This window comes from Musca autumnalis, unplaced genomic scaffold (assembly GCF_047663935.1).
Source record: "Musca autumnalis isolate F117 unplaced genomic scaffold, ASM4766393v1 scaffold_1, whole genome shotgun sequence".
Classification (NCBI taxonomy): domain Eukaryota; kingdom Metazoa; phylum Arthropoda; class Insecta; order Diptera; family Muscidae; genus Musca; species Musca autumnalis.
The window spans coordinates 134515382-134803739 of record NW_027411644.1 but is presented as its reverse complement, the minus strand read 5'-3'; the positions used below and the strand labels follow the sequence as shown (position 1 = coordinate 134803739).

The 288358-nt window shown below is 35.8% G+C and overlaps 4 protein-coding genes and 2 long non-coding RNA genes across 9 annotated transcripts; 2 read left to right on the top strand and 4 right to left on the bottom strand.

The window, feature by feature from the left end:
* Positions 1–33877: 33877 nt before the first annotated feature.
* On the bottom strand, positions 33878–39544 carry LOC141390836 (uncharacterized). Its single transcript, XM_073963791.1, has one exon. It carries the CDS (start codon positions 35590–35592, stop codon positions 34447–34449), a length of 1146 nt encoding a protein of 381 aa, XP_073819892.1. The 5' UTR covers positions 35593–39544; the 3' UTR covers positions 33878–34446.
* On the bottom strand, positions 37984–39604 carry LOC141404449 (uncharacterized). Its single transcript, XM_073987990.1, has 2 exons — positions 38072–39604; positions 37984–37992 (listed from the first exon to the last, which is right to left on the bottom strand). The coding sequence occupies exons 1-2, from the start codon at positions 39602–39604 to the stop codon at positions 37984–37986; spliced, it is 1542 nt and encodes a 513-aa protein (XP_073844091.1).
* A 7267-nt stretch (positions 39605–46871) lies between these two features.
* On the bottom strand, positions 46872–283660 carry LOC141386709 (trypsin-1). Of its 4 annotated transcripts, XM_073955644.1 has the most exons (5): positions 283511–283642; positions 210938–211228; positions 207423–207612; positions 145841–146227; positions 46872–47378 (listed from the first exon to the last, which is right to left on the bottom strand). In XM_073955644.1, the coding sequence occupies exons 4-5, from the start codon at positions 146154–146156 to the stop codon at positions 47023–47025; spliced, it is 672 nt and encodes a 223-aa protein (XP_073811745.1). In that variant the 5' UTR covers positions 146157–146227; positions 207423–207612; positions 210938–211228; positions 283511–283642; the 3' UTR covers positions 46872–47022. The 4 variants fall into 4 exon arrangements, with proteins under 4 accessions (XP_073811745.1, XP_073811733.1, XP_073811739.1 ...); XM_073955632.1 differs by lacking the exon at positions 207423–207612 and having other exon boundaries at positions 283511–283657; XM_073955638.1 differs by lacking the exons at positions 207423–207612; positions 283511–283642 and adding an exon at positions 231862–242652.
* Positions 113013–135625, bottom strand: LOC141386729 (uncharacterized). Its single transcript, XR_012408427.1, has 2 exons — positions 133807–135625; positions 113013–132717 (listed from the first exon to the last, which is right to left on the bottom strand). It is a non-coding gene; the product is annotated as an uncharacterized lncRNA (long non-coding RNA).
* On the top strand, positions 137749–147750 carry LOC141386726 (uncharacterized). Its single transcript, XR_012408426.1, has 3 exons — positions 137749–144955; positions 146314–146709; positions 146798–147750. It is a non-coding gene; the product is annotated as an uncharacterized lncRNA (long non-coding RNA).
* On the top strand, positions 265676–266519 carry LOC141404360 (uncharacterized). The gene is made up of 3 exons (XM_073987937.1): positions 265676–265896; positions 265963–266159; positions 266208–266519. The coding sequence occupies exons 1-3, from the start codon at positions 265821–265823 to the stop codon at positions 266376–266378; spliced, it is 444 nt and encodes a 147-aa protein (XP_073844038.1). The 5' UTR covers positions 265676–265820; the 3' UTR covers positions 266379–266519.
* Positions 283661–288358: the final 4698 nt, after the last annotated feature.

Sequence of the window (288358 nt, the reverse complement as noted above, 5' to 3'; positions counted from 1 at the left end):
GTAATCTGCCAGCAACGAGGATAGTTCCTGCTCGACCGTTCATAAACACTGGAGTAGACTATTGTGGACCATTTTGGGTTCATTACAAGGTGAGGGGCAAACGGCCAACCAAGGCCTACGTAGCTGTATTCTGCTGCTTTGCAACAAAAGCGGTTCATTTAGAACTGGTATCCGATTTGTCCACTGAAGCATTCATTGGTGCTCTAAAGCGGTTTATTGCACGACGTGGGCACTGCCAGAACATATATTGTGACAATGCTACAAACTTTGTCGGAGCCAAAAATAGTTTAGCGGAATTATCTGAAAGCATATATGCTACTAAAGCGAAAGAAGAAATAATATCAGCTTCCAGTGCTAAGGGCATACAATTTCATTTTATTCCACCGAGAGCTCCTCATTTCGGTGGTTTGTGGGAAGCTGCAGTAAAGTCTGCAAAACGTCTCTTAGTACGCAGTGTTTCAACAGAAACACTAACATTTGAAGAACTAGAGACAATTATCGTAGAAATCGAAGCTATTTTAAATTCCCGTCCTCTCACGCCACTATCAAACGACCCAGATAGCCTTGAAGCATTGACACCGGGACATTTTCTAATAGGAGAAGCTCTAACTTCACAAGTAGACAGCAGAGCAGAGACTGTGAAGACATCCAGTACGTCACATTGGAAATTGATTTCTCATATCAAGCAGCAGTTCTGGAAAAGGTGGTCAGAAGAATACCTACAGGAACTTCAACAGCGAAACAAATGGAGGAAAAAGATGGACAATCTTAAAGAAGGAGATATGGTCATTATCAAGGAAGACAATATACCCCCAATGAAGTGGCCATTAGGAAGAATTCTTAAGGTGTTTACCGGTGAGGACGGAGCTGTAAGAGTTGCAGAAGTAAAAACGCAGTCGGGAATATTCAAGCGGGCCATTCACAGACTGGCTCCCTTATTTCCGGAAAGTCAAGATGAAGTGTCAACAGACAGGAATACAGCTCAAGACTAGGCAATTTCGACAACGGAACAATCCTTAGAAGATGGAGATGAAAGAGATACCATTCCGACAAAAGGAATGAAGATTGCGTATAGCACGGCAATATAGCTTACAAACGATCGCCCATTACAAATACAAAGTTCGATAGTGGTAATGCTAATGAAGTTTTATCTTTGAAAAGGCAATTCCAACAAGTGTACAGCAGCCAAGTGGATTTAACTCGTAATCGCAGTTGTGATTTTAGGAAGCGTGCTAACTCGAACATTGTCTTATCGCCCACTAGTAAAACGATGTAAATGACGATAACCTTTTGATTTGTTTATTGTCCTATATGCTTCTTTATACTTCGTGTTGTGTTGTTTCACAAGACTCCTTCACAACAATCTGTAAGAACCCACCAATCAACAATACATGTCGAAGCTGAATCATCCACTCATACACCCGCTTCAACAACACTTACTAATTGAACACTGTCAACGCGGCGGAGAATGTTAAGAACATACGAAGATACATACAACAGCACATACATACATATGTAGTTACAATTATTAATTTTATTTGCATAGTTTGCTAACATAGCATTTCTTATCTTATTGGTAACGTAAAACTTATTTCATTTAAGTTCACTGCCCATTGCTTACTTTAGTGTCAACATAACGTTTAATTTAATTTCACTGTCATTCGTTCGTTAGCCTTTGCAATGTTTTAAATTTTATTAATGCACATTTATTTACCTCTATTGCAAACATAATACTTCACCTAGTTATAAGCTATGTATGTCAGCAGAAAATTAAGCTTATAAAAGAAGGCTATTAATAAAGAAAGTCAGTCGTCTTTTAGTACTACAACCAACCATTTGTTCTTAATTATTAGTCGACGGTTTCCTTCAAGTTTATGTGCTTGTAAGGAACAATTAAAAAGTGGATCCTAAGTGCCAATTCAAGTTCATGTGCTTGAATGGACTAACACTAGATCCTAGTTAGATTAACAGTATATTTAATATTTTTTGCATGCTTCTTAAAATGCAACTTGAAACTTTTCACAGCTGCTTCCCAAAGGCCACCCATATGTGGAGCCCCAGCAGCTATGAAATTCCATGTTATTTCCTGATAACTTAATTCAGAACATAAACACTCACGACTTTCCCTCAAGAAACCTTTGAAATCCTCATCTAATTGTCGCGAAGCTCCAACGAAGTTGGTGCCGTTATCCGAAAACATTGCTTTGGGACAACCGCGACGCGAAATAAATCTGTGAAACGCTGCTAGGAAAGTTGTTGTGGATAAATCAGAAGCAGCTTCTAAGTGTATGGCCTTTGTCGAAAAACAAAGAAAAACGCAGATGTATCCTTTAGTGATCTTGCAACATCTACCAGTGAATAATTTTATGTCAATAGGCTCTGCAAAATCTACCGCTGTGGTAGCAAATGGCCTAGTGAAAGTTGTTTTCTCCGGAGGGAGAGCTGCCATGATTTGAGTACAAACTCGACTTTTGTACAATGAACAACGCTTGCAACGACTAATTACTGTACGAATCAATGTAGTGAGACGAGGTACCCAATATTCACTACGAACTATACACAACATTAATTGAATTTGTCCATGGATTGAACGAATGTGAATATCCTGCAGTAACAAATAAGTAAAGCGACTATGATATGGAAGTAGTATAGGATGTGTTTCCGTAGGAGTAAGAGTTGGCGACCTAACTAAACGCCCATTAATTCTCATAACTCCTGCTTCATCTAAATACGGATTTAAGGACAAAATCGAACTCTTAGAATGCAAGGGTCTTTTATTTAACAGACTATTATATTCTTCTGCATAGTGAACCTTTTGAGCTAACATTGCTAAACGTAGTTTAACAAAATGGACCTCAGAACTCGGAAGAGCTATTTCCTCAAAATTATGATTTCCCCTATGCAGAGGATTAGTACGGTGGAAAAACCTAAGCATGTATCCAATGACTCCTATAGCCGTTTTCAGACACGAAAATCTTTCTAAAATGTCCGAATATTCTGAAAAGAATGAAACATGACTTTTTAAACCTCGCATCTCTAGATCAGTATCCAGAGATGATAAATCTGGAAGATTCCAGTGCGAACTATCTAAGCGCAACCACAAAGGACCACACCACCACATTTCAGAAGCAGCTAAGTCTGCAGGTGAAAGTCCACGACTACCTAAGTCAGCTGGATTAGCCTCTGACCGCACATGATACCAATTATCCTGCCCAACATTTTTTTGAATTATATTCACCCTATTAGCAACGAATGTTGTCCAGGTTGAAGGGGACTTTTTAAGCCAGGAGAGGACGATCGTAGAATCCGTCCAGCAATATATCCGATGAAAATCTATGCCAATTTCTGAAATAACCGATTTTGCAAGCTCTGACGCTAAAACTGACCCGCAGAGTTCCAAGCTTGGCAATGAGATCGACTTGAGCGGGGCAACCTTGGTCTTACAAGAAAGTAAATTAGTGTAAATTTGACCATTCGGTGTGACAATACGAATGTATATTACCCCCGCGTATGCCTTAACCGAGGCATCAGAAAAAACGTGAAGTTCAGCTTGGCAATCTGGGCCATATTTTACCCATCGAGGAATATTAATGGAATTAATATCCTCATAGGTGTCAACGAACCTTTGCCATTCACTTGCCGTCGAAGACGATAGTGAGTCATCCCAGTCAATTTTATCTTGCCAAACCCGTTGCATTATAATTTTGGCTACCACTATCACTGGTCCTAACCAACCTACAGGATCAAACAACTTGGCGATAGTGGATAAAACTTCCCGCTTTGTGTTCTTATCTTTTTGAGCGAGAGGGTTCACACTGAAATAGAACAAATCTGTTTGCGCGTTCCATCGAATCCCTAAAGGCTTGGAGCTACTCGCTTTTACGAATGTAAGAAGCTTTGTATCTTACAAATGGTTAGGGGGCAAACTTTCTAATATGGTACGGTCATTCGAAGTCCACTTTCTTAATTCAAATTTAGCTGATTGTTTACGTAAGAATTAATATATTTCAGTTATTTCGCTTTTCGCTTTACATTCATTGTGTTCGATTTGCATACTCGTTAGAAAACGTCCTACTCCTTTTTTGTTGCAACAGTGATCTGTCATCAGGAGTTTTCTAACGAGTGTTGTTTTGGCGCCTACGCGACCTTTCGGCATTATTATTGACACTTAGTTTTCGATCGCCACTCGTAACACAGGTAATCTGTTCTTCCTATTTTCCCTTTATTTATAATTATTAATTTATTTACTCAATAAAACTTCTTTTTTATTATTTGAAAATTAAAACGTTCGTGTTTTATTTCTTCTCTTTTTCGAAACGCAATTTCGGCGCCTTTACATTTTGGTCCAATCGAGCCGGATACGAGCTTTTGGAGTTTTCGTTTTTCTAATTGGTTTTCGTTCTTATTCTCGCAGCATCAAAACATCATCATCAACATCATAATCATCTCAACCATCCTCATTAACATCTCATCTTATCAAAATATAAACAAACAGGTGAGTGCAGTGTTTCATTATTTGTGAGCTCGCGTTGTGAAAAAAATAACAAAAATATAAAAAAAACATACAAATATCCATCGTCCAAAAATTTCTTTTCGATTTATTTACAACAACAACAACACATACGGCCGCTTTACAACGCGTCGCGTATTCCTTTTTGTCGTTTCTGATTCTTTCGGTGTTATTATTGAACAGTGAAAACCAATAAAAAATAATTTTGGTTGCAAAAAATATTGTGAAAAAAGTGCAAACATTTTATTCAAAAACAGTGTATTTTTCATTATTGAGTGGTGGTGTAATTATTAATAAAATTTAATTAACAGTCGTGTTAAATTTCGATAATTTTATTAACAAAATAATTCATTTATTTATTGAAAATTAATTACTTAATTATTTCCATCGGGTTACTACTGTCGTGTTGTGCCTAACAAAAGGAAAAAAAAACACCGAAAAATACACCAAATTATTCCTTCTGTTCTCGCATTATTCCCTGTTCAATAACACACAATAATATAAACATACATACGCTAGTGACATACTTACGTCGTCGTCGGTCTATTGCTTGTTATATACACACATATCACTTACATACATACCATTGGTTTGGGCAGCGACAGCTAGCCTAGTGAAATAATTTTTTTTCGTTTCTCTTTTGTTTGCGTGTACGCTACACACATCGGGTCGGTCGATTGGGTCTGGTTTACACGTTGGGTACAAAAGAGAAAATTGTTTGCATATTAAATTGCAGTGTGTGTATATATAAAAATAAATACATTTTTGGACATTTTCGGTTATCGTGCACCCTACAGTCCGCATTTACGATAATATTAATCGGTTTGGAAAAAAATATTATTTTATTGTAATTGGACATAAAAATAGTAATTTTTTGCCGTTTTTAATATTTTTGGGGTCGTAAAAAATATTTCCAGTCTATTATTGAACATTTTAACATAAATATTATATATTTATATATTATTTTTCGAAATATTTTTTGATTTTTAGCTTTTTGCCGATATTTTATATTCTTTTTGGAACATTTTTCGAAATTATTAAAGGGAAAAAGTAAGTTTTTCGTTTGTTATCGAACATTTTCGGCGATTTTTGTTGATTTTTCTCAATTTTTCGTAAATTTTGCGATTTTTGGTTGATTTTTTTTGTGAAAAATCTTGGAAATTCTTGTTGGATTTGGAAAGAAATTCGATCTTTTCGCAAGCATTTAAACTTTTTCGATTATTTGAGTTGGAATTTTTCGCTTTTATCGTTCTTGTTCGCATTTTCTGCTTGATAAGCTTGTTTTTTTTTTTTGGTAAATTTTGAAGTTTTCGTGTGATTTTAAAGAAAATCTTTGCAAAATGCCGTTCACTCCTCTCAATGATTTTACACGTGCTTCAGATAATTTGGTAAAATTTTGTGCCAAAATTAAAGACGCGAAGGAATAAGATTTAGATTTCTTTATTTTAGAAGTGAAAAGTACCGAGTTAGTTAAAAACTGGTGAAAGGAGGAATGTTCGTTTGACAGTTGCCTCGAATATTTGAAATCGGCTGAGGATACAACTGCGGAAGACATTGGTGTTGTCGATGGTAAATACGCGGTTGTTTATGAACTTTTTATGGAATGTCAGGCCATAATAAATAAATATTTGAACAAATTTCGGCGGTCTCGAAAATCGTCCTTGAGCTCATATAGCAGTTCAGTGGTTTCGTTAAATCAGGATCTTTCCGATATTCCTAAAGTCCAATTTACATATGCACATTAAATGATTTCGTTTTACGAAATCCTAGAATCAAATGAAGTGTATTTACATCTGTTTTTTTGCGTCATTTGCTTACGCACACAATCGCACATACACACTTATACAATAACACAAACACACGCACACAATATAGTTATTCAGAGAAATAGGAATTTCACAACCCAAATGTGTACCAAATAACTTAAATTAATTCTAAAAACAAAAAACATAATTTTTGCAAGTTTTTTAACCATTTATTTTCACTTTTGTCATCGTTTGAGTATTTTTGTTTTTCTACAACACACACAAACAAACAAAGACATCATAAAACAGTTGCATTTTTTGGTAGTCTATGACAAAAAAAACTGGGCTGCTTATAATAGTATGGTGTTTTCGTGCGTTGTTTAGAATAAATGACGCAGCTATCGTCATTTATTTTTGTATGGTAAATGACGCAAAATGTTGCATGTTTTAGAAAATAAATGACGAAACACCGCCAAATGACGAAAAAGTTGCTAATGTAAATTGGACATAAGGATGGACAGGGTTCGTCTGCCACTCCAAGGGAAGCCCAGAGAAGTGATCTCGGTTTAAATAACACGACTTCGTCTACCCATACTGTTCGAAATGTGGGTACTCAGGCTTCTAGCTCCCCAATATCAGGTATTGGGAATTCTAGGGATAGCTCGAATTTTGCTATTGACCCGCCAAATTTAGACATTGCCCATAATTTAGCTTTGCCTCCTTGCGATATTCCCGTTTTCGAAGGTGATTTTCTCTCGTGGCCTACTTTTAGAGACTTGTTTAGCACGGTTTATATTACAAATTCTAGATTGTCGGATATTGAGCGTCTTTGTCATTTGACGCAAAAAACTAGTGGGGAAGCTCGTGAAATTGTTTCTAAATTCCCCTTGACTCACCGTAGCTTCAGTCTAGCATGGAATGCTTTGAAATCGACTTATGACATTCCTCGTTTTTTAATTCATAGTCAGTTCAAAGTATTATTTTCGCTTCCGGTACTTGAAATCGAGACGTGTTCGGGTCTCAAACAAATCCAGCGTGGTATTAATGGTTGTTTGTCTGCAATGTCCATTTACGACGTTAGTACGGAAAATTGGGATCCGTTCTTGGTCTTTAATTGTCTTCAAAGGCTCCCATAATTAACACAAACTTTGTGGGAGCAAAGTGTTAAAGACAAAGCTTCTATTTCGTTGTGGAAAGATCTCGATAGTTTTCTAACTGAGCGAATTCAGACACTCATGTGTCTTCACGATATGAGGGGAAATGATCATCGTCGGTGAAATGTAATCGAAGTCATCACAAATAGTTCGACCTCCAGTGTTTCCTCGGTCAGCAGGAACACCCCTACCCCTTCCAACTCTCCACCCGTCGATCCTTCTCGTCCATCCACATCCTCGGCATCTGTCAGGTCTTTCATACCTCACAGAATAAGTCGGTTCTGTTGGGAACAGCGATGGTCAACATAATGCATGGTGGCATTTCCTATCCAGCTAGGGCTTTAATAGACCCCGCCTCTGAATCCTCTTTTCTAACAGAGCGGTTGCAGAATAGGTTCAATCTTCCGGTGTGTTCAACGAATGCGGTTATTTCGGGTGTGAATTGTGCAATTTCGGCAAACTCACAAAAAGTTTGTCCCATAAAAATTGGAAGCCCTTGTGATCCTTCGGTGTTATTAGAAACTTGTGCTTTGGTATTGCCGTCAATTTCTGGTAACTTGCCATCGTTTACTTTTTCATTTGATTTCAGAGCTCAAATGCCAAGTATTCGTCTGGCAGATGCTAATTTGCTCGATTCACGTCCTGTGGATCTATTGTTGGGTGCAGACTTGTATCCAAAAATTTTGTTACAGGGTTGTCGTTCAATTTTATCGGGGACTTTGATTGCCCAAAATTCTGTGTTTGGATGGCTTGTCACTGGACCAATACCTTCATCGGAAAATCGAAATTAGCTGTGGATTTATTAAATTGTTTGAGACTATCCTCTCTTGTTCGCTACTCATTCGGAGTGGCGTAAATTCGTAGATGTGCTCGTGCATATAGTATCGTGTTATCGCTCCCTTAAAATCGGTTGCACTCCCTCGACTAGAGTTTTCAGTGCACTTTTATCCTTAGAACTTTTGGAATTATTGTTAAAGAAAATGACTTGGAATTTCGCTGTTGAACGTATTCTACAACTGTGTTGTCGTGGCCTAGTTGGTTCCTTCTCTTCTTCTCTTGAGCTAGATTCGTGGCGAAGTGATTCCCTTTGGTGGCATGGGCCGATATGGCGCAGACTAGACAAGTCGGATTGGTCTATTCGAGATCTCGCTCCGCTTGGGTTTAAAATCGAAATAGAATGCATGGTCGTCTAGTGCATTCAACTTATACAACTTGTGTTACGGGCATTAGGAATAGAATAGTTTTTGGCCGTACTTCATCGCTTCATTGAACGTCGTGGTTGTCCCCACTCGATATTTTCGGACAATGTTACGACATTTGTGGGTGCATCTCGTGGTCTACGTCAAAATTTTTTGGTTATTTCATTTGGGCTTTACGTGGCATTTATTTCCAGCTGGTGCTCCACATATGGGTGGTCTCTGGAGCTGGTGTTAAATTTGTTTATAGGTGCTCATTGATCGCTCATCCTGAACCTGTCGTAATTGACGAACCGTTATCGCTTGTGAATCGGTTTTATAATGTTCAAGCTCAAGTACATTTATTTTGTGTACCGGATGTTAGCAAGGTAAGCGCGTTGTGAAGCGGCTCATGTCTAAATAAGTCGTGTTGACAGAACAATCTTCGAATTCGCAGTAGAATATTAACTTCATCGTAGTAGAATGAGCGCTCCATATGAATCCGTCACTGCGGGTTGTGCTAGAAAATGGAGATCTGTCTAAATCCGTCACTGCGGATTAAAAAACAAATATAGTTGGCATCTGAATCCGTAACTGCGGGTTCTTCGTTATCGGCTTCGAACTCGAATTTCGTACTTTCCAGGTCGGAATCCATAACTGTGGGTTCCAATAGGACCTTGGCGGTTTCGGGCAATTCACACCATGTGTGTATGGTAGAAAGAGAGCGTACGTCCGTCACTGCGGACGATTCGTACACGCCTCATAAATATGGTTATCGGCTATGTAATTTGAATTTGCTCACAAATACACTGCACCACCTACTACTCTAGCATATATGATTACTTGTTATTGTACATAATTATCGATCTGTGTTACAACATTAATAATGTTGCAAGGTAGGCGCCAATGTGTACGTAAGAATTAATATATTTCAGTTATATAGCATTGTTTGGAAATGCTCGCTTTTCGCTTTACATTCATTGTGTTCGATTTGCATACTCGTTAGAAAACGGCCTACTCCTTTTTTGTTGCAACAGTGATCTGTCATCTAGGAGTTTTCTAACGAGTGTTGTTTTGGCTCCTACGCGACCTTTCGGCATTATTATTGACACTTAGTTTTCGATCGCCACTCGTAACACAGGTAATCTGTTCTTCCTATTTTCCCTTTATTTATAATTATTAATTTATTTACTCAATAAAGCTTCTGCTTTTATTATTTGAAAATTAAAACGTTCGTGTTTTATTTCTTCTCTTTTTCGAAACGCAATTTCGGCACCTTTACACTGATAATAAAGCTTGAATAACTTCATCACGTGCCTTCTGGGCGGAACCCAAATCGTGATGACCAGCCAAAACGTCATCCACATACATACACCTACGTAATATGTGGGCCGCAAGCGGAAATTCCCTTTCGGTATCATCAGCTAATTGTAATAAAGTCCGTATAGCTACATACGGTGCACAGTTAACGCCGAAAGTCACTGTTTGGAGCTCAGAATCCTGAATATCTTTGTCGGGAGAATCCCTGAAAACTATTCTCTGAAGAGGTGTGTGCTTCGAACTGACTCTAATATGGCGATACATTTGGGTGATATCGCAGTTGAAGACGAACTGGAAGAGTCTCCACACGCAGAGAAAAAACATTTTTCGCTTTTGTTGGAACAAAAATATCAATTTTTGTTCCAAAATTGTATTTGTTTTGTTCAAGCTTTGCAAATCCAAAAATACATTCTTTTGCTCCAAACATAAAAAACAAAAACAACTTTTGGAATTCCGCAATATTGTAAAAATCATTAACAATACCGATTGATAGGAACTATCATAATCTAGAATTTTTACAAAAAATATTGTCTTTTAAAAAAATCGCTTTTGTTGTAGTTTTAAATACGTATTGTTATTTTGTTTTCAGTAGATACACAATTTTGGATTGAAAATGCCTATTATTAGTTCAAAAATACATATTTTTGACTATACTCTCTCCCGTTAACTTGTTGAGTATTTGCTGTGGATTCTAGTCGCTGCATTCTTGTTTTGCTCTCTTTAGTTTATGTGTGGCAGCCGGTGAAGTTATTTGTGTTTGCGCGTTCTTTGTCCCTAATTAGTTTTTGTTTGGCAGTCAAAGAAAGTGGATCAAAAAATGTAAAACATTAGTGATTATAAACTCAGAAAAACAACATTCCAAGACAAAAATGCAAAAAAAAATCTAATAATAAAAGTGTCATACATTATTAAATCTATTGAATTCTTCATTATTTTAACTGTCGGTGTTTTTTTTTTATGGCGTTATCTACTTTTGTCATGTAGTTTTTGTTTTGTTTTTGGTTTTCTCATGTGTTTTTGTGAAGCGGTAAATATAAAAGTGGTGGTTGAAGCAGAATTTGCGTTGCAAGGAGATATTAAAGAAGAATTCCGATAATTCATACATCTTTGACACAATAAATTAAATTTTCTTGAAAACTTCGATCCCTTTTGGGTTCTTTTTGTACTGAATAATGTTTACAACACGCGTTTGTAGTTTTGACCAAAACTATTGTAAATATAGATAATTTTACCTCAACTGTTCTGAATTCTAAAAATATTTATTGTCCATTTTACCAATACTATTTTTCATTGTTGTTTGACACCACCTCTTTTGAATCTCTTCTTCTGCTATCGTATGTAAGTTGTTATGTGTGTGTGTTTTGTGGAGAGCTAAAAACAAAAAAGGTGGTTGAAACTTATTATACGAAGAGAAAATAGAAATGGTTTTTTTTTCCTAAATTTGAGTTTTTGTGAACGAATTGTGGGAATTCTATTTTAATTTAAAATATAAAGAGCGAGTTGCAACAGTCTAATAATTTTTGCAATGCATGCTCAATGAAAACCAAAGAAAAGACTATTGCTGACACTTGTATTTTATTGCGTAGTTTTGTGTGTCTGTTTTTAACTAACTTCATGATGCTATTTTTTCATTTAGCGGGTTAAGGAGTGTTTTGCTGCAGACTTTTTAAATTTAGTTAAGAAAACATAAAACTAATCAACGACAGCTGAAGTGGACATTTTTAATAAGAATACTCTCTAAACCAGTTATATTCAGTAATTTGTTGCAACAATACATTTCTTCAACCGATTTTGTTTTGGGTATAAAATTAATTAGTAAGTATCTTCTTTTTGTACTCTTACTAAGCGATATTTCTAACATATTTTCTTTTTTTATTTAGCTTCAAATTGTACTAACGACTTTGATTCACATTTTTCCTGACCGAATAAATCACAATAAATAGTTTACCAAAATGCTTTATTTGCACATCAATCTTTGTTAAACTAAATAAAATTAGCGTCAATTGAAATTAAAATTATCTCATATCAGGTTTATTTAAAATTTTTAAAAATAATATATGAAATAAATAATAAAATGAAACTTTTTATATTTTTTTAAATGTAACACATTAAAAAGGTAGGTATGCAATTTTTATTCCAACCATATCGCATTGCAACAATAAGTATTGATACTTCTGACCAAAACTATTGTGAATTGCAAAAATAAATATTGTTACTTCTGACCAAAACTATTGTGAATTGCAAAAATAAATATTGTTACTTCTGACCGGAACTATTGTAAGTTCTAACAATATTTATTGTCCATTTTGACTAAAACTATTGTGAATTGCAAAAATAAATATTGTTACTTCTGACCGAAAATATTGTAAGTTCTAACAATATTTTTGTCCATTTTGACAAAAACTATTGTTAATTGCAACAATAAATATTGTTACTTCTGACCAAAACTATTGTAAGTTCTAACAATATTTATTGTCTATTCTGACCAAAACTATTTTAAATTGCAACAATAAATATTGTTAATTCTGACCAAAACAAATGTAAGTTCTAACAATATTTATTGTCCACTTGGACCAAAACTATTGTGAATTGCAACCACATAAATTGTTACCTCTAACCAAAACTATCGTACTTACTTGTTTGGTCCAAAGCGTTATAGTGTCAAAGTGACAATACATATTTATATTTAGAACACATAATATAGTCCAGTGTGACAATAACGATTGTTGGATTGACAATACTACATAAGGAATCCAACAATATGTTAACAATATATATTTTGCTCTTGGAATATTGTTGGATCAAACATATTTTTTTCTCTGCGTGCATCTCAAAATAAGAAGAACTAAATCTAACTGCAAGGTGGGACCTACGTACAAAATGTCGTTAAGGCTTTTGCCACTTTACGTCCCACTAGAGGCATTAAAAACGACTCTCAGTTTGGTAGTGGGCTTTCCAGGATTTATAACTGGGTGATGAGGCAAATAGCAAACCATGGAAGCGGCTGAAAATGAAGAAACAGGCTTAATATGACCTTACTCTAAATATTCTTTTACTACCCCAACGTACACCTCTTTAATGCTTGGTTTTCGTAAGAGTGAAGCCTCGTTACGAAGGAATTGTCGTAAACAATTCGTCCTCGAATGTCCTAACACAGCTTGACCTAAGTATTCTGGCTTAATAGGGAGAGTAACAACATATCTGCCTTCAGAATCCCTTACTGTAGTAGATTTGAAATTCTCCTCACAAAATTTGTCCGAAGGAGACAAAATGCACCGTTTAGGGGGTTCCTCTAACTCCCAAAAACGTAACAAAGACTTGTCTAGAAGTTCCTCTTCTGAATAGGAAATTGTAGTAGAATATACTCTTACACTGGAATTCGGAACTTGACCTGTAACTATCCAGCCAAAAACTGTCTTCTGTGCCACTAATGAATCTAACAGATTAATATGAGTTCCTTGCAATAAAATCCTTGGATATAAGTCAGCTCCTATTTACATATCTACCGGTCTACAGTCGAATAACTGTGTATCTGCCAAACGAAGATTGGGTAAACGTAAAGCGAACTCAGGACTAACCGAAAACGAGGGTAAATTTCCAGAAATACTAGGGACCACTGGAGCAGTTAACTGCAATATCAACGAATCCTGTATAGGAGAGCCAATATTCAGCGAACATATCTTCCTCAAAGTAGTGGAAACCGTCTGATTTACCCCTGAGACCGTGGCAAGAGTGGAGCTTGTTGAAATTCCTAAGTGTCTGTGCAATTTTTCAGTTATGAAGGAAGCTTCAGACGCGGGATCGATGACGGCACGAGCAGGATAGTTAATTCCGTGGTGCAGGGACGTACGGAGGGGTGGGGGAACAGGGGGCCCGGCCGGCCGCTTCCAAAACCAGTTAGAAAATTGTTTTACTGCGTTAATAAAAATTTTGTATTCCTATTTTATATCAACTTGTTGCTAAACAGTGGAATAAAATAATGGAGAAAAATGTATTGTTGTTCATTATAAAGTGATAATATCTGCTATAAATAGCATGCCAATCTGAATTTTTTCCTATCAGTAACAAATTTGTAGCTGAAAACAACCGTAAACGAAATTAATGCTTAAACTTTGGTTATATGGTATTGTATTAAAATCTGCTTTTTTTATTGTATATCATGGTGGTCTTGAACCAACTATAAATGAAATAAGCTTAGATGAGAAAATCAAAAAACAAAAAAAATCGCAATGTTAGGGTTTTTAGTTTTGACGGTTTTGCTGGGAAACCACAAGCCTTATCAAAATGGAACTAAAGAAAATGTTGTAGCAGTGAAAATTCTTTACAATATTGTTCTTATATGATATTTTCGTGGGTTTTACTATTTGAGATATTGAAGTTCAAATTGGGACAATTCACTGACTGTATCTTCTCATTATAAAACAATGTCATGACTACAATTTCCTAACTTAACCTTATATATAACTTAAACTTATATATCTAAAAAATGGTACAACCGAGTAAAAAAATTACGAATCCCAATCTTGTAGAGAATTTTCACAGTTATACGATTTTCTGTCGTCCCATTTCGATAAGACTTTCTGTTTTGAAGCAAATCGTGAAAACCTAACGAAAAAAAAAACTAAAATTGTGACCTGAACTTCTATATCTCATATTATATCGTATATATAAAAGTCTCAACTCACACAGGCTGAGGGTATATCTCTGTAGGCAAACCCGACTGTTACTTTTTACTTGTTTTCCAGAGAGTAAAAAAATTACGAATCCCAATCTTGTAGAGAATTTTCACAGTTATACGATTTTCTGTCGTCCCATTTCGATAAGACTTTCTGTTTTGAAGCAAATCGTGAAAACCTAACGAAAAAAAAAACTAAAATTGTGACCTGAACTTCTATATCTCATATTATATCGTATATATAAAAGTCTCAACTCACACAGGCTGAGGGTATATCTCTGTAGGCAAACCCGACTGTTACTTTTTACTTCTTTTCCAGAAAGCAAAAGTTATGAAGTTTCATAAGTTTGTCTCCGCTGTGCCGACAGAAGTGATTGGTTGTTGGAAAGTTTAAGGTCATCGAGTCCATAAACATCTAGTTGTACAATTAAGATAGAAATAAGCGGGAACAACAACCAACGTGGATCTATTTTCACCACTCTTTTCATGGAAGTTCTCCCACCAAAAGGATTTCCAAAATCCATATTACTGACGATATTTTTAAATACTATGCTAATAGCCTCGAATTATAGAAAATTTTTCGAAAGCTATTCGCTGCGGGATTTAGAACCCAAAATGCCAAATAAGAGCTAATGTGGTTGAAAACTCTGGGATACACCAAAACGTACATCTATATGGGTAATATTCATTTGAAAGATTTTTTAGTTATTGCTTCAATTCCGTTGAAGAATGTGGTTAAAAACTTTTGTATGGAGACTATATCGAACGTGGTCTGATATGGTTCATTTTCAATTCTAAACATCCAATGACTAATGTATTATAATCAGTTCTAAATTTCAATCTTGTATTTAAATATTGTGATCTCTCTCTATTGAATGTATATACTTTGCGGCAATATTGAATATACATAAAATCAACTAAAAACCTTTAAAAATAGCTTTACGTAACGATACACAATATTTTTAATTTTCATGATTTTTGATCAAGCTGTCCCCCCCCCCCCAAAAAAAAAATAAAATCCTGCGTACGTCCCTGCCGTGGTGAATAATATTTACCATTGCAGTTCCTAATAACACATTTCTATTTTGAGAAACATGGAACGACTGCCTATTCGATTGACCAGAAGTTAAACCTGACGAAGTTGTTGGTAAATTTGGATCAATTGCAGAAGAAGAAGGTGGGTCTGAAGATAAATTCGAATTTGTTTGCAAAGGAGCAGCTGATCTTGAAGAGTTTGGAACATTTGAAGATTCTCTATGAAGAAGCGTGTGATGACGCTTATTACACTTCCCACAACTATGCTTACTAATGCATTTCTTTACTTCATGTCCAACAGTTAAACAAATCATACAACACTGATGTCTACGAATCACCGAATAGCGACTTTCGACCGTCAGTTTGATGAACAGGAAAATATGAAAGAAAAACCAAAAAGTTAAAACGCAAAAATGCCATAACGCATTCATTTTTCAACGGATTTTGTTGGTTTTCCCCATTTTGGAAAGCCAGCTAAATTTCCTACTTGCTAACTGTAAATAATTGTACTGTTAGGTGTCATGTACGCATCCTAGAGCACAAGGAAAAACATTTTACTGTTTTTTAATGCGTTTTTGTCACACCGATTTTAAAAATCTATGGCTTGTTCGAAAGGCATTACTCTCCTCTTTATAATGAAAAACAGTGTGTGCAAATCGGTTGTGGAAAAAAGAAGTAATGGTCGTTTAAAGTTGAAAATCCAAGAAAGCCCATTTTTCACTACATTTACCGTTATAAAATGAAAAACCGAAGTGACCCAAAGAAACCACAGGTATTTTCGTCTTCTGTGGACTCCCACAAAACCAAATTTATGCATTAGAACCCCTGCAAATTTTCACTGTAGCACAGTGTTATTGACAAGTATACGAACATTGTCATAAGTGGCCTTTAATGCATTCCACGCTAAGTCAAAACTATTATGTGTAAGAGGAAACTTGGAAACGATATCCTTTGCTTCGCCACTAGTCTTTTTCAATAAGTGACATAACCTTTCAATATCACTTAGACTGTTATTTTTAATGAAAACTGCGGAGAAGAAATCCCTAAATGTTGGCCAGGAAAGGAAATCCCCGTTGAAAACATCAATATCGCAAGGAGGTGATGCAAATTATGAAAATTACTTTCACCTAAGTACGCTGACGCTCCCAGTGATGCTCCCGTACGATGAGAAACCTGAGAAATAGGTAAACTATCATCGGAACCATTGCACTCCGATCGCAGGGTACTATTTCCATTTTGCCCAATATAGGCCGAAGAGGTCTTCGGTGTTCTAACTTTATCCAATTTCCTATTAATCATGGCAATGCTATTTATGAATGCCTTAAACGCTACCTGGAATTTACTCTCAGCCGAGGTAACATCTGTAGGATCAGGATGATCAGAAGTTTTTAGGTAATTAAGACATTCTTCATACCTATCTATGACTTTTCCCCACATTTCCTTTACTTCAACGGCTTGCGCCTCAAGAATGTAAACATCAAAATATTCATCTCGGAGAGAAGATAGATTTTGATCGAAAGTGATAAGGAAATCAGTGGCTCTAATGAAAAGGTCCAAAGGAGTAAGCGACATTTTGATTAGAATTTAAATTAATTGAACCCAAAGCACAAAAAATCCAAAAAATATACAAATCTTTTAAAATCGCTCGAAAAAAATTAGCCAAACGCCAAATGAATTCGAATAAATTCACTAAATTCTGTTTTCGAATAAAAATTCAAGATGAAAAAACACCTATGTAAACCAGAATTTATTGAAAACCTTCCCGAAAATTCGGACAATTTGCCTAAATCCACAAATATTTAGAATCGGTATCGAAAAATACCAAAATTTTCTTTTACTGTATCGAAAAATACACAAAACCCAAAAAAATTCAAAAAATCACGAATTAATTGTTCCCAGTGTACCGAAATGTAACACAATTTTCCTCAGTGTATCAAAAAAATCGGTTAGCTGTATCGAAAAATACACAACCCAATTATTTTTCAAGAAGAAAGGGAAAAAATTCAAAAAAGTTCAAAAATCTCGAAACTCGAAAAAATTTCGCCAAAAGTAGGGTGTACGGACTGTAAAATACACCCGAACGACCAACAACCACAATAATTTAAAAGAAATCAATAAATTTTATAAGAATGTTAAATAAATATAGAAATATATTTATAATAATAAAAATTATTCGAAATTATTCACTTATTTGATTTTACTTTTCTTTATATCGAGTGTAGGGTGCACCGTAGGTCGACCCGTTTAATAATTTTTTCACTCGTATAAATTCTTCAACAAAAATCGATACAAATTTTTTTTTAAAATTTTAATGTAAATTTACTTCAAAACTTTTTACCCGACCGTCGTATATTTGTCTTATCAACCGGCCCTCGTATATTAATATGACGTGTGTATGTGTATATCACCAAGCGTTCAACGATAAACAAGCAAGCAGACAGAATGGTTGGCAGGTATATTTGTTAGTGTTTTTTTTTTCTTTTTCTTTTCCTAGTTCGAATTGGTCACTTTACATTTGGAAAAAAATACTAACAACACTATGTAATTATTTTAAAGAATAATTTTTCCACCAACAAATATTATTAAAGGTTCACTGCACTTTTTAATTTTGCTTGTTTATTACACTTTATTTAATATTCTCGCTTGCTGAGAATATGAAATTTGGAAAGAATAACAACAAAAACGCGCGACGGTGTTGTAAGACGGACGTATTTATTTATGGAATGTGAAAGAATTAACACCTTTTCTTTTAGCAGAAATGCAAGGAAAACACATGCGAATCCTCACTAATATTGACGGTACTCACCTTAAACAATATTAGATGAAATTTATGGATGAATTGATGAATTTAATGAGGGATGTGGGTGAATTCTTTTGATGGATGGATTGCTGTTATTATGCTGCTGTGACGGAGTCAGTGCGCCTTTGTGAAACAAAGAAAAACAAAAAACCAATTAGATGTTGTTGTTGCAAACCAATTAGATTCGATTCGGCTCGAACAGGACCAATGTTTGCGGAGCAATAAAAAGAAATAAAAAAAAACCAAAAAAAGAAAAACACCAGTATCAATTCTTTTATAATAATAAAAATGAAAAATCCTTTATTTAATAATATTGTTCGGAAAACAATATCTTTACCGTTTATTTACAATTGGTATTGTTCGGTGGACGAAAATCCAAAGAGTAGTGAAGTATAATAGTAACGAGTAATCTAGGTGTTGCAAAGTGGCGCGAATTTAACTCGTTAGAATTTGACATCTATCACTTTGTGCGAATGCCCAAAGTTGCATTTGGGTTAGAGATGTGCCAATCTAACGGCAGAAGAAATTAAGTTTCCTAAAATGCGGAAATCATTTGGAATTAAACAGTAACATTACGAAATTGTTAGGGGAATTCGGGCTTATTTAGTTATTTTTGTCACACCGATTTTAAAAATCTATGGCTTGTTCGAAAGGCATTACTCTCCCCTTTATAATGAAAAACAGTGTGTGCAAATCGGTTGTGGAAAAAAGAAGTAATGGCCGTTTAAAGTTGAAAATCCAAGAAAGCCCATTTTTCACTACATTTACCGTTATAAAATGAAAAACAGAAGTGACCCAAAGTCAAAACTCTTATGTGTAAGAGGAAACTTGGAAACGATATCCTTTGCTTCGCCACTAGTCTTTTTCAATAAGTGACATAACCTTTCAATATCACTTAGACTGTTATTTTTAATGAAAACTGCGGAGAAGAAATCCCTAAATGTTGGCCAGGAAAGGAAATCCCCGTTGAAAACATCAATATCGCAAGGAGGTTGATGCAAATTATGAAAATTACTTTCACCTAAGTACGCTGACGCTCCCAGTGATGCTCCCGTACGATGAGAAACCTGAGAAATAGGTAAACTATCATCGGAACCATTGCACTCCGATCGCAGGGTACTATTTCCATTTTGCCCAATATAGGCCGAAGAGGTCTTCGGTGTTCTAACTTTATCCAATTTCCTATTAATCATGGCAATGCTATTTATGAATGCCTTAAACGCTACCTGGTATTTACTCTCAACCGAGGTAACATCTGTAGGATCAGGATGATCAGAAGTTTTTAGGTAATTAAGACATTCTTCATACCTATCTTTGACTTTTCCCCACATTTCCTTTACTTCAACGGCTTGCGCCTCAAGAATGTAAACATCAAAATATTCATCTCGGAGAGAAGATAGATTTTGATCGAAAGTGATAAGGAAATCAGTGGCTCTAATGAAAAGGTCCAAAGGAGTAAGCGACATTTTGATTAGAATTTAAATTAATTGAACCCAAAGCACAAAAAATCCAAAAAATATACAAATCTTTTAAAATCGCTCGAAAAAAATTAGCCAAACTCCAAATGAATTCGAATAAATTCACTAAATTCTGTTTTCGAATAAAAATTCAAGATGAAAAAACACCTATGTAAACCAGAATTTATTGAAAACCTTCCCGAAAATTCGGACAATTTGCCTAAATCCACAAATATTTAGAATCGGTATCGAAAAATACCAAAATTTTCTTTTACTGTATCGAAAAATACACAAAACCCAAAAAAATTCAAAAAATCACGAATTAATTGTTCCCAGTGTACCGAAATGTAACACAATTTTTCTCAGTGTATCAAAAAAATCGGTTAGCTGTATCGAAAAATACACAACCCAATTATTTTTCAAGAAGAAAGGGAAAAATTCAAAAAAGTTCAAAAATCTCGAAACTCGAAAAAATTTCGCCAAAAGTAGGGTGTACGGACTGTAAAATACACCCGAACGACCAACAACCACAATAATTTAAAAGAAATCAATAAATTTTATAAGAATGTTAAATAAATATAGAAATATATTTATAATAATAAAAATTATTCGAAATTATTCACTTATTTGATTTTACTTTTCTTTATATCGAGTGTAGGGTGCACCGTAGGTCGACCCGTTTAATAATTTTTTCACTCGTATAAATTCTTCAACAAAAATCGATACAAATTTTTTTTAAAATTTTAATGTAAATTTACTTCAAAACTTTTTACCCGACCGTCGTATATTTGTCTTATCAACCGGCCCTCGTATATTAATATGACGTGTGTATGTGTATATCACCAAGCGTTCAACGATAAACAAGCAAGCAGACAGAATGGTTGGCAGGTAGATTTGTTAGTGTTTTTTTTTTTCTTTTTCTTTTCCTAGTTCGAATTGGTCACTTTACATTTGGAAAAAAAAATACTAACAACACTATGTAATTATTTTAAAGAATAATTTTTCCACCAACAAATATTATTAAAGGTTCACTGCACTTTTTAATTTTGCTTGTTTATTACACTTTATTTAATATTCTCGCTTGCTGAGAATATGAAATTTGGAAAGAATAACAACAAAAACGCGCGACGGTGTTGTAAGACGGACGTATTTATTTATGGAATGTGAAGAAATTAACACCTTTTCTTTTAGCAGAAATGCAAGGAAAACACATGCGAATCCTCATTAATATTGACGGTACTCACCTTAAACAATATTAGATGAAATTTATGGATGAATTGATGAATTTAATGAGGGATGTGGGTGAATTCTTTTGATGGATGGATTGCTGTTATTATGCTGCTGTGACGGAGTCAGTGCGCCTTTGTGAAACAAAGAAAAACAAAAAACCAATTAGATGTTGTTGTTGCAAACCAATTAGATTCGATTCGGCTCGAACAGGACCAATGTTTGCGGAGCAATAAAAAGAAATAAAAAAAACCAAAAAAAAGAAAAACACCAGTATCAATTCTTTTATAATAATAAAAATGAAAAATCCTTTATTTAATAATATTGTTCGGAAAACAATATCTTTACCGTTTATTTACAATTGGTGTTGTTCGGTGGACGAAAATCCAAAGAGTAGTGAAGTATAATAGTAACGAGTAATCTAGGTGTTGCAAAGTGGCGCGAATTTAACTCGTTAGAATTTGACATCTATCACTTTGTGCGAATGCCCAAAGTTGCATTTGGGTTAGAGATGTGCCAATCTAACGGCAGAAGAAATTAAGTTTCCTAAAATGCGGAAATCATTTGGAATTAAACAGTAACATTACGAAATTGTTAGGGGAATTCGGGCTTATTTAGTATTTTGAAGTGAAGTTCACTTTCCATTTCGCTTATTAAAACTAAACTTATTATTTGTTTCGTATTTGCTGCAGAATTTGATGGTTCTTTTTTATACATTTCTTAATTGATTGCATATAATTTTCGAAATCATATGCAGAAAATTCTGTTATTAGTCCATGTTGGCGAAAACATTCACATAAATTCTGTCGCTTTCCACCTTTCCATTTCATCTAAAGAACGTGGTTTTCGCACAAATTCCTGCGGAATATAACTTGACATTAATACCAAATTATCGGATAGGGTTTGTTTGTCTTTTTTGGTAATTTTTTCAACCAAAATGTTTAATATTTTCCTCGTAATTCCCAAGTCGATTCCGTGCATAGCACCAATTGGAAATTGAGTAACCATATTGATTCCAGCCTCCTCTAGATCTGTAGCCACTGTCCTAAATCGATGATTATGATGTTGTGTGTACGCCCTGTTTTAAACATATAATCGGTTCGTTTTTCTGCCACGTCTTTAGAAAACACAGTTACGCTATCTACTCTACGTCCAATCTGTAAAGATCGACTACAGCCATGAAAGGCGTTGTATCCTAGACGTCCTCTAATAAACGCTCCCGCTGGCGTATCGCCAATAAAAGCTCTTAACGTAAATCGTATGATATTTTTCTCGTATACAACTCCGTTTTGGAATAGGTCTTTTATTTCAATTATAAAATCATGGAGGTACAAATTTACGCAAACTGGCTTTTTACTCCCACAAAATACTCCTACCAAAAAATGCAATGTACATTTAAGTTGCAAGTTTTGCATAAAATAGGTCACAAAGAAACGGAACTGCTTTCTGTTCTAATTGCTATTGGTGGTTTATGTGCGCTTAGAAGTTGTACAGAAGTACTGGGGTCATTTAGGTTTTCTTCCCTTAATACTTGGAGTATATCATTTCCCAATCTTCTGCAAACATGATGCTTCAGAAACACGTCTCTTACTTTATCACGCAATGGTAATGGAGCTTCGGGAGTTCCGAGAAGAAAAGGCTCGGGTTCATTGTTGTATTCACCCTCTCTACATATTCCTGCTTTTTCCGGACAATTTCTCGTTGCAAGGATTTTTGATGCCATGGTTATAACAACGCGTACAATAAAATTATGCTTACCGCTTTTATTTTGTTGTAGTTTTTTCCGTTATTTTTTATGTTTTTATAGACCTTTATTAATAACACGTGTTACACTTTTTCGCAACGATATTTTAAAATAATTTCAGTTATATATTGATGTCATTATTCCATAGCATGCTATCATCAATGTTGTTTATGACTATTTTGCATTCGAGACATACAAGACAAACTCGATGCCTTGTTCATGCAATTAGTCATGAACGACAATTTATTAAAATTCGTCAATGTATCGTGAATGAAATTATCACCGATGAGTCTATTTTCTACTGAGTTGTTGTGTTTATTATTATTATTATTATTATTATTATTATTATTATTATTATTATTATTATTATTATTATTATTATTATTATTATTATTCGATGAAGGCGACAAAATCATTAATATTGAATTGAAGGATTGACTGAATTTATAGATGCTTTAAATTGATCTTTACAGTGGATTTGAATATGAACGCAAATCTGATTAGGGGTATTAATGAAAGGGGAATAGAAATCGCTGACTATTGTTGAGGCATAACGTTTATATGTATGTCATTTAGTTTTTAAAATTAAAATTTATGCTGTGTATTTTTGCATTAAACCAAAAGGGGGGACCTATATTCAATATTACTCAATATTCAATTTGTTTTGATAAAATGTTATGAATCTGGGTTATTAGACCTTTTTAACGACGACACCACTTCTGGTTCTTTAAACCCGGTATGGATGTGTGTATAAATGTATGTATATTCACATTGACCTTGAAAACGAATATGTGAAGTTAGGTTTTTTAGTCTAGGAGAGTAAAGGGGGAAAGGATTAATTTCACAATATTGTGAATTAAATGAAGATATTTACATTTGCTAGTCTTTGGAATTTCATAACTTGACTGGGAGTTGGGACGAAAGAGAGAAGTTCTCACATTTTGTTGATTGATTGTTAGGTCATATAAATGTTTTCCTTTGCTATGCTCTCTCTCTACTTCATGTTAGCGGCTATCGATCGATTGACCAAAAATTTAATTTTTGTCAACAAGCATGTAGGCGATTTGTTTAAATTTGATTAAAAATATGCAGTATTCAATGTTACAAGAATATTTCTTTGTTCGTAGCAATTCTTGCCTTTTGTGGGTATTACACAGCTTGAGTATAATAAGCATGTGACGATAGTGTTAATCATCATATGGTGGGAGAGGGGGGTTCAAGTTTGAGGTGGGGGTATGGTTGGAAAGGACATTGATGCTGGAATACAATCAATACTTTGATTCATCTAAATACTTGTATATTGAAGGGATTTGATGAGAACGCCAACAGTACTTAACACGTCACAGATTTTTAACGGAGCTTAAATGTAACTGCATAGAAATTACCTCCAAAATGTTAGGCTGAACCAAATTTAGAGTCAGTCTAAAATAAAACACATGTATGAATGAGAGTATAGCACCCTCCAAACATTTTCTATCGCTTGCTTGACGCAAAAGTCACTGAAAACGGATTGTTGTGTCTACTGCTACAGTCGCATTTGTTTCCGAAAAGACAAAAATGACTAAAGAAACTGTTCCACTTATGCGGTCCAAACTCTATTTTCGCTTCAGCCACTGTTGTATGTTTCTTATGCGATTCAGTTGGAGTGTCGGAAGCGGGGCACTTTGAGTGTGCATTAGGTACTCATGCAGGTACCGTTCACGAAACTTTCAGTAGTGACGGAACCGACAGTATTTGTAAAAGACTTTTTATTTTTTATTGTTTATTCAAACATATTATTATTATTCATTTGAATTTAATGTTACTGCGGTTATAAAAGATGCATTTTACTATAAAACTGATTAAAAATGAAACAATTTTTATAATACAATGATCCTTTTATAACCACACTAACATTGAATTCATATGAATAATACGTTTGATTTACTTTTTTATAAAAGTTGTAAATATACAATAAAGAAACTAAACAGCTTTATTTTCATTTAAATGTTTTTATCAAGTTTGTACCGATTGCTAACAGAACGTCACAAGAACTGAAGAAATCACGTCAATCAACTCATAAATAAAGATAAATTGTTTTTGTAATGCTGCCACTATTGTTTTGAAAACATTACTCTCTATAATAGAGAGTAGTATCAATACTCCAGACTTTAAGCGTTTGTTTTTGTACAACATAAAGTGTCGCTTTTTATAATACTGTAAGTCGCACAGTTGTGACCACAAACTGGTAAAAACGCGATAACAACATATTTGTTCTTGTAAATAGACAACATTCGCATTTTTAACTGAATGCAGACACTTTACGGCGACGCATTTACTGAGAGAAGATATATTTAACTTCCAAATGTTTGGAGGGAAGTTGCATATTTTATCTCCAGTATGTGTGTGAGCAAAATATGAAACAATGTTGCATATTGTATCTCCTGTATATGTGAGAGAGGGAGGGATAAACAGAGAATTGGGAAAAGCCCCCAAGATTTTTACGTTAATGTAATCATAATTACATGTTAATGTATATGTAAGCGTTCAAATATAGGCTTGGAAATTTAATCACTTACTTTGAGTTGAGTTTAAATAAATAAGAAAGAGAGAGTCTCAGATATTGTATGACTTTCCAAGGAGTAAATATCAATGATCACCATTTGTTAGTTCTATACATATAAATGTTCTCTCTCTCTACATTATGTAAGTGGGTTGGAGTTCGAGACATTGACCAAAATTTAATTTTTATCAACGTTAATATAGCCAATTTGTCTACATTTAATTAAATGTAAACAAATCTATTATATTGAATACCCAAGAATATTTTTTCATATAAATGTTCTCCTTTGTTATGCTCTCTGTACTCCATGTTAGTGGGTTAGAGATCGATACAATGACCACAAATTTAATTTTTGTCAACGAGAAAGTAGACAATTTGGTTACGTTTAATCAAATGTAAACAAAACTGGTGGTATTTGGGATTTAGGAGAAATAAATGGAACATTTTCTAACAGAAGAGGCACACTTCACAAAGTTCAAAAATATGTCCGCAATATAAAAACAATGTACTGCCTTCGTTTATATAGCAAAATTTGCATAAATTTCCATCTGATATTGAATAGAAAGGTTCCTTAATGTCGTTTTTATCCAGCAACTGGTAGATGTTGTGGTATATCTAGTTTACTCCAAAAATATCATAACCAAGAAGAAAACATTCCAACATGCCGGCAATTATTGTGTACCTCGTCAATCTATATATATAAAAAAAGGATGATGTTAGTTACTACGCTTATAACTCATGAACGGCTGAACAGATTTTGACAATACGTACCAATTCGGAATCGACTCATGGCAGAAAAGGATAAAACCTAAAAAAACCGCGAAAATTTGCGAAAAATGTGCAAAAATATTTTCTAAAAAATGTCAAATTTTCTACACATTTTTATCGAGCTTTTGCGTTTGGAGTATACCGTGACACATTTTTGGACAGATTTTGGCGAAAATTTTACATGCACCAACAGCGAATGACATTTTTGTGTTCCTATTATGTCAATTATTGAAAGTTCTGGATATACTTTTATTTAAAATCTTTTTGAATAAATTAATTAAAAAACAATTTGCTTTCCGCTGTATCCAAACTATTCTTTATGCAAGTTAACAGCGAAAATTAATTTAGTCCAAAAAGGATATTAGTTGTTTCAGCGGTGTAAACATTATCTAATCGATTTCAAAAAGCAAAGAGATTTCGCTCCTTATTGTTTTGTCGTGAAATAGTTTTTAACCGTACGCAATGAAAATTAGGCAGGATCTCATGTGTTTGTAAAATGAATGTCTTGGCAGAACGCAGAGCGGGAAGGCCAAGACTCCATTGGAATGAGTAAGTTATCAACGATATCGAAAAGCGTAATATTTAAAATTGGAATGAATGAAATCAAGAAACAGAAGGAGTTGGAATTCTATTCTTAGTGCAGCTTATGCGAAATGTTTTGTACCACAAGTAAGTAACCACGAATATTTTTATATGACATAAATATTTAACTATAATTTACTTATGTCGTTAACTTTCCTGTCGCAATCACAATGCCGAGAGTCAGAACTTCAATGTTCAAATCTACACCAAAGCTCTGGAAGAAATGCTCCAAATGGCGGTTTGAATGGAGATTTATTACGTTTGCGTACCTGACTACTTACTGCTCACACTCTTCTGTTTGAATTCTGCCAGTTTATTGGGACAACTACTGGATTATACCGCTTCAGTGGACAATTTAATTATGACATTTGCCTATACCAATAAAAAATAAGAGTCATAACATTCCCTATCGTAGACATCAGTAGTGCGATTCTCTAACACATTTTTTGAGTTACCGACAAAAATCGTCAAAATTAAAATGCTTATAAATTCGGTAATTAACGATATTTTTCGGTAAGTTAGCGACCAAGAGAAAGTAGTGGTAAAGTTCTATCGATAGCAACAGTGTTGTCAACTTTTATTTTAACTTTTCATTCATAATTTTGCGTTTTAATTTTACCGACATTTGTCGTTAACTCAAAAAATGAGTTAGAGAATCGCACTACAGGCATAAGCTGGACTTTAAATTCTCATGTTCCATTATACAATATCTTTGATTCTAAACGGCACTTGGGTGACATACGTCCAAAATAGAAATGACCGTAGAAGTTGCTTCATCTAAAATAGCGACCACCCATCTTGAATATTACCAATTCACTCACGCGTTATTAAAATTAAAACATATGTTCGATATAATATTAAACCATACAAAATTTCAGCGTTTATTTATTTCGATATTGCAAATGGATTCATTAAGTTTCCGAAAAATATTCATAATTTAATCCTAACGAAAAGGGACCCATCCTTTTATGAAATCCCGGACCCAATAGCTACCCATATTAGCAACAACTGCTTGAGTTGGCTTTAAGCGGATAAATGAACTCCATCGAACGGGAATATTAATTTGCATTAACTGTGCAACTAATTTTAACAAATTTAAATCGTTCATGCAAATAAATAGCAAGACTGTCCGTATAAATATGAGTTTCCGAATGTAGAAAATTGTCTAACCAACGTCAAAGATTCTAAATCGTCTTTCAACCCAGCGTGATAGTAATCTTAATAATGTTTGATTTTATATCACCAATTGCATGTAGAATTCGGCAGATCGCATATAACAGGGAATTTGTACACCACAAAGTCAGGAAGAAATTTAGACGAATAATGAATGTGGTCACCACAAAACGATCGGACTTATCTCTTCAAATCGGACTTACTTTTCTGAAAAAGTTCCAAACTGAGCACTTGAATCACGGCATTACCTGAATTTAATAATCGCTCATATTCAATAATCGCTCATACCGCGTTGAAATTCAGTTAATTATTATATTATAGCATTGAAAACGCTAAAAGTTGTCACAATTTTATCTCAACGAAAAGGGATCCCATCTTCCGAACCTTTCTGAAAACCATCGATTGTGAAACGAACATGCCCGTGATGATATAACTTTGCTTCAACATTTTTAATTTACACCTGGAAATGCATTATTTACTCAAAAAATGCATCTTAACTTTAATTTACATTAGGCACCTTCCCTAGAGGTAATTGTAAGTTTACAAGAGAGAGTCGAGGAAAACGGAAACACTTTACCTCTTAATACCCTTTCTCTCCGACACACTGACAATTCACACAAGTAAAATTGCTCAGTGTAAAGATTCTAAATCAACCTAAATTGTTCAAAGCAAAAAAATATTTGCACTTGGTCTCGGATACCCTGCAACGTGATAGCAATAACTGTATTATATGTCTGAACAAAAGTCATCAAGTTCAATACCTAACAGACTGCGAGACGAAGTTCGCCGGGTTCTCTAGTAATGTGTAATTATGTGGCCAACGATGATGTTCATGTAAGGTTTATCTTCATGTTCCAAAAAACCAATTTCCACCTCACACCCGAACGGGCTAATTCCTTGATATCTAATTTTCAAACGTATGTAAGCGTTCATCTTCACGATGGAATCTATCATCCATGACATAAGATGGTTTTACTTTTGGAAATTCCAAGAACCGCTGAGAGTAATATCGTCCATTTCATCGCAATACAAAGGGATCACTGATGTTAATAGGGTTGAGGGGCTTTGACGCAGAGTTTCATGACAAAAAGACTGGACAAATGATTAAGCTTGATGTCTGTGCTTAACAAAGATATTAAATGATTTTTCGTTTAACAGCATGTTTATTCATGATGATGATTAAACATACCATCTATCCAAATAATTTCCAAAGATTGTGAAATTCATATTTATATCACTGAAAGCGATGCAGAGTACGAAGATGATAATATACAAGATGACTCAAACAACGACGAGGATGGAGAAGAGTCTTTTTATTCTGATCATGATGATTATGAAAATAATCTTTCTCAATTGAAAAATATGAATAATCTGGAAACTATATACGGTCTACATAAAGATGATAATGGGGAATGGAAATTTGGAGATAAACTTTTATAAATAAATAATGAAAAAATTGTTGTAGGAAATCAGAATTGGGCACTCACGCCAGGGTTATTTGAATTCCTCTTTCATCAAAAACCCAAAAACTACGACGCATCAGAGTTGGAGATATATAAAAAAATTTTACTGGACTCCAGTGCATATAAAGCAGCAATCGGCACCAAACAACAAAAATTGAGCAAACACTATGTGAGTGCATGGTTTTTCAAGAGGAGGGCGGATTCTAAGAAGATAGAGGAAAAACTGCCAGAAGACGAAATTGCTAACTTTCTTGAAACCAGGAAGAATGACGAAAAAACCAGCAAATATAATACACATTATGTTCGCATCGAAAATTATATTTGCGTCCGAAATCTATTTGAATAAAAACACTTAGTTTTTTTTTCGATTTCAAAAATGTTTATTAGTCGGCTTCTATTGCTGGTTATAAATCAACTAAAATATTCTTATTTCCTAATCCCTTCTTAGGCTACACAACAAAAGGGAACAATGTCAAATTCAAACGATCACAACACAGAGAACGATCAATAAACGATATTCGCACAAAGCATACAATTAATAAAACAATGTAAAGGGCCACAGTTACTGATTTGTATGTACGAACATGCATACAAACAGAACTGACATACAAACTGCATAACCAACATTATTGTTGTTATTGCCCATGCACACAAAACGGACGATGAAACTAATAACAGACAAATGCCTAAACTATGTAGGCATTGTTGTTGTTATTTCTCGTTGAGACGGACACGACACAAAAGGGAATAAGTACAAGTCATACACACATTAGGGTGGAACGAGCTAACAAAACATTAAGGTGGGCCGAATAAAATATTAAATTAAACAATTTTCAATAAAATAACAAAATGAAAGGCCCAAACGATACAAAAGCATATAAAGACAATAATAACATATAAAACACATATGTATTCTGCTCCAACATCCTCCGCCCGTTGAAACGTCTAGGTTTAAATAAATGTATTGTAAGCGGACTGGTGATATTTCTATTGCTGGGTTTCCTTGGACAACAAATGAGGCAAAAACTATCTTCGGACGACATACACCAACCATGCACGTATTATGTGATAACAGCGATTTATGTGATTCCAACGTGATAACATCTTGCAACGTTTTCAAATGCAATGCAAATCTCCGAAAGTTGAATGAGTAATGATGTAGTGCAATGACCTTTGTGAGCACAACTTGTAATTCCAATAGGCTTGTATGGACGACATAGAAAAGCTTCAACAATCGATTTATTGGGTATCTGTTAGAGATATAAAAGATAAAACAAATTATTCGAATATATTTCAAATATGATAAGTTTTCATCCATTATGTCATGTATCACGTAAACTTCGAATGTAGGCCATCGCAAAACGGCAATTTGTCCACGTTCTTGAACATCCAGGGCGAATTCGAATTCAGTACAAGGGCAATCCCAGCAATTTCCTTGTAAAGATGATGGTTCACGAAACAGCCGAGCACAACAACAATAAGAAACGATATCAGCAGGGCTACCTTTTCCTTGAACATGTCTCCAAAATGTGTTTCGAGTTCCTTCTTTGGATTTTGTGACACGATTGGCCACGAAATAATTCAAAGCCGACGAAAATAGTCTGAACCACTGGAGGACAATCTTAGAGTCTGTCCAACAGTGCAACGATAAGACGATGTTTACGATTTTGTATTTCGATTTAACCCACAGTTTATTGAGAAAAACGGTTGCACGACGACATCGGGCAACTCGATGCGATAAAGGAAAACATTTTGTTTATGTTTCCTGAACATACCCAAGGTTTCGGTAATGTTGTTGTTCGATGTATTAATGATGTTTTCTGTATCATCATTCCAAGTGAGCGACGCATTGTTGCTATTCCGCTTACCCAATTCGATACTATTCAATTTCAAAATTTGTAATAACTCGTCCTCCTTGAGGGCTAAAGTTTCGATGTTATCGGCGCCAGTTAGTACGTCATCGACGTAAAGATCTTGTCTTAAGACCTCCGAACCACTAGGCTGAAATATGATATCTTTATCTGTAATGAGAAACGAAATACGATTTGCGAAAAATGGGGCGGCCGATAAGCCATTATTAACAATCTTCAATTGGAATACCTTTATATTATCATTTTTGTTACTTCTCCACAAAACGAGTTGAGAACTTCTATCCGGTTCTCCAATACGAAACTGCCGATACATTTTCGAAATGTCTGCAATGAGAGTGTATTTGTTCCAGCGAAACGAAAAGAGTGTGATGATCAAATCCTCTTGTATTGTTGGACCGACCATCAATTTATCATTCAACGAATGATTCGACGAAGTGCCATCTGAAGCATCAAATACGACTCGAAGTTTTGTGGAATTACTATGAGGCTTGAGGAAACAATGATGAGGTATTATAATGCGAATTATTCGACGATAGAGTGTAGGGTGACATGTATCCGAGCGACGCATATTCTTGCATGATTTCTTCATACATCGATTTCAAAGTTGAATCACGTTCAAGTCGACTTTCGAGCGACAAAAAACGTCTACGAGATATTTCAAATGAGTTACCAATATAATTGAGTAATTTCTTGAATGGAAGACGACCTTGTACTCTTCCATAAGAATCAAAGCTACTATTTGCGACGAAATGCTCCTTAGAAGCTTGCTCTTCTTCAGTATATGTTGTAGGAGATTTGGAATACTCCTCAACTTCCCAGAAATGTTTCAAAGTTCCATCAAAATTTTGCTTTTCAAGTGTACTTACAGTTAAGTTACACGTAAATGACGACGAATTAGATCGACTGGGCGACGCACCACCAACTATCCATCCGAAAACAGTATTTGTGAGACATGGCACTCCATTTCCCAATGAAATTCTGCCATCCAACAACAAATCAAAGAAGATTTCGGCACTCAGCAGCACATCGATATGTTCTGGCTTGTAGAACAACGGATCAGCTAATTGTATGTTTTGGGGAATCTTCCACTGCGAAGTATTGATTAATTCACCAGGTTGACGAGACGAAATGTTTTTAGTAACAGCAAATGTCGAGGACCACACGAACGAATTACTTCTTGATTTGACTGTGGTGTCAACAGAAAACTTTATTGCCGTTTGCGTTTCTCCAATTCCAGAGATTTCTTGGGCAAATGGTCTAAATTTAAGCTTCAACCTTTTTGCTGTTTCCTCCGAAATAAAATTCAACTCAGAACAGGAGTCTAACAATGCTCTTACCGTCTTAAAGTTTCCACAGCTATCCTTCATGAGAATCACTGCTGTCGGAATTATAGCTCTTTTAAACGAACGAGCCACTAACGAAATTGGATTTGAGCTGGTTGATGGTTGCGGTGAGTTACCATTCGAATTCAATGTAGTTGGTTGTTCTGGGTTACCAAAAATATGCAGCAGCGTATGATGTGCAGAATCACAGACTCTGCATCGAGATTTTGAGGGACAGTTCGATACCATATGCCCTTTTCGAAGGCAGTTAATACAGTGTCCACTACGTTTTACGAAATTAAAACGTTCAGAAACAACGATATTTGCGAACGACGAACAAGTTGAGAGGTTATGTTCACTTGAGTTACAATATGAACAATTCGACTTTGAGTTGACAAACGTATGAGCCGACCGATTGAATTTAGGAGATTTTGGCTTGTTGGAAATTACATTTTCAACAATTTCGGTTCTCTTTCTATGACTTTCTAAAAATTGACATCGACGACTTAAAAGTTCATAGCACAAATCCCATGAGGGCAACGATTTCATATCTTGTTTCTCATCATAATTGTCTTTAGTTTCATTATCCACTTTTGAAAGCACCAAATGCACTAAAATTGCATGCATGACATCTGCCTTTGATCCGAGCGACAACAACGAACCACGAACAGCAGATACTGTATCAATAAGATGGCGCAATAAGACACTTTCACTTTTTTGCATTTGTGGAACATTGAACAACGATTCGATATGTTCTAAGAATATGAGCACTTTATTGTCATATCTTTCTTCAAGTCTATTTAGTGCTTTTTCGTAATTCTCTTCACAAACTTGATATGGTTCAACAACGGCTAGAGCAGGACCCGCGAGACAATTCAACAAATAATTAAATTTTTCAATAATGTTTATCGATGGGTTATCATGTACGATATTATTAAAAGCAGTTATGAATCTTTGATATTCACTATATTTTCCACTGAAATTGGGCAACTTTAGTGAAGGTAAAAAAAGGAGAACTAGAACCACAAGCCATAGAAACATTCATTAAACTGTTGTCCACTGACACTGAGCCACGAATTTTCTTCAACAATTTCATTATTTTGGTTTTTGCAATAATAAATGTTTCTTCTATTTCTATTCTTGCACTGTCATTAGCGATAACAACTTCGATTTTACTTTGTACATCGCACAATTGTTTAAAATATCTGCTTGCGTAGCAATGAAATTAAAAGAAAATAAATAAAAACACAAAGGATTAGAATTTTTTCTCAAACAATCTTGAGTTATGTTTTATTATGGATTGTTCGTGGAACAATCACTTATTTACCTTTTTTACAGAGTGTAAGGGTATGTGCTTATAGGACGATATCCAATGAGCGAGTGATGTTAGAAAAGCTAGGATGTAACAAAGCGGAGCTTAGAAAAAAGTTACTCGTTAGATCTTGTTACTATCCTTGTATTTGTGTACGAGATACACAAAGTTGTATACAAAGGTAGGGGACAAAATCTAATGCAGGGGTGCAAAACCCATATGAAATATAAAATCATTTAAATTACTTAAACCAAGTTTGAAATTAAACATTGCCGCCCGCGTTGCAACATCCTGCTATGTTGCAAAATTAATAATAAATTTAAAATAAAAATATATTTACAAGTTTTTTTCTCATATTCTTTTTGTTTTTTAATTCTCTTTTTTTTCATTTTTTTCAAAAAACATTATAAATATATAAAAAGTTATTTGCTCGTGGAGCAGGACCGTTGTGTGACTCGTGGAGCCACAATCCTATAACCTTTTATTAAAAATAAAAACAAGTCGACTCGTAGAGCCGTGTGACGAGGACTCGTTGAGCCAAGGCAATTGAAGATTGCCCCTCACATTTAGCTTAAAGACTACAGGGACCCGAGATTACCCAACCAAAAATGGTGAGTTGGGCCCATGGGAAACCAGGTCTCGAATAGGACTGAGGCTTCATTACCTTATGGTAGACTTCTGGACCTAGAACAAGGCTGACTGCAGCAGATTGGTAAAACCGAGGATCGGCTAACTGCAGTCCAGCGAAATGTTCTCTATAGTCCTCGGACACTGACTCCGAAGGAGCGATGAGGTGACCCAAATCTATCACTCGCGCCGAAACCTTAATTTGTATGTTATCGTAACACGATGCGACGAGTACCTGGCAGAACCTTTCAGGACCCACCATTACCGGGCACAGATTAAGGCTGTTGGCCAATGATTGGCAGATTAAGCTGTGTCCTGCACAGGGATCCAAAAGGGCTCTGACTGGTATCCGACGATCAGATAACACGACCTGTGCCACCAGAGTAGGCCCGAGCGTAGCTACAGGCTGAATGGCAGATATAGGCCGATATGTTGCCGAAGGCGGTGTGGGATGTCGGGGAGCGATAGAGGGACCTGGAAGTGGAGGTTGGTTGGTTTTAGCGGACGGACCTTTGGAAGATCTACCTTTGCGTAGTTTGCGTGTGGTTGAAATTTGTTTGGTTGGAGCAGGGTCGTTGGGAGAAGGCTGGTGGAGCAACGTATGATGCTCCTTGTTGCAGATCTTACAATGATACCGACTGGTACATTTGGACATATGGTGCGTGGTGGCCAAACAATTGCCACAGCACTTGTGAAGTGCTACCGCACGCAACCTTCTCTCAACGCGCATTGCTTTAAATTCTTTGCAATCACGTAACTGGTGATTGCCTTCGCAAACTACACACGCCTTTTTCGAGGCCTGGTTCTTTCGGACGGGTGCCGAAAGTGGTGGCGTTGCCACAGGTTCTCCTGAAGGAGCTTCAGGGACCGTCGTAGACGGATTTTTAGAAACATTGCTTTCCTCCGAAGGAGGGGCATCTTTAGGAAGCTCTGAATCCGTAATGGGGACAGCCGAGGCATCAAGCTCCCGTTCCTCATCAGACATGGGGACGTCGTCCTCAATATCAGGCAGTGTCGCAGCCATCTTTCCTAAATCTTCCATCTTCTGTGAAAAATAGAGAGGATGCGACAATACAATGATGCGGAACATATTATTATTATTTGGCCAGAATGACCAATGTAAAAAACCGTAGGTCGTTTTATAATTATCATAGCCCGAATATTCGCGGCTCCTTCGCTACCATCAATAGTCGTTTTTCATTTCGCGAAAAAGTATAGAGGACGCGAAAGCCGACACGAGATATGGACTATAATAATTATGGTAGCGCAATTAATTTAACGATTGGCCGTCTAATAGTCCCGTTTTCTGTATAAATGTCCGCGACGCGAACTCTAGAATCCGTTCCCGGGTGCACCGCTATTATTCGACCTAATTTCCACGAAGTGGGAGGTAGATTTTCGTGCCGTACTACTACCAAGTCACCCGTTTGTAAATCGCGTTGCGGAAACTTCCATTTATATCTTTTATGCAAGCTCTTTAAATACTCTTCTTTCCACCGAAGGCAGAATTGTTGAGTAAGAGCTTTCATTTTCCGGAAACGATTTACAAGGTGAAGAGGCGATTCATCTATTAATGGCTCCGGAGGAGCTAGGATCGGAGACCCTATAAGGAAGTGACCTGGTGTTAGCGCTACAGTATTTTGCGGATTGTCATTCATGGGACATAAAGGACGTGAATTTAAACAAGCTTCGATTCTGGAAAGAATCGTAGAAAGTTCCTCAAATGTAAATTTGAAGTTTTTAGCTTGTTTACGGAAATGTAATTTAAAACTTTTTACTGCGGCTTCCCAAAGACCACCCATGTGGGGAGCGCCGGCAGGTATGAACTCCCACGAAAGTTCTTGATAGTGCAGCGTGGAACACAGACTATTTCGACTTTCGCGGACTACGGCTTTGAAGTCCTGCTCTAATTCCCTAGAAGCTCCAACGAAGTTGGTGCCGTTGTCAGAAAATATAGTTTTTGGACAACCTCGCCTTGAAATGAAGCGTTGGAAGGCTGCTATAAATGTTGCCGTGGACAAATCTGAAGTAGCTTCCAAATGGATTGCTTTCGTAGAAAAGCAAACAAAAACACAGACGTACCCCTTAGTGATTTTAGTCAAGCGGCCTGTAAAGGATTTGAGGTCGAAAGGACCTGCAAAGTCAACACCAGTAGTGGTAAAAGGCCTTGAACAAGTTACTCTTTCCGGTGGAAGAGCAGCCATAATTTGGGTACACGTACGACTTTTAAATAAATGGCAAGTTTTGCACTTATTAATTGTTGTCCTAATTAATGCAGTGAGTCTTGGGATCCAATACTCAATTCTGAGGATGCGTAACATCAATTGATTTCCACCGTGGATGGAAATGGTATGAATAAAATTTACCAGAAGACGTGCAAAGAGACTTTGGTAAGGGAGAAGTATGGGATGTCTTTCTGAATAAGAAAGAGTGGGTGACCGTGATAATCGTCCGTTAAGTCTCATAACACCTGACTCATATAGAAATGGATTTAATGGGAGAAGAGAGCTTTTTGGATTCAAGGGAACCTTATCTAACAGACACTGATACTCATCCGCGAAGTGTGTTTTTTGAGCTAGAACAGCTAGACGTAATCTAGATGCTTTAAGCTCCGAACTTGAGAGGTTGTCATCATTGTAAATGTAACGACCTCTATATGCACGGTGAGTATTATGGATAAACCTATACATATAAGATAGGACTCGTAAAGCCCTATCTAAAGATGAAAATCTCGCTAAAAAGTCCTCGGAATCAGTTAACAATGAAGCATGCGCCTTGACAGCACGTATTTCAATATCGGTGTCAAGTGAGGTTAAATTAGAAATATCCCACTGAGAACTATCTTGGCGAAGCCAATGTGGTCCATGCCACCATAGTTGGGATGACGCGAGATCAGAGGGCGAGACCCCCCGGCTGCCTAAATCAGCGGGATTATCTTCAGAGCGCACGTGATGCCAACTACCTCTGTCTGTAATCTCCTGAATCTTACTAACACGGTTGGCAACAAACGTAGTCCATGTAGATGGAGTTTTGTTTAGCCATGAAAGGACGATCGTAGAATCGGTCCAGCAATATATTTTTTGGAATGAAATGTCAATTTCATTCTGAATATTTTTTAATAATTCGGACGCCAGAACAGCTCCGCAAAGCTCCAACCGTGGTAAAGAAACTGACTTTAGGGGGGCTACCTTAGTTTTGCAGGTCAGGAGGTGAGTATAAATGGTTTTATTCGGAGTTATTATCCGAATATATATCACCCCCGCGTATGCCTTTTCTGAGGCGTCAGAAAAGACATGAAGTTCGGCGGAACAATCTGGCGTATAATGAACCCACCGAGGAATATGAATGGAATTCACATCCTGGTAACAGTCCACGAAATTTTGCCAGTCACGTTCTGTCGTAGACAGAAGTGCATCATCCCATCCGATTTTATCTGTCCAGATCTTCTGCATAACTATTTTGGCAGTAACTATAATTGGGCCTAACCAACCTAAAGGATCAAATAGTTTAGCAATAGTTGACAATGTTTCTCGTTTCGTGTAGTGATCTTTTGAGGGTAAAGCACTCACACTGAAATAAAATAAGTCAAGCTGAGCATTCCAACGTATTCCCAAAGGTTTGGAACTGCTAGCTTCAATAAAGGAGAGAACCTTAGCATCGATTAAATCTTCCGTGGGAAGATTTTGCAAAATAGCACGGTCATTTGCTGTCCACTTCCTCAATTCAAATTTTGCAGAGGAAAGAGCTGCTATTAATTGATCTCTAGAATCTAGGGCTGTACATATGTCATGATATCCTGTTAGTACGTCGTCGACGTACATGCACCTACGAAGTATGTGTGCAGCGAGAGGATATCGATCGTTAGTATCGTCCGCTAATTGTAGAAGCGTCCGTATAGCTAAGTAGGGGGCGCAATTCACACCAAATGTCACCGTCTGCAATTCAAAATCCTGAACAGGTTTTTGTGGAGAATCCCGGAAAACTATCCGTTGAAGTGGAGTATGTGCCGGATCGACACGTATTTGGCGATACATCTGGGTGATGTCGCAATTAAAAACGAATTTAAATAGTCTCCACCTCAGAATAAGCAAAACTAGATCCAATTGCAGAGTAGGTCCCACATGTAAAATGTCGTTAAGACTTTTCCCGTTGGAGGTTTTGTTCGAGGCGTTGAAAACCACTCGAAGTTTGGTAGTCTGTTTGTCGGGATTTATCACGGGATGATGTGGCAAGTAACAAACAGAAGTGTTTGTTGAAGCGGCACCAACAGGCCTCATATGATCCAATGCTAAGTACTCATTAACAACTTGATCATAGACTACCTTTACTTGTGGCTTTCGAAGGAGGGATGCCTCATTTCTAAGAAATTGTCGTAAACAATTTGCTCGGGAGAAGCCTAACTCCACCTGTCCAACTATCTCAGTCTTGAGGGGAAGGCTAACAACGTACCTACCTTTTGAATCCCGACGTGTGGTACGCTTATAATAGTCCTCGCATAATTGGTCAGAGGGCGATAGAATTTTACGTTTGGGAATTTCCTCAAGTTCCCAAAAGCGAAGAAGAGTCTTGTCAAGATTTTCCTCTTCTGAAAAGCTAACCTTCGTTGAAAATACAGGAATATTTGGAGGGGGAATAGGACCAGTAATGATCCAACCAAAGACCGTATTTTGTGCTATTAGGGACCCTAAGATATTGATGTGAGTACCCTGTTGTAGGATCTTTGGATAAAGATCTGCTCCCAGCAAAAGATCAACAGGTCGACACTTGAATAAATTGGGATCTGCCAAACGAAGATTTGGCAATTGAGAAACAATGTCAGCATTGACGGTAAAAGAGGGCAGGTTGCCCGAAATAGATGGCAAAATTAGGGCCGTAGTATTTATTGAACGCGATGCATCCAATGGAGAAGTAATGCTAACCGAACATAACTTGCGCGACGTGGTCGAAACTGTCTGATTAATCCCAGAAATGGAAGCTAACGTTGTAGTAGCTGTGATACCTATAAGGCGTTGTAAACGCTCTGTAATAAAAGATGCTTCTGAAGCGGGGTCAATAAGTGCCCTGGCAGGGTACGTGGTACCATGATGAACGATGTTCACCATTGCCGTGCCTAATAAGACATTCCTGCTTTGTGCAGTATGGAATACCTGTCTATTAGCAGAAGACGAAGAATCTGATCTAATACCTGTAGAGGTAGAGGGTTGATCAGAAGAAGCTACACTCCTATTGTTGGAAGTTGCTGTCGAAGACGTTCCAGCAGTTGTATTGTCCCTGTGTAATAAAGTGTGATGTCTTTTATTACATTTACTGCAAGTGTAGGGGCTACTGCAGTGATTAACTACATGTTTAGAGGACAGACAGTTAAAGCAAGAGTTATGTCGCCTAATTGTATTTATTCTTTCAGGAACTGAAAGATTCAGAAACTTTTGGCATGCTCTGATGTGATGCGTTTGTCGTGGACAAAGAACACATGTTTTATTTGAAGAGGCACGAGAGGACCTCGAAGAAGGGGGGGAATTCCGAGGAGACAATGTGGGGGATCGGTTCGTGCCAGCATTCGTGAAATGCGAACGAACTTTTTTACTGGTGGATGGTTTGCCAGTCTCTATACCCCTAATGTCACGTAGACAGGTAAGAGTTTGAATTCGTTCTGTAAGAAACGAGTCCAAATCGTCCCAGGAAGACAAAGCAGATTTGTCTTTAACACTTTGTTCCCAAAGTGTGACACTATTTTTAGGAAGTCTCTGAAGACATATGAACACTAGGATAGGGTCCCAGTCTTCAGTTGAGACGTCATAATTGGACATGGCAGAAATACATCCATTGATACCCCGCTGTAATTTCTTTAACCCTGAACTGGTCTCACTATCTAAAACAGGTAGGTCAAATAAAAGTTTAAGTTGGTGGTTCACCAAAATACGTGGATTGTCGTAAGTCTGTTTAAGAGCTTTCCACGCAGGACCAAAGTTTTTGTGGGTTAGTGAAAACTTTGCCACAATTTCATGGGCGTCGCCACTGGTCTTTTTATTTAAATGGCATAGACGTTCAATGTCACTAATGCCAGTATTATTAATATACACAGCCGAAAATAGGTCTCTAAATGTCGGCCAAGAAAGGAAGTCACCGTTAAATACTTCAATGTCGCAGGGTGGTAAATTTAACCTATGTCCAATATGTTCATCACCACAGGATGTGAATGATGTATTGGAGGAATGGTGAGAATGATGCGTGACATCCAACATTGAAGTTGCACAGTCGGAACGATGTGACCTATTGCCTACACTCGCGTGAGGGGAAGATGTTGCTACTGATGACTTGGGCGGAGCCCGAAGTCGATCTAACTTCCTATTAATAGAGGCGAGAGCATTTAGATAAGATCTAAATGCAACCTCATATTTGCCATCAACAGCAGTAACGTCGTTACCAGAACTATCATCTTCTTTAAAGAAATTGAGACAATCTTCAAACGTAGTTTTTACCCTGTCCCATAATCTCTTGACCTCAGCTTCTTGTAGCTCTAATATGTAAATATCGAGCTCCTCGTCCCGTTGGGCACTGAAGCTGGCGTCAAATTTAACCAAAGCGTCAGTAGCTCTGATAAATAAATCTAGTCGGGTGACAGACATTTTAAATTAAAAACTGAACGTAATTCAGAAAAATTTAAATTAGAAAATTAAAAGTAAAATTTCGTTGAAAACGATTTTTTTTGTTATAAAAAACTATGAAAATTGTAGCACTTACACCAGGAATTTCCAAGGTAATTGTTCGAAAAACAATTTTTTATAAAAGAACAACTCTGTAAAACTGCACGAAAATGTACCAAAGTATTTTGGAAATTTATTAATTTCACGAGATGCAATAAATTTAAAGAAAGTGACACGTGATGTCAAAAACTGTATGCGAAAATCCAATAAAAATGTTCAATTTTCACCAAACTATTAGCAAAAATAATTTTAAAACACGTGATGCTTTAAAATAAAATAATTTTATTGGTTAGAATACACTGAATTTATAAGTAGTCGTAGACTATTTCAATAATGTATCGTGGATACGGCAATATATTTGATACGGCAAAAATTCTTTAAATTTTAAGAAAAAATTCAAAACTCACTCTAAATTTCTTTCAGTGTATTCAAATTTCCACAAAATGCTTACAGTGTATCGTATAATACACGTAAACTATGGCAATGTATCGAAGATAGCACTTGCCGAAAATAAATTTCCAAAAATATTAAATAAAATCGAAAATTCGCAAAAATTTCGCAATTACCGACTGTAGGGTGCACGGACTGTAAAAATGCACGTTAGTAATCGCTAGCGAACAACAACAAATTATTCAAATAAATCAATTTAATTCAAAATATTTAAATAAAAGATTTGAAATAAATGTGTATGTAATATAATATATAAAAATAATAATAATTTTAGAAATATGACCGAATATAGGGTGCACGGTGTCGAAAACACGAATAAAATTTATTTTTAGTTGATATCCGAAAGATTCAACTCAAGAAATACCCGAAAACGGCACTAAATTATTTTTAAAAATAATGAAATGTATTATTAGTTACACTTGGATACCCCTAATACAATTGATTGGGTGTAAATGATATATAAGTGCCAAATCTGCCACCCGTATTAATTAAAGGTGGAAACAATCAGCAGTAATGACAAATGAATGACATTTATTCTTTTTATTGGAATTGTTATTGTTGTGATGATTTTGGTGTTTTGGCGAACAAAAAGAAGCAAAATAAAAGGAAAACACCACAATAACAATTGATCATGTATTAAAATATATAAAAGAAATGCGCGGAAACAAAAATAAAAATGAATGTATGCAAACGGAATAGTTAAAAAATCACTGTGATTGTTGTTGTTTTTTATGTGAGAAAATCGTGGACAATTTGACACTTGTATTTGTGGGAATTTCAATATGAATGTTGCCGACGGCAAATGGACGGACACTTACGCGCGTTTGTAAAACGACCGACGGCTTTTTTAATTATTTATCACAACACTATATTTTCGCGGTATGTCACTTTTATTTGAAAAAAATAAATTAGGCAGTGTACATACCTGTGTTGTTGATATTATATTATTTGTGGGAAATAAATAAAAATGAGATGTGGGGATGATCGTGGATCAGTGTAGGTTGTTGTTGTTCTCGACGTAGTCGAAATGCCTTGTAAAGGAGAAAAGGGAGAGCGTTAGTAGTTTTCGTTGAAAACAATCCGGCTCGATTGGACCAATGTTTGCGTAGCAATGAAATTAAAAGAAAATAAATAAAAACACAAAGGATTAGAATTTTTTCTCAAACAATCTTGAGTTATGTTTTATTATGGATTGTTCGTGGAACAATCACTTATTTACCTTTTTTACAGAGTGTAAGGGTATGTGCTTATAGGACGATATCCAATGAGCGAGTGATGTTAGAAAAGCTAGGATGTAACAAAGCGGAGCTTAGAAAAAAGTTACTCGTTAGATCTTGTTACTATCCTTGTATTTGTGTACGAGATACACAAAGTTGTATACAAAGGTAGGGGACAAAATCTAATGCAGGGGTGCAAAACCCATATGAAATATAAAATCATTTAAATTACTTAAACCAAGTTTGAAATTAAACAATATCCTTCTAATATTTCGAGACGGCATTCTAAAATGGTTGAATCCATTTTCGAACCATCTTTTTCCACTTTTTTCTGTATGTTTACAATGTTCTTTTTTATCGAACTACGTTGTAATTTAAGAGAAGCTAGTTCCGAACTACTAGCGTAGCGAACAAATTCGGTACCGTCTTTAGGCATTTTGAACAAATTAAGAGAAACAAAGTATCGAGCAACAAGAGAAATTGGCTTCTATTTTCAAAATAAAAGCCGCCAAAATATTTATGTAAATCACAAAGTTTTCACTCAAGATGGTGTCCTTTGATGTATTGTTTTCTAATACCAATTAGAAAAACTCTGTTTTGTATAAGTGTATTTCCAACACTTTCAACGAACGACGATGTTTGTATGTATGTATGTGTTTATCGCGATTGCGTAACACCAAATTTCTCGAGCGACACAAAAATTAACTTTCTGTTAAAGAATAATATTTATTCTTTTCGAACAATCAAAATAATTTTCACGGCGGCAACGATTTAAGTTAATCAACGAAAATGTTTGTGTTAATAAAGTGGACGACTATTTGGTTAAGTTGCAACAGCAACAGTAGGAATAAACGTGTTAACAAAATGTTATTGTATGCATAAGAAAGCATTAAAAAAGAAATATATCAGTCAATTAAAAACAAATTTTAAATAAATAGTAATTGAATACAATGAAAATAGTAATAAAACTATAGTTATATTTCTCAATGGACTGGCAATCAATACTCTGTAAATGTAGAAACATTAAAGATACATTCGAAAAATCATATAAATGTTTAAACACTGATAGACCGACTTAAGATGAAACGGTTGTAAAACACTTAGAAAATTTTTTAAGATGTCTGGAAGAAATTAGGGTAGTCCTAAACGTTAACTATTCACGTCTGACTGTATCGCACAAAAGTGCAGCAGACGGATTCTTTTTAGATATCAGGAATATATTACTACAGGTTGCAGAAAGGAAGGGTATAGAACTAAAAATTACATAATCCATTCATGAATAAATATATACAGAAATAACAACAAAAATTGATAAATTGACATCAACCGCTCATCACCACCAAACCCTGGGAACAGTAGAGCGCAGCCATAGAACATTAAATGAGTATGTACACTCACACATATCTATAGACATTAATAGCTGTGTCTTTTTACGTGATAATTTGTAATAATTATTACTAATGTTGCAGTTTTTTCACATTTGTATAAAGCAAAAATTGCTGAAAAAAATGTTTTAGCAACATTTAGAAAGTAAAAAGACACACCAAATGATAGGGATGTTTGGTTGAAATATTTCCAATATTGTTACAATACAACACCAATGCTGTCCTTTTGAAATAGTATATGAAAAAATCCCTACACCATTAATAAATTTAGGAAATGCAGATAATGTAGATCCCTCGTATAATTTAGATGACTATGCAAAGGAAATTAAATATAGATTGCAAACAGCGTACAAACGCGCAAAATTAATGATAGAAAGTAATAAAACAAAACAGTAAAAATTATATGATAGAACAACAAATGACTTTAATATAAAAGTGGGAAACTTAGTTTTATTAAGGAATGAAATAGGACATAAATTACAGAGTAAATATTTAGGACCATATACGGTAACTGACCTAAATGATAGAAATAATATAAAAATTAGGGAAAGCAACAACTAGTTCATAAAGATAGATTAAAACCATTTAATAAATAAAAAACACATTTGATCAAATTTGTTAAAAACGAGAAAAAGTGTTTCAAAAATACAAAATAGTTTAAATATAAATGTTAAGTATAATAAAAATATGAACTACGTAAATATAAAACATAATACGAATAAGAAAATGTTTAAAATACCTAAAAAACAACATTGTTCCACAACATCCCACACGGGACAAGGGAAACTTCTCTCATATCAATGAGTGCACCCCCATTCATATTTAGCTCAGTGATATGGGACCTACTGTTTATCGCCGAGTCCAAACGGCGTGTCCTAAGACACCACTTATAGAGAAGTTTTTCAAGGCTGAAATACTCAGGAAATGTCGCCAACATTACTGAGGGGTATTTTGCCACCGTTGAAAAATGTTTGGTGTTGCCTGGCCGGGGAATCGAACCACCGACCTTCTGCGTGCAAGGCGGGCGTGCATACCATTGCACCACGGTGGCACCCAGTACATAAAAAACTATGTTAAAGAATGATAACCCAATTTCACATTGTATCATCATTCTTCTATAAAGGGAAGGTGTAGTGTATGTGTGTCATAAATGTCTATAGTATTTACTTCATCCATTTTCAATATCAAAATATTAACAGCTCATAATACTTTAATATTATTCACCAACCAAGAGTCACTGACTTCATTCATTCATGTTGTCGGTGGTCAGTTACTCCAAATACCTCTTGGTGTCGTATGACATATTTCGTTCACAACGACAATTGTCGTTCTGATTCTTACACTGTTGCAATATGAGCCCGCACGCGTACGCTCACACAAATACAATTAATGTAGTATTTAGATATTATATTCTTATAAATGCAAATTATGATTTAGTAGACATAATAATTTCGAAATAAAATCAATCATTGTTCATGAACAGAACCAACGTATTATTATTTCGCTCTACAATACACTCTGTTTTGCCTTTGGAAGAAATGATGTCACTGCTGGTAGCAGCAGTGTTTATAAAATGTATCGAATGGACCTGCAAAGGAGGATGTAGTAAAATCATAACCAATATTGCAGCACTTCCAATTTTTTTGCTGGGGCCATTATTAATGGATTATGCCTAAAAATATGCTATACCAAAAGACAGTTAACATTTGTAGAACAATTTTAAGGAGTTACATTTAATGAGTCTGATAGATTACTGTTTTCGTTGGTAGGCGAGAGACAAATAAGTGACAATAATAATATTGAAAGGTGCCGTTGGCGGCAAATCGTTACTCGTTAGAATCTGCATTTGACAGTTCAGTTGCATTATACAAGGGCATGCAGATTGAAACGAGAATAGAATTCAGGAAGATTTTTACATACAATGCACGTGAAATCGATGAATTAAAATGAAAGCAAATAGATTTCTGAATTAATCAATGTTTGATATATTTTGTTCTGTGAAATTGATTTAAAGTCAATATATGTCATAGGCGTTAGTCGTAAAGGATTTGTATAGGGGAAAACGGTACAATTATTGCAACCGATCGTTTAAACGCAAAAAAAATTAACGTAAAACTCGGTTATTTTCAGATATTTTTATGGGGCTTTTTTGTATTTTCTTATAGTATTGTCTGTCATTCCACGATTATAATGTTTTAGTTTGCTTACGTATTTTCATGCATTTGATCAAAACCCCAAGCCATTTAAAAAATCGATTGTTTGTTATTTTCAATTATTCGAAATTTAATACATCCATAAAAATTCAGAGATTTGTTAGGAATGAGCAAGAGATTGGGAAAAATGTATAAACCTATCTCTCCAAAGTTCTCGGTTTTTTAAAGAAGGTCCGATTTCTGAAAAACTAAACGTTTTAGAGAAATTTCGTATAAAATTGTAAGTTTTCTCGAACAAAAATTCTCGGCGCTAAGTGGGTTAGACGGAGGGCTTTCGACATACCAAACCAATACTTTTTACTTGTGTTTTTAGGCTTCTTAATTCTTCTTGTAAGAGTTTGTATATGTTCTCACAGTTTTTATATCCCCCTGTACTAGAAGACAAATAGTGATTTCTATATATGCTTGTATTTCTATATCGGTATTTTTATTTTTCGGTTTCCATTACTTACATTATATATATAAATATATATGTGTATGTGTGAGTGTGTGTTTGGCAATATTTCACTTACATATACTTATGAAATAATGGTAGCAACTGTTGACACAATTTATGAACACAAACATGTATTTTTTAAATTTGATCTAATCCATGGTATAAATTTACTAACTCTTGTATAAACACCGGGGTAGCCTTCTCTACCACATCCAACTCCCCATGACACAATTCCTACTATGAAATATTTTACTCCATTAGAAAGTATAAGTGGCCCTCCGCTGTCACCCTGACACGAATCCATGTTAGGTCTTCCGGCACATAGCATAGTTGTAGTAATCCTGGTGCTTTTGTATTTTTGATTTCTGCATTCCATTATGGACATTATTGGAACTTTAACCTGGTTAATAATTGCTGGCAACTCCCCGCCTTCTGACGTTCTTCCCCATCCGACAACTGTGCCAATGCGACCTAAAATTAGAAAATAAAATATGTCAATATCACGGTTTGCTTTATTTCGCAATTGTGCGAGACAACAAAAGTATGACTAGGACAACTGTGCACATTATGATGATAATAATAATAATAATAATAATAATAATAATAATAATAATAATAATAACAATAATAATAATAATAATAATAATAATAATAATAATAATAATAATAATAATAATAATAATAATAATAATAATAATAATAATAATAATAATAATAATAATAATAATAATAATAATAATAATAATAATAATAATAATAGTTGTGTTAATAAATTAACCCTCATTTCTTTTGGAGATAAAAGCCCTTGATAGGTATACAAAGGACCCAAAAGGAAATTTTCGCCATAGTACTTGGGAAAATAGCTCCATATCTCTGTTTGGCGTTGCTGTAGCTTTGTTTTGAGGTGACACGTCTTCAGTGAAATCGATTGGCGAATCTTTTTGTAGCGAATCTCTTCTAACTCAACGCCTTTCCTGTCCTTTTCGTCCTTTATTTCTTGAACCGTAGTGAAAGTACCACAAGATGAGATTTTTCAGCATCCAAATATTCTACAAAAATGTTGCTCAGAAGATTTTGGCTACGGGTTTCCTTGACAACTAATCGATTTTTCCCGTTTTCATTGTCATTTTTGACATTTATTCGGACTTGGTTCAGAAATAAACTATGTTTTGTTTTTCTGTATATTCGTTATGCATAGGTATGAAGACCTAACAATTTGTTATTGTTATAGATATGTGGGGTGCTTCTGAAATATTTACGACAAATAGCTCTTGTAATGACGCACACGTTAATAACAAATTTTCTTGGAGGATAGATCTGGTTATCTAAATTTTTGAACCGGATATTCCGACATTAAAACCGATTTTTGAACCGGTTTTAAGTAACCGATTAAACTTACATGTATACCATTATGATTGTCGATGAAGATAATGTGATGAGCCCGGAAGTACAATTCTGTCGTAGGTCAAACTTCTGATTCACCTCCCTCAACTTGTTCTTTACCAAATTCTACACCTTCGTCCCGCCATTCTGTACTTCACCACAATGATCCAATCCAACGATAGCAAACCAGCAAGTTTTCGGTACATCACAAAGCCATAATGTTCTGGGCACTGTTATAGTTAATCTTCTTTGTAACGGTAAAGAGTATCCAGTTAGAGCTCTCATCGATCCAGCATCTGAGGGTTCTTTCATTTCTGAAACCATTAAAAATCGGTTGTATTTACCTACTCGCTCGACTCTAGCTCGTGTTTCAGGAGTAAACGGAACAGTATCAGCTAATACTCATAAGAGTTGTTTTCTGAAAATCGCTTCAAGAATTAATTCTTCTTTGGTACTTCAAACGGAAGCATTTGTTCTCCCTCGGATATCAGATGTTCTTCCATCATTCTCTATTGATCCCGATGTAGTACATCGTTTACCAAACATTCGGCTAGCTGATCCGAATGAAAGGAAACCTCTAGATTTATTTCTTGGAGCTGACTTTTATCCAAAAATATTAACGGAAGGAACACATCATGATGTTCTCGGTTCACTTCGTGCTCAAAATACGGTATTCGGATGGATAATAAGTGTTCCAATGTCGTGTTCTCCCCATTATTCGAATAATTAACATTCAAAAGACTGCACCAGCATACAACCAAAAACCTTGAACACCTTATTATTTTCACCAGGATGTATTTCCTAGCGGTTTCTCCTCATTAACATAACATTTACATTCACCTTCGCAATTTTAATTAGCTACGTAAAGGCTCTCGCTTTATTACAGTCCAGAATTAAAAAAAAATTGGAAAGTTTGAAATCGAAAAAGCTCACCTAACTGAATTTACATACTTGGATTCCTAGTAGAGCTGGCAAAAAATCGATGGCACTATCGATAATATCGATTGTTATTTAAAAATTCAATATCGATAGATAGTTTTACCTATCGATATTATCGGAATAAAAACCCCTAACCTGCAATTCTTTGAAATAAATAGAAATTTCGCTACTTTTCGGTTATGTGTGTGAGAAAGTAAGCTCGTAGTCACACGTACGCATTTTTCGGTAAAGTAAAATGTTTTTTTTTTTTATTTTTTATAAAATAAAAGCAATTGTTTATTCTCCCTCACATTTCTGTGAACTACTTGTGCAAAATTTCAAGAAAATCATTGACATTTCTGCCATTTTCATTTCCAAATTAATGGTGATGACAACTTAACGATAATATCGATAGCAATCGATATTTTAAAACATTATATCGAAAATATCTAATGTTGGGAATATCGATGGTTTGCCAGCTCTAATTCCTAGTTGTAAGTTACTATAAATGAGTTCACCTTTTTTATGTTGAAACACCCCTACGTGTTTCAAGACTGGGAGCTAATGTTTAAGCTACAAACTCTCCACTGGTATTTTCACTACAAATCTCCAGGGAGCCTTTGTTCGCATAGTTCGGATCGCAGAGAGAGTTCGGATCTGAGAAACTATTTTCGCTTACGGCGGACCGTAGGGTGATATTTCCAATCATTGCCCTACAAATCTTCTCAGAGAGTGTGTTCGCTCAGCGCGGATCGCTCAGTTCGAATCGTAGTGAGAAGTCTCCAATAAGCAGTGATTGCCTCAGCCTTGATTCACTTTCGGTTTTTATACACAAATCAATTATCAGTCATCTCTTCACCAGTAAAGACGTACTTCTCGGTTTACTCGCTAATTTAAACGCGTCTCACCCACACCAGGTAAAGGCATCAGTACTTTGCGCTTTAATAAATCACCTATTTACCCTTATTATTTTATACACACTACAAACTTGTGTTTTTATTTTTCTGTTTATTTATCGGTTTGCACGGGTTTGTATTTGCTCAACTATTATCTGCGGCCCATTTTCAGTGATCACCTAAATACTGGCCATTAACGAGGACTCGCTTGTTTCCATAGCGATCGCCAAGACTGGACCATGCTTGTGTGAATCCACTATTAGTAAGAAGACTCTTTTGAACGATCTCTTTTAGTTCGCCTTTTGTCTTCTGAACTAAAGGGAAGTGTTTTTCCACAGAACTGAGACGGGAGTTATCTATGTACATAGCCGTGAACATGTCTCGGAATGTGGTCCATGCCATAGAATCCCCTGAAAAACTTCAATATCGCAAGGCAGCAAGTTGAAAGAATAACCAGTGGGAATGTTGGACGAAAGGGGCTGAGGGGCTGGAGTATACGGGACCGGCGATTGTTTAGGAACTGCAGCTGCCTGTAGATTGTCTGAAAGTTCGGACAACTTGGCAATACACTTACAATAAGTAAGGTATATGGTTTTGTATTTAGCGCGATTTGTATCCAGTTCAGAATCTTGATCTTCTTCACCTGATTCTTCATCCACGTGGGTTTCTGAAATATAACCTTTGGCGATAGTTTTTGTTTTTTTAATTTTAGTCCATAAGGACTTTATTTCATCGGTATGAAGCCGAATTAAGTCAACAGAATTGACTGGAAGAATATTATTAGCAAGATCAGCATCTAATCCCACGAGGGTGTCAGCTAGACGAATGAAATAATCAAGCGACATTTTGAAAATAACTTTGAATCGATAAAAGAATGAACAAAAACCCAATAAATGTATATCGAATAGACAGGATTTGGAATTTCCGAGGAAAAAGTTGAGATAAAACTACTTTAGAATGGATATTTGCTGTATAAGTATAAAAAAAGTTAACACTTGGCCCAGCAGAACTCAACAAATATTATTTAGAAACAGTAAATAAGCCCAAAAAAATTGGAAATTGCGATTATTTTTAGGAAATGGACAAAAAATCAGCGAATAAATATGTAAAATTAATATTTCAACTGAGAAAAAAGGTTTAAATCAATATTTACGTCTTTTTATACAAATATATTTATTCAAAATAAATACACCTGTACCCAAAAACCGTATTTATAATTACGAAACAATAATATTGAAAGAAAATATGTTATCACCCCAACTTGAATATAAAATTAAATAAATGTTTTTTTTTTTTGAATAGAAAAATACCGTATAATATCGAAAAAACCAATAATTGTTATTTTTCGAAAGGTTTTAACTTGGTTAATGGAAGAAAAAAATCAAATTTGAGAACCCTGTACGAAAATCGAATACAAAAATATCAAAGTCGAATTTAGTTGATTTGAGAACCCTGTAATTATATTGATTTGGAAAAGTAAAATTTCAATGTTCAGAACACTATTAGCATACGATCGGCGGGAACGAGTGCAATAAATGAAAAATGAAAATAATAGAATTGTTGTTGTCACTTGTTGATAAGTAACACACACGAATGAATGCGGGAATAAAGTACAAAAGAAATAATACAATTAAGTTTTAATGAATTTTCGGGAATTGGCTTGTATGCGCCTCGAAGGAACAATTGAAAACACCAAGTTTAAGCGTTGGAGGTTTCCCTGAAGAAAAATGAAACCCGAACCAAAGAAAGATTGTTGGAAGCACAATATTTCTCCCAGAAAAACATAGGAGGAATCAATATGCGACCTGGAACAGAATATTGCTCTTTTTATTGAAAACAGTAGGAAGTAAGTCTGTTGGCAATCGATGATTACCAAATTGATCAAAGGTTAAATAGCAAGTGAATTACAATTGAACCAAAGGAAAAGCATGAAAGTCCGAGAAAGCACAGACAACACGCATAGGTGTCGGTAGGTGAGAGGTATGTGCGAAGGAAAATTAATAAATAGAGTAAGAAAAAAGCCTGCGTTGCCAGAAGTCAACAAGGACCTCCATGACTCAGGATTTTGACGTTAACACTATTAAGTTCAAGGATCTGCGAGTGGAAGACTTGAAGAAGGAGCTTCCTAATTTAGACTTGTCGACTACCGGAAATAAGGCTAAGCTACAGAAACGACTATTGGGTGAGTTAGAGCGCCTCGGTAAGGACTTCGACGCATATGAGTTCGACATTGGGGAGCCAGGCTTAGAGGCAAAAGCCAGGTGATGCAAAAGCAATGCTGGCATTGGTAATGCTGCAATTTAATGAGCAATTTGATGAGAACTGCAGGAAACTGGACAAAAACACCAAAAGTTTGAAGAAAAAATTGCAAAGAGCATGGAGGAGAAATTTACCAAATTTGGCAATTAATAAGAAGAAAATTTTAAAGAGGCGAAGGAAATCGCTAAAGGCATGGAGGAAAAATTTGTCGAATTTGACGATAAACAAGAAAAAAATTCTAAAACTCTCAAAATGGAGTTTAAGGAGATAAGTTAGAGTATTATTCCAGAATAATTAACGAGAAGCTCGAGAAAGTTACACAAGTAATTGAAAAACGAGTGGAAGATGTAGAAGGCCACATAAACGAGTTGCATTATAAATGTCTGGTTCGTGATGAGAAATGTTTGGCTTATGACAAGAAATATCTGGACGTCGAAAAGAAAATGTCAGAATTGGAAACCAATGGTGTTCCCATGAGGGTTATAGAATGTCTTTAAATTACAGTTCGAGACGGTGGCATCAAGAAGTTCGTGGAACAACAACGACAAGGCAGTATATCTCCTTCTTGCATTGAAAGACGGGGCTGCAGATGTAATACAGAGTATTCCAGACTCATCTAGAAACACCTATGCTGCTATTATTGCCGCACTTGAACGTAAGTACGGAGGCGAACATAAATAAGAAATCTACAGAATGGAATTAAGGGGAAGAGTCCAGAAGCCAAATGCAAGCCTACAAGACTTTGCTATCGAAGTTGAACGGTTGACACAGTTAGTATATCCGAGAGAGATCCACCCATTGGTGGACCGTATGAAATTTGAAGCTTTTATGAATAGTATACGGTACCCTGAGATAAAATATGCGACGCCGATGGGAGCATTCGCTGAAAGGGTATCGTTTGCGCTGGCGCGAGAAACAGCGAGGATTTTGGCGAAACCTCAAACTTACAACGTACTGAGGCTAGAAATCGAAAGCAACGATCCACAGACCGTTGTCGACCTAGTAAAGGAAGCACTGAAGCAGGTTATATACAAGGTAAAAAAAGAAACCAGGGGAAAGAGAAGATCATGCTATAACTGCCGAAAAGTTGCATACATGCTGGTCCACACGCAACAGAAAATGCTGGTCCAGACGCAACATTACCAGATCCGCTTCACCATATTCAGAGAGCTATGACCAATTTATAAACAAGAAGAATGTGGCACCATGTGAACCGAAGAAAGTCGATACAGCAAACTGCAAACGTGCCGGTTCGCCGAAGCCACCGCCATCAAATAGCAGAAATGCGTTGACACATCATCCATCCCATGAATCCGGTTTAAAAATAAATCGAGCTGTGCCAGCCGGGCATGTGGTTTACTATGAGAAGAAAAACCGGTATGGCTAGAGCACAGAATCTGACGAAATCGCCGTAAATGTCCGTGCGCTGAAGGTGGAAGATGCCGATAATGCATCGGTAGATCCCGCAAAGAGGTAGAAAAAACGAAGGTGTACATCTAGCAGAGGTCTCTTGCAAATGCCGAAAAGCGGCCGGAACAAAGACGAGTCTCATGAAGGCCTAGTCAGGACGAACAGGTTTAAGTGTATTACCACTATCCATCCCACCTATTCGGGACGAACAGGCTTAAGCGGGAGGCAATGTTACGAATGTAACAGACTGATCTAAGTTAATATACACAAATTTCTATTAATCTATGAATCACTACAGTTTGTATGTTTGCTTTGATCTTGTTGTTGTTGTTGTACGCTTTCAGTTCTCTCTATCTCGTATTTATTTGTTTTGATTATTTATTTATGCTTCAATTATGACTTCATTGTAAACCCTCGTGCTCCCTCGCCTTGATCGTTGTTTACATTAATTCGTCTGTTTGTATATGCGTACATGTGTGTATTTGGCAAGTATTAGCATTTCGCCTGAACATTGTAGAACTCAGATTAAGGGGACTGGAAAAGTCTATTCATACGCTACCGGATATAATTACGAGTGAGTCGCGGGTGGGCATAGTTAGTTGTGAATTACAACGCGATCTTAAACCGTAATACTGTGTTTACATTTGCGAAATCCACTCGATTTCAACTGTCAATTCCATTGCTCAAACGTCAAATGAAATCCAATAGATTTCAGATGAGTTTTCATTTGACGTATACACAAAGGAATTGACAGATGAAATCGAGTGGATTTCGTAAATGTAAACATAGTATAAGTGTAATTAAGCAGTAACCTGAATAGAGTAAAGCTGGGAGCCTCTTATATTTTTATGTTTCTTAATTACAGTAAACACGTCAGATAAGACGAATCTGAACGAATTTTGTCGATAAATAAATATGAAATATATTTCCCATGTAACACTGTGCAGCAGCATTTTTTATACAAATATATTTATTCAAAATAAATACACCTATACAAAAAAACCGTATTTATAATTACGAAACAATAATATTGAAAGAAAAATATGTTATCACTCCAACTTGAATATAAAATTAAATAAATGTATTTTAGGGCCATATAGCAAATTTCTCATTTTGTTTAATTTGCTGGATGGGCTTATTGACCTGTTTATCGATACAGAGTCGGCGGAAAAGGGAACTGATGAAGTTGTTTGGTGACAACTGAAACTATAGTATTCCCTACCCTCCGCCCGCAACTAATCAATTTCATATCCACTGTAAAACATTTTGTTGTTATTCAAATACTTGAATACAACAAAATATGGACTAAAGCTGAAATAAACACAAAGATGTAAATGTATTTTATTTTTTTTTTTTTTTGAATAGAAAAATACCCTATAATATCGAAAGAAAAAATTTAATTTGAGAACCCAGTACGAAAGTCGAATACAAAAATATCAAAGTCGAATTTAGTTGATTTGAGAACCCTGTAATTATATTGATTTCGAAAAGTAAAATTTCAATGTTCAGAAACCTATTAGCATACGATCGTATGAGAAGGAACAGAAAAAAACAACAACAAAAAGCACTGAAATGTCACCAGCACTCAGCGGGAACGAGTGCAATGAATGAAAAATGAAAATAATAGAATTGTTGTTGTCACTTGTTGATAAGTAACACACACGAATGAATGCGGGAATAAAGTACAAAAGAAATAATACAATTATGTTTTAATGAATTTTCGGGGATTGGCTTGTATGCGCCTCGAAGGAACAGTTGGTGGTTTCCCTGAAGAAAAATGAAACCCGAACCAAAGAAATATTGTCGGAAGCACAATATTTCTCCCAGAAAAACATAGGAGGAATCAATATGCGACCTGGAACAGAATATTGCTCTTTTTATTGAAAACAGTAGGAAGTAAGTCTGTTGGCAATCGATGCTTACCAAATTGAACAAAGGTTAAATAGCCAGTGAATTAAAATTGAACCAAAGGAAAAGTATGAAAGTCCGAGAAAGCACAGACAACACGCATAGGTGTCGGTAGGTGAGAGGTATGTGCGAAGGAAAATTAATACATTGAGTAAGAAAAAAGCCTGCGTTGCCAGAAGTCAACAAGGACTTCCATGACTCAGGATTTTGACGTTAACACTATTAAGTTCAAGGATCTGCGAGTGGAAGACTTGAAGAAGGAGCTTCGTAATTTAGACTTGTCGACTACCGGAAATAAGGCTAAGCTACAGAAACGACTACTGGGTGAGTTAGAGCGCCTCGGTAAGGACTTCGACGCATATGAGTTCGACATTGGGGAGCCAGGCTTAGAGGCAGCTACGGATAGAGGTGATGCAAAAGCAATGCTGGCATTGGTAATGCTGCAATTTAATGAGCAATTTGATGAGAACTGCAGGAAACTGGACAAAACCACCAAAAGTTTGAAGGAAAAATTGCAAATTGCAAATTGCATGGAGGAGAAATTTACCAAATTTGGCAATTAATAAGAAGAAAATTTTAATGAGGCGAAGGAAATCGCTAAGGGCATGGAGGAAAAATTTGTCGAATTTGACGATAAACAAGAAAAAAATTCTAAAACTCTCAAAATGGAGTTTAAGGAGATAAGTTAGAGTATTATTCCAGAATAATTAACGAGAAGCTCGAGAAAGTTACACAAGTTATTGAAAAACGAGTGGAAGATGTAGAAGGCCACATAAACGAGTTGCATTATAAATGTCTGGTTCGTGATGAGAAATGTTTGGCTCATGACAAGAAATATCTGGACGTCGAAAAGAAAATGTCAGAATTGGAAACCAATGGTGTTCCCATGAGAGTTATAGAATGTCTTTAAATTACAGTTCGTGACGGTGGCTTCCAGAAGTTCGTGGAACAACAACGACAAGGCAGTATATCTCCTTCTTGCATTGAAAGGCGGGGCTGCAGATGTAATACAGAGTATTCCAGACTCATCTAGAAACACCTATGCTGCTATTATTGCCGCACTTGAACGTAAGTACGGAGGCGAACATAAATAAGAAACATGGGCGTAGCCAGCTATGGGCAGGGGGGGTGGCAGCTGCCCCCACCCTAGAGCCATCAAAAAGTTTGAAAAATTATAAAAAAAACTGCAGTTGTTCTAATATACTATTTTTTAAATTTAATAACGGCACATGGACGACTAATATTTTTCGAAAAATCTATATTTTTTTTAAAAGCGGTTAACAAATGTTTGGTTTATAGTCAGAGAAGTGTAAAAACGCATTAAAAATAGGAATATGCTTTTCCTCCTGCTTTAGGCTGGTTAGAAGACACCAAACATAATTTATTATTTCTAAGTAAACTTTGAATTCTGTTGAAAAATACATGAGATATGCAATTTTTAATTTAAAACTTCTCTACAAGTGGTGTCTTAGACACGCCGTTCGGACTCGGCGATAAATAGTAGTCCCCTATCGTTGAGCTAATATGAACTCATTGATATGAGAGAAGTCTCCCTTGTCCCTTCTGGCATGTTTTTGGAACAATTATTTGGAACAATTATTAAAATACTTATCTGCAACCCTATAAAGTATACATATGTATTTGTTATGAGGATAAAATTCTGAGTCGATATAGTATAGATTGACTGATATAGTCTATCAAAATTAAAAATTTGTTAAAGAAGTTTTTATTATATCGCACAGTGGATCCATCCATTGGCCAAAAATAAAAAAAATGTATGTCAAAATTTTGGTACAACATCTGACAACTCTGACAGCTATGACATAGACATTTTTAAAAATATATTTGTTTTTGTTTCATTCGAACGCGATCTTCTTAAGAATAGCTTCAAAAGTCGGAACATTTGATTAATAATTTTTGTTGTAAGTAAAACCTATATTTTAAGTGCAAGTAAATATATTCAAAATATCGCGAAACAAATACGTATAGCAAAATATTATAGTGGATTTTGAAGGAGGAGGTAATAGCTTAATTTTCATTAAAACATAGTGTTTTAGCGTGTTGTGGAATTCTAGTTATCTGCATATTTTCTTAGTGTATTTTGTAATTCCAATTCGATTATACACTTAAATTTGATCTAAGGTTTTAGTCATAATGCCCACCTCGGGAATAATTTTCCAAAGTAGGTCATGGGTTTAAGATTATTCAGTATTAAAATCATCTGCCATCTAGTGCCAGACTATAAATGGTGGGTCGCTGACTAAAGCTGCCCTAGAATAGGGTTTCTATTGATATATTATCGTATAACTCTGTTATCTGACCACGTACATTAACATAATTGGCATCAGTGGGAAGATGAAGAAATCTGCTTCCAAATTTGTCTTACGCTGGCGGTAAGTGCCTTCCAGGAAGAACGCTATAAGATCTATGTTAAACATTTTACCAATTTTCAGACAAAAATGTTTTTTTTTAATCCGCTAAAATGGTGTGTTTATATGTCAAGAAAAGTCGAAAAATTTGAAAAGCATTCGCAGCTTATGAATGAAATAAATGTACAATTTCCAGATTTAAACTTATAGTTGATAGCATTGACAATGTTTTTCGTAAAAAGATATTTATACATAGTTTTCTAACTTCCTTAAAAATAAATTCTTTGTAAATAAATTTTCTGGTACTTTTGAAATCAGTGCTATAAATTTATGTTGTGTTTTACTAATGTTGGGAGTATTTGGGAGACTCCGTGTTTTTAAAAAAATACACCTTTTTCGAGTTCGAGACGGTGGCTTCCAGAAGTTCGTGGAACAACAACGACAAGGCAGTATATCTCCTTCTTGCATTGAAAGGCGGGGCTGCAGATGTAATACAGAGTATTCCAGACTCATCTAGAAACACCTATGCTGCTATTATTGCTGTTTTTTTTTTATTATTTTAGTGATCTCACTGTTTTTAACTGTCAGTTCAAATATGAAGGGTTATAACCTTATTATTATCTATAGTTTATTTTTTTACATTTTTTTTTTAATCTTTTCTTACATTTGAGTAGTCGGAATATAAATATTTGTATTTTGTTTTAGCCTTATGGCTTGGAGTATTTGTAATGATAGGATTATATCATATACCTAGTTTTATATGCACTCTGAGTAGTGATAACATACACATATGTAATATTATGTAATTCATTTAAATTGGCCCGATGGCTTAGAATTATTGTAAAGTTGATAAATAAATAAATAAATAAAAAAAAAATAAGAAACATGGGCGTAGCCAGCTATGGGCAGGGGGGGGGCAGCTGCCCCCCCCCCCCCCCTAGAGCCATCAAAAAGTTTGAAAAATTATAAAAAAAAAACTGCAGTTGTTCTAATATACTATTTTTTAAATTTAATAACGGCAAATGGACGACTAATATTTTTCGAAAAATTTTCGATTGTTTGAGTGGAGTATTCCCCCATTGGCTCAACTTCATTTCTTACCCTCTATTACAGAGAGTAATGTTTTTCAAAACGAACTGACAGTGTTGCAAAATTTTACTGATCGCTACCAATATCACGATTTCATCCCGGCGAAGGGAATTATCAATTGGCTTCTCAGTTTTTGAAATGATGCATTTTTAGCGAAAAACCGAACTCTTTAAGTGTCTAGTATTCTCATATGAATGAGAATCACACTCACTTTTCGGCTTTTCTAAAGAAACACCAAAACCAAAATATTTTGCAACATGTCAGCACGCATCAACTAAGAATTCTTCGAATTCTGTGAGTTGAAAAGAACACCAACACAGTTGCCTGTGAGGTTGTTATTGGAATTTTGTTTTTTTGTTTTTAACAAAGCTCCATTCATTCGCCCGTGCCTCGGCTGTTTTTTGTTTGTTTTGTTTATTGTTGAAGTTCAATCTCATTTTCGATTGTTTGAGTGGAGTATTCCCCCATTGGCTCAACTTCATTTATTACCCTCTGTTTAATTTCAAACTTGGTTTAAGTAATTTAAATGATTTTATATTCTATATGGGTTTTCCACCCCTGCGTTAAATTTTGTCCCCTACCTTTGTATACAACTTTGTGTATCTCGTACACAAATACAAGGATAGTAACAAAATTTAACGAGTAACTTTTTTCTAAGCTCCGCTTTGTTACATCCTAGCTTTTCTAAAATCACTCTCGCTCTTTGGATTTCGTCCACAAAGCAATACAACCATTACACTCTGTAAAAGGTAAATAAGTGATTGTTCCACGAACAATCCATAATAAAACATAACTCAATATTGTTTGAGAAAAAATTCTAATCCTTTTGTGTTTTATTTATTTTCTTTTAATTTCATTGCTACGCAAACATTGGTCCTTCGAGCCGGATTGTTTTCAACGAAAACTACTAACGCTCTCCTTTTCTTCCTTTACAAGGCAATTCGACTACGTCGAGAACAACAACAACAACCTACACTGATCCACGATCATCCCCACATATAATTTCATTTATTTCACCCAAATAATATAATATCAACAACACAGGTATGTACACTGCCTAATTTATTTTTCAAATAAAAGTGACATACCGCGAAAATATAGTGTTGTGATAAATAATTAAAAAAGCCGTCGGTCGTTTTACAAACGCGCATAAGTGTCCGTCCATTTGCCGTCGGTAAAATTCATTAAAAAATATCAACAAAACTAAGTGTCAAATCGTCCACTACTTCCTCACAGAAGAAACAACAACAATCACAGTGATTCTCCTTAATTTTTATTTATTTCCACATTCAGTTTTATCAGTGTTTTAGCACATTTCATTTACATTAAATATAAATTCATTGTTATTGTGGTGTTTTTCTTTTATTGTGCTTCTTTTTGTTCGCCAAAACACCAAAATCATCACAACAATAACAATTCCAATATAAAAGAATAAATGTCATTCATTTGTCATTACTGCTGATTGTTTCCACCTTTAATTAATACGGGTGGCAGATTTGGCACTTATATATCATTTACACCCAATCAATTGTATTAGGGGTATCCAAGTGTAACTAATAATACATTTCAATTTTTTAAAAATATTTTAGTGCCGTTTTCGGGTATTTCTTGAGTTGAATCTTTCGGATATCAACTAAAAATAAATTTTATTCGTGTTTTCGACACCGTGCACCCTATATTCGGTCATATTTCTAAAATTATTATTATTTTTATATATTATATTACATACACATTTATTTCAAATCTTTTATTTAAATATTTTGAATTAAATTGATTTATTTGAATAATTTGTTGTTGTTCGCTAGCGATTTTTAACGTGCATTTTTACAGTCCGTGCACCCTACAATCGATATTAGCGACATTTTTTGCGAATTTTCGATTTTTATTTAATATTTTTGGAAATTTATTTTCGGCAAGTGCTATCTTCGATACATTGCCATAGTTTACGTGTATTATACGATACATTGTAAACATTTTGTGAAAATTTTAATACACTGAGAGAAATTTAGAGTGAGTTTTGAGTTTTTCTTAAAATTTAAAGAATTTTTGGTGGTTTAATCACGTTAAACCTCAAATATATTGCCGTATCCACGATACATTATTGAAATAGTCTACGACTACTTATAAATTCAGTGTATTCTAACCAATAAAATTATTTTATTTAAAGCATCACGTGTTTTAAAATTATTTTTGCCAATATTTTGGTGAAAATTTAACATTTTTATTGGATTTTCGCATACAGTTTTTGACATCACGTGTCACTTTCTTTTAATTTATTGCATCTCGTGAAATTAATAAATTTCCAAAATACTTTGGTACATTTTCGTGCAGTTTTACAGAGTTGTTCTTTTATAAAAAATTGTTTTTCGAACAATTACCTTGGAAATTCCTGGTGTAAGTGCTACAATTTTCATAGTTTTTTATAACAAAAAAAATCGTTTTCAACGAAATTTTACTTTTAATTTTCTAATTTAAATTTTTCTGAATTACGTTCAGTTTTTAATTTAAAATGTCTGTCACCCGACTAGATTTATTTATCAGAGCTACTGACGCTTTGGTTAAATTTGACGCCAGCTTCAGTGCCCAACGGGACGAGGAGCTCGATATTTACATATTAGAGCTACAAGAAGCTGAGGTCAAGAGATTATGGGACAGGGTAAAAACTACGTTTGAAGATTGTCTCAATTTCTTTAAAGAAGATATTAGTTCTGGTAACGACGTTACTGCTGTTGATGGCAAATATGAGGTTGCATTTAGATCTTATCTAAATGCTCTCGCCTCTATTAATAGGAAGTTAGATCGACTTCGGGCTCCGCCCAAGTCATCAGTAGCAACATCTTCCCCTCACGCGAGTGTAGGCAATAGGTCACATCGTTCCGACTGTGCAACTTCAATGTTGGATGTCACGCATCATTCTTACCATTCCTCCAATACATCATTCACATCCTGTGGTGATGAACATATTGGACATAGGTTAAATTTACCACCCTGCGACATTGAAGTATTTAACGGTGACTTCCTTTCTTGGCCGACATTTAGAGACCTATTTTCGGCTGTGTATATTAATAATACTGGCATTAGTGACATTGAACGTCTATGCCATTTAAATAAAAAGACCAGTGGCGACGCCCATGAAATTGTGGCAAAGTTTTCACTAACCCACAAAAACTTTGGTCCTGCGTGGAAAGCTCTTAAACAGACTTACGACAATCCACGTATTTTGGTGAACCACCAACTTAAACTTTTATTTGACCTACCTGTTTTAGATAGTGAGACCAGTTCAGGGTTAAAGAAATTACAGCGGGGTATCAATGGATGTATTTCTGCCATGTCCAATTATGACGTCTCAACTGAAGACTGGGACCCGATCCTAGTGTTCATATGTCTTCAGAGACTTCCTAAAAATAGTGTCACGCTTTGGGAACAAAGTGTTAAAGACAAGTCTGCTTTGTCTTCTTGGGAAGATTTGGACGCGTTTCTTACGGAACGTATCCAAACTCTGGCCTGTCTACGTGACATTAGGGGTATAGATACTGGCAAACCATCCACCAGTAAAAAAGTTCGTTCGCATTTCACGAATGCTGGCACGAACCGATCCCCCACATTTTCTCCTCGGAATTCCCCCCCTTCTTCGAGGTCCTCTCGTGCCTCTTCAAATAAAACATGCGTTCTTTGTCCACGACAAACGCATCACATCAGAGCATGCCAAAAGTTTCTGAAACTTTCAGTTCCTGAAAGAATAAATACAATTAGGCGACATAACTCTTGCTTTAACTGTCTGTCCCCTAAACATGTAGTTAATCACTGCAGTAGTCCCTACACTTGCAGTAAATGTAATAAAAGACATCATACTTTATTACACAGGGACAATACAACTGCTGGAACGTCTTCGACAGCAACGTCCAACAATAGGAGTGTAGCTTCTTCTGATCAACCCTCTACCTCTACAGGTATTAGATCAGATTCTTCGTCTTCTGCTAATAGACAGGTTTTCCATACTGCACAAAGCAGAAATGTCCTATTAGGCACGGCAATGGTGAACATCGTTCATCATGGCACCACGTACCCTGCCAGGGCACTTATTGACCCCGCTTCAGAATCATCTTTTATTACAGAGCGTTTACAACGCCTTATAGGTATCACAGCTACTACAACGTTAGCTTCCATTTCTGGGATTAATCAGACAGTTTCGACCACGTCGCGCAAGTTATGTTCGGTTAGCATTACTTCTCCATTGGATGCATCGCGTTCAATAAATACTACGGCCCTAATTTTGCCATCTATTTCGGGCAACCTGCCCTCTTTTACCGTCAATGCTGACATTGTTTCTCAATTGCCAAATCTTCGTTTGGCAGATCCCAATTTATTCAAGTGTCGACCTGTTGATCTTTTGCTGGGAGCAGATCTTTATCCAAAGATCCTACAACAGGGTACTCACATCAATATCTTAGGGTCCCTAATAGCACAAAATACGGTCTTTGGTTGGATCATTACTGGTCCTATTCCCCCTCCAAATATTCCTGTATTTTCAACGAAGGTTAGCTTTTCAGAAGAGGAAAATCTTGACAAGACTCTTCTTCGCTTTTGGGAACTTGAGGAAATTCCCAAACGTAAAATTCTATCGCCCTCTGACCAATTATGCGAGGACTATTATAAGCGTACCACACGTCGGGATTCAAATGGTAGGTACGTTGTTAGCCTTCCCCTCAAGACTGAGATAGTTGGACAGGTGGAGTTAGGCTTCTCCCGAGCAAATTGTTTACGACAATTTCTTAGAAATGAGGCATCCCTCCTTCGAAAGCCACAAGTAAAGGTAGTCTATGATCAAGTTGTTAATGAGTACTTAGCATTGGATCATATGAGGCCTGTTGGTGCCGCTTCAACAAACACTTCTGTTTGTTACTTGCCACATCATCCCGTGATAAATCCCGACAAACAGACTACCAAACTTCGAGTGGTTTTCAACGCCTCGAACAAAACATCCAACGGGAAAAGTCTTAACGACATTTTACATGTGGGACCTACTCTGCAATTGGATTTAGTTTTGCTTATTCTGAGGTGGAGACTATTTAAATTCGTTTTTAATTGCGACATCACCCAGATGTATCGCCAAATACGTGTCGATCCGGCACATACTCCACTTCAACGAATAGTTTTCCGGGATTCTCCACAAAAACCTGTTCAGGATTTTGAATTGCAGACGGTGACATTTGGTGTGAATTGCGCCCCCTACTTAGCTATACGGACGCTTTTACAATTAGCGGACGATACTAACGATCGATATCCTCTCGCTGCACACATACTTCGTAAGTGCATGTACGTCGACGACGTACTAACAGGATATCATGACATACGTACAGCCCTAGATTCTAGAGACCAATTAATAGCAGCTCTTTCCTCTGCAAAATTTGAATTGAGGAAGTGGACAGCAAATGACCGTGCTATTTTGCAAAATCTTCCCACGGAAGATTTAATCGATGCTAAGGTTCTCTCCTTTATTGAAGCTAGCAGTTCCAAACCTCTGGGAATACGTTGGAATGCTCAGCTTGACTTGTTTTATTTCAGTGTGAGTGCTTTACCCTCAAAAGATCACTACACGAAACGAGAAACATTGTCAACTATTGCTAAACTATTTGATCCTTTAGGTTGGTTAGGCCCAATTATAGTTACTGCCAAAATAGTTATGCAGAAGATCTGGACAGATAAAATCGGATGGGATGATGCACTTCTGTCTACGACAGAACGTGACTGGCAAAATTTCGTGGACTGTTACCAGGATGTGAATTCCATTCATATTCCTCGGTGGGTTCATTATACGCCAGATTGTTCCGCCGAACTTCATGTCTTTTCTGACGCCTCAGAAAAGGCATACGCGGGGGTGATATATATTCGGATAGTAACTCCGAATAAAACCATTTATACTCACCTCCTGACCTGCAAAACTAAGGTAGCCCCCCTAAAGTCAGTTTCTTTACCACGGTTGGAGCTTTGCGGAGCCGTTCTGGCTTCCGAATTATTAAAAAATATTCAGAATGAAATTGACATTTCATTCCAAAAAATATATTGCTGGACCGATTCTACGATCGTCCTTTCATGGCTAAACAAAACTCCATCTACATGGACTACGTTTGTTGCCAACCGTGTTAGTAAGATTCAGGAGATTACAGACAGAGGTAGTTGGCATCACGTGCGCTCTGAAGATAATCCCGCTGATTTAGGCAGCCGGGGGGTTTCGCCCTCTGAGCTTGCTTCATCCCAACTTTGGTGGCATGGTCCACACTGGCTTCGCCAAGATAGATCTCAGTGGGATATTTCTAATTTAACCTCACTTGACACCGATATTGAAATACGTGCTGTCAAGGCGCATGCTTCATTTTTAACTGATTCCGAGGACTTTTTAGCGAGATTTTCATCTTTAGATAGGGCTTTACGAGTCCTATCTTATATGTATAGGTTTATCCATAATACTCACCGTGCATATAGAGGTCGTTACATTTACAATGATGACAACCTCTCAAGTTCGGAGCTTAAAGCATCTAGATTACGTCTAGCTGTTCTAGCTCAAAAAACACACTTCGCGGATGAGTATCAGAGTCTGTTAGATAAGGTTCCCTTGAATCCAAAAAGCTCTCTTCTCCCATTAAATCCATTTCTGGATGAGTCAGGTGTTATGAGACTTAACGGACGATTATCACGGTCACCCACTCTTTCTTATTCAGAAAGACATCCCATACTTCTCCCTTACCAAAGTCTCTTTGCACGTCTTCTGGTAAATTTTATTCATACCATTTCCATCCACGGTGGAAATCAATTGATGTTGCGCATCCTCAGAATTGAGTATTGGATCCCAAGACTCACTGCATTAATTAGGACAACAATTAATAAGTGCAAAACTTGCCATTTATTTAAAAGTCGTACGTGTACCCAAATTATGGCTGCTCTTCCACCGGAAAGAGTAACTTGTTCAAGGCCTTTTACCACTACTGGTGTTGACTTTGCAGGTCCTTTCGACCTCAAATCCTTTACAGGCCGCTTGACTAAAATCACTAAGGGGTACGTCTGTGTTTTTGTTTGCTTTTCTACGAAAGCAATCCATTTGGAAGCTACTTCAGATTTGTCCACGGCAACATTTATAGCAGCCTTCCAACGCTTCATTTCAAGGCGAGGTTGTCCAAAAACTATATTTTCTGACAACGGCACCAACTTCGTTGGAGCTTCTAGGGAATTAGAGCAGGACTTCAAAGCCGTAGTCCGCGAAAGTCGAAATAGTCTGTGTTCCACGCTGCACTATCAAGAACTTTCGTGGGAGTTCATACCTGCCGGCGCTCCCCACATGGGTGGTCTTTGGGAAGCCGCAGTAAAAAGTTTTAAATTACATTTCCGTAAACAAGCTAAAAACTTCAAATTTACATTTGAGGAACTTTCTACGATTCTTTCCAGAGTCGAAGCTTGTTTAAATTCACGTCCTTTGTGTCCCATGAATGACAATCCTCAACATACGGTAGCACTCACACCCGGCCATTTCCTTATTGGATCTCCGATCCTAGCTCCTCCGGAGCCCTTAATAGATGAATCGCCTCTTCACCTAGTAAATCGCTTCCGGAAAATGAAAGCTCTTACTCAACAATTCTGCCTTCGGTGGAAAGAAGAGTATTTAAAGAGCTTGCATAAAAGATATAAATGGAAGTTTCCGCAACGCGATTTACAAACGGGTGACTTGGTAGTAGTACGGCACGAAAATCTACCTCCCACTTCGTGGAAATTAGGTCGAATAATAGCGGTGCACCCGGGTACTGATAATCGAGTACGTGTCGCAGACATTTATACGGAAAGCGGCACTATTAGACGGTCAATCGTTAAATTAATTGCGCTACCATAATTATTATAGTCCATATCTCGTGTCGGCTTTCGCGTCCTCTATACTTTTTCGCGAAATGAAAAACGACTATTGATGGTAGCGAAGGAGCCGCGAATATTCGGGCTATGATAATTATAAAACGACCTACGGTTTTTTACATTGGTCATTCTGGCCAAATAATAATAATATGTTCCGCATCATTGTATTGTCGCATCCTCTCTATTTTTCACAGAAGATGGAAGATTTAGGAAAGATGGCTGCGACACTGCCTGATATTGAGGACGACGTCCCCATGTCTGATGAGGAACGGGAGCTTGATGCCTCGGCTGTCCCCATTACGGATTCAGAGCTTCCTAAAGATGCCCCTCCTTCGGAGGAAAGCAATGTTTCTAAAAATCCGTCTACGACGGTCCCTGAAGCTCCTTCAGGAGAACCTGTGGCAACGCCACCACTTTCGGCACCCTTCCGAAAGAACCAGGCCTCGAAAAAGGCGTGTGTAGTTTGCGAAGGCAATCACCAGTTACGTGATTGCAAAGAATTTAAAGCAATGCGCGTTGAGAGAAGGTTGCGTGCGGTAGCACTTCACAAGTGCTGTGGCAATTGTTTGGCCACCACGCACCATATGTCCAAATGTACCAGTCGGTATCATTGTAAGATCTGCAACAAGGAGCATCATACGTTGCTCCACCAGCCTTCTCCCAACGACCCTGCTCCAACCAAACAAATTTCAACCACACGCAAACTACGCAAAGGTAGATCTTCCAAAGGTCCGTCCGCTAAAACCAACCAACCTCCACTTCCAGGTCCCTCTATCGCTCCCCGACATCCCACACCGCCTTCGGCAACATATCGGCCTATATCTGCCATTCAGCCTGTAGCTACGCTCGGGCCTACTCTGGTGGCACAGGTCGTGTTATCTGATCGTCGGATACCAGTCAGAGCCCTTTTGGATCCCTGTGCAGGACACAGCTTAATCTGCCAATCATTGGCCAACAGCCTTAATCTGTGCCCGGTAATGGTGGGTCCTGAAAGGTTCTGCCAGGTACTCGTCGCATCGTGTTACGATAACATACAAATTAAGGTTTCGGCGCGAGTGATAGATTTGGGTCACCTCATCGCTCCTTCGGAGTCAGTGTCCGAGGACTATAGAGAACATTTCGCTGGACTGCAGTTAGCCGATCCTCGGTTTTACCAATCTGCTGCAGTCAGCCTTGTTCTAGGTCCAGAAGTCTACCATAAGGTAATGAAGCCTCAGTCCTATTCGAGACCTGGTTTCCCATGGGCCCAACTCACCATTTTTGGTTGGGTAATCTCGGGTCCCTGTAGTCTTTAAGCTAAATGTGAGGGGCAATCTTCAATTGCCTTGGCTCAACGAGTCCTCGTCACACGGCTCTACGAGTCGACTTGTTTTTATTTTTAATAAAAGGTTATAGGATTGTGGCTCCACGAGTCACACAACGGTCCTGCTCCACGAGCAAATAACTTTTTATATATTTATAATGTTTTTTGAAAAAAATGAAAAAAAGAGAATTAAAAAAAAAAAGAATATGAAAAAAAAAACTTGTAAATATATTTTTATTTTAAATTTATTATTAATTTTGCAACATAGCAGGATGTTGCAACGCGGGCGGCAATGTTTAATTTCAAACTTGGTTTAAGTAATTTAAATGATTTTGTATTCTATATGGGTTTTCCACCCCTGCGTTAAATTTTGTCCCCTACCTTTGTATACAACTTTGTGTATCTCGTACACAAATACAAGGATAGTAACAAAATTTAACGAGTAACTTTTTTCTAAGCTCCGCTTTGTTACATCCTAGCTTTTCTAAAATCACTCTCGCTCTTTGGATTTCGTCCACAAAGCAATACAACCATTACACTCTGTAAAAGGTAAATAAGTGATTGTTCCACGAACAATCCATAATAAAACATAACTCAATATTGTTTGAGAAAAAATTCTAATCCTTTTGTGTTTTATTTATTTTCTTTTAATTTCATTGCTACGCAAACACCCTCTATTACAGAGACTAATGTTTTTCAAAACGAACTGACAGTGTTGCAAAATTTTACTGATCGCTGCCAATATCATGATTTCATCCCGGCGAAGGGAATTATCAATTGGCTTCTCAGTTTTTGAAATGATGCCTTTTTAGCGAAAAACCGAACTCTTTAAGTGTCTAGTATTCTCATATGAATGAGAATCACACTCACTTTTCGGCTTTTCCAAAGAAACACCAAAATCAAAATATTTTGCAACATGTCAGCACGTATCAACTAAGAATTCTTCGAATTCTGTGAGTTGAAAAGAACACCAACACAGTTGCCTGTGACGTTGTTATTGGAATTTTGTTTTTTTGTTTTTAACAAAGCTCCATTCATTCGCCCGTGCCTCGGCTGTTTTTTGTTTGTTTTGTTTATTGTTGAAGTTCAATCTCATTTTGTTTGGTTTATAGTCAGAGAAGTGTAAAAACGCATTAAAAATAGGTATATGCTTTTCCTCCTGCTTTAGGCTGGTTAGAAGACACCAAACATAATTTATTATTTCTAAGTAAACTTTGAATTCTGTTGAAAAATACATGAGATATGCAATTTTTAATTTAAAACTTCTCTACAAGTGGTGTCTTAGACACGCCGTTCGGACTCGGCGATAAATAGTAGTCCCCTATCGTTGAGCTAATATGAACTCATTGATATGAGAGAAGTCTCCCTTGTCCCTTCTGGCATGTTTTTGGAACAATTATTATTATTATGAAATTTGTATACCCTCCACCATAGAATGGAGGGCATATTTTTCCGTTTGTCACGCATTAAAATACTTATCTGCAACCCTATAAAGTATACATATGTATTTGTTATGAGGATAAAATTCTGAGTCGATATAGTATAGATTGACTGATATAGTCTATCAAAATTAAAAATTTGTTAAAGAAGTTTTTATTATATCGCACAGTGGATCCATCCATTGGCCAAAAATAAAAAAAATGTATGTCAAAATTTTGGTACAACATCTGACAACTCTGACAGCTATGACATAGACATTTTTAAAAATATATTTGTTTTTGTTTCATTCGAACGCGATCTTCTTAAGAATAGCTTCAAAATAATAATTTTTGTTGTAAGTACAACCTATATTTTAAGTGCAAGTAAATATATTCAAAATATCGCGAAACAAATACGTATAGCAAAATATTATAGTGGATTTTGAAGGAGGAGGTAATAGCTTAATTTTCATTAAAACATAGTGTTTTAGCGTGTTGTGGAATTCTAGTTATCTGCATATTTTCTTAGTGTATTTTGTAATGCCAATTCGATTATACACTTAAATTTGATCTAAGGTTTTAGTCATAATGCCCACCTCGGGAATAATTTTCCAAAGTAGGTCCTGGGTTTAAGATTATTCAGTATTAAAATCATCTGCCATCTAGTGCCAGACTATAAATGGTGGGTCGCTGACTAAAGCTGCCCTAGAATAGGGTTTCTATTGATATATTAGCGTATAACTCTGTTATCTGACCACGTACATTAACATAATTGGCATCAGTGGGAAGATGAAGAAATCTGCCTCCAAATTTGTCTTACGCTGGCGGTAAGTGCCTTCCAGGAAGAACGCTATAAGATCTATATTAAACATTTTACCAATTTTCAGAAAAAATGTTTTTTTTTTTATCCGCTAAAATGGTGTGTTTACATGTCAAGAAAAGTCGAAAAATTTGAAAAGCATTCGCAGCTTATGAATGAAATAAATGTACAATTTCCAGATTTAAACTTATAGTTGATAGCATTGACAATGTTTTTCGTAAAAAGATATTTATACATAGTTTTCTAACTTCCTTAAAAATAAATTCTTTGTAAATAAATTTTCTGGTACTTTTGAAATCAGTGCTATAAATTTATGTTGTGTTTTACTAATGTTGGGAGTATTTGGGAGAATCCGTGTTTTTAAAAAAATACACCTTTTTCGAGTTCGAGACGGTGGCTTCCAGAAGTTCGTGGAACAACAACGACAAGGCAGTATATCTCCTTCTTGCATTGAAAGGCGGGGCTGCAGATGTAATACAGAGTATTCCAGACTTATCTAGAAACACCTATGCTGCTATTATTGCTGTTTTTTTTATTATTTTAGTGATCTCACTGTTTTTAACTGTCAGTTCAAATATGAAGGGTTATAACCTTATTATTATCTATAGTTTATTTTTTTACATTTTTTTTTAATCTTTTCTTACATTTGAGTAGTCGGAATATAAATATTTGTATTTTGTTTTAGCCTTATGGCTTGGAGTATTTCTAATGATAGGATTATATCATATACCTAGTTTTATATGCACTCTGAGTAGTGATAACATACACATATGTAATATAATGTAATTCATTTAAATTGGCCCGATGGCTTAGAATTATTGTAAAGTTGATAAATAAATAAATAAATAAAAAAAATAAGAAACATGGGCGTAGCCAGCTATGGGCAGGGGGGGGGGGGCAGCTGCCCCCCCCCCTAGAACCATCAAAAAGTTTGAAAAATTATAAAAAAAACTGCAGTTGTTCTAATATACTATTTTTTAAATTTAATAACGGCAAATGGACGACTAATACTTTTCGAAAAATTTTCGATTGTTTGAGTGGAGTATTCCCCCATTGGCTCAACTTCATTTATTACCCTCTATTACAGAGAGTAATGTTTTTCAAAACGAACTGACAGTGTTGCAAAATTTTACTGATCGCTACCAATATCACGATTTCATCCCGGCGAAGGGAATTATCAATTGGCTTCTCAGTTTTTGAAATGATGCCTTTTTAGCGAAAACCCGAACTCTTTAAGTGTCTAGTATTCATATATGAATGAGAATCACACTCACTTTTCGGCTTTTCTAAAGAAACACCAAAACCAAAATATTTTGCAACATGTCAGCACGTATCAACTAAGAATTCTTCGAATTCTGTGAGTTGAAAAGAACACCAACACAGTTGCCTGTGAGGTTGTTATTGGAATTTTGTTTTTTTGTTTTTAACAAAGCTCCATTCATTCGCCCGTGCCTCGGCTGTTTTTTGTTTGTTTTGTTTATTGTTGAAGTTCAATCTCATTTTCGATTGTTTGAGTGGAGTATTCCCCCATTGGCTCAACTTCATTTATTACCCTCTATTACAGAGACTAATGTTTTTCAAAACGAACTGACAGTGTTGCAAAATTTTACTGATCGCTACCAATATCATGATTTCATCCCGGCGAAGGGAATTATCAATTGGCTTCTCAGTTTTTGAAATGATGCCTTTTTAGCGAAAAACCGAACTCTTTAAGTGTCTAGTATTCTCATATGAATGAGAATCACACTCACTTTTCGGCTTTTCCAAAGAAACACCAAAATCAAAATATTTTGCAACATGTCAGCACGTATCAACTAAGAATTCTTCGAATTCTGTGAGTTGAAAAGAACACCAACACAGTTGCCTGTGACGTTGTTATTGGAATTTTGTTTTTTTGTTTTTAACAAAGCTCCATTCATTCGCCCGTGCCTCGGCTGTTTTTTGTTTGTTTTGTTTATTGTTGAAGTTTAATCTCATTTTGTTTGGTTTATAGTCAGAGAAGTGTAAAAACGCATTAAAAATAGGTATATGCTTTTCCTCCTGCTTTAGGCTGGTTAGAAGACACCAAACATAATTTATTATTTCTAAGTAAACTTTGAATTCTGTTGAAAAATACATGAGATATGCAATTTTTAATTTAAAACTTCTCTACAAGTGGTGTCTTAGACACGCCGTTCGGACTCGGCGATAAATAGTAGTCCCCTATCGTTGAGCTAATATGAACTCATTGATATGAGAGAAGTCTCCCTTGTCCCTTCTGGCATGTTTTTGGAACAATTATTATTATTATGAAATTTGTATACCCTCCACCATAGAATGGAGGGCATATTTTTCCGTTTGTCACGCATTAAAATACTTATCTGCAACCCTATAAAGTATACATATGTATTTGTTATGAGGATAAAATTCTGAGTCGATATAGTATAGATTGACTGATATAGTCTATCAAAATTAAAAATTTGTTAAAGAAGTTTTTATTATATCGCACAGTGGATCCATCCATTGGCCAAAAATAAAAAAATGTATGTCAAAATTTTGGTACAACATCTGACAACTTTGACAGCTATGACATAGACATTTTTAAAAATATATTTGTTTTTGTTTCATTCGAACGCGATCTTCTTAAGAATAGCTTCAAAATAATAATTTTTGTTGTAAGTACAACCTATATTTTAAGTGCAAGTAAATATATTCAAAATATCGCGAAACAAATACGTATAGCAAAATATTATAGTGGATTTTGAAGGAGGAGGTAATAGCTTAATTTTCATTAAAACATAGTGTTTTAGCGTGTTGTGGAATTCTAGTTATCTGCATATTTTCTTAGTGTATTTTGTAAAGCCAATTCGATTATACACTTAAATTTGATCTAAGGTTTTAGTCATAATGCCCACCTCGGGAATAATTTTCCAAAGTAGGTCCTGGGTTTAAGATTATTCAGTATTAAAATCATCTGCCATCTAGTGCCAGACTATAAATGGTGGGTCGCTGACTAAAGCTGCCCTAGAATAGGGTTTCTATTGATATATTAGCGTATAACTCTGTTATCTGACCACGTACATTAACATAATTGGCATCAGTGGGAAGATGAAGAAATCTGCTTCCAAATTTGTCTTACGCTGGCGGTAAGTGCCTTCCAGGAAGAACGCTATAAGATCTATATTAAACATTTTACCAATTTTCAGAAAAAATGTTTTTTTTTATCCGCTAAAATGGTGTGTTTACATGTCAAGAAAAGTCGAAAAATTTGAAAAGCATTCGCAGCTTATGAATGAAATAAATGTACAATTTCCAGATTTAAACTTATAGTTGATAGCATTGACAATGTTTTTCGTAAAAAGATATTTATACATAGTTTTCTAACTTCCTTAAAAATAAATTCTTTGTAAATAAATTTTCTGGTACTTTTGAAATCAGTGCTATAAATTTATGTTGAGTTTTACTAATGTTGGGAGTATTTGGGAGACTCCGTGTTTTTAAAAAAATACACCTTTATATGGGGGCTATACCTAAACGTGGACCTATATTTCGAGGCGGTAGCTCGATTAGAACTATTTTTGGCACTCCTTTCAATACAACATATTTACATATTTAGTCTTCTTTGGGCCTACTAAACTTGTATCCAGAAATTTGTGAGCACTGGTTCATGTTTTATGTAGCCAAACTAGAACGGTACCTCCCGATTTTAGGGGTTTTCAGGATATTGTAGGATAGTACGGCTATCCTACAAAAATGACTGAAATTTAATATTTAGTCTTCTATGGGGCTATAATAACTCTTCCCCCTAATTTGTCCATACATTTCCACGTTTTGATATAGTCACTGACATTTATGACAATTTCGAACAGTCAACTTTGCACATATGTAAAGTCCTGCTTGTGCATCTAAATCAACTTCTTTATGTTTTGTGAAACGGTTTTATGTATTGGTAACAATTCACCATGATTACTTTTTCAAATTCATGTTTTTTTATTTTTTAGAAATTAATTAAAAAAAGTATCCAAAAATATAGGCTTCGAAAATGCATCCCTACCATCGAGGTGGAGGGGAAGTTTTAAAGGGAAGATTTTTTCTTTATTTGCTGACAGAGAAGACTTAATATACATACTAAAAGTTGTTTAAAATTTTACTTTTTTCATCCATAAAATTGTTTTACTGTTCGAAAAATCGAACACCAAATCGACGAATTGGGTTAAACAGATAAACAGAGACATAACGCATTCTTAGCGTGTTTCGATTCAAATCGTCTTTTGGATAATTCACCATGACATTACGTTATAAACAATGTCATTTTAACCGATTTCGTGTGTACGTTAAATTACATATTATTATTATATTTTTGGTATGCTATATGTATCTGTTAAGAAATTACTATGCTCGAACCACAAGAGAATGTGCATCCAATGCCATGTGAACGAAAACTCTCGAAGGGAGCAATGGATTTGGTCCAAAATTTGCAAATCATATTACTATATTTCATCAAGTCGGAAATAGTCCATATAAATCCAGTCCTTCGGGTACCTCCCATTCAAAATTTGTATTTTTATTTACATTTTCTCTCTAAATTGGGTGCAATTTAGCATTAAGTGTTCGTAGTGATCAAAACACTTCTCCGCCAATAGTTGCAGACATAGGTCCACATTTTGGTATAACCCTAAACATAACGGAAAGAAATCTAAATATTCCACATAAATGCAGAATATTTTAATGTGGAAGCTTTTTACTTGTTTTTCATTAGGTATGTACCTAAATAAAGGGTTTACAATTTTGTATGTAAAAACTATATACATCACCAAAAAAAATAAGTTGCCCCCCCCTAGATTTGATCCTGGTTACGCCCTTGATAAGAAATCTACAGAATGGAATTAAGGGGAAGAGTCCAGAAGTCAAATGCAAGCCTACAAGACTTTGCTATCGAAGTTGAACGGTTGGCGCAGTTAGTATATCCGAGAGAGAGCCACCCATTGGTGGACCGTATGAAATTTGAAGCTTTTATGAATAGTATACGGTACCCTGAGATAAAATATGCGACACCGATGGGAGCATTCGCTGAAAGGGTATCGTTTGCGCTGGCGCGAGAAACAGCGAGGATTTTGGCGAAACCTCAAACTTACAACGTACTGAGGCTAGAAATCGAAAGCAACGATCCACAGACCGTTGTCGACCTAGTAAAGGAAGCACTGAAGCAGGTTATATACAAGGTAAAAAAAGAAACCAGGGGAAAGAGAAGAACATGCTATAACTGCCGAAAAGTTGCACACATGCTGGCCCAGACGCAACAGAAAATGCTTGACCAGACGCAACAGGACCAGATCCGCTTCACCATATTCAGAGAGCTATGACCAATTTATAAACAAGAAGAATGTGGCACCATGTGAACCGAAGAAAGTCGATACAGCAAACTGCAAACGTGCCGGTTCGCCGAAGCCACCGCCATCAAATAGCAGAAATGCGTTGACACATCATCCATCCCATGAATCCGATTTAATAATAAATCGAGCTGCGCCATCTGGGAATGTGGTTTACTATGAGAAGAAAAACCGGTACGGCTAGAGCACAGAAGAGGTAGAAAAAGCGAAGGTGTACATCTAGCAGAGGTCTCTTGCAAATGCCGAAAAGCGGCCGGAACAAAGACGAGTCCCATGAAGGCCTAGTCAGGACGAACAGGTTTAAGTGTATTACCACTATCCATCCCACCTATTCGGGACGAACAGGCTTAAGCGGGAGGCAATGTTACGAATGTAACAGACTGATTTAAGTTAATATACACAAATTTCTATTAATCTATGAATCACTACAGTTTTTATGTTTGCTTTGATCTTGTTGTTGTTGTTGTACGCTTTCAGTTCTCTCTATCACTTATTTATTTGTTTTGATTATTTAATTATGCTTCAATTATGACTTCATTGTAAACCCTCGTGCTCCCTCGCATTGATCGTTGTTTACATTAATTCGTCTGTTTGTATATGCGTACATGTGTGTATTTGGCAAGTATTAGCATTTCGCATGAACATTGTAGAACTCAGATTAAGGGGACTGGAAAAGTCTATGCATACGCTACCGGATATATTTACGAGTGAGTCGCGGTTGGGCATAGTTAGTTGTGAATTACAACGCGATCTTAAACCGTAATACTGTGTTTACATTTACGAAATCCACTCGATTTCAACTGCCAATTCCATTGCTCAAACGTCAAATGAAATCCAATCGATTTCAGATGAGTTTTCATTTGACGTATACACAAAGGAATTGACAGATGAAATCGAGTTGATTTCGTAAATGTAAACATAGTATAAGTGTAATTAAGCAGTAACCTGAATAGAGTAAAGCTGGGAGCCTCTTATATTTTTATGTTTCTTAATTACAGTAAACACGTCAGATAAGACGAATCTGAACGAATTTTGTCGATAAATAAATATGAAATATATTTCCCATGTAACACTGTGCAGCAGCATTTTTTATACAAATATATTTATTCAAAATAAATACACCTATACAAAAAAACCGTATTTATAATTACGAAACAATAATATTGAAAGAAAAATATGTTAGGGTGATACAACTTGAATATAAAATTAAATAAATGTAATTTTTTTTTTTTTTTTTTTTGAATAGAAAAATACCCTATAATATCGAAAGAAACCAATAATTGTTATTTTTCGAAAGGTTTTAACCTGGTTAATGGAAGAAAAAAATCAAATTTGAGAACCCTGTACGAAAGTCGAATACAAAAATATCAAAGTCGAATTTAGTTGATTTGAGAACCCTGTAATTATATTGATTTCGAAAAGTAAAATTTCAATGTTCAGAACCCTATTAGCATACGATCGTATGAGAAGGAAAAGAAAAAACAACAACAAAAAGCACTGAAATGTCACCAGCACTCAGCTGGAACGAGTGCAATGAATGAAAAATGAAAATAATAGAATTGTTGTTGTCACTTGTTGATAAGTATTATAATAATAATAATAATAATAATAATAATAATAATAATAATAATAATAATAATAATAATAATAATAATAATAATAATAATAATAATAATAATAATAATAATAATAACAACAATAATAATAATTGTTCCACAAACATCCCAGGAGGGACAGGGGAGACTTCTCTCATATCAATGAGTGCACCCCGATTCATATTAGCTCAATGATATGGGACCTACAGTTTATCGCCGAGTCCGAACGGCGTGTCCTACGACACCACTTGTAGAGAAGTATTACATGGCTGAAATACTCAGGAAATGTCGCCAACATTACTGAGGTGTATTTTGCCTGCGTTGAAAATTTTATGTTGCCCAGCCGGGGAATCGAACCCACAACCTTCTGCGTGCAAGGCGGGTGTGCATACCATTGCACCACGGTGGACATTATGAGAGTAGAGCTAAAACTATGAGACACGTGCTGGGCATGTTCCCCAACATTACCGAGAATAGTTGTGTTAATAAATTAACCCTCATTTCTTTTGGAGATGAAAGCCCTTGATAGGTATACAAAGGACCCAAAAGGAAATTTTCGCCATAGTACTTGGGAAAATAGCTCCATATCTCTGTTTGGCGTTGTTGTAGCTTTGTTTTGAGGTGACACGTCTTCAGTGAAATCGATTGGCGAATCTTTTTGTAGCGCATTTTATTCTTCTAACTCAACGCCTTTCCTGTCCTATTCGTCCTTTATTTCTTGAACCGTTGTGAAAGTACCACAAGATGAGATTTTTCAGCATCCAAATATTCTACAAAAATGTTGCTCAGAAGATTTTGGCTACGAGTTTTCTTGACAACTAATCGATTTTTCCCGTTTTCATTGTCATTTTTGACATTTATTCGGACTTGGTTCAGAAATAAACTATGTTTTGTTTTTCTGTATATTCGTTATGCATAGGTATGTAGACCTTACAATTTGTTATTGTTATAGATATGTGGGGTGCTTCTGAAATATTTACGACAAATAGCTCTTGTAATGACGCACACGTTAATAACAAATTTTCTTGGAGGATAGATCCGGTTATCTAAATTTTTGAACCGGATATTACGACATTAAAACCGATTTTTGAACCGGTTTTAAGTAACCGATTAAACTTACATGTATACCATTATGATTGTCGATGAAGATAATGTGATGAGCCCGGAAGTACAATTCTGTCGTAGGTCAAACTTCTGATTCACCTCCCTCAACTTGTTCTTTACCAAATTCTACACCTTCGTCCCGCCATTCTGTACTTCACCACAATGATCCAATCCAACGATAGCAAACCAGCAAGTTTTCCGTACATCACAAAGCCATAATGTTCTGGGCACTGTTATAGTTAATCTTCTTTATAACGGTAAAGAGTATCCAGTTAGAGCTCTCATCGATCCAGCATCTGAGGGTTCTTTCATTTCTGAAACCATTAAAAATCGGCTGTATTTACCTACTCGCTCGACTCTAGCTCGTGTTTCAGGAGTAAACGGAACAGTATCAGCTAATACTCATAAGAGTTGTTTTCTGAAAATCGCTTCAAGAATTAATTCTTCTTTGGTACTTCAAACGGAAGCATTTGTTCTCCCTCGGATATCAGATGTTCTTCCATCATTCTCTATTGATCCCGATGTAGTACATCGTTTACCAAACATTCGGCTAGCTGATCCGAATGAAAGGAAACCTCTAGATTTATTGTTTGGAGCTGACTTTTATCCAAAAATAGTAACGGACGGAACACATCATGATGTTCTCGGTTCACTTCGTGCTCAAAATACGGTATTCGGATGGATAATAACTGTTACAATGTCCCGTTCTCCCCATTATTCGAATAATTAACGTTCTAAAGACTGCACAAGCATACAACCAAAAACCGTGAACACCATATTATTTTCACAGGGATGTATTTCCTAGCGGTTTCTCCTCATTAACATAACATTTACTTTCACGTTCGCAATTTTAATTAGCTACGTAAAGGCTCTCGCTTTATTACAGTCCAGAATTAAAAAAAATTGGAAAGTTAGCTAATGTTTAAGCTACAAACTCTCCACTGGTATTTTCACTACAAATCTCCAGGGAGCCTTTGTTCGCATAGTTCGGATCGCAGAGAGAGTTCGGATCTGAGAAACTATTTTCGCTTACGGCGGACCGTAGGGTGATATTTCCAATCATTGCCCTACAAATCTTCTCAGAGAGTGTGTTCGCTCAGCGCGGATCGCTCAGTTCGAATCGTAGTGAGAAGTCTCCAATAAGCAGTGATTGCCTCAGCCTTGATTCACTTTCGGTTTTTATACACAAATCAATTATCAGTCATCTCTTCACCAGTAAAGACGCACTTCTCGGTTTACTCGCTAATTTAAACGCGTCTCATCCACACCAGGTAAAGGCATAAGTACTTTGCGCTTTAATAAATCACCTATTTACCCTTATTATTTTATACACACTACAAACTTGTGCTTTTATTTTTCTGTTTATTTATCGGTTTGCACGGGTTTGTATTTGCTCAACTATTATCTGCGGCCCATTTTCAGTGATCACCTAAACACTGGCCATTAACGAGGGCTCGCTTGTTTCCATAGCGATCGCCAAGACTGGACCATGCTTGTGTGAATCCACTATTAGTAAGAAGACTCTTTTGAACGATCTCTTTTAGTTCGCCTTTTGTCTTCTGAACTAAGGGGAAGTGTTTTTCCACAGAACTGAGACGGGAGTTATCTATGTACATAGCCGTGAACATGTCTCGGAATGTGGTCCATGCCATAGAATCCCCTGAAAAACTTCAATATCGCAAGGCAGCAAGTTGAAAGAATAACCAGTGGGAATGTTGGACGAAAGGGGCTGAGGGGCTGGAGTAGACGGGACCGGCGATTGTTTAGGAACTGCAACTGCCTGTAGATCGTCTGAAAGTTCGGACAACTTGGCAATACACTTACAATATTTTATTTTATTTATTTGTATTAGACTCCTACACAACAAGATTAGAATCTTATAAATGACAGTGTAGGGTTAAAATGTAAAAAAAATGTAAAAAAACATATCCATCTTAAATTTAAAGTATTACATGTATGTGTTATCAATAAAAGAATTATAAAAAATGAAATTAAAAACGACAATATAAAGAAGAAAAATAAATTGGAAGTTATTACAATTTAATAATTGGTAAAGACAATAATTGAAAAAGAAAATTAATATATGAACTGAAAACAAGAAAATCATATGGTTACACTCGTCGGATCGTTTCCAAATTTTGGAAATAGTTCTTAATTTTATATTTAAACTTATGTTCATTACTGATGCCTTGCAATTCGTGAGGGAGAGAATTCCAGAGACTTACAGTGCTTATAAAAAATTGCCAATCTGACACGAGGCTCTGCCGTCTAAATGGTTTAATTTTTTTACCTCTATATGATCTTCCGAATTTTAGACGTTCAAAGAGATATTTAGGTTTTCCGTTATAGATAACTTTCTGTAAGAATATTAGAGCTTTCATGCGGAGAAGAGAATTTAAACTGATGCCAAACAGGGATTTACTATATTGTGAAATATGCTCTGTTCTACGCAAGCCATAAACATAGCGAGTGATACTGTTAAAAGCCACATTCAGTTTGCGTCTACTCAGGGAGTCGCAGTTCGCAAAGAGCTCGCAGCCGTAGATTAATCCTGGAACTAAGTAAGTTTTGGCCAGGATTAATCTACGGCTGCGTAAGTAAGGTATATGTTTTTGTATTTAGCGCGATTTGTATTCAGAATCTTGATCTTCTTCACCTGATTCTTCATCCACGTGGGTTTCTGAAATATAACCTTTAGCGAAAGTTTTTGTTTTTTTTTTAACTTTAGTCCATAAGGACTTTATTTCATCGGTATGAAGCCGAATTAAGTGAACAGAATTGACTGGAAGAATATTATTAGCAAGATCAGCATCTAATCCCACGAGGGTGTCAGCTAGACGAATGAAATAATCAAGCGACATTTTGAAAATAACTTTGAATCGAAAAAAGGATGAACAAAAACCCAATAAATGTATATCGAATAGACAGGATTTGGAATTTCCGAGGAAAAAGTTGAGATAAAAACTACTTTAGAATGGAAATTTGCTGTATAAATATAAAAAAAGTTAACACTTGGCCCAGCAGAACTCAACAAATATTATTTAGAAACAGTAAATAAGCCCAAAAAAATTGGAAAGGGCATGGAGGAAAAATTTGTCGAATTTGACGATAAACAAGAAAAAAATTCTAAAACTCTCAAAATGGAGTTTAAGGAGATAAGTTAGAGTATTATTCCAGAATAATTAACGAGAAGCTCGAGAAAGTTACACAAGTTATTGAAAAACGAGTGGAAGATGTAGAAGGCCACATAAACGAGTTGGAGTTCATGACAAGAAATATCTGGACGTCGAAAAGAAAATGTCAGAATTGGAAACCAATGGTGTTCCCATGAGAGTTATAGATAATACTGTATAAATCAAACCTCCAGTGTTCGATGGAACTACGTCATTCAATGTCTTTAAATTACAGTTCGAGACGGTGGCTTCCAGAAGTTCGTGGAACAACAACGACAAGGCAGTATATCTCCTTCTTGCATTGAAAGGCGGGGCTGCAGATGTAATACAGAGTATTCAAGACTCATCTAGAAACACCTATGCTGCTATTATTGCCGCACTTGAACGTAAGTACGGAGGCGAACATAAATAAGAAATCTACAGAATGGAATTAAGGGGAAGAGTCCAGAAGCCAAATGCAAGCCTACAAGACTTTGCTATCGAAGTTGAACGGTTGGCGCAGTTAGTATATCCGAGAGAGAGCCACCCAGTGGTGGACCGTATGAAATTTGAAGCTTTTATGAATAGTATACGGTACCCTGAGATAAAATATGCGACGCCGATGGGAGCATTCGCTGAAAGGGTATCGTTTGCGCTGGCGCGAGAAACAGCGAGGATTTTGGCGAAACCTCAAACTTACAACGTACTGAGGCTAGAAATCGAAAGCAACGATCCACAGACCGTTGTCGACTAGTAAAGGAAGCACTGAAGCAGGTTATATACGAGGTAAAAAAGAAACCAGGGGAAAGAGAAGAACATGCTTTAACTGCCGAAAAGTTGCACACATGACCGAGAATGCTGGTCCAGACGCAACAGAAAATGCTGGTCCAGACGCAACAGGACCAGATCCGCTTCACCATATTCAGAGAGCTATGACCAATTTATAAACAAGAAGAATGTGGCACCATGTGAACCGAAGAAAGTCGATACAGCAAACTGCAAACGTGCCGGTTCGCCGAAGCCACCGCCATCAAATAGCAGAAATGCGTTGACACATCATCCATCCCATGAATCCGATTTAATAATAAATCGAGCTGCGCCATCTGGGAATGTGGTTTACTATGAGAAGAAAAACCGGTACGGCTAGAGCACAGAATCTGACGAAATCGCCGTAAATGTCCGTGCGCTGAAGGTGGAAGATGCCGATAATGCGTCGGTAGATCCCGCAAAGAGGAAGAAAAAGCGAAGGTGTACATCTAGCAGAGGTCTCCTGCAAATGCCGAAAAGCGGCCGGAACAAAGACGAGTCCCATGAAGGCCTAGTCAGGACGAACAGGTTTAAGTGTATTACCACTATCCATCCCACCTATTCGGGACGAACAGGCTTAAGCGGGAGGCAATGTTACGAATGTAACAGACTGGTTTAAGTTAATATACACGAATTAATCTATGTTTTTATGTTTGCTTTGATCTTGTTGTTGTTGTTGTACGCTTTCAGTTCTCTTTATCTCTTATTTATTTGTTTTGATTATTCAATTATGCTTCAATTATGACTTCATTGTAAACCCTCGTGCTCCCTCGCATTGATCGTTGGTTACATTAATTCGTCTGTTTGTATATGCGTACATGTGAGTATTTGGCAAGTATTAGCATATCGTCTGTAGAACTCAGATTAAGGGGACTGGAAAAGTCTATGCATACGCTACCGGATATAATTACGAGTGAGTCGCGGGTGGGCATAGTTAGTTGTGAATTACAACGCGATCTTAAACCGTAATACTGTGTTTACATTTACGAAATCCACTCGATTTCAACTGCCAATTCCATTGCTCAAACGTCAAATGAAATCCAATCGATTTCAGATGAGTTTTCATTTGACGTATACACAAAGGAATTGACAGATGAAATCGAGTGGATTTCGTAAATGTAAACATAGTATAAGTGTAATTAAGCAGTAACCTGAATAGAGTAAAGATGGGAGCCTCTTATATTTTTATGTTTCTTAATTACAGTAAACACGTCAGATAAGACGAATCTGAACGAATTTTGTCAATAAATAAATATGAAATATATTTCCCATGTAACACTGTGCAGCAGCATTTTTTATACAAATATATTTATTCAAAATAAATACACCTATACAAAAAAACCGTATTTATATTTACGAAACAATAATATTGAAAGAAAACTATGTTAGGGTGATACAACTTGAATATAAAATTAAATAAATGTAATTTTTTTTGTTGAATAGAAAAATACCCTATAATATCGAAAGAAACCAATAATTGTTATTTTTCGAAAGGTTTTAACCTGGTTAATGGAAGAAAAAAATCAAATTTGAGAACCCTGTACGAAAGTCGAATACAAAAATATCAAAGTCGAATTTAGTTGATTTGAGAACCCTGTAATTATATTGATTTCGAAAAGTAAAATTTCAATGTTCAGAACCCTATTAGCATACGATCGTATGAGAAGGAACAGAAAAAAAAAAACAACAAAAAGCACTGAAATGTCACCAGCACTAAGCGGGAACGAGTGCAATCAATGAAAAATGAAAATAATAGAATTGTTGTTGTCACTTGTTGATAAGTAACACACACGAATGAATGCGGGAATAAAGTACAAAAGAAATAATGCAATTATGTTTTAATGAAGGAGAAACGAGTAGAAAACTTCTCTTATTCTTTGTGTAAATGCAACAACAAATGCAATAAAATTGATGTAACTTAAGATAAATTATTATTTAGAATTAAATAACAACCAAATGTGTAATTTTAGTAGAAAGAAAACACAATTGCATTTTCTCTTAAATTTTGGAACAAAAACCGAAACCGCGCATTGACAGAAATATGAAATGATGTTTTGTCGACGGCAAATGCACTTTTTATGTTTATAGAAAAATTTGCACTTTTATAAACGAACGAATCTCAAACTTACCTCAGATTTGATGGATGAAATAATGAAAATATTACGATGTATGATGAAATGAATCCAAACTGGTACTGAATTTTCGGGGATTGGCTTGTATGCGCCTCGAAGGAACAATTGAAAACACCAAGTTAAGGCTTTGGTGGTCTCCTGCAAATGCCGAAAAGCGGCCGGAACAAAGACGAGTCCCATGAAGGCCTAGTCAGGACGAACAGGTTTAAGTGTATTACCACTATCCATCCCACCGAACGGAAACTGTGCCTATTCGGGACGAACAGGCTTAAGCGGGAGGCAATGTTACGAATGTAACAGACTGATTTAAGTTAATATACACGAATTTCTATTAATCTATGAATCACTACATTTTTTGTGTTTGCTTTGATTTTGTTGTTGTTGTATGCTTTCAGTTCTGTTTCTCTCTCTAATTTATTTGTTTTGATTATTCAATTATGACTTCATTGTAAACCCTCGTGCTCCCTCGTATTTGTTTACCTCTGGCGCATTGATGCGTTGTTTACATTAATTCGTCTGTTTGTATATGCGTACATGTGTGTATTTGGCAAGCATTAGCATTTCGCCTGAACATTGTAGAACCTCTCAGATTAAGGGGACTGGAAAAGTCTATGCATACGCTACCGCATATAATTACGAGTGAGTCGCGGGTGGGCATAGTTAGTTGTGAATTACAACGCGATCTTAAACCGTAAGTGTAAGTAAAGCAGTAACCTGAATAGAGTAAAGCTGGGAGCCTCTTATATTTTTATGTTTTTTAATAACAGTAAATACATCAGATAAGACGAATATGAACGAATTTTGTAGATAAACAAATATGAATTATATTTCCCATGTAACACTGTGCAGCAGCATTTTTGGGGGTGAAAAATTTCTTTTGGAGATGAAAGCCCTTGATAAGTATACAAAGGACCCAAAAGGAAATTTTCGTCATAGGTCAAGTTTCTGAGATATAGCGCGATGAAGTTTTTGATTTTTCCCTATAATACTTGGGAAAATAGCTCCATATCTCTGTTTGGCGTTGTTGTAGCCTCGTTTTGACGTGACACGTCTTCAGTGAAATCGATTGGCGAATCTTTTTGTAGAACATTTCATTCTTTTAACTCAATGCCTTTCCTGTCCTTTTCGTCCTTTATTTCTTGAACCGTAGTGAAAGTACCACAAGATGAGATTTTTCAGCATCCAAATATTCCACAAAAATGTTGCTCAGAATATTTTAGGTACGGGTTTTTTGACAACTAATCGATTTCGTCCCGTTTTCATTTTCATTTTTGACATTTATTCGGACTTGGTTGAGAAATAAACTATGCTTTGTTTTTCTGTATATTCGTTATTTGTTATGCATAGGTATGTAGACATAACAATTTGTTATTGCTTACATATGTAGGCATGTGGTGTGCTTCTAAAATATTTACGACAAATAGCTCTTGTAATGACGCACACGTTAATAACAAATTTTCTTGGAGGATAGATCCGGTTATCTAAATTTTTGAACCGGTTTTAAGTAACCGATTAAACTTACATGTATACCATTATGATTGTCGATGGAGATAATGTGATGAGCCCGGAAGTACAATTCTGTCGTAGGTCAAACTTCTGATTCACCTCCCTCAACTTGTTCTTTACCAAATTCTACACCTTCGTCCCGCCATTCTGTACTTCACCACAATGATCCAATCCAACGATAGCAAACCAGCAAGTTTTCCGTACATCACAAAGCCATAATGTTCTGGGCACTGTTATAGTTAATCTTCTTTATAACGGTAAAGAGTATCCAGTTAGAGCTCTCATCGATCCAGCATCTGAGGGTTCTTTCATTTCTGAAACCATTAAAAATCGGCTGTATTTACCTACTCGCTCGACTCTAGCTCGTGTTTCAGGAGTAAACGGAACAGTATCAGCTAATACTCATAAGGGTTGTTTTCTGAAAATCGCTTCAAGAATTAATTCTTCTTTGGTACTTCAAACGGAAGCATTTGTTCTCCCTCGGATATCAGATGTTCTTCCATCATTCTCTATTGATCCCGATGTAGTACATCGTTTACCAAACATTCGGCTAGCTGATACGAATGAAAGGAAACCTCTAGATTTATTGCTTGGAGCTGAGTTTTATCCAAAAATATTAACGGACATGATGTTCTCGGTTCACTTCGTGCTCAAAATACGGTATTCGGATGGATAATAACTGTTCCAATGTCCCGTTCTCCCCATTATTCGCATAATTAACGTTCAAAAGACTGCACCAGCATACAACCAAAAACCGTGAACACCTTATTATTTTCACCAGGATGCATTTCCTAGCGGTTTCTCCTCATTAACATAACATTTACTTTCACCTTCGCAATTTTAATTAGCTACGTAACGGCTCTCGCTTTATTACAGTCCAGGATTAAAAAAAATTTAAAAATTTAAATCGAAAAAATCACCTAACTGAATTTACATACTTGGATTCCTAGTTGTAAGTAACTATAAATGAGTTCACCTTTATTATGTTGAAACACCCCTACGTGTTTCAAGACTGGAAGCTAATGTTTAAGCTAGAAACTCTCCATTGGTATTTTCACTACAAAGGCTTCCTTTGTTCGCATAGTTCGGATCGCAGAGAGAGTTCGGATCTGAGAAACTATTTTCGCTTACGGCGGACCGTAGGGTGATATTTCCAATCATTGCCCTACAAATCTTGTAGCGGATCGCAGAGAGTACTACCTTGGTAGTGGAATTTCTGGATCTGAGAAACTATGTTCGCTTACGGCGGACCGTAGGCTGATATTTCCAATCATTGCCCTACAAATCTTCTCAGAGACTGTGTTCGCTCAGCGCGGATCGCTCAGTTCGAATCGTAGTGAGAACTCTCCAATAAGCAGTGATAGCCTCAGCCTTGATTCACTTTCGGTTTTTATACACGAATCACTTATCAGTCGTCTCTTCCCCAGTACGGACGTACTTCTCGGTTTACTCGCTAATTAAAACGCGTCTCACCCACACCAGGTAAAGGCATCAGTACTTTGCGCTTTAATAAATCACCTATTTACCCTTATTATTTTATACACACTACAAACTTGTGTTTTTATTTTTCTGTTTATTTATCGGTTTGCACGGGTTTGTGTTTGCTCACTCTCCACAAACAACTATTATCTGCGGCCCATTTTCAGTGATCACCTAAACACTGGCCATTAACGAGGACTCGCTTGTTTTCATAGCGATCGCCAAGACTGGACCATGCTTGTGTGAAACCACTATTAGTAAGAGGACTCTTTTGAACGATCTCTTTTAGTTCGCCTTTTGTCTTCTGAACTAAAGGGAAGTGTTTTTCCACAGAACTGAGACGGGAGTTATCTATGTACATAGCCGTGAACATGTCTCGGAATGTGGGTCATGCCATAGAATCCCCTAAAACTTCAATATCGCAAGGCGGCAAGTTGAAAGAATAACCAGTGGGAATGTTGGACGAAAGGGGCTGAGAGGCTGGAGTAGACGGGACCGGCGATTGTTTAGGAGCTGCAGCTGCCTGTAGATCATCTGAAAGTTCGGACAACTTGGCAATACACTTACAATAAGTAAGGTATATGGTTTTGTATTTAGCGCGATTTGTATCCAGTTCAGAATCTTGATCTTCTTCGCCGGATTCTTCATCCACGTGGGTTTCTGAAATATAACCTTTGGCGAAAGTTTTTGTTGTTTTTTTAATTTTAGTCCATAAGGACTCTATTTCATCGGTATGAAGCCGAATTAAGTGAACAGAATTGACTGGAAGAATATTATTAGCAAGATCAGCATCTAATCCCACGAGGGTGTCAGCTAGACGAATGAAATAATCAAGCGACATTTTGAAAATAACTTTGAATCGAAAAAAGGATTTGGAATTTCCGAGGAAAAAGTTGAGATAAAAACTACTTTAGAATGGAAATTTGCTGTATAAGTATAAAAAAAGTTAACACTTGGCCCAGCAGAACTCGATTATTTTTAGGAAATGGACAAAAAATCAGCGAATAAATATGTAAAATTAATATTTGAACTAAGAAAAAATGTTTAAATCAATATTTACGTCTTTTTATACAAATATATTTATTCAAAATAAGTACACCTGTACCAAAAAAACGGTATTTATAATTACGAAACAATAATATTGAAAGAAAAATATGTTATCACCCCAACTTGAATATAAAATTAAGTAAATGAATCTACTAAAGTTTACTATTTTTTCCGATATCATAAAGGAAAAAATGTTATCGTAGTAAAAATTAGTAGCTTCTTGCAGGTTCTGGAACAGACACTATGTTTTAATGAATTTTCGGGGATTGGCTTGTATGCGCCTCGAATGAACAATTGAAAACACCAAGTTTAAGCGTTGGTGGTTTCCCTGTAGAAAAATGAAAGCCGAACCAAAGAAATATTGTTGGAAGCACAATATTTCTCCCCGAAAAACATAGGAGGAATCAATATGCGATCTGGAACAGAATATTGCTCTTTTTATTGAAAACAGTAGGAACTAAGTCTGTTGGCAATCGATGCTTACCAAATTGAACAAAGGTTAAATAGCAAGTGAATTAAAATTGAACCAAAGGAAATGTATGAAAGTCCGAGAAAGTACAGACAACACGCATAGGTGTCGGTAGGTGAGAGGTATGTGCGAAGGAAAATTAATAAATAGAGTAAGAAAAAAGCCTGCGTTGCCAGAAGTCAACAAGGACCTCCATGACTCAGGATTTTGACGTTAACACTATTAAGTTCAAGGATCTGCGAGTGGAAGACTTGAAGAAGGAGCTTCGTAATTTAGTCTTGTCGACTACCGGAAATAAGGCTAAGCTACAGAAACGACTACTGGGTGAGTTAGAGCGCCTCGGTAAGGACTTCGACGCATATGAGTTCGACATTGGGGAGCCAGGCTTAGAGGCAGCTACGGATAGAGGTGATGCAAAAGCAATGCTGGCATTGGTAATGCTGCAATTTAATGAGCAATTTGATGAGAACTGCAGGAAACTGGACAAAAACACCAAAAGTTTGAAGGAAAAATTGCAAAGAGCATGGAGGAGAAATTTACCAAATTTGACAATTAATAAGAAGAAAATTTTAAAGAGGCGAAGGAAATCGCTAAGGGCATGGAGGAAAAATTTGTCGAATTTGACGATAAACAAGAAAAAAGTTCTAAATCTCTCAAGATGGAGTTTAAGGAGATAAGTTAGAGTATTATTCCAGAATAATTAACGAGAAGCTCGGGAAAGTTACACAAGTTATTGAAAAACGAGTGGAAGATGTAGAAGGCCACATAAACGAGTTGGATTATAAATGTCTGGTTCGTGATGAGAAATGTTTGGCTCATGACAAGAAATATCTGGACGTCGAAAAGAAAATGTCAGAATTGGGAATCAATGGTGTTCCCATGAGAGTTATATAGATAATACTGTATAAATCAAACCTCCAGGGTTCGATGGAACTACGTCATTCAATGTCTCTAAATTACAGTTCGAGACGGTGGCTTCCAGAAGTTCGTGGAACAACAACGACAAGGCAGTATATCTCCTTCTTGCATTGAAAGGCGGGGCTGCAGATGTAATACAGAGTATTCCAGACTCATCTAGAAACACCTATGCTGCTATTATTGACGCACTTGAAAGTAAGTACGGAGGCGAACATAAATAAGAAATCTACAGAATGGAATTAAGGGGAAGAGTCCAGAAGCCAAATGCAAGCCTACAAGACTTTGCTATCCAAGTTGAACGGTTGGCGCAGTTAGTATATCCGAGAGAGAGCCACCCATTGGTGGACCGTATGAAATTTGAAGCTTTTATGAATAGTATACGGTACCCTGAGATAAAATATGCGACGCCGATGGGAGCATTCGCTGAAAGGGTATCGTTTGCGCTGGCGCGAGAAACAGCGAGGATTTTGGCAAAACCTCAAACTTACAACGTACTGAGGCTAGAAATCGAAAGCAACGATCCACAGACCGTTGTCGACTAGTAAAGGAAGCACTGAAGCAGGTTATATACGAGGTAAAAAAAGAAACCAGGGGAAAGAGAAGAACATGCTTTAACTGCCGAAAAGTTGCACACATGACCCGAGAATGCTGGTCCAGACGCAACAGAAAATGCTGGTCCAGACGCAACAGGACCAGATCCGCTTCACCATATTCAGAGAGCTATGACCAATTTATAAACAAGAAGAATGTGGCACCATGTGAACCGAAGAAAGTCGATACAGCAAACTGCAAACGTGCCGGTTCGCCGAAGCCACCGCCATCAAATAGCAGAAATGCGTTGACACATCATCCATCCCATGAATCCGATTTAATAATAAATCGAGCTGCGCCATCTGGGAATGTGGTTTACTATGAGAAGAAAAACCGGTACGGCTAGAGCACAGAATCTGACGAAATCGCCGTAAATGTCCGTCTAGCAGAGGTCTCCTGCAAATGCCGAAAAGCGGCCGGAACAAAGACGAGTCCCATGAAGGCCTAGTCAGGACGAACAGGTTTAAGTGTATTACCACTATCCATCCCACCTATTCGGGACGAACAGGCTTAAGCGGGAGGCAATGTTACGAATGTAACAGACTGGTTTAAGTTAATATACACGAATTAATCTATGTTTTTATGTTTGCTTTGATCTTGTTGTTGTTGTTGTTGTTGTTGTTGTCAGTTCTCTTTATCTCTTATGTATTTGTTTTGATTATTCAATTATGCTTCAATTATGACTTCATTGTAAACCCTCGTGCTCCCTCGCATTGATCGTTGGTTACATTAATTCGTCTGTTTGTATATGCGTACATGTGTGTATTTGGCAAGTATTAGCATATCGTCTGTAGAACTCAGATTAAGGGGACTGGAAAAGTCTATGCATACGCTACCGGATATAATTACGAGTGAGTCGCGGGTGGGCATAGTTAGTTGTGAATTACAACGCGATCTTAAACCGTAATACTGTGTTTACATTTACGAAATCCACTCGATTTCAACTGCCAATTCCATTGCTCAAACGTCAAATGAAATCCAATCGATTTCAGATGAGTTTTCATTTGACGTATACACAAAGGAATTGACAGATGAAATCGAGTGGATTTCGTAAATGTAAACATAGTATAAGTGTAATTAAGCAGTAACCTGAATAGAGTAAAGATGGGAGCCTCTTATATTTTTATGTTTCTTAATTACAGTAAACACGTCAGATAAGACGAATCTGAACGAATTTTGTCGATAAATAAATATGAAATATATTTCCCATGTAACACTGTGCAGCAGCATTTTTTATACAAATATATTTATTCAAAATAAATACACCTATACAAAAAAACCGTATTTATAATTACGAAACAATAATATTGAAAGAAAACTATGTTAGGGTGATACAACTTGAATATAAAATTAAATAAATGTAATTTTTTTTTTTTTTTTTTTTTTAATATAAAAATACCCTATAATATCGAAAGAAACCAATAATTGTTATTTTTCGAAAGGTTTTAACCTGGTTAATGGAAGAAAAAAATCAAATTTGAGAACCCTGTACGAAAGTCGAATACAAAAATATCAAAGTCGAATTTAGTTGATTTGAGAACCCTGTAATTATATTGATTTCGAAAAGTAAAATTTCAATGTTCAGAACCCTATTAGCATACGATCGTATGAGAAGGAACAGAAAAAAAAAACAACAAAAAGCACTGAAATGTCACCAGCACTCAGCGGGAACGAGTGCAATGAATGAAAAATGAAAATAATAGAATTGTTGTTGTCACTTGTTGATAAGTATTATAATAATAATAATAATAATAATAATAATAATAATAATAATAATAATAATAATAATAATAATAATAATAATAATAATAATAATAATAATAATAATAATAATAATAATAACAATAATAATTGTTCCACAAACATCCCAGGAGGGACAGGGGAGACTTCTCTCATATCAATGAGTGCACCCCGATTCATATTAGCTCAATGATATGGGACCTACAGTTTATCGCCGAGTCCGAACGGCGTGTCCTACGACACCACTTGTAGAGAAGTATTACATGGCTGAAATACTCAGGAAATGTCGCCAACATTACTGAGGTGTATTTTGCCTGCGTTGAAAATTTTATGTTGCCCAGCCGGGGAATCGAACCCACAACCTTCTGCGTGCAAGGCGGGTGTGCATACCATTGCACCACGGTGGACATTATGAGAGTAGAGCTAAAACTATGAGACACGTGCTGGGCATGTTCCCCAACATTACCGAGAATAGTTGTGTTAATAAATTAACCCTCATTTCTTTTGGAGATGAAAGCCCTTGATAGGTATACAAAGGACCCAAAAGGAAATTTTCGCCATAGTACTTGGGAAAATAGCTCCATATCTCTGTTTGGCGTTGTTGTAGCTTTGTTTTGAGGTGACACGTCTTCAGTGAAATCGATTGGCGAATCTTTTTGTAGCGCATTTTATTCTTCTAACTCAACGCCTTTCCTGTCCTATTCGTCCTTTATTTCTTGAACCGTTGTGAAAGTTCCACAAGATGAGATTTTTCAGCATCCAAATATTCTACAAAAATGTTGCTCAGAAGATTTTGGCTACGAGTTTTCTTGACAACTAATCGATTTTTCCCGTTTTCATTGTCATTTTTGACATTTATTCGGACTTGGTTCAGAAATAAACTATGTTTTGTTTTTCTGTATATTCGTTATGCATAGGTATGTAGACCTTACAATTTGTTATTGTTATAGATATGTGGGGTGCTTCTGAAATATTTACGACAAATAGCTCTTGTAATGACGCACACGTTAATAACAAATTTTCTTGGAGGATAGATCCGGTTATCTAAATTTTTGAACCGGATATTCCGACATTAAAACCGATTTTTGAACCGGTTTTAAGTAACCGATTAAACTTACATGTATACCATTATGATTGTCGATGAAGATAATGTGATGAGCCCGGAAGTACAATTCTGTCGTAGGTCAAACTTCTGATTCACCTCCCTAGCAAACCAGCAAGTTTTCCGTACATCACAAAGCCATAATGTTCTGGGCACTGTTATAGTTAATCTTCTTTATAACGGTAAAGAGTATCCAGTTAGAGCTCTCATCGATCCAGCATCTGAGGGTTCTTTCATTTCTGAAACCATTAAAAATCGGCTGTATTTACCTACTCGCTCGACTCTATCTCGTGTTTCAGGAGTAAACGGAACAGTATCAGCTAATACTCATAAGGGTTGTTTTCTGAAAATCGCTTCAAGAATTAATTCTTCTTTGGTACTTCAAACGGAAGCATTTGTTCTCCCTCGGATATCAGATGTTCTTCCATCATTCTCTATTGATCCCGATGTAGTACATCGTTTACCAAACATTCGGCTAGCTGATCCGAATGAAAGGAAACCTCTAGATTAATTGCTTGGAGCTGACTTTTATCCAAAAATATTAACGGACATGATGTTCTCGGTTCACTTCGTGCTCAAAATACGGTATTCGGATGGATAATAACTGTTCCAATGTCCCGTTCTCCCCATTATTCGCATAATTAACGTTCAAAAGACTGCACCAGCATACAACCAAAAACCGTGAACACCTTATTATTTTCACCAGGATGCATTTCCTAGCGGTTTCTCCTCATTAACATAACATTTACTTTCACCTTCGCAATTTTAATTAGCTACGTAACGGCTCTCGCTTTATTACAGTCCAGGATTAAAAAAAAATTAAAAATTTAAATCGAAAAAATCACCTAACTGAATTTACATACTTGGATTCCTAGTTGTAAGTAACTATAAATGAGTTCACCTTTATTATGTTGAAACACCCCTACGTGTTTCAAGACTGGAAGCTAATGTTTAAGCTAGAAACTCTCCATTGGTATTTTCACTACAAAGGCTTCCTTTGTTCGCATAGTTCGGATCGCAGAGAGAGTTCGGATCTGAGAAACTATTTTCGCTTACGGCGGACCGTAGGGTGATATTTCCAATCATTGCCCTACAAATCTTGTAGCGGATCGCAGAGAGTACTACCTAATTTCTGGATCTGAGAAACTATGTTCGCTTACGGCGGACCGTAGGCTGATATTTCCAATCATTGCCCTACAAATCTTCTCAGAGACTGTGTTCGCTCAGCGCGGATCGCTCAGTTCGAATCGTAGTGAGAACTCTCCAATAAGCAGTGATAGCCTCAGCCTTGATTCACTTTCGGTTTTTATACACGAATCACTTATCAGTCGTCTCTTCCCCAGTACGGACGTACTTCTCGGTTTACTCGCTAATTAAAACGCGTCTCACCCACACCAGGTAAAGGCATCAGTACTTTGCGCTTTAGTAAATCACCTATTTACCCTTATTATTTTATACACACTACAAACTTGTGTTTTTATTTTTCTGTTTATCTATCGGTTTGCACGGGTTTGTATTTCCTCAACTATTATCTGCGGCCCATTTTCAGTGATCACCTAAATACTGGCCAGTAACGAGGACTCGCTTGTTTCCATAGCGATCGCCAAGACTGGACCATGCTTGTGTGAATCCACTATTAGTAAGAAGACTCTTTTGAACGATCTCTTTTAGTTCGCCTTTTGTCTTCTGAACTAAAGGGAAGTGTTTTTCCACAGAACTGAGACGGGAGTTATCTATGTACATAGCCGTGAACATGTCTCGGAATGTGGTCCATGCCATAGAATCCCCTGAAAAACTTCAATATCGCAAGGCAGCAAGTTGAAAGAATAACCAGTGGGAATGTTGGACGAAAGGGGCTGAGGGGCTGGAGTATACGGGACCGGCGATTGTTTAGGAACTGCAGCTGCCTGTAGATTGTCTGAAAGTTCGGACAACTTGGCAATACACTTACAATAAGAAAGGTATATGGTTTTGTATTTAGCGCGATTTGTATCCAGTTCAGAATCTTGATCTTCTTCACCTGATTCTTCATCCACGTGGGTTTCTGAAATATAACCTTTGGCGAAAGTTTTTGTTTTTTTAATTTTAGTCCATAAGGACTTTATTTCATCGGTATGAAGCCGAATTAAGTCAACAGAATTGACTGGAAGAATATTATTAGCAAGATCAGCATCTAATCCCACGAGGGTGTCAGCTAGACGAATGAAATAATCAAGCGACATTTTGAAAATAACTTTGAATCGAAAAAAGGATGAACAAAAACCCAATAAATGTATATCGAATAGACAGGATTTGGAATTTCCGAGGAAAAAGTTGAGATAAAAACTACTTTAGAATGGAAATTTGCTGTATAAGTATAAAAAAAGTTAACACTTGGCCCAGCAGAACTCAACAAATATTATTTAGAAACAGTAAATAAGCCCAAAAAAATTGGAAATTGCGATTATTTTTAGGAAATGGACAAAAAATCAGCGAATAAATATGTAAAATTAATATTTGAACTGAGAAAAAGGGTTTAAATCAATATTTACGTCTTTTTATACAAATATATTTATTCAAAATAAGTACACCTGTACCAAAAAACCGTATTTATAATTACGAAACAATAATATTGAAAGAAAAATATGTTATCACCCCAACTTGAATATAAAATTAAATAAATGTTTTTTATTTTTTTTTTTTTTTTTTAATAGAAAAATACCTTATAATATCGAAAAAACCAATAATTGTTATTTTTCGAAAGGTTTTAACCTGGTTAATGGAAGAAAAAATCAAATTTGAGAACCCTGTACGAAAGTTGAATACAAAAATATCAAAGTCGAATTTAGTTGATTTGAGAACCCTGTAATTATATTGATTTCGAAAAGTAAAATTTCAATGTTCAGAACCCTATTAGCATACGATCGGCGGGAACGAGTGCAATGAATGAAAAATGAAAAAAATAGAATTGTTGTTGTCACTTGTTGATAATTAACACACACGAATGAATGAGGGAATAAAGTACAAAAGAAATAATGCAATTATGTTTTAATGAATTTTCGGGGATTGGCTTGTATGCGCCTCGAAGGAACAATTGAAAACACCAAGTTTAAGCGTTGGTGGTTTCCCTGTAGAAAAATTAAACCCGAACCAAAGAAATATTGTTGGAAGCACAATATTTCTCCCAGAAAAACATAGGAGGAATCAATATGCGACCTGGAACAGAATATTGCTCTTTTTATTGAAAACAGCTGAAAACAGCTTACCAAATTGAACAAAGGTTAAATAGCAAGTGAATTAAAATTGAACCCAAGGAAAAGTATGAAAGTCCGAGAACGCACAGACAACGCGCATAGGTGTCGGTAGGTGAGAGGTATGTGCGAAGGAAAATTAATAAATAGAGTAAGAAAAAAGCCTGCGTTGCCAGAAGTCAACAAGGATCTCCATGACTCAGGATTTTGACGTTAACACTATTAAGTTCAAGGATCTGCGAGTGGAAGACTTGAAGAAGGAGCTTCGTAATTTAGACTTGTCGACTACCGGAAATAAGGCTAAGCTACAGAAACGACTCCTGGGTGAGTTAGAGCGCCTCGGTAAGGACTTCGACGCATATGAGTTCGACATTGGGGAGCCAGGCTTAGAGGCAGCTACGGATAGAGGTGATGCAAAAGCAATGCTGGCATTGGTAATGCTGCAATTTCATGAGCAATTTGATGAGAACTGCAGGAAACTGGACGAAAACACCAAAAGTTTGAAGGAAAAATTGCAAAGAGCATGGATGAGAAATTTACCAAATTTGACAATTAATAAGAAGAAAATTTTAAAGATGCGAAGGAAATCGCTAAGGGCATGGAGGAAAAATTTGTCGAATTTGACGATAAACAAGAAAAAAATTCTAAAACTCTCAAAATGGAGTTTAAGGAGATAAGTTAGAGTATTATTCCAGAATAATTAACGAGAAAGTTACACAAGTTATTGAAAAACGAGTGGAAGATGTAGAAGGCTACATAAACGAGTTGGAGTTCATGACAAGAAATATCTGGACGTCGAAAAGAAAATGTCAGAATTGAAAACCAATGGTGTTCCCATGAGAGTTATAGATAATACTGTATAAATCAAACCTCCAGTGTTCGATGGAACTACGTCATTCAATGTCTTTAAATTACAGTTCGAGACGGTGGCTTCCAGAAGTTCGTGGAACAACAACGACAAGGCAGTATATCTCCTTCTTGCATTGAAAGGCGGGGCTGCAGATGTAATACAGAGTACTCAAGACTCATCTAGAAACACCTATGCTGCTATTATTGCCTCACTTGAACGTAAGTACGGAGGCGAACATAAATAAGAAATCTACAGAATGGAATTAAGGGGAAGAGTCCAGAAGCCAAATGCAAGCCTACAAAACTTTGCTATCGAAGTTGAACGGTTGGCGCAGTTAGTATATCCGAGAGAGAGCCACCCATTGGTGGACCGTATGAAATTTGAAGCTTTTATGAATAGTATACGGTACCCTGAGATAAAATATGCGACGCCGATGGGAGCATTCGCTGAAAAGGTATCGTTTGCGCTGGCGCGAGAAACAGCGAGGATTTTGGCGAAACCTCAAACTTACAACGTACTGAGGCTAGAAATCGAAAGCAACGATCCACAGATCGTTGTCGACTAGTAAAGGAAGCACTGAAGCAGGTTATATACGAGGTAAAAAAAGAAACCAGGGGAAAGAGAAGAACATGCTTTAACTGCCGAAAAGTTGCACACATGACCCGAGAATGCTGGTCCAGACGCAACAGAAAATGCTGGTCCAGACGCAACAGGACCAGATCCCCTTCACCATATTCAGAGAGATATGACCAATTTATAAACAAGAAGAATGTGGCACCATGTGAACCGAAGAAAGTCGATACAGCAAACTGCAAACGTGCCGGTTCGCCGAAGCCACCGCCATCAAATAGCAGAAATGCGTTGACACATCATCCATCCCATGAATCCGATTTAATAATAAATCGAGCTGCGCCATCTGGGAATGTGGTTTACTATGAGAAGAAAAACCGGTACGGCTAGAGCACAGAATCTGACGAAATCGCCGTAAATGTCCGTGCGCTGAAGGTGGAAGATGCCGATAATGCGTCGGTAGATCCCGCAAAGAGGAAGAAAAAGCGAAGGTGTACATCTAGCAGAGGTCTCCTGCAAATGCCGAAAAGCGGCCGGAACAAAGACGAGTCCCATGAAGGCCTAGTCAGGACGAACAGGTTTAAGTGTATTACCACTATCCATCCCACCTATTCGGGACGAACAGGCTTAAGCGGGAGGCAATGTTACGAATGTAACAGACTGGTTTAAGTTAATATACACGAATTAATCTATGTTTTTATGTTTGCTTTGATCTTCTTGTTGTTGTTGTTGTACGCTTTCAGTTATCTTTATCTCTTATTTATTTGTTTTGATTATTCAATTATGCTTGTCAACCCTCGTGCTCCCTCGCATTGATCGTTGGTTACATTAATTCGTCTGTTTGTATATGCGTACATGTGTGTATTTGGCAAGTATTAGCATATCGTCTGTAGAACTCAGATTAAGGGGACTGGAAAAGTCTATGCATACGCTACCGGATATAATTACGAGTGAGTCGCGGGTGGGCATAGTTAGTTGTGAATTACAACGCGATCTTAAACCGTAATACTGTGTTTACATTTACGAAATCCACTCGATTTCAACTGCCAATTCCATTGCTCAAACGTCAAATGAAATCCAATCGATTTCAGATGAGTTTTCATTTGACGTACCTCGTGCTCCCTCGCATTGATCGTTGGTTACATTAATTCGTCTGTTTGTATATGCGTACATGTGTGTATTTGGCAAGTATTAGCATATCGTCTGTAGAACTCAGATTAAGGGGACTGGAAAAGTCTATGCATACGCTACCGGATATAATTACGAGTGAGTCGCGGGTGGGCATAGTTAGTTGTGAATTACAACGCGATCTTAAACCGTAATACTGTGTTTACATTTACGAAATCCACTCGATTTCAACTGCCAATTCCATTGCTCAAACGTCAAATGAAATCCAATCGATTTCAGATGAGTTTTCATTTGACGTATACACAAAGGAATTGACAGATGAAATCGAGTGGATTTCGTAAATGTAAACATAGTATAAGTGTAATTAAGCAGTAACCTGAATAGAGTAAAGATGGGAGCCTCTTATATTTTTATGTTTCTTAATTACAGTAAACACGTCAGATAAGACGAATCTGAACGAATTTTGTCGATAAATAAATATGAAATATATTTCCCATGTAACACTGTGCAGCAGCATTTTTTATACAAATATATTTATTCAAAATAAATACACCTATACAAAAAAACCGTATTTATAATTACGAAACAATAATATTGAAAGAAAACTATGTTAGGGTGATACAACTTGAATATAAAATTAAATAAATGTAATTTTTTTTTGTTGAATAGAAAAATACCCTATAATATCGAAAGAAACCAATAATTGTTATTTTTCGAAAGGTTTTAACCTGGTTAATGGAAGAAAAAAATCAAATTTGAGAACCCTGTACGAAAGTCGAATACAAAAATATCAAAGTCGAATTTAGTTGATTTGAGAACCCTGTAATTATATTGATTTCGAAAAGTAAAATTTCAATGTTCAGAACCCTATTAGCATACGATCGTATGAGAAGGAACAGAAAAAAAACAACAAAAAGCACTGAAATGTCGCCAGCACTCAGCGGGAACGAGTGCAATCAATGAAAAATGAAAATAATAGAATTGTTGTGTCACTTGTTGATAAGTAACACACACGAATGAATGCGGGAATAAAGTACAAAAGAAATAATGCAATTATGTTTTAATGAAGGAGAAACGAGTAGAAAACTTCTCTTATTCTTTGTGTAAATGCAACAACAAATGCAATAAAATTGATGTAACTTAGATAAATTATTATTTAGAATTAAATAACAACCAAATGTGTAATTTTAGTAGAAAGAAAACACAATTGCATTTTCTCTTAAATTTTGGAACAAAAACCGAAACCGCGCATTGACAGAAATATGAAATGATGTTTTGTCGACGGCAAATGCACTTTTTATGTTTATAGAAAAATTTGCACTTTTATAAACGAACGAATCTCAAACTTACCTCAGATTTGATGGATGAAATGATGAAAATATTACGATGTATGATGAAATGAATCCAAACTGGTACTGAATTTTCGGGGATTGGCTTGTATGCGCCTCGAAGGAACAATTGAAAACACCAAGTTAAGGCTTTGGTGGTCTCCTGCAAATGCCGAAAAGCGGCCGGAACAAAGACGAGTCCCATGAAGGCCTAGTCAGGACGAACAGGTTTAAGTGTATTACCACTATCCATCCCACCGAACGGAAACTGTGCCTATTCGGGACGAACAGGCTTAAGCGGGAGGCAATGTTACGAATGTAACAGACTGATTTAAGTTAATATACACGAATTTCTATTAATCTATGAATCACTACATCTTTTGTGTTTGCTTTGATTTTGTTGTTGTTGTATGCTTTCAGTTCTGTTTCTCTCTCTTATTTATTTGTTTTGATTATTCAATTATGACTTCATTGTAAACCCTCGTGCTCCCTCGTATTTGTTTACCTCTGGCGCATTGATGCGTTGTTTACATTAATTCGTCTGTTTGTATATGCGTACATGTGTGTATTTGGCAAGCATTAGCATTTCGCCTGAACATTGTAGAACCTCTCAGATTAAGGGGACTGGAAAAGTCTATGCATACGCTACCGTATATAATTACGAGTGAGTCGCGGGTGGGCATAGTTAGTTGTGAATTACAACGCGATCTTAAACCGTAAGTGTAAGTAAAGCAGTAACCTGAATAGAGTAAAGCTGGGAGCCTCTTATATTTTTATGTTTTTTAATAACAGTAAAAATAGCTCCATATCTCTGTTTGGCGTTGTTGTAGCTTCGTTTTGACGTGACACGTCTTCAGTGAAATCGATTGGCGAATCTTTTTGTAGAACATTTCATTCTTTTAACTCAATGCCTTTCCTGTCCTTTTCGTCCTTTATTTCTTGAACCGTAGTGAAAGTACCACAAGATGAGATTTTTCAGCATCCAAATATTCCACAAAAATGTTGCTCAGAAGATTTTAGGTACGGGTTTTTTGACAACTAATCGATTTCGTCCCGTTTTCATTGTCATTTTTGACATTTATTCGGACTTGGTTGAGAAATAAACTATGCTTTGTTTTTCTGTATATTCGTTATTTGTTATGCATAGGTATGTAGACATAACAATTTGTTATTGCTTACATATGTAGGCATGTGGTGTGCTTCTGAAATATTTACGACAAATAGCTCTTGTAATGACGCACACGTTAATAACAAATTTTCTTGGAGGATAGATCCGGTTATCTAAATTTTTGAACCGGTTTTAAGTAACCGATTAAACTTACATGTATACCATTATGATTGTCGATGAAGATAATGTGATGAGCCGGGAAGTACAATTCTGTCGTAGGTCAAACTTCTGATTCACCTCCCTCAACTTGTTCTTTACCAAATTCTACACCTTCGTCCCGCCATTCACCACAATGATCCAATCCAACGATAGCAAACCAGCAAGTTTTCCGTACATCACAAAGCCATAATGTTCTGGGCACTGTTATAGTTAATCTTCTTTATAACGGTAAAGAGTATCCAGTTAGAGCTCTCATCGATCCAGCATCTGAGGGTTCTTTCATTTCTGAAACCATTAAAAATCGGCTGTATTTACCTACTCGCTCGACTCTAGCTCGTGTTTCAGGAGTAAACGGAACAGTATCAGCTAATACTCATAAGAGTTGTTTTCTGAAAATCGCTTCAAGAATTAATTCTTCTTTGGTACTTCAAACGGAAGCATTTGTTCTCCCTCGGATATCAGATGTTCTTCCATCATTCTCTATTGATCCCGATGTAGTACATCGTTTACCAAACATTCGGCTAGCTGATACGAATGAAAGGAAACCTCTAGATTTATTGCTTGGAGCTGAGTTTTATCCAAAAATATTAACGGACATGATGTTCTCGGTTCACTTCGTGCTCAAAATACGGTATTCGGATGGATAATAACTGTTCCAATGTCCCGTTCTCCCCATTATTCGCACAATTAACGTTCAAAAGACTGCACCAGCATACAACCAAAAACCGTGAACACCTTATTATTTTCACCAGGATGCATTTCCTAGCGGTTTCTCCTCATTAACATAACATTTACTTTCACCTTCGCAATTTTAATTAGCTACGTAACGGCCCTCGCTTTATTACAGTCCAGGATTAAAAAAAATTTAAAAATTTAAATCGAAAAAATCACCTAACTGTATTTACATACTTGGATTCCTAGTTGTAAGTAACTATAAATGAGTTCACCTTTATTATGTTGAAACACCCCTACGTGTTTCAAGACTGGAAGCTAATGTTTAAGCTAGAAACTCTCCATTGGAATTTTCACTACAAAGGCTTCCTTTGTTCGCATAGTTCGGATCGCAGAGAGAGTTCGGATCTGAGAAACTATTTTCGCTTACGGCGGACCGTAGGGTGATATTTCCAATCATTGCCCTACAAATCTTGTAGCGGATCGCAGAGAGTACTACCTTGGTAGTGGAATTTCTGGATCTGAGAAACTATGTTCGCTTACGGCGGACCGTAGGCTGATATTTCCAATCATTGCCCTACAAATCTTCTCAGAGACTGTGTTCGCTCAGCGCGGATCGCTCAGTTCGAATCGTAGTGAGAACTCTCCAATAAGCAGTGATAGCATCAGCCTTGATTCACTTTCGGTTTTTATACACGAATCACTTATCAGTCGTCTCTTCCCCAGTACGGACGTACTTCTCGGTTTACTCGCTAATTAAAACGCGTCTCACCCACACCAGGTAAAGGCATCAGTACTTTGCGCTTTAATAAATCACCTATTTACCCTTATTATTTTATACACACTACAAACTTGTGTTTTTATTTTTCTGTTTATTTATCGGTTTGCACGGGTTTGTGTTTGCTCACTCTCCACAAACAACTATTATCTGCGGCCCATTTTCAGTGATCACCTAAACACTGGCCATTAACGAGGACTCGCTTGTTTTCATAGCGATCGCCAAGACTGGACCATGCTTGTGTGAAACCACTATTAGTAAGAGGACTCTTTTGAACGATCTCTTTTAGTTCGCCTTTTGTCTTCTGAACTAAAGGGAAGTGTTTTTCCACAGAACTGAGACGGGAGTTATCTATGTACATAGCCGTGAACATGTCTCGGAATGTGGGCCATGCCATAGAATCCCCTAAAACTTCAATATCGCAAGGCGGCAAGTTGAAAGAATAACCAGTGGGAATGTTGGACGAAAGGGGCTGAGAGGCTGGAGTAGACGGGACCGGCGATTGTTTAGGAACTGCAGCTGCCTGTAGATCATCTGAAAGTTCGGACAACTTGGCAATACACTTACAATAAGTAAGGTATATGGTTTTGTATTTAGCGCGATTTGTATCCAGTTCAGAATCTTGATCTTCTTCACCGGATTCTTCATCCACGTGGGTTTCTGAAATATAACCTTTGGCGAAAGTTTTTGTTTTTTTAATTTTAGTCCATAAGGACTCTATTTCATCGGTATGAAGCCGAATTAAGTGAACAGAATTGACTGGAAGAATATTATTAGCAAGATCAGCATCTAATCCCACGAGGGTGTCAGCTAGACGAATGAAATAATCAAGCGACATTTTGAAAATAACTTTGAATCGAAAAAAGGATTTGGAATTTCCGAGGAAAAAGTTGAGATAAAAACTACTTTAGAATGGAAATTTGCTGTATAAGTATAAAAAAAGTTAACACTTGGCCCAGCAGAACTCGATTATTTTTAGGAAATGGACAAAAAATCAGCGAATAAATATGTAAAATTAATATTTGAACTGAGAAAAAAGGTTTAAATCAATATTTACGTCTTTTTATACAAATATATTTATTCAAAATAAGTACACCTGTACCAAAAAAACGGTATTTATAATTACGAAACAATAATATTGAAAGAAAAATATGTTATCACCCCAACTTGAATATAAAATTAAAGCTGTGTTCCAGAACCTGCAAAATAGTACTATTTAGTACAAGTTTTACAATTTTTTGATAAAATGCGTTCCTGTACTTAAAAAACCGGCAAAATTTTTTGTTCTCTTTAAACAAAACTGGCTCTAAATGGCTTTCTCTTCTACTATTTTCTACTACACAAATTTGGCTGTGTAAAAAGTAGGAAATTTGTCAACAGGAATATTTGACAGTTTTTGAGAGAACCGAATATAAATAACATTGAAACAAATTAGAAAATAATTTTAAGTCGACATTAAATTAAGATATTTCGCAAATAAATCATAAATCGTTTAATAAAAATTCGTGGTAATGAACTAAAAGATTTAAGGAAAGCCCGTAATTAAACAATTTCAATCTTACAGTTCAACTGCGGCAAATTGGGACCAAAGTTTTTATGTGAAAAACCATCAGCAATTATCCTCCAGTACGCTATCTTCTACACCGGCATCGCACATTGTTACAGGGATCTTGCAAATGGAATCACATCTTTTGTACATTAACATGGTTTTTATTGCTCAAGTCCTTCAACGTTCGTAGATTCATGCATATGCTGGATGGAACAAATGATTGGCATAAAAAAGCCCAATGCTTCCCATATGCCAAATATTATCTTTCCCACTAACATCTCAAAATGGAAAGGATATGTCTATCCCAGTCAGCCTGTACGTCCGTTCGAATGGGGCATAGTTCGGCGAAAGTTAAATTAGTTCTTAAACAGCCGAAGAACCTTAAATAAACTCAATTCCAAAACGTCATTATGGTGGTCCAGTAACTAATGAGATTAGAATAAATCTCTAAGGGATTTATTAACATGATTTTTATTGTTGCTTTTTTATTATGAATACAAAATTTATATTTAAGTATTAAAATCCCATTCTTTCTTTGAGATTTTTGTTTAAACCTCCATAATTTATATGGTGAAGGGCAATTGATTGATTGGTTGATTTATAGGAACTGATTGCAGGCGCGGATACAATTATTGATACAGACCAGTATATTTTGATATAATTTGATACAAATGTGCCTGGGACTCACATCCGCCTTCATGTCCACTCCCGGTCTAAATGTCCAAAAAAGAGACGTCCATCAGATGTTGTTTCTCTCACTTCTTTTGGTACGTAACATTTGATTTATAAAAGATATATTTAAAATCACAATTCGTTATTACTGACAAACCTACATATTTTTATATGATGTTTGTCATTTTTTATTCTTGACATATTTATTATTAACCTTACCACATTTTCCGTTCCTGTACTTTTTGAAAAATTATGTGTTCTGAGAGCAAAATTTATCGTTCGCTCTTTTACTATTTTTGCCATTTAAAAAGTTCTGGAACGAAGCTTAAGTAAATGAATCTACTAATGTTTACTATTTTTTCCGATATCATAAAGGAAAAAATGTTATCGTAGTAAAAATTAGTAGCTTCTTGCAGGTTCTGGGACAGACACTATGTTTTAATGAATTTTAGGGGATTGGCTTGTATGCGCCTCGAAGGAACAATTGAAAACACCAAGTTTAAGCGTTGGTGGTTTCCCTGTAGAAAAATGAACGCCGAACCAAAGAAATATTGTTGGAAGCACAGTATTTCTCCCCGAAAAACATAGGAGGAATCAATATGCGATCTGGAACAGAATATTGTTCTTTTTATTGAAAACAGTAGGAACTAAGTCTGTTGGCAATCGATGCTTACCAAATTGAACAAAGGTTAAATAGCAAGTGAATTAAAATTGAACCAATGGAAATGTATGAAAGTCCGAGAAAGTACAGACAACACGCATATGTGTCGGTAGGTGAGAGGTATGTGCGAAGGAAAATTAATAAATAGAGTAAGAAAAAAGCCTGCGTTGCCAGAAGTCAACAAGGACCTCCATGACTCAGGATTTTGACGTTAACACTATTAAGTTCAAGGATCTGCGAGTGGAAGACTTGAAGAAGGAGCTTCGTAATTTAGTCTTGTCGATTACCGGAAATAAGGCTAAGCTACAGAAACGACTACTGGGTGAGTTAGAGCGCCTCGGTAAGGACTTCGACGCATATGAGTTCGACATTGGGGAGCCAGGCTTAGAGGCAGCTACGGATAGAGGTGATGCAAAAGCAATGCTGGCATTGGTAATGCTGCAATTTAATGAGCAATTTGATGAGAACTGCAGGAAACTGGACAAAAACACCAAAAGTTTGAAGGAAAAATTGCAAAGAGCATGGAGGAGAAATTTACCAAATTTGACAATTAATAAGAAGAAAATTTTAAAGAGGCGAAGGAAATCGCTAAGGGCATGGAGGAAAAATTTGTCGAATTTGACGATAAACAAGAAAAAAGTTCTAAATCTCTCAAGATGGAGTTTAAGGAGATAAGTTAGAGTATTATTCCAGAATAATTAACGAGAAGCTCGGGAAAGTTACACAAGTTATTGAAAAACGAGTGGAAGATGTAGAAGGCCACATAAACGAGTTGGATTATAAATGTCTGGTTCGTGATGAGAAATGTTTGGCTCATGACAAGAAATATCTGGACGTCGAAAAGAAAATGTCAGAATTGGAAATCAGTGGTGTTCCCATGAGAGTTATATAGATAATACTGTATAAATCAAACCTCCAGGGTTCGATGGAACTACGTCATTCAATGTCTCTAAATTACAGTTCGAGACGGTGGCTTCCAGAAGTTCGTGGAACAACAACGACAAGGCAGTATATCTCCTTCTTGCATTGAAAGGCGGGGCTGCAGATGTAATACAGAGTATTCCAGACTCATCTAGAAACACCTATGCTGCTATTATTGACGCACTTGAAAGTAAGTACGGAGGCGAACATAAATAAGAAATCTACAGAATGGAATTAAGGGGAAGAGTCCAGAAGCCAAATGCAAGCCTACAAGACTTTGCTATCGAAGTTGAACGGTTGGCGCAGTTAGTATATCCGAGAGAGAGCCACCCATTGGTGGACCGTATGAAATTTGAAGCTTTTATGAATAGTATACGGTACCCTGAGATAAAATATGCGACACCGATGGGAGCATTCGCTGAAAGGTTATCGTTTGCGCTGGCGCGAGAAACAGCGAGGATTTTGGCGAAACCTCAAACGTACAACGTACTGAGGCTAGAAATCGAAAGCAACGATCCACAGACCGTTGTCGACCTAGTAAAGGAAGCACTGAAGCAGGTTATATACGAGGTAAAAAAACAAACCAGGGGAAAGAGAAGAACATGCTATAACTGCCGAAAAGTTGCACACATGACCCGAGAATGCTGGTCCAGACGCAACAGAAAATGCTGGTCCAGACGCAACAGGACCAGATCCGCTTCACCATATTCAGAGAGCTATGACCAATTTATAAACAAGAAGAATGTGGCACCATGTGAACCGAAGAAAGTCGATACAGCAAACTGCAAACGTGCCGGTTCGTCGAAGCCATCGCCATCAAATAGCAGAAATGCGTTGACACATCATCCATCCCATGAATCCGATTTAAAAATAAATCGAGCTGTGCCAGCCGGGCATGTGGTTTACTATGAGAAGAAAAACCGGTACGGCTAGAGCACAGAATCTGACGAAATCGCCGTAAATGTCCGTGCGCTGAAGGTGGAAGATGCCGATAATGCGTCGTTAGATCCCGCAAAGAGGTAGAAAAAGCGAAGGTGTACATCTAGCAGAGGTCTCCTGCAAATGCCGAAAAGCGGCCGGAACAAAGACGAGTCCCATGAAGGCCTAGTCAGGACGAGCAGGTTTAAGTGTATTACCACTATCCATCCCACCGAACGGAAACTGTGCATATTTGGGACGAACAGGCTTAAGCGGGAGGCAATGTTACGAATGTAACACGAATTTCTATTTCTATTAATCTATGAATCACTACATTTTTATGTTTGCTTTGATCTTGTTGTTGGTGTGGTACGCTTTCAGTTCTCTCTCTCTTATTTATTTGTTTTGATTATTCAATTATGCCTCAATTATGACTTCATTGTAAACCCTCGTGCTCCCTCGTATTTGTTTACCGCTGGCGCATTGATGCGTTGTTTACATTAATTCGTCTGTTTGTATATGCATACATGTGTGTATTTGGCAAGCATTAGCATTTCGCCTGAAAATTGTAGAACCTCCCAGATTAAGGGGACTGGAAAAGTCTATGCATACGCTACCGGATATAATTACGAGTGAGTCGCGGGTGGGCATAGTTAGTTGTGAATTACAACGCGATCTTAAACCGTACCGTGTAAGTAAAGCAGTAACCTGAATAGAGTAAAGCTGGGAGCCTTGTTGCCTTCTTGGAAGAAATTAGATGCTTTCCTCACATAGAGTATACAAACATTGACGTGTATGCAAAACATTTACGGGCATCAGGTTTCAAAATCATCACCTATAAATGCATCTAGCTGCTTTACTAAATTGTTGTCGGTACATAAATCTAATAATGTATCATCCCCTCTATCCACAAATTTGTCGAACACTTCTTGCCCAATTTGTCGTAACAGAGATATGTTTTGCCTTTCTGTCCCCAGTTTACATGTAGTTTACACTAGCTATCAATGTCATATGACTCCAAGTAAAAATATTCCATATCTACCCATTTAAATAATCTAGCTTATATCGCTTATGTTTTAGGTTGTGTAACTTAGTGAAGTACATAACGTCTGTCATTGTAAATATATCATATCATTTACTTATTGTCCTCGGACAGATTGTAAATAAATAATAAAAAAAATATATCTACCCATGCAGGTAATGTGGAGACGTAATTTCACTGCATTTTTGCTTGTATGGACGCAAAAAGTAAATGGCATAAAGAAAATCACTAATATTGCACGCATTAGCGACTGTATAACTAAATTTTCAGCACATATGAGATTGGTATTAAACTATTGTTTGAGGACAGATTTTCGATTGCTGTAAAGCATAATTATTGCATAAATTGTTTATCTCATGGCCATGCCGTTAAGAAATGTAACATGAAACGTGGTTGCAACTCGTGCCAACGAAAGCATCGCAGCCTTCTTCACCGGCCACAAATTCAAAAAGTTGTTGCTTTGCCCTGTTCGAAGACCTTCTGACTTTTACTGCTGTCAAAAGTCGACAATTTAACTCTACTTTGTCGAACAAAATCTCCACTCCGGCTTTTTACAAATGTCAAAAGACGAGTTTTCACTACTTCGTTTACGAGATCACACACTCCTCTGGCTCGTTGCGTTTCTGACAAATGCAAACTCAATCGCCCGGTTCTCAACTCCTCCCAAAATAGTAAAGTCCTCCTGTGAATTTTGTGCCCAACGGTAAATCGTATACTGCCCGAGCAATCATAGACACATTGTCGGAAGTTTTTATTTTTTTCTAAGAAACTTAAGATTGGTTTCTCTACTCGCCCTGCTAGATCTTGCTCCAGTAAACCAATGTCTGGAACACCAAGAGAAGTTTGTTCTCTGAAATTGTCGCCCCTCAAAAATTCGTCTAGAAGTGTTCAAACTTCTGCAGTAGTTTTGCCTTATGTCAAAAAGATATTGTTTTTTTTTTTTGCCTCCACCTATTTTGAAATTAAAAGCTCAGATCCCTAATTTAGAACTAGCGGATTCTTTTGAGACAGCCCAATAGATTTGCTACTTGGTGCTGCTCTCTACCCCCAAGTACGTGAAGCTAAACCGCCTAAATTCGTTACAGATTCGTTGCTGGCCCAAAAATCTATTACCACGCAGGCAATGTGGAGACGTAACTGCACTCGTTAGACGAAATGTTACAGATGTTCTATTGCACTCTATAAGATTTTATATCCAAGACTGTCCCTGTATAAGTTCGATACATTGGTTACGCCAATGTATATGTTCGATACCTTGTTTCCCCTTCCGAGCATTCCAATTACCCACACTAATTAGCCGCTCTTATGAGCCCTATGGGGACATCTTCTCTGCACTTCTTCTAGGAGCTGTATTCGCCTAGTTCGGATTGTAGAAGAGAGCTTGCTCTTTTCTAGTCACTCTCCTGGAAGCCGTATTCGCTTAGTTCGGATGCAGAGGGGCGCTTTCCAATGCTGCGGTCGTAGTTGATGTCACGGCCTTGTGAACGTTAATCTGCCCACCGGCAACTTCACTTGTTGTTTAGCTATCGAAGGAGTCACACTCCTATTGCAATAATTTCGTTTCGTAGTCCTACATTCAAAAGGTAACTGTTTCTTGTACCAAGAAACTCATTTTTACCACCAATAAACCGAAAATATATTTGAAACTGATACACTCGTGTTTTTCCTTTATTTCTTCTTTTTTTCATCCCTGAGCTATCGACGGTCAGTGGTATCACGCCAACATTTTGATCCAATCGATCCGGATCTGTTCCAGTCGAAGCCATTTGTTGTTGCCCGTCCAACAAATTACATTTGCTTAAGGAGAGAAGAATCTTGGATACTTAAATTCGTTGTTGTTGTCCTTACAACAATTTGCTATCGTCATCACAACATCATCTCTCATTACCATCAACAAAACACAGGTACGTAAATCAGTTTCTGTGCAAAAATTGAGCATACGCAAGTGTTTGTTGTCTAAAAAAAATTCTCTCGAAAAATAATACATTTTTCCTCTAAAAATTGTTCGCTACATCGCGCATTGGTCGCCTTGTCAATTGCACTTCCGCTGGTGTATCAATGTTGTTCCCTCACCTTTCGCACATTACATACAGTCCACTTAGTCGTAGCAGTAGTTGTAGTGATCCTCGCCAACAGTGCTGCTTATTTTAGTTTGTTGTTGTCCCTTTATTATTTCGGTTCTATTTTCGAAAATAAAACACTTTAATAGTAAACACAACAACAAATTTCCATTTGCCGTTGATCTTTTCAGAGATCATTTCTAGCAGTTCTATTCCTTTGAATTTGTTGTTTTCTACTGTTCTCGTTTGGTTCTGTTTTCCAATGCAGAACCCTTTTAGAGAAATAATTACAACAGCATCACTACAATTATTCGCTATTCATTTCGCAGTGTTGCTTTATTTCTCCCTCAAAGTCTTCATAGACATCTCCGCTTTCTTGTTGATATCCCCAATCAACAGTGAGAAATAACAACATCGCTTTCGACCAATTACTTTGCTATTTTGGAAATCTCGTTTCTAACACCATCGATCTCTTTTGTTAGTAGTTATTGTTGTTATTCCCCAAGGTCTTTTTAACCAAGCCCTTTAGTTGAGAATTTGCATTGGCAAATTTACCATAACAACACACATTGCTACAGTCGTACATTGTCGTTTGGTTTATTTTGTTGTTACAATCCTCTCCAACCAAAAAATATTTGACGTGTTGTTATTCTCCTCGTTTTAGTAAAAACACTTTGAAAATTTGCATTCCCAAATTTGCAATAACAACTCTCATTCTCGCACCTTTGGTTTTTTGTTGTATAGATCGTTCATCACCAACCAAACGCATTCGTTTTTATTCTCCTGGAAGTATTAATATTCCTATTTGAGAATTTGCATTCTAATTGCAATAACAACGCACATCTTTCCACGCACAATTATAAAGCGTCGGTTAGATTACATTGTAAACATACAAACAAAATTCTGTCGATCACTGCTTGGTCGTTTGTAGCGTCGGTTCTTGAGTGGGAGCTTTGCTGCTTACGCATAGCCATTTCTCTGCTTGTGTTTTATTACCTTTTGTGAGGTATTCGTAGTCGACACTCGCACAGTGGGACATATCGTATCAAAATATTTAAAATATTTCAAATAGATTTTTGTTTGCTTTTTACTTCGTGTGGTGCTACAATACCATTTGTTGTTGTTTATCTTCGGTTAAGGCACCCTACTTTCGGCATTTTTGCTGTTTATAAATATAATAACTTTAAATTTGGTTGAATTGCAAATAATATCGATATTGTTTATGCAAATTAGTCGTTTTTGAAAAAAAAAACTTGCATTCAAAAATTGTGTACCCTACAGTCGGTACTAGTAGATTGTCTCATTGGTCGAAGCAAAGGACTTTAAAATATCTGGCATCTTAACCATTTTTAGATTTTTACCTGCTGCTTTCGTTTGGAAATTTCGTTCTTGAAATTTGTTTAACTTTTTTGACGTCTTGTTCATTGTACCCTACACCCTGCATGCTAGGCTTGGGTACAACATTTGACAAAATTTGCAATTTTTGGAAATTTTCTTCTTGTCTTTCGTTGCTTGCGCTAAATTCTCAGTTGGAAATTTATATTTGTCGTTATTGTTCAATTCATTTCGAAATAATATTGAGAATTTGGTCATATCTATACACACCAGTCGGCAAATTGTCCCAGTCTTGTGTTCAATTTCTTATCATTTGTTCAACTCGCATACTTTACTGGTGGAATTTTATAATTCATTGTCGCAATTTTTGAATATTTTCAATCCTTTCTTTGGTTGAGTGTTCAAATTCGGTTACACTTCTTGGTATTTTATTCCTATTTTTGTAGAAGTCGCACTTTTGTTGTAGCTTCAATTCCAGTATAAATATTTCCATATTTCCTTTCTAAATTTGCGACGCTTGGATTTAATTAGTCTTGTACTAAACTTCTGAGCCCACATACCTTTTTGGAACTGATTCGTTTCCCTCTTTCGTCCCCACTCTTTAAATTCGTTGAAATGTCCATAACACCCCTCGTGCGTTTCATTCGAGCTGCCGACGCTCTTGTTAAATTTGATTCGTTTTTCAAACGTATAAATCCTGAGAAGCACACTGTATTCAGTCTCGAAATACACGGTTCCGAGCTTTATCAGTTATGGACAACATTCAAATGCCCTTACGAGAAGTGCCTTGACCATCTGGCGACATCCCAGAGTCCTCAAGCCTCGACATCGAAGTCTTTAGTGGAGATTTCATGCCCAACCTTTCGAGATCTTTTTAGTACAATTTTTATCAAAAATTCTCGCTTGCGTGACGTTGAGAAATTATGTCACTTAGCTTAAAAAACCAGCGGTGAAGCTCGAGAAATTGTTTCGAAATTTCCACTCACCCATCGTAGTTTTGAATTAGCTTGGAAGGCGTTGGAGGATGTGTATGATAATAAACGTAACGGCCTTCCAACAATAGAAAAAGATGTCTGGGCTATAAGCTCTCCAGCGCGGAATAAATAGTTGTATTTCCGCTATGTCTGTTTACGACGTTGTAACGGATCATTGGGATCCAATTCTTGTTCATCTTTGCTTGCAACGTCTTCCTCAACATACAATCGCTCTGTGGGAACAAAGTGTCAAAGAGAAGTCGTCTCTTTCGACATGGAAACAATTAGATTCGTTCCTAACAGATAGAATACAAACTTTGTTGTGCATAGAAAACTTTACTGCTATGGAAAATCCCAAAAATCATATTCGCAAACAGACAGACATCACACGCTACTTCATCGTGTCAAAAATAGTAACACTTCCTCAAGTTCGTTGCAAAAGTCTTCTCCTTTGTCGAATTCCTCATCAACTACATCCAAAACTAGTTCGATTTTAACCAATGGTAGTTCTGTCTCTAACTCGTATAACCGAAAAGTTCTGCACACAACACAAAATAGAGATGTGCTCTTGGGAACTGCGATTGTAAACGTCGTTCACAATCACAAAAATTATGCTGTTCGAGCCATAAGTTATCCTTCGTCGGAAGTCACAATAATCACAAAGAGACTACAAAACACAATTGGAGTTAAAACTCGTCCTGCTAACGCCACTCTTTCTGGCGTAACTAGTAATTGCACTTCAAAAGGAATTTGGTCTCTAAAGTTATCGTCTCCAATCGATCCATCTCTTATTTTACCAACAGATGCTTTAATTTTACCAAACATTTCGAAAAACTTCTTGTCGTTGTCTACCATTTCGAATCTGCGTGCTAAATTGTCTCACTACGAATTAGCAGATACATTCGAAGACAAGCCAATTGATTTGTTATTGGGCGCAGATCTCTACTCCAAAATTTTGTCGTCTGAGTCGCCTCACATTGTTTCGAATTTGCTGGTGGCGAATTATATCCTAACAGGCCCAACACCTTGTAGTCAAATACATAGTCGATCAAAGCGAACACTTTTAACTAAATCGTAGTTTAATTGCATTTGAAAATCTCGCACATTATTTGAACATGCTCACTATTCTTTGTGCCCTCATAAAATGGCTCTTGCAGAAGGTACCTCAGAGACGCTGCCCTCAAATAATTTCTTTTCTAAATCAATCGTGGAACAGTGCACAATATATTTAATATACAAATTTGATCCAAGAAATTTAATCTCTAAAAGTTGACGTTATTTTAAAATCCCCGTATTTCGTCAATTATAAAAACTCAAAGACATTTGTTTTCAATTAGTGGAAAATATCAAGAGGTAATATTTCTTTATTAAATACAGAAAAAAATGCTAATTTGTGCAAAAATGTAGGCAATTTCCACGCCACTTTCTACAAGATGTACGCTCCAAACCACGGAGCCTTGGTCGCCTTGTCAATTGCACTTCCGCTGGTGTATCAATGTTGTTCCCTCACCTTTCGCACATTACATACAGTCCACTTAGTCGTAGCAGTAGTTGTAGTGATCCTCGCCAACAGTGCTGCTTATTTTAGTTTGTTGTTGTCCCTTTATTATTTCGGTTCTATTTTCGAAAATAAAACACTTTAATAGTAAACACAACAACAAATTTCCATTTGCCGTTGATCTTTTCAGAGATCATTTCTAGCAGTTCTATTCCTTTGAATTTGTTGTTTTCTACTGTTCTCGTTTGGTTCTGTTTTCCAATGCAGAACCCTTTTAGAGAAATAATTACAACAGCATCACTACAATTATTCGCTATTCATTTCGCAGTGTTGCTTTATTTCTCCCTCAAAGTCTTCATAGACATCTCCGCTTTCTTGTTGATATCCCCAATCAACAGTGAGAAATAACAACATCGCTTTCGACCAATTACTTTGCTATTTTGGAAATCTCGTTCTAACACCATCGATCTCTTTTGTTAGTAGTTATTGTTGTTATTCCCCAAGTTCTTTTCTAACCAAGCCCTTTAGTTGAGAATTTGCATTGGCAAATTTACCATAACAACACACATTGCTACAGTCGTACATTGTCGTTTGGTTTATTTTGTTGTTACAATCTTCTCCAACCAAAAAATATTTGACGTGTTGTTATTCTCCTCGTTTTAGTAAAAACACTTTGAAAATTTGCATTCCCAAATTTGCAATAACAACTCTCATTCTCGCACCTTTGGTTTTTTGTTGTATAGATCGTTCATCACCAACCAAACGCATTCGTTTTTATTCTCCTGGAAGTATTAATATTCCTATTTGAGAATTTGCATTCTAATTGCAATAACGACGCACATCTTTCCACGCACAATTATAAAGCGTCGGTTATGTTTGGTTTACATTCGGCGTCTTTTCGTGATTTCGAAGGCGTTTCGTGATTTCGCGCGGAATCATGCAAAATTTATCATGATTTCGCATACAAAAATGAAATCATCTCATTTCGTGATTTCAGCGAAATCAACATCGAAATCACAATACACATGATATACATCCCTGTTTTTGCCTAAAAAAGTACCAAAAGTTGCAACACTTTTCATGTATCACAATAAACAAGGTAGATGGTCAATTGCTGCAACAAAAAAATTTAGTATCAAAATTTGTAAACAATGTGAAAAAAATTTTAAATTACTTTGTTACAATGCTATTTTTAATTGTGTTCTCGTACTTTTTTAATAGTAATGTTAGAAAAAAGAGCGAATTGTCAAGAATTGCTTCCCCATACAAATTTCTTAAAAAATACGGGAACAAAAAAAGTGACGGAACTTGCAAAAACTGCAGCAGAAATGTCAAATTCAACGTATCAACTATCGTATTTAGATGATAATGAACATGTTGCTAGTGTCTACTATGCCAAAAGTGTATGGCAGAAAACAGAAGAATAGGGTGTTAATCGGCGCTATTTTTGTTTAAAGAGAAGTGCAAATCTTGCTATATTTCGGAGTAGGGGAACGCATTTTTAGCACTAAACGGGAAAACTGCTGCAGGTATTAATATTTTCCAAGTTCTGAACACAAATTTTATCTATCAAAATTTTTTATTATGATGTCTGATAAAATCATTTTGTATTTTTTTATTTGTTAGTACTATACACAATTTATACGATATATAGGTAATTTTACGATAATTTTCGAAATAAAGTTGTAAAGTTCTATATTGTCGTATATTTTTGATGACTAATTCAATTTACAAAAACTTGTTTTGAAAATTCATGTTCGATCAGCTGCGCATATGCATCTACCTTGATTATTGTGATATGTTCGAAATCAACAAAACAATAAGTGTAAACTCCGGGGTGTATTTCAGGATTTCGTGAAATCCAGCGGATTTTAGAGCTGAAGTATAAACATGGCATTAGATTACATTGTAAACATACAAACAAAATTCTGTCGATCACTGCTTGGTCGTTTGCCGCGTCGGTTCTTGAGTGGGAGCTTTGCTGCTTACGCATAGCCATTTCTCTGCTTGTGTTTTATTACCTTTTGTGAGGTATTCGTAGTCGACACTCGCACAGTGGGACATATCGTATCAAAATATTTACAATATTTCAAATAGATTTTTTTTGCTTTTTACTTCGTGTGGTGCTACAATACCATTTGTTGTTGTTTATCTTCGGTTAAGGCACCCTACTTTCGGCATTTTTGCTGTTTATAAATATAATAACTTTAAATTTGGTTGAATTGCAAATAATATCGATATTATTTATCGATATTGTTTATGCAAATTAGTCGTTTTTGAAAAAAAACTTGCATTCAAAAATTGTGTACCCTACAGTCGGTACTAGTAGATTGTCTCATTGGTCGAAGCAAAGGACTTTAAAAAATCTGGCATCTTAACCATTTTTAGATTTTTACCTGCTGCTTTCGTTTAGAAATTTCGTTCTTGAAATTTGTTTAACTTTTTTGACGTCTTGTTCATTGTACCCTACACCCTGCATGCTAGGCTGGGGTACAACATTTGACAAAATTTGCAATTTTTGGAAATTTTCTTCTTGTATTTCGTTGCTTGCGCTAAATTCTCAGTTGGAAATTTATATTTGTCGTTATTGTTCAATTCATTTCGAAATAATATTGAGAATTTGGTCATATCTATACACACCAGACGGCAAATTGTCCCAGTCTTGTGTTCAATTTCTTATCATTTGTTCAACTCTCATACTTTACTGGTGGAATTTTATATTTCATTGTCGCAATTTAGAATATTTTCAATCCTTTCTTTGGTTGAGTGTTCAAATTCGGTTACACTTCTTGGTATTTTATTCCTATTTTTGTAGAAGTCGCACTTTTGTTGTAGCTTCAATTCCAGTATAAATATTTCCATATTTCCTTTCTAAATTTGCGACGCTTGGATTTAATTAGTCTTGTACTAAACTTCTGAGCCCACATACCTTTTTGGAACTGATTCGTTTCCCTCTTTCGTCCCCACTCTTTAAATTCGTTGAAATGTCCATAACACCCCTCGTGCGTTTCATTCGAGCTGCCGACACTCTTGTTAAATTTGATTCGTTTTTCAAACGTATAAATACTGAGAAGCACACTGTATTCAGTCTCGAAATACACGGTTCCGAGCTTTATCAGTTATGGACAACATTCAAATGCCCTTACGAGAAGTGCCTTGACCATCTGGCGACATCCCAGACGTCTTGTTCATTGTACCCTACACCCTGCATGCTAGGCTTGGGTACAACATTTGACAAAATTTGCAATTTTTGGAAATTTTCTTCTTGTCTTTCGTTGCTTGCGCTAAATTCTCAGTTGGAAATTTATATTTGTCGTTATTGTTCAATTCATTTCGAAATAATATTGAGAATTTGGTCATATCTATACACACCAGTCGGCAAATTGTCCCAGTCTTGTGTTCAATTTCTTATCATTTGTTCAACTCGCATACTTTACTGGTGGAATTTTATATTTCATTGTCGCAATTTAGAATATTTTCAATCCTTTCTTTGGTTGAGTGTTCAAATTCGGTTACACTTCTTGGTATTTTATTCCTATTTTTGTAGAAGTCGCACTTTTGTTGTAGCTTCAATTCCAGTATAAATATTTCCATATTTCCTTTCTAAATTTGCGACGCTTGGATTTAATTAGTCTTGTACTAAACTTCTGAGCCCACATACCTTTTTGGAACTGATTCGTTTCCCTCTTTCGTCCCCACTCTTTAAATTCGTTGAAATGTCCACAACACCCCTCGTGCGTTTCATTCGAGCTGCCGACGCTCTTGTTAAATTTGATTCGTTTTTCAAACGTATAAATCCTGAGAAGCACACTGTATTCAGTCTCGAAATACACGGTTCCGAGCTTTATCAGTTATGGACAACATTCAAATGCCCTTACGAGAAGTGCCTTGACCATCTGGCGACATCCCAGAGTCCTCAAGCCTCGACATCGAAGTCTTTAGTGGAGATTTCATGCCCAACCTTTCGAGATCTTTTTAGTACAATTTTTATCAAAAATTCTCGCTTGCGTGACGTTGAGAAATTATGTCACTTAGTTTAAAAAACCAGCGGTGAAGCTCGAGAAATTGTTTCGAAATTTCCACTCACCCATCGTAGTTTTGAATTAGCTTGGAAGGCGTTGGAGGATGTGTATGATAATAAACGTAACGGCCTTCCAACAATAGAAAAAGATGTCTGGGCTATAAGCTCTCCAGCGCGGAATAAATAGTTGTATTTCCGCTATGTCTGTTTACGACGTTGTAACGGATCATTGGGATCCAATTCTTGTTCATCTTTGCTTGCAACGTCTTCCTCAACATACAATCGCTCTGTGGGAACAAAGTGTCAAAGAGAAGTCGTCTCTTTCGACATGGAAACAATTAGATTCGTTCCTAACAGATAGAATACAAACTTTGTTGTGCATAGAAAACTTTACTGCTATGGAAAATCCCAAAAATCATATTCGCAAACAGACAGACATCACACGCTACTTCATCGTGTCAAAAATAGTAACACTTCCTCAAGTTCGTTGCAAAAGTCTTCTCCTTTGTCGAATTCCTCATCAACTACATCCAAAACTAGTTCGATTTTAACCAATGGTAATTCTGTCTCTAACTCGTATAACCGAAAAGTTCTGCACACAACACAAAATAGAGATGTGCTCTTGGGAACTGCGATTGTAAACGTCGTTCACAATCACAAAAATTATGCTGTTCGAGCCATAAGTTATCCTTCGTCGGAAGTCACAATAATCACAAAGAGACTACAAAACACAATTGGAGTTAAAACTCGTCCTGCTAACGCCACTCTTGCTGGCGTAACTAGTAATTGCACTTCAAAAGGAATTTGGTCTCTAAAGTTATCGTCTCCAATCGATCCATCTCTTATTTTACCAACAGATGCTTTAATTTTACCAAACATTTCGAAAAACTTCTTGTCGTTGTCTACCATTTCGAATCTGCGTGCTAAATTGTCTCACTACGAATTAGCAGATACATTCGAAGACAAGCCAATTGATTTGTTATTGGGCGCAGATCTCTACTCCAAAATTTTGTCGTCTGAGTCGCCTCACATTGTTTCGAATTATATCCTAACAGGCCCAACACCTTGTAGTCAAATACATAGTCGATCAAAGCGAACACTTTTAACTAAATCGTAGTTTAATTGCATTTGAAAATCTCGCACATTATTTGAACATGCTCACTATTCTTTGTGCCCTCATAAAATGGCTCTTGCAGAAGGTACCTCAGAGACGCTGCCCTCAAATAATTTCTTTTCTAAATCAATCGTGGAACAGTGCATGTTTACGCCGGATTTCCCCAACTGGCAACCCTATATCTATTTTTCAATATTCCGAAATAGTCGTATTCGGCATCCCTAATTCTGCTCAGAATTGTGCCTTGTATGCTCTCATTTTCTCTTTGGATTCCATTACTGAATTTTCCTTTCTAATTGTCTTTTCAATAAACACTTGTAAACTAAACATCAACCAGTACTGTTGTCCTTGGTAAGCGGTCGTTCCTGTTCAACGAATTCAATAAAGAACCATTATTGTTCTATTCCAAAGTTCTAACACATTGCATTTTTCTTTCCTTTTTTCCATTTCTACATTTCTTGGTGGATGAATCTTGAGGAAAATATTTCCATTACTGAAATATTTTCGAGGCTCACGGCACGAATCCAACCGCCCTTCTTTCTAGTGAGAACACCCACAATTGGCGTTTTCATTTTGGTCCTTCGAGCCGGATTGCGAGTTTTTGTTGCTGAGATTTCATCAAGTTCATCCTTACTTTCATCTCCATTCTTTTCCATCTTCAATTTCATCGATAAAAAGGTAAGTTTGTGCTTTGTATATTCAATATTCAAGTGAAACAATAGTGCATACAAGAAGTGATATTCAAGTCCAAAGTTCAAGTGCGTTTTGCCGTCGGCAATTTGATTTTTCAATTTTATTTCGCGCACAGTGTTCTGTATTCAACTTCCAAATTTCTCCAAAAATTCAACTGAGTTTCGTGTAATTAAAATCCAACATTTAATTATTCTTTCAATTCCCAATTAAATTGTTCAGTTTAATTGGTTCCAAAATTATTATTTTTTCCAATTGAAATAATAATTTTATTAAATTCAATTCTCCTATTTCAATTTTATTTCATTATTTTTCATCCATTGATTCATTTTTTGACTCGTGACAGTGTGCTGTCTGCGTAACATTTCTTCTTTCCACTTTGTCGCGAGAGCATTTCAATTCAATTTCTATTGGTTTGTTGGTGTATTTATTCATACCCATCCACAATCGGTCAGTCATTACAACAGTAGTTGTTGTTGGTAAAGACCCAACCAGCATTGCAGTCCCTTTACCAGCAGCACTGCTTTTCACATAAACACCCACACCAGCCATGCACGCGTCTTTACGAAAAAGTTAACTACAACTCTCTTTCCCATACAAAAACGCAAAATAACATTCTCTTCTTGTGCACCATTGACCCACACCGACATTCATTCCATTTATTCTCGTTGACCGCTGTTGAGTCGTTTACTCGTTCAGCCATCAAGCAGTGATCGATTTTGTATTTTCACTCAACAGTGATCAATAAATTCTCATTGATATTCTCTTCGTTTATACGTGCACCCTACAGCAACCCCGTTTCCATGGTCGCACAATAACTTGTTTGTGACATATATATTATTGTATATTAACGTATACATACAAGTGAGTGGTCGAGGTACCTCATTATTGCTAACAGATAGTTCACCCTATCGCCACTAGAGGGCGCTGCTTATATACTAAAATACCTGGAAATATTCATTTTTCATTATTTTTTCCTGATCCTTTCGTGATCTCTAATACTATTTCAGGTTCTTTGGAGTTATTATCCAATTCCAGAACTTGCCGCTACCTTTAGTTCTGTTTCCCGCCAACAGGTGGCGCCACATACATAAGAAAATAGCTCCAAAAACTTATTTTATCATTATTTTTCCAACTTTTTCGGGAATTTGTCTAATTCTTCCGAAAATCCTTGATAATCGTCGACTTCATTTGCAGTTCTGGAGACGTAGCATCGCATACCGCCGCTAGAGGTCGCCTTTCATATAAATAAAATAACCGAAAATTCATTATTTTTGCTTTATTTTCTGAACTTTTCGGGATTTTCATTATTTTGTCGGAACCAGCCTGGGTACTTCCAATTATTCTTCCTGTCTTCGATTTTAGTGCATCATCAGTACGCTAGGTGGCGCTCCGCAAATATAAAACTAACTGGATAACGTTCATTTTTCAAACGTTTTGTTATATTTTCCTACTTTTTTAAAAGCAATTTATATATTTCCAATTTCTTTCGACTTCTGCAGACATATTTTGCACCCAACTTCCGCTAGGGGTCGCTTTATAATAAGAAAGTACCTTTAAAAAGTCAATTGTTTCATTACTGAACAAATTTCTTCAGGTTCTTCGATAAATTTCTGAATTCTCTTCTTACGTTTGTGGCTTCCTGCACGTGTCCTGGTTTGTAGAAGGCGCTTTCATATAAGCAAATACTTATTAACACGTCATTTCTGCAATATTTGCCGATATATACTTGAATTTTTCCTATTTTCTGGGAAGCTAATCGGGAAAGATTTTCCAAGTCTTTCCGAAGTGCTTATTTCCCCATCCAAACGGAAAGTTTCTGATTTCTGAGGAGACAATTACTATTTTCGATTTCAGTTTGGATTGGAAAACGAGAACATTGCCCTTTCTCGTTTCATTTTCCAATTCAAATATTTCCTCCGATGCGATTTCTAATTCAATAAGTCCATATTTCGATTATATATTTGTTATACAATTGGTAAATTTCGGGTAGTTTTCTCTCACTTGTGAAGTTTTATAATTTCAAATTCAATTTAAAACAAATTTCAAGTTCTTAATCTTTTTCCCTTTGAGTTTTTGTACTCCAATAAAAACTTTTTAAGGCAACAAGATTCAAAACAGAAAACTAGCACTATTTCTGCACATTTTTCTATATTTGCAACTGGGTATCCTCCTCCTAACATTTTCGTGAACAATCGCAAAATGGCTTATTCTAAGTTCACAGGTTCCATTAGCAGGCTTGTACAGTTAAGTTCCTGTCTGAATAGTGGCATTATTCCACTCTCTTCTCCCCAGCTGGTCAGAATTCACATCAGTGAGCTGGAATCCACGTGGTCTGATATAAGATCCGCATTTGATGAATGCGTTCAACAGCGAACAAATACAAAATCTAATAATTCTCTGAGATTAAGTAGACTCAACGAGAAATTCCGGATCGCTTCGGCCACTTATTCCATATGCTCGGCGAAATTGAAGGAAGTCATGGATCATTTGCCAAATTCAAGAATCTCATCTAACTTATGCAGCATTACAAATGAGATGACTCCATGCACTTCAATTATTTCCACTCCTACTAAGAGCAATAATTCTACTCCAAAATGTCGGCTATGTTCGTCATCATTACACACAATCCGAAAGTGCCCTTCCTTCATTTCCTTAGATTCACGGCAACGTTCAGCAAAGATAAAAGAAATTGGTCTTTGTCGCAACTGTTTTTCCAAAACACACCATGTGAGCAATTGTCCCGCAAAAAGTAGATGTGTCCATTGCGAAAAGCGACACCATGCTATGCTCCATGATGATTCTAGTAACACCTATTCAACAAGTCAGCTACATAGCACAAGTTCCGTTCCTGCGTTGAATGTCGACTCCACTCAAATTTCTGATTCTCCAATACAGTCCACTTCTTCAAGTGGAGGCATTCAAACATGTATTCCAAATTCCGAAGGTGCTCTGGTAGGCTCTGATTTGGTGAAAGATGTTCATTCCGGTGTTTCTTCTCCAGTTTCAACACTTATTTGGTTCAATCCCAAGGAACCCTCCAATTCCGAAAGGCCTCCTGATACATCCATTTTTCCAATATATGATGAGTTTCCTTCCAGTGTTACTCATCCAGTTCTTCCACTTCATGCTTCCAACCCAGAGCAGCCCTCCATTTCCGAGAGGTATCCTGGTTCATCCATTTATCCATTCCAGAATAAGTCTCCTTCCGGTGTTACTTATTCAGTTCCTGTACTACGTGATTCCGATCCAGAGGAGTCCTCCACTTCCAAGAGGTCTTCTAGTGCATCCTTTCTTCCATTCCAGAATGAGTTTTCTTCCAGTGTTACTCACCCAGATCCTGTACCTCATTGTTCCAATCCAGAGAGGTCCTCATCTTCCGAGAGGTCTCTCTGTGTATCCATTATTCCGTTCCAGAACATGAATTTGTCTGGCATGATGGAGTATAATAAATCTATTTTCCAATTCATTGATCCAAACAATGAAATTCCAATCCAGAGGTATTCTAAATATTTTCCAATACTTATCTATTTCAAAGATAAGATTCATATCCTACACTATTCAGAATATGATAACCTAATTTCAGTATTTATTCGACTACAAGAGATATTTCCGATCCGAACTTCCAATTCGAATAAAAGAAACTCAGTGCTGACAGTCGCCACTACTGCGAATTTTCCAGCAAATATATACCGACTGATTCCAAAGTTGAATTTGGTTCTTTCTGGCAATCAGACTCCAAATTTGAGTCTATTGCGGGATTCGAGATTTCAAAGCCATCCTCCAAAATTGAGGTTCATCCGAGACAAATTATTCATCCACAATCATACTCCATCCCAGATAATTCATTATAGCAACCACCCAGGCGATGCAATTCATGAATTCCATTTACAAACCGGCACATTATTTGTCGTTTGTAAACCGTACTGTACTATTCCAGTTTTCCTTCAACCAGCTGATATTCCATTCACAAGTACAAGTAAGATTCTGCGTGATGTACTTTGTAGTACACATTCGGATGAAGCTGTAATCCAATTCGAACCACTTACAAGTTTCATTTTTCCCTCAGCTTGGCGAGTACATAATTTGTCTCCAGACTGGGTCAAAATTCGTAGCCATAATAGCTATGTCTCATACACTGATGTACAGTCTTTCGAATTCTTCCCAGTTCCAAGAATCTCATCCTTTATTCCGTTCCACCTGCGAATAGTCACATGTACGTCCGCATACGCTCACCTGGGTTCCTCCAAAGTAAGTGTTGCTCCAGTGGAAACACTGTCCGTTCCAAAAATCATCCATGCATTAATTCCAACCGAATGCAATTTCCATTCTTACTCTTTAGTGTACTATATCCGAAGTACAACTAAAACATTTCCTTTCCAAGAGATATTTTCCATATTTTTGAACTATTTCCGGAGTACAGTTCCAATATTATATTCCCAGTTTCCATTTTCTATACTTTTGTACTCATCCAGTGGTACAAATTCGACATTATATTTCAAAGAAGCACTTTCCGTATTGTTGTACTGCTTAAAAAGTACAAATTCAAGTCTTCAACGAGGATTTCCTATGCTGTTGCACTCTTTCCGAAATACAAATTCAAGATCATGTTTCAAATTCACTTCTGTTCATCCGATTATTTGTAAGCACTATTGTATTTTCCTCCCTACAAAGCACAAACGGCCTTTCAAGATACCTACATATGCTATATTCCGAAGGAGAGCTGCCAATCGATGCTGCAATTCATCACCTTAACTTGGAAGCACCATGGCAGAGCATTCTACTTTAAGTTCTTTAGTTTTAAGTTCAATTTTTTAATTCATTTTGATCTTTATAATTCTTTTCATTTATATTATGCAATGAGAGAATTCACGGTACAATCGATGCATATTTTATTGCAGTGATACTGCAAGGGGCCCGGAATGTTTACGCCGGATTTCCCCAACTGGCAACCCTATATCTATTTTTCAATATTCCGAAATAGTCGTATTCGGCATCCCTAATTCTGCTCAGAATTGTGCCTTGTATGCTCTCATTTTCTCTTTGGATTCCATTACTGAATTTTCCTTTCTAATTGTCTTTTCAATAAACACTTGTAAACTAAGCATCAACCAGTACTGTTGTCCTTGGTAAGCGGTCGTTCCTGTTCAACGAATTCAATAAAGAACCATTATTGTTCTATTCCAAAGTTCTAACACATTGCATTTTTCTTTCATTTTTTCCATTTCTACATTTCTTGGTGGATGAATCTTGAGGAAAATATTTCCATTACTGAAATATTTTCGAGGCTCACGGCAAGAATCCAACCGCCCTTCTTTCTATTGAGAACACCCACAATTGGCGTTTTCAGTGCACAATATACTTAATATACAAATTTGATCCGGGAAACTTAATCTCTAAAAGTTGACGTTATTTTAAAATCCCCGTATTTCGTCAATTATAAAAACTCAAAGACATTTGTTTTCAATTAGTGGAAAATATCAAGAGGTAATATTTCTTTATTAAATACCGAAAAAAATGATAATTTGTGCAAAAATGTAGGCAATTTCCACGCCACTTTCTACAAGATGTACGCTCCAAACCACGGAGCTGTACAATTTTAAAGGCGATATTTCGTTTTATTACTTGTCAAATACAATCAACGATTATAGAGGACCTAAATCGAGACAGCATCCTAATCTATCCCAACATTGTTTGCTTTACATGTAAATCGAGCCAATTTTTTTTTATTGGAGAATAATACCATCACGAACAACTCAATCATTCACCTAACAGGATTAGTGGCTACCAATTCTTGACCCCAAAATCTATGATAGACCGGTGTGTCCATATCCCGATAACTATCTAAAGTGTCATTACTCAAGGGAAGTGAAGATTACGGCGAGCTCCTGCCCAACGAAAGACAAGAATTTGGAAGCCAATATATTAAACTATTAAAGTGCATGGTAATTTCCTAACCTACGTTCGGTGATTTCGTTGTAAGCTCATCACACGACAATAATGTGGCCAGTAGCTGTACATTAGATGGGGTATAAAAAATGAAAATTCAAATCTGACAATCTCGTATTTTTTCATACTATAAATTTTCAAAATGTTATCGAAATTAAAATTTCCCACTATTTCACAATTCTAGTTAAAATAATTTAAAAACATTTAACACTGTGCATATAAGCAAAAATAGTTTTTAAGTGTTATGCAATATAAAGTGTTAGAGAAAAGAATCAAATTGTTCTCTTGTACGTAAACCAGCAAACTCTTTATTAATAATTACACTCCTTTTTTCACATTGTAATTTGAATCAAACAACAACACTTTCACTTATAGCATACATTGAGTTTTTTTCCTCCTCCTTCTTACATATAACTGAATACATAAGCATCATGGATTCTGTTTCTGTACTTTGAGGCTAAAAACTAGTTTCAATAGACGCGTGCTTTTGATCGGTTATGACAAGTGGGAAATAAACGGTTTTTTACAAGAATTAAATAAAACGAAATAAGTGTAACTAAAGTGTGGAGATGAAGGAATTCAATGTATGCAAAAGTGTTATTGATTGATTATTCATTTTCAAAAATTATAAAAACGTGAAAAAAAACAAAATTAATCATTAAAAAGTTAGTATAAAAATAATCGATGAGAATGTGTGAAAAATAACGAGAAAATAAAACTAATAACTATAATAGTGATCACAGTTCCTATGCTTTAATTAATTCCTAAACAGAAAAACTTACATTCCTCAATATTACATACATCATCCTGCGTCAATTGGGAGGCCTCATCAATTTATCGCCGAAAGATGTTGTGGTAAGTCATTCCATTATTTAGGTAATTTTTGTTTATTAGATCTTCCATTTTCTTCAGTTGAAGAAGCAAAGAAGAATATAAATTTACATTCTCTTATGACATCTATTTTCTAAGCGTTGTGAGTTTTTTTTTTTCGTTTTCATATCTTCTTCTTCTTTATTTGCCGATCCGCATTCGGATTTTGGCGATCATACAATAACAAATTAAGTATTTTTTAGCTGTATATATAGATATATGTTTATGAATATGTTGTGGTAAATTATTCAGCAATGGTGATCTCTCTATTCCTCGCAGCGTTGATAAGGCTTCTTTCATTTGGTTGATTTGTCCACTCCAAAATGTTTTTTATCCAGGATATTTCTCTTCTTCCTCTTGGCCTTTTTCCCTCAATTTGACATTTAATTATGCTCTGGATGACATAATACTTTTCGTTTCTCATTATGTGTCCCATATAGGATATCTTCCTACTTTTTATGATATCAAGAAGTTGTCGTTTAGTGTTCATTCTTCTCAGGACTTCTTCATTTGATACTCGGTCAGTCCAAGGAATTTTCAGTGTTCTGCGATAAATCCACATTTCAAATGCGTTCAATTTTTGTTCGTCTATTGACTTTATTGTCCATGTCTCGGCAGCATATAGTAGAGTGGACCATACATAGCATTTTATGAAGCGCATTTTTGTTGTGATGTTGACGTCATGACTTGTTAATATTTTGCGATGGTTAAAAAAGGATTGCCTAGCTACTTCTATTCGGCATTTTATCTCTCTCGAGGCATCCCATTGGTCATTTATAAGGACCCCAAGATATTTAAAACTCCTTACCCGTTCTATTTCGTCACTTTTTATTTTCAATGATGTGTTGTTTTGGTAAGTTTTTCTACTTATTACCATATATTTCGTTTTCTTAATGTTAATCTTAAGACCGTACAATTCGCTTTTTTGAGTAAGCGAGTTAACCAGTTTCTGTAGACCATATAGGCTAGTGGCAATTAATGTTGTGTCGTCGGCGTATCGTATATTGTTTATTAATTCAGAGTAATTCACCCTTACGCCAATTTGCTCGTTTTCAACTGCTTCTTGAAATATTTTGTTGGAGTATAAATTAAATAATAGAGGTGATAGGATACACCCTTGTCTAACGCCTTTGGATATTGGGATATTGTCAGTGAGTTCTCCATCAACTTGAATGTTTGCAGTTTGTTGCCAATAAAGGTTTTTTATGCATCTTATTTCCTTTTCTGTTATTCCGGTATCCATCAAGATATCCATCATTTTTTTCATGCCTGACCGTATCGAAAGCTTTTTTTTCATATAAGAATCTAAATTTATCTTCTCTTATGACATTCATTTTCTAAACATTGTTCGATTTTTTCATATTTCTCATACATTCTACTTTTCATTTTGTACCCTACATGAGATTGAACAATATCTTTAACTCATCAATACGCATGTATGACAATATTTATCAATTTCGTATACACGGTTTATCCTATGCTAATTTCTATTTAGGGATTCTCCCATAAATTACAAAGAAAACAAAAATGTATTAAAAATATATCTTTGCACGTTAGTTAGTCGTTAAGTAATTATAAGATGAAAATTACTTGAATAAACTTGTTGAATATTTATACTATGGATTGCTAAACAAAACACATATGAGTTTTCCTATAGAGACGATGACGAAATAGATACTTTAAATTATGTATGATATGGGGTTCTATTAATATCTACAAGCCCATATAGAACCGAAGGTAGGGTGGGTAGAGAGGCTCAGCACTTCACTTAACATCTAGAAGTTGCTGATAAAACAACTATTAAATCGATACCTTTTTTTCTTCAAGATTTAGGGGCAATTAATATTCTGTTGATCTTAGTAACATCGATCCATACCTCGTTTGTTTCTATAAAAAAAGGGTGTTTAAAATATTATCGTAGCGTTTAGACTGACTGCTATTTCTAGCAATTTTATAACTCCCAAAGTCCTACCACTAATATTTGATTCACTTTGAAACCTCGAATTCGAGCAAAATAGACACTTCTTTGGAAGTGGGTTCAAACACTAATGGTGTTCGTTACACAACTTAGCGATACCCTCAATGTAGTCCTTCGATGGAATGACAATATCATCCATGTAAATAACTAATATTCCCTCTGAAACCAGCTCTATCTCCGGCAAAATACAGCTGGAGAATTTGAAATGCCAAACGGAACAAACCTAAATTCATATTGCTCATTATGCGTCACAAATGCCGTATATTTTTGAGAACTTCTTTCAATTGGTACATGGAAGAACCCATTCTTTAAATCTAAGGTGGTGTAGATCTTTGCATTCAGCAATCTTTGTATAACGTCATCTATAACAGCCATGGGAAAATTATCGCGCACTATTTTCTCATTTAGTTTCCGGTAGTCACAGCACAAGCGTTTTGTACTTTCTTTTTTACTAAAACTACCGGTGCGCTATATTCCGAACAACTCTTTGTTATAATACCTTCCCTAAGCCACTCATTTACTTGGTCGTCGACTGCATACTGGACAGGATACGACATTCGTCTGGGTCTTTGCGCAACAGGGATATCATCAGTCAAAACAATTTTCAATTTTCTACCGGATGAGATTCAGGTTTAGCGGGCTCATAGTTGGCTACCATGCTTCTAATATGACTTTTGTGCTCTTCTTCTAAATGGTCAACTTCTAAGTCACCCTCGCTAAATCCTTGAACTGTGGCCAATTGCAATATCTCTTTGAACTCTTCCTTCAACTCGGAGATAGGATTAATGTCCTTTTGGTTTGAATCTTCATTCACAGACGTATTTCCCTCATTTGCCATTGAAATTGTCTGGAATCCCCTCATAGAAAACCTAGGTCCCTGTGAATCGATGACCATGTCCACTTTCTCTAGAATATCGTTGCCTATTATAACAGGGTATACCAAATCTGACTTTCCGACTATGTGGAACATAATGTCTACCTCTATGTTATCGATATGCACTTTTGTTTCAATTTGTCCCAAAGTGTGAATACATTTACCACCAATGCCATTTAATGATTTCACTTTGTTATCTATATCTACACTTCCTAACATGTCAAGTACATCGCTTCGAACTAAACTCACGTCGCTTCCGGTATTGATTTGCGAGGTGACCCTTGTCTCCACATTTAAAGCAACGGGCTGTCGTTTTCTTCGAAAAATTATCCCTTCTATTTTCTTGCTGAACTCGTGAGGTCGACGGAACTTCACTGCCGTACATTTTCTCATAAACCTTGAGTTTAGCTTTTAAGTCCTCTAACGTTGTTGCTTGGTACAGAACACTTTTATTTAATTTACTGTCTGGTATGCCCTGGACAAAATAGGTAATCAAGCTTTCGTCATCTAATTTTATTGGCTGACCAATCTCCATCAAACTGTAGAGGTATTCGCGCAAGCTTTCATTATACTTCTTTTTACGATTTGCCAATTGTCGATGTACCTCAATTGATGATACTTGTTCACCGAATTCCTTTTTTAAAGGCTGTTTGAGCGTTGCCCAATTTTTTATACCTGGCTGATTTCTAACGAAAATTTTTGCAGCCCCAGTCAACAACTGTTTGCCATAAATGAACTTTCGTAAGTCATCCCATCCGACTGTGCAAGCGCAGTCCTCAAATTCACGAAGCCATTGATTAACACTGGGTAACCGATCGCCAGAAAAACTTGAAACGGAATCCTGGATGTCCTTTAAAGTGAAGAAATTACTATGACCAATTACCGATGTTGCTTCACCGTAGTCAGAACCCTCATCTTCCTGTGCGGAATGGCCGAAATGTTCGATAAGTCGAGCCTGCAACTCTCTCTTGTTCCCCGCACGAAACAATTTAATTCTTCTAATTTAATTTTTAAACCTTCTACAGTTAGTGCTTCTATGTCTTTTTTGTCCATGTTTATGTATTGTCTGTCCCAGCCGCTTTACACTATTAAGAAAAAAACATCAAATTAAAATTCAATGTAAATAGACTTAAAATTATTCTTAAGTACTACTTATTGTAAAAGATCAAATTTAAAGTGCACAACAAAAAATATTTCTTTGCAAAAAACAAGCAATGTGGCTCACGTTATTTCTCTCAATTTTCCTCTTAGCTTGCAAAACAATGCACACAATCATCACCTTAATTAAATTTATTGTAACGTTACTTGCTACCGTTAACTAGCAACAACAAAGACACTCAGTCTCCCTAAATATCAAAACTATTCAACATTACTACCTTCTAATAACAAACTTACATGCTAATACGTTTACTCATAATTGCATCATACATACAAGTTCTGCTGTACCCATATTCAGCTTCTCCATCAATTGTTGCTGTTGTCGTCACCAAATTGAAGGGTTGAAAATTCTTGATGTGCGCAGAATTTGCCTCCTTATTGCTGTTGCTTCTATTTGCTTCTGTATCAACCAACGGCTTCTTAATGTTGTTGTTGTTTTACAAGGTATCAAGCGACGCACACTCGGTGTACTTGTTGTTGCTGCTGCTCTTTACCATCAAACGGTCACACAAGTCTATTATTATTGTTGTTGTTTTTCTTTGCCATCAACCAACGGTACCGTCTTTGCCAATTTAATGCTAACGGACAATTGTTGTTGTTTCAATGTGCACAAGAATTTTGTTGTTGTGAAGTCTTTACTCTTGTATAATGATCATTACAAAATTACATCAGAAACTCTTCTAACTATGTTTTACTTTGATCACTAATGTCTTCGCCAAAAAAAAGTTCACTTGTACTTGCGTTTGTCTCTTTTATAATTTTGTCTTTTTGTTGCAGTTTTTAAGAATCACTTTTCTTTCACATTTATGCACTCATTATGCCATTTGTATTTGCTTCATTTAATTTCGGACGGACGAGCCCCCAATTTATAGGTTTGATTACCTTTTGTGTCCGAATTAAAAACACTTTATTGAATGTTTTCCAGTTTAATTCAGTTTTTATTAATAATATTAAAAATAGTTCCTTAAAATTAAATTAAAGCATATAACACTGGTCAACACGACTTTTGTTTCAACCGAAGTTGTTTTTGTTTCTAAATGAAATCGGCGAGCTATTTTCAAATCTGGTCACGGTTTTTCTCCATCAGCTCTTGTTCATGAGATATAGCTCAAAATCGGTTTTTACGAGTTTCACCCAGAATTTCGTTATTTTCGGATACAAACAAATATTTTTTGCGGGTTTTTCGACACTAATGTATTAAGAAGATGTTATACGGTCGATACAAAACGTTTTTTGAAATAATTGTGGCGAATATATATCAAAAAATATAGAAAACATACGATGCATCTTGTAAAAATTGCATATTTTGAGTACTTTAAGCTGTAATTACGTCATCGGGGGAAGTCATAGGAGCTTCATATGGCATTCCGGATATGCTCAGGGTGTCTACTATCTAGTCCTGTATTCAAATATATAATATAAAATTCATAGCGCCCACGATTCGCCAATAACCTAAAAATCGTCATGAAGACTGCTAAAGGGAAATCATTTACCTGTGATATCATTACCAAATATGCCATTTACTTTTCAATGGCAGTCTTCATGACGATATTTAGGTTATGGGCGAATCGTGGGCGCTATGAACTTTATATTACATATTTGAATACAGGACTATATAGTAGACACCCTGGGCATATCCGGAATGCCATATGAAGCTCCTATGACTTCCCCCGATGACGTAATTACAGCATAAAGTACTCAAAATATGCAATTTTTACAAGATTCATCGTATGTTTTATTTATTTTTTGATATATATTCGCCATAATTATTTCAAAAAACGTTTTGTATCGAGCGTATAACATCTTCTTAATATATTAGTGTCGAAAAACCCGCAAAAAAATATTTGTTTGTATCCGAAAATAACGAAATTCTGGGTGAAACTCGTAAAAACCGATTTTGAGCTATATCTCATGAACAAGAGCTGATGGAGAAAAACCGTGACCAGATTTGAAAATAGCTCGCCGATTTCATTTAGAAACAAAAACAACTTCGGTTGAAACATTCAACTTCTTCAATTTTGTTGAGCAGTGTAATTATCAAATGGTTTTTACAGGTAACTTCTAATTTCACAACACTTTGCGTTTTCAACAAAACTTCTAATTTCACAAGAGTTCTCTCTAGCTTATGCGTTTTACTTCTATGCACAACTCAACTTCTTTTCTCTTCTATTTGCAAACTCCTTCTGTGTGCGATCTCTAGTTCTAACCCAGCGACTGTGTTTCGTCCGTTTCGTCGGCGTCAAGTTGTGTGTTGTAATGTTTTGTCGGCGTTTATGTAATCCGTCTGCGTTTGCATTAAATGAATTAGTGAAACTAGCAAAATGCGGTTGCGTGACCTGCTCCTACATAGTATATATATATATATATATATATATATATATATATATATGTATATTTGTTTTTTTTTTCTGTACATTAATTTTATTCTCATGTCCATAAAAATTCCTACCCAGTTATTATTGCAAGTACAAAGGGAATCATGAAACCTATATACCCTTGTATAGTCCGGTCAAAATAGACATGCGTATAAGGGGGAGAGCTAGGGTTGGCCATTAGAAGCAACGTCCTAAAAGTCTCCATCGATCCCATGTGTGCAAAACAAGTTATTCGGGGTCAAAGGTCATTTTTGGAGGCATTATTCAGTTTTTTTTTTAATTTTTCTCAAAAACGGTAATACTTAGCAAAAGCCCGCTAAAGTAAAAGTTGTAGATTCAATAATTGTCTACAAGATTGGTCTTTATGATTGTTAAAAAGGACTTACAATTTTCGAGATATCTCGATCTAAAGGTCAAATAAAAAATTAGCCGCCTGTGTTAGATACTTCCGTAAGCTTTCAAACGATATCCACTTTGCAGTAATCGGTCCAGTAGAACCGGGTCTAACCCGGTTTTTAAATTTAGCCTTTCGGGTCTAATAACCGGCGAACCGGATCCGCAACCGTTGAAAATTATACATATCCGTAATCAGCGCAACAAACCCTACCTTCGGACAAAACTTGAAAAAAATCGGCGAGTTTTCGTTGGGGTCGTTCCCGTTGGGCTTTCGATTATACATGTGGGTTAAATGGGCTATTCTTTGCATAAAATGACTCTAACATTGAATAACTCTACTAAACACACTCCGATTTTGTTGGAATTTTTTTAGAAGATAGCTATAATTTCGCTCTTCACGAAAATATATATTTTTTTGGGGGACATACCCGATTACTTCGCTTATTTTAGCCGGTTTGTCTGAATATGTGCATATTTCCCTTATAAGTGCGTAAAAATCATGTGTTTTTTAGAACAGCTATATCTCAAGAATGGTTCCTTCTAAGAAAAAAATTATAAGGGTCAAACTTGTAGATAATTTTTCTGTCTACAATATTTACTTTAGTCACTTTTTGATTAGATCAACCGTTTTCAAAAAATAAATCCGAAAACCTAAAAACCCTTAAATTTTGACCTTTGACCCCGAATAATTTTTTTTGCACACATGGGATCGATGGGGACTTTTAGGACGTTGCTTCTAATGGCAAACCTTAGCTCTCCACCAAAATTCAGAGCTGTGGGAATTTTTGCTATTTCAATGTCTATTTTGACCGGACTATGTAGCGGAGAGTATTAAATAAGACCCATTTAATCGACATAACAAATTTATAAATTTCATTTCCGAAAAGCTTTTTATAATTTTATCTCAACGAAAAAAATAACCAATCAAAGAGGTTCCAAACATAATTGCCTCACAATAGCTATGATTACATGAGTGAAAGGTCACGATTTTTAGACATATGAGGGCAAGATGATATTACTACAATTTACTCGAAATACGTCTTAATGCTTCAAACATTCCACATTGTCTTAAATATTTAAAATCAAAGAATTATTATCAACCTGCATCTGACCTCTGGAAATCTCAAATTCAATCCCCGTTTGCGAGACGAAGCTCGCCGGGTCCACTATATATATATATATATATATATATATATATATATATATATATATATATATATATATATGTATATATATATATATATATATATATATATATATATATACATTTATATATATATATATATGGTAAAAGCCAAAAATGTTTTACAAACGATGAATCCGAGTTTCACTCATTCAGAATTCGCAAACTGTTAACATATTCCATATACTATGACTGTAATTCTTTAAAACTAAATGTTCTAGGAGTGTGATTTTTTAGACCTATGTCCAAAAAAAAAAGAATGACAGAATACTCCATGGACAACATGATGCTAGTGTATGATATTTCGATATATCCACTGCATCCACCTAAAATTCATGACATTTTGAAGACGGAATTTCGGGTTTTTTTTTGATTTGTTTTTTAATAATCCGGACGTGCAACAATAAAATATTTCAAACTCATAATAGGATTTGTTTTGAATTATTTCCTAATTTCCGCGAAAATTTACAACTTTTTCACTAATGTTATGGGACCTCAGTAAACATATAGTATGTAGGAAGCCATAAATTAACAATGTTTCTCGATATAATGACTAACGTTTTTATAAGATTTTTTCTAATAATCAGAATTGTAACCACCATAACTTTTATCCAAAATTACTATCTCGAAAAGGTTTGAGAATAGGAATTTTTCCTCAATCCATGTACCAAAAATCGTTAATGTTGCGTCAAACAATTTTTTTTAATTTTTTTTAAATGGAATATTAAACAATTCTGACTTTTCCAAATGCAAATGTGTTTTGCACATTTACGCGGATACTTGGCCACAGAAATGTATTTTCTTCACGACAAACGCTTTTTTTGCGCTGCCTTTGAAGTTATGAGTTTTGGCTTTGAACGCTAACACGCCGTGACAACATTTTTTGATATGTTTTCAAGGACGTGGGTTCAAATCCCAGCCGGGCTCAGCCTGTTTTTTTATTTTTTGAAATTTTGCCTGTAAGGGCGAAGATCATTTTTAATGATTTTTTATTAATTTTCTCGTTTAGAGTTAAGCTTGATGATCGGAAATTATTTGCAAATTACGTTACCTGGTTTCATTGGTGGTAAAGCAAATCTTCGGACGTATCGACTATGTAATGGCTTCTCTGTCCTAGAACTTATCGTTTTTCAAACGCAAATGTGTTTTGTACATTTACGCGGATACTTGGCCACAGAAATGTATTTTCTTCACGACAAACGCTTTTTTGCGCTGCCTTTGAAGTTATGCGTTTTGGCTTTGAACGCTAACACGCCGTGACAACATTTTTTGATATGTTTCCAATCTACGTTTTTTTGACATCTTGGCATATAACAGCCAAGCTATTGAGATTTTCGGGCCAACACAAAGACAAAAATTGTTGCCAAGGCAGTAATTAAGATCTCTCTAATACATCGCAAAAGCATTGGAACGCTTTTTCAGGCAGTTTTGGTCTTGAAAAGATGCAAACTTTTCGGAAAATGTCGATAAATGGCACTGTGCTACAAAAGTTGACCAGAAAAATATTCAAGCGTTCTGATGCAAAATTCCATCGTGCTGGTATCCATGGGGAACGACAAAGCCTTTAGTTCGTTTGGGTCCCTTCGTTTTATTTTTTTATAACGGTAAAAGTAGTGAAAATCTGGGTTTCTTACATTTTCAAATTTAAACGGGCATATCTTCTTTTTTTCACAACGGATTTCTATTGATCCTTCTTCCTTTAAAAGGGGTGAATAATATCTTTTGAATAAGCTATTATTGTTTTAAATCGGTTAACAAATCGCTAAGTTATAGTGGTTTAAGTCTGAAAAAGCCCACAAACAAACTATAACTGAATTTCTCACAATTTTCAAAATAAATATTAACCAAAACAAAAAACACATTATATTTTTGAAAATTATGAGAAATTCAGTTACAGGTTTCTTGTGGGCTTTTTCAGACTTAAACCACTATAACTTAGCGATTTGTTAACCGATTTAATACAATAATTGCTTATTCAAAATATATTATTCACCCCTTTAAAAGGAAGAAGGATCAAAAAAAAAAATTCGTTGTGGAAAAAATAAGATATGCCCGTTTAAATTTGAAAATATAAGAAACACAGATTTTCACTACTTTTACCGTTATAAAAAAAAAATAAAACGAAGTGACCCAAACAAACTAAAGGCATTGTCGATCTCCATGGATCCCAACACGATGGAATTTTGCATCAGAACGCTAGAATATTTTTCTGGTCAACTTTTGTAGCACAGTGCCATTTATCGACATTTTCCGAAAAGTTTGCACCTTCTCAAGACCAAAAATGCCTGGAAAAGCGTTCCAATGCTTTTGTGATGTATTAGAGAGTTCTTAACTACTGCCTTGGCAACAACTTTTGTGTTTGTGTTGGCTCGAAAATCTCAATGGTTTGGCTGTTATATGCCAAGATTTCAAAAAAACGTAGATAAAAAACTTAAAGTCAAAATCGGGAGGCTCGATTTTCATCGTAGATATAAGGTCCAGTAGACTTTTTTGCTCAGTTCAATCCCAGGAATCAGAAACGCGAAGGGCCCATTAAGGTTTCCAAATCGCCCGGCCTAATATATATATAGGTGATCAAGAATACCCACAGGGCAGTGATTGATGCTCAACTCCAAAAATACCGCATTCGGGCGGTGTCGTTCTATGGGTGCTATGCCGAAACGTGGAGCTTCGCCGAACATTTTCGCCAAGAAATGTTTGTACCTCGACCGAAGACCAAGATAAAAATTGCACACGCTTTTATTGTACAATGTGCCTAACACAACAAAATATCGAAAATATGTAGGTATTGTTTTACGGAGTCTATTTTAAAACAACGACCGATAAAATCATCTTCAATAACAAAATCACCTCTTCTTCTTCATCTGCCAATTTGTATTCGGATGTTAACTAATTATTAAAATTATTTAAATTGGCATTTTATGCAGATTAAAAATGTGTGAACTAGGGTCATACATATTTTGTATATTTTACAAATATTGAAAATACCACATAGCGGTGTAAAAAATCAGTTATTCTTTCACTTCGCCATTACGGCAAAAAGTCATTCTTAAAAAAGCTATATTTTAATGAATATAAGTCTTTTAATCTATTTGACGCACCAAACATGCAATATATGCCCGATTGCAATAAATTTTGGAATTTGTTACGGAATTTTGCCTACAAATAAATGTGCCAAAATATATCGAAATCGGTCTAGATTTTCATGTAGCTCCCATATAAAATGTTGGCCGATTTGAGGTATCTGTATCTGAGGTATCCAATTTCAATGAAGTTTTTAAGTGTGAAGGAATTGGGACTATATAATTCAGGTCATCCTTTTGTTAAGAAATATCACATGAGTAGAGATAAGGAATAATAATAAAATATTGAATCTCTGATTCATTATTTAAGGAAGTGTCTTTGAAGTCAGTAGAAGTCATCATTATAGCACGAGTGTACTTTTAGTTGGAGAAAATCAAGGCTAAAATTATTAAATATCATATATCTGAGGGACTTCTTAGGTGGGATGGGCGAAGGGGAAACATTTACTTATATTTACTTAGGACATGTCATTATCCTCATTATTATTGGATTAAAAATTGTCAATGCAAGTGGGAGTTACTCTAATAGTAATTTAAAGTATCACAACAGCTTGATATGTGGAAAAACGTTCCCAATCTTAACGTTACTCCCAATTTAATTCTCTTCTTTAAAGGGACCATTTATGGTGACGATAGGACATTTGCAAATGTCACCAACTTAGGTGTAGGTATAGTAGGAAAGGATTTAGCAGGAGTCTTACTACCTGCACCATACAAAAATACCATAACATAAGCTCCATACACGGCACTGAAGGTGTAGAGAGAGAGCCTTCATATCTGCTATATTTATGCATTAAAGTATTTTAAAGAATAATTTCAATATAAGTATAGCATTCCATTATATTTTATCTTGGTCAGGGTAGCGAAGCGCACCGGGTCCAGCTAGTCTATTATATAAAACTCAAATGCAGTTCGTACGTGAATCAAAAACTCGACCAATTTACAACCGATTTGTATCGCGTTTGTCTTAAAATCGGACGTATTTTATTTTCGAGATATCGCGAAGAATCCGCGAAAATTTGCAAAAATATATTTTGAAGAAAGTTAATTGTTTCCTCACATTTCGTTGGAGGCTCTTGTTGTCGACTTGCCTATTTCCACCTTTTTTAATTTTTTTAGGGCGAAAAATCCGCTAAAATTTGCAAAAATATATTTTGAAGAAAGTTAATTGTTTCCTCACATTTCGTTGCAGGCTTTTGTTGCCGACTTGCTTATTTCTACCTTTTTCAATTTTTTAGCGTGAAAAATCCGCTAAAATTTACAAAAATATATTTTGAAGAAAGTTAATGGTTTTCTCACATTTTGTTAGAGGCTTTTGTTGTCGACTTGCTTATTTCCACCTTTTTCAAATTGTTAGCAAAAAGTGTTCGAGTATATGACGAAAAGTAAAAAAAAAAAATTAACATTGATGAAACCAAGGTAATTAGCGAAATATTGCAGTGTACCACGAAATATGACCATAGTTGCATCAAACAAAGTGTTTTTAATCAACGCTCAAAAATGTGACTAAAAAGTTAATTTTCGCGGAAGCTATGACCGCGTAAATGAATAAAAACACGTACATAAATGGTAAAAACACGTTGAAGCAAACGAGTTTTTTTACGTTATTATTCGTTTGACGGTTAAACCGTTTAAATAACGGATATCTGTCCAAAGTAAAAGTAGAAGAATAAAAATGAAGATTACACTTCTAATGTATCACATTCCAAAATTACCACTGCATGCCAGACAGCATCAGAGTAATTCATTACCAAAGGCCAAAATTTAGTGCGATATTTTTTCGAAAAACCCTATTTTTGGGGTACAGTATTTACAATATCCGTTTGATTGTGCTGGGACCCCAAGATATTTTAGTTTTTTTTACGGTCCGGATCATATAAATCATAAATCGTGAAAATCCATCCACTAGAACGGCGAAAACAGCAACAGCAAAAACCGAAAAATGTGCGTAAAATGTATTTGGAGATATCGCGGATTTAGTCGCATTTTCTGTGGATCGTTTCCTTTTCAATGAAGAAACTGACACATCACTCGAGTTTTTCCGAAAACAGCGGTTTCAAAAATTTAGCGGCATGGGAGCTGTATCCGATATATCCCAAAAATAATGTGTGATGCTACATCCACGGTTCTTGATGGTTTTTATCGAAATAGTTTTAAATCGATGTATTTATTCTTGGATGATAGTGACATCGGATGCGCATACAAAGTGTATGCACTTTGTTCAAACTATAAGCGTTATACCGTTTTTTGCACACTAAGCTGCAGTCGATGCTACATCTTAGCGGCCAAAGTAAATCCTGGCAAATGTGTACAAATTAAAAGAGAAGTATTCGGTGTATTGGTAAACCACATGCGCATCAAGCTATTTTGAGGATTTTGCGATTCACACGCATTTCAAAATGAACATTACCCGATAGAGTTTTATTTCAAGATTATACCCCATTTAAAGGAACCCAAAATTTATTTGAACTTGATCTTCCGTTAGATGTTAGCGAGTATTCGAGAAGTGAATATAATAAACAAGTGAACCAAGGCTATAGTCGGGTCGGGGCCGACTATGTGATACCCTACACCACTACCCCTGTTCATATTCTTTTGACTAATAAAATTCAAAATATTAAAATTGGGATAGCTTAGCGCCTTTGCTCTGAATGTCTTCATTAACACAGGTCAATTTTTTTGAAACGCATTTAAGTACATCAACAGTACAACCCAAATAAAAAATGGAAAAGTGGGATGTATGCCAACCATCAATAGGCTTCTTTCTCTGTTAGACCACCATCATCCCCCAAAATTTCGTGAGGATTCGATCAAAATTTTTAAGTGTGATTGCACAAAAATGGAAAAAGGGATGCATTACCGACTATTGCGATATCTCTGTTGTTTGACCACCTATAACAACCTACTTCACATCGTTGTAAAGGTTATATTTTCTACTTTCCTTGCCAGGTTTTGCTTTCGATATACCTCCTACAGGAGGGAGATATTAACTTTGAAATAAAACGTTGGTCTTTTTTCCACATATTTTTTTGTCATATTCCGACCCCTGAATAATATCCGACCATTATCAAAAATCAAAAGGTTTTTTCCTCTGTGGGACCCCCAATAACACCCAAAATTTCGTGACGATCCAATTAAAATTGCGACCTGTAGCTTGATTTCCAAAAAAGTGGAAAAATGGGATGTATTACCGACTATTGCGTTTTGGATACCTACGCTAACCTGCTTTACATCACTGTCAGACTTTGCTTTTGGAAGGACCCGAACCAAAGCTGTGTATTCGTCATTATTATTAAAATCGCAAAAATAAAAGTTGGGTTCTATTAGCGGCTATTGCGATATATTCGCTGTTTGATCACCTACGAGAACCTACTTTACATCATTAGAAATGGCCAGGTTCTGCTTTTGGTATACTTCATATTGAGATATTCGCTTAGGAAAAAACGTTGTCTTTTTCTCCAAATAAGTTTTTTGCCCATTACGACCCCTAAATATTATCCGACCATCACCAAAATCAATAGGCTTCTTCATCTGTGTGACCCCCATTAACCCTCAAAATTTCGTGACGATCCGATCAAAATTGAGACCTGTAGCGTGATTTCCAAAAAAGAGGAAAAATGGGATGTATTACCGACTATTGCGATATCTCCGTTATTTGGTCACCTACGCCGACCTAGTTTACATCATTGTAAAGATGGGATCTTCTATTTTCATAACCAGGCTTTGCTTTTGGAAAGTCTCCAACCAAAGCTTGATATTCGTCATTATAATTAAAATCGCAAAAATGAAAATTTGGGTTTTATTTGCGACAATTGTGATATCTTCGTTGTTTGGTCGCCTACGAGAACCTACTTTACATCATTAGAAAGGTGATATTTTCTACTTTTATTGTCAGGTTTTGATTTTGGTATACCCCGTATAAAAGCTGAGATATTCGCTTTGGAAAAAAACGTTGTCTTTTTATCCACATAAGTTTTTTGCCCATTCCGACCCCTAAATATTATCCGACCATCACCAAAATCAATAGGCTTCTTCCCCTCCGGGACCCCCATCAACATCCAAAATTTCGTGACGATCGGATCAAAATTGCGACCTGTAGCGTGATTACAAGGTTTAGATGGACAGACGGACAGACGGACGGACGGACGGACGGACGGACACACATAGCCAGATCGACTCAGCTCGTCGAGACATTCATTTTGGTATACATAAGTATGGGTCTACGACCATTATTTCGATGCGTTACAAACTTTTTGGCCAAAACCAACTTATAATACCCTCCCCACATAGTGGTGTAGGGTATAAAAATGTGATTTTTTGCGTGAAATTTTACTAAAATAGATGAATAACTCCGACCTATTTTTACTATATTTTCATCAAGTAACTCACAAAATAAATTTTAATAAATATTTTCTCTTACAAACATTTTATAAATTTCGTCAATATATTTTTTTGCTTTTGCTATAATATGCAAACCACTAAACGGATTTGTATAGTTTTCATTTTCATTTAAATGTTCGCGGTGTTTAGATTACGTACATATTTGTATATATTTTTCGGATGCATAAACAGCTTGAATTTTATTAAAACAAGTTGCAAACTACGAATTGTTTTGAATTATTTCCTAATTTCTGCGAAAATTTACAACTTTTTCACTAAAGTTATGGGACCTCAGTAAACATATAGTATGTAGAAAGCCATAAATTAACAATATTTCTCGATATAATGAATAGCGTTTTTATAAGATTTTTTCTATTAATCAGAATTGTAACCGCCATAACTTTTGCGCGCAATATCCAAAATTAGTATCTCGAACAGATCTGACTTTTCCTAATATGCACAAATTGTGACATTTTATGTTTTAGTTTTATCAATATTTGAAAGTTCTAAAATGTTTTATTTACGACAATCAATTTTATTTGCATTGAAATTATTTAAAAGAAATTAAAAATATACAAATTGTCAACGATTATTAGTGGTTTCAAGAGAGGCAATTATTATTATAGGTTTAGTAAGAAAATACCTACATTTCCGAAAGTAAATATATTTCGGTTTTAATTTTGTGACGACAAAAGCTTATTATGTGGTTGCTACATGTTCTATCATATTTCAATGCCGCGACTTCTATTATATAAAACCCAAATGTCGTTCGTACGTGGATCAAAAATTCGACCAATTTACAACTGTTTTGTTTCGCGATTGTCTTACAATGTTTATATTCAAGTTTAAATTTTTTGTTTTTATTATTATTTGGGAAAGCAAATACATTCCGATGTTAATTTTGTAACCGTAAGTAACGACAAAACATCTTTTATGCAGTTGTGTTCATATTCCGGTACCACGAGTCTGAAAATTCGAAATTACCGCAATCAATGGTATATAGGTGATCAAGAATACCCAGTGATGCTCAACTCCAAAAATACCGCTTTCGGGCGGTGTCGTTCTATGGGTGCTATGCCGAAACGTGGAGCTTCGCCGAACATTTTCGACAAGAAATGTTTGTACCTCGACCGAAGACCAAGATAAAAATTGCACACGCTTTTATTGTACAATGTGCCTAACGCCAACAAAATATCGAAAATATGTAGGTATTGTTTTACGGACACTACTGGTCTATACAAACAATTTTCTACAACATAGTGGTATACATCTAATTTTCGAACCTTCAAAATACCGAAAATATGGAGACTATTTTAAAACTACGACTGATAAAATCATCTTCAATAACAAAATCACCTCTCCTTCTTCATCTGCCAATTTGTATTCGGATGTCCCCGATTATACAATAACAATTTCGTGTTACTATAATTAACTTAACTAATTGTTAAATTTATTTAAATATACTTTTATTCAATTATCGAAAGCCTTCGGTTTCTGGCGGCTTTCAAAAGACTTCGTTCCTCTTGAAGACCTGTCCAAAGTCTTAGGAGCTGTATAATTTTCATTAAAAACTCCATCAAAAATGTTGAGAGCTTTGTCTACATTTCTACAGACGGGCAGACTGAGGGACATCGAATTGGCATTTTATGCAGATTAAAAATATGTGGACTATGGTCATACATTTTTTGTATATTTTACAAATATCGGAAATACCACATAGCGGTGTAAAAAAGTAGTTATTTCCTTCATTTTGCCATTACGGCAAAAAGTCATTCTTAAAAAAGGTATATTTTATTGAATATAAGTCTTTTAATCTACTTGACGCACCAAAAATGCAATATATGCCCGATTGCAATAAATATTTGAATTTGTTATGGAATTTTGCCTACAAATAAATGTGCCAAAATATATCGAAATCAGATTTGGATGTTGCTCCCATTTAAAATGTTAGCCGATTTGAGGTATCTGATGCACCAACACGCTATGAATGTCCAATTTCAATGAAGATTTTAAGTGTGAAGGAATTGGGACAATATATTAATTATATTGAAATCGGTCGAGATTTGTAAATTGTGTGCAGAATTTGGACTAAAAAATGTTCGAAAAAATAATATCGTTCAGATTTCAGGTCATTCTTTTGTAAAAAAATATCACATGAGTAGAGATAAGGAATAATTATAAAATATTTAATCTTTGATTAATTATTTAAGGAAGTGTCTTTGAAGTCAGTAGAAGTCATCATTATAGTATGCGTATACTTTTAGTTGGAGAAAATCAAGGCTAAAATTATTAAATATCATATATCTGAGCGACTTCTTAGGTGGGATTTGCCCATCCCACCTTTATTTACTTAAGACATGTCCTTATCTCATTATTATTATTGGATTAAAAATTGTCAATGCAAGTGGGAGTTACCCTAATAGTAATTTAAGGTGTCACAACAGCTTGATATATGCCCTTGGAAAAACGTTCTTTAAAGGGGTAATTTATGGTGACGATATGACATTTGCAAATGTCACCCACTTAGGTGTAGTTATAGTAGGAAAGGATTTAGCAGGAGTCTTACTACCTGCACCATACAAAAATACCATAACATAAGCTCCATACACGGCACTGTAAAGAATATATACGTGTATTTTTGCTTGAAGACAAACAATGGTTTAACTTACCTGAAGGATCGTAGTTATAACGGGGCAAACATACAGGTTTTATTATTTTTGAAAACACTATTGGTTTTCGTAATTTTAATAAAGCTATATCATAATTGTATGTCTCTGGGTTAAAGTTTCTATGTTTTATTATACTTGTTACTGCTCTTTGTATTGCATTAGATTCCGAAGTTATTTTTTGGTCGTGATCTCCAAATATTACGCGAATTTTAGACTTTCGAAGTTTTTTTACACAATGAGCAGCTGTTAAGATATAGTCTTTTGTCAGGAGAGAACCACCACAGTGAAATTTTCCATCATATACAATTCGGGCCATCCAAGGATACTGATTAATACCCGTTGGGCGTCCTCCAACGATCCGTATCTCTTCATTTGAAAATCCGCAATCTGCAAATAAACCAAAACATAATCGAATTGTAAACTTTTATTAAAAAATGATTTTCGTAATTAAATCTATTTTCTTGAAAATGTAGGAAACGGTCTCAGTGAAAATTTAAGGCTACCGTATCCATTTTCATAATATTGTCAGAAGTCCATAAGTCTGGAAACACTGTTTGACAAAAAGGTTTTTCAATTAATTCTCTTTCGCGTTGAGCTGTTTAAACCTAAGAGATACATTGAAAAATTAGGAGTCTAACGAAGTCCCACGCATCCAACCATTATGCTACGTTTCACGGGTGGTTAGGCCGATCTCCAGGCATATTAGGATGTTGTTTTTGTGGCAGACGAAGACAAAGCTTGGTAACTAGTATATATACCCAATTCATTAGATAAATGTATATGCGAAATTATGGCAGTTAATTAAAACTTCAAACTTTTCCTATAGTCCTGCTTGTTAATCCCATTTTTCAATGTTCACAAATACTAGGGTAAGTTTTATTCCTACGTCATTAGTACTTGCTCTTCTATATCAGAAGATTTTGATCATCAATTATTGTCTACTAATGTTTTGACAAGTTGATGGTGGCTCAAAACGCTAAGACCCCGGCAACCTTGACACTCAGTTGTTCTGCACCCAGGTTCGAATCCCAGCCAGGTTTGTGATCAGCTTGCCGTCCACGCTTCGGCCAGCTGCTCGCTCACTAGTCAACGCTCGTAGCCCGCTGCTCGCCCAATTCACCGCTCTTCATCGTCAACGCTTGCGGCCAGCTTCTCGTCCACCAATCAACGCTCGTAACCCGCTGCTCGCCCAATTAACCGCTCTTCACCGTCAAGGCTTGCGATCAGCTACTCGCTCACCAGTCAACGCTCGTAGCCCACTGCTCGCCCAATTCAACGCTCTTCACCGTCAACGCTTGCGGCCAGCTACTCGCTCACCAGTCAACGCTCGTAGCCCACTGCCCGCCCAATTAACCGCTCTTCACCGTCAACGCTTGTGGACAGCTGCTCGGTCACCAGTCAATGCTCGTAGCCCACCACTCGCTCGAATCCAGTTCACCGCTCAGCATCGTCAACGCTTCTGGCCAACTACTCGCTCCTCAGTCAATGCTCGTAGTTCACCACTCGCTCGGATCCAGTCCACCGCTCAGCACCGTAAACGCTTGTGGCCAGCTTCTCGCTCATCAGTCAGCGCTCGTAGTCCGGCACACGCTCATAACCAGTTTACCACTCAGCTCTGCTACTCGCAACCAGTACACCGAGCAGCAATCGACAGCTCAGCGCTCATAGCCAGCAAGCTCGTGACAGCCTACCGTTCGTATCCAGTTACTCGCTCGTAAGCAGTTCACAGCTCGCATCAAGCTCAACGCTGAGCAACGCTCAACGCTCGTAGCCAGCTACTAGCTCGTAGCCATCACACCGCTTGCATCCAGCCAAACGTAAGCTTCCCACCAGAACCTGAATATTTCACAGCACTCGAGTAAATGGCGTATACCGAAGCATAGACACCGAGGGCCGATAAATAAGCATACTTACACAATCATCTATATCCGAAATTCCACTTAAATACTACTCATTTTACTAACATCCAAGAGATAAATAAAGAATTGAACTATTATAACTCGTGTTATCACTTAAGGTTTGTGTGTCCTTGAGTTGACCCTGGAGACGACTGGGCTTACCTCACCTAGACAAAACCACTCGTTATAAACTGCTGCTGTGCTATGCTGCGAACATTGAATTAGAACAGCACATGATCATGCTGTGCTTGAGAAATTTTCCCAGCATAGCACATAGCCATATCATAAAAAACAAAAACGAATGCTATTGCTGTGCTGTGGTGCAAACTTTTTATCAGCATAGCACATAATCTACGCTATGCTTGTGAAATCTTCCCAGCAAATAAGGTAGTCACAGTAATCCAAACAAAAGCAAAAACTGTTGCTATGCTGTGCTGAGGACATTTCAACAGCACAGTAATCAGTGAAAGTCATGAAAACAAAAACGAAAACTATTGCTGTGCTGCGAACACAATCAACAGCATAGCATCATACATAACCCAGAAAATATTTGATGCCATGACCGCATGTGATCTCGGACAACATTTTGCATAGTACGTTTGAGTAAATAAAAAATGACTTGATATTTAGCATGATTACGTGAACATTTCCACTACTATTATTCTTACTTCAACTGTATACGTACATATACATATCGTCGGTGTCATGCTTAAGTGTTCCATACGCCATTTTTGACATTTTGAGATAAAGGTACCTTACAAGGTTTTGAACCATACTCTTTCAGATTTTTTGGTCTGATTTTCGCTATCTTATATAGTTTCTGAGGTATTCAGATGCCAATATGTTCCATATCCGTCTGGCTACACCGAAAATTTTGTATTTTTGTTCCATATCCATAAGCCTGGCGTATGGAACAAAACAACTTTAAACTTTTTAGTTCCATATCCATGTCGTTTGGCGTATGGAACAAAAGGATACAAAAACGAATTGTTCCGCGCCAAAAATGATGGTGTTCGGAACAAAAAATTGCCCATTTTTGCCAAGTTAAGAATAATGGGGCGTATGGAACAAATTGTTTTAAAGGACATGGTTTAAAAACTGAAGAATAATAGTTTCTAAATCCAAATATTTTTGAATATTGTTTTGCTATATGAAAACGAAAATTTATCAATCGTTTAAACAAAAATGCATAGTTTAAAGATAAAATTGATGTAAGTCCACAAAAATATACGCAAAAATGTTCATTCGACTTGAAGCTAGTGTGGAAACCGACTACAAAAATGGTATTATAAGAAAAACGCGTTTAAATGTTTTATGTTACCTTAGAAATGCAAAAAATCAATACGTTTTGTCCGATCGACATTTTTACCACAAAAAAAAAGTAATAAGTGGAGGCAATACCTTAAATAAATGTTTAGGAAACCTATAATAATGGTCCTTATTTTATTTATATGAGAAAAATAAATGTTTCATTTATAGTTCAACTCCACAGTAGCACTTCATATAAGGGAGGTGGAACACGATTGATAAAAAGTGTTTTGGTTGAAATGTGACAAAACGTGTTCCATGTGACACAAACTGCCACATAAATCCAAAAGAAGCCCTCCAACAAAGACATCGAAGTCAAGTAACCAGAGTCGTCTGGTATTCAAGCCAACAGAGAGAGAGAGTTTAACCAAAGCGACCCGAATCATCGGAATTCTAGTAGCTAGGAGGACCTAGAAACCGTCACGATGGATCGTCACGAGCAGCAAACAGCAATCGCCGAATTGAGGAAGGCGCTTTCGAATGTGAAGGAGGCTCCAATAGAGAGAAGAACATGTCTCAAATGACGTGCACAAGGTCATTGGAGAAGAATATAGAGCTGCAGTTGACGCCATACAGGAGGTAAAGAAGGAGGACCTCAAAAACCACTCCCAGCAGTAAGGGGAATGGAGAAGCAGAAACAACCCAGCTGATCTAGTATGACCAGCAACATGGCTGCATTAGTGGGACATCAGAGGGCTCTAATGCAGTCAATCCAAACGTTAATAAGGGTCAGCTCAGGTCAAGGTGCGCCCTGTCAAACGATGACTACAATTGAGCGATTGTGGGCAAATGTGGAAGACATCCACTTCAAGATGTACGAGAATTTTGACGACCCAACAGTGGTTGGGTATGATGCATCAGCATATGTTCTCTTGGAGGAAGAGGCATTAAAATGCAAGGAGAAAATATCGACGCTATCACAGGTCGATCGTCCATCATCTCAGCAGAGGTCAGGCGATAACTTGGCAAATCAAGTTAACCTGCCAAAGGTTACAATCCCTCAGTTCAATGGGAATTACTCGAAGTGGCAGACATTTTCGGACATCTTTGGGAAAATGATCAACGAACAAGCATTGCCGCTGGTACAAACGATGTGGTACCTCAAGGCGAATGTGACTGGAGAAGCCTAGAAGCTCACAAGGCACCTCGAGTTGATGGAGGCGAATTATCACATAGACTGGACGACTCTACAGGAACGATACAATAACAAGAGAGCTCAAGTGTCATCTATACTTGAGAGAATTTTTAGCTTGCCTAACATGTCAGGCGATTGCAGATCAGTGAAAGACATTCATGACAGGCTTCATGAGTCACTGTTAGCACTGGAGGGCCTTGGAATAAAATCAAAAGAATGGGATCCACTCTTAATCCACATCCTGACAAAGAGGATGGACAAGACGACTCATGTGTTGTATGAGCAGTCGATTGTCAATTCCAAGGAGCATCAAACAATGGATCATTTTTTGAAATGCCTGAAGGGTCGCTTCGAATCATTAGAAGCAGCCAACGGTGTTCAAAAGAGTAAGCCAACAGCTACGTCTGCTTCAACAACAACCCCAAAATGTTACATGTGCAAAGGTGACCACCCACTTTACTATTGCAAACAGTTCTTGGCAAAGACCGTGCCCGAAAGACAGAAATGGGTTACTAGGAACAAGATGTGCCTGAATTGTTTTAAAGAGGACCATCAGCAAAGACGTGTACAAGTGGAACATGCAGGAAGTGCCAACAGAAGCACAATACACTTCTACATTTCTCCACGAAGGCACAAGCAGAAGAGAAGGCAGCAGCAATATCAACTCAGCAACCACCTACAGTAGCATCGGAAAATAGAGCTCAGTCATACATACTCCTAGCAACCGCACGAGTAGTCATTAAGGCCAATAATGGAAGGAGCTATGAATTTAAGGCGATGCTGGATTCCGGCTCACAAATTAATTTGGTATCAGAACGGCCAATGCAGAGATTGGGTATTGAACCAATTTAAGCGACTCTCGCTATCGAAGGAGTTGGCGGAAGGTCAAGAACAGCAAACCACAGAGTCAATGTGGAGATTCAGTCACTAACAAGCAAGTTCCGAGCGCGCCTAGAAGCTTTTGTATTATCAAACATAGTTTCACCGCAACCAAGCACTGACATCGACGTCACGTCATGGCCCATTCCAGAAAACATAAAGCTAGCGAAACCACACTTTTTCCAAACGGGCAGAATCGACGTACTCCTTGGAGGAGAGTTTTATTTCAATTTGATTTTATCACAAGAAATTCGGATGTCCAAGGAACTTCCTATATTTAAGAACTCGAAACTAGGATGGATTGCTAGTGGAAAGCTACAGGCTGAAGCAGGAACGGTTACATGTGCAGTTTTTGGAGAAGAGGAAGAGTTGTTAAAGCGTCCTGTAAGTCATCGTCTGGGTGGTCGCTAAATGATATTTTGCATTCAGGTCCCAAGGTGCAAGGAGACCTGTTTGGGATGCTGTTGCGATTTAGATTACCGCGATTTGTATTCACAACGGATATCGAGAAGATGTACAGACAAGTACTAGTGGACACGAGGGATCGCAGATATCAGCATGTGCGGATCCGACAGCTTAGCGACCGCAATGGAGATGCAGAGTGAGCAGAATTGACATCCTATTGGTTATCGTTTCGAGAGAGTTTGAAGATGCTAAATGATTTCAAGTTACCCAGACCTATGTTTAATGGAGAGAAATTGTGATGTATCTGCGGGTTAAGTTGGCAGACGGAAGGCATATAGTTAGACTCCTTTGTTCAAAATCAAAAATTGCACTTATAAAAGCGATCACGTTGCCACGGTTGGAGCTTTGTGCATCTGATTTGGGAGCAAAACTTACCTCAAAAGTCAAAACAGAGTTGAGTTACGAAGATTTGAAGACTATTTATTGGTCAGATTCGGAAATTACGTTGTACTGGATTAACTCGGAACCATCATCGCTGAAGACGTTTGTTGCCAACAAGGTGAAACAGATCCAAGACAGGTCGCTTAGAACTCAATGGCGACATGTGGGTACAAAAGACAATATTGCAGATTTTATTTCTAGAGGTATGAAGCCGGGTCGTCTGTCAGGATGTATGATGTGGTTTTATGGACCCACATTTCTACACGGAAACGAATCTCTCTGGCCGGAACGCTTTTCGAAGAATGTAGGAAATCAGACCGATTTTGAGTTCAAGGTAAAGTGTACAGTGTCAGCAGTAGCCTCACAGAGCGGGTTGCAGGATATGATTTATGGAATAAATCACAGGAATTCATTTAGCCGATTAGAGCAAATTGTCGGTTATGTCTTGCGATTTGCCGAAAGGGTAAAAGGACGCAAGGATGGGTGCTCGACAGAAGTGCTAAACCCCATGGAATTGAGTCGATCAATGCAGCTAATTGTCAAGACTATTCAGGCGTCGGATTTCGCGAAGGAAATACAGCAGTTGAGGAAGCATGGAGCATTGAACAAATGAAGTTCCATACACAGCTTAACTCCGTTTTTGGATGACAAGGGAATACTGAGAGTCGGTGGCAGGTTGGAAGAGGCAACCTTAGCATACGACGCAAAACACCCGATGTTGTTACCATACAACGATCCGGTTGTGAAACTCGTCCTGGACATGATTCATCGAGAGAATTATCACTGTGGCTCCCAATTACTACTTGCAACATCAAGACAGAGGTTCTGGATTATAAAAGGGAAGGCTATGGCACGGAACATTGTGCAAAATTGCGTGAAGTGCACCCGATCAAAACCAAAGTTATACAGTCAAATCATGGGGAACCTCCCACCTAGCAGTGTCACGCCAGCAAGGCCGTTTATTGTATCAGGCGTTGACTATTGTGGGCCTTTGTGGGTCCAAATAAGGTTTACATTGCAGTGTTTGTCTGCTTCGCAACAAAGGCCGTGCACTTGGAAATAGTGACCGTTCTGACTACGGAGGCATTCATCGGTGCGTTGAAGAGATTTGTCGCTCGTCGTGGCAAATGTCAAACACTGTATTCAGACAATGCGACGAACTTTGTAGAATCAGCTCGACGAATTGAATCAGGCGGTATTTGGAGAGGAATGCGAGAAGAAAATAGCCGACACATGCGCAAGGGAAGGGATAGATTTCCAATTTATTCCCCCAAGAGCTCCACATTTCGGTGGTGTATGGGAAGCTGCGATGAAGTCAGCAAAGCAGTTGTTACTTCGCACCACAACTAGCGTGTCATTGACTCACGAAGAATTGGAGGCGGTGGCATGAGTTCTGGAGACGTTGGTGTACGGAGTATTTAACTACTTTGCAAGAAAGACGGAAGTGGAGCACACCATCTCCAATCATTGAGCCTGGAAAATTGGTCATCATTAAGGAAGACAACGTAACTGTAATGCAGTGGCCGCTAGGCAGAATAGCCCGAACGTACAAGGGAAATGATGGAGCCGTCCGAGTAGCTGATATAAAGACGCAGAGCGGGGAAGTTAAGCGGGCTATAAACAGGTTAGCTCCCTTAATGGAAGATGAAAATGTGCCTCTGCCAACGTTAAAGAACGTAAGTAGTGGTGAAGGACCATCGGCAAAGCGATTTAAGCCGTCAAGCAGCATGTTGATGTCAACAATATGTATGACATTGCTATTCCTGCCATTATACTTCTGCCAGTCGTTCAGCGTACGTAAGTTTGAGAATAAGCCTGGAATTTACTTCGAAGGCATTAGAGTTACTAAGGTCGTAACAACAGAGTGGAAAGTAATGACTTACTATGACATTTCCACGTTTTGGGCAGACATGGATGACTTTTCGTTTGAGATAAAAACCCTTCAGGAGTTGTACAGACTTTCAGGTGAAAATCGAAGCTGCGAGATTGTTTCAGAGGCTCTGGTTCAAGACCAGAAACAACTAGAAACTGGTACTTTGCACATCTTTCCCAGGCGAGGGGTGCTAAACATAGTTGGAAACCTTGCGAACTCCTTATTTGGTGTTTTGGGTGCTGAATATGCGGAGCAAATGGCAGTGACAATTGAGAAGGCAAATGAGGTCAAGCAACATCTACTTGAGTTGCTAAGGAACCAGACATCTATTATTGATTCTACAATTAATATCATTAGAAGGGATGAAGGGGCGAGTCAAAGGACTCTTAGCGACATCCAAGCTGAAATGAATCTTCTAGCTAATAAGGTGAAAAAGGAGGAAGATGTTGCCTTGCAAATGAAGTCAAGCAACATCTACTTGAGTTGCTAAGGAACCAGACATCTATTATTGATTCTACAATTAATATCATTAGAAGGGATGAAGGGGCGAGTCAAAGGACTCTTAGCGACATCCAAGCTGAAATGAATCTTCTAGCTAATAAGGTGAAAAAGGAGGAAGATGTTGCGAAGGCAACCCAGTCAATTGTTTTCCTTAGCTCGCAGCTCATGCAACTGTCATCTAAGTTGAAACATGTAGAAGGCAACATTATCGACGTGTTAACAGATGCTCATCACAATCGTATAAGCCCATTGCTACTGACCCCACATCAGCTGTTGAGCGAGCTCCAAATTATCAAGGCTCATATTCCACCATCTCGTGCTCTACCTATTCGAGAAGAGAACTTGACAGAGTTCTTCAAATAATTGACGAGTAAGGGAAGTGTTATGAGAAATACCATCATATTTGAGATTCGCCTTCCATTAGTGGATCTCCAACAGTATGATCTATTCAACATGGTTCCCATCCCGATGATACGGTCCGGTCAGTTCATCTCAATCTCAATTAAGTCAGCCGTATTGGCAGTCAACGCTCATCGGGACGAGTTCATATCTCTCACAGCAGATGAAATGCACTGTTGCATCCATACTACGAACGACGTTTTTATCTCCAACAAACAAGCAAAATTTAACAAGGGCGATCGGTCGCATTTATGCGAAGTAAAATTTTTCCTGAATAAATCATCAGAAGCTTGTGACTTGCAGTCAACCGTTTCTCATCAACCTTGGACCCAAATGGCTCGGAAGAATCGATGGATGTTTACTCTAGCCAACATGACAGAATTGACGTTTGTTTGTGGTACAAAAATGACGGATTTAGAGGCACAAGGGGCTGGAACATTAGAAGTTGGACCCGATTGCACCCAAGAAGACAACACCGTTACGATATAGGGTCATTACGAAAACAAGACAATTGTATATACACCATATTTGAGACTCAAAGCATTGGACACAATAGCTTCGTCAGCTTATTTTGTTGAACACAACATGAAATAACACCTATGAAACTCATACTGCTGAGCTCATTACATTACACCAATAGCTGAAAGCCATTGATTTCGGACGCCTGCCCCAACTAATGAAATCGTCTTCCATTCATCATCACACTGTCAGCTACTTGGCGCTTTTCATTGGAATTGGAGTAGTCATATACGTCACGAACAAACTTCGCCAACACAAAAGTTCCGCCAACAGCAGCATTAACCCAACACCAACCCCGAGGCAGTCAATGTCGTCATCATATGTCATCGACCAGATAGCTTCTTGAACGTTCCCGTTCAACGTGGGGGGAGAATGTTCAAAGAGAACATACATATGTATTTACGTTAGTTTAATTACTCTGCTTTACTTTTTATGTAATGTAGTTTCTAGAGTGTCAGCGAAAAACTGACCTAATATATTTTCAATTGTTATTTTATGCAGGTTAATAACCCAAATAAAGAAACAACTCGATTGGTTTCACATTGCATGGGTTATTGGCTGAAGTAAATTTATTTCCTATTTATTAATGCTTAGTTTACATTTTCCCATAGCAGTTAAGGTAATCAAAATGTATAAATCCTCATTGGAAATAAAGAATCTAGGTAGTTTACAAGAAATTGTAAAGCTATCTAGGTTTACACAATTCAAGTTTTGTGTACATCCGACTTTTATTACATTATTAATCAGCTGGGTTAATATTAGTAATGTTATGCTATGTCGATATGTTCACAGCATAGTACAACACAGTAATAGTTTTTTGATTCCATGACTATTGCTATGTGCTGTGTTGTAAAATTATCATAGCCACAGCATAGTCCAAAGCATTGCATGTAAAAATGTTCGCAGCACAGCACAGCAATAGTTTTCGTTTGTTTTTAATGCTATGTCTATGTGCTATGCTGCGATGATTTCACAAGCACAGCATATACCTTGTGCTGTACTATTTTAATATTCGGATCATAGCACAGCAACAGTTTTCGTTATTGGTTTTGAAAACAGCAGAGAACAGCAGTAGCATTCGTTATTGTTTCTGATGCTATGGCTATGCTGCGAAAATTTTGCAACCACAGCATAGAACATGTGCTGTGATACTTCAATGTTCGCAGCATAGCATAGCAACAGTTTAGGTTTTTGTTTTTGAAAACAGCACAGCAGCAACAGCATTCGTTTTTGATGGTATAGCTATGTGCTATGCTGCGACACTATGCTGTGCTGTGAACTTGCTGCAGTAAATTCAAACCCTGTTAATTGGAATTATGAAGTACTTTAATTTGAGAATAATTGCCCATTAAACGATTTTTCAATATATTTTAAATAAAAGTTTTTTTAAGAACAATTTGGATTTAATAGACGAAATAAGTATAATATAGAATACTCTTATACTTTATAACAATAACAAACATTATGCAGTTCTCTCTGCCTTTGTTCCATACTAAAACCGAACTCGTGTTTATGTTGGAGAACATTATGAAACAACAACAGATGTTTATGTTATTTTATGATTTATGATTTTCTCGCAAAATATAAGTGCTAGAATAAATCCGTTAAAAGCAAAATTGTTAGTTTAATGATGATCTATCATCTCCCAAAAGTTGGCAGTTGTGTCATAGGTATGATACCGGACGCACACGGTTTTGTGTTTTTAGGGTATTGGGAAAAGTATGGTAGGTATTTTTTGTGATATCTTCTGTACCTAATTCTGATATCAAAAACGCATTTTATACCGTTAGAAGACAACTACTGAAGAATATAAATCCCAATAATTCTCATGAAAAAAGCTATTGCAAATGTCAATATATTAATATTATGAAATATGTAAGGGGTGGGGCGCCTACGCCATGATAGGGGCGTGGTGGGTTAATGTTCAAAATATGTCATGTTTAACTTAAATTCTTTATACCATAGATATACCACACTATAATATGAAGTTAAAATCAAATATTATCCTAAACGTATCTTGTTTTAGTTATATTATGATTTTTGTACCTAAATTCAAGGCACCTACTTCAATTAACCGCTAGGAGCAGTTACTTTTTGTGAATTTTAAAATAATTTTTGATTATTCAATAGAAAACATGTTCCTTTTTTGCATAATGTTGATATTTAAGGAATAAGTATGGTAAATTACAGTTTTAGAGTCCGTTGGAGAATGTTCAATATCGATGGCGAAGCTGCCCCATGGTTGGGGAGGCTTCGCCACTTTTTACACATTTTGTAAATTCTCAAAAATAATATTTTAAAAACAAAATTATAACCATTTATATATCAAAACTTATAGTCAAGATATGCTAATATTTGTACCAAAAATAATATGTGAAAAAACGGTGTCGGTATGTGAACATTTTGAACAAAAACGTGGCGAAGGCGCCCCATGTTACCATACATACATTCTTTTTCTTGATATTTCGATTACTCGCATACGATTGCTATTAATTTTTAAATGAGGGGTCATTGACAAAATGAAATAATACACAAAAATTGCACGAAACATTCGGAGATTCTTTTTATTTAAGAAGTGTTTATTACTTAAAAAATTAAACACAACTCAGGCACTGATATCTTTTCGTCACTTTTTGATATATTGTTTCTACACATTTTCGTATCTTCATTCACAAATAAGTTGTAGTCATTTAAATGAAAATAAAACAAAACCTACAGCCTTTTTACTCATCGACAGGACAACTAATGAGAGGACCTTTGCTCCTGCCAGTGAACAGCTGTTGTGCGTGCATCGGGCAAATTTCCTAGATTTTGACACTTCATACGTCAAACTGAGAAAGTTAAGCGGATTGTGGTAGGATTAACCATCAGATAATTATGAAAATATTACCATATATCGAGATTTTGTGATATGTTGTTGTTTTGTGTGGTGAACAGAATCAAAATTGACAACATACATTATCGCTTTTAAATTAATATGTGCGTCACAAAAACTATTTGGTGCCAGCCAAAATAAAAGTTTGCTCATCACGAGTTAAAAGATATTTTTTCTCTGCGTGCGGCTGGACCGATTTGGATATTTTTTAAATGTTCATTATAGTCCAACTTATGTTTGGTTTACATGCGGCGCCGTTTCGTGATTTCGCGCAGAATCAAGCAAAGTTTAACATGATTTCGCATACAAAAACGAAATCATCTCATTTCGTGATTTCAGCGAAATCAATATCGAAATCACAGTACTCATGATATACAACCCTGTTTTTACCTAAAAAGTACCAAAAGTTGCAACTCTTTTAACGTATCACAATAAACAAGGTAGATGGTCAATTGCTGCAACAAAAAATTCTAGTATAAAAATTTATAAATAATGTGAAAAAATATTAAATTACATTGTTACAATTTTTCATTGTGCTCCCGTACTTTTTAATGGTAATGATAGAAAAAAGCGAATTTTCAAAAATTGTTTTCCCATACAAACTTCTTAAAAAATCTACTAGGCCAAATTTGTATAGCAGAAAACAAGAGAAGAGAAGTGCAAGTCTTACTAGATTTCGGACAACGGAAACGCATTTGTAGCACTAAACGGGAAAACTACTGCAAGTAGTAATATTTTGCAGGTTCTGAACTCAACTTTTATCTATCAAAATGCAACTACCTTGATTATTGAGATATGTTTGAAACAGGGTTTCGGAGTCGGATTCGAGCAATTTTGCTGGAGTCTGAGTCGAAAAAAATAACTCGACTCCGGGTAAATTTTCTTTTACATTATAAAAATATAACATTAAATTCGGGATACTAATTTTTTTTTCAAAAATCATTATTTATTTTTTAAAAAAAGCTATAAGAAAACATACAAGCAAACGGTGTATTATACTAAGTTAGAGGAAGATTTACAGCATATTTACTTCCTTTGAAGTCTAGTCTTTTCACCTCTATTTTGATCACAAATCGCGATTAGAAAATATTTTTGGTCCAATAAATCCTTTAATTTTTTGAAACCAATAGAAAAATCTATGACAATCGAATAATAATCTGAGATTTAGTTTTGATATTATTATTTAAATTTTGTTTGTCCGTTTTATGTATGACCAAAAACTTCAGCTTTTCAAGCCAAAAATTGAATTTTTGCAAAATTCAAATTAACAACCAATTCGATAGACACTTGTGACTTAACATTTTAAGAAAAACAGAAATAGGGGCTACAAATATATATGGCGGCTATATCGAAACGTGGACCTATACAGTCTGATTTTATGCAATGTTCTGTAACCTTAGCGAAGAATAATTTCAACATCACGATATTAGGGAGTACCGTTCTACGAAGGCTTCTAGCGAGAAATTTCTGGAGGAAAGTTTTGTAACTACAACGAAGACTAAATACCAAATTGCAGTCATTTGGGTTGAACAATGTGTTTATACTTTAATTTATACAAAACTAGCTGACCCGGTCCGCGTTGCTGGCCCGTTGTTTGGGTTCTCAGTGTAAACTTTAGTTATCTATCCAGCATTGATACAGCCATAATTAGGCATCCCTCCAGAAACTTCATAATATAAATCAATGTTTTGACATAAATTCCATGTAATGGTATTCCCCAAATTTAAGATATAAAATCTATTTTATTATACCCTTCACCATAAATTGACAGTTTAAAGCACTTTGTGACCCACATATAATGATCGGTGCACGTCAATTAACATTGCCATATATTCGATTGTTGGTCTCGGTTGGGGTCGTAATTATTACTGCAGAGAATTGTCAGTATAGGTCCACGTTTTGATATAGCTCCCATAGAACGGTACTGGCTGATTTTCGCTATTTTTGAGGATTTAACATCATTATCACACCAAAATGGCTGAAATTTGGTTTTAATGTAATTTAAAGAGGAGAGCATAAATATTCGTATCGACCGAAAGACACGCCTTTTATTTGCGCTCAGTATGCAACAGTTATAGGTTTACGTTTTGATATAGCTCCCATAAAGCAATACCTCCCGATTTTCGATAGTTTGGAGATATAGTCACTTTTGGGGGTCGTAAACAGTCTTGCAGAGAATTTTCAGTATATGTCCTCGTTTTGATATAGCTCCCATAGAAGGGTGGCGCCTGATTTTCGCTATTTTTGGTGGATTTAACCTCTGGATAGTGACATCTCAAGTTATCGGGATTTTACTGTATTCCAAAATGTGGAGTTGATCGCGCTGTCCCACTATTGTTTAGTGTTCAGCGTTTATAGCATTTTTTAGGCACGCAAAATTATGTATATTATCTGAAATAATAAATGTTTGAACATTTTGTGATGACCGCGATAGTTCACTTCCGCGAAGACCATCCAGGGTCAAGACGGTAATTACAGTAGTATTGCAAACAATCTGTAAACAATACGTTCAAAAATATCATGGACTTTAAAAAAAAATTGAAGGAGAACCTCCGGTCACTACACTTAGCCATATTAAAATAGCTCACGACCGCGCTATCCCACTTGTTCAAGCTAGCATTAATATAATTTTTGTGTCACGCTTACTAAAATTATGTATATTAATTGAAATAATACATTTTTGAAAACTTTGTGATGACCGCGATCATTCAGGGAAAACAATCTGTAAACAATACGTTCAAAAATATCAAAGATTTCTGATTTTCTTAAAAACATTGTGGGGAGGACCACCGGTCACTATTCTTAGCAGTAAAAAACAGCTTACGACCTTCTTATTAATTGAAATGATACATTTTTGAAAATTTTGGGATGAACGCGATATTTCACTTCCACAACGACCATTCAGGGTCAAGACAGTAATTACCATAGCAATGCAAACAATTTTTAAACAATATATTAAAAAGTATCTTGAATTTCGCGGTTTTCTTAAACAATTTGTGGGAAGGACCACCGGTCACTACACTTAGCGGGATAAAAAAATAGATTACGACCTACGAGCCCTAACCACTATTAATTCGTACATCAGGTATTTTTTCACTATTTAACATGAAATTTAATTTACATCAAATGTATGTCAAAAGAGAATAGATTTTCATAAATTTGTGTAGGATTCATTTTTCAGCTATAATAATGAACTGGTAAACTTTTTTCCATCGATTGGAAAATAATTGTGGCGTGTAGAGCAAACGTGTTCTTCTTTGACACAGCGGTGCCGAAGTTTTTCGGCAATTTACACACATACGTCCCGAATGCATAGAAAGAGCGTACGAAAAAGAGATAATGTTTTGATTTGTTTTTGTTTTGTAGCGTGCGTGCATAAAAACACACTAACACACAGTCATAAGTTGCCAATAGTTTGAATACATTCACATTTTGGGCTGTTCTCTTTTTGGTCACGTCTGGTGTAGAGCGATTTTCGGAAAATTCGTTTTTGGTCGCCATACAAAGTTCTACGAAAAATAAAGAGCGGCCAGAGAGCAAGGGTTATCGTTAACCGATCGTCATAAATTTTTGTAGAGATCATTTTTTAGCCACAATAATGAAGTGCAAAAGTTTTTTCATCGATTGGACCATATTTGCGGCCTTTAGAGAATTTTCGTGAAAATGCAGCTTTGATCCCATACAAATTACTATGGAAACAAAGATCGCTCGGTAGATACGGGTTAACGTTAACCAATCCCCGTAAAATTGCATATACAAAGTTTTTGGATCAAATCGAAACACATTTAGGAGGTAGGAGCTCCAAAATAAAAATATTTTGTTTTTTTTGGGTCGCCCTAACATACATACTTTAATACCACATTGTTGAAATATGCTCTGTGTACGAATTAATAGTGGTTAGGGCTCGTATTTCGGAATTTCTATATAGTGACATCTCATGTTATCGGGATTTTACTGTATTCCAAACTATGGCGTTGACCGCGTTATCCCACATATTGAAGCCAGTGTTATAGCGGTTTTGTAGTCACGCTTACTAAAATTAGGTATATTATCTGAAATAATACATTTTTGAATAATTTGGGACGACCAAGATATTTCACTTCCGCGACGACCATTCAAAAAATATATAGCCTGTTTTTACGACCGGTGTTCCCAGTACATTATCTGAAATTTTCAAGAAAATCTATTCAGCCGTTTTTGAGTCTATTCGGAACATACAAACATACAAACAAACATACTAACATACACACATTGCCTTTTATATATTAGATACCGAAAATCGTGGAGCAATACCGACAAACTTTAGGTGGAAAGTTGTACAACCCCAAACGAAGACTAAATACCAAATTTCAGCAGTTTCGATTATTGGGAGCGCAATCTTATAAATACCAAAAATTGAGAAGGACGATTTTATAGGGGCTATATGACGACATGAAAATATATTTATAATTCTCTTCTAGAATATATTATATCCCCATGGAAGACTAAATACCAAATATCAATTTCATGCATTTTAGGCCACAGCCTTGAAAATACCAAAAATCGGGATGTACCATTCTATGGAGGAAAGTTGTATACCCACAGCTATTTCGGTTGGATAATTAGGCTAAAATCGTCAAAATACCGAACATTTGGAGGTACGGTTCTATGGTTCTATATCAAAACGTGGACCGATATAGCCCATTTTCAATCCCAACCATCCTAGGAGTAATAGAAACTTCTGTAACAAATTATATATCTCTATCTTAAAATTTGCGAGCTGTATCTTGATTTCAACAGACGGACGTAGTTAAATCGACTTAGAATTTTATGCTGATCAAGAATATATATACTTTATAGGGTGTTACTATATTTCGATGTGTTACAAACGGAATGACAAAGTTAATTATACTCTCCATATTATGGTGGAGGGTATACAAACAGGGTTTCATAGACGGCAATTTGCCACAAAACTTCTTAATATTTTTCAACAAAAAATTCAGAAAGCCGATTAAGTTATGCTCATTCTGATGAAGAAAACATCTGTCACAAAAGTTTTCTTGAACAAAAATCATGAAAATGGGTTTTATTGGGCTTTCAACTGGATGCACCCCTTAAGGCTCTCGAAGCACTCCAAAATGTTGGCCTACTTCTATGTTAAAACCTGGTCATGAATTGCTTTTATCGCATGTAGTCCTTATATTTTGTATTGCCCCTTCATTTTCACATATTTTAAAAGCTTAAACATTTTTTCACGGGGAAGAGTTCCTTCCGACAAATACTTTATATCTTGTATTTTGTTGCCGTTTTTTAAAGTAAGATTCAGACGAAACAATATAGGTAATAATTTTATTTCATATTTATGTTCTGCAGTTGAGTATTATTTCCGAACGAATGGTCTTTCTAAAGAATAAGACAGGAAAACCCAACAGATTATCCTATATGGGCCCAAATATAGGAAAAAGTTAAAATTATTACATTATTAAATTACACTCGGAGTCGACCCGGAGTCGGAGTCGTGAAAAAAATTGGGCTGGAGTCGGAGTCGACCCAAAAATACCTCGACTCCGAAACCCTGGTTTAAAATCAACAAAAAATAACTGTAAGCAACTATCAAACCCCAAAGAAGAATGATAACGAAGAAACAAATAAAAACTGTAACTCATTTTACGATTTACCGAAAAAAATCGCTAAAATTAATATGCTTATAATTTCCGTAATTAACGAAATTAACCAATCAAAAGCATGTTGTTGCTAACTCCTAACGACAGCAGCATTGTTGTTTTATTGATATTTTTCATTCATATTTTTGCGTTTTATTTATACCGATTTTTGTCGGTAACTCAAAAAACGAGAAGAATGAAAACGAAGAAACAAATAAAAACTGTAGCTCATTTTACGATTTACCGACAAAAATCGGTAAAATTTAATTAACCCATCAAAATCATGTTGTTGCTAACTCCTACCGACAGCAATAGTGTTGGTAACTTTTATTTATATTTTTCATTCATAATTTTGTGTTTTGCGTCAAAAAATGAGTTACAGAATTCCACTACAGGTACTTAAACTCAGATTTCCATAAAAAGTGAGCTACCCACGAGTGTTAGTATTTTTCGTTTTTCGGTTACAAATTTGAGTAGTATAGAAAAAAATCATTGGTCAAATTTCAATCAACTTCCGCGAGTGAATTAATTTCGTTGCACAATTTCTTCTTATGCAGTCCACACATTTCTTTGCTATTTTGTTGTACTGATCACCCAACATCGCGTTGATCACACAAATCCTAATCCGTGTTGTCATTTTATTAGATTTGTTCCAGAGCATTTGGTCTCATGTAACAAACAAAATAAATCAAATGGTCTTTTGCTCATGTTGCAAATCCGTTCTAGTAAAAATTCATTCGGGTCGAATTATATACATATTGTGTCTGCCTCACTACAAAAATCCCTAGTTGTTGCTAAATTTGCATTTTGTGACTTTGTAAAATAACAGAAGTTAATTTGCAAAAGCCTAATTCTGGCTCTTCTCATTTTAACTAAGAACTTGCAAACAGTATATGTTGTAATATGTATTTTCAATAGCAACATCGTTAACATAGAATCACCTTGATGCTACTTTTTAAACTCTCGATTTGCTAAAATATAACGCTCATAGTTGATCATTTTAAAAGTAGTTGTTGTTGTTGTTATTATCAAAGGTTTTTTCCCTTTTTGTTGAGAATTCGCATTGGTAAATTTACAATAACAACACACATTGTTACAGTTCGCACATTTGTAGTCAACCAAACAATATTTGGCACTGTTATTCTCCTTCGCTTTGCTTAAAGCCCTTTAAAAATTTTCACTGCCAAATTTACAATAACAAAACACATTTCTCGCACCTTTGGTTTATTTCTTGTATAAATCTTCTCCAAATATTATAAACGAGGATATTCCATCCAGAATTCTATTATAGTTTCAATAACAACGTACGCGACCTTTTTACGCGTCGGTTAGATTACATTGTAAAAATACCAACAAATTCCGTTCTCACTGTTTGATCGTTTGCAACGTCTGTTGTTCAGCATGAGCTTCGCTCAGCATTGCCGACAGATTTAGATCACAAATCGTAAAAAATTTTGAAAAATCGTCATCATGTTCCAGAACTAGGTTTGGTTAGCTTTTAAAGCGATTCGCAGAGAGTTATATCAAAGACTTAGCCTTAACAATAAATCTAACCCAATCTCACTTAAATATCTCTTTAAAAACAGATTTCGCAAGATGAGTGATTTCCCTACGGTTATTGAGTTTGCAGTAATATAGCAAGTTAAAGCCTGCACAGTGGGAAATTGATGAAAACTTACTGTTCGCTTAAGGTATATCCTTAGTTGTGCAGCGAAAAAAACCTATTTTTTCATGAATTTTTGCAAAGAAACTACCAATATTTTTAAGTAGTTCTTTCTTTCATCTGAAAGAGCACATTTTGGAATTTTTGTTGTTAAAAAATATTGCATAAAAGCGTTTTGCGGTGCCAACGATAGCTCGAAAACGGATGGGTCTATCTTCGTATATTTTTGTGGGCATTTTAAGAACCTTATAATCTTGTCTCTAAGCGAAACAGAAATTAAAAAATCGATGTTAAACAAATTTTGAGGTGTCAAAGTCAAAATTAAGAATTTAAGGAAAAAAATTTACCGTTTTTTGTAAATATAATTATACTAACTGAACCCGGAGCGATTTGCTACCCCAAGTAATATAAAATATAATGGAATGCTATAATTATATAATTTTTTTTTTAATATTTTAACGTATAAATATAGGAGATATGAAGGAGTTCTCTCCCATTCAGGGCTGTTATGGAGCTACTATGGTATTTTGTTCGCTTCAGGGGGGTAACTCTCCTCCTAAAGCCTTTTCGACTGTAAGTTATATACTCTCACACTATTAATTTCTCCTTATTTCTACAGATTGGATTTAGATCTACCTGAGTGATTTAAATTAAGAATAGAACCAGTTTTGTGAACCTTAAGCTTGAGGGTAGCTGTAATTTATTTTTTACATGTGACTTATTTTTTCCAGGCCATATACATATTAACATATTGTGATATCTTAAATTATTCTTTGGAAAACTCCCACTTGTATTGTATTTAATAGCTGTAGCCTTGGTCAATTTATTCCCGACTATAAGTACTTGTGTAAGTAATGATGATTTCTAAGTCTCTTCAAATTTTCATTAAAATTGGACAAACGTAATCAAAACATTAAAACGACCAAAAATATATATGGGAGCTATATTCCAATATGAACCGATCTCGATATAATTTGACACATTTATTTTTATACCAAATACCGTCTCACATTCCAAATTTTATAGAAATTGAACATACATAGGGTGTTTAATGCATAAAATACAATACATAAAAATACATATAGGAGCAATATCCAAATCTGAATCTATTTCGATATAATTTGACACATTTATTTCAGGAACAAATTCCGTCACACATTCCAATTTTTAGCGAAATTGGGCATATATAGCGTGTTTGGTGCATCAAATACATCAAATCGGCTATATTCAAATCTGAACCGATTTCGATATAATTTGGCACATTTATGTCAAGACCAAGTTCCGTAAAACATTCCAAATTTCATTGAAATTGGACATAAATAGCGTGTTTGGCGCATGAAATAAGGAAGTCGGCCGAAAACATATGTATATGCGTATTGGTGCATAAAGTACAGGAAATCGCTCGAAAATATATATAGGAGCACTATCCAAATCTAAACCGATTTCGATATAATTTGGCACATTTATGTCAAGACCAAGTTCCGTAAAACATTCCAAATTTCATTGAAATTGGACATATATAGCGTGTTTGGTACATAAAATAAGGAAATCGGTCGAAAATATATGTATGTGGGAGCTATATCCAAATCTGAACCGATTTGTATATAATTTGGTAAATTTATTTCTACATCAAATTCCGTCACAACTACCAAATGTGGAGATTTTATCTGTAATAGTTCTAAATATATTTGCTTACAAAACCTAAATTTTTTGAAGGTAACTCGGGGTTGGATGCTATATCTCCAGATCAACGCGGAACTTCAAAAAATGATATATCCTATTTTCATTCCAGGCGATGTAGCAATGTACCTTAAAAATTTCGGGAAGATCTGTTCAGCGGTTTTTGAGTCTATAAACACAAACAAACAAACGTACATTTTTCTATAATATACACTAGCGGTCATCTGAATAGGTTTGAATTTTTTTCTTTTTATATGTTAAGGTATCTTCTGATGTGTTCGTATTACAGATCCATACTATTTAGTTTTTGAGAGTCCTATCCTATGCTAACATTTCCAAGAAAAAACTTGACGGTGTTGCCATATTTTCGGAAAATATCCCAATTATAATAAAAAATGTACATAAAAGTGTCGAATTTTTGCGATCGAAGAAACATTCTTCCAGACCAATTTTCGAACATTAATGATACATGTGTTCCACTATGGTGGATTTGTGACCATGATAATACTTAAATTTGTACTGCAAGGATAGTTAAAAAATGAAACTTGAACTAAAATACCAACTATTTTCAATAACCTTTCTAATTTATCGATCCTAATTATATGGCTACACTTGGTATTTGCTTTCAGACAATTTTCGAAGCTCAGAAGAGATCTTACGAAATCAAAAAGTCATTTAAAGCAAGTTTATAAAACGTTTTTTTTGAATATTTCTTGATTTTATCTGAAAGTTATCGGTAACTTCTCCATGTTGAGAACTGAACCCACGTTCCAAATAAAGCGGGTAAAATTTGTTGTAGGATTTATCAGAATGTTCCATTTTACTAAACTAAACCAAAAAACTGCGCAATATTTGCATGGGTAGTACAAATTTTCAATTTTATTTGATTCAAACCTATTCTGATGATCGCAAAAATTGGACACTTTCTTGTACATTTTTTATTATAATTGGGATATTTTCCGAAAATATTGCAACACCGTCAAGTTTTTTCTTGGGAATGTTGGCATAGGATAGGACTCTCAAAAACTAAATAGTATGGATCTGTAACACGAACACATCAGAAGATAACTTAACATATAAAAAGAAAAAAAAATCAAACCTATTCAGATGACCGCTAGTGTATATACACTGTGCAACACGAAAATTATTAACCATATTCTGACACCGCAGCGTAATAGAAGACGAAAAATAAGTAGATACGTGTCCCGGCGTTTTTCCCTATCACTTCAACTTTCGCGGTTATAGGCCCCCAAAGACCTGAAGCCTTGATGTCAAAAGGGATCATTTTGTCAGGCACATATCTTCTAAACCGCTTAGTATTTGGGTTTACTTGTAAAGGAAGAGTTGTGGCTCTCATCATAAAGAATAATAATTGTGAACACATCAAATCCATTCAACCTCACCTTCAAGTTCAAAATTGTCAAAGTTCCCTTCTAATTTTTTCTCGGATTTTAGTCTGCAGATATGAAACCAATCAAAATTGAAGCAAACAACCAACTAGAAAAATGTACCTTAGATCTTAGTAAACAACTTTCTAGAACATACGAACTTTATAGAAACGGCTCTTAATGGTCAAAATAGCAAATCATATCCTATTTTCTCGGTTCCTGCTCCATAGATACTAAACCGTTCAAAATTCAAGAAAACAATGGACCACAATAATTTGGCAAAGATATCAGCAAACAATTTTCTGGAACATGCGAAATGTCTATGAAAAGATTCTAGAACGGTCTTTCATGCTGAAATTCACAAAAAAAAAATAAATTATTTTTAACGTTTGCTCAGCTCAGGTCTAGAAATTAAGGAATTTTGAAAGGTTTGTTATTTACGGACATGAACAGAAAAGATCTAAAAGAATCGAATTTTGAGCTTGAAAGTTGTTTATTGAAATCATAGGTACATTTTATTGAAATCTTAGGTACGTTTTAGTATCTATGGAGCAAAAAGCGAGAAAAGAGGATAAAAATCGCATTTGATTTGCTATTTTGACTATTAAGAACCCTGAAATATAAAAGATTTTAGATAAAAACGAATGGTTCGTAAAATTTTACAAGAACCAAATTTTGAACGTATACGTTTTAGTACGAACGGTTCGTGTGACAGGCAAGCATTTTTACAAAAACACGCTTTAAAAACTTGCTACCTCCCAAAAACAGATCTATCAATTTTTCAATGTAATCTCCTCCTACGGGGAACCTGTAACCCCTATAGGGCGCGTCCCCAGATGGAAATCAAATACGTCTCGTGGACCAACAGGTGGCTGCGTCTGTCTGCAGGTGAAGCGGCAGCAAACAGCGTCTGAACTCCATGAGGAGCGGCTGCAAACAAGATGGAAAACTTTAAATCCTTCAGAAGGAAACGGGAAACCACTGAAGTAACTTCCCTTGAAAATCATACAATGAACAACACAATACAGAATGAATGGCCCTCAGTCTCCTGCGAAATGAGGGTGCTAAGAATCCCCGGAGGTAAAACAAAACATAAACTAAATATTGGAACATGGAATGTTAGAAGCTTATATGAAGCTGGGAAACTCAACAATGCGGTATGTGAAATGAATAGATTAAACATGGACATACTTGGAGTCAGCGAAACTTGGTGGACAGGTTGTGGAGATTTTAGATACGAAAATACAAGAGTGTACCACTCTGGAAACCTAAACGGTGTACATAGAAAAGGTGTGGGCATTATAATGAAGAACCATATAGCTAACTGTGAATCTGGATATGTCCCAATGTCTGAAAGAACAATAATGGTAAAAATAAAGGGAAGACCAATAAACATGAATATAATCCAAGTCTATGCACCCACATGTGATGGGAGTTCAGATGAAGTTGAAAAATTCTACGACGACATAGGAAAACTTTTGAAAATGACAAAACCCCACGAATTGACCATCATACAGGGTGACTTCAATGCTAAAGTTGGCAATGAGCATGTAGCTGGCGTCACGGGAAAACATGGCTTGGGGGAAAGAAACGAAAGGGGAGATAGACTCGTTCAGTTCTGTCAAGAACACAATTTTATAATATCAAATACGCTATTTCAACTCCACCCAAGAAGATTATATACTTGGAAATCCCCACAGGACCATAGAACCAATGTGGTTCGTAACCAAATAGATTACATTCTGATCAACAGACGTTTTAGTTCCTGTATAACAAAATGCTCTACATATCCTGGAGCGGATATACCATCAGATCATAACCTTCTTATGGCAAATGTTCGGACAAAACTTGCAACAATTAAGCGCAAAAAGCAAGTATCGAAACCCGATTTCAATAAGTTGAGCAACCCGACAATTAAACAAGCACTTACGGATACAATAAACGCAGACCTTAGAAGAATTCATCAAGATGGAATAGAAACTGTATGGAATGATGTTAAGGATAGTATTAAAACTACTATGAGAAGTGCTCTAAAAAAAGATCCAACACCAACATACGCAGAATGGATGACTGATGAGATAAGAGAACTTCGATCAGAAAGAAAAAGATGTAAAAACATAAACTTCGAAAGATATTGGGAAATCAACAAAGAAATAAGAATCGCAACGCGTATCGCAAAAAATTAACAACTCAAACGAAAATGTGAAGAGATTGAAGCCCTACAAACACTCCACGACGACTTTAATATGCACAAAAAGCTGAAAGAAACAGCCGGAATATACAAACGGAAACCTCCATCTATACTCTTTGATGATAATAACCAAGCCGTTTTTGAAATCTCGCAAAGAAAACAAATATGGAAAGAATACATATTAAAACTATTTACAGATCATGAAAGATCAGATTGTGATCGTAATGAAAACTCTGACATAAACGAAAATTCTCTCGTAAGTGTAAATCCTATTACCAAAGAAGAAGTCATATATGCAGTAAAATCGTTAAAGGACAAAAAAGCCGTTGGTCCAGATGAAATTCCCGCCGAAATGCTCAAATTAATCGATGAAAACAATATACAATTGTTTGTGAAACTGTTCAATAATATATACGACACAGGACAATATCCGCGAGATTGGTTGAAATCTACATTTATCCCCATACCAAAGAAAGCAAACGCCAGAAACTGCAACGATTATAGATTAATTAGCCTAATGAGCCACGCCTTAAAAGTATTCCTACGTATAATTCACAAAAGAATATACCCCAGATGCGAGACAGCAATGGGAGAAACGCAATTTGGATTTAAAGAGGGAATGGGAACTCGAGAAGCACTAGTTGGTGTTCAAGTGCTAATCCAAAAGTGTCGAGATGTCCAAAAAGACGTATTTATGTGTTTTGTAGACTATGAAAAGGCTTTTGACACTGTTAAACACGACAAGCTAATGGAAATTCTGACATCCATAGGCATTGAAAACAATGACATAAGATGCATAAAAAATCTATACTGGAACCAGACAGCATCAGTAGAAGTATCCGGTGAAACTACAGATGAAGTAGTAATATCAAAAGGTGTTCGACAGGGGTGTATACTTTCACCATTATTGTTTAATGTATATGCTGAACAAATATTTCGAGAATGCGTAGAAGGAAAAAGGATTGGGATACAAATACATGGAAAATTCATTAACAATATTCGATACGCTGATGACACCATGATAATAGCGAGTTCTTTAGTTGGACTCCAAAGTCTCTTAAGTTCCCTCAACGAGATAAGTAATTCATACGGATTATACATTAATCTTAATAAGACAAAATATATGATCGTTAGTAAAAGTACCAATTTCTACAACTCCACACTAAAAATCCGTGAATCAGAAATAGAGAGAGTAAAATCATATAAATACTTGGGAGCACAAATAAATGAGCAGTGGCAATCTTCTAATGAAATACGATATCGTATAGAAATGGCGAGAGAAGCGTTTCTCAAATACAAAAAAGTACTAAGCAGCCACGACATCAACATTGAGCTTAAAACCCGCTTTATCAAGTGCTATGTATGGTCTGTTCTGCTGAAACATGGACTGTAAAATCAGCAGACGAGAAGAAATTGGAAGCATTTGAAATGTGGGCATACCGACGTGTGCTCAAAATTCCATGGACCGATCGAGTGTCAAATGCCGAAGTTCTGCGAAGAATGAATGTACAACGGCAGCTAATTAAAACCATCAAAACCCGGAAAGTTTCCTATTTGGGACATTTGATGAGGAACAACAAATATAAGATCCTGCAGATCATTCTCAAATGCCAAGTTGAAGGAAGACGTGGTAGAGGTCGAAGAGAATTGTCCTGGCTAAAAAATATTCAAGACTGGACCGGATACCGCGATGAACTCAGTCTTCTAACAGCGGCTAAAAACCGACATTTATCGCTTTCCACATAAACTATATATTTGCAAGAACAATGTAATAAAATGTAATATTGTATGATCGCTTAACATCCGGATAACGGATATGCAAATAAAGAAGAAGAAGAATCTCCTTAGGTCATGAAGCTCGATTATTTAAATTTATTAAAATCTCACAAAATAATGGCCTTCGCCCCTAAAAAGGCAAAATCTTAAAAATAAAAATTCAGCTGAGCCCGGCTGGGATTCGAACCTGGGTCGTCGCCAACTAACAGACAATGTTGCCGACGTCTTAGCGTTCTGAACCACAATCCACTTAAAAATCTTTCGATGTGAAAGACATATACAGTCTACGATGGGAAAAAAATCCATTGGCTGTAATATGAATGTAATATTGTAAAATTGATTTCTGGAATAGAAGGGGGACAAATGAGTCGTCTTTGGAAATAAAAAGCTTCTATTTGAAATTCACAAATGCAAATTTGCAATCTTGGATGTATAAATAGGGGCTCCAAATGGCGAAAATTGTCTAGCAACAACAACATCTAATATGCCTGATGATGTTAGCCTAACCAGCTAACGAAACGATCGTCGCATAGCGGTTGATGAGTGCGTAGGACTTTGCTAGATATCAATTTTGCAATGTAATCTCCTTAGGTCATGAAGCTCGATTAATAAATTAATTAAAATCTCACAAAATAATGGCCTTTGCCCCTAAAAAGGCAAAATCTTAAAAATAAAAATTCAGCCGAGCCCGGCTGGGATTCGAACCTGGGTCGTCGCCAACTAACAGACAATGTTGCCGACGTCTTAGCGTTCTGAACCACAATCTACTTAAAAATCTTTCGATGTGAAAGACATATACAGTCTACGATGGGAAAAAAATCCATTGGCTGTAATATGAATGTAATATTGTAAAATTGATTTCTGGAATAGAAGGGGGACAAATGAGTCGTCTTTGGAAATAAAAAGCTTTTATTTGAAATTCACAAATGCAAATTTGCAATCTTGGATGTATAAATAGCGGCTCCAAATGGCGAAATTTGTCTAGGAACAACAACATCTAATAAGCCTGATGATGTTAGCCTAACCAGCTAACGAAACGATAGTCGCATAGCGGTTGATGTGTGTGTAGGACTTCGCTAGATATCAATTTTTCAATGTAATCTCCTTAGGTCATGAAGCTCGATTAATTAAATTAAAAAACAAATAAAATTAATCCTTTCTCATACGGGTAACCCTACGCTCAAACCCTGGGCGTTAGAAATCCGCACAATTCAAAACTTAAATATAATCTACTCACTAGAGACAATCACACTTATTCTAACAAAGTTATTTTTTAATTTTTTAGTCTTTGTGAAGTGTTGATGCCATTATCTTTGTCAATTGTTAAAAACATTAATCAAACATATACAGTGAGTGTCAAAAATATTCGGTTTTCAATTTCACAAATAATAACACCTCGGTATTTTAGAAGCCCATGCCCAATATCCAAAAAACCAAATACTTAAAAATATGTTGGTCCTGTGGCAATTAAAAAGTGTAGGTAACATGGACCCATGGCAACCCTATAAGCGAGTATAACAATGAAAGCGTTGTTAACCCTGTTTTCTATGCGTCAAAAATATTCGGTTTTTGTAACTTTTGTTAAATATTTTGCCAAAAACAGGTCATTATCGAACTTTATCTGCAATATTAGTATACATTTTAATAATTGCGAACAGAATCTTTATTCCTGTGTGCAAAAATATCACATTTTATAGCAAATTATTAAAATTTAGGGCTAAGGAAAAACGCTATCCCAGAAAAGAGAAAACTGGTCATATTTCATTATATAACAGCAGAAATAAAAGGAATTTTTGCTTATTTTTGAACATTTATTCGAATATAGTTGAAATAATATGCATAAGTCACGAAAATATAGAAATAATCGATTTCGTGAAATTCATAAGCCAGTCAAAACCAAGAACTGGGAGGGAAGTTAGAGGAATCTCCTCAAAAATTACGGCTAAACCGCCCTTAATTTTCTTGAAATTGGTCACTGAGTCTTAAATGACTTTCAGAAGATAGAAAATATGCACTTACATTACAAAAAATCGTAAGAATAAACTCTTTCATGGCCTTGTAACACATCATAAGTCATTGATATGTACATGTCTCCTAGAAGCTCCTTTGTACTTTTTGTGTTGGAGTACACAGAAAGGCTGGAAGCTTGGTGGTTTACTGATTTTCCTGCTTATGCATTCAAAACTAACTCCATTTCACCAAGTTTCTGATGTACATCAAGTTTTGAAGGTACATCAAGGCGAAACTTGAACTAGATTTTTGGTTACGTAAATAAGCCGATGGTTTGTGATGTGTTACAAAGCCATGAAAGGCTTTATCCTTACGATTTTTTGTAATGTAAGTGCATATTTTCTATCTTCTGAAAGTCATTTAGGACTCAGTGACTAATTTAAGAAAATTAAGGGCGGTTTAGCCGTAATTTTTCAGGAGATTCTACCTTCCCTCCCAGTTCTTGGTTTTGGTTGGCTTATGAATTTCACGAAATCGATTATTTCTATATTTTCGTGACTTATGCATATTATTTCAACTATATTCGAATAAATGTTCAAAAATAAGCAAAAATTCCTTTTATTTCTGCTGTTTTTATAATGAAATATGACCAGTTTTCTCTTTTCTGGGATAGCGTTTTTCCTTAGCCCTAAATTTTAATAATTTGCTAAAAAATGTGATATTTTTGCACACAGGAATAAAGATTCTGTTCGCAATTATTAAAATGTATACTAATATTGCAGATAAAGTTCGATAATGACCTGTTTTTGGCAAAATATTTAACAAAAGTTACAAAAACCGAATATTTTTGACGCATAGAAAACAGGGTTAACAACGCTTTCATTGTTATACTCGCTTATAGGGTTGCCATGGATCCATGTTACCTACACTTTTTAATTGCCACAGGACCAACATATTTTTAAGTATTTGGTTTTTTGGATATTAGACAAGGGCTTCTAAAATACTGAGGTGTTATTATTGGTGAAATTTAAAACCGAATATTTTTGACACTCACTGTATTTTTCTGGTGTTTCTTTTTAAGCCACAATCATCATCTAGCGCGCATATAAACGAGGAAACGGCAAGCCCCAGTGGTAGCTAATCGTCGCTCTATCTCTTGGAATTAGGAAGTGGTTTTTCCTTAATTATTCAGTCTTTTGTTTTATTCAATTCGACGATGGGGTATATTCTTTTAGGTAATTATAAACTTATTCTCAATGGCGACTTTGGTTCCGCCTTATATACGGCCGCCATCATCCAGACATTTTCCTATTTTCAAGCTTTTTCGCGGATTTCCCAACGTTTATCGTTTTCATTTTCGCCTCGAATTAATCTATAGATCCCTATATATCGTCACCATAAATGCCCAAAGACGTAACCGACATGAAAATCGAAATTCACTTTTTGACGTAATCTGATACATAAATCTAAAATACATGCTCTGGCAAAATTTCAAGCTTCTACGTTCAAAAACAACGATGCTATTCAAGAAATTACATTTCGGAAATTGGGATAATATTGCAGATTTTGTTGTAATGGAGGATCTCAAAACTAAGCACTTCAGTGGTTTTGGTTTCACTACTAATTCCCCTTCGTATATGATCGATAATATCCCATATACTCGCCTTCATAAGATTAATATTCCATAAAACAATTTTTAATTTTATAACGTTTTTTGCTTCTCCTGTAAAGTTTTGGTTTTGTGGGTTACGTCTTCAGGCATTTATGGTGACGATATACTCATAGTGGTGTTTTTTATTATTTCATATTGGTTGGCAACACTCCGAATTTTGCCTATGAACCGGCCATCTAATTTGTATCCAGTTTCTTTTTCGCTTGCCGGCTGTAAGAGGCCCTCACGCCTCGCCATAAAAAAATAATCTCTCCAGATCCACGCAACAAAACTACAATACAAACTATACAAAAAAATACACCACTTGTCTACACCCACAAGTTCTTATCACATCTAATTTTTTTTAATTCTTTACACAATCTTAATTAGCATATCCTTGCAAGTATTTTCTATTTTAAAAAAACTTTAATTTAGTTAACGGCGTTTAATTTCCATTATGAAGCGTTGCCAGGTTGAAATGTTTTTCTTCTTAAGTGGTCCACAGTTTTAATAATCTAATCCCGTTTTATTTTTATACCCTCCACCATAATATAGAGGGTATAATTAAATTTGTCATTCTGTTTGTAACACATCGAAATATTCATCGGAAACCCTATAAGTATATTCTTGATCAGGGTAAAATTCTAAGTCGATATAACCATGTCCGTCCGTCCGTCAAGATACAACTCGCAATTTTTAAGATAGAGCTTTGTAATTTGGTATAGAAGTTACTATTATTCCTAGGATGATTGGTATTACAAATGGGCTACGTTCTGATATAGCCCCCATAGTACGGTACCTCCCGATTTTCGGTATTTTGAAGGTTGTGGCCTCAATATTCCTCCGAAATGGCTAAAATTTGGTATTTAGTCTTTGCTGGGGGTATAAAACTTTCCTAAAAATTTTGTCAGTATAGGTCCACGCCTTCATATAGCCTCCATAGAACGGTACCTCCCGATTTTCGGTACCTCACGATTTTCGGTATTTTGAAGGTTGTGGCCACAATAATCCACCGAAATGGCTGAAATTTGGTATTTCAAATTTGGTCTTCATTTGGAGTAATAAACGTTCCATATGAACTTTGTCGCTAGAGGTCCACGCCTTAGTATAGCCCCCATAGAGCGGTACCTCCCTATTTCTGGTATTTTGAAGGTTGAGGCCACAACAATATTCCATCGAAATGACCGAAATTTAGTATTTGGTCTTCATTTGGGTTATTAAACGTTTCATAGGAAATTTGTCGGCTTATGTCCACGCCTTCATATAGCCCCAATAGAACGGTACCACCTGATTTTCGGTATTTTAAAGGTATTAGCCTCATTATCACAACGAAATGGCAGAAATTTGGTACTTATTCTTCGAAGGAAAATTTGTCGGTAGTTGTCCACACCTGTATATAGCCCCCATAGAACGGTACCTCTCGATTCTCGGTATTTTGAAGGTTGTGGCCACAACAACCCACAAAAATAGCTGAAATTTGGTATTTACTCTTTGTCGGAGGTAAAAGCCTTTTTTACTGAAATTCGTCGTATATGTCCACGTTTCGATATAGACCCATAGAACGGTTCCGCCCGATTTTCGTAATTGTGAATGTTGTGACGTCAATATTCCACCGAAAGACTGAAATTTGTTATTTAGTCTTCCATGGGGTTAAAATTTAAATGCGTCTCTAGTAAAATAAGTATATCAAAACTTGTTGATGTATTTGAAAAATGAATGATAAAGACCTTACGAAATTAGAAGACTAGTATTCTCCCTTTCCTGGAGGCTGAATCGGGTTCTTTATTGATTTTTTTTATTGATATAAAAAATTTCATTTACAATTCAGTTGTTAACTAAACCCACGAAGCTATATTATTAGCTTGTCTGTGGGTAAATACATACATATATATGATTTTCTATATGTTATGTTTTACTGTAGACTTCATTAAAATTCGTTACTTATTATAATAATAATACTTTTTAATTGATTTAATTCTACTTAATACATTTGGCTCATCTAAATGTTCTTTCGGCAGTTCGTTCAGTATCTTTGGTAATGCGACTGATAGAGATAGTTTTACATAATCGTTTTTGAACATAGGCACAACAAATTTTCCTTGTAAGTTTCTCCTTGTATTTTGTTCATGGCTTATCCTTTTTACCAGGTTATTATCGTCCATAAATTCTGTAATAATACTGATTGAGTAAATTTCTTTAATGTTCAATATTTGCTGATTTTTATATGTTTGTTTGGATGTACTGACTGTAGAATGAGTATGATCATGTTGTGTGTTAGCTGAATTCTTTTTGTTTAATTATTTAACGATCCTCGTTTGTGATGCTTGAAGGAGTCTGCAACTTTTTGCATTTCCCCAAGCTGTGATACCATGTCTGAGGTATGATTCAACCATAGCGAAATATGCTTGTCTCATGACATAGTATGGGGAACAGTTTCCTAAGTGATACAGGGCATAACCTGATTGCCTTAACTTTTTTTGGAGGTACTGTATGTGGTTTTTCCAGGTAAAATTGTCGTCCAGATGTACTCCAAGATATTTGTAAGAGTCGACGACTTCCAGATTCGTATTACAATTGTCACTCGGTTGTGTAAGATTACTGTGTAGGCATTCAGTGTCGTGGAATTTGATTTTGACTTTAGTCTTTTGTGAGTGTCTTGGCCTAAAATGCATAATTTTGGTTTTCTTAGCATTTATAATTAAGCCGTGATCGTGACACCATCTGGTAAGGATGTTGAATTCGTCTTGAAGATTTGTTTCTGCAATATTTAGTGTTTTGTGGCTGACTATGATTGCTGTATCATCTGCGTATGTATATGCTGTACTTCTTTTCAAAACCTGCGTCATTTCGTTTGTGTATATTATATATAATATTGGTCCCAGTTTGGAACCTTGTGGAACTCCATACGTAGATGATATTTTATTGCTGTTGCTTTCGCCTATTTTTACGCTGTACGACCGGCAGGAAAGGTAATTTGCAAACCATCGCAAGGTGTGTCCTCTAATACCACTTTTTTCCAACACATCTTTTAGTTTTTCATGTGGTAAAGTATCAAAGGCTTTACTGAAGTCCACAAATAAGGCTAAGGAAGTGTTTTTTTGGCTCAGTGATTGATTGATGTGATTAGAGAAATAGAAACCAAATTGGTGCTTGCTTATAATTTTATATTTTGTAAGAAATCCGGTTAAACGTCTTACCATTATTTCTTCTAATACCTTTTCCATTACTGGCAATATTGATATAGGCCTGTAATTATTGTAGTCTGTTTTGCTTCCGCTCTTATAAATTGGTCTCACTATTGCCTCTTTCATTACATCTGGTATTGTTGCTTCACACAAACTTTCATTTACCAGTTTTGTTATTATTGGGGTAAGTATACTTGCGTTATTTTTTAAGTCTGATGATCTAATGTTATCGATACCCGCACTTTTTCTTATATTAAGCGTTTTTAGTATTTTATGTATTTCAGTTTCGGTCGTAAGTTCGACAAACATAGAATTTTGTATGATGTTTTGCCCGTTTGTGCGTAAGGTTACGACTGAGCATGGATGAATAATTCTTAAAACGTTTTGATTAAAATTAATAGCAAAATTTTCCGCTATGTCTTTCAATGTTTCGTTTTTAAAGTTTAAGTGTATTATAGAAATGTCATAATTCAAGTAATTCAGATTTATGTCATCAAAATTATCTTTATTTTCTTCAATGCAATTCATTTTATAAAAGTTTTCCTTTTTAAGGATTGTGGTATTTAAATAGAATTTAATAATTTTATGTGATTTTTTCTTTTTCGCTTTTAATAATGGAATTTGATTCTCCAGAAACCTTTGTAATTATTATTTATGTATATTTGTAGACAGTATCTTTTAGTTTGTATCTTTTTCTCAGTGGGTTATTTTTATTTTAATTTGTTGCTGTTATATTTTCCAGATCTGCAGATTTGTTTATGACTGTATGTGAGGATGTTTCATTTTTACGAGCGTATATGCACCCAATCGTTACCCACACATATTTCCATCCACACTCTTTAGCTTTTGTTTTTGCCATCCAAAGAAGGTGTTTATTCTGTAGAGTAAGTTCATCATTTATATAAAATACATTGTTCTCTCCGTTGGATGTTTTTATTTCCAATCGATGTCCCTGGATTTTATTGATTAGTTCTCTTTTTTTGTTTAATGTGGAGAGTTCGATAATAACTTTGTTTTTCCTTTTCACTTTGAATGCTCTGTTTATATCTGTTGGGGCAATTTCTACACCTGTACTCTCACTTATTTTAGCAATTACACCTTTGATATCCATGCTCTCATCAATTATGTTGCCAATCTCAATGTTCCTCTCCAATGCTCTCTGCTCCATTTTACCAATTCTTTCATTCAACTGTTTTATTTGTTCGCTTTTCTCATGGTCTCGTTTTTGCAGTTCAGTGACCTGTGTTGTGATTGTTTCTACATTCTTGTTGATGTTGGCAATGTGCTCTTCGATTCTTGTACTCACTGCTGTTACTGTTGTTATGTTCAGTGTTAATTGCAGTGTTCGGAAACAAACAGTACCTTATCATAAGGTACCGTACCGTACACTAAAAAAATTATAAAGTTTATGTAGACGTACACAAACATTAAAAATCCATTTTAGTGTTTGTGTACGTGTACCCAACGAGATTCGAAAAGTTCGTCAAACACACATGTTTGGTACGCAACCTCCATCGTAATGTAACAACCACGTACCCAACCGAAAAGGTTGCGTACATCAGTGCGTACATTAAAAAACCACGTAGAGTACATCATAATGTACCTTCAGAAAGAAAGTGTTGGTAGCGTACACTTATGTACATTTGTTTGGTTAATAAGGTATTAAAAATATAAACTTTAATTTTTGTGGAATATATACAAATGAAATACAAGTAAATATAAATGAATATGTATCTTCAATTAATTAGGACTATAAATGTTATTATTTAAATGTCATAAATACTTATGCAAGAAGTTAGTAATGCCTAAACAAAACGCTCTCATCGAATATATAAAATCTTGACATTTTTTAAAAGGGTTGCTATAGGGCTGTAGTTTATGGAGGAGTTTTTTATTATTAATAATCGTATCATTTGTATTGTGAAAACAGGTGGTTCATTTTAAAATTTTAGCATCGAAGAACAGTTTCAAGTAAGTTGTTTTCAATATCAACATCATCTTACAAAAATAAATGCTACAACACCACAATAAGAATTACTTTTTGCTTTTTTGTGTTTTTCCTATTTATGAATTGCCGTTGAGGTAGCCAAGGACTGGTACCTATGATATAATTATAAGTATAATTTATGGAAAATTTCGCGAAACCCCTTTGGAATAGTTGCAGGTAATTAAATTTTTTAAGAGAATTCATTTTTTGCAAACTGTATATGCAAAAGAACCCCCGCAACTGCTATTTAGTTCATTTTTAAAAGTTAAGTGGAAAATAATTATAAAAATGCCAAGACCAACAAATATTGTTCTTCGTGATATATTCAGTACAAACTAATCAAATCAAACAGTGTGTAATTTACAAAATTTCGTCAACAATGTTTTAAATTGGCATTCCGCAAATTTAGAGCGACATTTGAAAAATGTGCATCCCGATTTGTATGCGTACTATATTGATCAAAAGCGGGAAAACGTAAAAGAAAAAAGTGACATCAAAGTATTATTAAAAAAGTGTGAATCCCAAAAACATTGAAACAGCATTGGTGGAACTGTTTACAAAAAAAAAAAAAAAAAAAAAAAAATGGGCGTATTTTACATATGGACGAAGATAAAGCCTACAAAGTTCTTAAAGAACCTGTTTTGAGTGTACTCGGGATAACGGTAAATGAACATAACGTAATGGAACGATTTATAGTTTTCTCAAAAAATATTAAAACGGGAATCTCAAACGATCTTAAAGGGATATTATTTTCCCTTAAGATGGATGTCGCAACAAGGCTGGACTTAAGTATGCTGTTAAATACATTAAACATGGTAAAATCGTTGTTAAAACGTTGGCTATAAAGGAACTTAGATAAAATCACACTTCTAAATATTTAAAAACAGTTATATTGGATGTTCTAAAGGAATATGATGTTGATTTACGTAATATTTTAACGATTACAACCGACAACGGATCAAATATGCTCAAGACTGTACGAATCCTGAACTCTGAAATGCAATTGTCGATAGATAATGATGCCGTGGATTTCGAAGAAGATGAAGATTATATCGATTGGCGAATAGCTATTGACACAATTGAATCAATTGATTTTAACATCTCATCGAACACAATTACTAGCATTCGTTGTGGTGCTCACACTCTCCAACTGTGTGTAAACGAACTAAAAAGATTTTAAATTTTCAAAGAAGTGAACTCTACAAAAAACCTATCATTGATTGTGCAACACGTTGGAATTTAACATATAAAATGATTGAAAGAATCCTGGAAATGAGGGATATTATAAATACACTAAGCAAGGATTATCCTGATTTATTTCTTGAATCTGAAGAATGGTCTTCCACAACTGAATTCTTGGGACTATTTAAACCTATTTACAATGCTACCATTAAGTTACAAAGCGAACAGTTGTGCTATAGAGAACGTCATTTCAAATTGACGCTTTACCGGATAGCAACATGAAAACCCTTCTCAAGGAGTCCTTGAAGATAAGAAAGGATAAACTTTTAGAAAATTAACTGTTTAACGCAGCTGTGTTCTTGGATCCACGAATCAAAGTATGCTTAACTTGTGAACAAAAACAAAGGGCGAAGAGCTACATACTATCGTTATATAAACCCATGAAGTCAACAGAAGCTAAGTTTGCTTAAGTTAACCAAATCAATGCATATTTATTTATATCAATCATCTTTTATGTTTCAGAACACAATACAAGCCACCCAATATTAGAGGAAACTCCATCACCGAGCAGACCACATGCAGCCAAATCTTTTTCCGAGTATCTGCAAATGATAGATCCTGCCACAGAAATTCCGAGTTCATCTAATTTACACAATTTAGAAGCTGATTTTGCCACTTATGTGCTGCAATCAAGATTGCGACTAAATGAAAATATAATAGCATTTTGGTACTCTCAGAATACCATCATAAGTGAGATTGATAATATTGTACAGGTAATACCGTCAACCCAATTAAGTGTGGAACGCTTATTTTCTGCTATGAAATACATATTATCTGATAAGCGCAACCGCATGTCAGCAACAAATCTTGAACATATGTATATTAATGGTAAAAGTCAATGGGGATTTCAATTATGAAAGTTGAGCTTTCTCACATGTTAATCTTTCATATATTCGTTAATTTTTTATAAAATAAATAAATGTTTTCATATTTACTGGTTAAATATAAATATATATCAAGCTTTTTGTAGAAAATTAACTTATGTTGAAACTGAGGTATGGGGTATTGTAACTCGCGATCAGTTTTACTATACCATAACTTTTGACCGCATTTCGTTAAAATAAACTGTTTTAGCCCGATTCACCGAGGGGTTTCTTAAAATAATAAATTGAGCGGAAGCTGTGGTCGTACTAATGTAAAAAAATCGGAAAAAATCGCTGAATTAAACGAGTTTCATTATGTTATTTTCCAATTATTGGTTTTACAACACAATGTAGAGCTTAATGTTCAAAGGAGAAGTTAAAGAGTACACTTCAAAGTTGAAGTTTCTAATGTATGTTTTTTTAATATATCCACTGTATCTACCTCAAACGGATGCTGACATTTTGAAGACTGAAAAATGGGGTTTTTGAATTTTTGCTCTAATCGGGACGCGCAGCTGGATTTCCCTAAAAGCTTATTAACTGATTGTAGTACTCGCGATTTCGCATTTTTTAATGTATAACATGAGGGTGCAGTCCTCACAGGATCACAGTAATCTGCGTCCAAACACGAAATTTTTGTGCGTAAATTTTTCTGAAAAACCTATTTTTTTGGTTTAAAATTTACAAACGTCATTCGGTTTCCGTGGAAACCCGCGTAAATTTAGTTTTTTTACGTTCTAAATCTAACAAGCCACGACGCGTAAAAATCCACCCACTAGATCGGCGGATATGATACCCCTCAAATTTCGAAAATTTGCAAAAAATTATTTTGAAAATATCGCATATTAAAACGCGTTTTGGCTGTGTCAGTTCTACTTAAACAAATAGATCGATACGAGTGTTTATAATAGATATAATAGATTTCTAAAAATTGAGGGCGATGCTACATCCACGGTTCTCGATGGATCGCATTGAAACGGCATAGAATGTGGTATTTTTGAATGGTGATTATTGAATCGGATCCGCATAAAATGTAAATGAACTTCGCGGAAATTATGAACATGAATTTGACAAACTGTACATCAAATAAAAGGGATTGATTCGCTGTATTGGAAAATCGGATGCGCATCATGTCATTTTCATAATTACGCGGTTTATATGCCTCTCAAATGTTGTAATATTCAATATAAAATTATTTTAATGTTTTGCCACAATTGGAATTCCTTGTGATTTAATATAAGGTTCTAATAATATTATCCAATAGGAAAACTATAAGCGAAAAATTTTTTACAACGGAATATCATCATTATTGCGTGAAATTTTCACGAAAATGCCGAAGAACTCAAAAATTGTTTCTCCAACTTTTCCTATAAAACCATAAAAAAATAAAATTAGAATAATATGATTTTAATTTTTTCCTAATATTTTCTTCGTATTTTTGCAAATAACATGAATACTAGGGTTATGACTTTTTGACATTTTTCCTCAAAACTGATTTCCTGTAGCAGGGATGAATGAACTTTTGCCTATTAATCACTATGCTATCGTTTATTCCATTGAAATATAAAAAAAGTTCACGCACAAATCGATTTTAAAAAAATAATTTTTTGAAAAAATATATGAAATGAAAAAAAATGTTTCAAAAAATTATTTTTTGTTGCACGAATGAATAAATATAAGCCTACTAATAACTATAATAACGTTTATTTCATTCAAATATAAAAAAAGTCGCGAAAAAAGTCACTTTGAAAAAATTTAAATTTTTTTGTTTTTTGTTAAAAAATTATATTTTTGAATAAAAGCGTTTACGACATTTTTACGATTCTCAGAATTAAAGAAAAATAGTGAGATATAAATTTTATGTCATTTTAATTATCTCATGTGGCTCTAATGTTTATTTTGAATTATATATCTGTTTTCAGTGACTTCAAAAATTGTCCATAATTTTGATAAATTCAAATTTTAAAATCATTTTGTGCGTGAGGTTTTTTCACCGAATCACCTTATAATTAAGATTTTATGTAATCTTATGGCAAAACTCATCACGCTATGATACAGGGATATGAGGTTGTAAAAAAGTCATAACCCTAATGAATACTATAGCTCCAACCTTCACAACTTAGGTTTCATTTTATTCCTCAAAATGTCTGGATGCTGTTATAATTTTTTTATATATTTTTCGTAAGTATGAGCGCTATTGTTTCAAAAATATGTTTGTTAATACCTGAAATTATTTAACAAATTTGATTTTTCGCGAATCCATTTAGACTTTGCTATTATTTTTTGCATCATCGCAAAGGTTACGATTTCAGTTAACGATAATAGGATATAACAGCTAACTATATTAAATCGCGATTTTTTTAGAATTTTTTCTAATTATCATAATTAAAACGGTCATATATTTTGCGCGCAACGATCAAAGTTAGTAACGAAAACAGATTTGGAATGCAGATTTTTTTCTTAATCTATGTACCAAAAATCATTGATGTAGTATCAAAAAATTTGTTTTATTTTTTTGAAATGGAAAAGACAATTTTAGATATTTTCCTGATATAATTTTGTATTTTATTTATACGATATTCACTCTTATTTTTATGGTTGTATTTTTCCTCATGCCATTCATATTTAGTATTTCTTTATAAACATCACTCAGGTGTACGCAACCTCTTCATAAACATCACTCAAGTGTACGCAACCTCTATTTGTTTTTTAGGGTACATAATGATGTACGCTACGTGGTTTTTTAATGTACACGCAACATTTATAACGTACGTACCCAACCATTTCGGTTGGGTACGTGGTTGTTACTTTACAATGGTGGTTGCGTACCAAACATGTACGCTAAGATTTTTGGGTACATGTACACAAACGCTAAATTTTTTTAAAGTTTGTGTACATGTACGGTGCCTTATCGTAGTGTAACTTTTCATGCTAGGTACGCTTTTTAAGTTTAAGTTTATTTTATTGAGCATCTTCTTTTTCAGATGACATGGTTATGTTTACAAATTTGATAGAATGCGTATGTTTAGAACTATTTTGATTTGCTCTAATACACGGTAAAAGAAAAATAAGCAATATGCTAACAAGCAATAGAGAGTGTAATACAATTTAGGTATACATCGGTGTATAAATACATACATGAGGGTTGCTCGGGGCCTCAATGACAATTGCGGACAGAGTGGGATTCTGTCATAATAACAAAATATAAATAACAAAAAAAAATACATAACAATAAAAAAACCAATAATAAAACAAACTGTTAAATCGAATATCTAACAGAGAATACATGTAAATATTTTAATATTCTAAAAATTTTGTTGTAAAATATCACAGTTGGATACCGAAATAAGTACAAAAACGAACGTTCAAGTACAATAACATTAATGTCCGGTTTGAATGAATAATTGCAATATGATGTAAATTAACATTTTTATCGTGTAATTATAAGTGAGTCACCAATTCGCATATATACATATGATATACATGATGGTACTATTGGTGGATCATTAAATATGTTACTTTTTCATTTTAGCCCCTGTGGCTATTCGGGGCGGCTCTGGAATAGAAGTTTTGTATGCTGCTAGTATTTAGGCTGTTGTCAATTGCTTCGTTTAAAATGCCCACAGGAGACAAGTAATTAACATCCGTCCAGGATAAGCTGCGTTCAGCTTCAAAGATGTCTGTCAGAAGACTGTTTTCGTGCGTTTCAAGCTTTCCTATAAAATTGAGTTGGAGATTCAAAGCATATTTACATAAGGGTTGCACTTTTGCTTTTTCATAAATAAATGAGTTTGAAAACCTTCTTGTATGAGTTTGGAAATTTTTATTAACACATTTTCTCAGCACCTTTCTCTCAAGAACTTCTAGATCATTGGCAATGGTGGGACTGATGGTGAACCAAGTTGGGAATCCATAGATTAGTACAGGTCTGATGACGGCTTTATATAAAAGGAGCTTCGTGTTTGATGATAAGTACTTGTTGTTAAGCAGATATGAAAACATTCCCAGCAATCTTTTACCCTTTTCCAGGCGAGACCTTGCGTAGTTATTGAATTTCATCAATGTGTTGAAATTGACTCCGAGGTATTTTATTTCCGATGAAAAGGGAATATTTATTCCATCAAGAGATAGTTCCAGAATTTTGCTCTGGGGAACCACAAATCTGGGACATTTTCCGGAAGCATTCCGGATACAGATAGCTTGCGATTTTGTGGCGTTTATTTTAATACCCCAAGTTTTGTAAAAAACACTTATTTGCCCGAGATGATAAGCAGCAAAATTTAAAGCTTGTATTGGCGACACATTGTGGGCATATACGAGGCAATCATCTGCATAGAGTAAGGCCTTCGAATTTTCAGATAAGTGGGGGAAATCGTGAAGGAAAATGTTGAAGAGTAGGGGGGCCAATATGCTTCCTTGTGGGACTCCACTGAGTATTGACCCAGAGGACGATGTTGTATTCCCTATTTGAACACCAAATTTCCTCTCCGAGAAGTAACTATGAAGCGTCTTTACCAGGAAGGGATTGACACCAAGGTCGATTAGTTTGTACAATATTCCTTTGTGACAAGTCGAATCAAAGGCTTTTTCGATGTCCAAGGATATGGCCACTGTGCAGTTTTGCGTTCTTAGGTTATTAGTTATGTCGCTCTGAAATTTCAATAACGCATGTTGAGTCGAATGGCTTTTCTTAAAACCAAATTGGAATTCTGGGATCGGATCTATAATGAACTCGTTCTCCAGTTTCTGTTTTATTGTGTGCTCTAATAACTTGCCAATATTAGAGAGAAGAGATATAGGCCGAAAATCTTCGGGAGCTAGGCTATCGGGCTCCTTCTTAATGGGGATTATCTTTGCTACTTTCCAGGATTTAGGAAAGTAGCCATTGTTTATGCAGTTATTGAATATGATTGTTAGAAATTTCAAAGTAACATCTGGTAACTTCTTTAAAATAAAATTTGAAATATTATCAAATCCGCTGGATTTTTTGGCGTTGATGGAGCTAATTAAGACTTTTAACTTTTTAGTGTCTATAAAGTGATATGCGTCTGGGTTGTTTAGTGAGGCAACATTATTATTAAAAGTATAAATGTGCTCAGGCACTGAATTAATACAGGATGTGACCTTTAGTTCCAGATCTGAAACCGGGTATTCTATTGTTACCGGACGGAAAACTGCATCATAGTGCTCTTTGAAGATTTCGCACATTTCTGATGGGTTGCTACTAACGGTGTTATTGTAGAGGATTTTGTGACAAAATGCGGACTTGCTTTTTCCAACAATTTGGAAAACCTTTTGGAATGCAGATGGTCCAGGTTGAATATTTTCCAACTTATTTCTGAAATGCCTTGCATTTTCAATGTTTACGGCTTCTTTTATTATGGTTTTCAATAGTTGTATTTGTTTATAAAGTATATTTTACTCACTGCTAAGACGGTTTCCCGAGCGATGGTAAATCTTTTTCAATTCCTTTTGCCATTGACTTTTGGTTTTGAATAGTTTTTTTAAGTGCTCAGGGAGAGGTAGGTTTTTGATATTACCCATTTCGAGCCTTTCGGAGTGTCTTTCATGGACGGAAGAGAACATTGAATTAAACTGACTGATATAGCTATCAACTTCGCTGTCTGTGAGGTTTCTGTCAACTGGGGGCATTATGCGGTTTGTAGCCATTTCCATATCACTACGAAAATGAAACCAGTTGGTATTTTTGTAGGACGTATACATATTTGGGTTTCTCACCACAAAATTCGAGTGATTACAGTGAAGCTCGAGCTTCAATGGGTAGTGATCTGAAAAAGTTGGTAGACTGGAAATTGAGAAGTTAGGGGAGGCTCTGTCTACGATATTATCACTCAGGAGGAAATGGTCCAGAAAAGATGACCCTCTTGGAAATGAGGGGGCTTCGTCGCATATTCGGATGACATCCATAGAGTTGTCTAGTAGCCACTTGTGCAGCACGTTACCATTGCAGTTATTCAGAGCATCACCCCATGTTGTGCTCTTGGCATTTAGATCTCCACCCACGATGAATCCATCGAATGCTGATGACGCCTGAAGAAATTTATTTAGGCTGTTGGTAAGTGTGTTTGCAGAAAAATTGCTTGGTATGTACACCGAGCCAATGATATATGTTTTGGGCATGTTGTTGTACATTGATTTAATTTCAATAAATAAGTTTGGAAACTCAACTTCTTCCAATTCTATGCGTTTGTATTGAAGATAGTCTTTTGTAATAATTGCCACACCAAGGGGGGAATAATCGTAAAGGAAATTATAACCCTTAATTTCAACTTTTCTTTTGCCAAGATTACATTCTTGGACAAATGCAATATCAATTTGGTTGCTTGTTAGGATTTGTCGAAGTTCAATTTGGCGACTTTGTCGATTAAAGACTGCACATTGAAGGTCATAAAGTTTATGGGTTTATGGACCATAAGTACTGTTCACTTTTTTTAAAAGACGTAAAAACTCATCTTTGGCGTCATCCTTTGACATCGTTTTGAAATTTTGAAGAAATATTTTAATTTCTTCCTCTAGCGACAGCTCTTGCGGTTCAAGAAACTGTTGTGCTAATTTCATAAATTCATCCACAATAGAAGGTTTATTTTCTTGTGTTGGTTGTGAGCGAAATAAACTGGCGAAGCTCTTGTTTGGCGATCGTAGGGATGATGATAAAACACGCCTTACATTGTCACGAGCTGCTTCTCTTTCTTTTCTGGCCTTGAGGATGCGTTCTCTTCGGGCTGCAATAAATTTTTTAAGCTCAGGGCAACCTCTCCAACTAGCTGGGTGGCCAGTTTCACCACAGTTTACACAAGACGGTTGGAAACCATCCGTTTTGGACTTAGAACATTCACCTGGGAGATGTTTATCGTTACATTTAACACACTTAAATTCAGAGCCACAGTTCTTTGATATGTGCCCCCAGCGTTGGCACCGGTGGCACTGAATTTCTCTTTGCTTTTTATTGGGTCTTTCCCATGTTATTGGCTGTTTAAGGATCATACGAATATGTGAAACATCTTTTAAGGATTTGCCAGGTCGTAGAGATACTAATAAAAGCCCAGTGTCATAATTATTTTTAATTGAAAATGGAGTAGTGTATTTTGTAACCTCTGACACTACATCAGGTACGATGTCCTTTAATGCCGCTTTAACCAAGTTGGGATCGATATTAAGATAAAACCCTCTTAAAACAAGTGACACTTGCTTCAGTTCTTTGGGAGTGAAAGTGTGTGCTTTGACTGACTTTTCTCGGAGCAAGTTTATCATCTCCGTCTGGAGGGAAGCATCAGTGAAATACAGTTTACTTTTTCTTCTATTAACATTTCTAATTTGGTACTCAATTTTGGGATTCTTCGCTTCAAGTTGTTCCACCATATGTTTTATGTTTACATCATAAAGCATTATTGGCGGACACCATGATTGCTTCGTTTGCTTTGTTTGATGGTTTGTCGTTGCAGGAGCATTTTTTGTAACAGCTTTCCTTTGTCGGGGATATGTAGGCTTTTCAGCATTTTGAACTTCAATTCCAGCAAGCGGAGCAAAGCGATTCTGATTATTAGGATCATATTTTAATGATGATATGTCGACTTCTTTCGTTGGTGTAACGTCAAGTCTTTTCCGTTTTGATTGGTTTCCACCTTGTACAAAGGACATATTGCGGGGTGCGGATGACACGTCGATGAAAACCTGTTCCATTGTTTGTAGAAACTACCGGGTATAGCCAGAACCCGTAAACGTCGGTAATGTATATATTTTTGATTTATTTAAAAACCTCGTTTTTTTGTGTTTTTCCGTGGCTTTCTGAGAGAACAAGTTTGACCGCAGGCCTTTAGTTTTAGATTACGTTTCAACAATAGGTTGTAATTAGGTTAGGATTGATCGTAAGATTTGGCAACTGGGTAGTTAGCAGTGAGACGGCGAGTTCTGCTGACAATTCGATGGTGGTTGTGTTTGTTCTAACGGCTCGGAATGCATAAGCGGTTGCTGGACGATTTGAATATAATCGGGGGTGTAAATAATCGACAACACTATGTGGTCGTCGTTCGTGTGTAGATGATAGGGAACACGATGTAGTAGTTGTAAATTCTTTATTGATTGCATATTTTCTTAATAATGTACAATTCATTTAGGTGAAACATTGTGTTATATTTTCAAATTAAGATATTTGCCGATATTTGTAGGACATCTGAAGGTAGTTAGTAGTTTTTTTCCTGTAAGTGCTGCTTCAAATTATGTAAAAAGATACTACAGAAAGCATTCCAGCGTGCTAGTGAAGACAATGTTTGGGGCCATTCTATAACGAATGTTTGAGCCAATGATTTTAATTCTTTTGCCCAAAAAGTATCTCGGGATAATATAAGTTCCGACAGTCGATTTGGCAGTCTATTATGTCTATATCGAAACAGAATTCTTCCTATGTAGTTTAAATGAAGTCCAATTGTAAATATTTGGGTATCTTCAACTCCGGTTTCCAACATGATTACATAGTTTGGAGAGGCTGCGTATGTTTGTGTCGATCTACAAACAGACGAAAATGGCTTCCATTTAGCATTTATATTTACGTCAGGTGTTTCTATAAATTGTTTCCAGGTTTAGTGTAGTGCATTCTTTGCTTCATTATTCCGATACTCTATATGTTAAATTTAATTTTCGGGGTAAAAGTCACTCCAAGATACTTGAACTCGTTGGATATCATATTTTTTATATTTGATTTTGAAAAATTTACATACAAACTCCACATTTTGCAGTACATCTCTAGATTGTGTATCATATTCTGTAGCACTTTGATATCATTTGCAAGTAAGACAATGTCGTCTGCATATAAAAGAAGTCGCACGCTAAGAACGCCGACAACTAATTCACCTTCAACGAAATCGTGTAGATCATTTATATACAAAGCAAACAGCAACGGCAATAGAATGCGACCTTGCTCCAAGACCTTAATCGTTTCAAAATATTCGGAGAGTTCTCTTCCATTCCACACGGCAGACTGCGTATTTTTATATGTTTGTTCTATCAAAGATGAAAATTTGTAGGATATTCCAATTTGACGCAGTTTGTATATAAGTGCTTGTCAAAAGCTGCTTTGAAGTCGATAAAAATGAGTAAACTTTTCTATTTTCTTTTAGTTTTTAATTGACAATAGACGCACTATTTCGATCGTTGAATAGTTTTTCCGGAATCCAGATTGATATTCGGTTAGAATTATATGTTTCTAAATCTCATTACGAGTATATATTCTTTCGTTTAAAAATACCATAAATATCTTCGCTCCAGAATTCATAAAAGATATGCCTCTGTAATTTGCTGGTTCATTAGGGTCTCCTTTTTATGTATTGGGAATACAATTGTTTTGCTGAAGAATGTTTCTATCTTCCCAGTACTCTATATGCTATTATATGCTTCTTAAAGCTTATTATGAAACTCATCCGTGCCATTAATGCAAAACTCGTAGGGTATTCTATCTTCGCCCTTCGCTTTATTTCTTTTTAAACTAGCCAACCTACTCTTCAATTCGTGGATCGTAAGTTCTCTATCTAAATCTGCGACTTCTGTCTTATGAGGTGCGTAGTAAATAAGAGAGACTTCGTTGGAATTATTGAGTAAATCTTTACAATAATTATTGAAAACTTCTGGGGTAATATTACATCCAACGAGGTTTGTTTGGTTTCGGAATTCCTAGCAATTCTCCACCAATCTTTAGAGTTTTTGATATGATTTAGGCTATTAGAAATGGTAGCGTTGTACGCTGTTTTACTGAGGACAAATATCGATTTGTATTCTTTCTGTTCTCTTATATAACGCCTTTTATCATCTATGTCATTTGTCCTTCTGTAAATTTTGAGCAGTTTAAAGCTCTGTATCCTTGCGTTATTACAACTTCTATCATACCATTTAGTTTTTGGTTCGAACGACTGTTTTGTACTAACCGATTTAGAGCATGATTTTTTTATTATATCGCAAATTCGACTGATTCTCATTTGACTAGTTCCGTCAGCTGTACGTAAATATTCATTGTTCCTTCTTTGTTAATTACTCTTATCCTCGACTTTCCATATGAGTCAGATTTAATGTTGATAGTAGTAGTGATAGGGAAATGATCTGACCATATGATATTATCCACTTTGATATATTGCACAATAAAATAACTTTTCCACAAACATTCCACAGACGGCACAAGGGAGACTTCTCTCATATCAATGAGTGCATCCCGATTCATATTAGCTCAATGATATGGGACCTACAGTTTATCGCCGGGTCCGAACGGCGTGTCTTCAAAACCACTTGTTGAGAAGTTTAGAAGCTTAGACACAGCACAAATATCATTTACTGATTCACCCAATGATGAGATATATGTAAAATTTCCCTCTTGATCGCCTTAGGTTATACCGTTTTAAATTAGTAGGTTGTAATCCTCACAGAATTGTACGAACTGAGTGCTTTTCTGATTCACGATTTTATCTTTAGATTTTCTTGTATTAAAACTGGCATAAAATCGTTCGTTATATAAGTCTCCAACTTCTTGATTTTGTTCTCCAATTCGAATATTTATGTTTCCCTTAATAATGGGGTTGGGTATAGTAGCGACTTGAACACACTGTTTCAGTTTCTAAAATCATGTTCCCAGGTGACTGAACGAAAATATTGCGGAAAGATGGAATATATCATTTCTTTTGTATGTAATTTTATAAAGTGTTTTCCTTCAATATCAATGTCCTTAACTGTTAGCTAATTCCAATGATTGTACCACCTGCTGCCCTACCAAATCTATGAACTCTTATAGCCGGATGAAAGACCAAGTGGTATCCGTTGAAATATGGACTTGCTCTTTCTGTTTTTCCTGATTCTAAATGTGAAAAATATTTAAATCGAGAGATTTATATAATAAGATATAATTGAGACACTATTTGATTTTATTTCGGGGGCATAGTATATTAGTTTTTTGAATTCATACCTGTATTGAATTCATCGTATTTTAACGATATTGATTTTATTTAATCAGCTCACTTTCCCCATAAGGATGCTAGATACGATTTTGTTGGCATAATTCCGTCTAAACCAGGGACTATTTATGTTCATCCTTTATTCTCTTATATTAGTTTTGTGCTGTTTACTAACGGATAATATTTTCTTTTTTAAAATAAGAAAGGCTTTCTTGCGTATTTGTTTATTCGGTATCATATCACGTTCAATGGATATATTAAAACCTGCCAATTTTTTGGTATAACGAAATACTTCTTGAATCGCTTGTTCGTTTTCAAGCTGTATAATAACTGGCATTTTTCCATTCCGATCAAATACCTTGTTGACATTTTTACTTTTGACGTTATAATTAACTTTTCTCTAAAGAGATTTTGAACTTCTTCCATTAAATTCGTAATATTTGGCAAATAATTTGTGAGAGTTGAGAGTTGTATTTGTTTATAAAGTATATTGTACTCACTGCTAAGACGGTTTCCCGAGCGATGGTAAATCTTTTTCAATTCCTTTTGGCATTGACTTTTGGTTTTGAATAGTTTTTTTAAGTGCTCAGGGAGAGGTAGGTTTTTGTTATTACCCATTTCGAGCCTTTCGGAGTGTCTTTCATGGACGGAAGAGAACATTGAATTAAACTGACTGATATAGCTATCAACTTCGCTGTCTGTGAGGTTTCTGTCAACTGGGGGCATTATGCGGTTTGTAGCCATTTCCATATCACTACGAAAATGAAACCAGTTGGTATTTTTGTAGGACGTATACATATTTGGGTTTCTCACCACAAAATTCGAGTGATTACAGTGAAGCTCGAGCTTCAATGGGTAGTGATCTGAAAAAGTTGGTAGACTGGAAATTGAGAAGTTAGGGGAGGCTCTGTCTACGATATTATCACTCAGGAGGAAATGGTCCAGAAAAGATGACCCTCTTGGAAATGAGGGGGCTTCGTCGCATATTCGGATGACATCCATAGAGTTGTCTAGTAGCCACTTGTGCAGCACGTTACCATTGCAGTTATTCAGAGCATCACCCCATGTTGTGCTCTTGGCATTTAGATCTCCACCCACGATGAATCCATCGAATGCTGATGACGCCTGAAGAAATTTATTTAGGCTGTTGGTAAGTGTGTTTGCAGAAAAATTGCTTGGTATGTACACCGAGCCAATGATATATGTTTTGGGCATGTTGTTGTACATTGATTTAATTTCAATAAATAAGTTTGGAAACTCAACTTCTTCCAATTCTATGCGTTTGTATTGAAGAGAGTCTTTTGTAATAATTGCCACACCAAGGGGGGAATAATCGTAAAGGAAATTATAACCCTTAATTTCAACTTTTCTTTTGCCAAGATTACATTCTTGGACAAATGCAATATCAATTTGGTTGCTTGTTAGGATTTGTCGAAGTTCAATTTGGCGACTTATGTCGATTAAAGACTGCACATTGAAGGTCATAAAGTTTATGGGTTTATGGACCATAAGTACTGTTCACTTTTTTTAAAAGACGTAAAAACTCATCTTTGGCGTCATCCTTTGACATCGTTTTGAAATTTTGAAGAAATATTTTAATTTCTTCCTCTAGCGACAGCTCTTGCGGTTCAAGAAACTGTTGTGCTAATTTCATAAATTCATCCACAATAGAAGGTTTATTTTCTTGTGTTGGTTGTGAGCGAAATAAACTGGCGAAGCTCTTGTTTGGCGATCGTAGGGATGGTGATAAAACACGCCTTACATTGTCACGAGCTGCTTCTCTTTCTTTTCTGGCCTTGAGGATGCGTTCTCTTCGGGCTGCAATAAATTTTTTAAGCTCAGGGCAACCTCTCCAACTAGCTGGGTGGCCAGTTTCACCACAGTTTACACAAGACGGTTGGAAACCATCCGTTTTGGACTTAGAACATTCACCTGGGAGATGTTTATCGTTACATTTAACACACTTAAATTCAGAGCCACAGTTCTTTGATATGTGCCCCCAGCGTTGGCACCGGTGGCACTGAATTTCTCTTTGCTTTTTATTGGGTCTTTCCCATGTTATTGGCTGTTTAAGGATCATACGAATATGTGAAACATCTTTTAAGGATTTGCCAGGTCGTAGAGATACTAATAAAAGCCCAGTGTCATAATTATTTTTAATTGAAAATGGAGTAGTGTATTTTGTAACCTCTGACACTACATCAGGTACGATGTCCTTTAATGCCGCTTTAACCAAGTTGGGATCGATATTAAGATAAAACCCTCTTAAAACAAGTGACACTTGCTTCAGTTCTTTGGGAGTGAAAGTGTGTGCTTTGACTGACTTTTCTCGGAGCAAGTTTATCATCTCCGTCTGGAGGGAAGCATCAGTGAAATACAGTTTACTTTTTCTTCTATTAACATTTCTAATTTGGTACTCAATTTTGGGATTCTTCGCTTCAAGTTGTTCCACCATATGTTTTATGTTTACATCATAAAGCATTATTGGCGGACACCATGATTGCTTTGTTTGATGGTTTGTCGTTGCAGGAGCATTTTTTGTGACAGCTTTCCTTTGTCGGGGATATGTAGGCTTTTCAGCATTTTGAACTTCAATTCCAGCAAGCGGAGCAAAGCGATTCTGATTATTAGGATCATATTTTAATGATGATATGTCGACTTCTTTCGTTGGTGTAACGTCAAGTCTTTTCCGTTTTGATTGGTTTCCACCTTGTACAAAGGACATATTGCGGGGTGCGGATGACACGTCGATGAAAACCTGTTCCATTGTTTGTAGAAACTACCGGGTATAGCCAGAACCCGTAAACGTCGGTAATGTATATATTTTTGATTTATTTAAAAACCTCGTTTTTTGTGTTTTTCCGTGGCTTTCTGAGAGAACAAGTTTGACCGCAGGCCTTTAGTTTTAGATTACGTTTCAACAATAGGTTGTAATTAGGTTAGGATTGATCGTAAGATTTGGCAACTGGGTAGTTAGCAGTGAGACGGCGAGTTCTGCTGACAATTCGATGGTGGTTGTGTTTGTTCTAACGGCTCGGAATGCATAAGCGGTTGCTGGACGATTTGAATATAATCGGGGGTGTAAATAATCGACAACACTATGTGGTCGTCGTTCGTGTGTAGATGATAGGGAACACGATGTAGTAGTTGTAAATTCTTTATTGATTGCATATTTTCTTAATAATGTACAATTCATTTAGGTGAAACATTGTGTTATATTTTCAAATTAAGATATTTGCCGATATTTGTAGGACATCTGAAGGTAGTTAGTAGTTTTTTTCCTGTAAGTGCCGCTTCAAATTATGTAAAAAGATACTACAGAAAGCATTCCAGCGTGCTAGTGAAGACAATGTTTGGGGCCATTCTATAACGAATGTTTGAGCCAATGATTTTAATTCTTTTGCCCAAAAAGTATCTCGGGATAATATAAGTTCCGACAGTCGATTTGGCAGTCTATTATGTCTATATCGAAACAGAATTCTTCCTATGTAGTTTAAATGAAGTCCAATTGTAAATATTTGGGTATCTTCAACTCCGGTTTCCAACATGATTACATAGTTTGGAGAGGCTGCGTATGTTTGTGTCGATCTACAAACAGACGAAAATGGCTTCCATTTAGCATTTATATTTACGTCGTGTGTTTCTATAAATTGTTTCCAGGTTTAGTGTAGTGCATTCTTTGCTTCATTATTCCGATACTCTATATGTTAAATTTAATTTTCGGGGTAAAAGTCACTCCAAGATACTTGAACTCGTTGGATATCATATTTTTTATATTTGATTTTGAAAAATTTACATACAAACTCCACATTTTGCAGTACATCTCTAGATTGTGTATCATATTCTGTAGCACTTTGATATCATTTGCAAGTAAGACAATGTCGTCTGCGTATAAAAGAAGTCGCACGCTAAGAACGCCGACAACTAATTCACCTTCAACGAAATCGTGTAGATCATTTATATACAAAGCAAACAGCAACGGCAATAGAATGCAACCTTGCTCCAAGACCTTAATCGTTTCAAAATATTCGGAGAGTTCTCTTCCATTCCACACGGCAGACTGCGTATTTTTATATGTTTGTTCTATCAAAGATGAAAATTTGTAGGATATTCCAATTTGACGCAGTTTGTATATAAGTGCTTGTCAAAAGCTGCTTTGAAGTCGATAAAAATGAGTAAACTTTTCTATTTTCTTTTAGTTTTTAATTGACAATAGACGCACTATTTCGATCGTTGAATAGTTTTTCCGGAATCCAGATTGATATTCGGTTAGAATTATATGTTTCTAAATCTCATTACGAGTATATATTCTTTCGTTTAAAAATACCATAAATATCTTCGCTCCAGAATTCATAAAAGATATGCCTCTGTAATTTGCTGGTTCATTAGGGTCTCCTTTTTATGTATTGGGAATACAATTGTTTTGCTGAAGAATGTTTCTATCTTCCCAGTACTCTATATGCTATTATATGCTTCTTAAAGCTTATTATGAAACTCATCCGTGCCATTAATGCAAAACTCGTAGGGTATTCTATCTTCGCCCTTCGCTTTATTTCTTTTTAAACTAGCCAACCTACTCTTCAATTCGTGGATCGTAAGTTCTCTATCTAAATCTGCGACTTCTGTCTTATGAGGTGCGTAGTAAATAAGAGAGACTTCGTTGGAATTATTGAGTAAATCTTTACAATAATTATTGAAAACTTCTGGGGTAATATTACATCCAACGAGGTTTGTTTGGTTTCGGAATTCCTAGCAATTCTCCACCAATCTTTAGAGTTTTTGATATGATTTAGGCTATTAGAAATGGTAGCGTTGTACGCTGTTTTACTGAGGACAAATATCGATTTGTATTCTTTCTGTTCTCTTATATAACGCCTTTTATCATCTATGTCATTTGTCCTTCTGTAAATTTTGAGCAGTTTAAAGCTCTGTATCCTTGCGTTATTACAACTTCTATCATACCATTTAGTTTTTGGTTCGAACGACTGTTTTGTACTAACCGATTTAGAGCATGATTTTTTTATTATATCGCAAATTCGACTGATTCTCATTTGACTAGTTCCGTCAGCTGTACGTAAATATTCATTGTTCCTTCTTTGTTAATTACTCTTATCCTCGACTTTCCATATGAGTCAGATTTAATGTTGATAGTAGTAGTGATAGGGAAATGATCTGACCATATGATATTATCCACTTTGATATATTGCACAATAAAATAACTTTTCCACAAACATTCCACAGACGGCACAAGGGAGACTTCTCTCATATCAATGAGTGCATCCCGATTCATATTAGCTCAATGATATGGGACCTACAGTTTATCGCCGGGTCCGAACGGCGTGTCTTCAAAACCACTTGTTGAGAAGTTTAGAAGCTTAGACACAGCACAAATATCATTTACTGATTCACCCAATGATGAGATATATGTAAAATTTCCCTCTTGATCGCCTTAGGTTATACCGTTTTAAATTAGTAGGTTGTAATCCTCACAGAATTGTACGAACTGAGTGCTTTTCTGATTCACGATTTTATCTTTAGATTTTCTTGTATTAAAACTGGCATAAAATCGTTCGTTATATAAGTCTCCAACTTCTTGATTTTGTTCTCCAATTCGAATATTTATGTTTCCCTTAATAATGGGGTTGGGTATAGTAGCGACTTGAACACACTGTTTCAGTTTCTAAAATCATGTTCCCAGGTGACTGAACGAAAATATTGCGGAAAGATGGAATATATCATTTCTTTTGTATGTAATTTTATAAAGTGTTTTCCTTCAATATCAATGTCCTTAACTGTTAGCTAATTCCAATGATTGTACCACCTGCTGCCCTACCAAATCTATGAACTCTTATAGCCGGATGAAAGACCAAGTGGTATCCGTTGAAATATGGACTTGCTCTTTCTGTTTTTCCTGATTCTAAATGTGAAAAATATTTAAATCGAGAGATTTATATAATAAGATATAATTGAGACACTATTTGATTTTATTTCGGGGGCATAGTATATTAGTTTTTTGAATTCATACCTGTATTGAATTCATCGTATTTTAACGATATTGATTTTATTTAATCAGCTCACTTTCCCCATAAGGATGCTAGATACGATTTTGTTGGCATAATTCCGTCTAAACCAGGGACTATTTATGTTCATCCTTTATTCTCTTATATTAGTTTTGTGCTGTTTACTAACGGATAATATTTTCTTTTTTAAAATAAGAAAGGCTTTCTTGCGTATTTGTTTATTCGGTATCATATCACGTTCAATGGATATATTAAAACCTGCCAATTTTTTGGTATAACGAAATACTTCTTGAATCGCTTGTTCGTTTTCAAGCTGTATAATAACTGGCATTTTTCCATTCCGATCAAATACCTTGTTGACATTTTTACTTTTGACGTTATAATTAACTTTTCTCTAAAGAGATTTTGAACTTCTTCCATTAAATTCGTAATACTTGGCAAATAATTTGTGAGAGTTGACTTGGTTTTGAAGCCATGCAATATCTCATCTATGTTGCAAATTTTCTTTTTGAACTTAGTTAAGCTCATCTTTTAGCATTTGATTTTCCAGTTTCAGGGCATTCATGTCTGTACTGATGGCCCCAAATTAGACTTCTATTTCCTCTAGATCGGATTTCGTGGGTAACTTCTTGAGTTTGTCATCTAAATTTGAGTTAATGAGATTCATTAACTGATTTTAATACATGGTGAAAGCAATTTTATTGGTTCCTTCTGCCAATGTAATATCTGTATTCTTACGTTTGGATAATTTATCATAATTTTGGATATATGGCATTTTGAAATGGCAAAGCTATTAACTGTTGTTACTGTTATCGATAACTATTATTATGGATATCGGAATTTTGACAGCTGCAAACTTGGACAAGGCCAGTTGATATTTTTATTTTTGTTTTTATTTACTCGTTGGATTGCAGATTGAGCGACAATGTTTTTATTAAATTTATTGATTATAAAATTAAATATTTCTGTTCACCGCGAGGTTGTGAAAATTTATTGTAGAAGCACGGCTGTTGCAGGTGGGATAAAATATGCAACCCAAAACAGTGTGAGATTCACGTTTCTTTGTGGTTTATTTGGCAATTAGTGAGAGCTGCGTTAAAACACGTCCGTTCTTACTTGTAGACCTCCCTCGCCAGGGATAACAATCTTGACGCGATGCGGGGGCTTAAGGTCACAGTTTCCACACTCAACACCCTGGAAGTGTTGAGTTGGGGAACTGTGACCGACCAAAGGTTATCCAAGTAGCGGTCTCCTACTTATTAGAGACCCCCTAACGCCGGGGTGTCAGGCGAAACCGTGCCCATCGGTGTTCTAAGGTTTGCAGTTAGGGTACCAACTGTATTAGAACGGAGCCTCGTTGATACCTGGGCATCTCAACGCAGTAATGGCTTAGTTGTCATGTCCTTGCCATGGTACAGGAGGGCTATGCCATGGTGGACCTCACTTCCCCCACTAAATCTATGACGTATGGAGAGCAAAAATTTAAACAAAAAACCAACCAAAACTAATCCGATTGATGACAACAATGCAATGCCAAAGGACAATTCTTCAAAATCTATTACCAAGTCTGGGGCAACCCAGTCAACGGTTGACGGGACGGTAGTGTCGGGAGGGGACGGACCGAAGGTACCCACTCTGGGAGCTGTCACTGACAGTTTGGCTGAACAAAGCCGGAAACTCCTGGAGATACTGGAGCAGACGTTGGCCCTGCGTCTCAGTCAGGGTGGCTATTCTACTGGGGCCGAGGACGGCTCATCGGATGACGAAATGAACACCACAGTCATTCCAGCGACTGTAGTCAACGATGAGTCGGCCTCGAAGTCAGTGGAAGCAGCCACCTGTATGAACTCTGGACCAACCGATGCACCAGCTACCCAACCATCGGCCGCAGCCGATGTTGCTGGCTCAAAAGGACTGGCTGCTGTTGAGGAAGGAGCTCCGACCAAAATACCGGCCGGGAAAGCTCCCACCACCTCAGATAGCTCTGCTAGTAAATGGGCCAAAAAGAGGAAGGCGTACCACAGAGCAATGCACTTCCTCAGGAAGTTCATTGACAGGGAACCCTCATCTATAACGCTGAGAGAATGCAAGCTGATCAGGATTAATCTCAAGGTAGTGAAAAAGATCGAAAGATCTCACCCTCACTTACCCAAGGGAAAACCTGATATCAGCAAGCTTTCTCTTATTACGGCAAACGAAGAGGTTAGGTCAATGCCTACATCGACTCCCACAGCCCCCAAGGGCCAAACTGGGAGCGATGTTGACATTATCCGTAAACCATCAAATGATTCGCCTCCTTCGACCTCAAAGCTCTCTTCAAAGGGATGTCCCGTCACACAGACAGGGCAAACCTCAAAGAAGAAGGCAACCAAGCCGAAGGGGACGCATCATAAGAGTTCAAAATCTGGGAAGTCTGACCGAACACCGGTCTCCGCACCTGGGGGAGCACCTACCAAGCCCAATCCATCTCCACCAAAAATCGCGGTGAAGAGAGACAGGTCAATGGAGGAGCCACTCCCCAGTGCAAAGAGGCCCACTTCAGGTCAACAACCCATCATTCATACCTCCCCAGCCGGTTGCCCTAAGACTGGGAACAGGAAAGATGCCGCAGCCAGTTCAGCCTCACAAGCTAACTTGGGCCACAAGGAATCTTCCAGCTCCCATCTCAAGACCAACAGCAGGGGAAAAAGAACAAGCAGACCGATGGTGCCGGATGAGTTGCGAGCAGCGGTCATCGATAAATCTGACCCTGATTGGGTAATCAGAGAGGATCGATGGCTACTTATCGAAACTCGTCTGCGTGACATCGTGTTCGCAGGAGAAGGGGAACCTCCTAAACACACCCAATTTGGCAGTGCCGCTCCATACAGAGGCGTTAGGGTCATCTGTTGTGAAAATAGGGAATCTCTGGATTTCCTCACTTCCACGATAGAGGGTCTTGGCGAACTCTGGGAGGGATGTCAATTGGCAGTCGTTGGGGTCAACGAGGTCCCTTTCAGAAGAGTGTTGTCAGCTTGGGTGCCACCTCCACCTGTGGATCCCGCGCGCATACTGACCATACTCGGCAGACAAAACCCCAATCTCCGGACCAGCACATGGAATCTGGTCAGCCACAATCCGGAAAATGGAGGTGTTGCCATCAGGGTGTCAATAGACACTCAGGGGCAAGAATACTTAAAGACTCGTGAGGGCAAACTACATTTTGGTCTAGGATGGATCAGATTCCGACTAGGACGAAAGTAGTGGAGGAACGGAGGCAGCAGCCGCTTCGCATAATGCAGATTAATCTGCATCACTGCAAAGCGGCTGCTGCTGAACTTCTTCTAGCCCTCAAGAAGTCTGAAGTTGACATCGTCTTAATCCAGGAGCCTTACTTATACAAGAATAAGGTTGCTGGGTTAAACGATAGCAACTACACCACCTTCGCCACATCCAACGGGGACAAGGTTAGAACCTGTGTAGTTGCTAAAAAGAGTCTTAAACTAATATTCCTCTCTAATTTCAGCGGAGGTGATATTACGGCTGTAAGGATGGAATGCAGCTCCCATGGAGCCACCATATTCTCGTCCATTTACATGCCATTCGAGAGCCCTGACCCACCGGGTAATGACGTGGAGAAGCTTGTCAAAGAGATGGGTAGCACTTGCCTCATCATCCTAGGATGTGATGCCAATGCTCACCATTTCCACTGGGGCAGCAGAGACACAAATGCCAGAGGTGAGTCCGTATTCGATTTTATCTTAAAATATAATCTCAGAATATGCAACAGGGGAAATGAATACACTTTTCAAAATAGAATCAGGGGGGAGGTAATAGACATAACCCTCACTAATAAAGACGAATCTATTATCAGTGACTGGAGGGTATCGGAAGAATGCTCCTTTTCGGATCATCGGAAGATATTCTTCCAAGTCTCTGTTAATGGCATTCGACAGCCACCATTTAGAAATCCACGGAAAACCGACTGGAACAAATTCAATGAACTAGTAAGCTCCAAGCTGGGAGTGTCACGATACCCCCAAACAGCCACAGAGGTTAATAGTGCAGTGAATCACGTGACAGAGGTTTTGGTGGACAGCTATGAGACCGCCTGCCCACTCACTTACCCAGGCAGAAGATGTCAACCGGTCTGGTGGTCGAAAGATCTGGCTAATCTCAGGAAGATTAGCAGAAGGCTCTACAATAAAGCCAACAAAACGAAGTTGTCCACAGATTGGGAGAACTACAAGGTATCTTTCAATAAGTACAACAGCGAAATAAAGAAGGCTAAACGCAGATCTTGGGTCTGCTTTAGCGAGTCTATAGAGGGAGTAAAGGATGTAGCCAGGTTTCGTAGAGTACTGTCGAAGGACCCTAAATCCATCGGCAGTATCAAGCGGGATGATGGCACATGGACTAACTCCGGTCTAGAAACTCTGGATCTCCTGGCCAAAACCCACTTTCCCAACTGCATGGATGCACCAGATCGCTCAGCCGATCCACCAATGTGTAACCAAGCCACAGGGGAAGTGAGTGTCATCGAGGAGATCATAAGTCACACAAAGATAGCTTGGGCGATAAACACTTTTAAGCCCTTTAAATCACCTGGTCCAGATAGTATCTTCCCTGCTATGCTACAAAATGCATTGGAGGTGTTGATACCACACCTGGATCATATTTATAGGGCCTGTCTACGTCTATCGTTCACACCGGTTCTGTGGAGGGAGGTCACGGTGACATACATCCCCAAAGCGGGGAAGTCAAGTCACACGCTTCCCAAAGACTACAGACCAATCAGCCTATCTTCCTTTCTATTGAAAACGTTAGAAAGATTGCTTGACCTAGGAATAAGGTCCAAACTTGGAAACAGTGTTATTAGTCCTGCCCAACACGCCTACATCAAAGGCAGATCGGTGGAGACTGCACTTAATGAAGTCGTTGGTTTAATCGAGAGGAATATGATGGGCTCAAACTATACGTTAGCAGCGTTTCTAGATATAGAAGGCGCCTTTAATAACGTCAAACTCGAATCCATCCACAATTCACTCTTGAACTTAGGTGTTTCCACTACACTGATCAATTGGATCGATGGAATGCTTAGCGGCAGGATAATCAATTCAAATATCGGTGAGACCTCCATTCGGAAGTCTGTCACCAGGGGCACACCACAAGGAGGTGTATTATCACCACTGCTGTGGCTCCTGGTGATTAACGAAATACTTAAGGAATTTGACCAACTACGTATAAAGACTGTAGCTTATGCTGATGACGTGGTCATAATGATCACCGGGAAGTTCCCACAAACGCTATCGGAACTCATGAAAGGAGCTCTGGACAAACTATCAAGATGGGCACACAACAATGGACTTGGGGTGAACCCATCTAAGACAGAGCTGGTTCTATTTACGAACAAGAGAAAAGTCAAACCATTCCCCCTACCAACGCTGGATGGAGTGGCCCTAAAGCTCTCCCTAGAGGCCAAGTACCTTGGCATTATCCTGGACCACCAACTAACGTGGAAAAGGAATGTCGAGGAACGTGCCAAGAGAGGACTTATAGCCCTTTATTCTTGCAAGAACTCTATTGGTAAGAGTTGGGGTTTGAAACCACAGGTCATACATTGGATTTTTACGGCCATAGTTCGCCCCATTCTAACTTATGGTTCATTGGTATGGTGGAATGCTTTGAATAAGACATCCCTTCTCCGCAAGATTAATGTCGTTCAAAGAGCGGCATCTCTTCTAATTACCGGTGCCATGAAAAGCACTCCACAGGCTGCTCTCAATGTATTACTGGATCTTCATCCGATGAATCTCGTAGTACAGGAGTTGGCAGCAAAGAGTGCTCTCCGACTCAAGGAGTTAAATTCATGGCGTAACTTCGACTACGGCCATGCTGCTATCTTACGACAATCTGGACTATCGGTGGGTTTGGAGGTAATCAGTGACTATATATCACCACAATTACACTTCGACGACATTGAAGTTCGGATACCTGACAGAGAAGCCTGGACCCACAAATCCCTACCTCTACCCGGTATAGAGATTTATACCGACGGATCCAAGATGGAAAAGGGAACAGGAGCGGGCGTCTACAGCGATACCCTCAACTTACGGATCTCGTACAAGCTAAGCGAAAATTGTAGCGTCTTCCAAGCCGAAATCTTTGCGGTCACGAAAGCAGCAGAATTGATTAAAAACATGGAAGGGGATATAGCCGGACCGGTGACTATCTATGTGGATAGCCAAGCGGCCCTAAAATCACTTAGATCCCATTCAATCAAATCTGCTGCGGTCTTGCACTGCAGGAAAGCTTTGGAGGCCCTACGATCAATCGTTACCTTGTGCTGGGTCCCGGGGCATTGCGACATCGAGGGAAATGAAAAGGCGGATGAACTGGCACGTCGCGGATCTGAGTCAAGCGACATCGAAATCGATAACTCAATCAGGCCACCCCTGTGTCACTTCATGCGGCTCCTAGAACAAACATACAGGGAGAAGGCTGGTCAGATCTGGAATAACGAACCTGGCTGCAAGGTATCAAAGGCAATCTGGCCCAACCTCTCTAAAAGGAAGACCACTTCCCTACTCTCTATGAGAAAACCCGATCTAAAACTAATGATTGGAGTTATCACGGGACACTGCAGGATAAGATCAATGACCTGCAAATGGGATAGAGATGACCCCACGGACTACTGCAGATTATGCGAAGACGAAGAAGAAACAGAGACGATTGAGCACTTATTATGCCGTTGTCCAATGCTCAGGACCAGGAGAGTTCAAACAATGGGTGAACACACATTATCATCTCTGACAACACTCTGCCAAGCCGAGCCGACAACACTGCTTCTTCTCGCCAAGGGTCTGAAGTGGCTTCAAAACGAGCAACTTACAACTTTTTAATACTGCTAACCTCCTTACTCGCTCTCTCTCTCTCTCTCTCTCCTTACAAATAATCTTTCAATCCATAGCACTTACTTAATCATTCTCAACTATCCTATAACTTACTTAATTATTCCTTTTTCCTATTTCTAAACTCGATATGCTATTATTTCTTTTCTTTTCTCCTACCCTTACTTTAGGATGAACACAATGGACCATAAGGTCTCCGAGTGGAGTGGCTGTCCAACACGACAGCTGCGCGTCCTTTAACCTAACCTAACCTAACCTACTTGTAGACCTACCTTTGCATATACGATGTATTCGGTGTTCGGCTGCAGATGATAAGGAGCACGATGTATTCGATGTTCGGCCGTGGATAATCGGCGCACGATGTGTTCTGGATTCGGCTGTAGTTTATCGGTGATACGATAGATTCGTTGTTAGGTTGTGGATGATCGGGAACAGTAGTATGTTTGCCATTCTTAACCATTTCTAAAAGGCAGAGAAAAAATACAAATGTTCCTACAATATTTGTAGAGCAAAATATGTATTTTACATATATTGTTAGATTCCGTATGTAGTTTTGTGACTCCATCAATTGTTTCTGCAATAAAATTTTTTAAGTTATATCCAACAATAATTTTTGTCTTTTCTCTCGGCATTCTGTGGTTAAAAAGCAATTTTGGTGAGTTTCGCTTGTATGAATGATGATGATATTCTCTTTGTTTTTTACCTCACCAATAATGAGATTCTTGTGTTTATTTGTTTCTTCTTTTTTGGGTTTGGATAGTTGAGTTATACCAACTCAATCTGAGATGTGTTTTTGGGATGAAACCTGCGTGGTCGTAAGTTTTGTTTTCTTTTAATATTTGTTATGATTGTAGTTTCAGAATCCGCAAAAACTTCCCAAATTTAAATTTAGTAAAGGCGCACCGTGTGTATTGTATTCATCAATACTCTTAATATTATACGTGACATTTATACCAATGTTATGTAAAAAGTATATATGGCGAAAACAATCGATGAATCCGAGCTTCACCCATTCAGAATTCGCGAAATGTTAACATATTCTATATAGTATGATATACATTCTTTAAAATTAAGTGTTTAGGAGGAATCCCATAAGGTCGACCATTAAAATTAATTTACGTGCAAGCTGTGTTGGCATCAATGTAGAAAAATAGGTAAAAATGGGTTGAAGCCAACAAGTTTTTTTATGCTCCCCTCCGATTTCTGGCTTAACCTTACATTTTATAGACATATGCCCAAAGAAAGACACAAAGAATACTTCATGGGCAATATGATACTAGTGTATCATTTTTAGATATATCCACTGCATCCACCTAAAATTGATGCTGACATTTTGAAGCCGGAATTTAGGGGTTTTTTAATTGTTTTAATAATTCGGACGCGCAACAAGATAATATTCAAAACTCATAATAGGATTATAAAACTCGTGATTTTACGTCGTTTAGTGTATATCTCATGAGTGTGCTCCTTACAGCATCCTAGTAATTGAAGTCTAAAGGCCAATGTTTGATGCGTGAATTTTTCTAAAAAACCTATTTTTTGCGTTTCAAATTTACAAGTGCCATTCAATTTCCTTTGTACCCCGCGTGAATTTAGTTTTTTTTACGCGACGGAACTAATGAACCCATCCGCGATCGAATCCATACACTAAAACCGCGGATATAGATACCCTGAAAATAGGAAAATCAGCAAAAATTTATTTTGACAAATCCGCGTACTAAACCTCGATTTTCTTTAAAATTTTTTACGTAAATGGAATCCTTTATAAACGATTATAATATTTGCGAAAACGCGTGTCATAAATTACCGAGATTCGCGAGTAATATGGGTTTTTTACCAAAAATAGAATTTGGAGGCACATCCGCGGTTCTTGAAGAATCTATTTACGTATTTTTGATGGGTGCTACTGAAACCGGATGCGCATGAAAATCGTATGCAAATTGCGCGATTTTTACCCACTTTAAGGTTTTTTGCATTGTGTAATGCAACTGGCGGCACACTTTGACCGCTGAGTGAAACATAGAAATATGCATAAGTATTGAATCGCTGTATTCAAAAACGGATGTGCATCACCTGATTTTAACTAATTCGCGAATAATAATTGATAGTAATAGGCTTTTTAATTTCCACATTTTTTGAATGATTGTAATTTCAATACTACCCTTAATTTCCTATGGAGCGCACAACTCTCAAACGGATCAATCGATTGAAACCAAAATTTGATTCGTAATATTTTGTCCAAACTTAGTTTAAGTTCGAAGATGAGCCATATCGGTCCACTTGTTCTGGTTCCTTCCCCACAAAAGTTCAAAATTTGCTGTAAAATGGTGTAAACGATAGCTCTCGTAGGGAACAATCGATTTGGATCAAACTTGACACATCATATTATTCCTTTCACGTATACATCGGGTTCGAATATTAACTATATCGGTACCTCCCAGACAAAACGCGGAAAAAAGTGAAGTTTAAGAGCTCCTCTCGAATTTGTTTTTTCAGCAGCAATTTTATTTATTTATTTTTATTTCGGGATTGGTAACCAAGCCAACAAGGCCGTATATGTTACCAAAACAAACATAACATAAACTACTCTCAAATCTTATATTAGAATTTAAATCTAATAACTACGTAAATAATCGCAAAAAAAGAATTCTTGCATTTGAAATTTACCTTTACCCTTTACAAATGGAAAACGAATTTTTAAATTTTTTGAAACTCTAGCTGTTCGAGGAGGCAAATGTAATAACATATAGTTTCTTTCCAGGAAAATGTCGAACGAATTTTGTAACTTTTATTTAACTGTTGTTTTATTAGGACTAAGGTCATTTATTTGTGAGAGTTTTATTTAATTCAATTAATTGAGCTATCATGACCTAAGGAGTTTGTATTGAAAAAGTGATATCTAGCGAAGTCCACACACATCCAACCAATATGCTACGATCGTTTCGCTGGTGGTTTAATTCAGCTCATCAGGCATACTAGATGTGGTGCTAGACAAAGGCTGAGTTTGAAAACATGTATCTATACTAAACTTATTGCAAAATTGCAGTTGTGAAGTATTTTTGAATCCTTTTTACTATCAAGGCAGCCTAGTGTCTCTGGCCTTCCTAGAATCCTTCCTTGTTATAACATTTAAGGAAGTTATCATCTTGATCTTATATAACTATTAATTTCGTCAGCCGTCGTTTCGGTTGCAAACCTTGAAGCAAACATCATTTTCATTGCTGGAGGCATAAATAATGGTCTTTGCAGTGGCTGTGGCCATGCCCCATAATGGCAGAGGAGACCCTCCGTAGAGACAGCGGTCAAAAAAACTGCTGTTTTTCGAATGCCTTGAGCGGATTGTGAAGTCTTCTCAAGGCTTACACCATCAGTACTCATTTCTTTTTCATTTTCAAAATAGTCGGGCTTATTTACTTCTACAAAGATATCACATTTAAATTAGAAAAATTTTGATTTGAATTAGAAAAGGTTTCATTTAATTTGGAAAAGTTTTAGTTTAATTTGGAAAAGGATTCATTCAATTTGGAAAAAGTTTCATTTAATTTTAAAATGCTGTAATAAACAACAAACAAAAGTCTTTAATATTTTTATTCTTAGCCGAGGAACAATTTATGCAAAAACTTTGTGTGTTTCTATCCTAGTGGAACACTTTATAAATCTAGCACTTTAAATCACGAATCATCATAAAGCGAGCAGGAAGACACGATACAAGGCAGAAACCTTTTTATTCAAAAAAGTAAACAAGATCTCTTTCGTGTCTTAAAAAGTACATTATATATTAACTTACCGCATTCGCACTTTTCAACATAAACATCTTCGTAATCTTCTTCCTCTGCTGTCTCATCACCAAAAACATTGGAAATACCAGAACCAATTCGAAAGATAGAGTCAAATAAAAATTTGCTCTGACGAGTAGCTACCTTGGTGCCTACAAATGTGGAATTGTTTTTGATGTCAGAAATACGGCATGTGACAAAAGCGTTGTTTATCGAAATTATCCAAAACAGAAGGTTTATGATGTGCATCTTTGATGATAGTTAAATCATGATTAGACCAGTTTTTAATGCAACGTAGATCCCTATTTTGTAAAGAGAAAGATTCATTAAAGAAAATTTTAAATTTAAATGTTTCTAATGTTATGGATATCATATGTTGATAACCCGTATCCAGAGTCCGTTTTAATTATGCGTCTTTGTTGCAAATCTTCTACAAAATACATATTAAAATGACTAAATAAGTCGAAAAGAGCATGAACATGTATTCATGAATTAAACTATATTTATATATTTTAAATCAGATTATTGGTGGTGTTTTTATTGGGATGGCTGTTACAATTTTCTTTAATAAAAAATGGTCTGGCTTATTCCCATTGTTGTTGTTCTAATATTTTAAAACAACTAATTTACTAGTGGAGTAAATATGGCATTGTTTACCGAGGGCTAAGGCAGAGAACACTATATGTTGCCTTGTTTGCCTATATGATCCGTCAAAGTTAATCTATCAAGATAAATCTTCTATACTGTTATGTGTCGTTGATTTACAAGGACAGCAGAGGGAATTGAAACTATAATCTTCCCTGCCTTACTTTTGGCAAACAATACCTAATTTTCTCCACTAATAAATTACTTGTGTTACAATATTAAAACAGCAACAATGGGATTAAGCCTATATAAAAAAGTTTATATATTGAAAATTAAAAAAAAAAATATGTATATATATATTATGTTTACCTGTAAAGGCGATGATGATCATATGATTTTTTTGTGTTTTTTCTCTTTCGAGACGAGCTAAATCATAAGAAGGGAATGTAAATGGAAAAGAATGTCCGAGAAATTGTCATTAGAAATCACTAAACTACGTGTTTCGCACTTGATGGGGGTGCTCATCAGGTGTATTTCGTGCAGCAAGCTTTCGTTCTATATTACTGAATTCAATATGGGTTAACTAACACTAACACACAACTGCCATTGTCTCCCATACGCAGTTTTCGGATGATTTAGCTCGTCTCGAAAGAGAAAAATCAAAAAATATTTTTTGATGTCTTTACCCATCAGAAAATGTTCTCGAAATTGGAAGCAGTAAATAATTTCATGGCTTCAATACCGCTTTCTACAATGATTCCGAAGCGCTTCCGTTTCCTCACGGTATGTTTTATGCATAACTTCTGGCACTTTTTACAAATCTGAATTTTGTACACATGAGGCCTGTTCCAGAACTGCAATAATCTACTAATTTTTACTATTTTTACCGATAGCATAAAGGAAAAATTGTTATCGTAGTAAAAATTAGTAGCTTTTTTCAGGTTCTGGAACAAAGCAATGGTGTGAACCATAACAAAATTTTTATGCATCAAAGTGATATGGGTATACATATGCATATTTTACGAATAGAACGCGCTCTATTCTCGTCTGTACAACAAAAGGAAAACAGCTATTTCATTTGTTCGCAATATTAAAAACAGAAAGAACAGAAAACGAATGAAAAATAAAATTTTGCGGTTCAGAAGGAATTACATATGGGCGAAAAAACAGTGACTGTCGCTATGCATAACATGTATAAAACATACCGTGTAGAAACCCCATAAGTAAATTTGCTTTTAGAGTATGTGCGAGTTATTTTGGCGATTACATACTTAATTAGTTATAATCTGTCCTATAAAATATACGTATTCTGCTTTTTCAGAAAACATTTTATAGGACAAAGGGGAAATGGGGATCCTCTCAGGTGTATACTTCGGTACGGAAAGTCTCTGATCGCCACTCACTTGGAAATTGCCAGAGATGATTCACTTGCTGAATTTTCCAATCAGCTCACTACTTCCGATTTTAAATCAAATATTCCATGGTAGTATCTTACAGACAACCGTTTGTCGATGGCTAGAGTAAGAAGGCGATCCGGCCTAGAGGGTTTCGTTGGGAATCCCAACGCCAGGATCGGATGTTGTCGTCTAATCAGCCTCACATCCAAAAGAAACCGATTGCAACGTAGTGTCTGTTCCCACATTGGGTGACTACAAACTGCGTCTGTACTCCAGAGGAGCGGCTGAATACTAGAAGGAAAACTGTATACCCATTAGAAGGCAACGGGAAACCACTGATGTATCATCCCTCGAAAATCATACAATTATGAATACAAGACAAAACATTTGTCCCTCAATCTACGGTAACTCGAGGGTGCTAAAAATCCCCGGAGGTCAAACAAAACAAACAAAAATTGGAACGTGGAACGTGCTTCTACAGCTGACAAAACCAACGAGGAATTAGAACTCTTTTATAACGAAATTTGTGAACTCTTTAATCTGACAAAACCACATAAAATAACCATTGTTCAGGGGGATTTTAGCGCGAAGGTAGGAAGCAACGCTGTTCTAGGAACAAGTGGACAATATAGATTGGGAAATAGAAATGAAAGAGGTGACAGACTAATAGAATTCTCCCAAGAATACTGAATGAAAGTAGCAAACACATATTTCTGCCTACCCGACGACTGTACACATGGAAATCGCCACAAGATAGAGCAGAAAACACAAGTATAAACCAAACTGATTTCTTTCTCATATATACGCGTCACTTTACGTCTATAACGAAGGCCTAGACATAGAAGAGCCATGCCAAACGATGCAGTGAATATAGACTCATAAGACCATTAAAGATAGTCCTTAAAAAAAATTCATAATAGGAATAGGAATTTTTTAATTGACTTATATCTCCAACACAAAAAAGGATATGAAGAAAGTATTTACGCAGATTTTTAGTGCATTCAGTCGACAATTTAGAACCACGATATAAGAAATTAATCAACTCGTTTACATTGTTAAAAAATTAAATTAGCTAAAATACTTACCCCCTGTTTATGTATGTCGACCGAAAGGTTTCATGTGCTTCCGAAGTTGAAAAAAATCATTTTCTGTTCATGTAAACACCTACGAAAATCTATGCGACCGACAAACCATACGAAATAACACGTAAACGTACACTTTTTCATGTAAACTTGGGTTTTTGTATTTCGAAAGGATTGTCTTTTGTAGAAAGAGAATGTCAAAATCACTCGTTTGCTTTGTAGCTGTCGAGTAGAACGTAAACTCGCGGCTAACACCGAAAATCTTAAAACAAATTTATACACATTCTTGAAACAAAATAAAAATTTTATAGACACGTTTTAAAGGCGGTTTCATTCATTAATTTCAAAAAATCAATTTAATAAATACCGACACATTTTAATTTCTCAAACAAAACAAATCCCACATATTTCAATGTTTGTATGTATATGTGGATTTTGTTTTTATTTCTCATTTGGCTCTCATTTATGGAACATAGTTGTACAAATGTACATTCAAATTAGTAGTATTTCGCATATGATACGTAACGGCAGTCGCACGATAGTTTGCGAAATACATGAACGCATTTGTAGACGGAAGTGAGTGTCAGTTTTCCTTTCGTACGGATTTTCGTACGGTATACATAAAGAGGCGGTAAGAATTTTAACACCAAGCGAAACTCGTACAGCAATTATAAAGACAAATTATTTGTTAATATAATTAATTCTAGTACATGTTCTTGTTTTTTTTTTTGTTAAATTCTACGATCGATTTAGTGTAACATTAGTTCTTCTTTACAATTGATAGGGCCAATTCTGGAAACTTGCATAAGATTAAATGGGAAAGAAGCGTAAAAATAAAATAAAAATTATTTTTATGAAACCACGTAAGAAAATAATTTATTCAACTTTACAAAAACAATTTTTTCGATTCAGCAGATATCGAAAATTAAAACTGCAGCGCAATCCAATATTTTATGCCTACTGATAAGAAAAAAAACACATATGAAATATTTAAAAATTAATAATATTTTCTTGTGGATAGTTTGATACACGAAGCGCAAAATGAGTTGATTTTTAGTGTCCCAACACTCTAATCTATTGAGAAAAATATTTAGAAGCTTATATTTCCAATGTGCAGTCAAATTTTGACCACATACATGCCTTGTCAATTGGTGATAAAAAAGGCGTAAAAAAGCTATACATAAATTTATCCAAGAGCGATGTTTAGAATATCAAAACAATACCAATGAATGAATAAATTTTCTTAAAACAGTGTAATTTTCATAAATGCAACAAGTTCTGTGCAGAACCTGGCATTACATTGTGAAAAAACACACAAATCGCTTCATGTCTAATACACAAATAATAAAACATAACACACATACACAAATAATAAAACATAACATCTTACAATTAAAATGAGTTCTTCTACCTGGCGAATAATGTATTGGTCAAGGTAAGCGTTGTTCTTTCCTCCAAAACCCTGACTAAGTTCGGCCGGTCCGAACTTGTTATACCCTCCACCAGGAGTGTTATTAAAGTAAAATGGAACAATTAGCTTCCTTTCGTTTATGCAAAAGACTTAATACCAAATTTCAGCAATTTCGGTAAAACAATATCACTAACCTTTAAAATACGGAAATTCGGGAGGTACCGGGGGCTATATCAAAACGTCGATCTATACCGACAAATTTCTGACTCAAAGAAGACTAAATACCAAATTTACGATATTTCAGTAGGATAAAATACCGTAAATCACGAGGTACGCTTCTATGGGGGATATAGGAAGAAGTGGACTTATACTGATATTTCTTTTCTGGAACATTTTATAACACCATGAAAGACTAAATAACAAATTTCAGTCATTTCGGTGGGATATTAACGTCACATCCCTCACAATTATTAGGGAGGTACCGTTTTATGGGGGATATATCGAAACGACGAAATTCAGTCGGAAAGGGTTTTACTTTCAACGTAGAGTAAATACCAAATCTCAGCCATTTCTGTTTGTAGTTGTGGCCACAACCATCAAAAAAAGGCGTGGACCTATATATGAGGACTAAAGACCAATTTTCAGCTTTATCGGAGAAATATTGAGGCCACACCTTTCAAAATACCGGAAATCGGGAGGTACCGCTCTTTGGGGCTATATGAAGGCGTGTACACATACCAACAACATTCTGGGGGAAAATTTTATATTTGTATACACCAAATTTCAGCCATTTCGGTGAGATAACGAAGCTAAAATCTTCAAAATACCGAAAATCGGGTGGTACCGTTCTATGGGGGCTGTATTAAGGCGTGGGCCTGTACCAACAAATTTCTGTGGGAAAGTTTTAGTACCCGAACGAAGACTACATACCAAATTTCAGCCATTTCGGAGTAATATTGAGACCACAACCTTGAAAATACCGAAAATCGGGAGGTACCGTTCAATGGGGGCTATATGAAGGTGTGGCCACTTTGGATTAATATTGAGGTCTGTTCACGCCGGATTTCCCCAATCGGCAACCCTTATTCGCATTTTGCTATGTTCCGAAATATTTGCATTCGGCATCTCTAAATCTGTTCAGAATTGTACCTGTATGCTCTCATTTTCACTCTCTGAACTTTCTTACTGAACTTACATTGTAATTTTCTTCATAATAAACACTTGTTAACTGTTATCACTTGTTAACTGTTATCACTTGTTATCAACCAATACTGTTGTCCTTGGTAAGCGGTCGTTCCTGGTCAAAGAATTAAATAAAGAACCATAATTGTTCTCGCCTAATACACTGCATTTTCTTTTCCTTTTTTCATTGCATTATTCCTTGGTGGATGAATCTTGAGGAAAATATTTCCACAATTGAAATATTTTCGAGGCTCACGGCAAGAATCCAACCGCCCTTCTTTCTAGTGAGAACACCCACAATTGGTGTTTTCAGGGTCAAAACCTCCAAAATATCGAAAATCGGGAGGTACCATTCTAAGGGGGCTATATGGAGGCGTTGACCTACACCGACAAATTTAGAGGGGAAAGTTGAATACCCCTAACGAAGACTAAATACCAAATTTCAGCCATTTCAATGGATTATTGTGGCCATAACCTTCAAAATACGGAAAATCGGGAGGTACCGTTCAATGGGGGCTATATGAAGGCGTGGGCCTGTACCGACAAATTTCTGGGCGAAAGTTTCGTACCACCAACGAAGACTAAATACCAAATTTCAGCAATTTCGGAGTAATATTGAAACCACAACCTTCAGAATACCTAAAATCGGGAGGTACCGTTCTATGGGTGCTAAAGTATAAAAATCAAAAATAACAATAAATAAATATATGGCTGATACTATGTCCGGAAAACAAAGCCTTATGAACAGACTCACTGAATACAACGATATACTATGGGCTAAAAATTAATATCCAAAAGACTAAGTTCATGGTGATTAGCAGAAAGAATTCGCACGCAGACACAACTTTAAAAATACATAGCTCTATTATTGAAAGAGTAAAATGTTTTAAATACCTAGGCGTTCTAATTAATGAGGAATGGGACAACAGCAAAGAAATTGAATTGACGCGTTTTTTTTCAAATATAAAAAAGTCTTAACAAGCCATAACATAAACATTGAAACGAAGAAAAGATTTATATTTGGTCAGTATTGCTATATACAGTATATACAGTGGAAATTTGGACCATTAAAAGGCTCAAGGCATTTGAGGTACGGGTTTACAGAAGAATACTAAAAATACCCTGGACAGCTCACATATCGAACGAAGAGGTTCTCCGAAGAATGAACCACATCCAAGAACTAATAAAACATATCAAAAAGCAAAAGAGCGCATACGTAGGACACATTATGAGGAATCCCAAATATAAACAACTTCAAGAAATTCTCCAAGCAAAAATGGACGGTAGAAATTCCAAAAATAAACAGTTTGGCTCAAAGACATACAACAATGGACCGGATATCATAATGCAGACCACCTTAGCAACTCATCAGGAAATAGAAAACTCTTTAGTCAAATCATAAATAACATTTAATGAAAATAGAAACTATGTAATTGTATGATCGCTAATATTCGAAAATCGAATAAGCAAATAAAGAAGAAGAAGATAGGTCAAAGAGGCTATCCAGGGTTTAAAATGCCAACGCCATATTAGCAAAAGGGTCGAAAATTTGCAGCTTTGCCTGCTAAAATTTCTTTGAAATATGTTTAGCAACAATAAACAAAGGCAACATGTAGCAACACATTACACAAAAAATATTGCTAGCGAAGCTAATGCTATTTGATACTGTTGTTTGATATTGTTGTTATAATAAAAGAGCATCAAACATGTACACGGTGCGCATTAACTATATTTAAGTCTGGGAAGTTTTTGCGGATTCTGAAACTACAATGATCATAGATGGGAAAAATTAAAAAAAAAATAAAGAAAATCGCCTGAGGGATTTTTAAATAAATCGCGGTCAAAGTTTAAGTTTTTAAGGCTTTTTTAGATTTTCACGATTTAGCTTGGAAGTCCCATCGGGGTTAAAGAAAATGTTACAGCATTGAAAATTCTCTACAAGATTGACCTTTATGACATTTTCATAGGTTTTACTAATTTTGAGATATAGAAGTTCTAATTGGGACAATGCACAATGGTCCCAAATCCAAATTTTCTGGCCAAAACTATTTCAACGTCCATTTTGTATTGAAATTAAGTATTATTTATAATAAATGTGTACAAACAGCAATTCTTACATTATATCGACCAAAATGGCCAAAAACTGCCAAAATTTGTTGAACAGGGTCGTCCCGTTATGTGGGGTCTAAACCAAAACATTGACCTATGTTAATAATTTTTGGTGCGAAGGATTCATATCTTCCAAGAGGTCACAATACCAAATTTCAGCCGAATCGGTCAAAAAGTGTCGCTAAAATCCACAAAATATCTAAAATCGGACGGCACTTTTATGTGGGGGCTATGACGAAAAATGGACCTATTTTCAAAAAAATTATACACACTTGTTTTCTACACTCTGAAACCCTTAAATATGAATTTTAAGGAAAATCGGTTGATAGATGTGGGTGTTACCGTTCTATTTCAATTGTATACTACGTACAGTCACAACAGGTATTTACAAAAAATTCTCCCATCTTAAAATAAAAAAATCCACTTTATTTTAACTGTGGCAAATTTGAGCACGATTTGACTTCTGAATTTATTAGTACAGACCCCCTGCTATCTTTCAAATTCGATTTGGTGGTGGACATATTGGGACATTTTTTTAAAATTTTAAGTATTGTTTGTTTTGTTTATTGTTGAAGTTCAATCTCATTTTCGATTGTTTGAGTGGAGTATTCCCCCATTGGCTCAACTTCATTTATTACCCTCTATTACAGAGAGTAATGTTTTTCAAAACGAACTGACAGTGTTGCAAAATTTTACTGATCGCTACCAATATCATGATTTCATCCCGGCGAAGGGAATTATCAATTGGCTTCTCAGTTTTTGAAATGATGCCTTTTTAGCGAAAAACCGAACTCTTTAAGTGTCTAGTATTCTCATATGAATGAGAATCACACTCACTTTTCGGCTTTTCCAAAGAAACACCAAAATCAAAATATTTTGCAACATGTCAGCACGTATCAACTAAGAATTCTTCGAATTCTGTGAGTTGAAAAGAAACACCAACACAGTTGCCTGTGAGGTAGTTATTGGAATTTTGTTTTTTTGTTTTTAACAAAGCTCCATTCATTCGCCCGTGCCTCGGCTGTTTTTTGTTTGTTTTGTTTATTGTTGAAGTTCAATCTCATTTTCGATTGTTTGAGTGGAGTATTCCCCCATTGGCTCAACTTCATTTATTACCCTCTATTACAGAGAGTAATGTTTTTCAAAACGAACTGACAGTGTTGCAAAATTTTACTGATCGCTACCAATATCATGATTTCATCCCGGCGAAGGGAATTATCAATTGGCTTCTCAGTTTTTGAAATGATGCCTTTTTAGCGAAAAACCGAACTCTTTAAGTGTCTAGTATTCTCATATGAATGAGAATCACACTCACTTTTCGGCTTTTCCAAAGAAACACCAAAATCAAAATATTTTGCAACATGTCAGCACGTATCAACTAAGAATTCTTCGAATTCTGTGAGTTGAAAAGAACACCAACACAGTTGCCTGTGACGTTGTTATTGGAATTTTGTTTTTTTGTTTTTAACAAAGCTCCATTCATTCGCCCGTGCCTCGGCTGTTTTTTGTTTGTTTTGTTTATTGTTGAAGTTCAATCTCATTTTGTTTGGTTTATAGTCAGAGAAGTGTAAAAACGCATTAAAAATAGGTATATGCTTTTCCTCCTGCTTTAGGCTGGTTAGAAGACACCAAACATAATTTATTATTTCTAAGTAAACTTTGAATTCTGTTGAAAAATACATGAGATATGCAATTTTTAATTTAAAACTTCTCTACAAGTGGTGTCTTAGACACGCCGTTCGGACTCGGCGATAAATAGTAGTCCCCTATCGTTGAGCTAATATGAACTCATTGATATGAGAGAAGTCTCCCTTGTCCCTTCTGGCATGTTTTTGGAACAATTATTATTATTATGAAATTTGTATACCCTCCACCATAGAATGGAGGGCATATTTTTCCGTTTGTCACGCATTAAAATACTTATCTGCAACCCTATAAAGTATACATATGTATTTGTTATGAGGATAAAATTCTGAGTCGATATAGTATAGATTGACTGATATAGTCTATCAAAATTAAAAATTTGTTAAAGAAGTTTTTATTATATCGCACAGTGGATCCATCCATTGGCCAAAAATAAAAAAAATGTATGTCAAAATTTTGGTACAACATCTGACAACTCTGACAGCTATGACATAGACATTTTTAAAAATATATTTGTTTTTGTTTCATTCGAACGCGATCTTCTTAAGAATAGCTTCAAAATAATAATTTTTGTTGTAAGTACAACCTATATTTTAAGTGCAAGTAAATATATTCAAAATATCGCGAAACAAATACGTATAGCAAAATATTATAGTGGATTTTGAAGGAGGAGGTAATAGCTTAATTTTCATTAAAACATAGTGTTTTAGCGTGTTGTGGAATTCTAGTTATCTGCATATTTTCTTAGTGTATTTTGTAATGCCAATTCGATTATACACTTAAATTTGATCTAAGGTTTTAGTCATAATGCCCACCTCGGGAATAATTTTCCAAAGTAGGTCCTGGGTTTAAGATTATTCAGTATTAAAATCATCTGCCATCTAGTGCCAGACTATAAATGGTGGGTCGCTGACTAAAGCTGCCCTAGAATAGGGTTTCTATTGATATATTAGCGTATAACTCTGTTATCTGACCACGTACATTAACATAATTGGCATCAGTGGGAAGATGAAGAAATCTGCTTCCAAATTTGTCTTACGCTGGCGGTAAGTGCCTTCCAGGAAGAACGCTATAAGATCTATATTAAACATTTTACCAATTTTCAGAAAAAATGTTTTTTTTTTATCCGCTAAAATGGTGTGTTTACATGTCAAGAAAAGTCGAAAAATTTGAAAAGCATTCGCAGCTTATGAATGAAATAAATGTACAATTTCCAGATTTAAACTTATAGTTGATAGCATTGACAATGTTTTTCGTAAAAAGATATTTATACATAGTTTTCTAACTTCCTTAAAAATAAATTTTTTGTAAATAAATTTTCTGGTACTTTTGAAATCAGTGCTATAAATTTATGTTGAGTTTCTTTTCAACTCACAGAATTCGAAGAATTCTTAGTTGATACGTGCTGACATGTTGCAAAATATTTTGATTTTGGTGTTTCTTTGGAAAAGCCGAAAAGTGAGTGTGATTCTCATGCATATGATAATACTAGACACTTAAAGAGTTCGGTTTTTCGCTAAAAAGGCATCATTTCAAAAACTGAGAAGCCAATTGATAATTCCCTTCGCCGGGATGAAATCATGATATTGGTAGCGATCAGTAAAATTTTGCAACACTGTCAGTTCGTTTTGAAAAACATTACTCTCTGTAATAGAGGGTAATAAATGAAGTTGAGCCAATGGGGGAATACTCCACTCAAACAATCGAAAATGAGATTGAACTTCAACAATAAACAAAACGAACAAAAAACAGCCGAGGCACGGGCGAATGAATGGAGCTTTGTTAAAAACAAAAAAACAAAATTCCAATAACTACCTCACAGGCAACTGTGTTGGTGTTTCTTTTCAACTCACAGAATTCGAAGAATTCTTAGTTGATACGTGCTGACATGTTGCAAAATATTTTGATTTTGGTGTTTCTTTGGAAAAGCCGAAAAGTGAGTGTGATTCTCATTCATATGAGAATACTAGACACTTAAAGAGTTCGGTTTTTCGCTAAAAAGGCATCATTTCAAAAACTGAGAAGCCAATTGATAATTCCCTTCGCCGGGATGAAATCATGATATTGGTAGCGATCAGTAAAATTTTGCAACACTGTCAGTTCGTTTTGAAAAACATTACTCTCTGTAATAGAGGGTAATAAATGAAGTTGAGCCAATGGGGGAATACTCCACTCAAACAATTTTAAGTATTTTTAAAAAATATGTGTAAAAATAATTTTTAATATATATAAAAACATTGATTTTATTACGCTAATTTTACAAATTTCATCGTTCTTTTTGTAAATATTATGAAAGTACTCATTAACAGCTTACCGATTCATAATAACTTTGGTCTCACTTCTGTATATTTATGCAACGACGCAATACAACATAAATTGTATATTTTACAGCACAAAGTCTGTTTTATTTTTACATAAAAAAGTGTCAACTTTGGTACTGCGCCAATCAACGAATACTAACGTTATTTACAAAAACTAATTATTTTCAGATGACTTGATGTGTTTTTTATTATTCTGTGCAAAAAAATATTAAAATTTCGAAACTTCAAAAATAGGGTTTTGGCCAAAAATTTCCTGATTGAAACCTATGTGCAATGTACTGACTGTATCGCCTCCCTATAAAACAGTGTCATTTACTGTGCGCCTTAACTAACTTTAACTGAAAACCTCTTACACCTGGGAAGTGTTACAAGTGGGAAGCGTTTGTTAAATTAATCACGGTCAAAATTCACATTTTTATGGTTTTTTACGTTTTCATGATTTAGCCTGGAAACCGCAGAATCTATCGAAATGAAAATTTTCTACAATATTTTCTTTAGTCATATTTCGATAGGACTTGCCGTTTCCAAACAAAATCGTGAAAACCTAAGGCGCGCTGTGTATATACTCATATTTTCCTGCACACATTATTCCTGCACAGAAATCCATAGGTTTCTTCGATAACTCAGGATTACCGTATGTTGAGCAGTGAAGGGAGAAAAGAACCAAAGAAATAAATATTGGTTATTCTTCTTTTCTAACAACAAAGATTACCTTTTGTAATCGGTGATAGTTAGATAGAGGTTCTGAGTGATCGCAGAGGATCCCATGTCATATACTAATACAATTACAATTATTCAATACAATACAATACAATTACAATTATAACAACCCGACAACAACCGATGCCCAGCGGCGATCCGCACACTACGGTCTCCGCAGAGGGAGTTGTAGAGGAGATGCCAGTGCGCCAATCAGCATCGGTGATTGATTGAGCAGGGGAAGTTGAGGGACAAAGTATCTAACTTATACATTGCCGCCCACCTTGATACACGTAAACGTGGATCAACAAATTAAAGCTAGGAATAATTACTATAAAGATTAATAGTATGCCAGTAATAAGATTCTGAACGTAAACTCAGATTCCCAAGTGAGCTATAGTTCAAATTAGCGATTTCTATAAACGAGTAATTAATAAATGATCGACTCCGATATTTACTCGATTCAACAATGAACAATTCAATTTTAGTTTTCAAGATATAATAGTACAAGCGATTTATTTCAAGAATTGACTATAGAGGTCGATTTTTAATATCATTATCGGTTGCGAAGTTATGTGCTTGGGCGGTACGAACTGAACCGGTAAGGAGGTACCCGAAAATAGACTTTTGGGCCAGCAACGAATCTAAAACAATTTTAGGTTCAGCTTCAAGTACTTGGTGGTATAGATCAGCACCAAGTAGCAAGTCTATTGGGCTGTCATCAAAGGAATCCGCTAATTCTAAATTAGGGATCTGAGCTTTCAATTTCGATATATGTAGGTGGAGGCAAAAACAATTTCTTTTTGATATAAGGCAAAACTACTGCAGAATTTTCAACAATTCTAGAAGAACTTTTGAGGGTCGACAATTTCAGGGAACAAACTTCTCTTGGTGTACCAGACTTTGGTTTACTAGAACAAGATCTAGCAGGGCGAATAGCAAACCCAATATTTTTCATAAGTTTCCTGGATACTATAGAAACTTCAGACGATGGGTCAATGATTGCCCGATCAGTATGCGATTTACCGTTATGGACTATGTTTACTTTTGCGGTTCCAAGGATAACATTATTATCTATTGAATGGATAGGAACCGGATTTAGCTTGTTTTTGTAGGCAGTTTCTCGACTTTTGACATCAGTAAAAGCCGGAGATGTCTTCGACGTTGGGGAAGCACCAACTTTTCGAATTTGTGGCCGGTGGAGAAGGCTGTGATGTCTTTGCTTGCATGTGTTGCAACTATAATTGCTGTTACATTTCTTAACAGCATGACCACGACATAAGTAATTTAGGCAATAATTATGCTTTTTCACAATCGATAATTTGTCCTTAAATGATAGTTTAACAAACTGGGGGTAGAGACGAAGAACGTGGCTCTGGCTGGGACAAATAGGGCAAGTACTTGTCAACAAATTTGTGGACCGAGGAGGTGATACATCGGTAGATTTATGTACTGACAACGCTTTATTGGAGTAGCGAGATGAGACAACTTTCTTTGTGACCAGATTTCCGTACAAGTTTTGGATACAAGTCAATGTTTGTATCCTCTCTGAGGAAAGCATATAAGTCTCTCCAAGAAGGCAACGACGACTTGTTTTTGATGCTTTGCTCCCACAGAGTCAATGTCAATTTAGGAAAACGCTGCACACAAATACAAACTATTATTGGATCCCAATGATCCGTGACGACGTCATAGACGGTGTGATAGACGTTTTGGCTGAAAATTCCAAGAATATTGGCCTTTTAGAAATTTTGACCTAATTGACATATTTTTGTGGCATACAATACATACATTGAAAACTCAATTTACTTTAAACCAAAAGCAGTTTATTGACAGAAACTTAAATAGATACAGAATTGGAAAATGACAGATATATCTAAAAATGAGGAGCGAATATGCAGACTTTCTCTATCACGCATTGCTCCAAACAGAGAAATATTTCTTTTCCACAAACTGAACTTCTTACTTCTGGTATGTAAGCGCAAAAATGATATTGAAGATTTGTTTGGGCATATTTTCTGTCAGTTAACCTATTGTTCTCACTGACCATTGATTTACAACAATGTTTCCGAAGACCACCGTTGAATATACATAGCCATGAGTATATAAACAGAGAGTTAGTTTTCTTATTGATCGCCCTAAGTCTCGCTATTTGACTTGGTTTTTTGTTTCGACATACTCAGGTCGAATAAACTACCTGGAAAACAAGCATGCGATGGTCTACATTTGGTCCAAACATCTTATTTCAAGTTAAAGCAGTTAATAGAACACACTTTGTTTATGGCATTTAATGCATAAATCTGACCGTCTTTTCGGTTACAATATCTGATAGTGTAGAACTTCGATTTTAAAGAACATATTGTTTTCACACCAAATATTTTATTGGCCATTAAAGCAGTTAATAGAACACACTTTGTTTATGGCATTTAATGCACAAATCTGACCGTCTTTTCGGTTACAATATCTGATAGTGTAGAACTTCGATTTTAAAGAACATATTGCTTTCACACCAATATTTTATTGGTCATCTTTATGTACGTTGACAATCACAAGTCACAGTATTCAATTAAAAAGTTAAATTTATAATTTTGTTCCATTTGTATCTGCACTTAACAGATGGAGCAGCTCTGTGCCCAAGAGCCAAAACTGAAATTCCCTAGGAATTTGCTCCTACTTTAGCATGTAGAAGAAATGTAAACAATGGGTCGTCGTAAACATGTATTACTGCTGTGCAATCTGCACTTCTGTCAGTACTGTTTTGTAAAACATTCTAAATTTCCATTTAAAGAGTTTTCTGAAACGAATAATAAAACAAGTAACAAGTAAAGGAGAGAAACTCTAACTCCACTTAACTTTCACTCACCTATAATTTGGAGTTATTCCTTTAATTTTAGTTATAAATGAAATTTGTCTTGTACTCCATGAGGTTGATTACAATCTTTGTTTTTGTTTCGGTTCTCTTTTCTGACAATTCGTTCTTAAGTTCTTGCATTGTAACTCGATCTCACATTAAATTCACCACTGTAGTTTATATGTGGTGTATGTCTAGGATAGAACCACTCACAGTATACCAACATGATTTTTTACAATTAATCCATTAAATACGCTTTAAATCAATAAGATAATATTATTTTTGATTTCTAGGACATTTATTGGATATACTATGTTGGTTAATGGATTTTTCTTATATAAATAAATCATTCAACTAGAAGTGATATCCTACTCAATTTGGTTGGCAACCATAGTCTATGCATATTTTTGTCATTTCATTTTGATCCTGTTTTCTACGCAACCAACTTTTAAGCTTGACAAAATTCAGACAAAATTTATTCTTTCTTTCCCATTAAAAATTTCGATCAGAACATTTTCTTTGGAACATATCTCGATATATCTATTTAATCCACTTACAAACTTCCGTATCGGAATATAAAAAGTGTTCCCAAATATCACATTTCTCCATCCATTACGTATATTTCTGAGGTAAATATATAACTCCTAGTGAAAGATCAAAACAAATGTATAACAAAAGTGTTTTTATAAGAATACAAAAAATTTCCTGGGAATTTATAAAGAAAACAATATTATTGCAAAGTTGCACTTTGAGCAGTTGTGTTGATACCGTTCCAGCCAGAGAAAATAGAGCAAGCATCCACTTTCCTTGCAAATTAAAATTCAACTCCGGAACTACCCACAGGGTAAATAGCATCTATCAGAAGTCTAAAGTGGCCTACCTATAGTTGAAGTTATGGTATTCAATTTCGTGTGCTGTCACAAATTTGGAATATTTGTCACCAAAAAGCAATTCATCTTTCTATCGGATATGGTCAAAAAGATTGCCTAATAACTTCATGGACTCATCTCATATGCATCCTCCAAGAGAAACCATATGCAAACTGAAGTCTTTCTGGTCACAAAGTGGAAGTTCACTTGGATATGTTATCGACACTATAAGCATTAAAACATGAGAACATTGAAATAATTTGAATAAGTATACATTTATATGTTACATATGTCCAACTCGAATTTGATATACAATTATGCTTCCTTCTAAACCTCAATTTTAACATACAGTAATAACCATGAATTCATAGTATATTTGAAATACTTCTACAATATTTTAATCGTGAGTTACAAATTAAAAAGTTGTCTATTTTTTATTGTGATAATTTCGAAGGAAATTGTGTATCGAATTGCCTGATTTTTTTATTAGCTTATATTCACGATTTTCATCATTGTTTAAAGGTTCAATAGATTAATATCGCATGAGAGAAAATAATTCGGAGCTACCTACAATAATGTTAAATATCATAACTAGCATCCATATTGCTGAATACCTTCATCAACACTGAGAGCGGGTAAGTCATTGAAATACTCTTTTATATTTATTGTGATGAGTATTAAACTCCACCGTGGTGCAATGGTATGCACACCCGCCTTGGACGCTGAAGGTCGTGGGTTCGATTCCCCGGCCAGGCAACATAAAACCTTCAACGGTGTCAAAATACCCCTCAGAAATGTTGGCGACATGTCCTGAGTATTTCAGCCATGTAAAACTTCTCTACCAAAGTGGTGTCTTTAGACACGCCGTTCGGACTCGGCAATAAACAGTAGGTCCCATATCAAACTCCAGAGTGTTAATAATAGAGACTGACAAAGGTTGTTCTCTTTGAGTTACAATCTCTATCTGAGAACCAGTTTTTTGTATTGATCTCTGTAGTCGGTTATCACCCAAATGTGCTCCATTTTAATTTCTCTTCATGCGATTATCTCTTTAATTTTTCTAAATTTCCCCTTTAGGGACTATAAATTATTATTTTCGTTGATATTTTTTTTTTTTTTTGATGAATACAAATAATACGTATTTCGCATTTATAATTCGAATAAATTTATAAGAATATTAAAACCCTAGCTGTCAGCTTTAATATTAGACATGTTCTGAATAAAAATTCTTTGAAATTCGAAATGAAATGGTAACGTTATTAATTGACGTTTTCTTACGAAAAGGGGTGACAATGTAGATTTGGAGTAGTCAGATCAAGGGGTCCACAAAACATTTTATGCCAATGTGGACATTTGGTAGGAGTGGGTGTAGAGGCTATTTCTTAACAACACCTAAGAAATTACCTTCATTAATGAGAGGTTGAAATAACTACATTTTATAATTATAGCTTTTATATTGGGGTCATAGTTTATTAAAATTTATTTTAGACACACATATCTAGGCCATTTTTTTTTTTTTTTTGGTTTTTGCTTTTATCAGGGCGTCTACAATAATCTCTGTATTGTAAAAATGCTTTGGTTGAAGAGGGACAAAAACCCCCCTATCCCGACTGCAGCTACCTTTCAATGGCTCCCATTGTCCTTTATTTAACCAAAGGCTTCGATGCTTGTGATTTTTTTTAAGTGCATCCAACAAGCTTTTACTTTGTGTACATTACAACGGTCATTGCAGTTATACAACTATTAACGCCGCGTTGAAGACTGTTCAAATCAGAACTAGTTTCTTTAAAAGAAGGGAGTTTAAGCAATTGCTAGATGTGACTATTTACCAAAACGCGCTTACTGTCGTACGTATCCGACAAAGCTTTCAACGCTAAGGGGAAACTAGTGTTGGTGAGTGGAAATCTCGAAACAATTTCCCTAGCCTCACCGGTGGTCTTCTGCAACAAATAGCAGAGGCGTTCAATGTCTGACAGACGCGAATTTTCAACAAATAGTGTGGTGAATAGATCCCTAAAGGAGGGCCAAGACATAAATCCACCTGCAAAACCGTCAATGTCGATAGGTGGCAAAGGCAGACTATGGGTATCGACAGTTGACTTGGAGTGGTTAGCAAGAGGGGCAGCAGAACAATTTGTGGTGGAGGTGGTTTCCGGTGAAGCAAGGACGGGTTGAATGACGACTTGGTTTGAAACAGATTCACTCAAAACTAAACCGGTTGGTGAACACGACTCAGAATCAAGGGAGAATTTATCAGTCACGTTTTCGAATTTTTGAAAACGGGAGACATTTGAGTTGCAACAGTGTGGGTGGTAGAGAGCTCAGAGGCCAAAGCTAAGGATTCGATAAAATGGAAACCAGACGGTTGTGATTCTTGGCAAATACTCAATGGTGATGGACAGTGGTGGGAAGTACTGCTAGTTGATGTTTGGACGATGGAACTGGATGTAGAAGAGGTGATAGAAGAAACTGACGCTTCTAATTAGGCTGATACAGAAGAATGATTTCTATTAACGGGTGATTGAAATGTTCTAGATTTCTGATCAATGGGCGATAAACAATGAAGATATGCCTGGTGCGAATTGTTGTATTTCGCAGGAATATCTATGCTACCAATTTCTGCACCACAGTTTGTAGTAAGATAGGTTAGACACTCTTTATAGCCTTGTTCCACAAATTCTGAATTTCTTAGGAATATATTTGTAGCTTATGCAGGCTATGACAATTGTCTTTACGCAATTCGAACGAAGCATCCAATTTTACCACTACGTCGGTGGCTCTAATGAAGCGTGTGAGAGGGGTGACCGAAATTTTTCAACCAGGATGAGCAAAAACTGCAATTGAATTTGCGACAAATAACAAAAAAATTTAGAAAATGAAATTCAATTGAAGCACTAATTGCTATAGATCAATGGAAATAAGAAATTTCCACAAAAACCTCCAAATTTTTACAATTATGCCCTAGAAATTTTGCAAGGCGATAACAATTTTAATTTATAGCAGGGCGAAATGCAAGATAAGTTCAAAAAACATACTCAGGGCGAAAAAACTACTGTAATTTAGCCAAAAATGCTAAAAAGTCTCAATTATACCAAAGTGTATATGGTGCTACCAAGCGTAGGGTGAATGAAAAGGTGAGATTTTCCAATGCTGGAGTGTACTTGTCCAAATTCCAACGAAATATAAGCTATTTGTCTGAAACAGAAATGTTTGCTCAAGAAAATCAACGCAGAGAAAATAATTTTTCAGAAATATATCTTATTTGGTTGACACGTTGGTTCATGGTATGCCAAAAGTAGGGTGTATTTTCCAAAAATACCGAAACCCCTACGGAGACTCAAATAATTTTCCAAAATTTTTAACAAATATTGCCAAAAACAATATAAAAATGTCTAAAAACAATTATTTGTCACGTATTTTCTCTGCTAGTAATATGTGCAATAAATGCCGAATGTAGGGTGAATTTGTCTAAACATTTCAAAAATCTTACTGCCAGTTAATTGTATTTCAAAAAATTATCGAAAAATAATTTTTTCAAAATTAATTATTAAAAAACAATTTGAGCTAGTTTACCCCACTGTGCTAACCCCACAAGCGACGCTAACAGAGAAATGGCTATGTGTAAGCAGCGAAGCTCTCACTGAAGACGTTGCAAACGAACAAGCAGGAGTGTTGCTGATGAGCAGAATTTTGTTGGTATTTTTACAACGTAACTATATAAGACGCTTCAAAAAGGCGGGAAGAGAGATGTACATTGTTGGTAGACTTAAATGTAATTAGAATAATTACCTGTTAGAAAACAGGTAGGAGAATCGAAAAACGAATGTGTTTGGTTGGTGATTGACGTTCTATGCAACAAAGAAATCAAATGCAGCGAGAATTTGGATGGTGCGTTGTTATTGTAAATTTCCAAAGGGAACGAGGGAATAACAACGCCAAATATTTTGTGGTTGGAGAGGATCGTAACAACAAAATGAACCAAACGACAATATGTAGAGAATAAATGAATGTATGTCGTTATTGTAAATTTGACAATGCAAATTCTCAACAAGAAGGCTTCGTTAGAAAAGACTTTGAAGAATAACAACAACTATAACTATTTTTCAAATAATCAACAATTAAAGAGATCGGTGCAATGAGAGTTATTATTTAGCAAAACGAGAGTTCAATAACCGATGCAAACACGATTGGACATTATATGGGTTTTGTTTTTTATAAATATCACATCGAATTCTCACTATAGGTATCGGCCTTTCAAATGAGACCAACAAATAAACAAGTAGAGTGATGTTATGTAGAGAAAAGTTTTGTATGAACAACGCAGTGTAGGTTGATCAGTACAAATTAAATAAACACGTTTAGCAAAACGACTGATGTGTGGGGGAATGCAATAATTTCACACAGGTACTTATGCTAATAGTCGACCAAAGTGACTACAATTAGCAATTACAATGAGAAAAGGTACATAATTGAGTTATTTCGTGTTGGTTATTATGGTGAGACCAAATGTTCTGGAACAAATCTAACCAGAATAACAACAACACGGATTGTGATGTGTATGATCAACGCGACGTTGGATGATCGGTACACAACGATTTCAACAAAATTTGTGTGTGGACTGTATTGTATGGTGGTGGAATGAAGGCAACGAATTTAATGCACTCGCGTAGGGAGATTGACATTCGACCAATGATTTATTTTTATATTAATGCTCAAACGGTAAACGAAACGAAAAATACAACACTCGCGGTAGCTCACTTTTTATGGAAATCTGAGTTTACGTACCTGGTGTTAGTATGGTGATTTGTTGGTAGAATGATGATGCAAAATCCGTTCAAAGCAACCACAAATGATGACTTCAAATCTTGTTGTATTTCATACAAGAGAGGAGGAATTGGCAAATAGAGCGGCAACAACAAAATGGCTGGCTTTTATCCGGCTCGGTGCGACCAAATATTTAGGTGAGGGAGGGGAAATCCATAGGTTTCTTCGATAACTCAGGATTACCGTATGTTGAGCAGTGGAGGGAGAAAAGAACCAAAAAAAAATAAAAGCAACCAGTATTAATTCTTAATATAAATATGATTTTCTGACAACAAAGATTACATTTTGTAATCGGTGATAGTGGTGACAGAGGCCTTTTAGTACCCAGCAAAATTTGAAGGAAGGGGTTCCATGCGATGACGTGATTTCATGGCATCTTTTGCATTGGTTCAAACGAAGTCGTGAAAGATCCGATCTGTTCATTAGCATTTGAACCAATGCAAAGGAAGTCGTGAAAGATAGGATCTTTTCATCAGCATTTGAACCCATGCAAAGGAAGTCGTGAAAGATCCGATCTTTTCATCAGCATTTGAACCCATTCCATCGATCCAATAGAGATGAATTTTGTGTTTTTATTTATATACACTTTTCTAAATATATAAGATTAATTATTTACAATAGGCTTGATGTTGTCGGCGACTCGAAATCACAACCAACGTTGTTAAAACTCTCGTCGTAATGATAATGCCATTGCAAAGGGTTGGTGAAAATGACATGCCAACGCATTGGTGGAAATGACATGCCAAAGCATTGGTGAAAATGATATGCTTAGGATCCGAAAAAGAACGTCATCTTTTGGAGTCCACGTTCATATAAAATTCATCGATGAAGATGCTAAAAAGATGACATGCCAGATCACTTGCACCCATGATTGAATGGCATCTTTGGCATCGAACATTTTGCTGGGGTAATAACGCGTAGACGTTATTTCTCGACAAATGACTAATGACAAGTGAACGCGGAGGTTCTGAGTGATCGCAGAGGATCCCATGTCATATACTAGTACAATTAAAATTATTTCAGTGAGAGTAAGAGTTAACAAAGTGAGCAAACCGACAACAACCGACGCCCAGCGGCGATCAGCACACTACGGTCTCCGCAGAGGGAGTTGTAGAGGATATGCCAGTGCGCCAATCAGCATCCGTGATTGATCGAGCAGGGGAAGTTGAGGGACAAAGTATCTAACTAATACAAGTGTAATGCATTAAAAATCACGATATTATTAATTCCACTTTTTCATTCAAAGAACATGTAAATTTTTGGTGAAGCCGTTTAATATTTTTTGTTTTTTATTTTTAAACAATAATAATTTGACGTTATATGCCACGTTGGCAACACTACTCACAAAAACATCCCTCGTTGTGTATTGGCTTCGACGATTGGTCAGCCGAGTGCTAAATATGTAGCGTGGTTGTCAATTATGCCTACCGAAAAAAAGATTAGGTGTAATATACGAAATAAGCAAAGATGCACAAAAATAAATTTGCGTTTGTTTGCTTATTTAGCCGTGTGTGTCAATTTTGTGTAGCAGTTGATGTGAGCAGCTAATGCTAATATTTTTAAATGCTTGCTTGTTTAGGAATACATTCAAAATTGAAAGCTTTGAAAGTTTATCGTCAATTAGTCTACATTTTTACAGAATAACACAATCATTTGTGCAACAATTTTTAGTGCCGAAAACGTTGTCGATTGTCGGATTGTTAAAAAGTTACAGAATCTCTAATTCTGCTCAGAATTGTGCCCTGTATGCTCTCTTTCTTTCTATCTCTCTGAATTTCCTTACCGCATTTGCATTTGTAATTTATTTTCAATAAAACAATTGTCAATTACTCATCAACCAATGCTGTTGCCCTTGGTAAGCGGTCATTCCTATTTCAACGAATTCAATAAAGAACCACTGCAGTTTTTATTTCAAAATTCTTATACACTGCATTTTCTTCCTTTTTTTCCCATTTCATTGTTCCTTGTTGATGAATCTTGAGGAAAATATTTCCACCATTGAAATATTTTCGAGGCTCACGGCAGAAAACCAACCGCCCTTCATTTCTGTGAGAACACACACATTTGGAGTTCTCATTTTGTTTACTTTCCAGAAAATAGTTGAAATTCATGTATAAATCGGAAAATAAAGTCATATAAAGGCCGCATCAATCATTTTATGCATTTTATTTATTTGAAGTATGAATGTACCTATTTCTTACATTACAGATACCCATATTCCGTTTCAATTTAGCAGAAAAATTTCTTTTGCTCCAGAACTAAAGAAAGGCAATGGACGATGTTGTCTGTATTTTATATTTAAAAGTGTTTGATTTGTTTTCATGTATTAAAATTGAAATGTGGCACTAAATTATTATTTGCCTTTGTTATTAATTATTCCATTCTGTTTTCTTTCATCTATTATTTCTTGTACGATTTTATATGTACCTATATAAGCTGAAATGTCCCGAAAATAAGTTATATTTAAGTATGTTAAAAGTGGATTAAACTTATTTGGGAACCATCATTTTTTAATTGTTCCACAAATATCCCATACGGGACAAGGGAGACTTCTCTCATATCAATGAGTGCACCCCGATTCATATTAAGCTATAATAAAATCAATTTGGGAACCATCTCAGCAGTAACAATTCAAACACATTGTAATTCGGAGAGAGGGCACAACACTTTCATTAGCCAGTATGGCTTTCCCAATACGAAGTTTGCTTTGAACCGATTATTCCATTCTATTTACAACTTCAACCTTGGAATTTTTAAATAGGTAACACCTGAAGTAATGGTTCCGAATGATATTATTTGTGCGCAGACACTATTTTCTTAATTAAACAAGGCTCTCTGTGAACCGATGAATGTTGGGGTCATTTATTTCCTTTTTAAATTCTGGTTTTTCTTCTATCTGGGCTATTAACTCTTGTTGGACAAAGTTTTGCTGTTGTTGATGTTCTTTTTGTTAATGGAAAATCCGTAAATTTTATTGTTGGGGTAGGTTGTCTTTTTGTTTGTTATCTTTTTAGTTGCGATGGAAGACCGATCTTTCGCTTTTGATCACTTGTTGTATGAATGTGAGTTTCTCAACAATAAATGATTTGGGACATTTCTGTAACTTATATACGTCATAAAATCTTCGACGAATATTATGATGTGTAACAAACGGAATGTGAAAGTTAATATAAGCTCCATATTATTGTGGATCGTATTAAAATATCAGCATATCAATTTCCCATCATATATATTTAATTTTTGGGGACACCCATAATTTTCAAACGTTGTAATTAATGCACTTCTCTGGTAGGTACTGAATCCGAAGCGGAATATCAAACTTTTTATAAGGAAACAGTTTACGCTATCCATGTAGCGGTCAATTTAGTAAAAAATCGAAAAGGTCCCCATCATTATTGTTATACATGATTTTTTTTAAATTTTTAAAGACATAGCTTAACAAATAATTATCAATATGGGTCTAGTTTTTCCCATTGTCCGCATATAGCGGTACCACCCAATTCCTGGTATTTCGAATCCAAATATAACGGTACCTCCCGGTTTCAGGTATTTTGAAGTTTTTATCTATATGTACCTATATAAGCTGAAATGTCCCGAAAATAAGTTATATTTAAGTATGTTAAAAGTGGATTAAACTTATTTGGGAACCATCATTTTTTAATTGTTCCACAAATATCCCATACGGGACAAGGGAGACTTCTCTCATATCAATGAGTGCACCCCGATTCATATTAAGCTATAATAAAATCAATTTGGGAACCATCTCAGCAGTAACAATTCAAACACATTGTAATTCGGAGAGAGGGCACAACACTTTCATTAGCCAGTATGGCTTTCCCAATACGAAGTTTGCTTTGAACCGATTATTCCATTCTATTTACAAATTCAACCTTGGAATTTTTAAATAGGTAACACCTGAAGTAATGGTTCCGAATGATATTATTTGTGCGCAGACACTATTTTCTTAATTAAACAAGGCTCTCTGTGAACCGATGAATGTTGGGGTCATTTATTTCCTTTTTAAATTCTGGTTTTTCTTCTATCTGGGCTATTAACTCTTGTTGGACAAAGTTTTGCTGTTGTTGATGTTCTTTTTGTTAATGGAAAATCCGTAAATTTTATTGTTGGGGTAGGTTGTCTTTTTGTTTGTTATCTTTTTAGTTGCGATGGAAGACCGATCTTTCGCTTTTGATCACTTGTTGTATGAATGTGAGTTTCTCAACAATAAATGATTTGGGACATTTCTGTAACTTATATACGTCATAAAATCTTCGACGAATATTATGATGTGTAACAAACGGAATGTGAAAGTTAATATAAGCTCCATATTATTGTGGATCGTATTAAAATATCAGCATATCAATTTCCCATCATATATATTTAATTTTTGGGGACACCCATAATTTTCAAACGTTGTAATTAATGCACTTCTCTGGTAGGTACTGAATCCGAAGCGGAATATCAAACTTTTTATAAGGAAACAGTTTACGCTATCCATGTAGCGGTCAATTTAGTAAAAAATCGAAAAGGTCCCCATCATTATTGTTATACATGATTTTTTTTTAAATTTTTAAAGACATAGCTTAACAAATAATTATCAATATGGGTCTAGTTTTTCCCATTGTCCGCATATAGCGGTACCACCCAATTCCTGGTATTTCGAATCCAAATATAACGGTACCTCCCGGTTTCAGGTATTTTGAAGTTTTTATCTACATTTTTGCCCCGGAAGGGCCTGGAAACTTCCCCCCAAAAGTGTGGCAATACCACGGCAGGGAGTTCTTTCGTACCGGATTGACCCGAAACCAACCCAGCATCATATGCTGCTACAACAACAACTAAAAAGTGAGGTTGTTGTAAAACCCCATATACCGTTACCGTCAGATTTCAGGTTCTCTGAATATTGTATCTACATTTTCGGCGTAAATCGGCTGTAACTTGGTTATTGGGTTCTCAATTGTGAAAACATGTCTCAGCCTCAAAATGTGAACAGGAAAGAAACTAATTATTCCATTTGAGGTCAGTATATTTCATGGTAGGGGTGTAATAAAATTCGGTTCGGCCGAATTTAACAGTTTTACTTGTTTTCCATGTTTCAAAAATATAAAAATGTAAAATATACACTCATAAGTAGATCCCAAAACAAAGATATCTAAATCTTGAATGAAAAAAACAAAAACAAACAATTAAAATAAAAAACAACACAACAATACAGCGTATTCTCTAAAACCACCAGAGGCATAGTTGGTATTTTTGATGTCACACACGAAAATGCAAATATATGCAGCTGGGAGATTCTACAAAAAAGAGAATGGCTTAGAATACCGTAGTTTGTAAAAGTCAGCTTAAATTTTGGCGACTTGCAAACAAATCTTATCAACATTTTCAGACCAATTTGTTTATGGATTTCACAAACGATTATCCGCAATTAGAAAGGAAATTGTCACATTGAGGAAGACCAGACCGATACAGATTTTTCCAATATTTATCCCCTCAGCATTTATGCTAACGAGGGTATATACACTTTCATACGGGCAAAATGTGCCTCATCAAAATAATGGTTTTAGACCCCAAGTATGTTTGGACGAAATGTGTTTTAGACAATTTGGAGTTGATTTAGCTATGTCCGTCCGTCTGTCTGTCTGGCCGGCTGGTGCGCACGATAACTCTCGAACGGATGAACCGATTCGGTCCTAAATTTGGCTTTCGTAATAGTTTGTCCAAACTTAGTTTAAGTCCGAAGATGAATTATATCGGCCCACTCCTTCCGGTACCTCCCCCACAAAAGTTCGGAAATGTTCGGAAAATTCGTGCGCACCATAACTCTTGAAGGAAGTAACCGATTTGGTCCATACTTTGCACATCGTGAAATTTCTACCAGACTTAGATGAAGTTTCAATATGGACCCAATCTGTCCACTCCTTCGGGTACCTCCCACACAACATTTCGGAAAGTTCAGTTCAGTTTAGGACCTGTTCAAGAATCGCTTTATCAGGGGCAAGTCCATACTTCCTGAGAAAATAGCCTGAAAGGTACAAAAAGCCCTATGTCACCGTGTGTAGTGGTTGGAGCGCAAGATAACTCTCGAACGGATCTGCCGATTCAGTCCACAATTTGGTATTCGTAATATTTTGTGCAAAGTTTGTTTAAGTTCGAAGATAAGCCATATCGGTCCACTCCTTCTGGTACCTCCCACCAAAAGTTCAAAAATGTTGGGAAAAATTGTGCGCACGAGAACTCTTGATGGGAGTGACCGATTTGGTCCATACTTTACACATCCTAAAATATCTACCAGATATAGATCAGGTTCGAATATGAACTATATTTGTCCACTCCTTAGGGTATCTCCCACACAAAATTTTGGAAAAATCCACTTTAAGACCTGCTTTCGGATCACTTTGATTTTTGTTGAAGCAACTTGCATTCGCTGCCTCAATTACGGCAGTAAAAGTTTTTTTCAGGGGCAAGTCCATACTTCTTGAGAAAACAGCCCGAAAGTTGTAAAAAACCCCTATGGCACCATATGTAGTGGCTGGAGGGCTCGAACCGAATACTGCGTTCGTCCACACTTTGGATATTGTAATATTTCTTCGAATATTAGATGAAATTCGAAGGTGGTGCTTATAGGTCCTATGCTTCCGGTAACTCCCCCACAAAAGTACAAAATATTCGATAAAATGGTACGCGCAATTTCTCTAAATATTGTCGAAACTTAGTTTCTGTTCAAATTTGGCCCATATCTGTCCAATCCTTGTGGTACCACCCACACAAATGTTCAACATTTTTGTGCGGTTCGAGAATCCTTTGGACATTTTTACCGAAGGTTTTCCTAGTGGCTCTGTTTACAGCGATATTATGTTTTCGTAAGCTAGTATGATAAAAAGCCCTATCTATCGATATCCTATAATTACAGAGTTTTTGGAAATAGCTAAACTCATTTGTGGCTCAGAGGTGCTATCTTTAGAAGATAGAATTAAGTTTTTTTAATAATTGTCAAAGGAACAAGCAAAAAAAGAATTTTTGTTATTATTGAAAGAAGTTTATGACTCTTATGATAAATAAAACTATACAATTTGTGACATTCAATGTAAGATCCCTTGTGGATTCTAGTAGAAGAATTGAATTAAGCGACGTTTTACGTCGCAATAAAATTGACTTCGGTTTTATTCAGGAAACTCATTTGAAATTTCGTAAGAATGTAAAATTAGATCAATATTCTGTTGCTATAAAAGATTCGATTACTTACACTATGCAACACTGAAAATGCAAACAACTTCTAGTATGCATTTTTTGAAAGTACATATTGAGACTACAAAAACCCTAGTAGGGTTTTGTCCTGTCAGATCCAGTTCGGATTTTATGGCCTCATCTAAACCGGGCTAAAACTACAGTTTTTAGCATTTATCGGACCTGTATCTCAGAAACGAATAGGAATTTGGCCTTGCTACCTTTGGCAATATTGTAGCCCTAAACTAGTAAAACTTATCTTGTTATTTATATACTATATCACACAAAACTGTAGAAATTATTTTCCAAAATTTCACAAGCAGGCATTGATTTACATTTTCTAAACCTTTCAAAACTTGAAAAATTTTTCACATAATTTTCATTATACGTTCATTGTTATTTGGATTGTTGGATAGCGTAGAAGGGTCTACAATTGTAAGATTTTATAATTTGAACATTTTCATTTATTTGATTTATAAATTGCAACTTTATTTTAGTGAATAAACCTGACCAAAAACAAATGTTTATCAAAGGCCCTTAAGTGTTTTTTCTTACGTTAACAACATTTTCTTTATTCAAATTGGAATAATTGGAATTTTTTCTCATCTTGGTTTGGAGAATTTGCAAGATATAAGAAGGATATTTCGGAATCATTTGTAATTGTCGGTCTTTCTTTGCCTGGTGAAAGACACAGCGAAGTATTGTCAGTCTTTCTTTGCCTAGTGAAAGACACAGCGAAATAAGTCAAACTTCAAGTTGCAGATTTTGTGCCGGATATTTTATTCAAGTCCAGAAGAGGAATTATTTCAATATTGTATGATTTTACGTAGTGGTAGAATTACGTCTGCCGAAATGCCGCTACATCGATCTCCGCAAAGACCAATGCATTTGGAACGGTCTGATGAATCAAATGCGGCTGATAATGACGAAATCGAACAAAGTACATCCAATGCAACATCGAGCGAACCAACGGCTTCGCAAACGACTAATATAACATTTAGTAGTATAGAACAGGTAACCCAACATTTTGCTAGACAGTTTGAAGAATGGCAAATCTCTATAGCTCGGCATATGAGTGCTTTTCAGTCAACGGTGGAGACAAACAGTATTCAAATCCGCGAGTCTTTAGCATCTATGGGAAGATTCAATATTTTGCCTAATGTTAACGTTACAAGCCCCAATGTTCCGCCAACTATATCTCCTAGCTTAGCCAATGCTACTTCCGATTTAGCGACGTCCATAAACCAACAATCAACATCTACTGTAAATGTGCTTCCACATACGACGGCTCCGTCCTTCTCAAACCCAGTTGGAGGATTAAATTCAAGGTCTACAGCATCTGGAACAAACCTACGACTTCCCAGTGCGCAGTGTCTCTCATTTGAACCGCTGAATTCAAATCTTCCACCGCCAACTGCGTCCTCTCAAGTTATTGTGCCGCACCATCATACGAAAATATATGATTTACCCAAGTTTTCTGGTGCACCCGAAGAGTGGACAACGTTTGTTGAAATGTTCAACTGTACCACCACAGAGTTTGGATATTCAGATTTACATAATGTTATGCGATTAAGAAATGCCCTACAAGGAAAAGCGTTTGAAACGGTGGAATCGTTATTATCAAACTCCAAAAACGTCCCAGCAATTATGAAAATCCTTGCTGAAACATACGGAAGACCCGATCAGTTAATCAAGTCTCAGATTCAAAAGGTAAGAGCCCTTCCTTACATTAAGGAGTTCGATTTTGATGGGCTCTTAAACTTCGCGATTAAAGTAACCAATATGACAACATACGTACAATCTGCTGGAGGTGATTATCATTTAACAAATCCTACGCTCTTAAGTGAGTTAGTTGCAAAGTTGCCGACATCAAGAAGAATTCAATGGGCAGAGAAATGTCTCAATATGACGAATATTCCGAGCATAGTTGATCTATCGAACTGGTTGCAGGATATTCGAAAAGTAATCAATATGGCGTCTGATTCACTACCAGCTTCTGACAATGTTGAGAAAAGGACCAAAAGGTTTGCTTGTGTAAGTTCTTCAGTGGAAAGTAAGTTTTGCAAAATGTGTGGACAGCAATGTAAGAATCTGGCAGTTTGTGAGAAATTTGCAATATTACATCTTCGAATGAGGTGGGAAAAGGTAAAATCATTGGGAGTGTGCTTTTCATGCCTAAAAGGAGGTCATCAAACGACAAGATGTTTTTCTAAAAAGAAATGTGGTGTGAATTCGTGCCAAAAATTTCATCATAGGTTGTTGCATGCTGATTCTCAGAATGATGAAAATGTGAAGAAACCGACAGAAGAAATGCAGCATTCTTTTAGAAAATCGGAAACGCAAGCCAATGCTGCACGGAATTGCTTAGTAGACGAAAGTGCTGGATATGGATCTGTCTCATTCCAAATGATCCCAGTTAAACTGTATGGACCGAGAGTATACGAGGAAATATATGCTTTTATGGACGACGGGGCCAATGTATCCATGATCGACGAAGATGTTATCAGGAATTTGGGTATCACTGGCAGAGCCGATGTACTTGAACTTCAATGGATTAATAGTCAAATTTCAAGGGAAAAAACGCAAGTTGTCGATTTATTAATTAGCAGCGCTGAAAACGATTCAACCAAATATCCAATGAGAAATGTGTTTGTTAGTTCAAATTTGAACCTACCAATACAGAGTTTCAATTCAACATCTTTACAACGAAAATATTCAAACATCCCCCTTTCCGATATGAACTTGAAGGATTACAGTAAAATGAAACCAAAGATGATAATAAGCCTTTCCCACGCCTTCTTAACCGTTCCATTGGAAGAACCCAAAATGTTTAGCCCATCAGGGCCAATAGCCTCAAGATCTAGATTGGGTTGGATTATTTATGGACCGACTCAAAATAAAAAGGGAAAATTCTACTCTTGCCACTGTCGAGGATCCGAAGAAGAAGTTGAAAAGTTAAGAGAACTGGATGAAATGATGACGAGTTATTTTGGTTTAGAAACATTTGGTATCAAATCGCCTGTAAAGAACTTAATATCTAAGGATGACGAAAGAGCTTTGGAAACCTTAGACAAAACGACTGTTCGAAAAGGAGATCGTTTTGAGTCTGGATTGCTTTGGAAAAGCGATAACGTTATTATTCCTGAATCATATGATATGACGTTCAAACGGCTTTTAACGGTGGAAAGAAAGATGGAGAAGAATGAAACATTTGCCAAAGAATATTGCGAAAAAATACAAGAATATTTAGATAAAGGATACGCCAGAATTATGTCGGAGAAGGAGGCAGAAACTTATTCCAGTAAGACGTTTTACTTGCCTCATTTTGGAGTTATAAATCCAAATAAGAAGTTAAGATTTGTTTTCGACGCTGCAGCAGAAGTAGATGGAGTTTCTCTTAATAAAGTTCTTTTACAAGGTCCCGATATAAATCAGCCACTTTTGGCAATTTTGTTAAAATTCCGACAGAAATGTTTCACCAAGTAATTGTCGCACAACAGGATCAAGATGCTCAACGCTTTTTGTGGAGAGATGGAGATCAGTCAAAGCCTGTGAAGACGTATGTGATGCAACGACTAATATTTGGTGCAACATGTTCTCCAACAATTGCACAATTTGTAAAAAACAAAAATGCTCAGGAATTTACTGATAAGTATCCCAGAGCGGCGAAGGCAATTGTGGAAAGACACTACGTGGATGATTATGTAGATTGTTTTGATTCAGAAGATGAAGCGGTCGAAGTGGCTGAAGCAGTAAGGAAAATTCACAAATCAGGTGGATTCGAAATGCATAATTTGATTACTAACTCCGATCGAGTGGCTGAGAGATTAGGAATAAAAATTGACGACAGATTCGTGGATGTCGAGAAATCTACAGAGAGAATTCTTGGAATGCATTGGGATCCCAAAACTGATGATTTCATATTTATCCTAAAATTCCATAAGGTTTCCGATGATGTTGTTAAAATGAAGCGAGCTCCAACCAAAAGGGAATTGTTAAGTATGTCAATGTCAGTATTTGATCCATATGGGTTTATCGCAAATTTCATGATATGTTCTAAACTATTAATGCAAGAAGTATGGAGACGTAAACTGGGATGGGATCAAAGACTACCTGAAGATATTTACCAAAAATTTAGAAATTGGTTGGAAGAACTACGAAATGTGAAAACATTTAAAATTCCAAGGTATTATTTCAGCCATGTTTCAAACGAGAAATTGCAGCTCCACATTTTCTGCGATGCTAGCGAACAGGCTCTAGCTGCCGTAGCGTACTGGAGAATTGAATCTAGACAAAATAACGTTCAGATATCCTTTGTCATAGGAAAAACATCTTGTGCACCACTTCGCTATCATTCTGTACCAAGACTTGAACTCCAAGGAGCAGTGATGGCCTTTCGTTTAAAGGAAACGATTGTAAAGAATCATGAAATTGGGAACTTTCAAACGTACTTCTGGAGTGATTCACATACGGTTATACAGTGGATAAAGTCAGATCATCGTAAATATAAACAGTACGTAGCGAATCGGGTAGCAGAAATTCTGGAATATTCAGAGGAAGAACAATGGCGATGGTGTCCTACATCACAAAATCCTGCCGATAAAGGTACAAGAGCAATGTTTCCAGTACATTATGAACCGAACAATGTATGGAAGAATGGCCCCAAGTTTCTTTATAACGAAGAGTCTGAATGGCCTGTGCAGAAGTTGCAGACGGTAGAGGCTAATAAGTCAAAGGAAGAATTGAAGGCAAAATTTGTTGTGTGTACCACAAAACAGACATGCGACATTATAGAGAAAATGATAAGTCGGTCATCACAATATTTGAAAATTCGACGACAGATTGCTTGGCTTCTGAGATTTAAAAAGTATATTCTACATAAGTTTTTGAAAATTGATGTTATACGAGGATAATTATCAGTTGATGAGGAAATGGAAGCTGAAACTATAATATTGAAAGAAATTCAGAAGAAATCATTCTGCGAAGAATACACATTACTGGGCAATAATAAATCAATTAGTCGATCCAGCCGAATCGTATCACTAAATCCATATTTAGATGAAAAGGGAGTTATGAGAGTGAATGGGCGTCTAACGAATGCAACAATTCTACCAGAGTGCACCAGAAGGCCAATTATTTTGCCCAAAGAACACAAATACACTAGATTGATAGTGGAATACTACCATCAAAGGAATTGTCATCAGAACTCAGGGGAAGTCATATGCAATGTGAGAGAAAGGTTTTGGATTCCGTCTATTAGAACAGTTTTAAAAACAGTAGAAGCTCAATGCACATTATGCAATATCCTGAAATGCAAGCCATATCAACCTCAAATGGCTCCACTTCCAAAGGACAGAGTTACGTCTTTCGTTCGCCCTTTTTCCTATTGTGGTGTCGATCTTTTCGGTCCCTTTAACGTAAAAATAAGAAGAAGTACTGAGAAACGCTGGGTTGCACTATTTACCTGCCTTTCGACGAGGGCAATTCACATGGAAGTCGTGACAGACTTATCTTCTGATGCATTTTTATTATGTTTGCGTAATTTTATAAACAGGAGTTCCATTGCAGATCAGAAGTGACAATGGAACGAATTTCGTTGGCATAAAGAAGGAATTAAGAAACGAAGCACATTTTCTCGATCATAATGAGATTACGAGAAATCTAACTCCTCTCGGCTTAAAGTGGATTTTTAATGCGCCAGCTGACCCTAGTTCAGGTGGATCATGGGAAAGACTGATACAATCCGTTAAGAAAACTCTCCGAGTTCTATTGGGAAATATTGATCCAAAACTAGAAGTGTTTCAAAGTCTTATAATAGAAGCAGAAAACATCGTTAATGGGAGACCACTGACGCATATAGCATCGACTCCAGATGATCCGGAGCCCCTCACCCCAAATCATTTTTTATCTACTAATTCAACGCAAGCCCCGGCGGACTATGATATAAAATTGATTAATCTAAAGAAACAATGGCGGATCCTTCAAAATTTGAAGAATGGTTTTTGGATTCGCTGGATAAGGGAGTACCTGCCAGATTTAACACGAAGGGTCAAATGGTGCTTGCCGTCAAAATCATTAGACGTAGGAGATGTCGCAATCGTATGTGATAAAAACCAGCCTAGATCGAAATGGAGGCGATGTCGAGTTCAGCGAATGTATCGTGGCAAGGATGGAGTTGCTCGATCAGCGGATGTCCAAACGAATGAAGGAATATTGAGAAGGCCCGTTTTCAAGCTGGCGAAATTGGATTTTATAGAAAATTAGTGAATCTCCGTAGTCAATTCACGGGGGCGGGGATGTTATTTATATACTATATCACACAAAACTGTAGAAATTATTTTCCAAAATTTCACAAGCAGGCATTGATTTACATTTTCTAAACCTTTCAAAACTTGAAAATTTTCACATAATTTTCATTATACGTTCATTGTTATTTGGATTGTTGGATAGCGTAGAAGGGTCTACAATTGTAAGATTTTATAATTTGAACATTTTCATTTATTCGATTTATAAATTGCAACTTTATTTTAGTGAATAAACCTGACCAAAAACAGATGTTTATCAAAGGCCCTTATGTGTTTTTTCTTATGTTAACAACATATCTTTTGAAAAAACCACATAAGAAAAACTCCATCTAGGGCATCAAAATCTATAAAATATAGAAAATTTTACATAATTGCTGAAATTCTAGTCAGTATCGGCTAAACTATTGAGAGTTGAACCAAGTAACATTTTGCAAAAATCTTCCAAATAAAGTTCTCAACAATTCTTTAGAACATGCTTACTTCATGTTGTTTCAGCGGTATTTTACATCATATCTTTTACAACACGTATTTCAAACACAGTTCACACCAACAGCTTATTCTCGCATTTCGGATTTCACTACATTATTGACATTTTTATTAAATCGTCGTTGAAAAATGTACTGAAAACAACGGCATAGAGGCATTTTACAACAATGACATGTTCTGAAGAGTTGTGTATTACATTCCGGGGAATATTTTTTCAAAAGAAAATATTTAGAAAAAATAACGATTTTGGAGATACAGTACGAAATGTATAAAAATTGTGGAATTTTTGCATATATTTCGAAATTTGAGGCAATAAATGTTGTTTTCCGAGTTCATTATTTCTCCAAATATTTTATTCTTGTCCTTATCTACAAATTTGCTTTAGAGGTCAGAAGAACATTCACATTGGTTTCAGAGATATAGCCCCGAATTCCTTTAAAAACTCAATATTTAACCATGTTTGGATGGGGCCATAAAATCCGAGCTGGATCTGACACAACAAAACCCAACTAGGGCTTCTTGTCGTTTGGGTCTGTACTTTTAAAAAATCCTCAGTTCAAACTGTTTGCACAAAATCACCTTAAAAATGTTGCACAGTGATATTTAAGGATCAATATTCCAGACTTACCTTTTCCAAATCTCTTGATTTAAATTTTAACGGCTCCTTTAAGAGATTTCTTCTTGGCTGTATATATTTGCCATCAAATTTAAATTCTGTTTCATTAGCTGCAGGACTTTCATCCATAATTACCTTTTCACAAAATTTTGATAGATTAGCGATTGGTGGCGACTTTAACGCCTATAGTTCGTTTTGGGGTGATAACCTCCCCAACTCAAAAGGAATAACTCTTAACAATTGGTTAATTCGTAACTCGCTGTACATCACAAGAATTTGTGATACAAAACCAACTTATCTGAATGGCTCCTCATTTTTAGACCATTTCTTGGTAAGTTCTAGTTCACTAAATGTTTCAAATCCAAATTATGAGACAAAATGTTTGTCCGGTTTCTCTGACCATTTCCCATTGGAACTTAGCCTTCGTTTCAGTGACTTTCAATACCTTCTAAAAGTTCCCCGAACCTATGATCTATAGGAGGAGACAAATTGGAATAATTTTCGAGATGATATCACCTCAAGCTTATGAGAAAATTTCCCTCCACTTCACCGAAATCTTAATAATAGTGAGATAAATGAATACATTAATTCTTTTTCATCATCAGTTGATTTGATTGCTGAAAGGCATTCGGTAACGATGAACGTAAAGGCAAAGAGTTTTATTCCTTCGTTAAACATACGAAAGTTACTCCGGATTAAGTATGATATCGTCACCATAAATGCCGGAAGACGTAACCTACATGAAAATCGAAATGCGTTTTTTGATGGAATCTGATGCATGAATCTAAAATACATGCTCTGGCAAAATTTAAAACTAGCGATCCTATACAAGAAATGCCAAAAGACGTAACAGAATAATGTAATTTTCATAAAACACAAAAGGCGTAACCCTCATTATTTGAAAAAAATTAAATAGCAGTACAAACAAGTTAGTCTTTGATTTTTGCAACAATTATAATGCCAGAGGGAGGGTATATTGAGCTGATTACGGAAATGTATAATTTCCTTTGGGCGGATCCGGTTATTTGACCCGAAAGTACAGATTCAAAAACCCGGTTCTACTGAACATATTATTACAAAGTGGGTGTCGTTTGGAAGCTTATAGAAATACCTATCATATGACGTGGTTATTTTAACCGGTTCGCTTCTTATGCGGCTTATATCTCCATATGCCCCTCAGATGACGATACCTCATGAATGACTCACCATTCATGAGGTATCGTCATCGTTTTAAAATTTATAAAGACGATTCTTGTTACTAATTTTTAAATCTACACCAAAATTCCGATTTGTGGGAATTTTTTGTAACCCGAATAACTTTTTGCACCAAAATTCAGATTTGTGGGAATTTTTCATATTTCCCCTTATACGCATGTCATAGCCAAAACCCAGGTTTGGTAAAATGTCGAAAGTTTCAATAAAAAAAGTGATTGAAGTGTCTAATTGAAGATGATGTCTGAAGACCGACCTATGCCATGGTTTAAATAAACCTCCCAAGAACAACAAAAAACAGTATTAAGTAAACGGACAAAAGTAAGTGGTTATTTTGAAGACAAATGGCAACAAAAACTTATGTACGTGACTAGTCTTATGAGACGTTGCTCAAAATTCTCGTCGGTCTAACACAAAGATGTTTTTATAGACAACTACGATTATATTGTAAATTTGCCGCAAAATGTTCTTACAACCCGTGGTATAACATATATAATGGCTTGAGATTGGATAAATTCAACTGATTTTAATGATATTCAAATAGGTCTATAGAAAAACGCAAGTTTTCTGTATTGTTTACTAATGCAAATAGACAGGAGATCCAATAAACTGCAAACATTGGCGTTTGATCCGGAGATTTTGGGTGGGTCCTCCTTAGATGAACGCACAGAAGCTAAAAGTTTCAAAAAAGAAATTTCAGCACCTGCTAGACTTAAAACACTTAATTCCAAGTGATTGTCACTACATTTGTGGCAACATTCCTTATTAGAATTAAAAGTTACATTTAAATTGTTACACATCACATAATTTATATTAACTATATTTTGTCAATAAATTGACTTAAATACCACAATAAATATAACATTCTAAATTTGATGTTTCAAATATCGTCTAATACATTTAAATTATAAGTAATTGTAGTGCTGGTTGGAATAGACAGTTCACCTAGTTGTGGTCCATTGAAATATCACCGTTAAGACTGGGAATTGAACCCAACACCTTCAGATAGCTAGTTTAAAATTCGTCTAACCGCGTAGGCCAATAAGTCAGTTCCAATTTGATCATAATTTTTCATTTATACTAGTTTCTTTACATGTATACTCAACAAATTGTGGGTTACGTCTTTTGGCATTTCAGAAAAATACAATACCAAAAGACGTAACCCACACAGCTTCTGGAAATCTAAAAAAAATGTTTTCCAAAAATATATTTCTTCTCTGTCGTAAAACACTATACTAAAAATTTTCGATATTTTAGAACACCGTTTTCATTTTATAACGTTTTTTGCTTCTCCTGTAAAGTTTTAGTTTTGTGGATTACGTCTCCCGGCATTTATGGTGACGATATGCAAAAAAAGTTGAAAAACATTTACCATCGTACCTTAAATAGGAGGCATCCCGAGTATGTTTTAATTTCAAAGCAAATTCAACAATTCAACTACTAGGAACAAGTAAGCTTGGAACAAGCGGATCGTCTAAATAGTCGACTTAAAAACATAAAGCCAGGCCCAACAGCGTTTAAAGAAATTTATAACATCACTGGGTCCAAACGCTCATCTTGTTTGATGCAAGTTTCTGTAGCAGGTGCTGTTAGGGACGGCTCAGATGGACTTGCTATTTTAAAGGATCATTTTACATCCGTTTATCAATCCTCTCCTCCGAATAGAGACGAGTCGGAAATAGCACCAACTATTGATAGAGTTTTAGCAGGTTCACCTGAACCTTTATGCACGTTTGATGTGAATTCATCGTCATTAATCAATTCAGATTCAGCTTTTACATCTTTAAATCAAGTTAAGGATGAAGTTAGCTTATTAAATAATAAGAGATCCTCGGCCCTGACAACATATCAAATTATTTAATTAAAAAACTACCCTGTTGAACTGTGTTCAACAAACTAGTATAAGAACATGAATTTATAATGAAGTATTTACTTTTTGAATTTGTGTTAAAATTCATTCTTAATTAACATATAAACCTTAACATCTTTAACATTGTAACCTTTCACTCATGAAAAAAGAGCTTTTACTCATGAGATAAAAGGCTACCTTTTCTCTTCTCTAATTCCATTTGTTTCGTTTATTTGAAGTTTACAAAACGTCTATAACACAAAAACCATAATTTATGTACTTCATTTGTATTTAGACCGCTGAAATAACCAGAATAAAAAATAAAGTAAAACCTTCATTTGGTTCACCCGCAACAATCAAAAACATTCTTTGCTGCCTTTTATTCCTTCCGCTCCTTTACAAATCTTAAAGGGTCTGCCACCGTTTTAACAAATTTACTCCGCTACAGTCCACTTTGGTCGATTCCAAAAGATTTGTACATGGTCCGTTCGAGCCGTCAATAAAATTGAAGGAAGCTCTGTTTTGGATTCGTCCGCCGCATATTATCGTTTATTGGACAACAAATTGTCACAAAACATGGATAAAAGGTACGTAGGATTGTATTAAATTGTGAGCAAATAGGGTTTTATTGGCAAACGTTTATGTACGTTTGAATTTAACATTAAATTCAAACGATTGTTCAGAAGAAGCATTGTAAATAGTCTGGTCCAAGTCGATTTCAAAACCGTCATTTTATTCGTCAAATCAACCCGCATTAAAAAGCTAAACGCTATCCGCAAAACGAAATTAATATTCGCCCTACGTTGTCTCATCTTCGCAAAATTACTCGACAATTTGTTTGAGTTTATTGGTGGGTTTCCAACTAACATCGTTTTTTGGGAGAACCCATCTCGTTAATAACACTGGTCAACAGGACTTTTGTTTCAACCGAAGTTGCAGTTGTTTCTAGATGAAATCGGCGAGTTATTTTCAAATCCGGTCCCGGTTTTTCTCCATCAGCTCTTGTTTTTGAGGTATAGCTCAAAATCGGTTTTTACGAGTTTAACCCAGACTTTCGTTATTTTCGGATACAAACAAATATTTTTTGTGGGTTTTTCGACATTAATATATTAAGGAGATGTTGTACGCTCGATAAAATCGTTTTTGAAATAGTTATGGTGAGTATATATCAAAAAAATATAGAAAATATACGACGGACCTTGTAAAAATTGCATATTTTGAGTACTTTAAGCTGTAATTACGTCATCGGTTGAAGTCATAGCATCTTCGTATGGTACTCCGGATATGCTTAGGGTGTCTACTATATAATCCAGTATTCAAATGTATAATATAAAGTTCATAGTCCCCATGATTCGGCCATAACCTAAAAATCGCCATGAAGACTGCTAAAGGGAAATAATTTACCAGTGATATCATTACCACATAAGCCATTTACTTTTCAATGGCAGTCTTCATGATGATTTTTAGGTTATGGCCGAATCATGGGCGCTATGAACTTTATATTATATATTTGAATACTGGACTATATAGTAGACACCCTAAGCATATCCGCATTGCTATATGAAGATCCTATGACTTCCCCCGATGACGTAGTTACCGCTTAAAGTACTCAAAATATGCAATTTTTACAAGGTCCGTCGTATATTTTCTACATTTTTTTTTATATATACTCACCATAACTATTTCAAAAACGATTTGTATCGAGCGTACAACATCTCCTTAATATTTTAATGTCGAAAAACCCACAAAAAATATTTGTTTGTATCCGAAAATAACGAAAGTCTGGGTTAAACTCGTAAAAACCGATTTTGAGCTATATCTCAAAAACAAGAGCTGATGGAGAAAAACCGGGACGGGATTTGAAAATAACTCGCCGATTTCATCTAGAAACAACTGCAACTTCGTCTGAAACATTCAACTTTTTCAATTTTGTTGAGCAGTGTAATTGGAGTGCTATCAATTTCATTTCAAGTTGCTCTCTTTTAATGCATTGTCCGTTTTATGACAACTGGGTTTTTGCATTGTCTTTTGTTAAAAACCAGCAGAGCAGAGGAAAAATAACCTCAAACAAAAATCCAACTAGAATTCTTTTCACTAAATATCAACAACAAATACGTTAGAGCATAAAAATCAAAAGAGGCAACAAGAGGAAGAGCATCAGCACCGACGTCATACACTGACAAGCAAGCACGAAATAGAGCTGCTGATGCAAAAAGCGCGCTTAATTTGCTTAAACTATTGTACACACGCTCTCTTTACAAACAACAGAGATCGATAGTCGGCTGTGAAATATTAAAATTTCGTCGGCCTATACTTTCCATTGGTTTGTCTGTATGTTCTACTCATTGCGTTTACATCATACCAACGGTTATAAACACATCAGTCTCTTACTAACTAGCAGTGTTATGGACATCATGTACCACACTGTCTTCATTTCTTATTATCTAACGTTTATCATCGACTGTTACATAAATTATTCGGTTTTAGCATTAGTTGCCTTCTCACACTCAACGATTACGTCGATGTTAACAAATCCACACACAGCAGTCCAACAAGTCTCTGTAAAATCTCTTACGTCGCTGTTAACTAATCCACATACAGCCGTCCATCAAGGGTTCTCTTTACGTTGTTATTAAATCGTCCACATACGTATACCACACGTGCCTAGCACATAGCTACCAACGCAGTTCCAACAAAGAAATTATTTGCTATTAATTAAAGAGAATAGACTACCAACATATAAAGAGGTATTAACATTCTTTATGTTTGTAAATACAAAAACAGTCCTTATGATAGACAAGTCTCTTAGTCTAACCTGTTGGAAAAAGAAAACAACAAATAACCTGCATTAGGCGAAGTGTTGGAGAAAACGACATTTAACACTGACCGCCGTGGTGTCAAGAACATATTTCTTTTTTGGTGATCATAATTTGTGGGAAAAGAAACGTTGCAAGCAAAATACAAAACTATCGGCATATGTGTGAACAGAAGATAACAAAATACTAAAATAAATACTTAATAATTTTGTTGCTTTGAAGAATACAATAAATTAGAAATAAATTTGTAGCTGGAAAAGTAAAGGAACATAACATAAAGCGAAAGAATTGAAGAAAACAAATTGCTACAAAATTCCCTTGAAAAGTCTTGTACAAAAGGAGTTAAAAGCAAATACGCAATTAAATAAGAAAAACGAAAACAAACCGCTGTGGTTGTAACTATGCAATTGGTTAAAATTACGCTATTGATAACAAAATAAGGAAAATAAAATTTAACGAAAAGAGCTTAAGGAAAAAGGTAGTGCTGATAAAATAAAATGGAAACAGCATCTGATTTGTACTATTTGTTTCAGTTATCGCGCACTGCCAGCGAAACAACCAAGTGCATGCGTGACATTTGCTGGTTTATGAGCATTAAATCAGCTATAAACATTGTCTTGGAAGCCTTTACACCATTTCTGGATACCATTCATTTACAACGGTATAACGAAATCCAGAACAAAATGATAAAACCCAACTAGTCAGCAAAGTTAGAAGGAGGATAGTAACGACAGGTGTAAACAAAAATAAGTGTGTACAGTACCCCTCGGTTACAGTGCACATCAGGCGTGATAGTTATTGGCGCTTGTGTGGGTTACAATTACCCTCAAAACTGTGGATAATTTGGTGGAATTATTCAATAAAAGTAAATTTTAAAAGGTTTAAGTATCGTTGTGGAATACCCTCATGAAAACAGATCCTTAAATTATGTAAATTTTCCACTGAATACCTATCAAAAGTCTTGAATATTTGGAAACACAAATTGACGAATGAATCAAACCTGAATTTTGGAAAAAAAAGTTTCCTGTTGGAGTCACTGTAAGTACCCAACATTTATTCACTTACGATTCCACTATTAACAACTCATAAATCATAGTTTTCAATTAACTTGACCCGCATATTTAAATATTTCAATGAAATTGGTAGTATATTGAATCTGTTGATAAATTATTATCGTATTTGTGGTGAATATATTGCCCTGTGAAAACTAAATTTGAAACATTTGGACACTACAGGTCATTTAATTCTAACAAAACATCACGTGAATCAAGATAAAATAGCGTGCTCGTTGCTATTGCTAAACAACGTCAGACAGAGAACATCACAACGTTCTCACATCCATTGTTTACAACCAAAGACTGTTAACAAAGAGAGATCCACTGGTGTCTGTTTTAAGTTACGCTTAAATTCAACTTGGACGTTTAAGTATTTTTTGTGATTATTTTTTTAATAATTCATTTCATGGACGATTTTTCATTAGAATTGTGTTTTCACAATTAAAACCAATTTAGGAGAAGTCTTAAAAAAGCTGAATGTTTATCTCTCTTAAATTCTGTTTCGCTCCGCCTTGCCCTATAGCTTCCTTTTTTGCTAGAATTGTATTTGAGAGAGTACTAAATTAAATTATCTACTATTGGGCGAATCTGTCCCAAACTGTTGTGAGGGAGATAACTATATTTGTTTCTGTTACATTTCGAATTTCATACATACATTCATGTTGAATGCAGAAAACCATTCTTAGACTAAACCGCAATTAACTTATCAACATAATACAGTTGAAACTGTATGTTCCTGTGTGGGTTTAGGGTCTGTTAATCACCTAACATATTGTAAATCGGCCACTTTCATTAACGAAATTACTGGTTACTGTGGATATTCCTTTAATGCGCTTGGGGGCTGAAAGGACCTTCTGTTACATTCTTTATATAGGGTTTCAAGATACATTATCTAAGCACATACGTGGAGCCTTGCCATATTTTTCCTACATTCATTTTTGGACAAATATTGGACAAAGGTACTCAGCATTAAAATTTGGTCCTTTTACTCTGAATCTCAAGTTGAAAAAAAGTTACAATTTTAAATATTCTTGACTGAATATTTTGTTATATTGAACATTTACAACTCATTCCTCGAAACATCTTGTAAAGATACTCGTACAGTACCATCTTTCAATTATCTCTCAAAATGAGTACTTCTTACACAGATAGTTTAACGAAAACTCCACAAAAGTTCATCTTCTTTTCTGATCAAGTGGTGACTTTCTGCGCCAACTTTCAGAAAAAAACCTGTAGAGGAATACAATTCCTCCAGCTTGCGGGTCGAGTTAGACGACTTAGAAAGACGTTGGCGTCAGCTGGTGCAAGTCTACGAAATCGAAATGACTTCCGAAAACCCAGATTTTACAAAAGACATAAGAGATTCGAATTTCACCGAAACCTGCAACTCCTTTAAGGAATGCAAAGCGTACATTCTGGACCTTTTACATATGGAAAAAAAACTAGAAAAGTCCGAATCTAAATCAACTACAAAAAGCAACGTTTCAGACGATTCGAGTTTCTCAGTGAAGTTGCCGCCATGTGACACGGAACTGTTCAATGGAGGTTACGATAAGTGGCCCAGTTTCCGTGACATGTTCACAGTCATCTAAATTAAGCACAACAAATTATCCCCAGCTCAAAAACTGTTTCATTTGCGGGCCAAACCCCGTGGCGAAGCAAATTTGATTGTAAAGCGATTTCCTTTAGCTGATGATAATTTTGAATTAGCCTGGGATGCTTTGCGCCAATGCTATGAAAATAAACGCATCCTTATCAACCACCAGCTAAGGAAAATTTTTGAGATTGAAAATATTTCTTCCGAGAAGGGTAGGAATTTACGCAACTTGCAATATACTGTGAACAACTGTCTCTCTGTCTTGAAAACATACCATATTTCTGTTATCACGTGGGATCCAATCTTGGTATATTGGGTTTCCTCAAAGTTACCCGAAGAAACATTGACTGCATGGGAAAATTCACTGTAAAATCACAAGGAAATGCCGTCTTGGGATCAACTAGACGACTTTATTTCAAAAAGGCTAAATATGATGGAGTCGATATTAGGTATGAGGAGACCATCAACAAGTACCAGTTCACACAAAATCAATTCATACAATTCAAATACCGACACTCCTCATAAAGCTTGCAAAGCATGTCACCAAGATCACTCTTTAAGAGCTTGCGCCAAATTTCGTTCTTTTTTGTTTTCTCAAAAAAGAAAATTCGTTTCTGACAACAAAATCTGTGAGAATTGCTTGTCATATGGCCACACTTTAAATATGTGTAAAAGTAAATTCTTATGCCAAACCTGGAAGCAACAACATCACACCCTGTTACATTCTGATGGAGGTAGTTACCTCCAAGCAAATTAGCAAGGTCCACGATCGGTATCTGCGTCTTATCACATTGAGAGTTACGAGGATCAATTGCCAACCACATCCGCAGCTGCTTATTCCAATACACTGAATACTCAAAATCATTTTTCCCAATCTGGAAAAAAAACTGTTTTGCCTACAGCCTTGGTGGATGTAGAACATAAGGGTATTTGTTTTACTATTCGAGCATTCATAGACCAAGGATCGCAAGAGTCGTTTGTTGCAAACCTCATTATAAATCGATTTGGTATTCCGACAAAGAAGTCACACACGATGATTTCAGGTTTAGGTGGAAAATTTTTGGAAAATTCCTCCAAGATATGAGAACTAGCATTAAAGTCTAGGAAATCCGATTTCAAGGTGGCCGCGTCCGCCATTGTGATTTCAAAACTGAATCACTTAATGCCCCTGAAATCTCTAGAGTTAGCTGATCCTAACTTCTTCAAACCCGCTCCTATTGGTTTGCACATCGGTAGTGATATACTACCAGCAATTATAAAACCTGGACTTGAAAAGAATGTTTCTGGAAATTTGTTGGCCCAAAGTACGGAATTTGGATGGATCACTAGTGGCAAACCCGCATCGAACACTGTTGTTTCTTTTGCCTCTTGGACGGCAACTGTTCCACTTAACCAAGTTTTACAAAGGTTTTGGGAGATAGAAAACGTCTCCAATGAGAAAACAATGTCTGCTGATGACTTGTGGTGCGAAGAATTCTATAAAAAGACAGTATACCGTAGACTCGATGGTCGATCTTGCTTTCCACTAAAGAAAATAACATCGAATTATCCGCAAATCCTACAAAACATACCCCCCGAGGATCTTCTCAGCGAAGAGTTTCTACAAATTGAGGATGTCAGTGAGACTACAACCTTAGGCATTCAATGGAATGCAAAAATATTGATATCAAAGATCCCGAAATTTGTCTGTGGACTGACTCCACAATTACGTTAGCATGGGTTAGTAAACCGCTGTATCACTGTAGCCAACAAGGTATCAGAAATATTGGACAACGTAGGTAATGCCAATTGGCGGCATGTGTCATCTGCGGATAATCCTGCTGATCTTGGTACTCGTGGATGTACGGCCGACGAGCTCCAAACAAACGACATTTGGTGGCATGGATCAAAATGGCTATCTCAGGATCCCGAACACTGGCCACAATCAAAAATTTCTAAAGACACTGCGCCGGAACAAAAGTGATTGCACTCCACACCCAAGTTGTTACAGATACACTACTCGAAAACTTTTCGTCATTAAACCGAGCCCTGAGGGTTTTTGCGTATGCTTTCCGTTTTATAAGGAAAATAAAATTTAACGAAAAGAGCTTAAGGAAAAAGGTAGTGCTGATAAAATAAAATAGAAACAACATCTGATTTGTACTATTTGTTTCAGTTATCACGCACTGCCAGCGAAACAACCAAGTGCATGCGTGACATTTGCTGGTTGATGAGCATTAAATCAGCTATAAACATTGTCTTGGAAGCCTTTACACCATTTCTGGATACCACTCATTTACAACGGTATAACGAAATCCAGAACAAAATGATAAAACCCAACTAGTTAGCAAAGTTAGAAGGAGGATAGTAACGACAGGTGTAAACAAAAATAAGTGTGTACAGTACCCCTCGGTTACAGTGAACATCAGGCGTGATAGTTATTGGCGCTTGTGTGGGTTACAATTACCCTCAAAACTGTGGATAATTTGGTGGAATTATTCGATAAAAGTAAATTTTAAAAGGTTTAAGTATCGTTGTGGAATACCCTCATCAAAACAGATCCTTAAATTATGTAAATTTTCTACTGAATAGCTATCAAAAGTCTTGAATATTTGGAAACACAAATTGACGAATGAATCAAACCTGAATTTTGGAAAATAAGTTTCCTGTTGGAGTCACTGTAAGTACCCAACATTTATTCACTTACGATAGTATATAGTATATTGAATCTGTTGATAAATTATTATCGTATTTGTGGTGAATATATTGCCCTGTGAAAACTAAATTTGAAACATTTGGACACTACAGGTCATTTAATTCTAACAAAACATCACGTGAATCAAGATATAATAGCGTGCTCGTTGCTATTGCTAAACAACGTCAGACAGAGAACATCACAACGTTCTCACATCCATTGTTTACAACCAAAGACTGTTAACAAAGAGAGATCCACTGGTGTCTGTTTTAAGTTACGCTTAAATTCAACTTGGACGTTTAAGTAATTTTTGTGATTATTTTTTAATAATTCATTTCATGGACGATTTTTCATTATAATTGTGTTTTCACAATTAAAACCAATTTAGGAAAAATCATAAAAACGCTAAATGTTTATCTCTCTTAAATTCTGTTTCGCTCAGCCTTGCCCTATAGCTTCCTTTTTTGCTAGAATTGTATTTGAGAGAGTACTAAATTACAACTTCACGGCTCTTCTGGTTACATTCGCAATTTCTTTATCTACTATTGGGCGAATCTGTCCCAAACTGTTGTGAGGGAGATAACTCTATTTGTTTCTGTTACATTTCGACTTTCATACATACATTCATGTTGAATGCAGAAAACTATTCTTAGACTAAACTGGAATTAACATATCAACATAATACAGTTGAAACTGTATGTTCCTGTGTGGGTTTAGGGCCTGTTAATCACCTAACATATTGTAAATCGGCCACTTTCATTAACGAAATTACTGGTTACTGTGGATATTCCTTTAATGCGCTTGGGGGCTGAAAGGACCTTCTGTTACATTCTTTATATAGGGTTTCAAGTTACATAAAATCATTATGTAAGCACATACGTGGGGCCTTGCCATATTTTTCCTACATTCATTTTTGGACAAATATTGGGCAAAGGTACTCAGCATTAAAATTTGGTCCTTTTACTCTGAATCTCAAGTTGAAAAAAAGTTACAATTTTAAATATTCTTGACTGAATATTTTGTTATATTGAACATTTACAACTCATTCCTCGAAACATCTTGTAAAGATACTAGTACAGTACCGTCTTTCAATTATCTCTCAAAATGAGTACTTCTAACACAGATAGTTTAACGAAAACTCCACAAAAGTTCATCTTCTTTTCTGATCAAGTGGTGACTTTCTGCGCCAACTTTCAGAAAAAAACCTGCAGAGGAATACACTTCCTCCAGCTTGCAGGTCGAGTTAGACGACTTAGAAAGACGTTGGCGTAAGCTGGTGCAAGTCTACGAAATCGAAATGACTTCCGAAAACCCAGATTTTACAAAAGACATATCAGATTCGAATTTCACCGAAACCTGCAAATCCTTTAAGGAATGCAAAGCGTACATTCTGGACCTTTTACATATTGAAAATAAAAACTAGAAAAGTCAGAATCTAAATCAACTACAAAATGCAACGTTTCAAACGATTCGAGTTTCTTAGTGAAGTTGCCGCCATGTGACACGGAACTGTTCAATGGAGGTTACGATAAGTGGCCCAGTTTCCGTGACATGTTCACAGTCATCTAAATTAAGCACAACAAATTATCCCCAGCTCAAAAACTGTTTCATTTGCGGGCCAAAACCCGTGGCGAAGCAAATTTGATTGTAAAGCGATTTCCTTTAACTGATAATAATTTTGAATTAGCCTGGGATGCTTTGCGCCAGTGCTATGAAAATAAACGCATCCTTATCAACCACCAGCTAAGGAAAATTTTTGAGATTGAAAATATTTCTTCCGAGAAGGGTAGGAATTTACGCAACTTGCAATATACTGTGAACAACTGTCTCTCTGTCTTGAAAACATACCATATTTCTGTTATCTCGTGGGATCCAATCTTAGTATATTGGGTTTCCTCAAAGTTACCCGAAGAAACATTGACTGCATGGGAAAATTCACTGTCAAATCACAAGGAAATGCCGTCTTGGGATCAACTAGACGACTTTATTTCAAAAAGGCTAAATATGATGGAGTCGATATTAGATATGAGGAGACCATCAACAAGTACCAGTTCACACAAAATCAATTCATACAATTCAAATACCGACACTCCTCATAAAGCTTGCAAAGCATGTCACCAAGATCACTCTTTAAGTGCTTGCGCCAAATTTCGTTCTTTTTCGTTTTCTCAGAAAAGAAAATTCGTTTCTGACAACAAAATCTGTGAGAATTGCTTGTCATATGGCCACACTTTAAACAAGTGTAAAAGTAAACACTTATGCCAAACCTGTAAGCAACAACATCACACCCTGTTACATTCTGATGGAGGTAGTTACCTCCAAGCAAATTAGCAAGGTCCACGATCGGCATCTGCGTCTTATCACATTGAGAGTTACGACGATCAATTGCCAACCACATCCGCAGCTGCTTATTCCAATACACTGAATACTCAAAATCATTTTTCCCAATCTGGTAAAAAAACTGTTTTGCCTACAGCCTTGGTGGATGTAGAACATAAGGGTATTTGTTTTACTATTCGAGCATTCATAGACCAAGGATCGCAAGAGTCGTTTGTTGCAAACCGCATTATTAATCGATTTGGTATTCCGACAAAGAAGTCACACACGATGATTTCAGGTTGAGGTGGAACACTTTTGGAAAATTCCTCCAAGATATGAGAACTAACATTAAAGTCTAGGAAATCCGATTTCAAGGTGTCCGCTTCCGCTATTGTGATTTCAAATCTGAATCACTTAATGCCCGCTTCTCCAACCGCTATCCATGATTTTACTCACCTGAAATCTATAGAGTTAGCTGATCCTAACTTCTTTAAACCCGCTCCTATTGATTTGCACATCGGTAGTGATATACTACCAGCAATTATAAAACCTGGACTTGAAAAGAATGTTTGTGGAAATTTGTTGGCCCAAAATACGGAATTTGGATGGATCACTAGTTCGACGGCAACTGTTGATCCACTTAACCAAGATTTACAAAGGTTTTGGGAGATAGAAAACGTCTCCAATGAGAAAACAATGTCTGCTGATGACTTGTGGTGCGAAGAGTTCTATAAAAAGACAGTATACCGTAGACTCGATGGTCGAGCTTGCTTTCCACTAAAGAAAATAACATCGAATCATCCACAAATCCTACAAAACATACCCCCCGAGGATCTTCTCAGCGAAGAGTTTCTACAAACTGAGGATGTCAGTGAGACTAAAACCTTAGGCATTCAATGGAATGCAATGAAAGACTACTTTTTCTATAAGGTGACGCACATAGAGTTGCCAACTGTTTCGATAACAAAACGAAAACTTTTGTCTATAGTAGCGAAGTTATTCGACTCGGCGGGGTGGTTAACTCCAATTACAGTAGTTGCCAAAGTCTTAATACAACAATTGTGGATCGATGAAACAAATTGGGATGAGGAAATTGAACCTCATTCTTTTGAGAGATGGAATTCTTTCCTGTGAATTTTCCTGGAATTCAGAACATAAAAATTCCTCGTTGGATTTATTATTCTCGAGAGGCCAAGACCGAAATACATGGTTTCTGCGATGCCTCGGAGAAAGAGTACTGTGCGTGCTTATACATCCGCTCCACTTCTTCACAAAATGTTATCTACACTAATCTGCTTGTTTCGAAAAGTAAAGAGGCACCACTGAAAAATGTTAGCCTACCCAGATTAGAATTATGTGGAGCAGCTATGTTGTTGAAATTAGTCAAATCTGTTTGCAAAAATATTGATATCAAAGATCCCGAAATTTGTCTGTGGACTGACTCCACAATTACGTTAGCATGGGTTAGTAAACCGCCGTATCACTGGAAAACCTTCGTAGCCAACAAGGTATCAGAAATATTGGACAACGTAGGTAATGCCAATTGGCGGCATGTGTCATCTGCGGATAATCCTGCTGATCTTGGTACTCGTGGATGTACGGCCGACGAGCTCCAAACAAACGACATTTGGTGGCATGGACCAAAATGGCTATCTCAGGAACCCGAACACTGGCCACAATCAAAAATTTCTAAAGACACTGCGCCGGAACAAAAGTAATAGCACTCCACAACCAAGTTGTTAGATATACACTACTCGAACACTTTTCGTCCTGAAACCGAGCCCTGAGGGTTTTTGCGTATGCTTTCCGTTTTATACACGGATGTAAAAGATGTTTAGCACAGGCACTACAAAAAGATGTTTTAACAGCCCAAGAAATTACTTTTGTCAAGTATTGACTAATAAGACTTGCAAAAATGTCGCATTTTTCCTGGGAATAACAAGCTCTGGAGGCAAATAAACCTATCCCCACCAAAAGTCGATTGCTAACACTGAATCCGTTACTTGATGAGCATAAATTTATCCGAGCAAATGGACGGCAGTCCAATGCTGACTTACAACGAACGATGTCCAATCATTCTGCCAGAGAAATCATTGTTCTGTAAACTGTTCATCCAGTTCACGCATACTTTCTCCAGAACGATGTACATTCTCTTTATCTTTTACTAATACCGGAATAGATTATGCTGGACCCTTTGAATTAAAGACCTCACGCCTCCGTAATGCCAAATTGCACAAAGGTTACGCAGCTATTTTTGTTTGTCTTTCAACAAGAGCAATCCACTTGGAAGTCTGTTCTGAACTGTCCTCAGAAGCGTTTCTTGCGACATTCAGTCGATTTTTAGGTGGAAGAGGTCTGCCAAGTCAGGTTTTTTTGATAACGGGACTACCTTTATTGGAGCAAATCGAAAATTATCTGAAGAATATAGAAAATTCGTACAATCTGTTTAACATGATCTTGTCGCTAAATACAATTTGCATGGCTTCACCTGGCATTTCATTCCGCCCCATGCGCCACATATGGGTGGCCTCTGGGAAGCCGCGGTAAAGAGTATGAAAAGACACCTAACAAAAGTAGCTGGAAATCTGAAATTCACTTACGAAGAGTTTTCTACATTGTTGATCCGAATCGAAAGCATTCTGAATTCTCGACCACTCTCTTCTTTGACTGAAGAACCCAATGAGTTACCACCCTTAACTCGTGGTCACCTATTGAGAGGAGCTCCACTTGTTGCAATTCCCGAACAATTTTCCGATAATTTATCACTAATGAATCGATGGCAAAGATTAAAAACTATCCAACTCCACTTCGCCAAATGGTGGAAAATGAATATTTAACAGAACTCCAACGTAGGTATAAATGGAAGACAGCTCAACGAGATTTAGCTCCTAACGACTTTGTTGTCATCATAGACGACAATCTTCCTCCAACCGAGTGGCGACTTGGACGAGTAGTTAAAGTGTTCACGGGCAAAGATTCCAGAGTTCTTGTTGCAGAGATACGCACACTTCCAAAGTGTTAATAGAAAACCCGCTCACATATTTAATATAATTCTATGTACCACAATGTTTCTAGCGTTCCCAAATGTCGTTTATGCCAGGAAAGGCATTTCATAAAATATTGCCCTACCTTTTCCAAAATGAGATTCGTGAACAGAAGATCTGAGGCTCAGCGGAAAGGTTTTTGCTTCAACTGTTTGTGCACTGCTCACACTCGTGAATGGTGCCCAAGTCATAAGACGTGCATGGTATGCCACATGAATCACCATACGATGCTCCATGTCGACACCAGCAAAGAAAACCAGGACCACCAAAACTCCAAGATCATCATCTCCCAATTCCAACTCGAAGACCACGTCATCAAAGCCGCAATCAAGTCACCAACGTGGAAGACCACCTCAGCCACCTCCACCATCTTCCACAACTTCCAACACGTCACGCCGCAAAAGCAATGTCAGCGAACGCTTAAGCTGTCGCTCTAATACGCACGTGTTTTTGCCAACCGCTCTTGCGAAGGTCCTGACCGCCGACGGCTGCGACAAGGTACGGCTAGTATTGAACTCTGGGGCAGCACAAACAACGATTTCTACGAAACTAGCCGATAGATGGCAATTACCCTGGGAAACTATTCTCCACTGTCAACCTAAAATCTTTCCACGACCACACCACTAAGGTTGAAATTACTGCTGAAGTCAAGGATAAACTTAACATATCCCCTTTTGACTCCACGACAGATAAACGATTGCAGTCCATTTACAGTCACCTGATAGATCTCGCAGATCCACACTATTTCAATCCAATAAATATCGAAATAAGTTTGGCCAACGATCATCACCCAAAAACTCTCAAAGCGGGACTCATACAAACAGCTACAAATATGCCGATTGCACAAAGTTCGGTTTTCTGCTGGATTCTATCCGGAAACTGTGATTATTAAGTTGCGTTCCAGGAAGAGGCCCCGCCATGTTTAACTGTGTTCAACAAACTAGTATAAGAAAATGAATATATAAAGAAGTATGTACTTTTTGAATTTTTGTTAAAGTTCATTCTTAATTAACATATAAACCTTAACATCTTTAACATTGTAACCTTTCACTTATAAAAAAGTGCCAGTTGTATCCCGATCAACAGAACTACGATGCATTATTCAGTGTGAAGTCTGGAAAATCACGGTATGTCAAAAATCGATGTGTACAGTCCAAATTATTTAAATCGTTTCTGAATCAAAATGTATGAGCTTTATGTTAGACTTTGGTTTTGATTCTTCAAAAGTAAGGTCAGAGGTATACTTCTATACGATTATAACATTTACATTTACATAATTGCACAAATTAATGAGCAAATAAATTTTAGATAAAATGTACTGTATCTTCCGAAATAGGTGGGGTAACGCCCACCAATTTATGTTATGTCTTAGTTTTGACTTATACTTTAATTCTATGTCTTTAAAGTAACTACTAATGCGAGGAAAAAAGTTCGGGGCCGAAAGGGTTAACATTGTAACCCTTCACTCATGAAAAAAGAGCTTTTACTCATGAGATAAAAGGTTACCTTTTCTCTTCTCTAATTCCATTTGTTTCGTTTATTTGAAGTTTAAAAACATCTATGACACAAAAACCATAATTTATGTACTTCACATGTATTGAGACCACTGAAATAACCAGAATAAAAATTAAAGTAAAACCTTCATTTGGTTCACCCACAACAATCAAAAACATTCTTTGCTGCCTTTTTATTCCTTCCGCTCCTTTACAAATCTTAAAGGGTCTGCCGCCGCTTTAACAAATTTACCCCGCTACAGTCCACTTTGGTCGATTCCAAAAGATTTGTACAACCCACTAACGCTTTGGAATTTTTAACCATAATTTTCAATAACTGTATTAACAACTGTTATTTTCCCAATACTTGGAAAGTGCAAAAATAGTTCCGATCGTAAAGAAAGCCGGAAACTATGATGTTAACAATGTAAGACCAATCTCGATGCTGTCAAACCTTGGTAAATTGTTAGAAAAAATAATTATGCAAAAATTGAAAGACGATGTGGTAAACGAATTTATTCCAGAATACCAGTTTGGGTTTAAAAAAGGTAACTCAACTACTCATGCGCTGTTAAAATTCCATAATGACGTTATATAGAATCTCAGAGATCGTAAATGTACAGTTGCTGTCTCCTTTGACATTTAGAAGGCCTTTGATCACGCATATCATAATGGAATACTTTTCAAATTAATAAACATTGGGTTTAATGGACACATTATAAAGCTTCTTCACAGTTTTTTCAATAACAGGTCTTTGTGGAGTTTGATGGTGTTAGTAGTTCTCTTGGAAATGTTGATGTGGTGTTCCACAAGGATCAGTTATGGCACCTTTTTTGTATACTGTTTTTATTCACGATTTTCCACACACTTTTAATGATTCGAAAGGTATTTATACGCAGATGATTCGTTATTATATGCGCATGCAGAATCTCCCTTCGTTGCTCTATCCAAGGTTCAGCGACATCTGTCATTAGTTAACGATTTCTATGTTTCCTGGGGTATAAAAATTAACGTTGGGAAATGTGAGGCATTATGCCTTAGAAATGCGCCCGGCAAATGTGCCAGATTTGTTGTTCCGGAAAGCAAGTTGTTGAAGCTAGTTTCAAATGGAAACGAAATTTCTGGGTCGATTCCGTATCGCGAGGCGAGTCGTATCGCGTTGCCCAATGCAATTTTTCGATTCCGTACGGCAATATTTGCCTGACGCCGTCAAATGTTGTCGCCGTAATGTTCATTTTCCGGCGACAACAAATTAGCTGTCGCCGTACATTTTTACTAACGAATAAAAACGAAAAATTGAAACGTAAGTAAGATTTTCATTTATTTTAAGTGAATTTATTTAATATTATATACGTTTTTGGTGTTTCAGTACTTATAATGGTGAAAATTGCTACAAGACAGCAATTTGAAATGCTGGTTGAAAAAATGGAAGCCCACCCAAACGTAGCTCGTGGAGTCAGACTTTTTGGCGAAACTAAAGCCACTTTTGATGAGGTGTGGAAGGATGTTGCGGAGCAAATAAATAGTTGTGGTCCACCAACCTGTACATCAGATGATTGGCACAGAGTGTGGAGTCCTTTTTAATCCAAACTAAAGAAAAAAATGTCTCAAAATAAGAAGAACATTACAGCTACAGGGCGTGGACCATCACAAGAAATATCTTTGTCGTCAATGGAGCAAGCGGTAGCAGACTTACTGCAAATTAATATGGTTTCAAATCCTGCAGGTGCACTCTACGGAATTGAAGAGACATGGGATGATAATAACAGTGAAATTGGAGATTGACAACGTATTCTCTCGCAGGAAACGAAATAAACCGAAGCCGAAAATAGGCTTTAAACCTAAAAAATTAACAATTATTTTGACGAATGTTGGAAACCAAACAAACTCACGACACTGATGGCAATTCTAAAGAATTAGATTTACCTCTTAAGTGTCGTCTGATAGATGCTACGTTAACAATGTATGTATATCTTCTTCACTATCATCAAAAAATAGTTCCACTGAGCTTATCATTTTAGAAAACTATAACTTTTATGTACAACTAATTTTTTATATTATTTCTAATTTATTGAAATCAAAACAAAAAACGCTCCTCTACACTCTCGATTAATGCTTCGGAGAGCTAATAAAGTGAAGGGGTCGTTGGCAGTAATTTTGTGTAACAGATCTACTCCTACTGGGACAAAACTTTTAATATATAAGACATGTATACGTCCAATTTTGATGTACGCTATTACAATTTGGTTCTGAGTTTGAAATATGTGAAAGAAAGGTGCTCAGGCAGTGTTTGAATAAGAATTACCAGAATCCAACAAAAAGATATTCCAATTTGCATATTATTCGGAATCTTCCATTATACCTATTGGTTTGTATGCTCTGAATCTTCTGAAGCGGTTTGTTGAGACATTGTAAAACCACGAAAACAGTTTAGTTAAAGACGTCTATATTAATCAACGAGAATTTGGCTGGTCAGATGTGTATTATCTGTCACCTGTTGGTGTTTTTAGGGAAAACATTCTACATGAATTTGACTATTCAGCTTCGCTTTCGTCAGATTTTTACTCCCTTTCAACCCCTAACATTCACAGAGGTTAGCACATTAGTATAGTATTAGTATATATATAGTTTTTATTAGTTTTGTTTTTAGTTTAATTTATGGAGATTTCCACAACAAAAATGTCAAAATGTCGGGAGCAAACATTGAATTTCAAATTACACCACAATAATTGTTATAACTTATCACAAAAGCAAGTAGCTCATGCCATTACACATTAATTAAAATAATACAAAATAGTTTTAAGATTTCCTTGTCACATGCTAATTGTAAGTTGAAACATTATATAAGTCTCAATAAATATATCTCGAATCTTGATTCTATCGATATCCCCGCAAATTATTGAGCTTCAATCCTATCCACACTTTTGTCGTTGCATACGCCAAAAACTTTGAAAACCCCCTAACCACATACATAAGTTATTTTTTTCCGAAAAAAGTATTTCAATCCCCACAGGCTGAGGGTATATTTCTGTCGGCAAAGCCGACTGATACTTTTTTACTTGTTTCTACTACATAATGCATGTGAAAAAATATTTTTTCAAACAAAAAATTATTTTTTTTCCCATAATATGTTTTTATTTTGGCTGTAACATCGAAACTATAATACCAATCTGTATGATTTTAGTCTGATTTGATTTGCCGTCAAGTTTTGATCCACCACAAATGTTTATGTCATTTTATAACCGGTAAATGGACCTCTATTTTGAAAAAAGTTGACTTATATTCATTAATTTATCAATTTTATGTACACTCCGCGAATTCTGAGTACAATTTTGCATGTATTATGCAATCTACTCGCTGAAGTCACCTCGAGAGAACTTTTTGGTAACAATTGTGCTCATTAAAATAATTAGCGTTTTTATAATATTTTCTTTGTTAAAAGCCGAAATAAAACAGCCATAACTTTTGTCCGCAACAACCAAAAATTGGCTCGCGACTTGATTCGTTCTGGGAAGTTATTTCTTTACCTATAAACCAAAAATCTTTGATGTTGCGCGAAAAAAAAATAATCTTTTTTCGAAATGGAATATGAAATAATTGACAATATTCGTGATATGGGGATTTCTGAGTGAAATCGCACACTTTCTCAAAATGAGGTTTTTGATTTCCTTTAATTTATTATTCCATTTGAAGTCAGTATATTTCCTGGTAGGGGTGTAATAAAATTCGGTCCGGCCGAACTTAACAGTTTTACTTGTTTTCCATGTTTCAAAAATATAAACATGTAAAATATACACTCCGGCCGAACTTAACAGTTTTACTTGTTTTCCATGTTTCAAAAATATAAACATGTAAAATATACACTCATAAGTAGATCACAAAACAAAAATATGTATCTAAATCTTGAATGGAAGAAACAGAAGCAATTAAAATAAAAACAACACAACAATACAGCGTATTCACTAAAACCACCAGAGGCATAGATAGTATTTTTGATGTTACACACTGAAATGCAAATATATGCAGCTGGAAGATTCTACAAAAAAAGATAATGGCTTAGAATGCCCTAGTTTGTAAAAGTAAACTTAAATTTTGGGGACTTGCAAACAAATCTTATCAACATGTTTCAGACCAATTTGTTTATTGGAGATATGTTCAATACAACTCGTAGTGTTATGGCTTTCACAAAACGATTATCTGCAATTAAAAAGGAAATTGCCACTTTGAGGAAGGCCAGACGGATGCATTAGGGTACCTCTCCCACAAAAGTTCAACATTTTTGTTTATATGCAGTTTAGTTTAGTTTAAGATCTATACGAAAATCATTTGGAAATTCATATCTATGCTACTCATTGTGATCCTGTGTACAGCGATATTATGTTTTTTGTGGGTAAGTCCATGACTCCCAAAAAAAGATCCCCTTCAAAAGTGGACAATGCGTTCCATTCGTTAAAGGTATATTTTTTGTCTGCAAGTTCATACGTTCAATGAGGGCCAAAAAATTCCGAAAGCTCCTAATACAGAATTACTGGGCAAAGGATTTTGATTGCGTATCCGGTATTCGATTTTATATTGTACATAGAAGAAAGTTTCAATTAACACATTCTACGAGCCCTAACCACTATTAATTCGTACATCAGATATTTTTTTTACTGTTTAACATGAAACTTAATTAACATCAAATATATGTCTAAAGAGAATAGATTTTCATAAATTTTTGTAGGATTAATTTTTCAGCCACAATAATGAACTGGTAAACTTTTTTCCATCGATTGGAAAATAATTGTGGCCTGTAGAGCGATTTCGGAAAATTCGTTTTTGGTCCCAATACAAGGTTCTATGAAAAATAAAGAGCGGCCAGAGAGCACGGGTTATCGTTAACCGATCGTCATAAATTTTTGTAGAGATCATTTTTTAGCCACAATAATGAACTGCTAAAGTTTTTTCATCGATTAGACCATAATTACGGCCTTTAGAGAATTTTCGTGAAAATGCACCTTTGACCCCATACAAATTACTATGGAAACAAAGTTCGCTCGGTAGATACGGGTTAACGTTAACCAATTCCCGTAAAATTTCACATATAAGGTTTTTGAATCAAATCGAAACAAATTTAGGTGGTAGGAGCTCCAAAATAAAAGTATGTTGTTTTTTACTGGTCGCCCTAATATACATACTTTAATAACACATTGTTGAAATATGCTCGGTGTACGAATTAATAGTGGTTAGGGCTCGTATTGTTTGGTATTTTTAATAGTTTGCCTTCTAGTGGTTTATTACAGAGCTCCGATTTGCTCGTTTTTACTCGCGAGTGAAAAGTACTCTAAGAGTGCGAGCAAAAAGTCCGATTTGCTCGTTTTTACCCGCGAGTGAAAAATTCCTGCGAGTGGGAGTACTCGAAGAGTACGAGTCTTACAAGAACTTTACTCTCCACTCTTTTGTTTTGTTTGGGAGCACTTGCGAGTACTCTTGGTTTAAAAATAAGAGTGCGATGAAAATACTCGAAGAGTAAAATTGAGTCAAAAAACATTTTTTTGCCGTTTTGCCGACCACCCTCCTCCGAAAATCGGAACAACCTCCTCTGGACCTCCGACCACCCTCTTCCGAACTTCGGAACAACTTTCTCTGGACCTCCGAACAGCTTGCTCTTTCCATATTCAGTCCACAGGAATATCAAAACCTGTTCGCTACTATAAACGCAACAATACACAAACGGCAAAAAATATTTTTTTCACTCGATTTTACTCTTCGAGTAAACTCGTACTCTATTTCGAGCATTTTCACTCCCAATCGTACTTTTCACGTACTCGTACTCGCAAACACTTCTCACTAGCGAGTAAAAACGAGCAAGTCTGAAATATGCTTCGCTAGCAGTGTGACCAGATCTAAAAAAGTGTTGAAGCTAATGGGTTCCTTTACGATATGATTTTTGCATATGAGTTGTCACTTCTCCCATACAAAATGTATATGCAAATTGACAACCCATATGTAAAAAACATTTGTGTAAAGTACCCATAAATCTGAATTGAAATAATGCTAAAATAAAGATTAAAATACCAAAAAATAATGCTAAATTTCAAAACGTCATGTTTTAATAAAATATTCCCTCCGGCATTATATGGAAGGTATATTAAGTTTGTTTTTCCCTTTGCATTGAATTAAAAAAATCATTTGCCACCAAATTAAGTTTATATATTGTCTGTCTACTGTCTGTCTTTTAATGTACATTGCCTGTTGCGATCGAATATTATAAATATTCATGTTTAATGAACTCCAGAAAGTTTTTCTGAGTCCTGTGAGTCATCTGGAGTTGGACTGCGGGAGCCTTTATCAAGCTAGCTAATCAGTCGGTGGGTGGGGTCACGTCCATTCCTTCCTACTCGCAGTTTTACATCACAATAATAATATATTGATTCCCTATTTATTTCGTTACGTTAATATTAAAATCGTTACCACCAAACAAACAGACAAAAAATGCCCCTAAGCAGTAACATTCGACTGACCGAATAAAGCCCCCATGTTGATTGATATGTGTTGCAACTCCAAGATGTCATTGGGAGTGAGTGCATCGCCTCTTAACCCACCCTTCACATTGTCCTATTGGTGGAAAGTAATTCAAGGACCCCATGCTTTTAAATCTAAAGGTTACCTAGGTTTTCATTACTCTCGTCTCAAGAAAACTCAGTACTCGTTTACAGATCCATATTATCCATTAATTTATTCAAAATACTTAACATCTTCAACAAACAATGTAAAAAAAACGCTTGGAAACTTACCAACCCTTCGCTGGAGTTGAGAAGGCCTTTTCAAGTTCCTTGGTGTTTGGTGCAGCTTCATGAATGTGATTATGATGATGCTGTAATAATTATCATTGTCTTTGCCTGTACCATAAATGTAATTATTGAGTTTTGATTTCTTAGCACATACTTTAAAACACTTAAATACCTGATGATTTCTTACTAAATATTATTAGATTAAATGGTTTTAGGTGAACACAAAGTGAGCTATTCTATTACAAGGTGAACTTGGTGAAATATAACACCATTCTTCAATTTGAGGTTATGAGCATTTTGCTATTGAACTTAATTATGATGATCTGATTGCACTAATATGAACTTTTTTGTGGTTTTTGTTGTATCGAATCTTACATAGAAGAATTCACTTTTTGTCACTTTTTATGCTTTTTAAATAACTTATCTGATTATTTATGACTGATATATTTATATTATTTCACCAATAATTAACTGTTTCTGGATTTGTTAGATTTTTGTCTTGATGCCGATTAAAAAATGCCGTTTGGAGGAGTGTCACCTTCATATAAACCTTCACGTGTTTCTTTCTTCGTTATGATTGTACAGGCTGTTGGTTGTCGATTTGAAGTTGGTGTAGTTTTACACTTCGGCTAGTGGCTTTTGATAATGATGTTGTTTGGTGTAATGAGATCTTAGAGAACTTGTTTGTAGATCGTCTCATTTAATAAGAGATTAATCAAAATCCCTGTGGGAGACCGGTAAACACCATCCAGGAATATGTAATAATTAATAAAAAGCAGTGGATTGTTCTTGGATGTACGACGTATTGTCGTCGATGTAAATAAATGTGGGAATGCAATGTAAACTCCTCTTGATTCAGGCCAAAGTTACATATCATATAACATTATTATGTTTAATTTGAATGTTTGATATGAAAAATGATTATTTAATTTTTGGGGAGACAGTTCAGAAATCCATGCACTGAATAAAAAAACATAAGAACAAATCGCTGTAGCTAAAGAAATTTACTGAAGAAAACTAGCCAAAATATACCTTTATAGAATCAGCGACTTTGTGCACAAAATTTAGTGGTTATGGTTACACTCAATCCAATATCAATAACTTTTGATAGAATTTTAGAAATTGATCTTACTCGCTTGACTTTATGAAATAAAAGAAAGATGAAATTGCAATTTTCTAACTCCATTAGCCGATTTCGGCAGTGTCAAAGTTGCATTAAGGCGTATTAAAATGAATTTCCCTCTTTAAAATCATATGACTGCAACCTTACCATATCCATTATGGGTTTGTCACCGCCCCATATCGCATGCGAGAAATTTGTTTACTTGGTAAAAATGGAAATATTGTTTGCCGTTAAGTTTGAACTATAGATGTTGTTTTCAGAACATATGGAACAATGGCACACTGGTCTATCACAGTCTGTAGTAATCAACAAAATTGAGATAGACACTGAATTCTTGCAAATATGCGTTTTTGTTCGCAGGCAGGACAAGTTCGAAGATGGACTGTAAGACCCATGTTTTGGTATAGCCCGATATAACGGTTCAGGCCGATTTCTGGTATTTTGCTGTTTTTGGCTAAGTTTTCAAGCAGAATTAGCTATGATTTGGTATTTAATGTTCCAAAAACGTCTTCACCAAAAATTGTGGACATAGGTTAATTTGCGTATTTTTATGATTTTAGCTACATTTTCAGACAAGACCGATTTACCAGTAATTTAGCATTCAGGGTTTTCAACAAACTTCTCTATTAAAAATTGTGGACATATGCCCACGTTTTGTAATTAGCATATATGCTTCGTACTGATGAAAAACGTCACCGCCAAAAGTTGTGGACATACATAGCTAAAGGTTTTCGTACTCTTATAAAACGGTACCGGCTGATTTAAGGTACATGGTCGTCATTTGGGTTCAATGTGGTTAAAAAAACTTCACCATAAATCGGGGTTCACATATAACGGCACCACTGATTTTAGTTTTTTTTTTTAATTTTTATCTACATTTTCGACAGAAAAGCTGATTATTTCATATCAGTTCAGAATATTTCACGGTGGAGATATAACATGTTCGGCCCGGCCAAACTTAATTTTTATACCCTCAGCATTTATGCTAACGAGGGTATATACACTTTCATACGGGCAAAATGTGCCTCATCGAAATAATGGTTTTAGACCGCAAGTATGTTTGGACGAAATGTGTTTCAGACAATTTGGAGTCGATTGAGCATTGTCCGTCCGTCTGGCTGGTTGGAGCGCACGATAACTCTCGAATGGATGAACCGATTCGGTTCAAATTTTGGCTTTCGTAATATTTTGCTCAAACTTAGTTTAAGTTCGAAGCTGGGCTACTCCTTCCGGTACCTCCCCCACAAAAGTTCGAAAATGTTCGGAAAATTTGTGCGCACGATAACTCTTGAAGGGAGTAACCGACTTGGTCCATACTTTGCGTATCGTAAAATGTGTACCAGACTTAGATAATGTTCCAATATAGACTCAATCGGCCCACTCCTTCGGGTACCTCCCACACAAAATTTGGGAAAAATTCAGTTTAGGGCCATCTATCGAATCGCTCTGATTTTTTTAGCAACTTGTATTCACTGCCCTCCTGAGAAAAAAAGCCTGAAAGTTGCAAAAAAACCCCTATGACACCGTGTGAGGTGGTTGGAGCGCAAGATAACTCTAGAACGGATCAGCCGATTCGGCCTAAAATTTGGCCTCAGTAATATTTTGTTCAAACATAGTTTAAGTTTGAAGATAAGCCATATCGGTCCACTCCTTCAGGTACCTCCCCCACAAAAGTTCAAAAATGTTCGGAAAATTTGTTCATACGGTAACTCTTGAATGGTGTGGCCGAATTGGTCCATACTTTACACATCCTAATATATCTACTAGATATAGATCAGGTTCAATATGGACTATATTTGTCCACTCCATCCGGTACTTCCCACACAAAATTTCGGATAAGTTCACTTTAAGACCTGACATCGAATCACTTTGATTTTTGTTGAAGCAACTTGCATTCGCTGCCTCAATTACGATGGTAAACGTTTTTTCAGGTGCAAGTCCATAATTCTTGAGCAAACATCCCGAAAGGGTGTAAAAACACCCTATGGCACAATATGTAGTGGCTGGAGGTCCACTTCCATAATGGTCAATGTAGATCCATTCCTTTTAGTATCTCCTCTAATCCTAATGAACATTTTTGTCGGTTCAAATTCCCAAAATTTTTAAAAACCCCTAAATATATACGTTTTTGAGAAAAAATTGTTTCAATATATACAGGCTGAGGGTATATCTTTGTCGACAAAACCGACTGATACTTTTTTACTTGTTTTATTACATTTTATTTTCTTATTCACATTTTCATTTCCTGCCATATTTTATTTTTTAATCAGAACTAAAAATTATCAGGTTTTGTTTATAAAAAATTACCAAAATAGTTGGGACTTTGTGGAGAGAATAGTGCTAAATTAAAAATTTAAAAATGCTAAATAGAAAAAAGACTTGATGTTTTTAGTTTTCAAGTTTTATTTATTTCGGATATTTCGACTGGAGTCTCCAGTCATCTTCAGAAAACTACAACAAATTGCATTTAACAAACGATTTTCTGAATATGTATACAATTAAAACTTACTTAAAGGAAGTAATCGTTGTTTTCAACGATATGATATTTATCTACTAAATTTCTGTAAATTTGTCTGTTTTATAATTTAATCGCTTGTTTGTGGATGAGTTGATTATATGCAACATCTCAAGAGTGAGGCGTTTGTGGTAGTTATTCTCTTGAGCTAAAACTTTGATGTTGTCGAAATCAGGGGCGTGTCCTGTGAGGGTGCAGTGTGCTCCTAATGCTGTTTTTTGTTCCAATGGTTTATTTCGAGCTGTGTGATCTGATTTATGTGATTATGTCCTGGTCTTTCCTATATTTTGTCCTATATAGGCTAATATGTTAGTTGTTCCTTACATATTCATTAGAAAGGGCATTCGGTCGAATACATTCGAACATATCAATATTGTTTCTTCCGAATCTTACATTGAAAAATAGCAAAGTTAGAAAGTTTTTGTCGGTTTTCCTTTTTTGCACGAGTATATTTTGGACGGAATTCTTCCGCGTGAGAAAATCTTTAAGCTTTCAAAGTATGTGAAAATGAAGGGGCAATACAAATCATAAGGCCTAAATGCAAAAAAAATGCAAAATGCAAAAAAATTATAAGCAATTCATGACCAAGTTTCAAACTGCATGTACTCGTAAGCCAACTTTTCTTTTTTATAAAGCTCAATAAAAGCTATTTTTCATGATTTTTTTTTCGAGAAAACTACGTAACTTTTTCTTCATCTGCAAGCAAAAACCCTGTTTTTATTTAACCATTTTGCGGTGCCAACTCTAACTCGAAAATTAATAAGCCAATTGTCATATACTTTTTGTGACCGATTTCGAGAAAAACGCAGTTTATATGCTGCATACAAAATAAAATAAATTGTTCCCATCCTTAATATGACAATATTCTTCCGATCGACTTAAAAATTTGACCACGTATTCTATGCTACTTATACTTTCTACTTTTTTCTGAAATTTATTTGTATACTAAAATTCAGCGCTCACATATGAACTTTAGTGTGGAGTGGATAATTTTATTGAAATATTTGAGATATATTGTGCACACCATTCAGCACGTAGGTAGATGGATGTTTTCTGGAACTAAAAAATTAGCACACAATGAGATTTCGTGCATGAAAATATTCTACAAAAATTTTGCTAGGAAATTTTATGTAGGGTCGGTCCACTAGGACAAGAAATCGATATTGTCATGTTTTCATTGTCCTTTATTATTTTTACCGGATTCTTTCTCATGAAAACTTTATGATTATGTATTTCATTGAATTTCGTATATGCTATTGCTTGTGTAGAAAACTCGTATACATATAAACTATATCTGTTCGTGGCGTTCCGGTTATTTGAATGTCTACATCTAAAGCCCTCCTATAAGAAAGATTGAGGATACAAATGGCCAGGAAATTTCTCCACTAAAATTGTCAAGATAGGTCCACGATTTGATATAGCCCCCATATAACGGTACCTCCCGATTTTCGGTATTTTGAGGATTTTATCTGCAATGGGGCGAACAATTTTTGTACATAACAGGAAATTAATGATTCCATTTTAGTTCAGAATATTTTATGGTGGAGGGTATAAAAAGTCCTGCCCGGACTTTATTGGTTTTTTTTTTGATAATTGGTTTTTATACAAAAAATTAATAGCATTCAACTTTACAATGGGTGATCCAACAAGAGGTACTTTTTCAACAGCCTTTTGTTGACATATCACGCGTGAATCGTGTCACGTGTTCATGTTATTTTTGTTTAGAACTGTTTGGCATTTTATTTTATAGAAGAGTTCCAACTTCAAAATATAGTAATATAAATAGTGTATACAAATTCATATATAAATACAAGTTATTTATAAGCTAAATTTATAAAGATAAAACCATAGACAAATAAAAGAATAGACAGAGAAATTGTAGTGTGCTTGTTTTTTGTAGGGGTCGCTGTTACAACCAATCTCGTATGCTGTGTGTTCACTCAATTGCATTTTGTTTTTGGGTAAATTGCAAGATTTTTTTATATGAGGGTGTAGATCCGGCCAAATACTACCCACATATTGTCTTTTACAATCAAAAATAGTTTAAAAATGTATAGTTCTTGCCATTTTAAAAACTGAGTATCTCATAAACTGACTCAATTCTCATTGAGTGAGAGAATTTAGGTGAGAGGATTTCTTTGTCTATTCTTTTATTTGTCTATGGATAAAACTATAATTTAAAGTTATAAATATGTAATTGTTTTTTCTGTTTATTTATCATAACACAATTATACAGCAGGATATGTGAGATACTCGTATTACTCATATGAAAATTTGGAGTCGATTGAGCATTGTCCGTCCGTCTGGCTGGTTGGAGCGCACGATAACTCTCGAATGGATGAACCGATTCGGTTCAAATTTTGGCTTTCGTAATATTTTGCTCAAACTTAGTTTAAGTTCGAAGATGGGCTATATCGGGCCACTCCTTCCGGTACCTCCCCCACAAAAGTTCGAAAATGTTCGGAAAATTTGTGCGCACGATAACTCTTGAAGGGAGTAACCGATTTGGTCCATACTTTGCGTATCGTAAAATGTGTACCAGACTTAGATGATGTTCCAATATAGACTCAATCGGCCCACTCCTTCGGGTACCTCCCACACAAAATTTCGGAAAAGTTCAGTTTAGGGCCATCTATCGAATCGCTCTGATTTTTTTTAGCAACTTGTATTCACTGCCCTCCATACGACGGTACAAGATTCATTAGGGGCAAGTCCATACTTCCTGAGAAAAAAGCCTGAAAGTTGCAAAAAAACCCCTATGACACCGAGTGAGGTGGTTGGAGCGCAAGATAACTCTAGAACGGATCAGCCGATTCGGCCTAAAATTTGGCCTCAGTAATATTTTGTCCAAACATAGTTTAAGTTTGAAGATAAGCCATATCGGTCCACTCCTTCAGGTACCTACCCCACAAAAGTTCAAAAATGTTCGGAAAATTTGTTCATACGGTAACTCTTGAATGGTGTGGCCGAATTGGTCCATACTTTACACATCCTAATATATCTACTAGATATAGATCAGGTTCAATATGGACTATATTTGTCCACTCCATCCGGTACTTCCCACACAAAATTTCGGATAAGTTCACTTTAAGACCTGACATCGAATCACTTTGATTTTTGTTGAAGCAACTTGCATTCGCTGCCTCAATTACGATGGTAAACGTTTTTTCAGGTGCAAGTCCATAATTCTTGAGCAAACATCCCGAAAGGGTGTAAAAACACCCTATGGCACAATATGTAGTGGCTGGAGATCCACTTCCATAATGGTCAATGTAGATCCATTCCTTTTAGTATCTCCTCAGCAAAACTTTTGATCTCTAATCCTAATGAACATTTTTGTCGGTTCAAATTCCCAAAATTTTTAAAAACCCCTAAATATATACGTTTTTTGAGAAAAAATTGTTTCAATATATACAGGCTGAGGGTATATCTTTGTCGACAAAACCGACTGATACTTTTTACTTGTTTTATTACATTTTATTTTCTTATTCACATTTTCATTTCCTGCCATATTTTATTTTTTAATCAGAACTAAAAATTATCAGGTTTTGTTTATAAAAAATTACCAAAATAGTTGGGACTTTGTGGAGAGAATAGTGCTAAATTAAAAATTTAAAAATGCTAAATAGAAAAAAGACTTGATGTTTTTAGTTTTCAAGTTTTATTTATTTCGGATATTTCGACTGGAGTCTCCAGTCATCTTCAGAAAACTACAACAAATTGCATTTAACAAACGATTTTCTGAATATGTTTACAATTAAAACTTACTTAAAGGAAGTAATCGTTGTTTTCAACGATATGATATTTATCTACTACATTTCTGTAAATTTGAGCGCAATTGTCAGTGTCTGTTTTATAATTTAGTCGCTTGTTTGTGGATGAGTTGATTATATGCAACATCTCAAGAGTGAGGCGTTTGTGGTAGTTATTCTCTTGAGCTAAAACTTTGATGTTGTCGAAATCAGGGGCGTGTCCTGTGAGGGTGCAGTGTGCTCCTAATGCTGTTTTTTGTTCCAATGGTTTATTTCGAGCTGTGTGATCTGATTTATGTGATTATGTCCTGGTCTTTCCTATATTTTGTCCTATATAGGCTAATATGTTAGTTGTTCCTTACATATTCATTAGAAAGGGCATTCGGTCGAATACATTCGAACATATCAATATTGTTTCTTCCGAATCTTACATTGAAAAATAGCAAAGTTAGAAAGTTTTTGTCGGTTTTCCTTTTTTGCACGAGTATATTCTGGACGGAATTCTTCCGCGTGAGAAAATCTTTAAGCTTTCAAAGTATGTGAAAATGAAGGGGCAATACAAATCATAAGGCTAGTAGATCGTGTAAATCGAGAATATGTAAAGGAAGTCGCAAGGAAACAAGGACACTGGAAATTACAAATCTTATAAAAAAGAAGGAAGCACCGAAGATTAATCAGATCATCAAAAGTGCATCCTAAAAAACCTATTGCAAAAGGCGTTATGTGTGAAAAGCGTTTGGTGGAATATAGATAACTCATAGCATTGTTGAAGGCTTTTTTAACAAGTTTCAGTCTGGATAAGGTAGTTCCGGAATACAGCTCAAGACAATATAGTATGTTAGGCATGACTTAAGCGTGAATTAAAGTCTTTTTAATGTCACGAGGTAAAACCAAGTCGCAATTGTAAAGTTGGCGTAAAGCAAATTTAGTACGCGAGACTAGTCGATCAATGTGATAAGTGAAGTCCAACTTATCGTCCAAAATGACACCGAGACATTCCATTCTGTCTACAAAATCAATTGATATACCCTTGTATTTCACATCTAAAGAGAAAGTGTGCGAGGAAAAGAGCATTGCCTTGGTTTTCGAAGCGTTAAAAAAGAGTATAATTAATATTTGCTTGTAAAACATCAGGCGAGTCTATGTTACTCGTAAATAAAATTTGAACATCATCCGCAAACAGATATGGTGAGCAATAAAGGTTCAATGAGGAAAAGGGATCATTAATATACAGCATAAACAGTAATGGCCCAATCACCGCACCTTGGGGCACACCACTTTTTACAGGGAGTACACTGGAAGCAACACCATTAACGTATACATACTGTTTTCTATTTCTTAGATATGAGACAATCAAACGACAAGCGCTACCTTGAAGCCGATACTGCGAATTCAGTTTATTTAAAAGTGTGCCATAGCCCAATCGGTCAAAGGCTTTTTTCATATCAATAGAGATAAGGACACATTGACTATGATCATTAAACGACCTTCTAATGGAGTCGGTGAGACCAAGAAGCAAGGTTGCAGTACTTCTATGCCCACGGAAGGCGCACTGAAAATCGGTGAGAAGGCTTAACGTTTCAATGTTGCGAAAGTTGACGTTTTAAGACATGCTCTACTAACTTACCTAATATAGGTAATATAGATATTGGTCTAACGTTATCGATGCTGCCCGAACTAGTTTTCGTAGCAATAGGGTTTATCTTAGCCACCTTCCATTCGGAAGGAAACGAAGAAGTTGTAACTATGGTATTCACAAGATGAAGGAAGGCAACACTAATAAGAGGCAAAACTGTTTTTAAAAACTTTAGCGGTTATCCATCATTGCCGGCCACGTTAGACTTGATCGAGTAAAGAACCAAAAACAATTCATAAAAGATATAGTCCGAAAGGAGAAACCATTAATAAAATCAGAAAAAGACTGAATGATACTGCATAATGTACGCCTTTACAACGTTTACAAATCGTTCAGCATTATTACGAAAATTCGCGTTATGTGTGTGTTTTGAGCCATTTGACTAATTCGTGAAAAACTCAAGTTAATGTTTGAGCACATATAGGCTGAAAGTGGTGCAAAAATCCAATACTTTAAGAGCTCTGTTCTTCTTAACTAAACTCAAAGAATATACCAGGAGTTTATTTTGGTCAGATATCTGTGATAGCCCAGAAGTTATGTCAAATTTTTATAATTGCAAAAAGTTGCTGAATTGTTCCATGGGACCTTTTTCATGTTTTTGGCAGTTTGTGTCACATGGAACACGTTTTGTCACATTTCAACAAAACCACTTTTTACCGATTGTGTTCCACCTCTCTATGTGAAGTTCTACTGTAGTGTTTAAATTTAAATTTTAATTTAAAATTCAGGGCTCTAATCAAACATTTATATGAGAAAAAAAAATAAATACATTAAAGACCATTATTATAGGTCTCCTTAATATTTATTTAAGTGGTTACCTCCATTTATCGCTATTTTTGCTTAATTTAAAATATATAAGTAGCGTAAAAATTTCGATCGGAATAAAACGGACTGATTTTTTGCATTTCGAATGTAACATAAAAACTTCAAACGCGTTTTTCTCAAAATACCATTTTTGTAGTCGGTGTCCACACTAGCTTCAAGAATTAACGTATGTGCGTATATTTTTGTGGGCTTACATCAAAATCTTGTCTCGAGAGAATTTTTTTGTTTGACCGATTTTTGGATTGCGGTATTAAGCAGGATGCATTAAACATTAACGAAAATAAATTGTGGTTTTCATATAACAATACAATGTTAAAAATATTTTTTTTTGTTGATGATCGTTTGGCTTAAAGTCATTAAAAAGCTTTTGATGTTTTTGTTGTTAAATTGTTATTTTATTTTTATCCAATATTTCAATTGTCTTCGACAATCATCTTCAGGGATCTGTATTTTAAGAACACAATTTTTCATTACAACAAGTTAAATATTAAATATAACACAATCAAATTACATGAATTTTTGGAAGAGTACCCTTTCCTTTCTAGTGGTAACGTCAAACTATGTTTTCTTTCGTCCGTGTTTATTCACTAATTTTCTTTACATATGCGCACAGTGGTGTGTGTCTGTTATATAATTGATTTTTTTGTCATTCGGTGTATTTATAATGTGTAGCATCTCTAAAATAAAGCGTCTTTTATAGTTATTTTCCGTTGATAATATCTCCACATCTTTCAAATTGGGATTATGTCCAGTTAATGTACAATGCGCTCCTAATGCTGTCTTCTGTTCTACAGGTTTGTCAGGTTTTTGATCGGAATTATGTCCAGAAAATCTTGTCTTCAGTTTGGTTCTAGTCGTGCCAACATATACCTTCTGGCATATGTTGGTTTCGTCCCCATTACATCTTATTTTATATATTAAATTGCACCTATCTTCTTTTTAGTCTTTGTTTTTGTATTGCTGAACATATTCTTAACATTGTTATTAGTTTTTAAAGCTAGTTGGTAGTATTGTCTATTGTAAGTGTTTGATTTGCAGAGCCGCTCGGGAAATCTAGGGATGTACGTTACTGGTGTGTATAATTTTTCTTCTTCTGTCTCTTTCTTTGTATGCTTCGTTTTGAAATTTTGGATTAAATCGGTAATGGTTTCGTCAGTATTTGTCGTAAACATATTACGATTTAAAAACTGTTATTCTTCAGTTTTTAAACCCAGTCATTTAAGACAATTTGTTCCATACTCCACATTGTTCGTAAATGGGCAATTTTTTTGTTCCTAACGCCATGATTTTTGGTGCGGAACAATTCGTTTATGTCTCTTTTCGATCCATACCCCACATGGCATTAATATGGAACAAAAAAGTACAAAGTTGTTTTGTTCCATACGCCAGGCTTTATGGATATGGAACAAAAAGACAAGATTTTTTGCGTCACAAAGCGGAATTGGAGCATACTGACATTTGAATATCTCAAAAACTATAGAAGATAGTAGAAACCAGTTTAGAAATGTCAAAAATGGCATATGGAACACTTAAGCATGACACCGACAATATGTCAAAACGCATTTTAGGAGGATGATGATATTTGGCATGTATGTATGACGATATTTTACATACTCGTATATTATTATCTAAACATTTGTGTAAATAATTTTCCCATCATATTCATGTTTTTTTAGCGAAACGTTGGTGGGTCTCTTTCCATCGTTTTTTATTTCAAATGAAAAGTTTCGTTTGTGTGCCACACACTAACAACGAACATTTACTACAGAATGTGTTTTCGTTTGTCAAATTGATGAACGAATGGATTTTTGTTAACGTTTACATTACGATACTTATTGTAAACTCCAAATGTTGAAAGTTTTGATCAAAAAATTACTGCTTTAATACATTTTATGAACTTTTTTTTTGGAATCTTTCTATACTTTTCACAATTTTGAAGCGCCTTTTCCAGGCTTGTTTTACCAAGATACAAAACTAGCTGTTTATAACGAGTCTTTCAGGAAACAATTGTGCCAAAGATAACAATATTTTGCTCATTTGCAAACTGCTTTGTCCTTGTCTGCGGATATATAGTGTGAACGTAATGCCAAATTGTACACTACTTCTTTGTTCTTGTGTTTGTTATAATAAAAATCAAACTAAAACCAGAACGAGGAAAACCATGAAATGTTGGTTAGATAAATGAACTTGGTTTTTAGTACCTTGCGTTAATAAAAACGGTGGTCAGCTTCGATTAAATTTTTATGTTTTTCACTTAATTGCTCGATTGTATTTATGTATTTATAGAACTTACCGAAATCAGGAAATTTATGTTTTCTTTCTTAGTTTGTAAACAATTATTGTCTAAATAACTATTCCTAAAAATAAATAAAACTGCAGTAAATATTATTCAAACCCGTTTTCAACACACTGACAGTTATGTACTATTTGGAACTGTTCTACTGGTAAATTGTTGCAATGTAATGAAGAAGACGTGTTCACATACACATCGCACATTACCAGTGCTCCCTTGCCTACCATTTCAACAGCCGTATGTTAAGACATCAAACTGTAGAGAACAGTTGTCACTAAAAACGAAACTATTATATAGGAACCTAAATTATGAATGAAAAGTTTTACATACATGAAAAATGAAATGAATGAATGAAAATTATTAATCGAATTATTTCTATCTTTTTGCGTGTGTGTTATGAATTCATCCTGACAATTCGAAGAAATGTGAAAAATCATTTATCGTCCATATACTTATTATAAAAATCAAAAGTGTTTAATTGAAGAAAGACACAGTAGGTTTAAGTAACGGACATACTTCTTTAATAAATATAATTTGGTCTGTTCCTTTTACTTTAAAAACAGTGAAAGGGGCAGTAATGTTGGCGACATTATTGTTATTATTATTATTATTATTAATATTATTATTATTATTATTATTATTATTATTATTATTATTATTACTATTATTATTATAATTATTATTATTATTATCATTATTATTATTATTATTATTATTATTATTATTATTATTATTATTATTATTATTATTATTATTATTATTATTATTATTATTATTATTATTATTATTATTATTATTATTATTATTATTATTATTATTATTATTATTATTTTTGATTATTAGTTTGGCTTGAGGTCATCGGAAAATAGAAAAGCAAGTTTTAATTTTGTTTTTTTATTTTTTTTAACTTTATTTTTCCAATATTTCGGCCATCATCGATGGTCATCATCAGGGTTGTAGATTGTTCTTTTGTTTTAAAGAACTTGGTAAGACATCAATCTAGATTGTTCTTTTGTTTTAAAGAACTTGGTAAGACATTAACTTCCACTCACGCGTAAAGGTATTTTCTTACTGTAAGAAAATACCTTTACCTTTACGCGTGAGTGGAAGTTAATGTCTTACCAAGTTCTTTAAAACAAAAGAACAATCTACAACCCTGATGATGACCATCGATGATGGCCGAAATATTGGAAAAATAAAGTTAAAAAAAATAAAAAACCAAAAATAAAACTTGCTTTTTTATTTTCCGATGACCTCAAGCCAAACTAATTATCAAAGAAGATAAACTCCAACGGTCAACTATAATATCAAAATAAATAATAATTATTATTATTATTATTATTATTATCATCATCATCATCATCATCATCATCATCATCATTATTATTATTATTATTATTATTATTATTATTATTATTATTATTATTATTATTATTATTATTATTATTATTATTATTATTATTATTATTATTATTATTATTATTATTATTATTATTATTATTATTATTATTATTATTATTATTATTATTATTATTATTATTATTATTATTATTATTATTATTATTATTATTATTATTATTATTATTATTATTATTATTATTATTATTATTATTATTATTATTATTATTATTATTATTATTATTATTATTATTATTATTATTATTATTATTATTATTATTATTATTATTATTATTATTATTATTATTATTATTATTATTATTATTATTATTATTATTATTATTATTATTATTATTATTATTATTATTATTATTATTATTATTATTATTATTATTATTATTATTATTATTATTATTATTATTATTATTATTATTATTATTATTATTATTATTATTATTATTATTATTATTATTATTATTATTATTATTATTATTATTATTATTATTATTATTATTATTATTATTATTATTATTATTATTATTATTATTATTATTATTATTATTATTATTATTATTATTATTATTATTATTATTATTATTATTATTATTATTACTAGGGGACCCGGCGAACTTCGTCTCGCTGTTTCTTAGGTACAGAACTTTATGGCTTTGGTTCAAACTTATAATACTATTATTGATATCACCTTGTTCAATGGCAAATATTTCTTTGTTTTGAACTGTTTAGCACGATCTTTGAAGCAGATGCACATTACACAATTGTACTTTCGACAATTGTCAGTTTGACGAAGAGAGAAGGTACTGAGAGGCAAGGTGTTTCTGTTTTCCTCGACTCTCTCTTCTATAAACTGACAATAGCCGCGAAAAAAATTAGGTAACTCTAAATCGGGACTAAGATATATTTTTTAAGCAAATAACACGTTTTGTGATGTAAATAAAAATATTTGGTAGTGCAGTTGACGCAAAATAATATCATAACGCCATACTCGTTTCATAATCGATCGTTTTCTGCAATTCTTGTTTCCACCACTGAACACGATATTTCACTAAAGCAATTGAATATGAATTTGAATTTAATGCTGAATATAGTGCTTATTTAAATTTGCGTTTTAATCAATTAACCCATTTTAACCTATTTACCCATTTTGATCCGATCGTTATCAGGTAACCACCTTCGTCTGTTTTTATACCCTCCACCATAGTATGGAGGGTATATTTAGTTTGTTTTTCTGTTTGTAACACATCGAACTAATCATTTGCACATATATTCTTGATCAGGATAAAATTCTAAGACGATATAGCCATGACTGTCTGTCTGTGTGTCCTTCTGTTGTAATCACTGTAGCGTTCGCAATAATTGAGCTAGAGCGCTATATTTTGTGTGTCTTTTTTTCCATAGGCAGGGAAGGTTCGAAGATGGGTTATATCGGAACACTTTTTGGTATAGCCCCCATATAACGCTACTTCCCGATTTTCGGTATTTTGGGGATTTTACTTACATTTTTTGACCGAACTACCTGTAATTTCACGTTTGGGGTTCCCAGTGGTCACAAAACATCTCCACCAAAAATCGTCAGCATAGGTCCATGTTTTGGCCTCCATTTAGCTTAGCTAAAGTTTTTAACCGAACTACCTGTAATTTGACGGTTGAGGTTCCTAGTAATCACAAAACATCTCCACCAGAAACTGTCAACAAAAGTCCATGTTTTGGTAGAGCCCCTATACAACGGTATCTCCCGATTTTCCGTATTTTTAATTACATTTCTTGACCGAACTATCTGTAATTTCAGGTTTGTGGTTCCCAGTGGTTCCCAAAGAATATCCACTAAAAACAGTCAAGGTGCATGTTTTGGTATAGCCCCCATATAGCGGTACCTCCCGATTTTTGGTATTTTGAGTATTTTAGCTTAAATTTTTGATCGAACTACCTGTAATTTGACCGTTGAAGTTTCTAGTAATCACAAAATATCTCCACCAAAAACTGGACTTAACGCTTTTTTACTTATTTTTTCTGACTTCTCTATTTAATGTGATCTCCCGAATTCTACTTGCACTGCAAATTCGGTATTAGATGCAATGGCTCTGGTAACATGGACAGAGCTATTCTATTAGTTGCCGTTCTTTGTGTGTTTCGGATGCTTGTCACACTAACACGTGACTGTTGTCGATTACTTGGCCACCCTATATTTAATTTCGACGTAAATTACATAGTCAAATTAATATCACGATTAATAAGTATTTACCTACTTATGTCGTCGATAAAGAATATTTGTCAGATAATTCGACCAAAAAAACTCCAGTACCTCCGATTTCTTGATTTTTCCAATTTTGAATATCATCCTTTTTTCGAATGACATACATACAGTGTACCAACAGTACCAATGTGCATATGTATGTTTGTATGTATGTATTTGGCCGTTTGTAATTGCCTTCCAAATCTGTGTGAACTTAACTGATTGAATTCATACTCCTTTTACAGTAGGGGCATCATTTTTTTGTATCATGACACGATCTAAACAGTATCAAAATATATCTGGTACAGCTTAAATATTATACCGCATACATCGGAAGTTTATCTTTCGAAGATGTTTTTACCTACGGTTTAAAAGTATACATATATGCCACAACTTCACTTCCAATGAAATTACCTCGGAGCTCTTGATGTTTCAATTAACCCACCAATTTTGTGGACTTGTACCTTTTTCCTCAAAACTGTGGAAACCACTTTAGTCTTTTCAATCGGTATCTGACCGAAACCACCACTAATCTTTACAACACTACACACGGTGTCATAGGGGCTCTTTGCAACTTTTAGGCTATTTTCTCAGGAAGTATGGACTTGCCCCTGATGAAACTTGTACCGTCGTATGGGGGGTTTGAGTACAAGTTGTTGCAACAAAAATCAAAGCGATTTGAAAGCAGGTCCTAAATTGAACTTTCCCGAAATTTTGTGTGGGAGGTACCCGAATGCGTGGACCGATTGAGTCCATATTGGAACCTCATCTAAGTTTGGTAGAAATATCACGATGTGCTATGTATGGACCAAGTCCGTTATTCCCTTCAAGAGTTATCGTGCGCATAAATTTTCCGAACATTTTCGAACTTTTGTGGGGGAGGTACCGGAAGGAGTGGACCGGTATAACCCATCTTCGAACTTAAACTAAGTTTGGACAAAATATTGCGATAGCCAACTTTTCGGTTCATCCGTTCGAGAGTTATCGTTCGCACCAGCCAACCAGACAGACGGACGGACATTGCAAAATCGACTCCAAATTGTCTGAAACACATTTTGTCCAAACATACTTGGGGTCTAAAACCATTATTTCGATGAGGCACATTTTAGCATACATGCTGAGGATATGAAAAACACTTAAACTTTACATGTTCCAAATTTTGTGTGGGAGATACCCTAAGGAGTGGTATGTACGCGAGT

Coding starts and splice junctions, on each gene's coding strand:
- LOC141390836 (XM_073963791.1), bottom strand. CDS start 35,592: ATGTTCCGCATCATTGTATTGTCGCATCCTCTCTATTTTTCACAGAAG.
- LOC141404449 (XM_073987990.1), bottom strand. CDS start 39,604: ATGGTGAACATCGTTCATCATGGTACCACGTACCCTGCCAGGGCACTT.
- LOC141386709 (XM_073955632.1), bottom strand. CDS start 211,175: ATGCACATCATAAACCTTCTGTTTTGGATAATTTCGATAAACAACGCT. Junction 146,228..210,937: donor TGTTGAAAAGTGCGAATGCG/GTAAGTTAATAT, acceptor GTTTATTTGCAG/ATTGCGGATTTTCAAATGAA. Junction 47,379..145,840: donor TTATAACTACGATCCTTCAG/GTAAGTTAAACC, acceptor TTCTAATTTTAG/GTCGCATTGGCACAGTTGTC.
- LOC141404360 (XM_073987937.1), top strand. CDS start 265,821: ATGTTCATTTTCCGGCGACAACAAATTAGCTGTCGCCGTACATTTTTA. Junction 265,897..265,962: donor TAAAAACGAAAAATTGAAAC/GTAAGTAAGATT, acceptor TTGGTGTTTCAG/TACTTATAATGGTGAAAATT. Junction 266,160..266,207: donor CATCAGATGATTGGCACAGA/GTGTGGAGTCCT, acceptor ATGTCTCAAAAT/AAGAAGAACATTACAGCTAC.